This window comes from Melopsittacus undulatus, chromosome 7 (genome assembly GCF_012275295.1).
Source record: "Melopsittacus undulatus isolate bMelUnd1 chromosome 7, bMelUnd1.mat.Z, whole genome shotgun sequence".
In the NCBI taxonomy this organism is placed as follows: domain Eukaryota; kingdom Metazoa; phylum Chordata; class Aves; order Psittaciformes; family Psittaculidae; genus Melopsittacus; species Melopsittacus undulatus.
The window spans coordinates 71,866,503-72,154,860 of NC_047533.1; the positions used below are offsets into that span (position 1 = coordinate 71,866,503).

At 43.5% G+C, this 288,358-nt stretch overlaps 5 protein-coding genes and 1 long non-coding RNA gene across 12 annotated transcripts; 2 read left to right on the plus strand and 4 right to left on the minus strand.

The window, feature by feature from the left end:
• The first annotated feature begins 90,457 nt into the window (after positions 1 to 90,457).
• Positions 90,458 to 133,092, plus strand: JADE1 (jade family PHD finger 1). Its single transcript, XM_034064471.1, has 12 exons — positions 90,458 to 90,475; positions 91,339 to 91,465; positions 100,183 to 100,260; positions 111,194 to 111,276; positions 114,678 to 114,835; positions 118,436 to 118,623; positions 120,938 to 121,149; positions 122,517 to 122,684; positions 123,271 to 123,387; positions 126,120 to 126,650; positions 128,480 to 128,597; positions 129,462 to 133,092. The coding sequence occupies exons 1-12, from the start codon at positions 90,458 to 90,460 to the stop codon at positions 130,358 to 130,360; spliced, it is 2,697 nt and encodes an 898-aa protein (XP_033920362.1). The 3' UTR covers positions 130,361 to 133,092.
• Positions 133,093 to 134,923: 1,831 nt separating this feature from the next.
• Positions 134,924 to 165,167, minus strand: LOC101873387 (sodium channel and clathrin linker 1). Of its 6 annotated transcripts, none has more exons than XM_031043384.2 (23): positions 165,093 to 165,160; positions 164,885 to 164,988; positions 164,699 to 164,778; positions 164,461 to 164,519; positions 163,714 to 163,766; positions 162,749 to 162,818; positions 161,640 to 161,695; positions 161,145 to 161,277; positions 160,606 to 160,728; positions 159,859 to 159,924; positions 157,364 to 157,434; positions 152,641 to 152,731; positions 152,377 to 152,468; positions 150,611 to 150,788; positions 148,774 to 148,872; positions 147,133 to 147,204; positions 146,125 to 146,199; positions 145,173 to 145,318; positions 143,825 to 144,017; positions 142,298 to 142,494; positions 139,602 to 139,680; positions 138,445 to 138,523; positions 134,924 to 135,877 (listed from the first exon to the last, which is right to left on the minus strand). In XM_031043384.2, the coding sequence occupies exons 4-23, from the start codon at positions 164,503 to 164,505 to the stop codon at positions 135,744 to 135,746; spliced, it is 2,052 nt and encodes a 683-aa protein (XP_030899244.2). In that variant the 5' UTR covers positions 164,506 to 164,519; positions 164,699 to 164,778; positions 164,885 to 164,988; positions 165,093 to 165,160; the 3' UTR covers positions 134,924 to 135,743. The 6 variants fall into 6 exon arrangements, with proteins under 6 accessions (XP_030899244.2, XP_030899246.2, XP_030899245.2 ...); XM_031043386.2 differs by having other exon boundaries at positions 164,881 to 164,988; XM_031043385.2 differs by having other exon boundaries at positions 165,062 to 165,156.
• A 65-nt stretch (positions 165,168 to 165,232) lies between these two features.
• On the plus strand, positions 165,233 to 176,830 carry LOC101871602 (UPF0462 protein C4orf33). 2 transcript variants are annotated; one of them, XM_031043405.2, is made up of 6 exons: positions 165,233 to 165,246; positions 169,244 to 169,433; positions 171,303 to 171,363; positions 171,562 to 171,613; positions 171,724 to 171,923; positions 173,541 to 176,830. In XM_031043405.2, the coding sequence occupies exons 2-6, from the start codon at positions 169,247 to 169,249 to the stop codon at positions 173,632 to 173,634; spliced, it is 594 nt and encodes a 197-aa protein (XP_030899265.1). In that variant the 5' UTR covers positions 165,233 to 165,246; positions 169,244 to 169,246; the 3' UTR covers positions 173,635 to 176,830. The 2 variants fall into 2 exon arrangements, with proteins under 2 accessions (XP_030899265.1, XP_005142784.2); XM_005142727.4 differs by lacking the exon at positions 165,233 to 165,246 and adding an exon at positions 165,369 to 165,734.
• A 1,387-nt stretch (positions 176,831 to 178,217) lies between these two features.
• LOC117436421 (hydrocephalus-inducing protein homolog) lies at positions 178,218 to 199,927 on the minus strand. The gene is made up of 10 exons (XM_034064472.1): positions 199,907 to 199,927; positions 199,300 to 199,397; positions 198,120 to 198,256; positions 197,143 to 197,270; positions 196,864 to 197,055; positions 196,319 to 196,468; positions 195,376 to 195,603; positions 194,996 to 195,106; positions 194,672 to 194,830; positions 178,218 to 178,232 (listed from the first exon to the last, which is right to left on the minus strand). Exons 1-10 carry the CDS (start codon positions 199,925 to 199,927, stop codon positions 178,218 to 178,220), a joined length of 1,239 nt encoding a protein of 412 aa, XP_033920363.1.
• A 3,167-nt stretch (positions 199,928 to 203,094) lies between these two features.
• LOC117436535 (uncharacterized) lies at positions 203,095 to 207,371 on the minus strand. Its single transcript, XR_004549868.1, has 3 exons — positions 207,345 to 207,371; positions 204,253 to 204,352; positions 203,095 to 203,171 (listed from the first exon to the last, which is right to left on the minus strand). It is a non-coding gene; the product is annotated as an uncharacterized lncRNA (long non-coding RNA).
• Positions 207,372 to 208,997: 1,626 nt separating this feature from the next.
• On the minus strand, positions 208,998 to 220,013 carry LOC117436422 (hydrocephalus-inducing protein homolog). Its single transcript, XM_034064473.1, has 7 exons — positions 219,998 to 220,013; positions 215,834 to 216,054; positions 214,049 to 214,168; positions 213,306 to 213,440; positions 212,557 to 212,756; positions 210,681 to 210,805; positions 208,998 to 209,209 (listed from the first exon to the last, which is right to left on the minus strand). The coding sequence occupies exons 2-7, from the start codon at positions 216,038 to 216,040 to the stop codon at positions 208,998 to 209,000; spliced, it is 999 nt and encodes a 332-aa protein (XP_033920364.1). The 5' UTR covers positions 216,041 to 216,054; positions 219,998 to 220,013.
• Positions 220,014 to 288,358: the final 68,345 nt, after the last annotated feature.

Sequence of the window (288,358 nt, forward strand, 5' to 3'; positions counted from 1 at the left end):
AATGACAGTGCTCATTGACAGGAGTAAACAAGCCTGAGCGCAAATAGAGACTTCTTTCTGAACCCATCATAGAGCACACAGAAATTCTGTGGCAGGTTATCTTTACCTTTTCTTTACCTGTGATGTAATGAACCGCTCCACCACTTACCCCTTTGCCCCCTTCTATTTTATTTTTACTTCTCAGTCACATGGAGAACCTGTTTAAAGGCTTTTAACTTTCTACTCTTTAACTTCTTGCTTGTTGGTCGTCCTTTTCTCTCTTTATTTTTTTCCCCCCTCTTGTCATTAGTTTGGTACTTGCATTTTGTCATCTGTACTGCCCAGCTCTGCTTTTATAGCAAAAGATGCTTTCCTCTTTGCATGTGTAGGTCTTTGGGAAGGGGTTTTAATGGCAAATTGTTAAAGCTTTTTCACAATTCTGACCTTAGTGTAGTATTTTGTATTGAGAGTTCCTTCAGTCTCCTTTATAGTAGGAATATTAGGAAGCTCTGTTTTTTTGTAAGTCCACAAATGCCAGCCATTGGAAGAAAGATGCCCTGTGTCTTGCATGGCAGGTCACAAAGCTCTCCTGTTTCTTGAGGGACATTGGTCAGGAGCCCTTCACTCTTACATCTAAAAGACCTTCCAGTGGGATGTGCCTTCACTCCTCATACTGTCAGGTGGGCCATAGGGAAAAAGGGTGGTTTCCTTCTCTAGCAAATGATTTCTAGGTTTATGTGCTTTCACATGTCTTTGGTAGAAGTGCTAGATGGAACCGGATACATGATTCTCTTTGAAGATAAATGTGTACATTACATGCTGTAAACATCCCATTGAGGTGCAGTTCCTACACTCAGCCCAAACCTCCTGACTTGCATCCTGTTTGCTGATGGTGATCCTGCATGGATTTCTCAGTATCTTCCTGAATCTTGCTGAAACAGCCTTCTGTAAGCTACTGAGCAGCTCCTGCTGCCAGATGTACTAGGGAAGGGGAGTTAGCTGTAGCCCTTGGATTGAAGACTTGGGGTAGCATGGAAGCTGTCAAGAAAGAGTATTTGTATTAAAAGGGTTTAGCAAATTATTGTATCCCTTGCAAAGCTGTTTGGGTCAATAGAAAAATAACATACATGTCATGGAAAATTTCTAGCCAGAACCTTAAAAGTAGTGATTAAAAGGTATTTCTAGAGGGAACCTTGAGTTGCAGATCTGGTTCTTGATTCATTGTCATGAACTCATCTGAGTTCAACTGCCCCCATATAAACATGCTGGAGTTTTTCGCCTGCACATGGTGACATTTCTGGTGGTAGGTAAGATCAGCCCATGACCAGGGCTCAAGGATTCCTTTGCGTGGTCCTGTTGCCTCTTAGCTCATCATGATGTTGAGCCATGGTTCACAATAAAGGCCTGTCTTGGAGAAATGTACTTAGTGTACACAAAGTGTCACAGCAAAGCCCAGTCAACACATCAGAAATAAAGCAGTAAAAGGGAAGGTTTATTGCTGTTAAAAGGTAACCTGAAGATTTGGGTCACTGGATGTTCCTTGTTCATTTTGTTCATGCTCATAATTGTTTTACCTGGTGAGGATGGCCAAGTTCTTGAATGTTTGTATTCATTGCTCTGCCCTCTTGTAGGTGGATCGAGTTTGAAGAGAAGGTAAAACAAGGTGGGGAGTAATGGAGCAAATATCATGTGGCCACCTTATCCTTGCACAGCTTGTTTCAATTGTGGACCTGTAGAGAGAAAAGCTTGATAATGCAGGTTATGGAGGCTTCTTTTCTTCCTCAGGTGGTGGGTAAGTAAAGCTGCCTTAGCTCTTTCCCTCAGCTCTTTCCTACAAGTTTCTATTAACCCTGAGGATGGTTTTAATGAAAAAGCACTGCTTTTTCAATAAAAGAGGAAACATTAAATAAGTAATTCTCCAAGGAGTAACAGGAACAACTAGAAAGTACATAGGGAACGATGACAAATGTAAAAAGCTCTCAATTCAGGGAGAAGAGCAAAAGCCAACTTCAGGGCTAACCAATGCTTACTTTGAACTGCTTTTTGGTGATTTTATAGAATCATTTGGATCCCAAAGTACTTATCCTAAGGTGTGTGTGAAAGGAATAGCACACACTGACTAAATTTATGTTCCTTATCAGAAATGTATCATGTGAAAGGCCTCCTCTCTCAGGACGGGAATACCTGGCAAGTGCAGGACAACTGCAGTTTCAGCCAGGTGGTCAGCCCATAGGCTGCTTTGGATGAGGTCCTGGGGTGGTGGCCTGGTGGAGGCTCTGTTTATGATGGGGCCTTCCCTGCAGTGAAGGAGGGTGACGAGCAGCCACAGTACCTGCTGCTGCTTCACCCTATTGAATGGGATGGCAGCTTTTTTTCAGTCAGCTGTGGCCTGGGATGACTCTTGGTGACATTGCTGAAAGCTGTTCCTTATTCCTGGTGATGTGCAGGGAAAGAAATGGGGAAATTTATTTTGAAAGTGAGCCATCTAGTGGACGTACGTATGACCAAAACATTGAATTTAGAAACCATCATGTGAAGAGGTATTTAAAACAAAATGAAATAAACCACCCACAACACTGAATGCTTAGAATTATAATCTCAAGGAGCAGGCTCCAAAGTGTCTTAGCATGAAATTATCCAGTGTCAGGTGTTGCACTAGTTTGTAAGGCACAGAATTACAAAAGCTGCCTCTGATGTTCTCTGCACACTTTGAGCTTAATTGTGTAGGTGCTTATGGTGGCATTGATCTTCCTTTGTTTGTGTTCCTATGTATCCACATGCACAGCTTTGCAAAGGTTAGAAACACAAGAACCCTACCTCCTCAAAAAAACCCCTTTCTTCTGAATTACATCCAGCTTCAGCACAAAATTTCAAATGCTGTCAGTGGTCCAAACTTTAACCCTCAAACGTTAAATTCCATTTTGAAGTCACTTTGAGGTATCACCTTCAATATCTTTCTTCAACACTCAAATCTAATTTCCAGGTGATCTCAGTGGCTGCTGTTGCTGTAGCACTGCCCCGAGTGTGATAGTTCTGTGGGCCAGAACCTTAATCAGACAGATGGGGATCTTCAAGAAGCCTGCAGACTTGGTTTCCAGAATTATTTAATCATCATCACTTGGTTGGTGTCCTGTAGTGACACACAGGAAAGAAAAACTGCAAGAGCAATCTTTGTTGTTTTGTGTTCTATCAGAAACATGGAAGGGAAGAAATACTGGCTGGATGGAGAGGTTAAACTGAATGAAGAAAGACATGTTGTTCTGAAGGAAGTATTCCAAAAATTGCTAATACAAAATAACTTACAGAAAATTGTCAATTTAGAGAAATATACCATTTGCCAGACATTTTATGTAACAATACCTACGTGCATATAATCATTAGTTTCTGAGTCTGGGTGGAAGAATTAGGCTTTTCCCACCTGTGATCTGAAGAGGCATTAATTTTTGGGAAGCGCAGAGGAGATGACATCCTGACTTACTGAGGAGGCAAATGTGATGTGTGTTCTGCCTCCCTTTCCCTGTAACCTTTATTATTAGCACAGATAAAAGTTACCAGTAGACAAATCGGAGCTGTCACTTGCCCTTGGGGAACAGCAAGTCGACTGAAGTAATCAAGGGAACAACTTAATGTGAGATTTACTGCACAATAGAGATTCATAATAAATCTGGCTACCTTATTTTTTGTTTCTACATTGGGATAGGGGAGCGGAAAGGAGAGAATTGATGGGAAGGAAGTGGGTTTGCAGGGGCCTGGAAGCCTTTTTCCCTCATGATTCAGTTCAAGGCAAAGCCACATAATGCATACTGTGACAATTGGAGCAAGTTCTAACTTTTGTAGTTGCCATCATTTTACTTCAGATCTGAGAGTGATTTAATTAGTTCCTCATCCCCAAGCTGTGTTTGTTGGGAAGTGTGTTTATGAAATCAAGGAGTTAAACTGGAAAAGACAGACAAGTTTGGCACATGGATCTGTCCAGGCTGGGAGTAAACATGAGATGTCTCAAGAAGAGCTGGTGTGATGATGGGGTTGTGTTGATCACAATGCGGGTAAGAGGCTGCTAGCAAGAGGTAGTGAAGTCATCAGCTGTTTCCTCTAGGAAGAAGGATAATTTTCTCCTAGAAACGTCCAGCCTTGGACATTTAATAAACAAAGCAAACAAATGTAATCTGGAAAAATTCTTTCTTATGAGCCCCTTGGAATCATGATATACATGCTGTGTGTTACTGCCACATCCCACAACCTCAACACAACAGAGGTCAAGCACAGTTAAATGAATTAGATACTCCAAAAGAGGGATCCCCAGCTTTTCCTCATGCTGCTGTTATTACAAGCCGGGTTTAAGACCCTACCTACCTTTCTGAAAGCTGTGGGCCCTGATTTTAGTCTGTCTATTCCAGAACTGGAAATTTGGGAAGATCACTGGAACAGTCTGCAGAAAATGGAATGATACCTTCAACAGTTGCCTTTCTCTACAGCTGCATAGTGTAGCTCTTCCAAATAAAACACACTGAAACTGCATTAAAGAAAATTAAATAGAATTAGTATTTTCTACCCTTGCTCAAAGCTTTATGGAAGCCACACTTAGTTCCTTCTTGGTCATTGGCCATGCCAGCACTCAGCTTTTCTATGGTAAGGCTTGAACAAGTGGAAATCCATCTCTTCCATGCTGACTTGCTATCCAGGGTGGAATGGCAGCTCACCCAAACCCATGGGCTGGTCTGAGTGGGATATCCAGGGTGGGACATCCAGGGTGGGACACCCAGCTCTGAGAACAGCCCACCAGTATTGCCATCTTCACAAGCTGATGAACCTGTCCAGATTGGTGTAACTCTGCCAGAGATGTTTAATCTCTTGCACTGCTTAGCCTACAGGTGATAGAAACTGACAGGAGCTTTGCTTTGCCTGAGCTGCATGACACCAGTTATTCAAGTGCTTCTCTGATTCTTCATTTGGTATTATGGGCTGAGATTTGCAAAGCAGCCATGTGCATCTCTGTGTCACATTTCAATCTTTCCTTTTCATTTATGGGTACATGATAAGCTTGTCAAAGTTTTCCAAGAGCTAGTGGTGTCTGTGCAACCTTTAAAAGCCAGGTAACTACATCATACAAGACAAAGGAGCTCCGGGTTTTGGTAATGGGCATCAGGATTAGAATAACCTGGGTTGATTTGGGGTGCTTTTGGGTTTTTTTTGGGTCCAGACTTGCCTTTTACCAAATAGAAATACTTATTAAATACTCATAGCAAGGATGGTGTTATGAACAAAGTAATGTCTTCACCATGTAGCAGATGCCATGTATGTGAGCAAGTTTGATCACTTCTGTCTTGTTTTGTTGATGTGTTTATCTCCTGCATACAGATTCCTGTCAAGCATTTAGTCAGAGTTTGTAGATGTTTCTAAGTCTGGCTTGCTAATAATTAATTAGGAGAATGGTTACTAATATATGTAGCTTTAATGAGTCTTCTGAATTGCATTCCTCACTCTATGAGTAAACACATTGGTAAGAACTTTGTAGAGGTAAGTGGGGTCTTAAACCTGGCTTGTAATAACAGCAGTAAGATGAAAAGCTGGGGATCCTCCTTTTGAAGTGACTAGTTTATTTAACCATCCTTGGCTTCTGCTGTGTTGAGGTTGAGGGAGGTGGCAGTAACATGCAGTAGGTTTCCAAGTGGCACATAAGAAAGGATGCTTCAAGTCTGTCTCCACAAATGCTAAATATATTGTAAAGAAAACCCAACTCTGAGAGTCCAGGTTATTTTCTTCCCAGTCCTTGTTTTTGACCTTCATTTTGATGTAAATATCAAAGTTGAAGTTTAATCTCAAAACATAGTGAAAGTTGTGAAATGCCTCAGGGCCATTTTTTTCTTGAGTGTTTTCTGTCTTCCTGGATATGTTCATGGTCAGAAGCTCTGTGAGAACAGCTCCTGTTGCTGTGCTGCTGGTTCCTGCAAGCTTGGGTGGGAAATGGGAAAATAGCAGAGTAATTTAAAAGATGCATAGTGACCGCTGTGGTTTATGATACGGTATCCATCCCTGAAACATTATATTATTATTATTATTACTGCTACTACCATTATTATTATTATTATTGTATTTTTATTCTTGTACAGTTATGGCAATTTAGGGGTTTCTTCAATTTTAACTATGGGATTGTAAAATTGAATTCTGAAATCACAGGGCTTTTTTCCCAGTTCTTTTGAATTATTTCCATGTGTTCTGCTAGCAGTACCTGAGAATGCAAGAATGAGTAGGATATGTTATACATAAGAGAGCAAACAGTTCCTTACTAGCTGTTCTGCAGTGCTTGAATACCAGTGTGTCAGGTTTACAGACGAGCAGTTGGTCTTTGAAGAAGAAACATTGGTAAGTGGCTTCAGCTCTGTGTCTCTGGGGGTGTTCCTCTCTCTGGGTTATCTGGCATCAGGAGTCAGCAACTTTTGGCCTGTCAGTGTGGTCCACATGTTGTTTTAACCAGTAAAGTTCATAAGCTTACTCAAAGAAAGGTAAATTTTTAGTGTTGCCGTTCCAAAGGACCAGAGCTGCCAAGACACCTTCGCTGTTGAGTCTGTAGTGATGAGGAACACAGGGCAGATGCCATCTATGTAGAAGAGCTGAGGTTATGGATTTGCAGGTCTGAATACCATGAGGATGCCAGCCTGGTGGATGAATGTGTGTGAGTGGGTCCTGGGTGACCCAGCAGCATCAGTGTCAGCAGCTGGTTAGTGCTTTGCGGCTTCTCCCACAGGGAGGAATTACAGAAAATCCATAGACTCTGGCTGTACCTAAGAGTCATGGGAACATGTGAGTCAGATATCATGATGGGTTAGCGTCTTGAATCTCCCATGTGCCATGTAAAGTCACAGAAAGCATCTTCTCGTGGTCTTAAATTCTCTGAATCAACCTCCCTGGTGCAAGGAAACATGTTGCTATAGCCTAAACCCCTGTGTTCTCCTGACTGGATTGAAATAGATGCTTTAACTGGTGTTGACATTGATCTTAAAGGCAGCCCAGCCATGGCTCACAGAAACCTGATGTTCTGTATTTCTTACACTTAATTCAGAGATCTGTTTCAATTCTATTTTCATAGAGGTTTATTCAGTTTCTTTTATCCAGTTTATGCAGTTTGCTTTTTAACCAAACCAGTGTTTGGTTATGTAGTTACAAATGGGTTTTGAAAACTTTGTTTCATGCGTATTTACAGTCCATCTGTTTATGAATGAAGCATGGACAGAAGAGACAGCATATTATAGATGAGTCATAAACTGGTTCTTAATTATTTCAGTTGGAGGCAGTATCTAGTGGCGTGCTTGCTCCTGTTGGCTTGCATACAGTCTGGCAACTGGAGGTCTAGGCACCTGATTTTCCTTTGAATCATCTCTTGACAAAGCTGGAGGACTTCTTGATACTGTTCATTGGGAGCTTCTCAGTCTCCCATAATCCTGCCTCTGGGAACTGATAACTGACAAATGTTTAATGAAAGGTTAAACAACAAATAATCTTCATGTTCTGGTAATTTTTCTGCCAGAAAAAAGAAAAATCAGTATACCAAGGCTGCCAGTCCCACCATCCTTCTCATTTTAGAAGTGTATAGTTCAGGATCACAACATTTTTACATGTTTACATTACTGGTTATCTTATCATCCCTGCTCTTAGGAAGGTACTACAATATGCTCATTTTACAGTTGAAGGAAATGTGGCAGAGTGTGTGCTTCAGGGCACACATCAAGAGTGGTATAGGCTCAGTCATTCCAACTGCCACTTATAGGTAGTGCTACTTCATTCTTCACAGTGTATAAACCACAACTTACACAAAAGGAAAAAAAACCCAAACAAAATATAATAACCCAGTAGCTCCTTTGCTGGGACAGGATTTTCAGAACTTGAATTTTGGATCTTGAATTTTGGTGCTACATGCCATCTACATATTACCCTCTTACTGTAAAGCTTCAGTTTTGGGGGTTTGGGGTTTTTTTTTTGGGGGGGAAGGTTGTGTTTTTATTTATTTATTTATTTATTTATTTTGTGGGCAGCTGTGTTTGGCTTTGAAGAAAGGCTGAATATGTGGACACAAGTTTCTGCCTTGGGGCTCACCAGGAGCTATTTATCAAGAAATGTACTAATAAAGATAAACAGTACTGTTGGTGCAAAATCCAAATGTTCTTCTGGTCTCTAATGTGATTTTTAAGTTACTTTTATCATCCACTTTCTAGTTGTTCTGTTTTTATGGACAGTATTTAGCAGGCAGCTCCTATAGTTTCTGGAACATGATAAACGTTTTTGTCCAGGACATTTTCAAACCTGATTGATATATGTGTCCTAACATGAGGCAGTTCACTGTTGGCATCTTAGGAATCCATATTGACTGTCATGTATATATGCATATAGGTCACCCATACATAGAGTAAATGGAGGGAAATTGAAGGAATGGAATGGAAACTGTAAGCTATGGGGTGATATATACATAAATGGCCTCTTGAGTAATCCTGCTTGGTTTCTCATGTTAGCAGAATCCTGAGATGAGTTTAGTGTCCTGATTGGTTTTGCTGCTTTTCTATTCTCTCTGAAGCAGGACTCCTTTATAAGTAGCAAGAGAAAGCCAATGGTGTTTCATAGAGAAATCAAATTTAGACACTAAAATGATAACTGTAAACATTTACAACATGTATTCTATCATAGTCACAGACAGGTGCATATAATGGTGTTTCATGGATGTAGCTCAAATAGGAATTCTGAGCTTATTCAATACAATTTACTGTATTTCCTGGCTGTAACACTATAGTAATTGGATGTTACAAAGAAAAATTTTGGGTTTTAAAATACTGTTGGTATGTAAATTGAAGCATAAAACAAGAAAACATGTTAGTGTGGTACATATTTAAGGAAGCAAGTTAGGGAGATCATGAATATATATTATGCACCACAGATTAACAGGATGATGTATTTTCATGGCAATTTTTAAGACTAAGAATTCAAGATTCCATACAGTGACAGTCATTAGTAAGAAAGGAGGAATAACTTCAGTCAGTGACATTCAAGAAAAGAGGGAAACAGAACAAAAATGCTCCTGAAAAATAACCCATAGGCTTCAGTAATAAAATATGTTCTCCTTTGCAAATTGCTCTGCAGATTACTCTAAAATCTGCAAGCAGAACTGGAGTGACAATGTCCAACTGTAGTTGCTTTGACCCAGAGGAGGAAGAGTTCGGATCTGAATGAAAAAGACAAAATAACAGCATATTTTGTGTATTGGCCAAAGATAGCATGCTTGAACTTAGTCACAGCAAAGAATATTTCTATAAAATATCTATTTTTCCTATTGTGCAGCATAGTAGTCATAAGAAATAACTTGTGATCATGTTGAAGGATGTTGCGTATTTACTATAACTTGTGATCATATTGAAGGATGTTGCGTATTTACTATAGTTAGTCTGAAGGAGTTTTAAGCATGTAAACAGCATAATTTTTTCCAGAGGTTAAAGGTCTAGACTGAAAAGGCAGTATCTGCCTGGATTGAAAGGTAGGCTGAAGAACTTCTGACATTTAAGTATGGGTGAAATCTATAAAGCAGTGAACACCTCTAGGCAGAATTACCTTTGTAACATAGTTATGTTACATGAATGTTTTGAAATGCTGTTAGTAAAGTGTGTTGTCCTGGCAAAAATCAGGTGCACTATGGCTTAGCTGTGATTTCTAGGTGCACATGACAGTATAGGACTTGCTATGTGACTATATGGCTATGTTATGCTGGAACCTGAGTGACTCTAGGCAGCCTCTTGCACCTCACATGCATTTTTGCCTGGCAAAAGTCCTGTCATGGGAGCAGGATTGAACCAGCATGTTGCACATTGCTACCTAGTACTAAATGGCTTGAGGAAGCATGCTAGACAGTTCTGGTAGATAGCCTATCAGATATCTAGATCTTTTGCTGAACTTGGCTAGCTGATCAAATCTCATCTATGTTGCTATAGTATATGAACTGAAGGGAAATAAAAGAAGTTTATTTTTCCGGTGCCATTCACAGTTGATCTTCCAGCAGTTCTTTTTATAGTGCAGTCATAATAACAGCTAGAGTTAAGTTCCAAGAAAGTTAGGGGTTATAGGATTACAATTAGAGGTGTTTTCTGCATGTCAGATTCTCCGCAGTGGCAATGAAAATACTCACTAGGTCTCAGGCTAAAACATGTTAAAAGACTAAAAGTAAATACTCCTGTGTGAATACACAGTTCTTTCTTCTGACAGTAGATTTATTTCAGTTAGGCTTTAAAGAAGTCTAAGAGCATTGAGAATCATATTAAACATATTCCATGTGTGCAAGAGTGAAACAGAAATTTGAAATATATTAATTTCAGCCTCAGATGGGATATAACTCTTAATATTTCCACTTGTATCCTGGATAATATCTCATAAGTCTATAAAATTTCTTATTCTAAATGCAGGTGTTTTCTTAGAGCAGTCTTGAATGCAACAATACCAGTCCTTTCCCCTTGGAAATTTAGAATAATAACTCATAGTACAGAACAATAAATCAGTTATATCCTGGAAATGTTACTTTTTTGAAGAAGGAAAAAAAGCTTACAAAATACAGGTTTAATATCACTTTCCAGAGTAATGCAAAAACTTGATTGAACACATGGCTGCATTGTCATTGCATGCTTAAAATTGACAGTCATGCATTGAACCCAGTCCCATCACTCGGCCCAGCCTGAATAGATAATAACTGGTTAACAGAGTCCCTCATGTACTTTGGCTCATCTCTGCTAAAATTATTCTGGTTAACTCTACTTGGGCTTTTTTTTCCTCCCACTGGATTGCTTTTTGAAAACATAATGATGTTAATACATTTTCAGTCAGGTGTGTTTCAAAAGAAATACACTCTACATTGTACTGGGCAGCATAACGATGCTCAGAAACGTATCTGTGTACAGTATTTCATTGTATATAGTAGGATGATATTTTAAAATACAGGACTTAATGAAATAATGTATTTGCCTGCAGTAATACAGGTGTAAGCATGCAAAATGAAACTCCTAAAAACTTCAGGGTAAACCAAATTCTTATGTGTGTATTGCCTAGAAATAAAGGATACTAATTATAATGACAACCAATACTTACAACACACATCTCTTTTTTCCTCTTTCACTTCAGTGCATTTGGGAAGACCTGTGATGGAACATGCCTGCCACTTTCACTGATAACAAGACTCAATGAAGCATCTGGCAGGATCACTTAAGGTGTGATTTCCTGCTGGAATAGGATCTGGGGGCCGCAGGGGAGGTAAGAACTTTATTAATCTTATATGGAAGTAGGGGAGAGAGATCACATCATAAAACATTCTGACAGTGTCAGCTATATATTTTAAGACTGGGGCAGCGTTCTAAAATCTTTCTGTGCCTGACCAACAAGTCTTTCCATTTTAAAAATGTGAAAAAAAAACCACCTTTTCAAGTCTGTCCTTTTATCAGAAATTAAAGAATTTAGTTTATTTATAAGGAATGTTCACAAAATCAGCATAACATCAAATTGTATCGCTGGTTTAAGGAATCTTGGAAATGTTACATGAGGACTGTGGTTTTTAGTGGGTTTTGTTTTATTTTGTTTGTAATGGCAACTGGGTTTAGATCCATCTATGCAACAATAGGTAGGAGCAAGACATGAAAAGTTTTTCTGTGTGCCTCCTCCCTGCAAACACAGTAATCAGAGCTCTTTCCTAGAACAGAGGATTTGAATTCCTTGTCCTCTAGTTTGAGCCAGAATGAAAGGAGAAAATAATATTGGTTGTGTATCCTGAAAAGCTGGTAACTCAGATCAGTCATAGCAGAACAAAAATCAACGTTTCAGTTTATCCAGAAGAATACATGGAGTTTGCCTGTCAAAAGTAAATGCTTTAACCACTAAGTAACGAAGTAGTGCAAAGTGGGAAAAATACTCTGTATTCTGTCTCTTATTTTTTATGAGTAGGGGCTGATGGGACATAGACACAGCTCTAGAAGAGAGCCAGTAACTGGGACTGCTGAATAAAGACAGGCCTCTAACAGCTTATGTTTGGCAAATATTACATCCTCTCCTGGGTTTTTTTTTGGTGTGTGTTTTGGTTTTTTTTTGCATCTTTTATTGGTGGCATAAGTGTCAATCCATTAAATTTGCTGGTTTGAATGCCTAAATTCCCCGCATTTTATGTGTGTGGGCACCTTCTCTCAAGAAGGTAAATTTTATTGCAACACATACATCCGTGTTGGAAATAAACCAATTTATTCTTTTTCTAGTCTAAAAACAACTGCATTTTCACAAGGAGATAAAATACCAGAGTTCTTTGTGCTCATTCAGCATCAAGCAAAAAGCAAAAATGAGGCTTTTTAAAAATTCAGATGTGAGAATTTTTGTAGGGCTCTACTAGAAAGTAAAACTAAAAGAAGGTTGAAAGTTTTAAGCCCTGGTGTCATCTGATTGGAGAGACTAATATTTCAGAGTTTGCTGCCAAATCCTAATCTAATAAAGGCAGATACATTTTCTTTAGTAAAAGTTTCCAGTCATGCTTTAACTAAAGCAGTGGAGGAGACTGTGATCTACCTAGGAAAACAAAGTAGCTCTTAATATGAAATATATTCATTACTTTATTGCAAAATAGCAAAAGTTTCGGTTCAGACCTGATGCTGTTTTATTAGTTGCTGATTAGAGTTGCATTTATCTTGGGGAGTCACTAAAAGTTTACTGGACTGAGAAGAACATGCTTAGGCACACCTGAAGTGAGAATTCAGAAACATGACAGCTTAGCTTTCCACTGGAAGTCTGATTTTAGATCATTATAAATTAAAACTGTTTCATGTCCTTTTGGTGTGGAATAGGATCATTTGGAAATAATGTGAAATCACTTCACCCAATGACATACTGTCTTTCTCAGACCACCGAATTTGTGAAGTAAACCAAATCATTTTTCCTCTAGGTTTTTCTGGTACCTAGTTCACAGAAATGTTTTGGGGGTAAATTTCTTTTAATTGTATTAAATATGAAAAATTATGCCTAGATTTTAATATACAATAGTAATTATATATAAGGACTATGTTAACTTCTTGGTCTTTTTTATTTTAGTATTTTTTTATTGCCTTTGTTACTTAGAGTTACTCGCGATTAAATTTCAGATTTTGGGCCAGATCTTCATATATTTTACATTTGAGTTTTCTGATGTGGTCACACACAGATTTCACAAATACGTTGCCTGCAAAGACCATGAATAAACATACGCAATGGCAATTAGGTAATCAGATGCCTGTAAGTTGCGCTATTACATCAGGAACATAGAAGAGGAAATGGGGTTTAGTTTCTTTCCTGACACAACCTATTCTCCCTCCATCTCCCTTCCCACCGTCTTCGCCTTCTCTGCTTTCTGCTGTGTCCAAGAGATGGCACTACGCCATAGCAGGGGTCTAGGATACTAGGTCTAGAGTTCCCCTTTTACAGCATGCCAATATCCATTTCTAAACTCCAGGGATTTGTTCAAACTGTATTTACCTTATGGCACAAATACATTGCGTTTACAGACTGTCGTCAGCTGGGAATTGATTCCTGCTGGGAGGCTTGGGGAAATTCCAGTATAGAAAGGGATCAAGTTACTAAAATATTTGGGAAGCATGTTTAGCCTAAGCTCCCTTCATTAAAGGAAAATGTTAGGTGAAGGATCCTGTTAGGAAGTAGCAAGAATGTCTCAGGAGCACAATCAATTAAACAGGGCTTTAAAATATTGAATTCATACGTTCTTGGTCTATCTTCAAACTCTTCTATGTAAGGTGAAAGTTGTTTTTTGATTAAATAAAAATAAATAAATAATTTAGGAGGTGTATCCTTCAAGTAATTTTTATCAGGACTGCCCCACAGAGAGGAAATGCCTTATCAAGCCCCAGCCACCTGAGGCCCGCTGGGCTATTAAGGCTAGGTTAATGGGTTCTGGGGCAGGGCGAAACAAGCTGTAAAGAACGTACAAGGTCAGCAGCCTCTCTCCCCACAAATGAGACAGAAAGAGAAAAATCCTTCCTGTCATGGAGCTGCTGTGCAGCTTTGCAGACAGCAGAGCTCTTGCTTTCTGGAAGAGGAAGCAACCTTTGCAGCTGTGAAACCTGAGAGAACAATGGAGATTGTGTAGAACAGCGGTTAAGGGGGGGCTGCTTTCTGCTCACCAGGGCTTGATGCCAGAGAGGTCCCACAGCAGCAGTCTTTTCTGTGTAATAAATTCCAAACTTCTCTTGACCTTAATGCTGCAATCCAGGCTGAAAGGCATCCAAAACTTTGACAGGAGGTACCTGATATCTTTAAAACTGTGGATACATCCTGAGTGCCAACAGAACTGCTCTGGACAAGACCAAAACACAACTGAAAGCATTTTCCTCTTGTTTCCAGACTGCATTTGAACTAAGCTTTTTATTCCTGCCTGAGCCACAAGCTGGGAGAACATATCACACCACTCATGGTGTCACTTTAGGTTCATGTGATAGAAATAGCTGTTCTTTTTTTTTTTGCTTTGTATTTTTTAAGTAGTTTAACATTTTTGTTGGTTTTTTTTTGTTGGTTTGGGATATTGTTTTTTTTTTCTTTTTTTCAGATTTTTTAGGGTTTTTTTGATGAAGGGGAAAAATAAGGTTGAAGATTTTACTTAAGAAAGTCTGGAGACTTCACTTATTTGCTCTATGGAAATATATTATCCTTTGCCCTTCTCCATCCAACTTGTTGTAAAAGTAGTTGTCAAAAGTGTTATCAATCACATGCAGGTAGGCCTTTGTGTGTCCTGCACAGGCTTGCCTTTACATAAGCACTAGTATACTCCATAGTAACTGGCCAGAGAAGGTGGTTCCTTCAGAGCAAAACTGTTCCAGTATTTCTGAGCCCATTCCCTTCCTGAATCCTTACCTAGGATTGCTGTCACACACTTGACAGAGCCCTTTTTTAAGTCAGGCTGTACAGATGAATGGCTTGGCTGCAAAACACACCAGCATTCCATCCCAACACATCCATGTGTTGTAGTGTTTATACAGGTAGGCATCTATGATGTGCTTACGTATATCCAGAAGTTGTTGCAAACTTGTTCAGTTATGCGCTAGCACTAAAGGAGAAAGAGTAATTTCAAAGCACATACTTCATCTCCAAAAGGTTTTACTTACCTAAAATATATATAGCAAGTTTGCTCTTTTAGTTTCACTTTTTTAGGTGAGAATCAACTGCAAACGTAGAGAAAGTGAAACCTTGATTAAATATCAGACTGAAGCAATCCTGAAGGCTATTGTTATTTATACTTCACTACCACTTCGAAGCATCTGTTTAATTTAAGGTCATTAAACCTTACTCCAGGTTTTATGGAGAACATGTCTAGTTGTTACAGACCCTTCTTCTCCACTTTCTTATGAAATTACTTCTATTCATGTACATGCTAAGGCCATAGTTCTTTCAACTTTATGGGTATGCCTGAAATCCTGCCACATGAACATTCTCATTGATTTTTATATTGCGTGCAAGAACTTAGGCATGTGTGTAACTTGTGAGAATTGGAACTGAATTATTACTTTGTCCTCAGAGGATTAAACCCTTAGATATGTCTACTTCTTGCCAAATGAGACCTAAGACCCAGATTTACACCATCAGTTTTCTATATATCCCAAGACCAAATACATTTAAACAATACAGTAAAATAATATTGTTCCTTGTAACATCTGACAGTGGACCTTCATAGTAAGTAGGCCACAACTGTTGGATTAATCTATGTCAGGATTTGTAGTTTAAGTTTTAAATTATTCACCAGGATGGCCTGTATATTTTTTATACATATATAAATGCGTGTGAGTGTATAGCCTTGGATTGTAGCCAAAACTGTGTAAGAAATATTGCTTGTGTAGAAGCTTTGAATGGCCTCCTTCACAGTCATCATCGTGCAGGCATTTTCCCTGTTTAATATCTACTACCCCTCAATGCTATTTCCTTTAGGTAACTGTATTTCTGGCTCATGTCACACAAGAAAATATTCCTTCCACCGCCTGTCATCTACTAGGATTCATTTTAAATGAGGTAGTCACTATCCTTATCTAATGAATGATAGTGCTTTGGAGTTTAAGGATTGGGAGGATTAACAGATGAACTGTCTGAACATAATACAAGATTTTCAGCAGTGAAGTAAGCATTCGAAATTCAAATTTTATAAATGGGTTCTTTAAAACTATTTGATTTTTAATCACACCAAAAAAGAACTTTATTACACCAGTGGTGGTAAGACTTTGGGATGCTGTCTGTATTCATACCACACCAACATAAGAGAAATTATCATCACTTACTGAAAAAATAATCTCTGTTCTTTCTAGTTGGATTATATTTAAATCCTAGAAAATTTTGACAAAAGAGGAAGATGAAAGCTAAGGTCAGTGATAGATTTAGTCTTGAAATAGTTGAAATGCGGCTTGTGGGATAAATGGTATTTTATATTGACTGCATGTCAGTTCTGCATAAGATGTGAGCATGACAATATCAAAGAAGAAGACCATAATTTACTTGCTTTTATAAACCCCTTCCATATGAAGACAGGCTGAGAAAGTTGGGGCTGTTCAGCCTGGAGAAAAGAAGCTGTGCGGTGACCTCATAGCAGCCTTCCAGTATCTGAAGGGGGATCCTGGAGAGGGACTCTTCATTAGGAACTGTAGTGATAGGACAAGAGGTAATGGGTTCAAACTTAAGCAGGGGAAGTTTAGATTGGATATAAGGAAGGAATTCTTTACTGTTAGGGTGGTGAGGCACTTGGAATGGGTTGCCCAGGAAGGTTGTGAATGCTCCATCCCTGGCAGTGTTCAAGGCCAGGTTGGACAGAGCCTTGGGTGACATGGTTTAGTGTGAGGTGACCCTGCCCATGGCAGGAGGGTTGGAACTGAATGATCTTAAGATCTTTTCAAGCCTAACTATTCTGTGATTCTATGACTCTAAGTTTCTGTGTTACCCATGCAAGGGAGGCATTATTTTGTAACTCTGGGTGTTTTTCACACAGCTGAATTTAAGGCACTCCAAAGCAAGTGCCTCTGGTGGGGAAAGAGGTTTCTACCACTCAGAGGGCAACCAGCAGAAGAATTCATCACAGGTAACTGAATTACTCTCCAGATGATACCTTCTTACCCTGCTTCCTACTTTCTTGTATAAACAGGAAAAAGAAAATGACAGTCAGGAATTAAATTCAAATCAGGATAAATATATAAGCCTGTAGTATATACTGAATGCACAACTGGGCACTTAAGGCTAAAATTATAATCCTAAAAATGCCTACTTATATGGTACCCAAACTCTAGGCTTTCTAGTTCTCTCAAACTGCCTGAGGTCCTTAGTGATATGTCACCAGGCATGTCAGGAACTTCTTTAGATTTGGTAGTGCTGGATAGGTGATGCATGTCATGCCTTAGTGTAATCAAGGCACAGAAACTACATGTTCTCTCCACTACAAGTCACGTTCTTTTCCTCTGTTTCTTTTTCAAGACCATTACTGATTATTTTAGTGGTTAAAGTCTAGAAGGTCCATTCTCATTTAAAAGTTGATATACAAGCGGAGGACAATTTTAAACATTTGTGGTTAGAAATTAACACTGATTAGAGTAGGTGGTGTACAGTAACAGAAGGAGAAAACTAATTCTCACCTGAGGCAATTGTCCAATGTGATAAGATTCTAAATCTATCTTAATTCAGAGCAAGAGAAAAGTTCTAATCAGACTTGAGGAACTGGGGAACTGGCACTGCCAGCACTGGGTTGATTCCATCACTGCGGTGCAGGTTTTAAGTTTCTAGTGGAACTAAGCAAAACAAAGGTTATGTTATTAGTTTTAAGAGTTTTTCTTAGCTTTATTTCTGTGGGACAATTGGAAAAAGGGCAAGAAAAAGTGTTAGCAGAGGGAAGACAAATTGTGCTAATCTGTGAAAGAGGTAGGTTGAAGCTGGTGTCTTAGCATTTCTTTTTTAAAATAGATGTCCAACTATCAAAGAAATCCAGACAGGTCTAAATGAGTGTCTATAGATAGCACATTGAAAGATATGTACGTAAGAGTGCTGTTGTGAGACTGGCCCATAACCACAGCCTAGATTATTTCCAGAAAGTACACACAAATAATATTTCTTGGCTCCATTTTCAAAGCAGCATTTGGAAAGTTATGTGCTCTAATCCTGTAACAATAAAAGGATTTTGTCTCCAACACAAGGATAGCTTTGAATATGTAACTGTAAAGGTCTAATGCAGCAGTCAAAGTAAGCACTGACCTCTTACCCTCTGAGAAAAGAGAATAATTTTGTATAAATATTTGTCACTAAGCTAAAAGAATGTCCTGTACCTGGGGAATCCTCTTTCTGGCTTCAGGGATATAAGATCCTAACTAAATGCAGGAGAAAGAGCAATTCTTGAAAGAACCCAAGTCTGCTTCTTACCTGTCTGAACATACCAGTTCCCCTTTGTGCCCCCCTAAATGTTATCATAGAATCATAGAATGGTTTGAGTTGGAAGAGACCTTTAAGAGCCATCTAGTCCAACTTCCCTGCAATGAGCAGGGACATCTTCAACATTGCTCGGAGCCCCATCCATCCTGTGTTTGAAATGTTTTCAGGGATGGGGCATCTACCTCCTTTCTGGGCAACCTGTTCCAGTGTCTCCACCCTCATCATAAAATATTTCTTCCTATATCTAGTATGAATCTCCCTTCTTTTAGTTTAAAACCATTACCCCTTGTCCTGTTGCAACAGACCCTACCTGGAAAATGAAGCCCCTGAGATGAAGAATGGTCACTTTGAGTAGTTTATGATGCAAGTTGATAAAAACAAATATGCTAGTTTACTCTCCTGTTGCCTGACCATCCAAGGTGGAGTCTGTTCTCCTTCCGTTCCTATTTCCTTCAGTCCAAAGAGTAGGAGCTTTGGAAATTTTAGAAACTGGCATTTTACTCTTCTCCCCAGAAAATGAGTTGTATGTAAATCTGAATAGAAAGTTAAGTGAAATCCAGTGATTCATGCAGATAGCAAGTGCAACCTGGAAAGTTTCAGCCCAGGTCACCTTATTCAGAATTCCTGTTTGCTTAAGAAAGAATGCAATATGTGGCTCTTTTTTTTTGTAACAGGAAAACAATCCCCTGCATTAAGTATCTCTTGGAGCAAATGGATGTGGGCTGCATTTTGTATCACACTGAAAGTTATACATTTCTTAGGATATTGGTTCCCAGTGTTGTAGTTTTAGAGCAGGGCTCTTGGTTGGTATTATTTGTGACACCTGTTTTAAAGAAGGACATATTTAATAACTTTCTCTGGGACAGCAGTATCTAAAGATTGTGGTCACATATAGCAATATTGTTGTGAGTCTGAATAAAACTGTGACAGTGTGTTTTTATTTCACATTAATCAAACAAAAAGCCTTCTCAGCATGGAAAAAAAGACTACTTGCAAACCAAGAAAATGACCTAATAGTCATGTACAACAAGGGATATTAAATATCCTTCCAAATATCTCTCCATACCTCTCAGCTAAAAGAAGGGAGAGAGTATTTCCATGACAGAAGGACTTTATGGAAAAAGAATGTTACACACTGATGAGATTCTAAAAAAGCAAGGAAAAGGTTTTTTGCAGAAAATGACCAAAAGGTGGCAGTACTCCATTCACTGCTCAGTGCCTGGAGCTCTCAGAACTATCCAGTACTCATTCTGAAGTGTTTAAAATCCACTTTTCTTCAAACACACCCAAGGAAACGGTGTCCTTAAAAGAAAATAAATCCTTTTTTTGCTATATTTGGCTTTTCTATAAGTACATAAGACTACATGAAATAAAATATTCTAATAAGTCTGAAAAACACTTGTTCTATCAGTTCCCTCTCATAGACACTCCTGCATTCTGGGCTGTGGGCTCTGTCTCTTGCTGCAGTCTCACATGTCATGTTGCTACATCACCAAAGTCAGACAGTTATGCCTGTGGCTTAATTGCCATAAGTCAGGATCCGTAACAAAATATAACAGGACTGAGACTTGCTTGATCCTTCTACTTAAGAATAATATAGGAGACAGCTCATGTAAAATCATGTTGTATTTAGAGAAAGGTACAATTCAAACAGGTAGATTTTTATGCCTAGAGGAGTCATGCTGTAATGGAAGTAAAATTGTAGGTGTTAAGATGGCAATAGCTGTGTTTTATTTCCTGTGGCCATTATTCTCCCACAACCTTCAGGCAGAATACAACCAATAATGAATCCCTTTTTCATCATGCTTGAAAGAAACAAGGATACTTGCTATTAGCAGTGGGTGGTTACAGCATATGGTGATATACAGTAATAACTGCAGTTCTAAATGTACATGATACACTTATGAATTCCTGCAACGCCAGGATTGTATCTGTGGCACTAGATTTTGCTGTGCTCTTTCACAGTGTGCCAAGTCTGGCTCTGAGCATAGCTGTGCCTCTGCCCCTCTCTATTGCCTTTTCTCTGTTCCCTTTTCCTTTGGCCTCTACAGAGGGTTGGGTCTGTATCATCTCAGTGATTGTCTTCCTTCAGTGGAAGTGTTCACCCCCCTTCCCCATGGAGAGAAGCATTGCTGCTTTAGGGCCCGAAGAGAACTGAGCCACATTTGGTGCAAGTGAACGTGAGTCCTAGCAGGCAGTTAAGGATGATAAGCAACCCCAGAGAGGGACAGGAAGATTAAGTCTTCTGATAAAGTCCCTTATCTGATAAAGTCCTTTGCATTGATCCTACTCCAAAAAGCACATAACTGTATCACCACACTTACTACAAACAGTGTTACAAAATACACAAATTATATTCTTTACTACTACTGCCTGTAATGACGCAGGAGTATTTTTTCATTGCCAGGAATGTGGGCTTCTCTTACTGAGAGAAGTGCAATTCCTCTTCATGACCAGACACATGGAAGGTGACAGGACTTTCTTTGGGAAACAGCTTAATGCAGCTATTGTGCCAAATATTACAGCCCACAGTAACTGAACCATTGGTTATTATCTTCAGTCAGGGTGAGGCTTTGTTTTTCTTGTTCTGAGGTTGAACTGGTTTAGTAGCTCGCCACTGCTGAAAGGGTCAATTCAATTTCCCCCTTCTCCTGGCCACACATTCCTGTTGCTTCCCTGATGCTGGCTATTGTGTTGTTCTGATCCTACCATAAGCCACTTCCACTCACTAAACCAGAGAAAACTAATCCAGCAAAACAAGTGAATAGTTCTCTGTGATATGGTGGGAGCTGAAACACCTCTCAGGAGGCTCACACCAGTGCTGTAACTGGTTCAAGGAAAGAGAAAGTGAATGGAGGAAGTAAGATAGCTGCTTCCTGTAGCAGAATGATGTTACATTGGCTCAGCTATTCTGTGAAAACCTACACTATAAGCAATGTTGGAAAAACAAAGAGTCACTAGAAAAGTTCACTTTTAAGAATAAATAATGGGAACAGAGGTATGCAGCAGTGAAGTAACTGAACTCTGATAATACATGCATCTAAAGGTGTGGGCTTGCAAGCCATTGGTTTTCCCAAGAAAGCCAATGTAAGAAACTGTCTCCTTTCCTTGATGGCTTGTTTCCAGACATGTGTTCAGATTGTCTGCTTCCTTAGTTCTGCCAATACAATATTTTTAGGAAGCATTGTAAAATGGTTTACCAAAATGATCTGGCTTAAAAATCCACTTTTTGGAGTTGGGTGCTTGGTATTTATTTATTTATTCATTTATTATTTTTGTTTAAATCCCAGATTATTTCAGTGAAGTCAGTATCTTGTAATAATACATCTTTAGGATGAAATTAAATTATATGGCTCAACTCAAATTAGTCATCTGGTAGGACAACATTACTGAAGGACAGAAATTTCTGACACAGAAAAAGTATGTAAACAGTCTTCTGTCAGATTTGTGAATTGAATCAGCTCTTTGTGTTTGCGTCCATGCATGTATACATGCACATGGGATCTGAAGTGGGCCTCAGTGCAAAGTGAAGTGCCTGTGACTGGGAATGAAAGCAAAGCAGTATCTTACCCTTTGGTGGTATTAAGTTCTTGTATTGGCTCAAGCCAAACCAAGTATTTTTACCTTTATGTCTGTCTCAAAATGTTTACTTGACAAAGCAGAATTAGCTACATTAATAGCTGTACTAAATCTGGAGGTCTATTTTTCTGTATTTTCCCCATTTTCCACATGCTGTGCATTAACAGTGTTTTGGTGTTATTATAACTGTATATTGATTTATTTATTTGTAACATCATGACGTATTCTGCACTCTGTTAGTGATATGTGCTCAGGCAACAATGGGGGCAAGCCCTTTATTTGTAAAGTACCTCCTACAGCATCAGGCTGCAGCCCTGAGGGCGGCTGCTCTGGGTGTGTCTGCAGTGTAAATACAGAGACCCAACACTTGTCATCAGCCATTAGTTTTGACCTGACAATATCTCTTTCATTTCTGACTATCTAGTGTGGAAAATTCCACAAAATTATAATCTCTAAACCATATTTATCTAGCTTACCAGGTATCAGGGAAAGCCTTTTAATGATCAGCAGCAGACCCAAACTAGTTAATCATCAGAGTGACTCTCTGAAGTACATTGAGTTAATGTAAATGAGGCAGTTGTTTGTTAATCATTCACAGCTGATTTCCTCATTCCTGGCTGAGACCAGCTACTTTTCCTAATGCTTGGAGTTATTAATTCAGTGAACTTTCTCCTCTTCCCTTTTTTTGTGAGGGAACCTTTTGATATACCCTTATTGTTTCCTGCATGTACTGTTTTACTTTCCTTATTGCAAGCTTTAGTCCTGTCTGTACTCCCTTTTTCCTTTCATATATACTTTGTTGTTCAAGTGAAACTTTGAAGGGTGATTTGTTGTTTTATTGTACTGCCCTGCACTGAAGCCATACAGCACATATACATTCAGATTTTGTGCTCATGAAGTTGCACAAAGTGTCAAACACACACAGCTGGATGAGTATTTTTAGTTTATATTATGTCATTAAACATAAACTTCCTTCTTTTATTTCCAGTGTGATAATGGGAGATCAGTTAGTTCTCATATGCCCTGAGAGGTTAAAAGTGTGTATTCTTAAACCTGTTGTTGGACTCCAGTAGGCATGAATCCTTCTGTTAATCAAATAAAAAGCTAAACAAATTAAAAATGGGGAGAAGTAGTGCTTCTACTCAGTTGTCATAACTTTGGATGTTCAATAACAGTATGTTAAAAGATTCTGGAAGAGTCTGATGCTGATGTACTGTTAAAATTAGTTATTTCTATAAGGCATTTTGAAATGATGATAAATTAGATTAGTCATATCAATGGCACATAAAGAACACTTACATTTGAATGTATTATTTCTATCTTAATGCACTATTTAAAAGTGTTACAACTATGCTGTTTTCTTAAAAGTCTGCCATTCTCTGACTACCAGTAGTGAGCAGTCTATTACCAAATATTTAACAAAACATGAGAATAACAAGTAAAATCTATATGGACAGCAGTGATTAATACTGAAGATGGTCCCAGTTTGATCTTCTTATACATGACAGTGTAGAATTTGCTATATTATTCTGAACAAACAGACTGAAATGCTCATCTGCTTTCCTGAATTAGTTTAGGGAGGCATCTCAAAAGGTATACTGTGATATTAAAGGCCATTCTTTATGCTCAGTAGAGTTTTCCCTTGTGTGTGCTTGGAGGCACATAGATAGTTGGGAAATCAGTCTGTGATGATTCTTCTGAATTATGTGTAGCCCAAATCGGATGCAGAGCTGATGAAAGAGTACAGGATGTGTTAGCAGTCCTCCTTCAAGCCATGCTTATAAGTAAATAATATTAATCCCTTTAGAGCAATGTACAACCAAATTATTAAAGCTGGTTCCTGAAGAATGCTAGACCATGGTGCTTAATAAAAATGTCACGTTCCTTGAGTTATTAGTTCCTCCCTCACTATTGAGAATAGTTTTGAGCTTTTCCTACTTGATCCAAGAATTTGTATCTTGTGGGGAAAATGCAGCCACAGCATGATCCAGACGTCAACTGTTACTTCAGCTGGGGAGGAACGAACACTAAGCTGTGACAACAAAGGTTGTAGGAAATGCTTCAGTATGTACAGGGGATTTCTGAATGGCTAAGGTGAAAGGGGATTTCATGTGGAAAGGGCTATCTGTTACAATGTCACAAACTGGCAAGTTAAGGCTGAAATCTTAATTCTTTTCATGCCTGATTTTCCAATTTAGTTTAAAACACAAATATGTTTTAATATATCGTTAGTAATTTCTCTGAGAAGTCTCATATCTGTATTTTAAATTGCCTCCATCTGGTTATTGAAAGAAAACAAACCAAAAAGAACAAGGCTAGCTGCTCAGCTGGCAAGAAATATACCTCAGTCAAAATTAGTGGAACTATATACCAATTTGTCTCAGTGGAGAAACTAGCCTATAGGTGTTAACAGCAAGTACAATGAAATCAATCCATCCATATATATTTTCCAGAGTAATTTTCCATTTTTCCTATGTAGCTAATACAGGAAGTGAAATGTAGGAATTATATTTGTAGGTATGTGTACATAATTTTTTAGTTGCTAACTAAACACGTTATTCAAAGATGATTAAAAGACAGTAAATATGCAGATACAGTGACATGCTTCAGACAGACTATTTTTTACAGATTTCTGCTTTAATGGTGCTCCCTGCAATAATTATTGAGTAGTTTATATTGGTGGATTTTGGGAAGGGCTTTAACCACACTTACTACAAGCACGATGACCAAGGGTGAGTGGGATATTCAAATCTGGCTGGAAAAGGGTGCTTAGGCAATCAGGGGGTGTCTGACCAGGTCTGTCATCTCCTGAGTAATCTTGAGCTACCCATGTTCTGGTCCACCTGCCTGCAAGGTTGGATCTGCAGCTTCCCATGCACCTTGCCTGTCCATACCACCAAGTGAGAGTAAGCCCTTCCAGCCTGTGCAATGCATGTTTTAGGTCATTGTTATGTGTGTGATCAGTCAGTAATTTGCATTAGGTAGTTTTCTTTTATTAATACATACCTTTTGAGTCACTAAATCTTGATATTCTCTTCAGGAGATTAATATTTCATAATTTTTAATTGAAGGATAAGAGTTTCCTGGTATTTTCTATCTAGAATTTTAACACATATGTTTTGCTCTCTTAAAGAGCATCTTCTACTTCAATTAATATTTTTATGGCAGTCAGAAGAAATCCATTTAGAATTTAGCTTGGCAGGGCAATATTTCATATATCTGTCATACTTAGAGGAAAAATATCTATGTGTCTGTCTGTATGTATGTGTCTATTTAGGTACCAAGCATATCTCACATACAGAAAAGTTTAAAGCAATTGTTCAGATAAAGTTCTTATTAGTAATCTTCTGAAATAAAAAGCATCCTTGATAAGCTAAAATGTCTAGGCTTATATTCAACAAAGCCCTGAAGTACACCCCTAATTGTAAACACGTGTATAGATTTATTCCACTGTGCAAAACTCAGATTTTGAGCATGTACTTCAGGGCTTTGTGATATTAGAGTTTTGCATTGTGTATTCCCATGGATATCTCAATATTAAAGTTTAGCCTACCTTTGACAAAAGCTACAGAGATACTCTCAGGTACCAGCTCAGAATCTGTCTGCTCACCTGCATGTATGACTTGTAAGTCATGAAAATTAAAACAGGACTTATTCCAAACATTGAGACTTTTCACCTTTACAGGTCTGACATGATTTTGCCGTTAGTATAAGTAATAGCAAATTTATAGGTGACATGTCTTATTTCAATAAAATACCAGATATTAATTCCTAAGGGATACAGTTTCATATACTTCATTACAGCTAATTTCACCACACAGTGCTTGGTGTTGTCTCTGTTAACAACAAATACTTGACAACCGAGGAAGCTTTGTGCTTTCACATTGTGATTTCTCTTTCGTGAAAGATTTTGTGATCTCTCCTGGGATTTTTTTCCTAATAATATTTCACAGGAGGCAATGAAGAGCTGCACTTCCTTGGAAAGGAAATCTCTGTACCAAAGAGATTGTGCCTAATACATCTGTAGAAGTGTCTGCACTTCTCTGAGGCATACTCTATCATATAATAAGGATGAAGTAGATTTCTTCACTTTCTCATTCTTCAGCCTTGCTTTAAAACAGAAACTGACTGACAATGCCACCTTCCCCTTCCTTTTTTTTGGTGACTTGCAGTTTATGGCCAAGACCCTGCACTCTCAGATTGCAGAGATCATGCCTGTCATCATGCATCATCATGCCATGTCAAGCCCTGCTACATTCTGAAAAGATAGATTTCCTGTGCATGCTCCAGGTCATTAGTTAAGTAGGATCATCACAATGTAGTGCTATTATGCCTTTAAAGTCTTCCTCCTTTTGTAAAAACCAGCCTTTTTGGCTGTTTCAACACTAGCATGTCCTGCCTATGGTCATGAGGAATTTCTGTGGGTCCACAGTGCTTTATGTCAACACACTGTTTGAATAGCTTTTCATAGTACAGCATGAATTTCTCAAAGGGGTGGTAGGTATTGGAGGGATGAGACAGAAAGCCTGAAAGAAGGAAGCTGAGAGTTCTGCAATGGCTGGAAATAGATATGAACAGCACAATTTTTCTGCCATGCCCCCCAAAACCACATCTCAATGACTGATTAGAGGTACAGAGTCCACTACTGAGACCCCTGATCCCCTTCAAAAAATCCCCAAACCATCCTACAATCTAGAATATTCTTTTCTACTCCTTTTGTCTTGTGCAGTGCTGGACCACTGACAGTCTTCAACAGCAAAGCAAAATACTGTTTTCTGTCTATCCATCTGAATATCCTTCTATCCATCCTGTTGCCTTTGCTTATGTATCAAGATTTTAGCCTAGTTTTCCTTGGATTGGTGGTAAAAATCTAAGCTTTCAGTTTCTCATTGCACTTCAATACTTTGGATTTGCATATGAAAAACTGATACTGAATAATACTCAGTGTAATACAGAGAAGTATGTGCTCTAGGTCAGTATATGAATTTCCCATTCAAAGTCACGAGACATTTTATTTCTTAATATCCTATTTAATGGGAATGAGTTTAAAATCACAAATAGATCATTCTCATTCAAATATTTAGCAGGTACCAAAACCACATAAACTCTTATAAGAGTAAGATTTTATTTTATTACAACTATAAAATTTAATCAAAAGATGAAAGAAGGATGCTTTTTTTTTTTCCCCTGGGAAATAGTTTTCCTTTTATTTTCCCTTGAAACATTAATTTTCCTTTAAGCTGAAAAAAAAATATGGCCAGAAAACACACTGTAATTCTGCCCTTTGCACTGTGTCACGGATGAAGCTGTGTGGTTTTTTTGAAGGTCTCAGCTTTAACTACTGGGACACAGCATCAGAGATTGGTTGATGTTGCTGTGTGCCAGATAAAGGATATTGTATGTGCAGAGGTCTGAATCATTACTGTTGTTTTCTTGTTGTACTACCCCACAAACTCTTCAATTATTTCTTTTCAGTGAAATGTGGATGAGCTTTGGTTTTGCTTTTTTCATTGTCATAGGAATCCTGCTATGATTTGTACTGCTTTCCTACCAAGACTAAGATAATGTAGTTTTAGAAGCATGTGTGGATTATCTCATATCAACTCAGAAAGAGCCTGAGTACTCCAGCCCATACTTCCCATGAGGACTCGAACAAAGGTTACAATGGATGTTTTAATTTGCCTTATGAAATACCTCCACTGTCACCTTCCTTTACTTCCAAAGTAGTCTGTCAGCTTCCTAGCAGAAACATCTTTCTAGTCATTGCTTCTAAATCTAGAACATGGACTTTCAGATCCTGTAAAGTGACAACACATCCCATTTTGAAATACCTCTTACCATGTCCTTTCCTATAACCCAGCAATATTCCAACTAAGCTTTGGGCCTGTAGAGAGCAAGTATAAGCTTTGGGTCTTAAAAACTTATACTTCTAGAGCAAGCTCCTAACTGAGCTCAGGCCTTCTGTAGGGGAGCATATCTGCCTGCTGAGTCCCTATCCCATACTTAGAAAATGTGTCCCCTTTCAATGTAATTAACCTAAGGAGCCTGTTCACTAAGTCTCAACCTGCTCTCAGCCAAACAGAAGAACCTTGTTTTATGATACCTTATCTAGAAGCTACTTCTAACCTAACATAGGCTTTTCCCTAAACCTACAGTAGTTCTCTAAGAATGCCCCCAGTTCCACCCCAGCAAGTGACAAATATCTAAGCCCTGATAGTCCAGCAGCTGCTATGTCTTTGTGTTGCTAGCTGGCATCAGAGGCCATTTGGCTAGCTCTTCTTTTTCTCTCTCCATGGTTAGTGTTTTGGCTAGCTTTGCTTAATGTTTTTAGGCTTAGTCTTCGGTGGCTTTTTCACTCTCTGATCTACTCAGCAGGATCTCCAAAGGATGTATTACAGAAATGAGTCTTCTCTGAACAACTTAAAAACCAATGTAGGTTATTTCAGTATAAAGCAGTGCAATGTGAAGGTCTTTTCTTGCTTTTTTTTTTCAGAGGGTGGAATATTATATTGTGCATAAAATTAGAATTGTTCTGAGTAAGAAAGTAATGTGTTACATGATTGGCCTCTTTAAAAAGGAGAAAAACGAAGTAGTATCACCTAGCTGTTGCTTTTCTTCTTGTTAGATCTCAGCACTGTAAATCTGATGGTGAAATGTAGGCACAATGAACAAAATTATTCTTCAAGAGATTTAGTTTATAAATAGTTGCATTTAAATAATTCATAGGTTTGCTGGCTATTTTTTGTAAGTAAAATTACCTTCTTCGGTGATATTGAGTATTGATCGAACTGTATCAGCCCTGGAACAAAATAGGCCTCTTTGGGCATATCTTTCCTTTTTCTCTTCTGTGGCTGTGGCTTCCTGTGAGTTTTCCTCTAAGCTGTAGTGAAAATATTGCATAGTCTACACTAAAAGCAGCATATTGATATTGTAACTGCAAGCTATTTGTCAGGGAGCACTAGCAAAGTCTGAAATCCAAAGGAGGGTTAATGTTATAGAGTTTCAAAACATTTTATAAGAATGTATTCACTGGAACATGGCTTGTATGTTAACTGTAACAAGAGTATTGTATGCAATCTGGCAGAGTGTGAATCTTCTGGACTTCCAGTTTTGGCACGATCTAATTGAGTCTTGTTTAGTAACACAACATCTACTAAAAATGTGTGTGCTGTTTAGCTGCGTGACAAGAGATGCAAGGATTGCTACCTGCAAATAAATCTTAAGCATGTCTACTACATTCACTGGATAGAGTTTAAAGTATACACTGGCTTGGAAAATATAATTTGATCATTTGTTCTGATATACAGTAGGAATTCTGGTCTGCTTATGAGATAATTTCAAAATCTTCACCTTTCAGCTTCAGTATGTGAATGAATTCTGGAAAATGAAAGTACTTGGAGATATTAAGGAAGGCTAATGCACTCTACCTGCTTATCACACATAGTGAAGGAAATTGCATTAAACAAATCATTTTATAGATGCGACTGTGATGTTCTAGAAAAACTCAGTGACAGACCCTAATGATTTGTCATAAACTTTCCATTTATCTATTCAGCCATGGAAAGTTGCAGTTAGTGCTCTTCAGATGTGAATGGAATTGATGAAAAGGAACCCTTTAAAAGTAGGTTTAGATGCAACAAAAATCCCTTTCATTCGCAACAAGTGAAAATCATAGGCCTTGAAAATAGAAGAGGAATTAATAATTTAGAATCAGTTTTTCCTCTCCTAAGAACTTCAAGTCTTAACCTTCTCTGACAACTGCCCTTACTGTATAAACAGATTTAACCTAGGATTGCATCTGTACTTGTGGTGTCATTCTCTGTTACTCAGTTGTAATCTAGAATACTATTAATCCCTCTGGAGACATTCAAAACCCATCTGGGTTCCTGTATAACCTACTTTAGGTGGCCATGCTTTGGCAGGGTAGTTGGACTAGATGGTCTCCAGAGGTCCCTTCCAACTCTTAATGATTCTGTAATCTACTGCTGGAAGTGTGCTTTGCTGGTTCAAAGCAGGGAATGCGCAGTCTTGGAGTCAGATGTAGAGCTGTGCATCTGCATAGACAGGGTGGACCAAAGGATATCTTTTGGGCACTGGGTCTCCTGAGATGATAAATTTTATATAAATTCTTGCCAATTTGGTAGCCAAAGCAAAACCCCTAATATACCCAAGAATGTAGCTATGGAAAATAAGAATCACCACTTGCAAGGTCATGTCTTCCATGAGAGTGTAACAGTGGTTCTAGTGTGTTTCCAGTTTTCCAGTCTTAAAGTCTGACATTTATGAGGCAACACACATTTGAATGCAGATGCGCCTTCCTTAAGCTCAGTAATGAATAGATCTTTTGTTTCCCATCTTGTGTAAAGGTGCAAAGCCCAGATGTGGACCCAACTGCTACTAAAGTTCATTAAAAAAACCCTAGAATTGGCAGTGTTGTTAGAAATTATTTGGCGATTCACATATAGATTTGTCTTAAGTGATGATTGCCTTTTATGCTGATGCTCTGTAAGAAAAAAACACCTCTCAGGTTTTAGGTAAAAGGAAGTTTGGAGATAAGTAGCAGAAAATTAAAAGATGGGGAAAGACAGCAGACAAAGGTGGATCCCATAATCATAGTGAAGAATAGGACCTGGCTAATGTAACTAAAGTGTTTGTATCAATGAAACCCTGGGAAAATCACCCTTATTTGGTAATCCAGTGTTGCTTTCACTCTGCATAATATTTAGTCTGCTTTTAAAAGGCTGCGTCTATTTCATATGCTAGTGATAACATAATAAGGGAGCATGGAAATCTTATAAAGATTGGAAGGAAAAAAATTCTCATGAGAAGAAAAACAGATGCAAAGCTATAACCTTGCACCTGGAAATCTTTCACACAGCAGTTCTGTGCATTCCCAACCACCCCATAAGGACAGAAACAACACAAGCAGCTGATAATGTGATTGTGAGGAATGTGTTGACCATGGTGATGACAGGGTGATACATTTACCCCAGAGAACACAAATGCACCTGTGAAATATTAAACTGTGCTTTTTTTACCAGGAGATCATTTTAGAAATATTTAAGAGTAAGCTACAAGATGGAAGGAGAGGCCAGTTAAAAGAGGCTGGGAAGAGGTAAATGATAGACATTTGGGGAAAAGCAGAGTGTACTTTCAGAACAATTTATTACAGAGCTTTGGAAGCTTATTCTGTTCTCATTAAAAACAGATTCTATGCAGGCAAACCTTTATCAGTGCAACTAATTAAATACACTGGAATTAGTAATGAAGAAGAGAAAGCTGGTTTATATTAAAAATACATAATTTAACATGTAATAAGTGATGTATACTTGAGAAAGTGAAAGAGAATGTTTCAGAAAGCTGATTTGGTTGCACTGAATGTGTATTTCTAATTTATGTGTTATGTTAACACACCAAATGGTACAGAAAACATTACATGCATGAAGAGCATCAAAACTGAAATTACTGCTAGTTTGGTATCATCTGGGTTTCCTGAATTCTTGGAATGTTATCTTCACTGCTCACAAGTAAGTAATGTTTGTGGTTGTATTTCAGGAAAACTCTGCATGCTAGTATTACTGTTTCCAGATGATCCCCTTCCCTTTTTGAGTTCCTCTGTGGAACGAAAGAAATAAGATGTGCTTTTGGATAGGTTTGGTTAGTTTTTCATTTTATCTTTCGGTACTGTTTCATGTAGCCTTATGGAAAAGTAGCACACCTTAAGCTGGCTTGTGAGGAGCATGTGCAAATCAGGATGTTTCCAAGGAAAGATTCTTCATAGCTGCTGCTGTGTCTGGGAGATGCTGAAATGCATTGGTCAGGTCACCCACGTCAGTGTTTTGTTGAGAATGTGTAATCTTATACAAAGGCTGATCAAAAGAATACAATACTATCTGTACAAAATGGGGAGTGTGGTTTGTGCAAGCTTGTGAACAGATGTTAGCTGACATGTTTTAGCCAGAACCTATGAAATTAATGATAAGGTTTCCTAGGAAAAAACACTTCTGTAAGTATTTGAGGAAAACAGTTCTGGGCTTAAAATGTCCTCACAGTCAATTAGATAAAGACTGATCTGGCCTGCCACCAAGGAGAAGTGTATTCTTCATTGGCAACACCTGGAAGGCAAGGCAAACACTGAATAGAGTTTAATGCTGAAGCTAATAGGTGTAAGGAGCTCAGAGCCAGGTTTTATACTTGAGGTGATGAAAGTGACAGAGGATACTAGAAGGAAACAGTAAAAACACCTGGATGTAGAATACATTTTTTAGAGATGATAGATTAAATTTGCTTGATCTTCCTGTTGGAATCAACCTTAAGAGGAGAAAAATGCCTAGAAAATGAATGAATGTTCTGGCAGTCTGTCCAACATTACTTTGCTAGTGAAGTGGAGGAAATCAATGTTAAATATATTTAGGAGTACATTATGCTGAGTTATGCTGACCTCATTAAATATATCATAATTTGAATCCTTGTCTGTTGAAGCTTCCTTTTACAGCAAAGACTTGAAGTAGCTTTTTAGGACAGAGCTGGGTGAAGTTTACCTGAGATTCTGAAGCTGGTTAGCCAGAAGATTAGATGCTGTCAGCTGAAGAAAGGGAAATAAACTCATTGAAATTTCAGTGTACCGGGAGCTTGGTAAATGTCAGACTTCCCAAGCACCCCTCAGAAAGGTGCTAAAATGGGTCTGGTCATACAGTTCAAAGTAATGGAGGGGAAACTTGGTGAAAAGGCTCTCTGAGACTCACATGCCATTCAGGGTACAGAATGGTCTGGGGACAGTGGACGTTGATGCAAGGAAGCTTTACAGACTTCTGCAGAGCTAAAAGTCACCTTGGAGCTTGCAGAGAAGGCAGCCTTCTGTGGCTCAGAGAAATACCATGGATGTGTTGAAAAGGTGTATGACAAGAAGTGTATGGGACTACTACAACTAGGAGTCCTAAACGGAATTGAAAAGGATGTTTTGCAGATTCAGTACTTGATTCTTGTGTTAATTATTTAAAACTGCACTAAGTGAATGTGGACAGTCTTTAGAAATGGGATAACGCTACTTCTACTGATAATGGTTGCAAGTACAGCATGGCAGAGTGATCTGGGCTTAGGATAGGAAGAAATGCTTACTGATGTGTTCAAATTCTAATGACAGGAAATTGAGACCAGAAACTTCAGAAAATGAAGTAAACTATCAGAAAAGAATATTTTACTGTCTTTAAAAAGAACTGTGTTCAGTACCTGAGAAAGATTTAAGTCAGGTGTCACTGCTGCCTACCTTCTACCATTCCTTCTGCAATGGTGCTCAGCTATAGTGAGAGTCTGGCTCATTTTACTCTGGTTAATTAGTCATATGCTGTTTTCATACTAGTAACTCTTCCACACAACTTGTGGTTTTCTTTATTATTTTGGGGTTTTTCTTTTTTTTAATGGTGTTTGAAATGGAGACATCTGAAAAAGCCCATTTACATGCCTGGAATAAGATTTGCTCTAGGATAACAACCAACTGATAATCTCTGTAGTTCCTGTCAGCTGAGGGGGAAAATGCAAGTATCTGTAGAGCACTCAGTCTGCAGTGTCTTGCGCTGTCTTATTGAGGAGAATTACATCCTTTAGAGTAAAGAATTCAACAGCTGGCTTTTTTTGCTGGATAGGGCCTGGTAAGATTTCTGGAGTTATTAGGTCACATTCATTTGACAGGCCTCTAAGGTTTCTCCTAAAGTAAGTACAATCTGAAAAATTTTGCAGTATGATTGTACAATAACAGATGAAACCCATTTGAAAGGTGTGTATGTGATAGTAAACTGCCCATTGTAAGCCTTGTTTCTTTAGGAAAGGAGGCTAAGAAGGTAATCTCTTGGTGTCCCCTAACAACTTTTATGCTATTGATTAATTTCAGCCAAAGCTGACAATGGAGATCAATCTTCAAGCCACTTGATTTTTATGAGCTTCATAAAAATACAATCCATCTATCCTAGTCAGTGCTCTCCGTGGGAAAATGTGGCAGGGTCAGTTCAACCTCCATTTGCCATCAACTAATCTGTAGGTTGCAGCAGTGGTATGAATACCCTGATTACTTCTGTCAGATTAGTGCTTTGTAGACATGGGAGAATCCAGTTCTGAGTGCTAAAGTTATCGGAAATCAGTCTTTCCTAATTCTGCTGTCCATATTTCAAATCAGTTTTACTTGAGGCACTGGTATGAAGAAACCATAAAGATGATTAATATTTTATAATGAAGCTATTGGCACCTAATAAGGCATTCATTTCTATAGACTCCTTACTAAAAATATTTAAGAACTTGAAGGTAAATGTGACATTCAATTTTGAACACATACATTTGGATGCTAGATCTTTTGTCTAAATGAATTTGTTAGTATTGATTGATCAATTGCCTTCCAAAGGGATAATCAAGGGGTAATCTTGTTAAAGACAAATGGACTACTTAGCATGACTCCAAATGTCAAAGGGCCAAAGCTTGATTTGAGAGTGGAGAATAACCTTGCAGCTACATTGGGACTGTTAAAATGAGAAAGGCAAGAGGGACTCATTCCAAAAGGAAGTGAGTTTTTGCAAAGTCTCCAAGTCAGAGGATCCTGCAGCTGGCTGATCCAGCAGCTTTGCTTTAATAGACAGTGCAGAATGGAGAATGTGCAGATGGGGAGAATCAGGCCTGTTCTGGTATTGTGCAGCAATGAAAGATAAGGTCTCTTGAGCTAAAGCTTATAATTTATTCCTGATGTTGTTAGTTTTAAGATTAAAATGTTGTAAAGGGTTGGGGTTTTTTGTTGTTGTTGTTTTCCTTTTTTTGGGTTTTTTTTTTGGCAAATGTTGGAATTATCTATATGGATGATTCCTAATAATGACTTACATTACATTTTCAAAAGAGTAATCCAAACTTTGATGCGTTTCAGTATTTCCTAATGGTCAGCTAAAAGATGATGATATTAAGATGTAAACAGCATATGGAAAATGTTCTGCTTCACATTATACTGGCACTTTAAAAAAATTACATCTTAATGCCAGCTGTATGTTTACTTCACTTCTGGTGTATCTTAATTTCCATTTTAACAACCAGATATAAAATAAGCTTGAACACCTATCTGTAAGCATTGGACCCCACATCTTCAAAGATGATTTTTTTAAATTTCATGATTTTTACTATTGTAAGTGGCAATAAACATTATTAGCACCTGATTTTATTAACTTGTTTAAACTTCAGATTGTAAGTATGCTATAATCAGGTATCCAGAAAACAGTGGAATGAATGTTTTGTGAAACATAGGCACTCTTGTGTCTCTCTAAAGTACTCTTCCAGTCCCTGAAGTTACAGCATACCATTTTGTAACAAATCTATTTTCAATGGCTGTCTGAAATTTTGTGGATTTAGTATATGACCAGGGGCTAAGGAGAACAAGCTCTAGAATGGGAAGCTTCTGGATCCTGGGAACATTTGACTTCTGCAATAAGAGTGATCTGAAACCTCTCTGGAAATATAAAGGAGTCAAGAAAACCTGTTTAGTCCTCCTGATAATGGTGATGGTGCTTTTCTGCATGTGAACTCTGTAGTCAGATTATTGTTGACTTACAGCTTGCTTGGTGCTTCTGTTGCTCACTTTTTGTCAGGGTAGAATATAGACGAGGACTCATACATAAAACATGTACAGCTAATTTGTTGAGTGCCCAGGATCTTATGCTCTACGAACCTTAAAATATTACTTCAGAACTAGAATAACAGAATAAATAGCTTTTCAACTTGCATACAGTGGCAGCTGAAGCTGCTCTTACTCTTAGCTTTGTTTGCTTTGAGCTGAGTAAAATCTACTGATGTCAGACTGATTCATTGTGTAGGGACAGACTGCAAACATCCTGCTAAAACAAATCTCTCCCAAATGCAAACCAAAAAATCTTTTAAATTGTCTTTTATAAAATGTAAAATGCTTTATGGCAATTTTATTTCAAGCTGTCTTGTCTTTTTTTTGTGTCATTTATGCAAAATTTAAGAATTATTCTGACTTCTGCATATCTCAAGGTTTTGTGTTTGTTGAGCTCTTTGGGCTGTGGCTTAACAATATGTAATTTTGTATTTCTGAAAACATGACCGTGACAAACCAGCTGGGGCTTACAGAGTCGTTCTTTAGTAAGTCATCCTGAGCGATTAGAGAAATTTCTGCGTATATTTCTCTGCTACAGTTAATCTCCTCCTCCCATTGGTATTCCAGGCTTGGTTTTTTGAGCCCAGACAACTCAGCGTACAGCGATCTGTGAGGATTTCCTCACAGCAAGGCAGTGCAAACCACCTTACATCCTAAACCATTTTGTAATATACCAGCACATGAAAAAAAACATGACATAAAAGTATTACAAGACCTTTTTTAAGAAGTGCAAGTTCCTTTTGGAAGATGCAGATGAGATGTTTTGTGAACTGCTGTTCATCAAGCTTTGATTTCTGTGTGTAGAAACTGTTGTCCTGTTTCTACCTTTTAGGTTGTAACCTTCCAGGAAACTGTCTAAAATGTTTACCCGGTAATGCGGAATGAAGCATTCTGCCCATTTCATACCTGAACCTCTGTTTTACTCAAATGGAGCTTGGGATTGCTTGTCTGTCATATGCTGCCACTTGCAACATCAGAATCTGTGGCTGGGGAATTGGTCTGAGTAGGTACACTATATATCTAGACTTCAGCTTTGGTTATCCCTGTGCAAAGGATTGGCATAAGGTTAAGCTTTCTCCTTTGGCATGATCTGTAATGAGCACCAGGTCTGTACTGGAGCAAGAGATTGTGTATAAATGCAATATAAATTTCAGGCTCTGGCTCAGGCTAGTGTTTCAAACACAAATTAAATACCCCCTTTCTCGTGGCATCCATGGTGAGGGTTCTCTAATGATGTACTTGTTGTTCTTTGTGTCTTGATAAATATTTAGGACACACATGGCAACAGCAGCAACAGAAGACTGGGGGCTTGGGGTTAAGATCTTGGCTGAAGAAAGGCTTGAGCCTGTATGAATATCTAAATTACTAAACTACTGTGTGAAAGCCTATTTCTCCTGATACTGTTTTGTAAACTAAATTCTTTCTTGCAAGGAAAGCTCAAGTGCTGTGTTTTTTCTGTAGTACCATTTATTTTTCATCCCAAACATAATTAAAAACAAAAATGCTTCTCATAGTTGACTTAAATCACATTCTCTTCCTATTGTTTTCAGACTGGTAGGCTGTGCAGAAAACGACTTCTTCCAGTGAATGCCCTGTGATTTAATGGCAGTCCCCTGGTAACTATTGAGGCTTATTAGTTAGTGATGTACAGCAGCTACCACTGCATTAAATTGAAGTGGTCTGCACAAGCACTTCTGATAATAGAACCATTTAAAGTATCTGCCTGGGGGTGCACATGTTAGGAAGATCCTTGGCCAGCACAGCCTTGGGTCTTTTGTAAAACAAACTATTTCCATAAACATTTATGTTCATGTTTTGGCATCTAAGTGTAGGCTTAGACACCACAGGTTGAAGTGCCACCTTTTGAAATCTGAACTATGGTCACTCCTAACACAAGCTGCAGTGCTGCTGGCATTTTAAGTGGGGTTTCTGTCAGCAACATGTGCAACACTGCCTGAGATAGTCTCCAAATTTAAAAAAACACAATGAAATCAACAAAAAACAACCACCCAAACTCAGGATCTTGAGGGAAAAGCAGAGCCACAGCTATATGTCAATGTGGATTTATGCTCAAAAATCCCAAGATTTAAGGCTAGCTTCACCATTCATCATTAGAAGCTTCACTGTTACATGTGCAAAATCTTTGTGTACAGACTTCTGTTTGTGTTGTGTGTTTATGGGGTTTCTTGTTTCTTGGTTGGTTTTTGTCCCTCTGAATGTCTAGGTGAATGTTACATTGTTCAGCCTGTGACTCTGTCATGAGCCTACTGACCTTTAGTTTTTCCAGTTGTTCAGGATTTGGGATAATTGTGCAGTTGGTGCTGGCTGTCTGCTATACATATAAGGACTGATCCTGAACTGGTAAGTTTGGCTCTAAGTGGTGACTTCAAGTGGATGGTCTAGGCTATGTTAGCTGTACCCTTCAGTGTAGAATTCTTCTGATCTGAAATTATCTGAGCTGAATAATTCATTTGTGTAGGATGAACAGAGGATGTAACTTTCAGGTTTCTCACATGGCCAGTTTCTAAGCATGCAGTTCTGTCACTTCTTGGTGCTAAGACAACTTACAGTTTCTAGTTTTTGGGCAAGTGCTTATAACAGGGGGTGAGCCAAAGCATGCTGAAGAACTGTTCAGTTATTCTTGTTATTGCTTGATTTAGTCATACGAACTTAAAAGGTTTGACATGGCATGGCTTTGTAGGATCAGATAAATCTGCAACGAGTATTAATAGGGTCTGGTGATGGATCTTTGCCTTTATTACTGGATGTAAGTGGTGGTACTTGGCCCCCATCTTAGATGGCATGGCATTGAGCACGATAGAATGAAGTAGTTTTGATTTGTTTCTGGATACAGGTAAAATGTTGGCTTGTGTGTAGGCGTGGGCTAATGAATCACAAATTGATGGGGATTCAAGGTACGTGAGTTTTATTGCAACAACAAATACCGAGGCTTTGGCAGGTGAATTAACCTGCTTTTGGAGGTTAAAAAGTTGAGACCTGAAGAAGCAAGTGACAGTTACATTATTTGTGCAAGTTAGAATTATTTATGTAGACCATATTTATTTTTTTAAAAAAAGAATGTTATTGTTGATACTTTTGTAGCATTTCCATCTGAAATTATTATTGTGATGGTAGCGATCCCTTCATTTACATCTTCTTTCTGTCCCTTCACTACCACTCCCAGCGCCTCCCTCCCTAAATTAAGATTGATGTGGCTCTTAGTTCAGATCCTTCCAGCTGATAGGAAGTATAACAAGTTCTTTTTTCACCTGTGGCCAGGGTGCTTTAGGTTGTGCATGTGTATGTGCTTCTCTACTCGGTAGTCTTTTTCTGAAGTGACCTCTGCAGTGCATGAGATTTATGGCAGCATGCACTTTCTCTGTATCAGTGTTACTATGCAAGCTCACTGCATCTCTGTCAGAGGAAGAACAGCTTCTCAGAACAAGCCTACAGTATTATCTTTGAACATATGTTCTCTATTAAGTGAGATGAGAAAAATCACTTCATTTTCCTTCCATTTGGAGGTTAAAATGGAGGGCTTGTCTAAAACCAGATTGTAGTAAATTGGAGCTTTATTTGAACAGTATGTTAACATTATTAACTTGAAAATATATACTAAATTGATAGGTTTCCTTTAATTACCTCATCGTGAAAGCTGTTCTCAACAAATAGTTCAAAAGTGGTTTAATCTGCCTGAAAATGAGAAAGTCAGAGGAAAGAATACAGCACTACTTTTCTAAATATTACTTTTGTTATAGCCAGTGCTAGACAAACTATGTAATGTTGTTGGCCCATTCTACTTTTTCCTGTTCAGAAGTAATAACAAATATAGAAGTCTGTGTCCAGGTTCCATGGTGGTTCTGCAAATGTACAAATGTTGGTCTATCCTTTGGGCATAGACGACCTGTTGGGCTGTGGAGTAGCTTTTACCAGTCTGGAACAAGTTGTGTGAGTGGGATCATGGAACGTAGTGTCACTTGTGCACTGACAGATATTAAAGATGGCTGTGTGAAAGCTTCATGTGTGAAATACATCATACAAATATCTATGAGACTTCCTTTCTTTTAGACTTTATTCTGAAGATTTCAATGATGTTATATATGCCAAGAAAGCCAATTTGCTTTACCATTCCACATAATGATTTTGCTTTAGTATTCCACATAATGATAAACATTTCTGCAGCATTCACTCAGCACTACTTCTATATGTGCTACCCTTTCAGACTGAAGAGCAAAAATTAGGGGCCTTCTAGATTACCCTCTTGCAGAGGAGAAACTGTGGATTTCTAGGGAAACTAAGCTGCTTTAGTACAGTTAATGAGAAACATGTGCCAAGTCTGACTTTCTTCAACACAGCACATGAACACCGACAATTTCACGACTTGGAGCTTTGAATCTCTTTTGATAAATAACCCATTTCAAGAATCCGCTTTTTCTTGACTAGAATAGGTCAGTAATTCAGGTGTGGTTTTCTAAATGTGGCTTCTGATCTATTTCCTTCCAGGTAAAACTTTTTGGGTAGAGACTCTTATCCACACCAAAACTCAACACCAAAGCTCATATGTCCTTGTTTTAGGAAGAAGTAGTGCCTCAGTAGGTACTGATGATCTTCCTGACCTAGTGAAGAGTGGTTCTGAATTCCACCATTTCAGCTCTTGATAGAGCATGAAAGAAATTTTCATATCTTCCAAACTACTTGTTTTCACCCTTTCCAATGACTATATCCAGAAAGATCAGCATTCAGGAGTGGTGCTTGCTGACAAAATCAATGGAGGATGTTACAGTTCTTCTAGGCAACCACTAGCTGTCTGGTAAAGGAACCATGCAAAAATACACAAAACCATTCAAAAAGTAAGAAACAACTAGCAGGTCTTGACCTACATGAATATTTTGCTCTGAGTAGCTTTGGCACTGGTAAATAAATTTGTTTTCTGTTATTTTAAATATTATATTGATTTTATTCTTGAATCTGCACCCTGTTGTTAAAAAGTCATCATTATTGTTGTACTAATTGCTTTGTGTATGTCAGTCAACCTAGGTAAGGTTCCTAAACGTCTAAGCAAAGAAATTGAGCGATGGTGCAATGTATAATACTGGTTTGTCACACCAGGTACAGACACTTTTTTCAGTAGAAGAGACTGCACAGTGTTTTCTTAATTTGTAGTAACCTTTGTTACTACAGCTGAAGGTGTGGTGGTTCTTAAGTGTAATTTGGCTTCCTGTATTGTTGAAATACCTTGGGTCTCTGTGCTCTCATGCTGAAATGACTCTAAATCTCTGCACCCAATGGACTAGTACTTGCTTTCAGCTGTCATCCTGAAACCCTCCTCTTTGGGTTATGCTTCTCTTGACCCTACCTCAGGTACTAAGGCAAAGCTTAAGATCAGACTGTCCCAGTTGCCATGTGCTTGGTCACTTCCCCATGACATTTAATTTTCTACTTCCCATGCTTTCTACTGTTATTTTTATATGTACATCCTTTATTCATACAAGGATGAACTCATGTTCAAGTTTGTATTTTGCTATTTTATTATGTATAATTTCCAAATTATCCTCAGGATAACAACATTCTTAAATACAAAGGACTAAGCTTTTGCAATTGCAAGTTTTGCAGTTTCTTGGAGTCCTTATAAAACTGTGTTTGATACTGAGGGATAGCAGTTTGTCACAGAGGGATTTGGGACACTGTTATAAAGCGTAGCAATTTTTGTTGGTTTGTTTAAGGGACAAATGACATGATCAGTGAAAGGCTTGCCCTGGGCTCATCTAGTAGAATCACTGACTGTATCTGGTCTGATAATGTGCAGAACATTTCTAGAGTGCCTAAACTGCTGAATAGGGGCTTATTAGAGGTTATAATTATGTGAGCATTTACAGAAGAAAATTCCTCAAAATGCCTCTGGATTTCTGTGGTACTTGATTCAAGAAAATCAAGCATGCTTAGAAATACTGAGAATCCGTGATCCAAATGTCAGTGGAAAAGAATTCACAGAAGTTGGGGCATCTTCCTTACCTTTAAAGGTCATGACTTAAAACTGTTCTGGGATCTAGAAGGTGCAAAATTTGGACTAGATTTAGGGTTAAACAAAGTGTCACATCATAAGCAATGATACAATATGGCTTATCAGGGTGCTGTAGATGTATGAACTCAGTCATACTCACTTCTCCTTCCCACGTGCTTACAGTACATGTGAATATCTTTTCATCTTGCCAATTAGTTTTCACACTAGTAGGCTGGCTATTCATCTGCAGTACTTCCTTGTTAGTTTGTGTGATACGTTAGTGTTGTCCTATGGTTTACGTGGCAGCTTGTCATTAAAAATCCCAGCAATTACCGCTGTATAAGTCTGCTAGTCTCTGCTCTCTGAGTTAAAATCTCTGTAACAGTGAAGTGCAAAGGAACTGGGTGGCACCAAGCTTTGCTCTTGTTCAACTGTTACGCTGTAGTACTGTTATGTCTCCCTCAAATGTTGCCACTCTGCATCCGAGGATTCCCTCTTCCTTTGCTAAAAGTAGAGAGTACAGCTGAGATTGAATCAACTATGTTTAGTTATTTTCACCCCTTAAGATTTATTGTTGATAGCTTCATGGTGCATATCACATGAAAATAAAGACAGATTTGTACCTTAAAGAGCTTATTATGCTTCTTTTGTGGGAATGATTCATTGAGAAATCCTTATATTCTCACTAAAGTTTTGTTGTTGACCTTTCTCTGTGTTCTGGGAGTTGGTAGGTGAATTTACATACACAAATGGCCCAAGTAAATTACCATTACAAGCAGGACTGAAGCTGTCAAAACCTTTGGAGCTTTACATGCATATAGTTGTGATGAATGTAAACATGTTTTGAGACATAAAGAGATGCAAAAAGAAGGCTCATTTTATAATACAGGCTGTATCATGCCTTTATAAAAAACATTGACATGTGTGTTTACTTGCCAGGCAACAGGGCTGTTGCTAGAGGCCATCTGATTAAAAGCCTTCATCCTGCAATTCCCAGTATTAGGATAAATCATAGAGCATTGTTTACATGACTCCTTGTGTTTCATGTCATGTATCCTCATATGCAGATGTTTTTCATCATTTATTGCTAATAGTGAGTATGTGCTTTAGTTTTCTATGCATTTTTGTGGCATTTTGTATGCTTAAACCCTACAAATGTAGAATGGAAATGATTATGTATTTTGTCTGAGGGAAATGAAACTCATCCTTGAGATACTTTTTGGTTTGCTTTCTCTGCTTATGCAACAGCCTTTTACTGTTCTAGAAAAAGGCAGAAACTTTTCATTATCACAGAATCACAGAATCCCAAGGATTAGAAGGGACCTTGACAGGTCATCCAGTCCAACCCCCCTGCAAGAGCAGGGTAACCTAGAGTACATCACACAGGAACTTGTCCAGTAGGGCCTTGAATATCTCCAATGTAGGAGACTCCACAACCCCCCTGGGCAACCTGTTCCAGTGCTCTGTCACTCTCACAGTAAAGAAGTTCTTCCTTATGTTAACGTGGAACCTCCTATTTGTGCCTTGCATTCCTGGATTAATCATGCAATCAGAAGATAAATAACAAGTGTATTGGCCTTGCATGGTAATGTTTTGGTAGTGGGGTTCTGTAAGAAGCTGCTAGAAGCTTCCCTCATGTCTGATGGAGCCAATGCCAGCTGGCTCCAAGATGGACATGCTGCTGGCCAAGGCTGGACTTCTGTTGAAGTTCATGAAGGACTGTCTCCCATGGGAGGAACTCCACACTGGAACAGGGGAAGAGTGTGAGGAGCAGCAGAGACAACGTGAGATGAACTGACCACAACCCCCATTCCCTGTCCCCCTGCACTGCTGGGTGGGAGGAGGTAGAGAAATTGGGAGTGAAGTTGAGCATGGGGGAAGTGTTTTAAGATTTATTTTTCATTACTTGACTCTGATTTGACTGGTAATAAACCAGTTTCCCCAAGTTGAGTCTGTTTTGCCTATGACAGAAATTGGCGAGTGATCTCTGCCTGTCCTCTTCTCAATCCACGAGCCTTTCATTATATTCTCTCTCTTCTGTCCAGCTGAAGAGGGAAGCGGTGGAATGGCTTTTGGGGGCGCACGTGGCACCTAGCCATGGTCATCCTGCCACAGTCAAGTCAGAAGAAGGATGACAAGGTGACAGAAAATACCGACAAAGGGATGAACAGAGCTGGTTTGCTGAAGCACCAAGACAAAGGTGGGACTGATTTAACAGTAATTCCATATCTCGAGTCCTCTGTGTATTAAAAAGATTCCTTTATCAAGAACTTCAAAGGTAAAAGGCACAGGGACTCAGATTTTTCAGACGTTCTAAGCAACTGTAGCTCCATTAGCATTGGATGAAGGCATGCAGTTAACTGGTCTCTTTCTAAATGAATAATTGGGGGAAGCTAGGGAAGACAGTTTTGGAAGAGTATACGAACTCCTGATTGTTCTTCCTCCTCCCTTTATCTGGGAAAGAGCTATAGTCAACTGGTAATAAGAAGCCCTAGGTGAAAAGCTTGATTTAGGAGAGGATTTTGAGTTGATTCCTTTTAGAGTAGGAAGCAAACCAGAAAACTTCTAACTGCTTTTAAAGGAGGGGGAAAGTCAGACGACTGCTTAATGCTTTTCTTCAGCCTTTGCTTAAATTACTATATTAGTCAAACCAAACCCCATTCTTCTTCAGGGTAACAGAAGGCTGAAATCAATGTTCAACCCTTCTGGAAGTTTCCCTTACCCCAAAATGCTTTCACTCTTCTTTCTTAAGCAGTCTTCTGGCAAAACTGACTCAATTTTGTCTAACAGTTTTATTTTTCTTTGAAAGAAAACGGCTTTGTTGGGGTATGTGTGCATGGGGGTGGTGGTGTTCCATTTTGTCTCCCCTATTACCATCCAAGTTCTTTAGGAGCTGTTTGATTTTGGCCAAGAACTTCACAACTGTTGCTCTTCCTCCTAGTATGTTCAATTGGTGAAGGGTTTTAACTTTATGCAAGGAAGGAAGAGCCCCTAAACTCTAGAGAAAGATACAACAAAAGGTTCTGATACTGTCAGTCTGAATGAATGAATGAACCACACGCTTGTGCTTGTCACTGGAATAAATCTCAAAGCCCTAAAAAAGGGACACTTCAGAATCTGTTTGTTTAAATTCCTGATTTCCCACCAGAAGCTTAATTGTTTTATAACTAAGGATTTGTTATAGAATAGTCGAACTGTCCTTGTGAACTGTTTCTGTCATTATGCAGAATTGTATATTGTAAGCTTTCTTTTCTCCAGGGTTTGAAAAAGAAACAGAGTGGTATATGAGGAAATGAGCAGCTCATCTAGGATGAATCCAGAGAGACTAAAGGCCTTGAGTTAATGACTTTCAATTCTTTCAAATATATGGTACTCCCAATATGAACTACATTTTAAAAGCATAATTGGATTTTAGTAAATGCTGCAGCATTGTGTAAAGCTGGAAAGGTTGTGTTATGCTGTGGGATTAGAATCTAGGATTCTCTTGCATTTTGATGCTTTCAGAGCTACTCAGTTCACTTCATTAGCTCTTTCCTCCTCAGTTACTGCTTGCTACTGCAGCACAAGCAACATGACAGAGCCTCTAACCTTTTTGCTGGTGCAAGTAGTAACCTGATTCTGTCCTTAATCATTAAGATACTTTCCTCTTGCAGTTCATGCATTTAAATAAAAATCTCTTATAGTAAGCAATATACTAAGATTCTGACTTTTCTTGTCAGTCCCTTCCTGGGCACAGGGAAGAGGTTGAGGAGGAGGGGTTTAAGTATACCTGCAGGCATGTAGCAGCTCATAAAATGCTGCCAGGTGCACCAGATATACTGTACACCTGCTAAGCCCTTGCTAGCAAGTTGGTCTGTCACCCTCTGGTTATATAGCAGGCAGTACAGTTTGATCACATTCTAATTTCAGTTTTAGACAATCTCAAGTTTTATGGAACATGTTTACTAAGTGAATGTCCTGATCAAACTGAGCGTCCAATTGTCTTTGCAGAACACAAATCTCTGGTATCCAGACTTGCGGCATGAAAGACAAAAATCTTATTACTGTAAATGCTTCACATGCTCTACGTTTGAAAGCTATATGGATTCTATATGCACATACGAACATATGTGCCCACCACTCTCTTCCCCTTCTCTGAGGGCAGAAGTGCTCTGCTCTGTAACGTTTTACTTATGTTAGGTTTCAAAGTGTTTGAAAAAGAGTGGCAAAAGTTGAATAGAAAACACCTTCTGCAGCTGTAGAAGATATAATTGCTAGATCACTTATTTGCTGGAAGGAGAGAGGAAACTGGGCAAGAATAAGTATGGATAGGTCTGAAAGACTAACGTGGAAAGGTGGAGGGAAGCACTCGCATGTGAAATGATCTGCCTGGATATTTTTGGATCATCTCATTTCAAAGAAAACATTTTTCATACACTTTCACACTTCTGACATTTTTCTCTGTCTTTCAAACTGTTCTTAATTTCTCACTGAAAAAGTGAAGTTTCTTATTAGAAGGAGTGACTTTTAATTAACGTTTGTCTTTTGTGAAGGCAGCCTGAGGTGTTCTGCAGAAGTACCAGGCTCGTTCCATTCGGCAGACCTACCGTGTGACCAGCTGCCAAAAGTTTGAATGCAGAGTCAAAGTGAAAGGCTTATAATCAATTTTGAGAAGGAGTTAGCTGGGCACAGAGAAAAGGGTTTCAATGCTAATTTTTAGGTAGTCATTTGCAGGACACAGAGAAGGTTCACATGAAGGGAATTGGTTTTTCTTTCTTTCCCCCCTCACCCCTTCTAAACCTAAGGGATCCGGGTTTAACACTGTTGAAGGATTTTGTGTGAGATGTTCACGCAGCTCTGGTGGTGACAGTATCTTGGCTTCAGTTCTGAATTTTGTTCTAAATTTAGGATTCCTCTTTGCCTCTCTCTTGGAAATGTAGTTGTTCCCTTCCCTGCTTGGTATCAATAACAGTCTGCCTCCCTTTTAGCATTATTTTTGCACTCGATACTTGCACAGTGTGTGAATCTCTTTATATCTTCTGTGACTATCACCATGTTGCGGACATACATTATTTTGCTTTCACAGAAGCAATTTACAATAGATGAATAGATGTTGACAGTTCTGGGCAGTGAGAGAAAAGTTGTATCACAACAGACTTAGCTCTGAATCAAAGAAATGTTGTCCTTACTCCTTTCTACCACATTTCAAAAGCTGTTTTGCTTGAGTCATCCATGTTTTCTATCTTTTCTTGACAGAAAGTAAACAAAAACCACACAGAAACCTGTCAGGACATCATGCCTGAAGGACAGATTATTGCTATCTTTTAATTTCTCTTTTCATCCAGTCTCTTGTTAACATGTTGCTACAGATGTATATGTAGCTGCATCAGCACTTCCAGCAATTCTATTGCTTGAAATGGCTCATCTGCCATCAAAAATTATGAAGAGACAGCAGGCAGCAAGACAATAGATCAGCCAGAGTGTCTACAGCTGGTTTTAATCTGATCCTCTGTTATTTATACAGTGTCATAGGTATGCATGTTGTTTTATAGATATATAAAACATGAGAGTTTCCTGTCCTGAGGGGCTTACAACATGCATGATTGTAAATTAAATCCTGCAAGATTTCTGGCTATACTATTCAGTGTCCAGTGCATATAGCTTACAGCAGCTGCAGTATGGAATATCTCCACTTCTTGCTAGCTGCATATGTAAGAGGGAGAAACATGTTTAAGTGATGTGCAGTCAGGTAGTGAGTGAGAGAACAGGTAATGGATCATCAAGGCCTTTAATGCTGATTTAACCTACCTCCAGGTGAGCAAGGCCAGTGGTTTTATTTATGCCCAAACCATATTCTATTAAACAAGAGGACTTTCAGAAGTCTGAAGCATATGTAGTCCCCAGTGAAGATGGGACGTGTGTGTCTGTGACCTGTGTGCTGCAGAAAGGTCTGAAGGCAGCAGTCTCTGCTTATGTCACTCAGCTGTACAAGAAATCATTCCTTCGTCAGTATAGAGGAACTATATCTAGGTAACTAGGTATCTAGGTAATGGGCACTGAGAGGTGTTGGAGGCATTTTTGCTACAACCAAAACATCAATATTTATGAATAATTAGGAGTTCTTTAAACTGACTTGGTTCAACTCACTATGATATGGGCAGTATCTTCAGAAAAGTCTAACATCATTATGACATTGTATAGGTCAAATTCCTTCATGTCGGAAAGCACTTGCATTTTCTTAGCTTTGTAAATTGATTGCATGTTCTTTCTCCATATGACCCAAGCATGCAGAGATTAGTGCGTATTTTTCCAGAGAATTCCAATATATGAACAGAGTTGGGTTTTGCTTTTGTAGGTAGTTGCTGTAGCAGAGCTGGGAAACATGCTTAGCTTTACTGTTTCAACTGTTTATTCGTGTCTTCATGTTGAGCAGTGCAGAGTGAACTTAAAATGAGAATGAGAGAAAATGAAATAATTTCTTTGCTAATGGGATAAGCCCATTTGAGAAGCATTTTCATAAGTCTGTTTAAACGTTGCAAAGTTCCAGAACAATTACTTATTTTCCTAGCATTTTACAGCTACTGTTCTGTTTGTGAACTATGCACTGTAGTCTTTCCACTTTGTACCATTAAATACCGACTGACTTGTATTCTTTCTTTAATATAAAGGTAGTTGTACATTAGAAGTGTGGTCTGAAAAGCAATTTTATGGCCTCTAATACTTTGGTTAAGAAATTCTTGACTACCAATAGATAGGGCTAAGTTTTCTAGACCTGAATTCCAAACCTAGGAAGTGATAGTCTCAACTTCGTTAGCTTCCTTCAGGCACAGTTCCTGTTTTTCCATACCACTTAGGAGTGATTTATGTTCTTCAGAATGTCACCATATGATATAGACCTTATTTCCTCTCTCTTACCTCCAGTTATTTTTCACTTGTGGGGTCATAAAAATTATTCCCTGATACTTTTGACTGTTATAAATAAGCCTTCCCTGTTCCCCAATTCTGTTTTTGTTTTCACGTTATTCTTCAGTTTTGAGATCTCAAAATTGAGAACAACTTCAGGACAGAGGGAAAAGCATTCCGAGAGGAAGAAAACTGAAGTTGGAGGCTTAGAAAAGAGTTAAGTAGGGTTTTTCCTTGCTATAAAATTATTGGGCAGAAGCCAGGCGCATGAGAGCTAGAGAAGAGGAATTGCAGAAGTTGTTTCTCTGTGTGTTGCAATCTGGGGGAGGAAAGACAAGTGGAGCTAAAACAGGGCACGACTCCAGGGAGGGAGCCTTTTATGACAGCTTTCTGGGAGAGTGGCAATGAGGAGAAAAGATGGCCAGAAGAATGTGCATGAAACATGTTTGTTTTACTTAGCTCAGACTGCTTCTTAAAAATGTGAAACTAGGTTAATTAGCACTTGCAAAATGCTACTCTAATATGCTGGATCGCTTCCTGTCTTTGGGCTAGTTGATTTAGAATCAGCCAGTTCCAGGCGGAGATTGCAAAGTTTCTAGTCTTGACTGAGAAACTGAGTTAAGAGGCTCATACCCATTTAAAACACCTGTGCCCCCCTCTCTAAAACTCAGCCCCCTTCCTCATTTCACATAACAGTAGGCACAATGAAAAGGACAAGGATACTCAGGGATGTGGAATAACTTGTGCACAAACACCCGCTGATTAACCTGGCCTCCCTGAAGCTGGAAGAACAGTGTTATCAACAGAACATGACAGAAGACTGTAAAATCCTTGGGTGGCAATGAAAAAGTGACTAAGTAACTGCACTTTCTCATAATGCAAGAATTGGAGTAGCCTCATATGATACTGGTCAGGAAACATACAAGAAAGAAGATAGTTCTGGGGAGGTCATTGCCATGCAGTACTATGAATACCTTTAGGTATGCTCGAGTTCAGAACTGATGAGACAAATGACAGCCCATGAGGGCCTTGTGAGTGCAAAGATGTCCTCTTGGGCTCAGAATGTTCCTGAAAAACAGAGGAATAAGCTGTGATAGCATCACCTCATGCTTGCCCTACTCTTGGGCTCTTTCTCCACATATCTGCCACTGGCTGTTGTTGCAGGAAGTCTGGCTCAGAGTGGCCACTCTTACAGAACAGCAGGTCATATGCAGTAAATATGACATGAAATAATCACTTTGGGACAGTATAGATTTGCCTTTAGAAGCTCTTAAAGTGTGTAAATACTTTGGACGCTATTTGATTTCCATTGAATAGCAAAGTGGTTTTGCCTCTTTTTCTCATAGCTTTCATGCTTTTAAGCTGTAAGAGAGTAATTACTAAAATCTGAGGGGATTCAGACAAAACATCGTTGCTGAAAAGAAGGGTATGCATGAAAATCTGCTTAGTACATGTTTGATTGGGTGTCTAAAGTAAGTTTCGAATATGTACCCAAATTTTAAGATGCTGGCAGAGACTCAAACAAGCTTCAACTGTTGCTTCAACATACTGGATATGTATTTTGCCTAATTCATGTTTAGTTCTAACAGTGGCAAGCTGTGTTGCCCTGAAATCTGACTGTAGAGTAGTTGCAGGAGAAGCTGGAGTCTGCCTTACAGCTCATACTCTGTCGTTCAAAGAAATGGCAGACATAGTTACTCTGTGGGTTCTGGGCTGCTTTGGAAGTTCAATTTCTAATGTTTATTTCTCAAATCTTGTTATTTGGTTTCACATCCATAAGATTTGAACATAAAATAGGACCATGGAGTATGTTTTCACCTCTGGACTTGATTTTGATTTTGCTGACATAGTTAACACTGAAGTACTTGACTGTGCCCACGTTTATATTCTGTGATTGGACGTGGATAGAAATGATTTCTTTAAATGTAGATCATGATGGTCACATCAGCCACTTAATTTCAGGGGTTACCTTTCTCTTTAGGCTGGTGTGGAGAGAGATTCCTGCAGATTTTTTGCGCTGTGAACCATCTTTCAGAGGAGAGTCTTTGGTGTAAGGATGCATCTACTCTAACTTTCTGCATTAGATTTGAATAGCCTCCCTTCCCTGCTTCCACCTATTCTTCCTTCCCTTCCTCTCAGCAGCTACCTGGGAGTGGATATAACCAGGAGAAAAGAAAATTACCCCCCAGGGATCTTGACCCTTTGGGTTTTCTCTGCTCATTGCAGTGCTGGGACACAGAATTTATTCTGTAAGCCACAGGAAGACTTACTTATGGCAACAGCATTCAGTGATTAAGTCCTCTGCCATCTGACATGGTGTGAACTCCATCTAAAGCTTCTCTTGGGTAAGCGTTATTCATAATGTGTCTCTCCCCTGGGGCTTCCCCAAACTGAACAGCCCAATGGCTACAGAAGTTACTTGGACTCCTATCACATACATCTATGTGCCTCTGTGCAGGAATATCACAAAATCCTTCATTCCTTAAAAATTAATGCTAAAATCCCAGCTAGTAGAAAACTATATGGTAATTAGACATTTTCAATGAAAATCTTACTATTCTAACTAAAAAATGCACCGTTGTAGCAGATTGCAATTCTGCACCATAGTTCAGCTACCATTCGCATTTGGTGCCCAGAATTGGAAATGTGTGTAGTATAAGTGTTTCCTGTTTTGCTTAATGGGAGGAGAGGAGGAAAACATCCTAAACCGTTTCTCACTAAGTGTAATCTTAAATTATCTGAATCTAAAATTAAAACCCTACAAGCCAGAGGGAGGGGAGAGAGAATATGAACAACATGGAACAAAATTTGAAGCCCTAAGCAGTCAGAATAGTGGCACTTAGATGTGTCCATGCTGTATATATGTTTGCAGACTTATTTCCACTTCTGGTACTGCAGAGAATGCCTTGGCTGGAGGTAACAGTAAGGACAAACATAGCTTCAGAAGGCATATAGTTCACCACCTACTATGGGAAAGCTTGGTTATCAGTACAGAAAAAGAGGTATTTCAATTGTATTTTGGAAGAGGACATTTTTCTCTGTGATAAAGCGCAGGTCAGCACATGGCAAAAGCATGATAGCACAGTAATCCAGGCTGGTGTTTTGGCTAAGCTGTCATGTATACTTCCCTCTATGTTATAGCTGAAGAATTCAAAACTAGTAGCTCCTCTGGTTTTGTGTGTGTGTTTAAACAAAACAAAGTAACACAAACTGTAGTTGGTTGCTATAAAGTAAGGAAAAGGGTGCAGAATAAATCCTTGGAAACCTAGGGTTTGTGAAACATCTGCAGTGTTAAATCTTCAATTCTATTATCCTAATACCCATGCTGTTAGCAGCCATGGGAATTTCAGGTAGACGTTGAAGAGGAACATATGTTGTTTGTCTGTCTGCCTTTAAATGTCAAAATTAAAGAGGAAGAACATGAAAGAGTCCAAGAAACAAGAACACACAAATCAGTTAAGTGGGTCAGATCCATGCGTGGTCTGAGGGTGACCACGTGTGAGGGTTGTGGGTTTCCAGGGCAGGAGCAGAATAAAAGTGTAGGAGCAGTGAGAGAGAGATCCTCTGTGAAATGTATGGCATTATAATGGATAGATATGTATATACATGTATATAATGTATATATACATGTATCATGGGAATAAGGTGTAACCTTGTAACCTGCTGTGGGCATGTCTTCATTTTTATAGTATTAGAGTTAGGAAAGGAATTGTGGTTTGTGGCAGGTTTCTTCCTTCCATATATTTTCCAAGCACTTTACAGTCATTTCTAGATTGTAGGTGTTTCCTGCAATTCAATGAATGCTTAGTGCATTTTACTCCTCAATACAGAGAGTCAGGTTAATTCTGAAGTGATTGCTAGCTGCTATTGCTTAGCCTGGCACAATGGAAGTGGAATAGTAGTAAGTAGTAAAGGAGAAGAAAATATTTGATCAAGTTACAAGGTAAAGGCAGTCTCCCATTAGTTGAAACTGAGAGCCATTGAATGCCCACACATGCCTAGCCGGTGTAGAGCCTTGTCTATCTTTTCAGTTTTTCCATTTGGAAATATCAAAAATTACACTGGACTTTATCCATTAATATCTTTCCAGTGATCATGACAACCAGAATCATCATTCCAAGAGAGAATGTCTCATGGACGTACGCTGTTAATTCTCCTGCCCCAGATGAGCTCCCAAAGGAAACCTGAGGTTGCAAGCGCACACTGTTACTGGCTGACAAACACTTTTAAGAACGTAGTTTTTGACATAGACATGGTAAATCCTCAAGACATGATATTATTTAGTATGTCTGCCAGCACAGACAGGGTTGCAAAATTAAGTGCTTGAAAGTTAAAAAGTGACCAGCTGACCTTTAAATGTAACCGGCGTTTGTGTTCTTTTCACAAATGTTGGCAAATTGTACTTCTGAACTTTGCCAACAGATACTGTATGCTTCGGGTATGCAATAGGCTTCCTTCTTGTCAAATCTGGTAGGGCAGCTTTAATTCATATCCTAGTTTAAAGATAAACTTCCTCGGAATTGTTCATAAATAAAAGAAAGACCTTCTAGTGTGGGCTGGTTCCACAGGATGATTGTAGCTATAAATAAGTACTAAATCACAGGAAAACTGTTTAAGGTGTTTCATACAAGAGATGACACTTAGACTGACAATTTCGGCCTATTACTGTTTGCTAATACTATGTTCAATTTGTAGTTCAGCAAAGCTGGCTCAGAGACTCTGTGCTGCTAATTTGTGTTGACTATTACTTGAATCATCAAAGCTGTTTGTAAATCAAACAAAGCTGAGCAAAAGGGTTACATTTGCTCACATATAGGGGAGGGGAGCAGGGAAAGGTGAGAAAAACCTATTCACTTAATTGTGGATTCATTGTTTTCTTGCACAACTGCAAGTAAGGATTGAAAGCTTTTATTCATTTGCTAAACTCTACTCTCTGTTACGGGGGAAAGTGGGCTGCCTGCAAGTTGCTTAAAGCAATATGTAGTATGAATTATTTACCCAAAGAGTAACTCTGGTTCCACACTCTGCACACTGACAGATTTCCCAGAGCTGGGTAAGGCATACAGAATTACACTGTCATTCATGCAGCAACTTGTTGGGTTTGGTTTTGTCCAGCTCTACTGTTAAACTTAGTTTTCAAGCAAGACAATAAACGGTTTCTTAGACAACTTCCCTGGCTGCCAAAACTAGATCAGTGAGGGTGACAAGCAAATACTTTGGCTATTGTAAATTCTTCTTGCCATTCTAAAACTGTCTTGTGTTTGTTTAGTTCTACCAATATTGGTAATGAAATAACAGACAAGGACAAAATGACTGTGAGTGCTGAATGTACTTGTAAGATTTTCCACTTTTACCACTTAAATCTGCTAACTGAGACATCTGGCAGAAGATAACCTGGATGGAGACATCTGTGTCACTCTGTATGCACTCTATCAAAACTGACATGTGCTTAAATTACATGGGATTTTTTTTCCCCACAAACTTTTATGTTATGATGCGTGGATGGTTTTGAGGAATGTTTCATAAGCTTTCCACAGGAGGAACTATTTCTGTCCCAGTTGTCTTACAGATGTGATGAATGCTGCCTGTGTCTTCAAAGCACAGACAGATGCTGCAGTAGGGAAATATGAGGAATAGAAGGAATTTAGATAAACTAAATCACATAATTAGACCAGCTAATCAGGTGTAAGTTAATTGAACTGCCTTTATAAAAACCATGAAAGCACTTCTCAATCAAGTCACTCTACCAGCAGCAGAGTAAATAGACCCTGCTTGCTTACAGATTTGCCCAAGGAGCTGGAGTTTTTGGTGTCTAGGTAGATGTGAGATCCAGCTGAAGGTTTTTTGCAGATAGGACGATTTCAATACCTCTGCTGCGCATGTGTTTTCTGGAGCTGAATAAGGCTGGAATGCAAGTTACAGCCTTTCTCTCTGCTGAGGTGTTGCTATTCTCCTTCCTTAGCTTAACAACTTAATATCATAATGTTCAATGAAAATACTAATCTATGAGGAAATTAGTCTATTGATTCAGAAATCACTGGTGTGAGAGAACAAGCATGTAAAGATTATTTCTTTGGGAAACCTTGGCATAAAAAGTTATAAGGCAGTGAAGGTCAGTATCAAGGTGATTATTTTTAGTGCGGTCTTACATGAGAATTCTAGTTTCAGTCATTCCTTTATAATGTAAGGAAGTAAAAAATGATTAAGGCTGTTTGGGCTTGCTTTTTTTGGACTAGGTTTCTGTTCTGGTCTTTTTCTTTGTAAATTGTCTTTAAAATACATGGCTTTGCATAGATCGGAAGCAGTAACATACATCAGGATATGCTTTTAGTGTGAAAACTGTTTGCTTACATTCTTTTCATAAGGTTTAGCTATAGGTGAAGCTCAGACCTGTGCAGCCTGTGCTGGATGTTTCAACCAGACAGATTCTTCTGACAGAGGGAGAGAATACAAGATGGAGATGTATATTTCTAAAGATAAACAGAAAATTAAGCACAAAGAAGAGAAAGAAAGGAAAACTACAAAATTAGCTCATAAGGTGAAGGGAAAAGTTTGTATTCATGGAACACAGTTACAGCAATCTCTGAAAGGTGGATAAAAGAAGGAGGATACACCAAACAATTGTGGTGTTCAGAAACAATGGCATGTTAAGGCATTCATGCTTTAATATGTATTTGTAGTGTAGCATTCCCTCAGTTGTTTTAAAAAAGAAACAACTGAAATGCAAGTAAAAGACTGTTCTGCCTCTGTGCAGTGAGGAACTATGAAACCTAAAATGGCTTTTCTTTCTGTATAAGTGACATATGCATTTCTCCTTGCCTGTTGCTTTGGAGAGCTCTTCCCTTACCACTCTGGAGCATTTTCTGCTGTTTTAGTAAATACTCAAAGAATTATAATTGAAGTGTGCTACTGAATCAGTGATGTATCGCCCCAAAACAAAGCCTGTACCTCAAAGCAAATCATACCTTCCAATCATTTCCTATAACATGTAGCTCTGGATTCAAATCTGTGAAATGAAACATAGAACAAGGAGAGTAAAAGCTGGGGAAATACCGTCTCCTGTTTTAAGTAAATTAATTAGCATAGTATACAAAATGAGAAGGAAAAGCAAATTCTTCCCTTTTACACTGGAAACTCCGGATAGAAACCTTCTAAAGAAGAGCTTTATTTCAAATTCAGGCTGATAATTAACACTCCATTTGTCTTATTTGTTAGAAACTTATCTCTTCCACTGAAATTTTGCTTCAGTGACGCCTTTAAGAAGAAGAAAGAATAGAAAACACTTTGCTTTTAGTTACAATGTATTTGGAACAGCAACAATGATGCCACAAACCCCGCTTAAATATCAGTAATATGAATAACTAAAGGCATTCTTAACACTGCTAAAGTTAGTCGTCATGCCTAACGTGAGTTGATTCCAAATTCTCCATCAAGCAAAAAGGAAATACTCAGCTTTGTGTGGGAAGAGTGTATCAAAACAACCTAGTTTACCTTGCAGCAGAAAAACCTGACTAGATGTGGATTGTGTCAATCAATGCTAATGTTTCTACTTCTGAAGACTATGAGCAAAACATGATAGTGCAGCAACTTATTCAAAATCTGGCTTCCCTTTGTTCTCCCTTCATTTGTAGAAAGGGAGCCTGTGCTGCTGATGTATACTAACTTTACGTCAGCAGTGATTCATGTTACTTGAATTTGTAACTTTAAGGTTTGTACTAATTAAGAATCTGGTTTTTGGGGTCAGAGTCTCAATTTCCTTTCTCTGTGATGCTAGAGATGAGAACTGGAATTCAGAATTTCCTTAGGTGCTGGTGTTAAGCAAAATTTTAAAAGCTGGAGAGTTTTCTTTAGGGAAGAAAGGAAGAGTGATGAAGTTACTTATAGTTCCATGAAGATAAGGAGTATATATGACTTCAGGTATAAAAGTGTTTCTGACCCAGTTAACACAAGAAAGGCCAGCTTATTTAAATAGTAAAGCTACATGCACTGGATCAGTATTTTATGTAGACCTAAGCATATTTACTCTTCGATGCACATTAATCTAATTATATAAGATGTAACATGTTTCCACAACATAGAAATAGGTAAGTGGGCAGTCTTGCTCACTTTCCTGACAGGGTACAAGATCAGTAAAGGTGTCTGAGAATCTACACTATGATTATATATATTAAGGGCTTTCTTTAGGCCCCAGCAATATATATGAGAGCCTATATTAATTTTGTTTCTGCTTTACATCTATTTTTGTCTTTATGCTGTCTATACCTTGTCCTCCATATCTGTCAGTTTGTTTCTTATTACAGAATTGACTCTGAATTCCTTCATAGGTATATGAGCAAATATGGGCCTCTGTGGAATTATATATCACAGGTGATAGCTTTTTAGGTGTCTTTTTATCTAAGAATAACATTTTTAAACGAAGTTGAAATCTCTCTCACTGCTTCTTATGACTGGTCCTTGAATAATACTGTAAAATATTTTTACATCACAAAACCCAATGAGTCAGGTTTCTTTTTTTTAACTTGGTATCAAAATGTATGTTTTAGTTTGCCATGTTTTCTACATATTCTCCATGTTGGCATAATCCTATTAATATCATGTTACAGATGTGAACATCTTGGATCAATATATACTGCATCTTTGTACAAGTCAAACCATGCAAAATGAAAATCAGGAGACTGAAAATAAAAGTAGAGGGAGTTGTTGACAGACAAATAAAAGAAAGCATTTACAGCTCATCCGGTGTGTACTGTAAGAGGCCAAAGCCTGGCATGCAATGAGACACAAGCTATCATCTGATTTTTTTCCCTCTGGAGAAATGGCCTACTCTAAAAATTACAGACTCAGACTCATGCCTCACAATTAAATGAGCTACATTCATCTCAGGTAATTTCGTCTTGGATGCTTGTCATGTTCCAAATGTACTTTGGTAGAATCCTCAGTTTTGTCAGCTTTTAAAACCTTTTAATATAGTGTAAGAGCAGCTGTTTCTGGCAATAGGTAACTGTGTATTTGACCTGTAGTATCCTTACTGTACTCTTTGAATTCAAAATGCTTACTTTCATTTAGTTGTTGAGGAACTCCAGATGCACAGCTTTCACATGGTGAATGTCTTCAAAGAGAATTTCTCTTAGTTCAGGGTTTGGTTCTTACTTCCATCTAACAAAGAAGGCAAGATCCTCATATAATTGTTTTTCAGACATGGATCAACTACTTTCTACAGCTGAGTAGAGCTAAGTGAATTCTTCACTGGATTTACTTTTAACCAAAATGTCCTATTTTGGGCCAACAGAACCATTTCATAAATTTGTGTCCCATTGAGACCTATCAATGTTCAGAGAGAAACTTCAAAAAATCCTGAAAAAGACTCATCCAGAAGATTCTCTTTTTAGATTTTTTTTGCATTCTCTTAAGGGAACTAAATTCTTACAACAGAAACCAATGTATTAATTTAGACTCCTCCTGCCTCCCCTCACTCCAAGTCATGCAGTGGAGGAAAAGAAGGTCAGTTTTCTTACAGCTTTTCTATTGACCTAGAGGTGGGCTTGGATGGTCCTGCAGAGATGCTTGTTCCTGTCTGATGGTGCAGCCAGGTAGGACAGCTTAATGGATCTTCCAGAAGGAGAGGCCCCACTTCCACTCCTGCTTGTTAATTTCTGTATTACTTGCTTTTAATTATTCCTGCTATAATCATGTCATGTCTGTTTCTTCATAGAAGGATCTCAGAAATGTTTCTTGAGAGAACTGGAGAATTTCTCCATAAGGGATGCAAACCCAAGATTTTTATTTAAGCAAACATCATTGTGTCAAGTATAATCGGGGGAGGAAGCAGAAAACTTGGCAAACTCCCTTATATGAAGCTTCTCATTGCAGCAAGGGTTTGTTCCCAGTCTTGAAATACATGTAAAGCAAACAAATAATGTGGTATATTGTTCAGCTTGTGTAGTTTGAAGCTGTTTCAGAGGTATGCTTGAGTGAGACGTTAAGAATACAAAGGACAGCAGGTGATCTTCTCTAGACTCACAGCACCTGCTGCTAGCACCATCAAGTTCATTCAGAGGTAAAATGCATACTGTGGAAGAGGCAGTCTTACCAAGCATGTTTTTAGCAAGATCCTAGAACCTCAGGCTCTCTTGGCAAAAAATCCAGCAGTAGGTGAGATGCCTCAGAAATAAGGTGGTTGGATATCTAAGTACTTTGCAGTGTGTTTGGAGGACAAAACGGGAAGAAAATGAGAGTTGCAATCCTTATTTAAAAATTATGTGTGATTTTTAAACTTGCTTTCAAATGTGTTTTAGTTGCAGACAGATAGGGGAATCTTATGGCATATCTATATACAGACCTGTGGTTCTGGTTTTTGGTTATGACTACAGAGAAGGTTGCTGCAAACAGTGTTGAGGAAACAACAGGAATGTGAAGGGAGAAGGTTCCTTTTCAGCCATTTAACCAAAATGAAGTAAAGTTGAGTGAATCTAATGAAAAGAACTTCCTAGAAGACATCCAGAATTTCTGTAGGATTTTTTGGAGTTATGTTAGCAGGAAGTCTTAGATCCTTCTAGAGTTTTTTGTGGTTCTCTGTCTTCTGCCCAACTCATGACTACTTAAGCTTTGCTGAACAAATTATTTTAAAGTAGTTCTAATTTAAGGAACAGGCAAAGTTAAAACCTTCTTAAAAATGTGTAATGCTTGAAAACCACGTTGTGTATATACTTTTTTTGTGGAGTATATCTATTTGTCACACTAATGCAGACGTACATCATCGCACACAAAGGTGCAATGAGTGGCTGATAGCACTGCTGTGTTGTAGAGCTTGTGACACTTACTCCACAGTCAACATTTGTGTTTTGCCAGCACCAGATATGTAATGGTATGTTCCTTTTTTGATTGTGGAAACTCCCCTTTTATATAGTTTAGTTTATCTCTGAACTGCATCTTCTCCATCTTTGTACCCTGACTCCCATTGTGGTGTTAGTATTTTTCTCATAAGGCCCTGAACAGCTTTATAATTTTCTGTTGGGGTTGTTTTTTGTTTGGTGTGGGGTTTTTTTGCTTTGTTTGGTTGGTTTTGTTTTGGTTTTGGTTTCCTCTATTCTCTTTTATTACTTGAGCCTTTTCTGCTGAGAGATGTAAAAGAAATCAGCCATCTACATGACTGGGCTGACAAAGCTCTTTTAAGTGACTCTACTCACTGCAGGTTCTGCATTAATTACCTGAGTATCCTAATATAGGGTGTTAGTTTACAGCAATCTTCTTTCTTTCTTTCCTGCAGGCAGGAGATGTAGTGCCTTGCTTGGCATATATTTGCATATAAATCGTGTCTTGGTTTCTTGCTGTTAGACCCCTGGACTTGTCATGGACTTTGGTACCCATGAGAAGCTATTTCCACAGACTTGGCTAGCTCCTGTGTTTTTCTGTTTCCAGCGCAGATTAGCTGCTGTTGGGAAGGAAATTCTTCTCTTTCATAGTCTCCAGTGCATCACTTATTTGTATGCACTGGGCTTAGATCATTGATTGCTTTTGAGTATTGAGGTTTTGAATCTGGTTTGCTACTCTGTGGAAAACCAGCATGCATAGTGGGGGGCACATATGTCCATCTACTGTTCCTTAAGGGCTTTATATTCAGGTATACTGTGCTGTTACAGGCTCAGTCATACCTTAGTTCCTCTTGGGCGTACTATGTAAATCATTGTAAGAATGGGCCTTATAGATGATAAGTCTACTTGTCCAAGCAGCTGATCGTGAAAATTAATTCCAGACAAACAATGTTAAATCCACCATAATTCTAAATGAGGGTACCCATACAAGGATTTAATACTTTAAGTATTCTGTTAGATAAATTTGGGTTTCTGAGTGTACTTGGGTAATCAAGACTTCCAACGTATGCTCAGAAATAATATCCTACAGTCTTCAGTACTCTGGAGGATTGTAATCTGAAGATGTTTGTACTTCTTGTTTCTTCTGCCTCTTAACTGCTCTACCAAGTACATTCTGATACCATCGTTACTTCTCTGCTCACTCCCATGTTATTTGTCTTAGCAGCTGTATTTTAGGTGGGCAGAGATATGAGTAATGTCCAGCAATTTTGGTGGCATCAAAACTCTTGTCTCAATGTTCCAAGTTTCTCTGCAGCTTATGTTACTTTACCAGAATGCTGTACTGCAGCAACTCACCTGGGGTGTAAATGCTTTGGCTGTACCAAAAAGTTACTTTCACATATTTTCTTTCTCTTCAGATGCTGTTATCTAATGGATAGAACCTTGGATTGTCTGTTGAACAGAGATGCTCCCATTTATGTGGTCATAGTTTCCAACTGATGTTAACAGAGGCAAAAAGACTGATGAGAGAGAGAGATTTTTTTTGTGTGCTTCTGGATGACCGTGCCCAAGGTAATGATCTGTGGGTTTCTAGGGTTTTAGCCAATTGTTTGGCTGTGATTCAAGGACTTCAGCTATGTATTTTGGAAACACAGTTCTGTAGCAAGCATGTGGTGAAAACAATCTGTTTTCCAGTGCTGGTGCAAGGAAAGAAAACAAGTGACAGCAGTTTATTTTACCTGACATATTTACATGTAAGCTCTACCTTGTTAGTTTGTATATAGGACTATTCACAGAGGCATCTTTTTGGCTTGTTTTTAAAAATCAACATGTTTTCCCAAAGAATAGGATTGTTTTGTTTATTTGTGCCCTGGAGTGCTTGTATATGCTTATGAAGGACCAGCGTACATGTTCTATTTCCTGACAGCCAAGGAAAGTTCTCCCCAAAGAGGCAAACAGCTGAGTTAAAGATTGTAGCTGACATAGAAGAGTCGCTGATGTGACAGTACTGTGGCTGTTAATGACAGGTTTGCTGCTGTTCTTGCTGCCCTGAAGGATTTTTTTTGCTGAAGGTAGGAATATAGCACAGGCAGTGAGAATTGGATGGCTGCTGGTTCAGATTGCTGGCTTTGCTTGTAATACTGCTTGGCATGGCTTGTAAGGAGATCCTTTGTAAAACCTGAAGTTGTCACTGTCAGCTCAGCTGCAGGCAAGCTCAATTGTCTCTGATTGCAGATCTTTATTGGTATATGAAGAGCATAGATTTGCATTATGAGGTGGATGGGAGCATGTGGGGCTTGGGGCAGGTGGAGAGAATTTCACTCTGCCAGAAGGAAGGAATTATTATCCAGGCTTAATAACCTGAAACATCAGATAAATGTTCACTGTGTGATTTGATTGAGACATTTTTGAGCCACCAGAGGTATATTCAAAGTACCTTTGAAATGTTGGCTCGGATGCTTATCTTCTCCAGAGTCTGAGATGTGTGTCTGTGCGTTTGTGGAGGAGAGGCACTGGTTTGACTCACAGAAGTAAATGTTTATCTGGAAGTACTGCTTTTGGGGGGCCTATCATTTTTGAATATTAATCCTTGAGGGACTGGCTAAAATCCTTGAGCAGGAGCTTTAAATGAGTTGCAAAATGAAGGAAGCCTTTTGATGCTGAAAGAAGTCTGTCAACGTACTACCAGTGTGTCAGGATATGTACCTCGTGCCCTGACCCTGCTTTTTGTTGACTATTCTAGACATCAGTAAATCAATGGGTCCAGATGGAATGCACCCACGGGTGTTGAGGGAACTGGCGGAGGTCATTGCTAGGCCACTCTCCATAATCTTTGGTAAATCATGGGAAACGGGAGAGGTGTCTGAGGATTGGAGGATGGCAAATGTCACACCAGTCTATAAAAAAGGCAAGAAGGAGGACCTGGGTAATTATAGACCAGTCAGCCTCACCTCCGTCCCTGGAAAGGTGATGGAACAACTTATTTTTGACTCCATCTTTAGGCATATTAAGGATGAGGAGGTTATTAAGAACAGCCAACATGGTTTTATGAAGGGGAAGTCATGTTTGACCAACCTGACAGCCTTCTATGAGGATGTGACTAGGTGGAGGGATGATGGTAGAGCAGTAGATGTGTTTTTTCTTGATTTCAGTAAGGCATTTGATACTGTCTCCCACAGCATCCTCATAGATAAGCTAAGGAAGTGTGGGCTTGACGATCAGGTCGTGAGGTGGATCAAGAACTGGCTGAAAGGAAGAAGGCAGAGAGTTGTGGTCAGTGGCACAGAATCTAGCTGGAGGTCTGTGACCAGTGGAGTCCCTCAGGGGTCGGTGCTGGGACCAGTGCTGGTTAATATTTTCATCAACGACCTGGATGAGGGAACCGAGTGTACCCTCAGTAAGTTCACTGATGACACTGAACTGGGAGCAGTGGCTGACACACCAGAAGGCTGTGCTGCCATTCAGTGAGACCTGGACAGGCTGGAGAGTTGGGCAGGGAGAAACTTGATGGAATTCAACAAGGGCAAGTGTAGAGTCTTGCATCTGGGGAAGAACAACCCCATGTACCAGTACAGGTTGGGGGTTGAGCTGTCGGAAAGTAGTGAAGGGGAAAGGGACCTGGGGGTCCTGGTGGATGGGAGGATGACCATGAGCCAGCAATGTGCCCTAGTCACCAAGAAGGCAAATGGCATCCTAGGGTGCATTAGAAAGGGTGTGGTTAGTAGGGCAAGAGAGGTTCTCCTCCCCCTCTACTCTGCCTTGGTGAGGCTGCATCTGGAATATTGCATCCAGTTCTGGGCCCCTCAGTTCAAGGACAGGGAATTGCTTGAAAGAGTCCAGCGCAGAGCCACAAAGATGATGAAGGGAGTGGAACACCTCCCTTAGGAGGAGAGGCTGAGGGAGCTGGGGCTCTTTAGCTTGGAGGAGACTGAGGGGTGACCTCATCAGTGTTTACAGATATGTAAAGGGTGGGTGTCAGGATGATGGAGCTAGGCTTTTTTCCGTGATATCCAGTGATAGGACAAGGGGCAATGGGTGTAAACTGGAGTATAGGAGGTTCCATGTGAACATCAGGAAGAACTTATTTACTGTGAGAGTGACAGAGCACTGGAACAGGTTGCCCAGGGGGGTTGTGGAGTCTCCTACATTGGAGATATTCAAGGCCCGCCTGGACAAGTTCCTGTGTGATGTACTCTAGGTTACCCTGCTCTTGCAGGGGGGTTGGACTGGATGATCTTTTGAGGTCCCTTCCAACCCTCAGGATTCTGTGGTTCTGTGATTCTGCTGTTTCATATTGTGGAAAAAAGCCAAGGACTGGGAACAAACTTGGTCCTTTGTCAGTCCTTTTCCCTTTGCATCTTAGGAAAAAAGGTGTACGTATTTGTAAAAATGTATCTGCACAGAAAAATGGAGAATAAAACCTTAAAAGAAGAAAAATCCTACAAACCTTTAGGAGCTGATGTTAAGCTTTGGATAGCATTTTTTGTGGAAGAAAAGAGTTTATTCTTGGTTATTCCTTTAGCCACTTTTTATCAGCATAGTAAGAGGTGTCAAGAGGAAGCCTGAGCTGAGAGATGTTGAGCAAGTGAAGGGAAGAATGTGTATAAAACTTATTTTGTATTATATTTCTGTCAAGTTAAAACACCTTCAATGCTGAATGTGACTCATACATTTAGATGTTGTAACCGACCAAACAGCAAAGCTACACGTGGGAAAAACTATACAAATGATCTTCGCAAATAGAGTCACTTAAGCTCACAGGTTTTAGACTTTGTATACTTTGTATACATAGTTATCCAAGTGTGTCAGTATGGGCTGCATGTCCATGAGCCCTCTTCATGCCATTTTTCCCGTGTTCTGCTGGTAGTGTCACCCTGATACAGCCTCTAGTCCTGTAGTGATCTCTTCTTTGACAGGCTTTTCCCATAGCATGGCACTGATGCTTCTACCAAAATGGACCTGACCCTTAAATCTCATAGACTGGAACCAGTTCCTGCTGGTGGAATCACTCTCCACTCATGTTAGATCCTGGGCTTCTCTGAACTATGGCATCCAGGTTTGTTACACACTAGTGTTTACTTCACAGTTCTCCTTCTTTTTCTCTGTAAAACTGCAGGTTGCCTTTGTGTTGAAGGAGACTGACTGCACACACGTACATTTTCCGCTTGGCACATAAGTACTATTTTGTTGGTGTAGATCACTCCCTTAGCCCTATTTCTCATTCCCTGCTGTTTCTCAAAATGGCCACGAGCCACACATTCAGAGGTGTTATGGACTGAAAAACTATTGTTACCAGAATGTGAAAATCTATTTATAAAAGAATTAAAGAGAGTTGGGTGCCCAAAACATTTGAATTTCAATTGGAAATATTCAGCCTTGTTAACTGAACGTATTATTTTCCCAGCTTTCTTTTAAATGACATCATGATAAAAGAACTCAACCTATTTTCAAATGGCTGCATGTTAATAGCTTCTAGCAGGTGCTCAAATCAAGAGAGTCTATGAAATTTCAGAATGCTCCCTCCCCATAAATAAGGCTTATTTTGTAAAAGTGCATGTGTTTTTAGTCTGGTTTATCAAAGGTGTGAGACTATGATCTGTTTGTACTTCTGCTGTTTTGAGACTGGTATTTTGGAAGGATTCAAATTCCATCAGTCTTAAGTGGAAATTCCATATAAGCTTAGCTATGTTGATGTCAAGGCACCTCTAAAACATTTCATTTTAGGGCCCTCAAAGTGCAAAACCAGTTGGCATAAAGCTCCCAGGTGAAAAACCCCAAACCCAACAAACCAAACAACAACCAAGCAACAAAGAAGCCCTAAACTCTTCGAAACATCTTTTTTTTCCAACTGACCTGCAATTGCTCCAAGAAGCTGGCCCAGAAAACTACAGAATTGCATTTTATCTGCAGTTACACTGTTCAATATTCTTTATAGCTGACAGTAGGCAGGCAGTGAGGCGTAATTCTTTTTGTTCCTTTGGTTGTTTAGCACAGTAAGTAAATTTAGGTCAAACTCTAAATCATTTGATCACAGGCCTGGAGATGTAATACATTTTGTCTAATAGCTGGGGGAAACAGTAATTTAACCAAGTAACTGTTTCATTTCTTTAAGTGACTAATTTGAAAGACAAAGCACAGTTCATAGGAAAACAATGGATCCTACAATGCGATGTTCTCAGCCTGACCTTTGTGCCCAGCTGCATACTGGTGGGGCCTGTGAACACGGAGATGTTTGCCAGATTGAGAGCAGCAGCATCATACATATAATAGCATTTAAGTTACATCATGCAGAGCATTGCATCATGTGTCTACTACAATTTGCCTCTCTCCTTTCCTGCCACGAGTTTTCTGAAGGTATGAAGTAAAAGCATTTTGTTAAAAGCAAACAGCTTGCTTTACCTGTGATTTTAGAATAGTTGGGGCTTCTGTGTTTTTCTTTATCCTGGAGACCCAATTCAGCACTTTATTGCATATTGGCTATTACACTTAGGAGCAGCTAAAACAGCAGGTGGATTTAACATGAAGGGACAGCTGTACTGATGAGCTGCTATATAAACAGATTATAAAATATGCAGTTTGGAGAGGTGGAACTTATCTACCCTCAGTGAAGAAATCTTTGCTGGTTGTTATTTGATAACTTCAGCCATCATCTCTTGAAGATAAATGTTGATATTGCCATTGTAGCTCTGGCTAATTCCACATTGACCTCTTATCAGCATGCAGTCCTGGTTTTGACTCTTTGAAAGGTTTAGTTCATAACAGAAATCTATTTTGCTGGTCTACTTTAATAATTAAACCTTCCTGTTCTCATATTTAAGCACCGTCAATAGAGCATTTGTAATTATGCAATATTCTTGTTCTTCTCCAATGATACAGTTGCTTTCTGTTTGGTAATGACCCAGGAGAGAGAATCTACATTCATATCTAAACAGAAAACCACTGAGGAGCTGTATTATTCAATGAGATATTTTTATATTCTGATTTAACTGAAAAAGGACTTTCTACTGCGATTTTAACTTGAATGTGGAAAATGAGGCAGTACAACTAGCTCTGTAAATTGTTCCAGCCATTTCTTCCGACAGAACAAGTATCCGTTTTTGCTGTCTTACTACCACACCTTTTATCCTGGGCTCTCATTGATGTGCCTCCTTGAGGGAAGGTCTTTATTGTACCTTCATCTGTGATGAAAGTTTGCAGCAATTACCTCTCATTCTCTTCTTTCTCTAGAGCATAATATGTGCATAATTTGTTCAAATACATACTAGCTAACAAGCATATTTAAAATAATGAGTCCCAAGGACTGGAGAAAAATAAAATGTACACAGTTTAGCTTCGGAAAAGTCTTTGTTTTCAAACCCAAGATTTATGTCAGTGTTAGTCATATTCCTTTCTTTCATTGCACTTTCACTTCCCACAAGTTCTTTCCTTGATGCTGTTGCTTTGTAAATCCTTTTTCTTCTTTTTATTTTGCAGTTCACAAAGGTGTAGGGTTCTTGTGTGTTGGAGGGTAGGTTGTCTGCCATGATGCCTCTAGTAGCTACTCCCTTCCAGGGCTAACTGCTGAAGTCCCTCTACTGTGTTTGTCACTACCTGTTTGTTACTTACTCCTCCAGTAACGCTACACTTACAAATGCTTTGCATTCCACTTTTGTTTCTCACCAACATTATTTGGGTTCTGCCCGTTTATGGCTCAAACACTAGCAAGAGTTTTCACTGATTTGGCACATCATTCAAGATTTCTCATGTTCAGGTAGATATACAGAGAAATGCTTTAAAACAGAATGTCTTCCTTCATCTTCCTCCCTCCCCAACTTAAATTTGATCCACATGCAACTTGTAGTGGAGAAAAGATCTCTAATTTGACCAAAATAACTAAATCAAGTTGTGCTGCCACATGTGAAACCTCATGTGGCTGAAGGAGTGAAGTGAGACTGGAGCACTGGAAAATTCTGTGTAGGCAAATGCAAACCTATGGTACTCTTACACTGAGCACATGTACTAAATCAGTTTAATGGGTGGCATAATTTTATCTTCCTGCCTGGACAAACCCAAAAAGCTGAGCAGAATGTTATGTTTTCTACAAATGGCAGCTGGGCTAATGTCATTTTGTATCTGCTTTGCACCTCTGAAAATAAGAGGACTAGAGGACTTCTTTTGTTTAAGCATCAAGATGGATTTCTTTCTTTCTAATGAGATGTTTAGAAATTAAGTGTCTGGCTTTGTTTGTGGCACACTTTGGGAATAGTTTTACACACAGACTTCTCTGGAGACTCCTCTCCCTTGGTTTTTCTATTATTAACATACAAATCACTACTGTTGTAAGTGAGAATGGAGCCAATTTCATGATCTCTCACCAGGGTCCTCCCAGTCTTCTCACAGCTAGGGAAAACAAATGGGCCTTTTAGTGTACCCTGAAAGTCAATAGACTAGAACTAGTTTGGAGGGGCTGAGGGTGCAAGATCCCAAACTGGGGAGCCCCAGCAGAGAGTGCACATCTGCCTCCTTTTAGTGGCATTCCTGCCATGGTTCTCAGCTGCTGGCAGTCTGGTACAAAGAAATTGGTTTTTGTTGGCTTGGTTTTTATAGGTGTATGCTTTTCCTGAACACTTTAAGGCAAATTTCCTGAATACTTGAGTAATGTAATTGGCAAAAATAAGCTCCTTAAATGCCATAACCACAAGAGATCAAAAAAAGGATCAAAAGTGTTTTTTGATAACAAATGGGATGCTGATGCTGGCTTGCTTTGTAAGTGGCTATTGAATCAGACACAGAGCAGTTCATCTGGAAGGGAGAAACTGTAGCTAAGTTGTAACCTCTGATAATCAGGTAATCTCTGATTACCTGCTGTAAAGGAGTGAAGGGGAAAGGGACCTGGGGGTCCTGGTGGACAGGAGGATGACCATGAGCCAGCAATGTGCCCTTGTGGCCAAGAAGGCAAATGGCATCCTAGGGTGCATTAGAAAGGGTGTGGTTAGTAGGGCAAGAGAGGTTCTCCTCCCCCTCTACTCTGCCTTGGTGAGGCCACATCTGGAATATTGCATCCAGTTCTGGGCCCCTCAGTTCAAGGACAGGGAATTGCTTGAAAGAGTCCAGCGCAGAGCCACAAAGATGATGAAGGGAGTGGAACACCTCCCTTATGAGGAGAGGCTGAGGGAGCTGGGTCTCTTTAGCTTGGAGGAGACTGAGGGGTGACCTCATCAGTGTTTACAGATATGTAAAGGGTGGGTGTCAGGATGATGGAGCTAGGCTTTTTTCAGTGATATCCAGTGATAGGACAAGGGGCAATGGGTGTAAACTGGAGCATAGGAGGTTCCATGTTAACATCAGGAAGAACTTATTTACTGTGAGAGTGACAGAGCACTGGAACAGGTTGCCCAGGGGGGTTGTGGAGTCTCCTACATTGGAGATATTCAAGGCCCGCCTGGACAAGTTCCTGTGTGATGTACTCTAGGTTACCCTGCTCTTGCAGGGGGGTTGGACTGGATGATCTTTTGAGGTCCCTTCCAACCCTCGGGATTCTGTGATTCTGTGATCTAATGTAACTTCTAGTAATCTACTGGCAGAGGAAAAAACTGATTAGGTTGGAGATGTTAAACTCTTGCTTGTTTGAGAAGTCCATTGGCTGCTGCTTTTTTGTCCTGCAGATGCAAGTTTAAAATTCAATAGGATGTCACAGTTTTTTAGATACAGTAATTCATTAAGTTTCTGTGTACAAAGTTGTAAGGATTAAAGAGAAAAGGATTTGCAAAGACCTACTCTCTGTGGCTATTACTGGGCAGGAGAGAAGGAAAACGGAGAAAGGAATTGCTTTGATTTCTGGTTTTGTTTAGTCTTTTCTCCCATCTTTCCCAGCAGGATCTTCTTCACAATGTGAGAATAAAGTAATGTTTGTATATCCTCAAAAAAGGAGGAGAGAGAAAGATGGAGACATGCTGAAGTAGCTTAACATCAAAGACCACGTTTAAAGCAAATGGATTTATTCTTCAGAGCTGAGATTGATAAGGCAAAAGTAAGTTTATTGCTTTACAAGCCATCAACGACAAGAACATACATGTTCTGTCTCAGTTGTGTGGTTTTGTTTCTTTGGTGACTGGTTTTGAGGTGGTGTATTTGGGTGGGTTTTTTGCCTTTTCAAAGAGCTTTATTTTAATGTGTGTTGCTTTTTAATAATGAAAAAAAGTGGTACGCTTAAAAGCCACGGAGTTTTGGGGCTCTTTAGCTTGCTTTAGATTTGAGTAACATATATGTTAGATCCATACCACATAAAGTATTTGCATCATGTATTATATTAGCATAGATTTTTAGATGCCTTCTTGAGAGCTAAGACAAAAGACCTTGATCACATCACATATTTAAACATTGAAGTACATAGGCGGTATGATATCCTTCTTCTATATAGTCTGTATTTTCTCCAGGAAATTCATAAGAAATGGCAAGTTTTCAAGTACTGGGCTTTGCAAATAAAGGAAACCCCAATTTTAACATATAATAATGTGATTTTCAGGCTTTGCCCACCTATGGTAGATGAACAACAAAGAAAAGAAATTTAAGGACGGAGTTCACTCTACTCATTTCCTCATGGCTGACTACCTGGTTTGTTTTGTGGTAAGACTAAAGACTCTCTGTAGACTAGAAACTGTCTCTACTAGTGGCAAAAACAAAAGAAACCCATTTCTGGCAGTTAAGACAGAGCCATAATGTTCCAGATGGCTCACAGTATTTGAAGGAACTCTAATATGAAATAGATAGTATGTTTCAAAAGCTAGAATTGCCTTGTAGGTTTTTTCTTCTCTCCCTCTCTTTTTTTAACTTCAAGGTATTTGACAAAGTCTATTGTTGAAGAAAAAGAAAGCATTGCGAAAAATGTGCCACTTCACACCAAAGGTTTGGCAGACTGCAAAATAAACCAGATCTTATCTTTAAGCAGTGCTCTTGTGGTGAACTCATCACAGGAAGGATCCCCACAATTCTGATGTTTGTAAATGATACAGGTTTGTCTTGGTGTGTATATAGGATCTCTTACAGTATCATACCTAACATTTTACAGAGGGAGCCTGACAGAAGTGCAGTATCTTAAGATATAAACTGCATTCTGCCAGATAGATAGTCTTTGTATCAATCACAAATCTAAACTTTTAAAGTAATTATTTAACAGGACAAACATGATGCAGTTGAATGGGTGAGTACAATAGTAATAGTAAAGTCCCAAGCAGTGCCGGTATCAATGTATTTGCAAAGATATGCAGAGATCCTAAGTTAGGAGTTGGTAAGCAGATAGAGTCCAGGAAGGCCAATAGGTTAATTTCATTGATGCTTCAGTCTGCTTTTGAGATTCCAGGGACTTGCTTAGATCAATGGAGAAGATGTATTATTTAAAGTGAGCTATCGGAAAAAGGTATTAGAACTCTGCAGCCAATCTCTCCTTGGTTTTCAACAAGACTTTGAAAATACTGGGTGGAATGTAATTGTAGCTAGCATACAATCTATCAAAACTTACTGGATTTGAGTGAACATGTGCCTAAATCCTGGACAAAATACTCATTTAGCATGGTTTGGTCTCTTCTGTGCTGGTTATCTAAATTATATTAGATCCCAGTATGATGATGAGACTTGCCTGTCAGGCCACAGCTACTTCTGACTGGCTGTGTGAATACCATGATTTATTCACACAAAAAGTAGGAATGACTACAGCCTTGTGAACAGTAAAGAAATTCCCTGTGGGACCAGCATTGCTTGGAAACAACCTTAAGTGCAGTTACAGTATCTCAAGGACACTGAAATTTATGTGAGCTTTTCAGCTCTATTCAGAGAAATAATTGTATGCTCTTAGTAGCTGCTGAATAGTAGCTTGCTGCTTTCATTTTCTAGAGGCTCCCAAATTAGGAGTAGATCAGTACTGCTTTGCAATTAAAGGCTTTCTCAGATGAAGCATACACAAGAGCTGTGGCCAACATGGTGCTGGGGAGATTTGTACTTTGGGATTGCCCCCTCTTGGCTCTTTTTCTAGAACCTTGTGCCTTTGGAAAGCTTTGGAGCACTTTCACAAATGCATATGTGGTGTGACTATGTAGGTCAGACACTGCATGTGACCCTTCCTATTTTAACACCATGAAACTCAGGATGTAGGTTAGACTTCACAGTCTTTAGGATTTACAGTGACTGATTTTTGTTTTGTTCATTATGCTTTATCCCCATGTTTGGGTTTTGCCACCATGAGGTCATCTGGGTAGACCTGATACACAAGGGTCAGGATGAGTATCTCAGACTCTCACAGCACCCTGAATTAGTTTTGCCTCTACAAGGGGCTAAATGCCATGAATGCTTTCTGATTTGCTGCTGGCTGCCAGCCCTCTGCTCTTCCTTGCACTTCTGGTACTCTTTCCTCATTCATCTGTACCTATTTGGATTTGAAATCCTTTCCCTCCTGAGCCTGCCCATCTTTCTTTTGCCATCTTCCCTTGCTGAATTCCTATTTCTTTTAGTTTCCACTTCCTGTAATGACTTTCCTACTTTGTTCACCATCTGCTGACAAATTTCTAGTTACCTGTTTTACTTCATAGAATTTGGAAGTCTGCAACTTGTGGCCCCAAAGAACTGAATCAGTCACCTCTAGCCTCTGAGCCATGGCTACCTTTGTAAACAAAACCTCCTAAATTCTATATGTTGTATAGAGTATCCCTTTGGACTAGTTGGGTTACCTGTCCTGGCTGTGCCGCCTCCCAGTTTCTTGCCCATCCCCACTCTGTTTTCCAGTGCAAAGTGAAGAAAGAAAGGTGGCCTTGACATCCTGCAAGCACTCTTCAGCCATAGCCAAATCATTGCTTTGTTATCTGCCCTGGTTTAGTTGCAAATCTGAAGGACAGCACCATGTGTGCTGCTATGGCAAAAGTTAACTCCATCCCAGACATACCCAGCACAAGAGCTCATGTCATAGTGCATCTGTAGCGTGTCCTGTGGTGTAAGTGGACACCCGAATGCTGCAAATGATCATCTGTTATCTTTGTGTCTTTCTGTGTTCATGAGTGATCTTAATGTGGTGCTGAAATATGTGTAAGAAACAAGAAGATGGTGCAGTGCTTCTTGGAGAGACCTGTAGTTTAGGTTGTGAAGCCCTGGAGGATACCATCCCTTCAGGAAGCTTTGAACAGCTTTGTGAAGACGTTTTGGCCCTCGGCCAGGCTCTGATCCAGAGTAGCCCTCCTAAACCAAAATGCAATGGAGATAAGAGACCTTTCATCAACAGCCTCATAGATCTGCTGATCAGCTTGCTTTGGGCTCAGTTTTTTGCTGATGTGAAATACTATGACTGTGAAAAGCTATGGTGCTTGCCATCATTCCTTTTAGCCACTTTATCTTGTACTCTTTACTCATTTTGTTGCAAAGTACATGGTTCTGTACCTAAATACTGTACCTACTGTTCTGTAGGTTCTGCACCTAAATACTCATAAAAGGGTTCATTATAACTTGTAAAAACCATGCCAGTTTTTATTAAAAGCTTCTGTCACGCTTTGTGACTGTTTTCTTAATGAAGCAATAGCACAGGTGTTGGGATGCCATTTATATTGGTGCATGCTACCTAAGGGAGAAGACCAGCCTTGTTTTTCATTCTCAGCTTTGGTGTGCCAGGTGTTGCTATAGGGTATTATATCCATCCTGACTAACCTGATTCAAAGGGCCAATACTTATTGGGCTCCTTAAGGTTGTGATCTTGTTAATGTTTTGAAGGTAACAGGATTTGGGCAGAGTCACTATTTGCATGAGAAATGCCTTTGGTGAAAAAAAAACAAATGAAAGTATTAAGGGAAGTTTGTTTGAATTGCTAGATAGTGTTTTTTCCTTGCTACTATTCAGTACTTCACCAGTGGTGTGACTGGGAGGTGGTTTCTAAGTTGGTATCTTTTAAATGTCAGACTTTTTTAAACTAGTTGTAGTAATGTGATATCATGGTGACATTTACCATCAGCAAGGAGCATTAGTCGGAGGATCCCAGCCTTCTCCAGCAGGCAAGAGGTGAACTTTGAAAACTTGCCTCTTCTGGGGGTGCCAGTGACACCACATATGCTGCTACTCTGGTTGCAACACTGATCTGTTGTAAGTTAACATGAGCGAGCAGTATCTTTCGTAGCTATCAGTTTTCCTATAGTCACATAAGCAAATTTAAACCCAAAATCCAGAGTTGACAAAACATTGAAAGTGAGAAGCAATGCCAGTAAATCCAACTGTCTTTCCACATGGCACAGTAGCTTCTTGGGCAGCCCTGTGAGAGCAGGTCTGTCTTGCCCTGCTGGGTTTGGAGGTGTGTGTGTGGGACTGAGAAATGATTTCTGCAGCTGAAAGAGAAAAAGCTGTCTGTGTTGTCAGCTTTCAGAAATAAAACTGTGGCAGCACTGTAGAGAGAAATGTAAATAGAACTAATAACCTTGCAAGACCTGAGAGGAGGAAGTGCACCTCTCAGAGGCTGAAACTGAGCTATTTTGAGAGGTGCTTAATGGAAACTTACCAGTTTCAAAGATAACTGACTTCCAAGAAAACCAAATGAATTTGAGCAACATGTAAGTACTCAGAATTCCTGGAAATAACGAAATAACAAGCTATTATATTTTTGTTCTCCATCTAAATATCAAGGACCAGTTACTAACAAATGACCCCTGCATCTGTGCATTCGATGTTGCAGATGCTCACTAACCTTTACAGTGCAGGATTTTGCACACCTGACTGAATGGAAAATATTTCATAGGATAAAATGAGCTTTATTCAATATTTTGCTCCAGGAGGTATATGGATAGGTATTGATCCCTGTCAGAATTGAAAGGTGTTGGTATTGATAGGTACTGATGCCTACTGAGAAGCATTGGTGCCTGTTGATCCCTATTGATATCAAAATGTAATGATGCATATAGGTATCAATGCCTGTCATGGAATCATAGAATCATAGAATAGTTAGGGTTGGAAAGGACCTTAAGATCATCTAATTCCAACCCCCCTGCCATGGGCAGGGACACTTCACACTAAGCCATGCCGCTCAAGGCTCTGTCCAACCTGGTCTGGAACACTCTCAGTTATGGGGCATTTACCACTTCCTTGGGCAACCCTTTCCAGTACCTCACCACCCTCACAGTAAAGAATTTCTTCTTATACCCAATCTAAACTTTTCCTGTTTAAGTTTGAGCCCATTACCCCTTGTCCTATCACTACAGTCCCTAATGAAGAGTCCCTCCCCAGCATCCCTGTAGGCCCCCTTCAGATACTGGAAGGCTGCTATGAGGTCTCCACGCAGCCTTCTCTTCCCCAGGCTGAACAGCCCCAACTTTCTCATCCTGTCTTCATATGGGAGGTGCTTCAGTCCCTGATCATCCTCGTGGCCTCCTCTGGACTTGTTCCAACAGTTCCATGTCCTTTTTATGTTGAGGACACCAGAACTGCACACAATGCTCCAAGTGAGGTCTCACAAGAGCAGAGTAGAGGGTCAGGATCACCTCCTTCGACCTGCTGGTCACGCTCCTTTTGATGCAGCCCAGGATACGGTTGCTTTCTGGGCTGTAAGCACACACTGAAGCTGGCTCATGTTCATTTTGTCATTGACCAACACCCCCAAGTCCTTCCCCACAGGGCTGCTCTGAATCTCTTCCCTGCCCAACCTGTAGCTGTGCCTGGGATTGCTCCAACCCAAGTGTAGGACCTTGCACTTGGCATGGTTAAACTTCATAAGGTTGGCATTAGCCCACCTCACAAGCGTGTCAAGGTCCCTCTGGATGGCATTCCTTCCCTCCAGCATATCAACAGAACCACACAGCTTAGTGTCATCAGCAAACTTGCTGAGGGCACACTCAATCCCATTGTCCGTGTCACTGACAAAGATGTTGAACAATATCGGTCCCAACACCGATCCCTGAGGGACACCACTTGTTACTGGTCTCCAGCTGGACATTGAGCCATTGACCACAACTCTTTGCATGCAGCCATCCAGCCAGTTCTTTATCCACTGAGTGGTCCATCTATCAAATTGATGTCTCTCCAATTTAGAGACAAGGATGTCAAGTGGGACAGTGTCGAATGCTTTGCACAAGTCCAGGTAGATTACACCAACTGCTCAACCCCTGTCCATCAGTTCCATAGCCCCATCACAGAAGGCCACCAAATTGGTCAGGCAGGATTTCCCCTTAGTGAAGCCATGCTGGCTGTCACCAAGCACCTTGTTGTTTTTCATGTTCCCTAGCATGCCTTCCAGGAGAATCTGCTCCCAGATTTTGCCAGGCACAGAGGTGAGACTGACTGGTCTGTAATTCCCTGGGTCATCCATTTTCCCCTTCTTGAACATGGGGGTTATATTTCCCTTTTTCCAGTCATCAGGAACTTCACCTGACTGCCATGGTTTTCCAAATATGATGGCCAGTGGCTTTGCAGCTTCATTCGCCAGCTCCTTCAGGACCCGCAGATGGATTTCATCAGGTCCTGTTGATATGAAAGTTGTGAAATCAATAGGCATCAATGAGTAGCAATGCCACTGAGTATTGAAATCAGTAAGTAGCGATGTCACTGATAGCAAAATAGGTATCAAAATTGATAGCATCAATATCTTTACTATGGCTAGAGACTTGCAAGTGGGAATATATACAACCAGTGTGTACCCAGTAATTATTTATTGGCTAATACGTTGGCAGGAACAACATTCTTTTAGGCCAACCAGAAATGTATGCACCACCCCAAATACAAACATCTGCTCATTAGTCAGGTGGAGGCACATTGGCCTCTGTGCCTTCTTGAAACAAACTGTTCCTTGATCTTGCTGACTTTTTACTGTTACTTCTTTGGACTTTATACCTTTTCATGGCTGTATTTGGCTCTGGAGTCCTTCAGCTACTGCTTCCAACTAAAAAAAAATAGAAAATCACTTTAATCTTTGTTTTTACTTTTACTTATTACTACTTCATATCTTGCATACTCTCTCACAGCTCAACAATAATGTTTCTGTAGTGCTGAGCCAAGGTCACACCTCTGTGCTTTGCAGAACTCAGCCTCAGACCACAGAAATCTAAACTCCTGGGCCATGGGTCTGGGTTCAATCTACAAAGAAAAGACGATAATGGCTCTCAGGGATATGTTAGAATTCCTGTTTAATTGCACTGACTTGTTATATCCTTTAAGTTGAGTGGAGATGAATGTTGGATAGTCAGACTTACAAGAAGATGTCTCTTGCTTGGATGTCATAATGAATGAATTTAAAACTTGGATGTTTTAGTGATGGTGCACACATGAGGCGAAGAGCAGAACCTGATTCTTCTTCTTCAGGCAGTCTATACCCATATACACCTATGAAGTTCACTTAGTCTCTAGCATCTGTATTTTATTTCTATATCTGAAAACATCTGTGTCCATATTGCTACAGACAATTGCTTTTCTTGCAAAGGAAAAATGTCTGAGAAATACAACTTTTCCTTCTAATTTTACTTTTCCCACCACAGTCCCATTTAAATTTCCCTAGTGAACTCTAATACTAAACAGACATCTTGGCTCTAACCTTTTTTTGCCCTTTCTAAATCATTACTCCAAAGTTAGCAGGCTTTGTGATGTTCCTGAAAAGGTACTAGGTTACTAAATGAGGGAAAGCTTTTAAGAATGGAACCCTCATGGAAAATATGTCATTTCTCTATCGTTTTATTCTATATTAAATGGTTTCTGCCTCTAGTATTTCTGCTGATCATCACCAGGTGCATTTTGTTAATGTGTTACTTAGAGAGGGCTTGTCCTTGTGACATCAATCTTTCCATCCTCCTTCCTCACCTCGCATTGGTTTGTCTTGTCAAATTGTCCTGGAGAACACTGAGTTCCTTTTAGATTAAAACAAGAGGCAGGCTACAGGAGCATATTTAAAGTGCTTTAACTGCTAATGATCATTCAGTGCAGGAGACTGGGGTACAGCTAGTATAAAGCATTTCCCCTTCCCTCCAGAAATGTTGGTAGCATGGGGGTTTGGCTTCCAGGAATACCTGTTTTAGCTCTTCAGACTTGCTCTGATTGTGCTGCACAACTTGCTAATGAAAGGTTAGCCACAATTGTGCTATATTCTTGTCTACCTCAAGTGAGGTGTGAATCCTGAAATTAAGCTTAAATATTAGCATTATGTTGGTGATTTCAACAGAATAGCATTTTTAGTCAGTGATAGCCTACAAGCTCATTTTAGACCTTACCATCATCAGTAAAGCCTACTGAAAAATATAGGTCATCAGCACAGCAGTTTGGCATCTTAGTCTTCAAAGCAGATGCTTAATATTTAGCATCTGTTTCATCCTGATGTTATCAGATGCTAGTAGAGAATTCTGTGGATGGTTTCCAGAGTGAAATATAATTCAGTTCTCTCACAGACATTCTTTGCTGAATTCAAGGAGTAGTGGGTCTTATTTTCACCACTGAAATAAATGCAAAGGGCTCTTACGTGTATTGAGGGAACACATTTCTGAAGTGCAGGAGAGTAATTTCTTAAGGATGGTGACTTTAATGGAACTGGACTTGCAGACCTGAATTTTACCCGTTGGCACTGTAGAACTCCAGAGAAGAACTTTCTGGTGTAAAATCTTGGGCTGTTTGTGTTTACATGGTGGCTCTCCTTCTAAACTGTAAGGATATGGATAGCAGAACTCCTGCCACAGCTTGAACTGTGGCATGGATGCTTTTTAAAGTATTGCCATCATGATTTTTCTCTACTTTCATTACAGAAACCAATCAGACTAAACAAAAAAGATACTGCCAATTTTTGTCTGATTCTGCAGATTGCCTTTATTATGGGGTATAAACCTCAATATTCACTGGTTAGTAAACTCCGTTTACTTTCTGAATTCTCCTTAGTTCTTACAGAGTGGACAGTTATTGAGAAAATGCACTCAGAGAAATGTCAGCTTTATGGCACAAAGAATAAGGACACTTCTGCATTATTTCTATGAAGAGTTCCACAAGTCTTACGTGACTTTTCTTCCTGTGTATCTTTGTTGAGATCAGCGTATGGCCTTCCCTACAGAAGCAATTACGTAAAGCTAATGTTTGCTGGGCCTTCAGTTTCAGAGTATCAGCTCTATGTAGACAACTATATACTCCTTAGAGGACTTTAAGATTAGTCTTGGACACTTTTTAGGCTCTTTAGAGAATTGGGTAGGTACATACATGGGTGTATTCAGAATATAGGATGTTTTTAAAAGCTAACTCTACAAACGGCTTGTGATTCCTAAAATGGACATTTGCAGGCATTATGTTGCACACAAGGTTAAGGATCAGTTTGCTTCAGTAGCCATGTGTCCCCTGAATGTGCTGAAAATCTGAGTATCCCGAGGCACAGATACACCAAAGGGCCTATTTCGAGTAAGGTCAGTGTTTGTTGATTCAGACAGTGACTGGACTAGGAAGTCTCATGAAAAGAGTGACTAATAGAGAGGTTATGAGTGCCCTGGAAATGTACCAGAGATGCCAAAGGAAACACTTAAGCCTGTTCAATCCAAGTCAGCCTAGACACATGCAGACTAAATAAGGAGGTCTGAAACCTAACAGCTTGATGAATGTCTTGACAGCAGTTTCAGACTGTGACGTGTTTATGACACCGAGTTGGATGGAGAAGTCCAAATCTCATTCAGCCACAGGATACTCACCCACTCTGGATACCAGCAAGGTCCCTGGCACAAAAATTGCTTCAGAAAGAGGGTGCTCTTGCTCAACTAACCATGCTGCATTTAGTAAATAGGGGGCCACCAGTGTGACCCTTTGCATGGCCAGCAGAGTCCAAGTGACTCCCATCTTGCTGGTACTGCAGCTGCTGGGAGGATCAACCGCCAGGAATGAACACTACATAAAGAATAACCATGAGGAACAGAAAATAAGAAGCATTAAAATGAAAGAAAAGACACAAGACAGGTTTTCCTCAATTAATGGAATATTTTTTATAAGGAAATCTTATACTGACTGAAGCAGAGTAACCTTTGAGGGAACACGTAATTTGTGTTTTGGCAGCCAGATCTAGCCTGTGATTTCTGGTGAAGAGATACTTTGCAAGAGCTATTTACTTTGACCATGTAGATTATATTAGTAAAACGCTGTTAGGCTTTAGTTACCTATTCACAGGAAGGGATGGCTCATCAGATTTTGCATTCAAGCTAGGGAAATGTTATAGCCAGCTCCTGCTTTGAAGAAAGAAACCAAATTGCAGATTGTTTTCTCAGGCATTTGGAGGTTGGTATATCTAATGAGCAACTTTCTCCTGAAAACGTTATTGCTGCGTTCTATACACATTAAAATCTTTAATTCATCTGCTGGTTTTGCTGTTTATCAAAGGACAGGAGGGTTTGGTATAATCATGGCATATATTTGGAAATGAAAGTAAAACCACTACAAGGGTCTGGAGTGAAAGAGTTTGAATGTTCTGCTGTTCTAGTCATCAGCTTCTCTTCTGTTTTAGTTTTGTAGGATTTAAGTTGCTTGACTCTTTTGACCTTTAATTCAAAGTATGAAGGCTGAGATCAATGAGTATGGAAGAAGTGTTTTGATCTTGTACCATGGAATAAATTTAACATTTAATGGAGTATTCCAAGAACATTCTAAAAACTATGTCCCAAAATGTTGGTAAAACAAAAACTAGTGAAAGGAATTACCCCTTGAGTTTTGTATTTTATGACATTTTCCTTTCAGAGCTGTGTCTGTAATACTAGAAGAGAAGAATTAGTCATTCTGAAGTCTGGAACCTAAACCAGTGCAGAGTAAGGGTGCCCCTCCCTATTAAGTGTATCAGTCAGCAGCCCTCATATAGAGGAAAAGCCAGAAAAGTGTCAGGAAATGAGGATATTCCGAACTCTGAGTCACACATTCTGCACGTCCACTAAGGGACACTTTGGGGTTTATAATTTACCACAATATAGCTCTGGAATTGCCCTTTGTGTATGTTCCCTTCAGTCTGAGGGGCTAAGAGGTGGGATTGCTTGTTTTTTGGTTTGATTTCTTGGTGGGTTGGTTGTTTGTTAGGGTTTTTTTAGGTGATTTTTTGGATGAGAGAGGAAGACATGATGCTCAAATATCTGCTACCCTCACAGTACAGGAAAAATTAATGCCAATAATCTGTTTTTGTTTTTTTTCTTTCAAAATCCAAATAGAGCTCCACAAATAGCAGCAATTGCTTTTATAAGATGATTTTGGATTATCAGGAAAGATCTGTCCCTTTGAAGTAACAAAAACGGGTGTGCCTTTAAAATAAACTGTGGTAGTATTTCATGTATAGGTTCTGTTGTCTGTGACCCAAAATACATATGTACACACAATAGGGATAACACGGTACAAGGACTCAACATGCGTTAAGGAATACTATCAAAAGGAGAACTACCTCCTAAACATTTAAGTTGAAGCATCAGCAAACTGTTTTCTCTTCTTCTAAAAACTAAGTTGTTAATTGCCTGGGGCACTTTAGCACCCTGTCTGCCAAGAACTTAGGAAGTTGTTTAATTTTAGGGATAATAGTCTAGTTGATGCTTCTGGACATAAATGTGTAAATGTGTCTGTGGAGGTAGTGAGTCTGCCTGGCAGGCAGTTAACTTTCTTCCTAGCAGCTTGTGTGGTACTGAAAATACTGGACAAACATTTTCTTCTTGTTGCTTTTGCTTTGTTTTCAAGCAAAATAGCATTTTATGTTTTTAACCATATGAGATCTGAGCATTGATTTTTAATTTGCATTATCTTATACAAGAGGAAACGGAACTAGCAGAACAGCTTTATCCAAAAAGTTAACTACCAGCTTATTATTGCTTCTAACATTTTATATAAAGATAACAAATCAGTAAATGTTACAGTGATTAGTGTTAATCTGACATATTAAAAACCTATTTAAATGTTAGTTGTTATAAATCATACTGTTCTAGAAGACTCCACTTAGGAAGTTTAGAATTAATTTGCAAATACCTATATCCTTTATTGCTATCTGTGGGCTGCTTCTGGCCTTATCGTAATGAAAAGCTGCACTGGGATGTTCTGATTGCTATCTGAAGATTCCCCTAAGTTTTGGTTGCTCGTTTACTCATGCATATGTTTATGAAGTTCTTCTCTCAGAGTCATCTTCCTCAGTCTCTCTTGATTTCTGTTGTGCTAGTGAGATCACAGCTTTCATGCTTTCATGATTCTCTCTGCTGCTAAAAGAAAAAGAAAACTGGGAGGACTTCTCTGAGCAGAAGAGAAGCAAATTGCTGGTGACAGAGCCATTGGTTGCCTTGGGAGTACCCGCTGCATCCTTCAGTTTAATTTGCTTAATATATGTAATTAATTAAGCAACTACAAAGTGAAAGAAATGTGTTTGTGGATTCAGTCTCTGTGAATTAGTGATAAACCATTTGATACTGCAGGATGCTAGTGCTTTCTCTGTGGGACTAATGATCTCTAATGCCTCAGCAGTCATTTGTAAAGCTCATCATATTTACCTATTAACATGAAGTCATTAAATTTTGCTGTAGAAATCCTGGTACTACCTGTATTTGGCTGTGAATTTCTGATCATGAATAGGACCTTGAGTTACGCATACTCTTTTAGTTTTGGTAGTGTTTGTAGAGACATGGTGGATTCAGCTGAAGCATCAGTGGTTAATTTGGTGATGCAGGTCATTCTGCAACCTGAAATTTGACAGAATTACTCTTTTTTGGTGTTTCTTTTTGTTCAGTTTCTTTTTTTTTGGAAGCCTCACCTACCTGATATTTCTCAAGTCTTCTATATATCAGCTACATGAGACAATTTAAGTGTGATGCATTTTATGGGAGTCAAGGGATTAAGGTGACCTCTTCAGACCTTGACTTACAAACAGCTGGGTGTGCACATTTCTGTGTAATGTCATTGGAAAACCTCACGCTACTCCTGAGGACCAGTGACTTCAGGGTTAAAATAAGAATCTTAAACAAAGGTAAGGAGTGGTCTCCTGGTGGGTGACGATCATTTAAAATGCTTGGGCTGAAGAGCTACAACTTGTCTAGAGACAGCTTCAGTGTGTGCAGGTGCTGTGCCTGCATTCTGTGCAGTTTGGGTACTTACAGTCACAGCTACCGAGTGTGCATGCACAAATGAGAAATGTTTGTATATGAAAACCTGCAGAACAATACATGGAGGCCAAACTGACAGAATCTTCCAAATTAGGCTCAAGACCAGGCCTTACTACTCCCCTATGCACTATTCTTGCTGGTTTTCTTCCCTCAAACTATTTAAAGGAAACTGATAACTTAACTGGAGTCCAGACAAGTGGCTGTTGGTGTCATCTGTGCCCATGAGATAAGTGACGTAACCTCAGTGCGAAGAAAAAAAATTGCAACTTCACTTGTTTCTTTCAAAAGTTTTTTTTTTGGTTTTTTTTTTGTGTTTTTTGTTTTTTCTGAAGGAAATTCCTATGGTTTGTTGTCAGTGTGAAGCACTGGAACATCCTTATGAACTTCATCTCTTAGGAAATGTCTTATTTGCTTATTCCTGCAAGCTGTGGCCTCCATATGCCAGAGACTTTCCTGTAGGGGGAACAAAATGATTGCTCAATAGGGAAGTGTGAGCTGAATTACTTGTACTATTAATATAGGTTAAATATCCTAGTTGGTGTCCTGTGTCTGCAGCATAGCTAGCAAAAGTGTTATGCAAGTTTCAGACCTTAAATAGTAGTGTTGCTTTAAAAAATGAATCAAGCATTAAGTAAAAAAGCAGTGTAGCCAGAAGAGAATAAGTAAGTCCAAAGACATGATATATAATGGTTCACCCCCAAACTTAGGCAGATATGTGTGTTCTCCATCCCTTTTATTAAAGTTGAGGCCTTGTGCAACAGAGTGCCTAAAAGTCACGAAGCAGGATGAGAACAAGCAGGCCCTTTGGCTCTGTGGCACTGGGTTGCGAAATTCAGCCTGGAGCAAGTGGAAGCATCTAACCAATAGGTAGCCCTAGACCATCGCATCTGGCTTCCCTGGGCTGAGCCTGGAGCCATGACCTCATTATGCAAACTCAAGCAGTTCAGATTATGCCAAACAAATAAGAGCTGCAGATCTTCAAGGAATGTTGCAATCATGCAGGGAGGTACTACGTAAGTTTAGACTATTCCAGAGTCAGACAAAGCAGCAAGAATTTGCTGAACTACATTTTTAGCCTCGGACATCACAGTCCTTTGGACCTAGCCTCAGTAACCTAGCACATTTTCCACTTGTGCTTAATTGTCCTGGACCTGGCCTAAATTTTCAGAGTTAAATGTGTCTGGTTTTGTGCTAGGAAGTGCAAACTGGATTAGTGTAGCAGTATGATTTCATTTGGTGCATGCACTAGAAATGACATGCAGCTTTTAAACCCTCTGTCAATGAAATCCTTGCTGGATGTTCAGGTTAAGATGTTGGTCTTCAATCAGGGTAGTGTGTTGTGTTGGAGAAATCAGTTTATTAAAACTTCACAAAGTTTGAACGCCAACAGCTACACAGAATTCTCTGCAATTATAAAACATAGGCTCAGGAGGAATCCTGGCTCCACAGATGTAAGTGGCATAAACACTCATTCCTGGTGAGAAGAGACTTTCAACTCCTGCTTTTGGTTCCAATGGGTGCTTACAAAGTGTAGGAACATGCAAGGAATTTCTCAAGTAAGACAAGTACTGATGTCTTCTTCCCTTAGCTAGGCTTGGAGATATCCAGACTTTGAGATACTTGCAAAAACAAAGCATGCATGTGTGTATGTAGTAGAGAAAGATTTTGTGTGTAAGCTGTAGCTTGATTTCCTGGACTGCTATTTTTCATGGAACAATACAGAATTTGGAGTATTAGTGTATCTTTGGCAACCTTAAAAGGATTTAAAGCACTTAACCAGCTGATGTTCATTGTATTGTGAAGGGTAACCAGCTCAGTCACTGGGGCTCCCTTGTTGGGGACAGCATATGACAGATGTACACATTTCAATACTTAATCATTCTGTTCACAGTCAGTGATCTTGGATTCTCATTACTTTACCTGAGGTTTGGGACCTTTTTGCTGTCATTGGTTTCCTTCACTGCGATCAAACTCCTGCAAACAAGCTAACTAGAATATTTGAGGTGCGTGTCAGGCACTACTGACTGCACAACACCTGCAGCTTTTCATTAAGGCAGCCATGAAAGATGTTTAATTTCATGGGGGGGGGGGGGAACCCCAAAAAACCCACAGGAGAAGCTCTTTGTAAAGCATGAAATAAACATGTAAATGTAGAGCCTAGGCAGAGCTCTAGGCTTCAGCAGTGGCACGTGGGAGAGGAGCAATCCTTCCCTCCTGCTGCTCATCTGTCCAGCCTGTCAGTTAATATGTGCTTTATTACAGATGTCAATTCAGAGCAGCACTACAGCAGAGTGCCAGTACAAGCTGTACTCTGGCACGGGACTGTACTACGGTCCTGGAGCTCTTTCAGGCTTTCCTGCACTTATCTTCTATGAACTTTTTTCCCCCCTTGATGTGCTGGGGCTGAAGACTCTGCCTGGCTCCCTTAAGTAGTTGGGCCCTTTTCCAGAAGGGATCTGAGACACTGTGGGCTCACCTTTAGCTTTGGCCAAGGGCAGAGATGCGGCTATGGTTGGCTATTTGAGAAGCAGAGTAGGCTGGAACTGTGGTTTTGGCAGTTACGTAAAGGACACGTGTGCTCGATGTAGGATGTGCCCATTCCTCCTTTAGAGATACCAGGTTACAGGCACTTGGCACACTGACCTTGCCCCAGTGCTGGCACTTCCACGTGAGGAAAGTAATCTGCCTCAGATTGTCAAAGAAACATACATACGTGATGGTTTAATAGCATGTCCTGGGTACAAGAGGGAGTCTTTTCTGAGTTGTGTAATTTGAGGAGCAAACAGAGATGTTTACCTGGTGCCAAAATCTGCCCACATAAGCAGATCAGACTTTTTTTTTCATGTTGCTCTGGAAGGTCAGAGCCTACTTTGTTTGCTGCAGGTTTTTCTGCTTAGTGAAGCAAAGTTCACAGGAGCCAGAGTAATGATTTGATGTCCAAGTTTTCTTCATTCTTCACTGTGTGCTTAATTATATACATCTGTAGCGGTCTCAGCTTTGAGCAAAGGAGATGAAACTTCTAAATAAGCTATACTGTCCTTTGTCTGCTAAAAAATAGTAACTTCAGAATTGCTGTTATAGGTGGTACAAGATGACTTGAGGGCTGTTCACATCCTCAGTGCTTGCAGTGTGTGCAGTGAAAATTTACTGTGCAGCTGTTTGAGGTTCTGCCTATGAACATCCTTATGTGCAAATACTCTGCTACCTCCGGTGACTCTCCTTGGGAGTCTGAAGCAGAAACCTGGGCTTAGACAAACCCAGTGCTCAAATGCAACATTAAGGGTAGCTTATGCTGTTTAGTTTCAAACAGCTCTGAAGGAGTAATTTATTGCAGTAAGTTAGGGTTGGATTAGGAGATTGAGTCTCTTTGCTTTGCCAGGTGCAGCTTTTATTTGTCTCTCCCTGCCATTATGTCTCAATGTCTTACATGCAAAATAGATAATAATTCTCTACCTGACAAGGGTACTGTGTATTTTCTGATGTTTGTGCCTTTCCTCTTGAGTGTGTATTTCTGAAAAGCTCTTAGCAAAGCAGAAGAGTAACAGCATGAGACTGTGTTGCGTTGGGTATGTGTTAATGCTGGCTGGATCAGAGAGGCAGCTAAGGCCTTTTGCTGCAAGGTTATGTGGCTCATCGATCTATGGGATAAACTGCCTTGTGTATCCCAATACTCCCCCCACTTTTTTTGGGAGGGAGGTTAGACAAGGGCTCAACTTCCTCTATTGTGTAAGGGTTCTTTTGTACTGGATGTTCTGAGCCTCTTGTTGCAAGTCCTGTTTGGTAGTGTTGAACCTCTGAGTATATGTAATAGTGAAATGGAAGTATGTGAGGCAGCTTTTATTACATTTATGCCAATTAAAACTTTCTGAACTGTTTTTCTTTTGTGCTTACTTATGCAGTGAAACCATAGAAAAGCTCAGCAATCAATATTGCCACAGACATTCAATTTAGTTTTCCTCTGTGTTAAACCCTGAATAACTTAATTTCTAAACCAAGTAATTGGTAAAAATAACTGAAGTAAACAACAGTTGCCTATTTGTTTGACTTAAGTTTCCTTTATTTACAAGTAATGGCTTCGTTACACCCTTGTGGCCTTACATATGTGTACTATTGAGCTAAAGTTACTAATATCTGAAGTAGATTTCAGGACAACTGCATCTGAATTTATTGGATTGCTAACTAGGACATAGTGTTCAAGACCAGGCTGGACAGGGCTTTGAGCAACCTGGTCTAGTGGAAGTGTCCCTGCCTGTGGCAGGGGGTCGGAACTGGATGAGCTTTACGGTCCCTTCCAACACAAACCAGTCTGTGATTCTATGACACTAGAAGAAATTTTGCCCTTTGTCAAAATGATGATTGCCACATTCCCTCAGGTGGATTTTGAGCATGGAAACTGCTAAGCTGGTAAACTGAGGAGAGGGAGCTACAGCTACTGAAGATGAACAGAGAATCTCTTCTGCATTGTCTAACTGTCCTAGCCGTGTTTTCTGCCATGGAGTGTATGATCTCTTGGCCCTTGTGGCACACCTCAGTTCTGTGGTCTGGAAACAGCTTTAAATTCAATGAACTTCAAGTCATCACATTTGGAAGAGGCTGTCCCGGAGGAGACCGCAAATAGAAGCTACTCTGGGGCAATTCCATAAAGTACTGAGTGGAGCCCAAAAGGGCCACATGGGAAGATACTTCAAAGGTTTCAGCTCTTTCCAGAAATGTTACCACAAATTGCTCAGAGCAATTTCAACAGCTGATCATTCATTTATTTATTTTTTCCAAGTTTATTCTTTTTCTGACTCCTAAGGATCCAGAGTTGAAGCTGCTTTTTCTTTAGGTCATTTTGGCACCAGGCTGTTACTGAAAAAGGAATTGGTATTTTTGTGTTTCCCCAATAAACCGGTACCACTACTCCACTTTTAGCAAGCAGCTATCAGGATGCACTCTGCAATCAGAGGATCTGTAATCAGATTCTTTTGAACCCTTCTATGAGTCTTGTCACAGCACCTTTCTTTCCCTACATGATTTATGCCTGCACAAACACAATTTAATATTGAAGTTCATTTAGATTAGCCAGTGTAATGTTGCTTGATGAGCTGCCAGATAGGCACGTGTGTATACATCAACTGAGATTTGATCTGCTACTGCTAAACTTGCACTTGCCTGAGGTTTTCACAATCCATTCTTCCTGTACTTAGGGCATTACCCTGCCTGCTAATTACTTTTCTCATCATGTACAAAATGGTACTGTTTACCTTAAAGGTGATGCATCGGCTTCATCCTGCTTAACTCACAGACCTGCAGGTTAACTGCCTGCTTCTAGCTGTTCCCTTGAGGTTCTTGTTCTACTGTTTTCCTGTCAGCTTCTGCTTTTCAATTCAAGTAATTTAGAAACACTTGGTTTCAGTAGCTGTTCTTTTAGATTTTGGAATTTAGTAAACTTTACCTATTGGACTTACCCATTACTGGTTCACTTTCAGATGAATACACAATGTCAGCAGATGCATATCCATGTAATGACTGTGTTTGAGAATATTTTAAGATATCTATGTGCCAAATGTCATGGAGGTATACTTTGTACTGTGTTATGTGCTACAGACCAGGACAAAGGAGAGGATATAGTTTAATCATTAGAAACCTTGGATGGGGAGGCATGACTTTAGGTTTCTATTCCTGGTTTTAATGCTGACTTAACATGTGACTTGTGCAAATGACTTAACCTTTGTATGCCCCTGCCTACCAAAACATAAAATGAATATTATAATCTCCATTTCTCAAATATTGTCATTAAAAAGACTAGTCTCCCTGTTACAAGCACCATGTTTGATAGCATGTTAAATATAATGCTCCGCTGTAAAGATTCATTTTCATCCCTCTCCATCCTCATCCCTTAATGGTACAACTTCTCCTTACTGGGGTTCTGGCTCATACACCCAGTTAGTAACCTCTCACAACAATTATATTTCAATAAAACAAAGGAACTATAAAACAAAAATGAGTCTTGTGTGCACAGGAGAAAGCACATCTTTGGAGTATGGCCTGTGAGTATGCAATCACTCCTACAAGCAATCCTGGGAGCTGTAAACCTCAGCTTCAGAGTAAAAGGAAATAACATACTACTGGGCTTAGTCTTTTTGGCCCCTCTAATGCAGACACACCAAAATTCAGTGCTTCTAGACAAAGAGAAGGAAGAAAAGGCCAGGGAACTGATTAACTTTTATGCATTATTCTGTGAAGTGGCCAGGTGCTGTGTTGCCATAAACGTTGTATTTGGATTAGACAGAACTGTGATAACCGTGTTCCTCTACAGCTCATACATGAGCTCTGTGAGCAAGTTTTATTTCTGCAGGAGTTAAAATATTGTGCTTAGGCAATTTGGAAGCAGTATAGATTCACATCTGCATGATTGAAAATGGTCCTGTCCTGTGTCCCCCCCTGCTCATGTGAGTAGACCAACTAGAGACAGAATGGATCTCAACAGGATTTGGCTCAACTATGTATCCGCCTTATCTCACTGCAATAGGCACACATCTCACAGAAGATGCTAAAGCTCTCCGGAAGTTCTTACACTTGAAGATCAAGTGCGACCTAAAGTCTCAGCAGTGCTGGGTTGGATCTGGGCTGTGTTCTTTCCCTAAAGTTCCTAATCTTTCAAATAAAGGAGGAGAAAATGGAATTAGAAGTTCCAAAGAACTGGAACTAAAAGAGCAGAAGAGTAGTTTTAGGTTCTGAGTAAGACTTGGGCTAAGTTTAACAGTGGGAAGGAACTCAACATCGTTAGCTCCATCTTCCTGTGTGGAGACTGCAAGAATTAGTGGAAAAGATTCCTCCTCAAAAGGCATGGGGTGGGGGGAAGGGAGAGGGGGGAGAGGGGAAAGGGGGGGAAGAAGCTAAAGTATTTTATCAGACACTGCTGCAGCAACAGATTTCCATGAAAGGCTGGGAAAAAAGTGCTGAAAAAGCAAATATTCTTTCCCTGTCTTTGTGCATTTGCTCAGAAATAAGTCAAGCAGGAGAAATCCAGAAACTATATAAAAAATCAAGGAAAAATATGAGTGACTATATCTGATGAAACAACTTGGAGAAGGGACCAGAAGTTCTGTGTGGTAGTACAAACCCTTACTCCAAGCCTTATACGTATTCTTAGAATGCTCCTGGAATGGGTGTTAATACTGATCCAAAGATGACTGAAGGAGGCACACAGTCTAATGACATTATTTATTATAACAAAGTAAGATACAGTCCATGAGCCCCCAAGGTGCCTGAAGACCACCGAGTGAAAAAATCCTCTACTCTAACCTGTTCCAGGGTTTATACCACAGCATGGCACATGCTGCTTAGATAATACAGATCAACAAAGCTCTAGTCTCTGACCCCCTTGGCAGTATTGACAATCAGTGCATACATGGGGTAGGTTCCTGGGAGCTCAGGAGTGAGATGATGGGTGTGTGGATGTAAATATGGCAATAAGCAGATTATTTATCTGACCTGGTCTGTCACGCAGATGATCACAGGTGCACTGAATGGCAAAGAGCTGAGGTCTTGATCCTGTGAGAATGAGTGACTTTAACTGGAGTGCTGGTCTGGACATCCAGGGAAGTGAATACAGCAAATTGGTGTGTTTTCTGATTTTCATGGAGATGAAAACAAAGAGAATCAAAGGCTTTTAGGCTCTACAACATGAAGATGCTTCAGGCTGTTCTACATATAAACCCACAACTGTCCTATTTTCATAGTGAAAAAATACCTTGGGGCAGGGAAAGGTTATTTCTGTAGTGAAGTACAACTTCTTAGGATGCGTAGCAATGCAAGTCCTGTGTCATTCTTGGGTAGGTAGGTGGGTGAGACGGCAGGATGAATGGCTCCGTTTGCATGGATGAGTAATGACCCAGTTCCTCTATTGAGCTAAGGTGGGATTCTCTGGCAGACTGCTGTGGAGGCTGCATTAATGTGTATTTGCAGTTATGGGGATCACATTCCACAGACTGCCTTAATTCTGGGATTATGCCGAATCTTCTCCATAGTGTTCATTACCTCACACTGCATTTGCTCAGGAACTCTGCTCAAAAGGGGGAGTTCTCTTTCAGTCGGGAGCATGGGAGCATGGCATGAGGTAAAGCGATTTATGTGGGAAATAAAGAAATACGCATTCATACTTTTTTTCCCCCTATTTTTAATAATGGGAACTTTAGCATGTAATTTGGTGCCAATTTAAGGTAATTTGATTTCCTGCTAGAAAGATGTGAACTGAACCGCAGCGTGTGTTAGCTCTTTCTGGTCTTTCCTAAGTGTCAAAGTTGGGAGCTGCAGGGGTAGCGCTGGGGCTGAAATGGGGACCCTGCAGTTTTATTCTTGCCCTGGCAATTACTCCCTGTGTATGCGGCCGCACCGTTTAACTCGTGGGTGCCTCAGTTTCTCCGCCTCAAACCCAGCACACTGTGTTACTCACAGGGAGCCTGTGCAGCACTGTAGCTCCTGCTTGTGCAATCGGCTGGAGTTCTGAGGAGCGAAGAGGCAATGGTGGCAGGGTAACACCAGCAGTGCCACGGCCGGGACCTGGTGCAGACACCATCCGCTTCCCAGCTGCCAGCCCTGCGCCGTCGGCTCCGCTCGTCCTCCGTCAGGCCGCTCCAACACCGGCGCGGCCGCCTTCCCCCCCCCCGGTCTCCGGCCAAGTGGGCACAACCGGGTGCTGAGCACCTCACCGGGGGGGTGTCGGCTCCGATACGGGCCAGGCCTGCCAAGAGTTAACGTTGGCTCCCGCGGGGCCGCCCCCTCCCTGGCGGTACGAGATTATTATCCCCCCCCCTCCTTCCCCCTTCCCTAGCCTTCCAGTTTTGGCAGGGGATTAAAGCAGCTCCCCCCTGTGGCAGCAGTGACCCAGAAACGAGTTTGATTCACGGAGTCCTTCCTCCATAACAAGTCCAAACGTCAGTCAGAGGGAGTCTCTGTGTGTCTGTGGTGTGTGTGGCGCAGGGAGCCGCTCTCCGCGCCCGCTGCCCTGCGCCGCGCCGAACTCATGAGGCGGCCCCGAGCCCTCCGCGCAGGGGGAGCCCGGCCGCCCTGCCCGCCCTCACCGCCGCCGCCGCCCCGCCGTCAGCAGGTAACCGTGCCCGCCGCGCCAGCCGGGGGAAGCCGGCAGCACAGCCATGTTTGATGGGGGTTTCTTGTCGCTCCGGAGGCGGCAGGAGAGCAGTTCGGTGCCGAAGGTCGCTGCCTAGTGGAAATAAGATAGTACGTCATTAACATGGCGCCAAGAGCCGCGCGGCTCGCTGAGGGGCGAGGGGAGGCGGCCGACTTGCGGCTCCGCTATCCCACAAGCAACTTGTGCCGGGCCGGGAGGGACGGGGCGGTGGGAGCAGGGCGGGGAGGCTGCGCCGGTGCCGGCACCGGTGTCTTGTTCCGCTGCCGCAGGCGACGACCGCGCAGCTCCCGAGGTGCTGCGGCCAACGGAGGAGCCGGCCCCGCGCCTCGGGCTGCGCCGGGGGCAGAGCCCCGGGGGCATCGGCCGCCGCGGGCAGCATTGGAGTAACTTGGTAGACAGACGGCAATAGTAGAGCGCAGGTCCTGCTCGGGTGGTGATGTGTGGGAAGGGGGCGGGGGGAGCCATGGCCACTGACTGTCACCGTGATACCCACATGTCCACTAGACCCATCGGCGACAGCGTGTGCGTGGGGGAGGAGGTGTTCGGGGTGTGCACAAGCAGCTCTGTAACTACACGGACCCCCCCGGGCGCGCTCGGCTTTCGCTTGCCGACCAAAAATGCTTGGAAAGCATAAAAACTGCTCATCGGTGAAATGAAGCACAAGTTGTTCTGCGCCGCAGCCGCCCAGCCGTGCACTGCCGGAGTGCGCTAGGGCACAGGCACCGGGGGGGACAGCGCTGGGGGGGCCGCTAGAGGTACCCCCGGATTGCTCACGGTGTGTCCCGCTGCGGAGCCCGCAGTACACGTGTTGCGAGCAGCCCCCCGGGCAGGGGCGGCAGCGCTGCGGCCGGCAGGTGCAGGGCGAGAACCGGCACGGGATGGTGTGAGGTGTGCGGGCTCCGGGCAGGACGGGGCTGTGCGGGGTGACCGGTGTGGCTGTGCCCGTGGTTGTTGACGAGGGAACCGAACGGCACCGGCGGTGTAGGAACGGGAATGTAACAGAGCAAGAATTGCTGCGGCGGCAAACGGCAGAAGTTGGTTGGGCGCCGGTGTGGGGAGCTCCGCGATCCCAGTGCAGGCGGGATGGGGCTGTGCTAACAGCCCTGCGGCCCGGCCTCCCGTTGGAGGTGAGAGCTTCTCCACCGGTATTCCACTTGATGCAATTAGACAAAGCCGCCCGGCTGCTGCCACCCTGCTGGTCCCTGGGCTCGGATACCCGCCTGCGTTCTGAGGCCGTTTGGGGGTTTTATTTTCATTTTAATTTAGTGTTTTTTGTCTTTCCCTGCCGTTCGCGCCCGCCCGTTCATTAGCGATAGATAGGCGGTGGGGCGGTCGTTATTTCGGGAGGGTGGAGGCAGAGGGTGTTTGTTTGTTTGCACCGCCTGCTGGTCGGTTTCCTGTGACAAGAGGTGATACACAGTTTCCAGAACTGTCTGGGAGTGGGAGGAGAGACAGACACAAAATGAGCTCAAGTCTCGTCCGTGCTGCTGATGCTGCTTCATCCGCCGAGCCGCCGTCCCATCTCCCCCTCCGCAACGCGGCCATGGGGATGGAGGGGTCGGGAAGGTGCTTCGGCTGGTTCGGGCAGTGCCACAGCTTTGGGGGTACCAAGTTTGATCTGTGGCCGGTGCCGAGCGGATTGGTGCTGCCGGCGGCGGAGAGGCAGAGGGAGCCGAGAGGAGGACGAGGGGCCGGGGAGGTGCCACCCCCCGCGGGGAGGTGCAGCGAGGCCGCTTCTCTCCTCCCTTGTGCCCGTTCTTCGGCGGCTCCGGGGTGGGCACCGCCAGGCCGGGAGCTGAGGGACAAGGAGGAGGAAGGAGCCGGCACAGAACCCGGGGCGGGAGGCGCCGGGTTTGAATGGAGTCTTGGAGCTCCGGCTTCCCCCAACCGCACCGCCGGCTCGTTGGGGTCGGGAGAGGCACAGTTCACCTGGAAGGCGGTGCAGAAGGCCACGCTTCCCGGACGAGGGCGTCCTCTCGCTAGCCTCTCCCTCCGTCTCTTCCCTCTGCTGACAGCTGTATGGGGATAAAGTTTATTAGATTCGCCTATCGGTGAAGTCCGCGGGATTTTGATACCTGTCACTAGCCCAGCAAGGACTGGCCATGTGTGACATAGAACCATAGTCCCTTCCAACCCCAAACCGTTCTGTATAATGTATCCAGTTCCAAGCCCTTGGACATCTTCCACTAGACCAGGTTGCTCCAAGTCCTGCCCAACCTGGCCTTAAACACTGCCAGGGATGGGGCGGCCATGGCTTCTCCGGATAACCTGTGCCAGGGCCTCAGCACCCTCACAGGGAAAGAGCTTATTCGTAATATCCAATGTAAACCTCCCCTCTGTCAGTTTAAAGTCATCCCCCCTTGTTCTGTCACTATGTGCCCTTGTAAAAAGTCCCTCTCCAATGGTTTGTGTGGCCGCACACCAGCGTTAAAAATAGATTGCTGCTTCTTGGTAGCTGCTAGGTACTATTAGAAATTCTGATAGCATTTAGCAACACATTTTAGTTGACACTTTAACATAAAAGCAGGAGGATGCTTTTATACCAGCCTGGGTTTTGGTTGGTTTTTAGAGGAAGATGTAGCTGTGATTTGGAATAATTTCCTTTTTAAGCAGGCACTGTCTTTTAAGTAAGTCAAAAGCTGCCCACACTTGCAAACCTAAAACCTTCGTAAAAGTTATGCCAAAATATGCTTGTTATGATTCTATTTCTAGAGGTTTCTCACACTCAGTGGGATATTGTTGAAACAGCAAGGGTTGTACGTTTTAGTTGCAGGATTTTCCCTCTGGCGTCAGATATCACTCGCTCCCTGCTTTTGAGCTATGTTTAATACATATGTTTAAAATAATAATAATAAACTCCCCTTTCCCCTCACAGCTGCAGATTTCCCTTCCAGCTCCTCTGGTTTCATTCCCAGTTCACAGAATACTGTAAAAAACCCCAAAAAACAGCAACCCAAACCCTTCCAGTCTTTCCTCTGCTGTTTTCTGCATGTGGTTAGTACTGCTGCTTTGCGCTCCTGTTTTCAGCTGGAGCTGACCAAGCTGACAGCTTCTTCTGTATGCAAGCGATGAACTGCAATGGGTGGCAGGGTGGGTTGAATCAATTCATGGAGCCTAGTTTATCATTGCTCAAGGTTTTGGGCAGTCAGTTCCACCGGCACAGTTTGGGAATCCTTTCCTGCCACTGCCCAGGTTGTAGTGTTAAGAGCTGACTTGCACAGGTGCATAAATAAGCATGTGGATTGCTGAAAAGTGTTGGGCTCCTACATCCAAATTGTGCTTCTGCCTTTCCTTGTCAGATTTCAAATAGGTGTGCTGAAGTCAGCAGGAATACTCCTTGTTAAGAACACTCTTGGCATTGGGACATACTTTCTTGTTTCATGAGACTTGGAAGATGTTTTTATCCCAATTCAAGGTCTGGCTCTTTTATACTGTGGACTGTGCTATGTAGTATTGCACTATTTATTTAAATAACTCTCTGTGACCATAAAATGTTGCTGTTGAAGCTTTCCTAGGGATTTCAGAGGAATAATAAAGGTTTACATGGCTTTTACCTGTTTGTGAGATACAAGCCAAATGTCTTCATCCGCTGTCCATGTCATTAAGACTATGTCACACTTCCATTTGTATAATAAGTGTTTTGAAGTGATTTCTTGTTTACTAGAGATAACTAGGTCTTAGTTTCATTGCAGTTAGTGGGTTACTTTCAGTAAAAGCCAGTGTTTCAGTTTGTCTTCAGGGTGTACATCTGTCATAATTCTGCTTTCTTCCCATTCTGTCTCTGCAGCTGTTCAGTGCAGTTCATTGTAGTGACACACGTTAGCATGGTTACAGTTAATTGTCAGGGCTTCAATTATACACTCCTTTCACCCAGAGGTTTGTACAGTCCTTGTAGTAAGAGTTGTGCTATGTAAAACCTTTGACCTGAGGATATAGATTTTTTCATGTATAATTATTTTTCAGAATCTGGCTCTGTTTAGCTATTTGCATAACAAAGAGTGACACACTTTATATGTTCCTATTTGATCATGTCTCTCTACTGGGGTCAAACAGAGAGGAAAAAGTATATGGTGTTCTTAAGTGTGCAGTAGTAACATAAGTTCTGTGATGTGTTGCACATAGGCCTACTGCTGTGCCAGCTTTAGGGGGGATTTCTGCTCTGAAGAAGCTAGGAATAAGGGTTTGGATTTGTTTTCACTCTTAACCTGTGCAACTCCTGGGATTTCTGTGCAAGAAATAGAAGTAAGAAGAAGGATCTTGGTGTTACTGCCCAGCATGGTTTGTGGCTTATGTTGGTCCTGTCATCAGAGGAGCATGATAATGCGTATTGGTAAAAATAGTGACCAGTGAATTTGCTGTACAGTGTCATGTTGCTGGTTCTAACCCACTGTACTGCATCTGCCAACAGATACTCGGAAGTGGACAGCAGTGTCTGTATTCCTAACTGTGTCTAGTTACTTGTGTAGAATTAGGTATTTGTTGCTCACCTCCACAAGGATCTGGAAATCCAGGTGTGATTTTGTGGCCTGACATTGATTATATGAATATCATCCAGTCATTTCATTTGCATAGCATTTTACAAGTATGTTAGAAAAGGTTTAGTGCTTTCTCCCAAATGCAATAGCCAGAAGACACATTTCACAAAGTGTAATCTTACCTTTAAAAATGTACCATGTAAATCCAGAGTTATGTTTGTGTGTTTGAAGTTTGTACCTAATCCATGAGTAAAGCTTTGCTTCCAGAGCTAGCATGATGAGAAAGGATGGAAGAGCCACTGATGACTATGGTTGAAGGCTGGTGTTTGCCTGAGTCCATGTGTGTGTTTTGTTGTTGTCTGTGTGTTGATCTCTCTCTCCCTTTCTCCCCTTTCCCCCCAGTAAATGGGTAAATGCTATAATAGAGTCCTCAGGAGAAATAACTATCAGCAGATAACTGTCAGCATGCTGTGTGTTGGTCTGTCTGATTTCTGAATGGATGCTTTTAAAGTGAAGAAGCAATCATCTTTTCAAGAAATGAAACTGAAACGACATGCCAAAGTTGTTGGGTATTTACACGTGTCACTAAGGTCTTGGGGAATGCTTGGCTTGATGGTGCAGCAGCCTAGGGCTGCTGGAATCTTGTAGCTTCCCATGTGTGGGCTCACTCTGCAGGTGAACAGTATATGGGGAAATGCCCTTTTGGGGTAAGAATTTGGGAAGAACTCCTGTAGAGATGTTTCTGATGGGAGATACAGGGTTCAGGGGCACTGCTTGGTTGCCTGTTTCCTTGCTTCATTTTGTGAAGGGGGTTGGCAAGTTATTCTGAAGCATGGGTGGGTGCAGTGAATGTGTTGTGGAAACTTCTGGACTAAACAGAAATGATGTGGTTGCTTGCAGTTGTTGGGAATTACACTTGGTAACCTGGGTGGTCTCGTCCTGCAAGTACTGCAGACTGGATGCTTAGTTGTTACTTACTCTTGGTATAAATTTTAAAGCTTGTCTTAAATATTTCACCCTTTTTTATGCATATTTTACTTACAGGTATGGTGCTCACAGCCAGTATGTGCCATTAAACTAGCTGTGGTGCAGTCAATCTTGATGAGCCTGCATGTACTTTGGACTCGTTGGAATTGACAGGTGTACTTTAGTTTCAGAGTGAGTTTTATTGAGCTTGGAGTTGGACCAGATGCATTGTATATGCACCTGGGTATAGTAAGTGTGCGTCAGAATAAGTCAGGTGGAAAATAACAACATTTTCATGGCTGTGAAGGGCAAGAAATTAAAAGGAAAGTAATATTTCTGGCCCTCAAATCTGAGATAAGGAAAGGAAAGAGAAGGAAATGAGTGATTTTACTGAAGAGTTTGATAGCTCTTCCATTCTGCCTTTTTCAGTGCAATAGTGATACCTCCTTATTTTTAGTTAATGAAAGAGTTACTATAGGTTTGTTGGTTTTGTTTTGGTTTTTTTTCCCTTCTTCTTGAAGATTAGAAAAGTGTTCCTTGAATTCACAGTATTCTCTAAACATGCTGGGAAGATCTGGTTGAGCAAGGAAAGCCTGTACCTTCAGTCTGCACCTAACCACCCCTGGGTTTATCTCAGATGCAGTTCTTGGGTGGCTTTGAGGTCACCATCACCCAGTAGAAACCAATAGTCTTTGAGCTACAGGCATTGTGATACCCTAAAGGACAGCATCATTTCAATATCTGTGTGGTTGTAGTTCTTCCTAGCTGTTGTAGTGTTATCTCTAGCATGTTTTCTGAACTGTGGATATGAACATCCAGTGGGAACAGTGTAAAATTATTTTAGAAGTTGAAAAAAACTCTTTTATTATAATGGCAAAAGTTCCAGGGCATTGATCATGGGAGGTTTGAGACCTGCTCTAAGAAGCCGAATGCTGCTTTTTCCATCTGTGATTTAGCTCCCTGTAAACTCAGGTTCAAAGATGAGAAAATGAGATCGCTGGATTTTAACTGCCCCCTCCAAGGAATCTCACAGAAGCTTCATCAGATGGTGTATTTCCTTGACTTATCTTTGAGAACACAAGCTTTTCACAGGCCAGCTTCAGAAACCTGACCAGAGTGGACAAGGAAATTAGCTGTCTTGTCTCATATTCTGTACTGCAGGAAAGTGGCTTCTGTTCTGTCTTCTCCTTTTTCCTGCAGAACTGTGGAGAGTGTTTGGACTGGGAGGCATGAATACCACTCTATCCTTTAAACAATACCAACAAGAAAACTGTTTAGTTTGTTGGGGATTATTTAAACACCAGCTAGGAAGGAGAAGCTTCCTGGTCTTCCCTTACTTTGTGAATTTGCAGAAAGTAGGGATGGGAAAAGATGAACTCAAAATGTGTATCCAGAAAGATGTGGAGGAGGAGGATGTCAGATTTTCTTACTCCTTGCAAGGGCATGAGTGTGTCTTAGTATACATGCCCTATGTTACTTTGCATTATGGTACATGGTACTTTTCAGACTATGCAAGAATGCACCAAGACCAGGAATATCCCAGCTACATTTGTGAGATAACTTATTTTTGTACTTTCTTCCATATCCTTGGCCTTGTAGCAGTTAAGTGATTTTTCAGTCTTGACCTGTTCTAGACCTGAATGTTGGTTTTCTGTGATGATTGTGTCAGAACTTGGCTTTGGACCTACTACATTGATACCAGATGCGTATTCAGATGACTTTGATGGTCCAGGGTGATCTGGGTATTTATTCATTGGCAGCATTTCTGTCTGCCATACACACAGAGTTCTGGTCTGCTTCAGAGCAATTCTTTCGGAGAGAATTCTAGCACTGTAAGAGGTTGTCATTTATGATTCTTTATTCTCTGGCGTTAGACATTATCTGTGAACTTCTACTCTGCGAAATGATAACAAAAGGTTTTGGTGAAGTGAGCCATTCAGTTTACCTTCAGTGAGCCAAGTGTGCAGCTCAAAACTGTTGGAAGCTTCACAGACAACCATGTTAAATCCCACTTTGGAAGGTAACTCTGGGAGGGAGGCTTTCCCCCACCTCTGTTTGCAAGTATAGTGTAAAAAATGCTCAGTGAAAAGAGTTTTGTTGAAGGCTTTCCAAGAAATCTCAGCTCATGTGAAAATGAGGTTAGATTTTCTGTACATACCTAGAAGCAAAGAAGTATTTCAGCATCATGATTTCGAAATCTGTGCCTCTGAGGTACGTATGAGGGCTTTGCTGCTAGCAGAACACTCAGACCTTATTGATACTGTGATTGATATGTGGTAAGCACAGAATCAAGGGGTTTGATCTGCTTCTGGAATCCTTGTCATTTTAACTCATGGTGGATGTGCCGTTCTACACTTGTCATGTTTTTTCTGCTCTTCAGCTTGCACCTTTTAATAGCTTTATACATGTAAATGCACACTAGCTATTTACAGCTTCTCTGAGTTTGATTTCATTCCACAAAGAATACTTGTGAAAATACCAGCACCCCGTGAATAGCAGTTAAAAAGATACTGAACTTCTTGTCTTTACATCACTGGCTCATGTGCAGTTGAACTCAATACTGGTAGAAGTCTGGCAGTTTATAGGAGCTTCTGTGCAGTCAGTTGGTGGTCTGATTCCTGAAGCACAGTGTTGGGTATGTGCCTGCAGGAGGAATTAGCACTTTCACTGGAGAGAGTGGTGCTTTCCAAGGCATAGGTGATGCATGTGTAGTTAATGTGGGAAAACTTGGCTTGCTATTGCTGATACTTCTTTCATATGTGTATATATATAAATACACATATATATGTGGATGACTTTAAACTTTGATTTTGTAAATCTGGCACTTTAAACAGGAATAAAATGGTTCCAGTACCATATTAGCCAAAGCAAATATTTACACTAGCAGTACAAATGTTATTGTATTACAAATCCAGTGTCAGAATGGGCAGGGGAAGTCAAGCACATTGACTGCAGCTATTTAGTGATTTTAAGACCTCTCAGAAGAAAATAGGCTCTTGCTTAGGGGTGAAAGTGTTGGTGGGGCTGTCATCAATACTCTCCAATCTTGTTCACTTGCTCATCTGATGACTGCCTAATTAAGCATCCCTGAGAGAGTCACTGTTCATATTTCAGATGCTGTTTAAAGTTGTTTGTTTTCCTTTGTGTGCTGTAAATCCTCGAATGCCATCAGAAACACAACTTGATGACTGTGTATTATTATCTTGGGTTAAGTGCTGTCTCATTGCTTTACAGGCTGCCTGCTGTTTCCCGGGGAGATCATGAAACGACGTCGGCTTCCTAGCAGCAGTGAAGATTCTGACGACAATGGCAGTTAGTGCTCCTTTGTTGTACAGTGCAGTAGGTTATGAGTTTGGAAATACATTTTAATGCAGTGTTTTATGTGACAGAGGCATTTTGCATATTGGTTGGACTGGTAGGAAATGTGTATTATAAGGACTTAGTCATTCTGAGTGCAGCTGGACAGAAGATTGGGGATCCCTCCCACTGTATTGACTATACAGTGTTAGCTGGTAAGAGAAACAAGTGAAAAAGTAGGTTGTCTTATTTAAAATCTTTTCAAGCAGCATAATTTATCATTGCAAGGACAAAATTTGTATGGAGACATCTGCTGACATTGTCCACAGCTTAGTATCTAATAGAAGTCTGCATTAGGATTCTCATACTCTCTTATGCAATGGAAGGGTATATTGCTTCGAACTTCAGAAGGAAAGATTGATGGTGCACAGAAGTTTTTCCTTACTTCATTTGAAGATTATCTTATTTGATGAATAAAGAATTCTAATTCAGTAGATAAGTAATTTGGATACAGAATGTATTTAGTTTTTTAACTGTTTGTGTGCTGACATAACTAACATTGAGCTCTTAATGGTGTTTTGTATTCCAGAGATTGATAATCTTCCATTAAGCAGGAAATAAAAGGGGGGGTGGAGGGAGAGAGGAAGGTAAAATGGCAGTTTGGGAAACGTGCCAGGGTGTTTCATTTACCCAAACAAGCAAGCTGATTGTACCTGGCAATAGTGCAGCCTAGCCAGTTGTCAGAGAGATTTCCCTGGTTTTAATTTGATCTCTCTGGGTGCACATCTTCAAATCTGAAGTCTTTTATGAGACTTCAGTTTGAAATGTAACAGCAAATGGTCAGGGAGGTTTTCCAGGTGCTTCTGCAAGCTTTGCTCTGAGAAGCAGAGCTACACCTGTGCTACACTGTGGGCCTGCACAGGTGACTGCTTCATCTGCGTTTCTTAGGTGTGCCTGTGCTGCATGAGAGTCTGCTCAGGTATGGCCAGATCTGCACCCTGAAAACCCTAGGCAAATTGTTGCTGATGTGAAGTAGTGGTAAAAGTATTGGAGGAGGTGAGAGCTAGCAAGCCTATAGGAGTTAGTTCAAATGAGGACTGAGTAAAATCTGTTGAAGAAGTGCAGGATTTGGCTTGGTTTTGGAGAGCTACCTGCAGTTGGGGGATTTTGGAAGACAAAAATGGGTAATTCAGACCCATTTTTTCTGAGTTAGAAGATTACTTGGGGTTTTAAAAATTGAAGTTGGTGTATTTTCTCAAATGTAGCCCATACTTCCCCAAAACAAAGATGTGTTTTTACTTGTAAGATAGACAAGTAGCTGCAAATGTGAGGACTTTCATTATAATTTTGCTTTACCTTTTTTTTTTGCTTTTCATTCCCTGGGAGCTTTGTATTATAGTGTTTCATTTTGGTAATACCGGTGTTTATTTTCACTCTTACTTTGACAATGTGATCCCCTCATGTGCCTTGTGTTACAGGTTTTACCAGGTAAATATGAAGGAGATGATTTTGGAATGGAGGCTCTGACACAGATACAATTGACTGATCTGTTGCTGATTATGGTGCTTGCTTGCAATGCCATTTGATGTATAGCAATCTGGAATAGAGCTGTCGAGTTACAGAATTATGTTTTCCAAAAAGCTGCATTTTCATCTGTTCCAGAGATCAAGATCTAAGGAAATGAGTTAGGGAAAGAAAAATGAATCCATGCTCTTTTAGAATCTGTCTGTGTTAAAGCCTAACTATTTGTTGAATAAGTTACATGGCAAAAGGCAGTTTAAAGGTATTCTCAAGTACTGATTGATATATATATACTGCTTCCCATTCATGAGGCTTCTTTTCTCTTGATTATGTTTCCCCTCCCCCCCCCCCCCCTTGTGAAGTTAGTGATCAGATTTAGGTACAGGCTCCTGTATTCATTCTGTTATAATACATATGTTTAAAAAGATCGAGGATTAATAATGAGAACATAGTGTAGGGACAGTGTCTCAGTCCTTCTGTCACTCACACTTGGCTGAGTACAATGCTCAGGCCCTTTCTACTTTTCATGTTATAGGGATACCAGTAGTTCCTCACTACTATGTGTTAATGGCAAAGGTCTCTTCTAACAGGTCTCACCTTCATTTAATCTTTAGTAGTCTTCAGTAGAATTACTGATTACTCTGACAATGTTCTTCTCAATGTATTTATAGTAGTGTTAGAAGGGGAAGCAAATTTTGTTGCCTAAAAAACCAAAAGGTAAAATTTTCTGGGCTCTGTGTTGAAGGCTTTAAGTTTTTTCACTGCCTCTTCTTCCTTCTTGGAGTTTCTGGAGTCAGAACACAATTAAATAGACTATTCTGAGCACTTCAGACAGATGTCCTCTTGTTGAAAAGTTGAAATTGTAATTAACAGTTGGAATCCTGTTGCCAAGCATCTGCTTCCCTTCAGTCAGTGGCACCTCTTGACTCTTCAGTGCACTTGTGGCATTCCCATCATACTGAACTCAATGGTCCTTCAGCTTAGAGCTCAGCACTGCTCTCCCTCATTTCATGTGGTGAGAATTTGGTCTCCATCTCTTGGGTTTCTTCAGTTCTGAAGTTGAGTTTTCATACTGTGCTTTAGGAGACTGTGGATCAGGTGTCTGAGGTTGGTCACGAGTGTCACTGGGTGAATGTGGTTAAAGTAACCTGAATGAGGATACTTGACTGGGGTAGACTCCAGCACATAAACTAACATCACCCGGAAAATATTTTGGCATGAAGAAGTACACATTCTACATTATTGAACTCAGGAACCCAAATATTTATAAGGTAATAATAATAATGCTACTAGTAACAGAAGTTATGGAAAAAGAATGAACATACAAAAACTGTTTTCTGTTAGTTGAACTGAATCAGTTTCCTTGGAAGTCACAAAGTTACAGCAAAATAAGCTTTATATCCTAAGCACTAAAAATGTATTAATGCTGAAGATACATGTACCTGTAGTTTTTCAGGGGCACTCTCTTTTTGTGAGCTGACAGAAGAGAGGATTATTTTTATTTAGGGGTGAAACATAGGACAGAAGAAAGCTTGACTACATGGCTGTGGTCTTTGAGTACATACATGTATTTACTGACTTATGTCATATTTTAGTGTGGCTGGTTATACGTTATTTGCAATATTTTAAAGCCTTGCACCTTAAAGAGGGAACCCTGACTTTTTTCATCGCTTCTTTTTTGCCTTCTGATTTGGTTCTTTCCCAAAAGCCAAGTGCAGACTTCAGACCCCACAAAGTGTTTCTTTTCTGCCCCTCAGCCTAACTGCTGTAAATCTTTAAGTCGCGTCCCCTTAAAGTGAGAGTTCTAAACCCTCATTTAGACATGAGGCCAAAATAGCATCTTTAAAGTGGTGAGCAAGAGGTATCAGTGCAAGTTGTACACAACAGTTCCACAGTTAGCCCCTGGACATCCGAATGTGTTCTGAGAGATTTTGTTTTCTGAAATTATAGCTCACTTCTGAATATTTATTCATGAGAGATAATTGAATGAAAAATGGCTGCAGATGTAGTTCAGGATTTTGAGCTTATATCTAAATACAGAAGAATGGTATTGGGAGAGGCGTGCGAAAGGGTTTAAGATTATTGGCACCTGAAAGTGATGGTTTTTGTCATCTGGCAGCTTGTTAGTTTCTGTCCCTTTCCAGGTAGCACTTTACAGCAGCTACAGTAGGTATATGAGCCAGGGCCATTATAAAAGCCTGATACCAGCTTCTTCAAAACCTGTATTAAGTACATTAGTAATGTTTACCTCAAACTCAGTCATGTCCTTTTTACCTCCATGGCTGGCTAGTGTGTTTGTAGTTTGTAAGCAATTGTTCCATTGTATTTCTACTTGCTCCTCCTTTGCAAAAACTCATCTTTATGATTCTGAGTCTTACTGTCATCAAATGTTAGATACTGAAGCTGTTTTATCTTTCCTACTCAGTCTTGACCTGACTTTTTAGCCTCTTTGGTCTGTAGATCTGCAAAAGTGGTTTGTGCTGAATGTTCCATGTGCTTTGCTTCCTGGTGAGATGAAGTTGTGCAGGGAGTAGTTTCCACTGATAGCTTCAGGGCATTCCTTTCGCACAAATTGCTTGGGCAATTGTAGGGATCTTGGGTGAAATCCAGGCTTTCCTTCATGTCAGAGAGAGTTTGGTCGGTGTCTTCCATGAGTAAAGAATTCAGAGCATGATTTTCTCCACACTTTACTGGCTCCCAGGATGCTTCTTCATTTGTTTGTGGAGGGGTTTTCAATTCACCACACTCCTACATGCAGAGTGTCTAAGAGAAAAACTGAAGACGCTTGCAGACAAAAAGTACTTTAAGATTTACAAGGTTTCACATCAGTTTCGAGAAATGAAAGATTTAATACTTACGGATTATGGAGTATAGTTCTGTAAATTAGATGGACCCTTATTCTATCTTTGCTAAACAAATGTTATTTTAAAGTTAAACACGTTTTGCCAATATCCATTGCTCTGGCTGAATGATGGGGATCTTAGGTTTAGAAAGGGCTTTTCATCCCAGCGGATTCCCATTGTGTTTGAGATGGATCCCAGAGTGCCTTCACAAAGGTTGCTGAGTACATAACCTCAGGTGTGTACATCATTTACCACGGAATTGCAGCTGCTGCTGGCCTGAGGTGTGGCACTTACTTAGCAGTATGAGTAATGCTGTGCACCATTGTATCAAAAGGAAGTGAAGAATGTGTTTTGGTTTTCAGTTGAACCGGCTGGTAGGTGAGGGATGGTGATAAATAGTGGAATGTAATGTAGTTACAGTGTGAGAATTTGGGTAAAATAGCAAGTTTAGCCGTTACTGCTGTGCTTTTGGACAAGGGTTTTGGCATTCAGATTTGATGCTGAGTGGTCAGAGCTAGCATATCATGTGAAGGTTATGGTCAGTGGGGTGGGGTGACTTGGTGGTGAAGTTGTTGCTCTTTTGAATGATTTGAAGGACTTATCTGGGATTTTAGGATATTGCTTCTGAGGAGGGGACATCACATAATCATCACAACCATTTTGGGAGGCATATGCCTTTCTTTACAGGACTGCTGATGTTGAATACACCTACCTCTGCTGGAGTTTTAAGGCCTGACTGACAATAGTTGTGTTACCAACCTATGAATGCTAGCTTGGGAGGTGCTAAATTTGCTTTGATAACCTGTATTAACCTTGTCCTAAAACTTTGCATACTGTTAATGGTAAGATATTGCTATGGTGGGAAGCCCTGGGCTAGAGAGTTAGACTGGCACTTGGGTCTTGTGATAAAATACAAAGTGGGGTCTAAGAATTCCTCACTGTTAAAAGAGTGTCATGTGCCTCTGCATGGCACATGTTATGTGTGTGGTCTTTGTAATTGTAAAACTCATGCGTGCAACTGAGAAAAGGGATGATAGGAGGGAACTTCATTGAACTGCTGTGGCAGGGAGCTGCCAAGGCTGTTATGTGTGTCAGATACTGAGCAATTGTGCCGTGTTGTTGTAAAGCACTGCAAAGATTGTATGGATCCATGTGTTGTTCAGCAGCTGCAGTTGGGTAGTTGTCAAATGGCACTACATCTTAAGTAGAATCAGTGTTGCTTTTTCTGTTTTGAACTTGAATGAGATTATTGTGTATTAATCGCTTTTGTATAAAGGTAAGGAAGATAGATGGGCAAATTCTTCAGCAACAGAAACATGAGAAGGGGAATCTGGCAGTGTGAAGCGATCTCATATGTTGTGTTTGCATACATGCTCTGTGATAAGGCCTGAAGACTTCTGCACAGACAGCTCTTTTCGTACCTGACATAATGGGAAGCTGCCCTTCAAATAGTCTGCTTCTGTTTTCTTTGTGTTGGAATTTGGGTCTAGACATGGAGTTATGTGTAAGTGATATGTGAAAAGTTGTGGGCCAGCCACTAAATGGGGAGAGTGAGCATCTATGTTTTCTCTTCAGATTGCAGATTGTTCTGACAGAGTATTGGCAGCAGCACCTAGTTTGACTCAGAGCTAGCTGAGGAACAGTACAGGCAGCTGGAAATGCCAGCGTTAAGCAGAAGTGACAGCCAGACATACATCCATGTCGGGGATGTTTTGCTCTGTTGTGCTGCCTGCTGTAATGGTGTAGCAGGAGTGTATTTACGGTGGGAGAACTGTTTTCAGATGCCTGGTGATCTGAGGCTTTGAAGTGTTCAGAGGCTGGAGCAGCAGGTAGTTCTCCAAGGACACAATGGGATGCCTTGCAGGTGGCTTTACAACAGCCCTGTGTATGATACATACTAGCTGAGCCTTTTCTGCTCATGCTGAGTAGTAGATTAGTTGTGGGTTAGAGGGTTTGAATTGCTTTGTTGGTCTAGTGGAGTTTCGTGTTTTGATGGACTTTTTTTGACTCAAAACATATCCTCGATCATTTAATAAATTGATACAGTTAAAATTGATTATGTTTTTCCTTCTGCAGAGTGTGTGTCCCTCACAAATATGGAGAGGGAATTCATGGTCCTTGATTTCTTCATTATCAGGAGGTGAATGCGCTACATACGCCCTGTAGTGGTATTATAGGAAGAGTGTATGGTATAAGGTGTATGTAATAGCCTAGGGGAATGGGAAGGTTTCTTACTTGTGTCTTAGAAGTCTCCTTTGCAGCACCATGAGTGTCCTAGAGCTTTGCCTCTCCTGCTGTGAATTGCACCTTGTTAGGAGTCTGGAATTTCTTCTTGCTTTTTGTCTGTAAGTGGATAAATGCAAAGGGAAAACTGAGACGTAGTAGAAGTATGATCCTCCTACAGTTCTCAGTGATGAACACCTTTTAAAACGTGAACACCTGTGCTGTCTGAAAGGATCATACCTGTAAAAGAATAAGCATGCTCTTGTTGTCTCTCCTGAGTGGTGATGGGTCTGGCTACTAGGCTAGTCCTTAACTTCCACAATGGTGTAACAGGATTGGCACTTAATGAGACACCTTTTATCTCTGATGTCTAGTGATAATAGTGATGTATGCTCTGGATGTGTTTGTTTAGCTTCGTGCTTTGGAGTTGTGTACTTTTCCTACTCATTGTTATTCACGTGGCTTTTGGTAGTGTGGGCTCCCTTAACATCTCATTAATTTTCCATCTGCTGTAGAACTCATTTGTCCCATGAGGTGTATAATGTTATCTTACAGAAGTTTTACGTCTGCCAAATCCCCATGATTCAGCCTTCCCTTATGTTTTTTGTTATTTTACCAAAACTGTGTTTAACTGTCTTGATCTTTAGTTGTTTCTCTAATCTTGGTGATCCTAATCCAGTTTAAGACTAAGGCTAGCATTCAGAAAACTGGTGATGAATATAGTCATTTTGAATACTTTAATGCAGGAGGATAATTTTGGTGAAAAGTGTCTGTAATCTTTCTAACATAACTCAATTAGGTTTGTGTGCTTTTACAAGCACAGAAGAGCTGTTTTGAATCTGTGTTTGTTTAGACCACAGTAGATTGTTCCTTCTGTACGATCCAGGAATGGTTCTTACTTCACATATTGGACATAAAAATCAGATCATTCATCACTGAAGTGATTGTAATTGCCTATGGACTTTTTCTTTCAGTGAGGTCCCTCTTCTGGATTAAGCATGAAAATGTGGAAAGGATGCTGAAAAGACACGTAACACCCTCATTTTCCTCCTGCACTTTTAATGATGCACTCAGAGTGGGTGGATTCCTTATTAATGAAAGCAGCTTTGGGTAATACAGTGACCTGGTCCTGGCACTGTTGAAGGCAGTGGTACTTTGCCATTAACTTTGATGGGAGCAGAGTTGAAAATCTGGTCTGAGATTTCCAGAGTGTTAAATTTAATACTGTTAGGGGCTGGATAGTTTACTATCATTAGGCTAGCTCCTTCAATTCCTTGTGGTTCTGTGTCTTAAGTGGTAGTGGTTTGACTCTGTGAATGCTGCTGCCGTATAGCTGGGTTCTGTTTATTCAGTGAGTAAATGTTTTCCGTATTGAAGCAAAGCCGTTGCCAAAGGTCATCTGTTAGCTATAGTTACAGATCTTAGTGGGTAGTAAAATCATAGTCCCATGAGAAATTCTTACACCTTTTTCTCCTAGTGTTATGTAGAGTCAGTTTACACTGCTCAGGAAAATACAACAGCTTCTTCAGTAACTTACTAAAAACATTGGTGAACACACACTGAAAGCATACAATGTCATGTACAAGGAAACAGCTATTACAGAACTACGTCAGAAACTATTTCTTCCCTTATTCATTGCAGGGAGTTAGTTGGCATGGAAAAAATACAGTATCTCCTGAGGAAGGCTGGCTGCATTTGAGTTGTCCCTTACACATAGGAATTCTATGTTGTGTGCTTTGGTATAGCACTTTAAAAAAAGTAATTTACAATGAAGTTTCTGTAGTTTTGGTGCTAAGAGTTGACCTTTCATGTTCATGGGACAGTTAATTGATCTGGTGGACTAAGCCTTGCGTAGATGGACTGTGTCTAAAACAGAAGTACACATTTAAGGCACTGTTTTGATGTGTAGCATCTGATGGAGTAAAGAAATGGAGAAGATACAGCAGGGATTATTTTACTCGTCACCCTTTGTGGCTTCTCTGTGGCATGAGAGAGACCTGGGAGTCCATCTTTTAATCCCCACAATAAAACAAACAAACAAGCCCCATATGCTGCTTGCTTACTTGTCTTCAGCTTATGGTAAGTTGTCATCAGAGCTGAATTACAGCACATGGGTAAAGATCCAGAAGTACATTGTACTGCTGCTACTGCTGTAATTTTCCCAGATGCATGCATTACTTGGGAACAGCTGGATTAAACCTCCATACCCACCAGCTCATTTCCCACAGAAACTTCTGAATCAAACACCACTTTGCCAATACAGGTTGGTGTTCTTAATTCCTTGCCTTGTGGGCTCCATCCCCCGGGCCCAGCAGTGTACAAAACACCCCAAACCACAGGTGAATGAGAAATTTCAAGTGTCTGACATGCTGGTGTAGTGGTCTGACTAGCGGAATATCTCGGTAGCAGATGGTTGGTCAGATATGAATGTCTTGCTGATGGAAAATACCAGAACCCACGAGAACTGAATACTGTCTGGGTGCATATGAATGTGGTCTGTCTTCTAGTGAAGCTCTTGATTAATCACATCTGCCTAAATGTTAAAATGTTTGTATTGTTGTGGTGCAGGAAAGATCTGTTTTTCTGTCGTGGATTTTAGCTGTCTATCTGACACTTTTGAGTGCTTACACTTACTTCTGTCTGCCTTTTTTAGCCTGAGTTTGGATAAGGCTGATAGGATCCTCAGAAGCAGTTTCTGCTGCTGCTTGTGGTTTTTCCTTAGTTTTCAAGGGAATGTTTAAGTGGAATGGTGGTTAAATGATCTTGGGAGTCTGATTTTCCACACGGATCAATAAATAGCAGTTGGTTGATTCTTTACTTCTTTTTCTTCCTTTTTTTTACCTCCTTCATAGAAATAGAAAATTGTAATTGTGAAATACAGGAGCTTAGGACAAGTGACCATGACTTTTTAAACACTTCTAAAATCACCAGCTTTTATATTAAAATGATGACATGGGCTTAAAATAATCTTTTCTGTATTCTTATGTCAGAAGATTTTTAGCTGTTTGCTCTGTTACCTTGCTTTAGTTTGACCACTATGCATGTCTATGTAACCTGTTACTCATTGCTGTATACAGAGCAGTTTCTGTCAGGGCAGATTCCTTAATGGAATCTGAAAACTGAAAAGAGAAGACAGAAGCATAACTATGACATAATGGATTCTTCTGATGACTTGTTACTAGCTGTGTCTTTCCAATGAACATCTTGGTCAGTTGCTTCACTTAGAACATGATTTTTCATTTTAAGAGTTTATCCCATCCTGTGCAATCTGGTTTTGAACAGTACTCTGATCCCTAAGAGGTTTTCTGCTGGATGATGTAAGGTGATGTTGTTTTTATGGACTGTAGCTTACACTTTCTACTCCTACTATCTATGTGCACAGGTAGTGGAGAAACAAGCAATGTGGGAAGGCCTTTGCATCTGTTTGTCTGTATTTAATGCTCAGAGTTACAAAGTCTGTGTTCAGAGTTCAGTGTGTAGGTCCTATCCTCCCTATCATACAGATGCTATTTCAAGTCCTTCACCTCTCCATCCCATGAGGATTTATTGGTTTGTTTTGTTTTTTTCCCATTGCTGCTGTGTAGTTGGGAGTACAAAATGCCTGCTGTCCCTGTAAATCTTCCTGAATTAAAACCAGTTGATTGGCACAGGTATAATACACTCTGGTGTCAAAGCACTACCTTGACAGCAGAGTGTAGGTGCTTTTCTCCTGTTACAATATTTCTGAAAGCTGACAGAGACTCTGCCAAAAGGTTTCAAGGCAAAGAGGTATAATTTGCTTGGAATGGAATGAATAATTATGCAGATGAAAATTACACAGCCACACGGAGAGATTTGCTCGGGAGAAGAGACAGCAACTTGTTTTTGTGGGCTCTGTGGTGTGCGCATGGCAGTGGGCTTCATTTTGAAGAGGCTTGCTCTTTGGCTGACCAAAAGAGGTATTTAGGACATTAATGTTAGCTTGAAAGAGTACATGTCTGGCTGCCAGCAGACCTCCTGGTCAGTGATTAATCTGTAGAAAGTGCTTTACTGATGCTCAGGGGGAAGCATGGTATGAGATAGCTTTCTTCCAATGCTGGGGGGAAGGCTGGTAAGTGCCATGCAGCCGATGCCTCTGTAAGTAGAAAATTACAGAACCAAACCAGAAGAGCCATCACTGAGGTTTACAACTGTGAGTAACTTTTATTTTATGGTTCGTTTTGAAAGAGTCTTTGGAGGTGTGTCACAGGAGCCTGCCTCTAGCTTACCTTAACTCGTACAGTCGCACTGAAGTCAATTGGTCTTCTTGGGTGAGTGGAGAGAGCAAAGGCTTTATTGATAGATGGCAGCAGTGTCTGCAAATGATCATTTCTGTATCCTAGGTCTGTCCACCTGGTCTCAGCATTCCAGATCTCGACGTCGGAGGACGTCGTGTTCCAGACATGAAGATCGGAAACCTTCTGAGGTATTTCTGGAATGTGATTTGCATGTTGTTACATTTATCAAATGCAGAGCCATATACATGTTCTGGTAATGGATCCATTGCTTCTGATTTACATTTGCTTTTCTTTCTGCTACATTTTAGCTGGCACCTTCCCCACACCCCCAACTTATTTTTTTTGGCCAGGAGATGAGGGAGTTCAGCTGTTGGCACAGCCACTGCCAGCACCAGTCTCTATCTGTGAATTCTGTTATAGTCTGACACTCGTTCAGCATGGCTGTGTAGTCTTTCTTCTAGTCTTTTAGGCATCGGGATTTATTTGTAGCTTGATACGTGAACAGTGAAAGTCAACATCAGGTGCATTTATTGCGTAGTTGGTATTGGGTCTTGGTATGTGATGTTCGTTAAACTGCTTGTCAGACTAGAAGTCTGCTTCCTGGCAGTTCTGACGTGTGTAGTGCTTTGAGGAACTCATGTTAAGGGAGATGCAAATCTTTGAACTTTCCAGGATGGATCAGCTGTTAGTAACATGTAAACGTGATCCAGTTCTTTGGAAGTATTCTTGGTGAATCTCCCTATCTTCAGGCAAATACTGCGTGGCAGACTGTAGAGGCTGCAAGGAAAGTACTAATGTTGGGAGATGGAATTTCTTCATTTAACATACTTGCCCAGTACATGTATTTCTGGTGCATTAGTAAGTGATTGATGTTGAGTGAAAACTTGCTTTATTAATCTCCTCAATGACAGTATGCCCAAGTCCCGGAGAAAAGTTTTCACATGAAGAATCCCTCTCATTGCTCAGTGTGAGTGACACCAGATACTGGTGGTTTCCAGTCTTCTTTTTTGATTGTTGGCCATTAAAGACCTGTTACTTAAGTTTTTCCTTTCTTGTTGGTGAATGTGGAGAGCCCCTGGTGACGGGCTTGCTTTCCTTAGTTACCTTTTGTACTTCCCTTAGAAGCAGCCCCTTACACACAGGTTTGAGAACTACCTCAGGAAGGGCCGTCCAGAAATCATTTGAGATAACTACAAACCTTGCTGTTGGTTTTTTATGAGCTCCTGTTTTCTCCCTGTTGCTGCATTTGTTGTCAGAATCTTTGCAGTTTTGTGCTGTTCTTTCTTGTCTTCTGAGCCTGGATGGACTTCTCATACACATCCCTTTAGCTCTGTTTCCCTGCCCTCCATTTGCATTGTCTCTGCTCACCGCAGCACACTGCTCTGATGAGAAGTGTGCTGGCAGGAAAGTGACACTTGCTAAACTCCCCGGGTGAAATCCTGCTCTCATTGAAGCTGGTGGCAGAATTCCATTGACTTCAGCGTGGCCAGAGTTTCACCCTTCAGCTTTGAAGTGTTCAGTGCTTCTGAGAGCCAGCACTTCTGTAAGCTCTGCTGTGCTCCAGGCAGTCTGATTGCATCAGAAATTAGAGCAGAAAGAATGGTGTCACGGGGCCACTGGCCTGGGAAGAAGTTTCTTGGCTGCCAGGTGCTGTGTTAGCTTGGCTCTGAGGGAGTTTAGTGACCAATTCATCCGAGAGCCTGAGTTTAGTTTGGCTCTCGGATAGACCAAGGTTTGTGACCCATTTTACATTTTTAGGCTTCTTTTTATGTGACGTCTCATTGCTTTAAATCAAACCACTTAGAAGTGCAGAATCCCCTGACCAGCTGTGTTTGTTTGTTTTGTGAGCCGGTTTACTTGTGGCTTGTTTTTTGTTTCTTGATAGCAGCCTCACAGGGCTCATAATTGGATTGTTTGAAACATTTCAGTATATTTCATTACCTGCATTCTCCCTTCTTATGGCAATATTATTCTTTATTATTGGCATTTTTTCTGAACATGTCAAGACAAATGTTAAGAAAAATGTCATGATTTTGTGCTATTTTTTGACAAAGCCAGAGTGGAAACAGAAACAGAGACAGAAGTGGAGTAGTATGTGTGTGACGGGAGGGAGAAGTGCCAAGATGTGCAGCACGATGAGGCAAATCACACTTTGAAATATCCTCAGAAGTGTAATTAACCATCAGTTTCACTGGTTCCCTCAAGTGCTTCCCGAAAATCATAGGGAATCTATTGAGGTTTCAGGTGTGTGACTGCTGTATGACAGAAATGGCTGTCCTGGGAGGCTGCCTCATCAATGCTCTGCATAGACTGGGCTCTTCCTCAGCCCTAGGCAGCTGCTGGCTGGAGCTAAGGTAGAACCATTGCTCTGGGACTGGGAGGTTATGTCCCTTTGCCCCACTCGCAGCCCAGTAAGAGAATTTAGGAGCAGTGCCCAGATCATCTGTCTCCTCCTGTGTAACTGTGCAGCGTGGGGCTGAGTGGATACAGAACCACAGAGTCTGCAGGGGAGCTTTCCTGTCTTCTTCTTGTCCTGGTGGTGCTTATTTTCTGGCAGCTGGTTGGCTTTTTCCTTTAAATATGGCATTGAGCAGTTAAAAATGAGTGGTTGTGGAGGTGAGGAGTGGTGAGAGCAGTTGTACTTCACAGCAGCCTTGCCTTGCAGCCAGAGCTGGATGTGGAGAGCTGGAAGATGCATAAACAAGTGCAGGCTTGTACTTCTGCTGCCTGTGATAGCACCCTTTGAGTTCTGCAGTGCTGGCAGGCAGTGGCTGACCAGGTTGAAGCTGCTACAGCAGTACCACAGCATGCCTGCTACAAGAATGAATCCCTTTTGATTTCATTCTGTGGCTTGTTGAAAACAGTATCACTGCTTGTTTATGGCTGCTAACCCAAAGGCTTCCAAACATCTTGCTCATTTTAGAGGTGGATGCATTTGCAAAGACAAAGTAAACTCACAGCTGTGATGCAGAGGTGTCTGCAGCTGATGGAACAACAGCACCTGTGCTGAATAATGGAGTTGCTCCCACGATTCCAGTTTGCATCTTATTTTATTTGTTTTTTTGGTTATTATTTTAAATACTTGCACAAAGAGTCATCTCCTTAGAATTTCCTCTTGTGGCTGGTTATGGTAGAGTCACACCTCGATTTCTACCACAGGGAATGTCTAGAATTGCTTTGGATTAGTCAGAACTCCAGTAATTAAGAAAAAACCCTCAAACCTTGGAGCAAAAATGAGTATTATTTGTGCTGCTGTTTTAAGTCTCAAAGCTCCTGCAGCTTTTATTGCAGAAGGGCAGAGGTGAAAGTGGATGTCAGCTTTTAGCATTATGCCTCCAGTGTAGGGGAAGTGCCAGGACTTGTAACGGAGTTAGCTGGAAGTCATTCTCTCACTATTTGCACCTTCAGCCACCCCTTTCCCTGCAATGAAGCTAAACTTCTGTTCTGCAGCGGGCTGGGTTAGTTCACTGGTGATACAGTGACCTTGTTGCACACTGTGCTCCATGGTTACCCTGCAGCTGTGAATCATAGAGTGTAAATATCAAATGTCGGTGTCTCTATTTTTCTCTCTTGGTCACTCTCTTTGCAGGTGTTCAGAACGGACCTGATCACTGCCATGAAGTTACATGACTCCTTCCAGCTGAACCCTGATGAATACTATGTGCTGGCAGACCCCTGGAGGCAGGAGTGGGAAAAGGGAGTTCAGGTGCCAGTTAGCCCAGGGACCATCCCAGAACCAGTAGCCAGGTATAGTTTGAAGGAATGTAAATGAATACACAAACATTTATACTAGCAGCTATATCTACATTGCCTTGGCTTCTTGAGCTGTATTCCACAGTGTCTAGCTAGAAAGATGTTGGTTCTCGGAGATGAAGAGCAACCTGCCTCAGCTTTTTGAATGATCAGAGAGGTCAAGAGTCAGGCTTGCTCTGCCTGTGTGTTAAAATGTGAATGTCAGAGGGTAATTTTTGGCACTGCATTAGGATGGAGTGTGATGACAGAACCTTAAAACAGAAGCTGTTTGTAAGTCCGGACTTGACCTCACTCAGCATTGCCAGGAGAGCCCTTGTCTAATGCTTCTTGTGTTTCGTTCCAAGCCATAGGTTCCTTTCAAGGAACAGCTAGACAGCCTGACTTAAGGGCTAGCAAAAACACAGCATTTATTCTGGTTTTATGTTATTTTTTTGGTTGTTTCATTTACTACCTTAGGAAATGGTTTGTTGTACAACATTTCAGCTGTTTTAAGAACCATCCAGATGTGCATGTAACTAAATACATTAATGTGAGATTTCCTAGCTCTTATCCAAGAAACCCTTGTTTTCCTTACTTTTTTGGTTATACTTGGATACTATTTTCTGCTTCAAATTAAACAGTTGTAAGGGCAGGAGTGTGCTGCAGCCTAGCTGTCTGTTTCATGCTTAGTTGGGATTGGAGCTGCAGAAAGTGGGAAGAACAAGGATTATAGCTATTTAATTCTAGTAGATCTGTTTGATTAAAGTCCAGGCTAGCCTTTAAGGTGTTACCAAATGACTCACCAGTGCTGGTGGAACCAGAACAGCCCAATCTCTTATACACAGCAAAAACTCATGGGTAATGCTACACTGCTTCTGCCGTCTTTAACCTTGGAGCAGGGGGACCACAAGAATGTTTAGCAGTTCTTGTGTTCTGTGCAGCAGCCTGCAGACCCCTGCACAGCCTCACTAGGTCTGTACAGTGAGGAACTTCACTGACACATCAGGTAGACCCTTTCCTTCCTTCTTCCTCCAAAGGACTGGAGGTGGAGGTCCAAGGAGAGCTTGAGAGTTTTCCTTATGCTGTGCAGTTTAGAACATGGGAGCATACTGTTTTCCTGCAGTGCTTGTAGCCTGCTCTACACTGACCTCAACCAGTCCCTACATAAATGCACACACACTGGACATGTGTGCTCAGATTGTTGTCTTCTCACTGCTTTCTCCTTCAGACATCTCCCAAGGCTGCAGGATGGCTGGGAGAGCTGTGGACTGTAGCAGAGGGAGACTGTCCATGGGATCCCCACCCTGTATCTTCCAGGGAAGTGAATTGGTGGCTGTATCAGATCCAGGTGCTCACTTAGAAGAGAGTTTTTTGCTGTCAGTGGCCAACAGAGATGTCGCTCCTAATTTAAGATATTAAAGGAAATGGGAAAGGTATCAGTACAGGAGGCATCACTGTTTCCTAGCTGCTTGTATGGTGCTGCTGGAGAGCACCTGCTGCTCAGAGTTGCTCTGTGACTGTCTTGTTTTCTCCCTCACAAAATACTCAAGAGAGCTCTGGGGTGGTGTTGCTGTAGAGCTGGAGCTGTTCTGTGCCTGACTGTGGGAGGGGAGGCAAATGTTCTGTAAATTGAACCAGCAATACTCAAACAGTAGCTGATGTAGAACAGAGGCAAAATACAGCAGAGGCAGCTGATGCCAGCAAGGTATGTAATGGTGAATTCAAGGTTTTGGCTGGTTAGAGCAGCAGGTGTAGGTTCAGAGGGGTGGTGAAAGGAGCAAGTCCATGTGGTGACTGTGTGTGAGCATGGTCAGGAGGATAACACAGTTGGATGGGGTTTGTCTGTATGTAGCAAGTGTTGCATTTTTTTACTTCTTTTGATCAGAAATAAAGAGGTGAACGTGGTGTGTTTTGAAGCCAAACTGCCTGTGCCACTAGAGTGGTATTTAAACAGCATGTGCAAGGTGCAGCCCAGAGGTTATGATATCTGGATGGGACGGTACTCAGAAAGGGATTTCTAGTACAGAAGATTCAGAGAGCAGTGCCCAGTGTCAAGTAAATTTGCTGTGAGCTGTAATAGTCTGTAATACTTTAATACTGTGCAGCATGACCAGGAACAGTTTGGGCAGTGCAGTTAGGCTGGCAAGGTCATTCCTATTTGTATGCTTCCACAGTTCCTTTCTGCACCTCAGAAGCCCCAAATTCAGCGTTTGGCTCCTGCCCACAGTTGCCACCATGTCAGATTGTTGTCTGAAATCAGCTAGATGAGGGGAAGATTTAGAGCTATGCAGGAGACGGAGGTAGGTGGAGGATTTACTGAGACTAAAGTGTGCAGATGAAGTAGTGGCAGATCAAGGTCTATCTGATAGGAGGAAGAGGCATTAACATGTTGGACCTGAAATGGGGGCAAAACAGGTTGGAAGCTGTGCTTGTTGTGGAGCTTAGGCCGTTCTGAGCAGAAAGTTGTGTGTACATGGAGTGGTGTCATCTCCTTGCTGGTAGCATTAGCGCACCAAAGATCGTCTGCACTGGTGCTGCAGGGGCAGTCACTTGGCAGCGTGGCCTGTCACTCCTGGAGGTACCAGCCTTACTTGGTGAAGTGGATTTGATCCAAACTGAATTTCAGTGTGTGCAGTTAACTAAGAGAAAGTGCAATGTCCTCCAGTGAGGGAGCTGTGCTGCAAGATGGAGTTACCTTACAGTTTGGAGGCAAGCCTACTGGTGGAACGACTGCTGTCCTTTGTGAACTGGGTGGTTTTGCCCCCAGTTCCTGGCTTTGCAGGGTTGTGGAATTGCAGGAATCTGACCTAGAACAAGTGATGTGTTGTAGGTACTTTACTGTTTCCTGAACCAATGCCTGTGGTCAAACAAAAATTCCATTGGCTTGCAGCTAAAATACACTTTCATGATTAGTTGTTGGCCAGCTGGAGCTTCCATAGCCTGAGAGAAAGTAGTTTCATCACTTCAGCACTTGACCCAGCATGGTGTTAGTGGATGTGAAAGAGGAAATGCAGACTGAGGATGCTTGGGTAAGTGGAGGTGAAGCTAGTGCAGGTTACTGATTCTCTGTGAAAAAGTCTTCTGAATTTCACAGGGATGGCAATTCCTTAGCTACACCTGCACACACACAGAGAAAACCCCTTCAGATGCAGCAGGACATACTACTTTTTTCCTTGAATTTTCATGATCTTGGGATTGTAGATTTCCAAACAGGTAATGTAGTTCAACAGATTGATTTAAGAAAGGCTGCAAACCAGAGTTTACATCTCTGTGTATGGCAGCTATCCCTACATGAATACAGTGTTCCCACTTTAGCTTTAAACAAGTGTGAATTTCAGGTAAGAGTAAGCACAACCCTGTCCTCTAATCTTTCCATTTTATTTAGATTTTTGGTAACGAATTTGGTTTCTAGACAACTCCAATTAACATCTTATAATATCACCAGTCCATTATGGAAGTGCACTATACTGTTGTCTCTTAGTGAGCATAATTGCTTAGGTGGTCAGGTGTGTGCTGATGGTGGTTAGTCACTTAAAGTGAGGCAGTGTGAGTTCTGTAGAAACAAGTGTCTCAGCATCCCAGCATACCTGACATCCTCTTGTCTGTCTGTTGTAGGATTGTGTCTGAGACAAAAGCCGTCACGTTTACACGACCCAGGAAGTACATTGTTTCGTCAGGGTCGGAGCCTCCGGAGCTGGGCTATGTTGACATTCGAACCTTAGCAGACAGCATGTGTCGCTATGATCTCAATGACGTGGACGTCGCGTGGTTGCAGCTTGCCAATGAAGAGTTCAAAGACATGGGTGAGCAATGAGTGATGGTGTTTTTATGTCCTTTATGTTTAAAGCTGGAGGGAGGGCAGCAGCAGGAAGAGATGGGGTAGCCACGGGAACCACGCCTGATGTGATTAAGCCATAAGGTACAGGCTTTTGTAACTGCTGAGCAGTATTTGTTTCGACCAGGCCAGAATCTGGCCACATGGTTGGATTTTTTTCTCTGCTGCTTTCTGTTTCACAAAGCAGTTCTCCCAGAGTTCCCGTTTGGCCATCAGGCTTCTTGGAGAGGACGTCAGACAGACTGGTCATTGTTTCCCCAGTTAGTCCTTCCCATTTACTTATTTATCTTTCTCTGCATCACATACCCGTATCATGTTTTTAGTTAGCCATGTGGAGTGCAAAGAAGGTGGACAAGGAGTCTGGGGAGGTCTGGAGAGCCTAATGCCATCCCAGTTGCACAGGGAACGAGACATTAAGGAACTTCTGTAGTGATTTATTGGAGGAACCTCCCAAACCTTACTGTGACTGTGGGCTCTGGTTAGGAAGCAGGAAGAGGTATTGCAGAGGGAGCAGCTCTTCCTTTTTCTGCAGGTTGACTTGTGGACTGGAAGGGACAAGGAAGCAGGGCAAGAACAGGAACGTTGGTGAAGCTGGGTTATCTGTCAGTGTTGTGGCAGTCCCCTACTCTAGGTTACAGAATGCTCATACGGGTGTTACCTGGCTGTAGCCCACATGTGGCATGGCAAACCACAAGCTGACCGTTTAGAACTCTAGAATTAAACCCACATATGACCCAGCCATGACCTGGTCTCTTACCCAAGCCTTTTTTGCAGATCTCAGGTCAGGCCTGCTCAGGTTTAGTGTTGGGCTTAAACAAGTCAAACCAGTTCATAAATCAAGAGTTCAAATTACTTTCCCAAGTGACCTTCAGGCAAACAGCACCAGCAAGTCCCTTAGCTTTCTTCAGTTGATGCCCATCAGTGTAGATAATCCCCTCTGTCCATCTCTCTTGCCAGAACCAGAGGAGGGCTGCCACGGTGTTACACTGGGGTGTGAGTGGGGAGGTGTGTGAAGCCCTGAAGTGGCCATTCTGCTTGCTTTCTCTTGCTGCCTTCCAGCTGCTCCGTGTGGGGAGTGTTGGAGGCATTGATCCCTGCTGCAGGGACTTACCTGCCAGTAGGGGAGGCTGGAAGTACTTCCATGTAGTGTTTGTCTTTGACCTGCAGGAGCTAGAGATGTTTTTAATTCTTCATTTTGTGGAATTTATGGCTCAGTTATTCACAGGGAAAGCTGAAAAGAGGATTTTCTTGTTAAAACACACATCGTAAGGTTGCCATCTTCTGTATGTCACAGGAAACATTAGGTATTAGACCAAAAGTGGGATATCCTAAGCCTGTGCTTCTTTGCAGTGATTTAACTATATGGGAATTCTTGTGCTAAACTGACTTTGCAAAAGGAAGATGACTGTTGGCAGTAGCATAGCTGTCCTGGTTTCACTGGGGCTTGTGCGGCATGATTGTGTGGGGAAGGTCAGCGCAGCACCAACCTGGAAGTATGGCCAGCTCATTGTCATGGCAAGTGAGACATGGAAGCCAGAGTGGGAAGCACTGTGCTCTTTTTGACATCTTTCTTTCTGCTTCTGTGATAGATACTTTTGAGGTCTGTAATGGTAATATAATTAACAAAGACGGATTACTATAATACAGTCAGTCTGCAGCTGTGGTGTCATGAATAATTTTCTGATGGATGTAGTTTGAAAAGACCAATTCCTAGATTAGGTGGTGTATTTATTGTCCCAGGTTTGATGTTGCATTTATTACAGGTGTGTTCTCACTTGTTAAATCCATTTACTGTCAGTTGGGGTTGCACTGTCTTGAGTTGGAAGTTATGAAAAAAACAACAGCTGTTGTTAGAAACTGTAAGTTTGCCATAAGTGTTGCAGCAGATTTTGTCAGTGATTTCCTCCCTCTGCCCTCATTGCTTTTGGTTCAAAACACTCTCAAATCCTTCACCAAGGAGTCAACATCGGGGTTGCAAAATTGAAGCCGAAGCCATAGACGGGGCTGTACCAGAAGGAAAAATGAGAGCAAGACCAGGAAGCCAAAATCAGTTTATGGAGATTTTCCCCAGGATTCTGAAAGATTGGTTTGGATATTGCACTTCTGTTAGGTTAATACGGCTATAAGACAGCTTTGACTTTGTTTTCCAGTTTCTCTAGTTTATGCTGGAATAGGCTGAGGTTGTCTAGGAATGAAATGTGCCTGCTTGGGGGTTGGCTGTATCTACTCAGCTGTTAAAGAAGCTGGAGCTGTGTGTTACCACTCTTTCCCCTGCTCCCCAGGGATGCCCGAGCTGGATGAGTACACGATGGAAAGGATCCTAGAGGAGTTTGAACTACGATGCTATGATAACATGAATCATGCTATTGAGACAGAAGAAGGACTTGGGATTGAATATGATGAAGATGTTGTCTGTGACGTCTGTCAGTCTCCAGATGGAGAAGATGGCAACGAAATGGTGTTTTGTGACAAATGCAATATCTGTGTGCACCAGGTATGCTGGCCAGGGCACTGTGGGGTGTGTAGTGGTGGTGACAGGAACTTTTCCAAACCATTAAAGATAACAGATTAGATTTTTTCCAGTGACATTGATCTGTTCAGTTGCACAGAGTTCATCATCAAGCGGCGGGGCTAATTCAGAAATTATGTAATAGATTAGAATTGTTACATGTAATTGTAGAAGTATCATGCTAAGGAGGTTAAAAGTAGTATTGTTTATGTGTGGAGGAGTTACAAGGTGAGGAGTTGCCTCTCCAGAACAGACGTGTCTTGTTACACATTCTCACCTAGTCACTTCTTGTCCTATATTCATATCCTCTCTGCACACTTCAGTAACTGAGGCTCAGCAGGAGGGAAAAAGGGGTTTCAGGCAATCAGTGGGGACAGAGGGAGGATTTATTATAGTAATTTTGATTTAATGGAGAACTTACAGAGCTGAGCTAATGAAGTGTTATTATGTGCCACCTTTTTGTGCCATTTAAAGTCTTCAATTTTAGCATATCTCTTTCTGTGGATGCTTCTTATTGTGCAGCAGGTGCTTTTCTGTCAGTCTGTCCTTCCTTCCTAGCTCTAAGAAGTTTGCTTTGCCATTCATTGTTTTGAAAACTGTGGTCTTGTGAGCAAGAGTGGCATTTTCATGTATGTGTTACTTAAATGCAGTTGTACTAATGATAAAGAAGTACGCCTCTGAAAGCCGTGAGGTACACATGGCTTCCTTGTGAGATATGCAGAGTGAGGTGGATGTTTTTAGACCTGTAGTGGTTCTCTTTCCTTAGTCTCTGATCGCATCAAATCTGAAACTTAAGAGGATTAAAACCGACAGTAACGTGGACACAGGTCACCCTAAAGGTGCAGCATCTGAAAGAATGGTATTAATTCGTTGTTGTTCTGTATTTTTCCCTCTGAATACAAAGTAAAACCTGATGCTCCCGAGTTACATTGAGTACTGCACAGCCAAGCTTCTCAGCTGGTGATTGTAGCCTTCTGAATTAGGTATAGCCCAATCCCTGTTACGTGAGTCATGGTGATACTGAACTCCATGGGAGCTGGCTTCTGGCAGGGCTGTCTTTTGGGAGTCCCCTTGCTGTTTGGGCTGGCAAACACGTTTTCTTCTTTTTCCCAGAAGACGTGGGCAGTGGGTTTTCCCTAACAGCTGGTTGTGACATCTGATCTTGCTGGGGAGTGAATGGGTAATGAGGTTGGCTAAGTGTTTGAAAGCATCCTGAGATCCTCCACAAGATGAAGTGTGTTTGTAGTGTCAGCAATCCCATAAAGACCTGTTCGAACTCTGGGAGAGGCCACATGTAAGCAGCTAAAAAGTAACAGAAGTTCACATTTTTCCCATGTTTTCTTTCCCCACAGGCATGCTATGGGATCCTGAAGGTGCCAGAAGGCAGCTGGTTGTGCAGGACCTGTGCACTTGGTGTTGAGCCCAAGTGTTTGCTGTGTCCTAAGAAGGGTGGAGCCATGAAGCCAACTCGAAGTGGCACCAAGTGGGTCCACGTTAGCTGTGCTCTATGGATTCCAGAGGTAGGTACCAATCCTATAGGAATGCTGTGCTGCTGGGATTCCAGGAGCGATATGTTATAAAAAGATAGCTCAGCTTCCTGTGTGTTGCTACAGTGAGCTTAACATACATATGATACTTCTCAGGAAGACAGTATAAAGGATTTTCAGTAAGGTGTACAGTCTGGCATGATGATGCATCATCTATAAAGAAATTACATTACCTTTGTCAACCAAAATTAGGTCTCAGAAAATGAGGCCTTTGTTGCTGGCAAATCTCCTTTAACAAGGACACAGAGTACTGCTTTATTGTGTGAAGGGAACATTAAAGGTGGATCGGGAAGGTTTGGATGTGGCAGTGAGAGCTCCTGTGGGTTTTCATCCTGCATGATAATTTCAGAATCGTGGGTTTCACCTTGAAACTATTTTGTTCATGCAGTGAGGAACTGCTGTTTTTAAAAAGGAATGGTAATTTATTTCCTTACCAGTTGAGGAACTTGGAACATGCTCATTTTGCACATGCATACAAGGAATTAGATTTCTTCGATAAATCGCTTTCCAGTTAGTAGTTTAATGGTTGCTCTGTGGTTTTGAACCTTTTTTCTTTAAGGTGAGCATTGGAAGCCCGGAAAAAATGGAGCCCATTACAAAGGTTTCTCACATTCCCAGCAGCAGATGGGCACTGGTGTGCAGCCTTTGCAATGAAAAAGTTGGAGCTTCTATACAGGTAATTTAATTGCACAGATATATCTGTGTGTTTTGTTTTGTCAGCTTTTAGTAGATACACAAAACTTGTATCTGCCGTAAACTTTGATTTCCTGTTTGCTACTATGGACTTAATTGTATAGAGGGCTGCCAACGTTAGCGTGTTTTTACTGTCTAGTCAGATTTGAATAATAATAGCCAGGTCATGTATCTGCTAGTCCCTGTTTAGTGATTTCTAAGACAAGGTGGGTATTTCAATGGGACTTGTGTGTAAAGCAGTTGGTTTCACACCAACAACTCCCATTCTTGTGCCATTGCCGGTTTGTCTCACTGCGTGCTTCTGAGCTTCTCTCTCCAGTTTCAGTTGCATTTGGGTTCAGCCTTTCTCACCATAGCCTGTGAACTGTGGCTGTTAAATGATTTGCACACGGGGATTTCAGACCAGGCAGTGTCAGTGCATGTGCATTTTTATATTCAGTTGTTGCCTGTAAAGCACTTGCATATCCTCTGCAGTGGAAGATCACTCAGAAATGTTAAATTATCATTTTAAGAACACTTTAAGAATCATTTTAGAATTAGATTGTGAAAGCATATTGCCAAGCCTCAGGTTTTTGAAAGAGGAGATACTAGGTTTCTTGAAACACAAGACAAAACTTTGATCTAGCTTATTCACTACCCAGATGATGGGAGAGCATGAAGACAGGTGACCCACTCTGAAGAAGTAGAGCTCTGTCTGTTGTGTTGTGGCTAGCCTTACATTGCAGGGTCTAGGATGGTCAGACCAGCATTAAGACACAAAAGTCCATTTCCTTTTTCCTCTCTGCTCTATTTGATTAGGTTACCAGCAAAAGCTGTAAACCAGCACTGCAGCAGTAGTTCCAGTGAAACCTATCAGTCCGTTCTCATTTAAGGAATGTATAAAATAGTAAATGTTAAGTAAATAAATCTGTCCAGAGCATATAAATATGCAATCATAATACCTCCTTGCAGAGCTGCCCCTTCCTCTTGGCCACTCTTACTTGGTGGAAGCTGTTTTGTAGATTCTGTGGGGTAACTCATGGTAGTTTAAGTTGAATGCTTGAGTGTTTACATACATCAGTGTGGTGCAGAGGGGGGTGTCCTTCCATATTTCTTCTGCCTTTCTAGTGCTGACACAGGACATGCAGACATGACAGCTGCCACTTCAGACAGCTCTGCATCTGGAATTACGGGGAAAGAGACAAAAAACTGCAGTTGTGCCTGACATCTTACAGCAATTGTGTAAATCTTTGGTATCGTTAAAGCTAGCAGTGAGAAATACATAGATTTGTGTTGTGAAATCTTAGACAGCAGAGAAGAATATTATACAGAGTGACTGCAATGGAAAGGAAATAGCATTAACTGGAGAAACTGGGGGAGATGGGATTTTTCAGAGATGTTGGGAGATAGGCACAGCAAACAGAAAAGCTGGCAGCTGGAGTGTGTGTGAGGCTGGGCATGGAGCATCCACAACAAGCTGGGAAAACTCTGTATTCTCCCAGATTCAGCAGATTTCCTTCTCATGAGACAGGCTTCCCCTGTTCTCTCAGTAAAACATCAGCCACACTAAGCTAATTATTCTGAATGGGAGCAGCTTGGAAACCGTGGCTGGAGTACTCACCTGGACTATGTGGTGTTCCAGCAGGGCTGTTTTTGCTCTGCTTGTTGGTAACAGGAAAGGGCAAAAGATGGGTTGGTATTTTTTAATTCCTTTTATATGTTGATTTTATTAAAGAATGTTCATTTGAAACTTCTGCAGTTTAAATTCTGCTGTACCTTTATATGCCATCTGGCTGCTGAGTGAACCTGAGCAGGAAAATCCAGCAGAGAGAGATATTTGGCTTCTTTACAAAGCACTGTATAAACATCCTCCTGCAGTGCATTTATTTCTCTTTAAGGTTAGATGACTTGGGTTAAGCATAGTTTTGTTTCCTCCTTATTAATAGCACCGATGTTCATTTCCACTCTAAATGCTCTTCACTGGAGGCTGAGGTGTGAGTTGATACAACTGCATATGGGCATATACATACACATATATATTTAAACCTTTCAGTTGTGGCTGGTGATAGCTATGACAGCAGTTTGCAAGAGGAAGTTACACATAAATGAAGTGCAAAATCAGCTGAACTAGTGCCCATCACACCATGATGGCTGGGCTCACAGGGAGGGAAGTAAAAGGACAGAAAATGGAATTTCCTGTTCCTCTCATGACCCAGGTGAAGCAGGCTGCAGTCAGTGAAATAGTGATTGACAGCAGTTTAATATTTGACATTATAAAATTGGGATAATGGGAAGAAAATTACCCTTGGTTGAGGCCTTTTGGGCAGCACAGGTCCCAGTGCTAGGAAAGACTTTTAATTAAAAGTATCAGACTGGTCTGGAGCCCCCAAGGTGTTTTCCCTCTCTCTTGCTGGCACAGCCAAAGTGGAATGATTTCCTTTGTGTAATGCTGCCTTACATGCATGGCCCAGTGCCCGTGAGAACACTCGTCTTGTGGATTTGCTGGTTATTGAATAGGGTGAGGGAGGGGTTAACCAGTTCTGTCCCACTGGGCCACTTTGTCCTTACCTAGCCTGAAAGCACAAAATCCTAAGCCTAATGAAAAGAGAGCAAGGAACTACACGCAGGTTAGAGGCACAGGGTTGTTCTTCCAAAGCATTCCTGGCTGCATGAATAGTTTTAGGCAGTGTGGCTTCTTATATTTGTATTTGATTAATTTCAATTTAATGTGTGCAGTGTTCGGTGAAGAACTGCAGAACAGCCTTTCATGTTACCTGTGCATTCGACCGTGGCTTGGAGATGAAGACCATCCTGGCAGAGAATGATGAGGTGAAGTTTAAGTCATACTGTCCCAAGCACAGTTCCAGCAAGAAAGTGGATGAGGAGACTTTCAGTGAAAGCCCAGGTCAGGAGAATGGGAATGGGATTCAGGACAGCTCTCTTCCCACCCACATTGACCCTTTCCACAGCATGGCTCAGAACCAGGAGGAGGCCCACAGGGTCAGCCACCGCAAACAGAAACTCCAGCAGCTGGAGGATGAGTTCTATACCTTTGTTGAGTCTGCGGAAGTGGCTAAAGTGCTGAGGCTGCCAGAGGAGTCAGTGGAATTCCTTTACCAGTACTGGAAGCTGAAGAGAAAAGCCAACTTCAACAAGCCTTTGATTACTCCAAAGAAGGATGAAGAGGACAATCTGGCCAAACGAGAACAGGATGTTCTATTCAGAAGACTGCAGCTCTTTACACACCTCCGGCAGGATCTAGAGCGGGTAAGGCACAGCACTGCCTGCACATGCACATTGCCCTTCATTAGCCAGGTTTCTAAATTACGCTTTCAGTTACTGCCCTGGCATGCAGGTACTTCATGTTGCATCCTCACGCAAAGTGGTATTGTCAGAGAAGACCATGAACACTAAATTTCTATGGAGCACAACAGTTACCCATTCCAAGCAGAGGAATTAGTTCAGAGGCCAGCAGGTCTTGGTAGTAGTACTCAGTCTCCCTATAAGTGCCGGATTGTTGTATTTCCATGTACCTGGAGCTTTTCTAGCCTTTAAGGGCTTTCTCTGCTCCTTTTGTCTGGTGCACAAGGAGAAAAAGATTTGCAGCAGATCTGTGTTCTCATTGACACAGCATAGCATTGACACATACAGACACTGGACTGTCTGTGTAGTAGTTTTGGGAGGCATGTGATACTTCAGTTTTGAACGTTTAAAGAGCAGTTTGGTGTTTTAAGTACACCTGATCTTGTAATAACCTGAATACCTTCCTCTTGGGGTTATTTAGGTTAACTAGTAGAGTTTAAGATCAGATCACTTTAACTTTAGAGAACACTTTTAAGATTAGTTTAAGTTTAGAGACAGAGTACTGAAATAATTCCAGCTTTTCATGTCTGTACAGTATGTGGCTCATGTAGGCCATGTACAGGACCTGGCTCAGGGGCTCATAACTCAGCCTCAGTAACCTGTGGGTGAACTGGAGCCTTTCTTCCAGAGTAATACCTAGCCTTTAAATCAGGACAGTGGGTGTTCACGTATCTACTGCATTCTTTGTAAAGCATCCCAGGGGTTAACTACTCTTCTAAGGAATCATTGCAATTTTACTTGGAAGTTTTTTATCTAGTTTCAACTAGAAATGGCCCATGACCCATACTAGAAATGGCCCATGACCCTTCTCTAGTTTGGTGAGATGCATCTCTTGTTTCTGCTGCATACTCAAGGTTTCTTTTCATGTTCTCTTTGATCAGCTAAATAAGTTGAGATTGTTACTATGTTCTCTGGATCTTAAATGGTTCTGTAGGTATACTTTCCATTTTTATGTGCCATGTCAAAACAGGATACACCATTCCAGTAATATTTTACTACTCCATTGTTCTTACTGATTTTAATTGAAGTTATCTTGGACATACAGAAAAAAAAGCCTAAGTTTTTTTCTCCTCTTCAAGATAATCAAGTTACCCAACTTTATGAGTGACATTTGTGACAGTGTCATCTATCTAGAAACAGTCTGAAATCATGTCAGCCACTTTATGGAAGAGGTACTTTGATGGACATGATTTGTTTGTTGTACAGCTGGGATCAAACAAGGCAAAGAACAAAAGGCCAGGGACTGTCTCAGAAAGGGGACCAGCCAGACAAACCCCTGCTCATTAAGATCCACAGAGTACTGACAGTTAAACATACTGGCTTTCATGGGACTGGAACCCTTAAACAGAGCAGGACCTCAGCACGCAAGGTCACACATACTCAGTGTCTCCTCCTCAGTGACTGCGAGACCAGCCTACAAGGCTGTAATCAGCAGGGCACCACACTGCTGCTGTACCAGGCTGTGTGAGGAGCCCTGGGAACACCTACATGGACCCCTCAGCAATTTCTTCCACTGGGAGAGAAGGGACTAATGAGCTCTAGGAGAATAAACTATCAATTAAATGGTATTTAAGACTCTTCTGTAGGAAATATGTTCAAGAAGGTTAAAACACAGGTACATTACTAACTTGTTTAAATGGTGCATAGTGTTTAAACTGAACTAAGTCAAAGAGCAGATTGACAATATTATAGAAATGCAATTCCTGTAAAACTCATAACTTGATGTCTTTTAGGTGCGTAATCTCACCTACATGGTGACCCGAAGGGAAAAAATCAAGAGATCTGTTTGCAAAGTTCAAGAACAGATATTTAATGTCTACGCAAAGCAGCTGGAACAAGAAAGAGTTTCAGGTATGCTTCCGTGTTGTCTTTTCCACCTAAGACCACAGGTACAAGCATTGAAGGGTTTGGCTACAGGCTAGTAGCTAATTTTGAAGGACAATCAGGACCTCATTTATTCTCATTAAGATCTTGTGTAGTCCACCATGCTTCAGCGGACTGGGAGAGATGTGGGTGAGTGGAGCTTTAATAGTGGGCACATTGCTATAGGAACTGGTAAGTCAGTGCTGTTGTCTAAGGGGCACTGAGTGGCTCATGGCTTCAGCTTTTGTCTGGTGTGATTCTTCAATGACTCTTTGTGACAGACAAGTCATGACTCTACATGACTTAGGTACCATATGGTACCTCCTAAGTCTGTGTTTTATTAGTGCCACTAAATTAGTGTTTAGCATGTGCTTCTTTGCATCACAGATGGCTATTAAATGAATTTTGAAAAGGTAGCACTCTGGTTTTAAAACAAGATGCAGTTTTTTTCTCATTGCCTGTTCTCAGAAAGATTAATATCCTCAAACTTAAGTGCATTAACTAGATTATCATTAAAGTATTCAGTAATAATGAATGAGATTTTAGGCAGAATCAATCAGATTCACTTGCTGGTTGTTTCCCTGCCCTGGAGTCTGTCTTAGTGGCTACAGTAGTGCTAAGATTTGTACTTGCTAGAAGTGTACTTGGATGTAGCACAGCTACATGAAAGCAAACTGTACCAGCGGTTACGTTGTGAAACAAAGACATAGCCATGTAACTGGCCGAATACCCATTGATTGTCAAAGAACACACAAGGTTCTGGGAAGAGCAGCATTAAAATACGTGTATGCAAAAGTGGTATTTACCCAGATGTGGAATTCCTTGACTTTAACTTACTTTGTTTACATGTAGGTGTGCCTTCCTCATTCTCCTCCATGGACAACACAGTGCTGTTCAACAGTCCATCTTTGGGCCCCAGTGCCCCTAAGATAGAGGATCTGAAATGGCATTCTGCATTCTTCAGGAAACAGATGGGCACGTCCCTAACTCATTCCTTGAAAAAATCACACAAGAGGGACAGAGTAAGGGAGAGCTCGGGGAATGACAGCAAAGCCATTCTGAGGCAGCCCAGCCAGAAGGAGGGCAGTGCAGTTCCAGGGAGCTTTCTACATTTTGACAAGACCTTTGCAGAAACACGGATAGCATCAGCACAGCAGAAAAATGGCATCGTTACACCAGACCACAGGAAAAACAGAGACAATCGTCCACAGTGCGAGGTGACCAAGGCAGAACTAAAAGAAAAGACTTCTAAACACAACCACAAACCACTGAGACCTTCAGAACTCTCTCAGAGGCAATCAGAAAATAAAAGGGCTGTGAACCACTCCAGTGGTAGGTCAGCACCTGGCATGCGGAGGGACGTAGTGCCTAAATGCAACGGGGGTCTTGTGAAAGTAAACTCTAATCAGACAGCAGCAGTTCAAGTGCCTACAACACCCACGAGCCCAGTGAAAAACTGGGGCGGATTCCGAATTCCAAAGAAGGGGGAAAGGCAACAGCAGGGCGAGAACCTAGAGGAGACTTGTCGCCAGAACTCCAGCTACCCCTACTTGGGCAGAGTTTCCCCGAAGGACAGAGCAAAAAGCAAGCTCAAGCCTGACAGTGAGAATGATGGGTATATCCCTGATGCTGAAATGAGTGACTCAGAGACTGAAGTGGCTGAAAAGAAGTGCCGGCAGCAGAGGCTCAGTCCAAACAACACTATCAGCAGAAGGACAGACATTATCAGGAGAAGCATCCTGGCATCCTGACTGGACACAGGGACACAGAGTCACTGCCTACAAGCCAACTCCACGTTATTTATTGGTTTGAAAGAGAATTCTTAGACCTAGCTATAGACTGATGATAACCTATTATTCCTGAGCTATATAAACATGTTTACATGCACTTAAAGCTGTTTTTTTCTCCCTCTCATTCTGTGAGAAGTTTGAATCTCCTTTATTTGCAACTATCCTGAGTAAGCAAAGGAATGATGTCACTACTAAGATGGGATTTGTGATGTACCCTAAAATAAGTCACAGAAACCTTTTAAAAGAGGCTATGGTGGGTAGGGGGCAGTAGGCTGCATTCATCCCTATTAGCTAAAAAGCACTGATAGAATTTTACTTCCTTCCCCTGCCTTCTGGAAAAGCACAAGCTCTTAATTTATAACTAGCGTGTACTGAATGGAAGATGGTTGTTTAACCATACTGCACTGCTAAGTGTCTCATTACAAGTGGTCACTTACCTTGGGCAGTGGTAGTCTTTCTCCTCTCTTTGCAGATGTTTCCTGTTGCATTCAGTTTCAGCAGAGGTGGCAGCTCAGGCCAGTCTGAAAGCTCCAGAGTTTACATACACATATACCTATGAGGTGACCAGATTTAACCATGTTGTTATGCTCGAGGAGGAGGAGGGGACTGGTCAGGGCTGCAGCTGTATTTTATACTGCAGCAGCTGGGAAAGACGCAGACTGAGCACGAGGACACTCTCAAAATGGCTCAGTTCTGAGAAGAGAAGTGGGGGGAAGCTTGTGGCTTACAGCACCCCGTGAAGTAACCCACCACCATTTAGTCAGTCACCTGCCTCTGTGAGTATGGTGACAACTCCAGAGAGAAATTTCAAAGGCACTAGTTGGTAGGATTTCCCAAAGTCCACTGCAGATGCACTAATGGTACGTACTGGGAAAGCCAGGCTTAGGACACTAAAGGGTTGCTTTAAAATGGACATGAATATATATTTTTAAATAGAATAAAATGGAAAGGCAATAAATTGTGATTAGCTCTTTACAGTCAAATGAAGAAAAACTATTTCATTCTATTCTGGACTAGATTTGATGGAAGAGGGATCTCGTATTCTGGTTGTATACTTTTTTAGTAATTGCAAATGGCAATAACTGGTAAGCTAGGAGCAATAATATGAACAGATCAGTAGGGTACTGTTGGGCCAAGTAGAGTGCACATCTAACAGTAGAGTGTTAGGAGCCTCCAAGTTTGGAATTCTGCATAGCTGTAAGTCAGGTATGTACTGGTGAAAAAGCTGAAGCAGCAGTGTGTTACACAAAGTCAGGCATAAAGAAACCCCTCCTTTCCTGCCCCCACCTCCTACTCCTAGTCTGCTCTTACATCCCCTCACTTTCTAGTGTTAGACTCTTGCCTCTTGAGTAGGGGACATTTAAAGCCCAGCAGAACTCTGCCATAAATGAGTCTTCCAGAGGATTCAATCAAACAAACAAACAAGGCTTATTAACACCCTATCTTGCTATGCAAGTTAATCACTTAATGAAGTATTTCAACTGAACATATCCTTATCAATAGTTTTACAACTCCAAAGTCTTACCCTATAGAGGGAGGAGGATTGTGCATAAGATAGTGTACTTTTAGAATAGATTGCTGTTCCCAAGAAGTTAACGTGAATGTCAGGACTTCCAGAGGTGAAGGTCAGGGCACTGGAGAATCTGAACTTACGGAGTTATTCTTGGGATGTGTTAAAAGTACTTAACTTGATCGACCATCACCAGATAGACAACAGGTGAATGCAGGTAGGTTCTGCTCAACATGCAGCAAGGTTTTCCAAACAGGCACTGTGCTTTTCTGTAATAACGAAGCTTGTAAAACCATATAGGAAATAGTTTGTTAAGCCATAGAAGGAGTCTAAAGTTTGATGCTTAAGTAAACATCTAAATTTTGATGCTTAAGTAAACATTTAACCTCACACCAGATTGAAGAAGTTACCTTGTTAATTTGCACTATGATGAATGCTAAGGTTGTGCAGAGTTGTGCCTTACCTGTTCTGCTCCCTGCTGTTTAGGTTAATAAGCTTTCTAACTTTTGAAGTTAAATTGAACCAAAACCTATACCAAAAACCTGTAGGACTGCAGGATGCTCAGCTCTGTAGGTTAGGTTTGTCCCCCATGCTTTGCTGTCAGCAGAGGAGGTGTCGGAAGTACAGCAGTGACAGTACAAACCTGCCCCACCTTTTATTGTGATAGAACCATTTGCTGCATTTCTGTTTTTATAAGCATTTCCTTCCCTTGTGCAGACTGACCAACAGATCTTTGACTATGATTGGTGTATTCTGTCCAGCTGTAGGTTAGTTGAACTTCTGTAAAGTTGCCTGGAATGCCATTTATTAGGCTGCAAACTCACACAGACCTAAATGAAGGGTTACCCGTGTTGTGTATAAATCTTAATTTCAGAGATTTGAGAAGATTTGTCATTACATTTGTAAAATCTTGTACAGAAGATTTTTCACTATGTGCCTAGCTTTGGTGTCCATTCAGCTGAAATTAAGTAAGAAAGGTGCATGAAGAGAAACAGATAGAAATAAAAAGTATATGTAGAGATGACTATTTTATATTACATGGCCCAATCTGTATTTATTTTCTCCCTTTTTTGAAGTATTTATAAAGACCTAGTTCAAGACAGCTGTTATTTTTTGTTAGAATATTCAGTAGACTTGTGCCTTTTTGTCTGTATGTGAATAAATGCTGTACATTTTTGCAGTATCCTTGCCCAGTGTTTTAGAATTCACAGCAGTTGTGTTTGAGGTTTTACATAAACAGTTCATGGCAATGATATGAAAAAGCTTTCATGGTTAAAGTTAGCATTTAATTTGGATTATTACAACTACTCAAATGCAAAGAAAGGTGGTGGGGTTGGGGCTTTTTGTTTGTTGGTTTGTTAGTTTTCTTTTCTTTTTTAGGAAAAGTTTTGTTACTAGCAACTGTTCTTGTTCTATCAACAGAAAATTATCTGATTTTTCCTTGAGATCCTCAAAGAGATGTTGCTTACCTCAAATAGTTTAGTTGTTGATGTCTGATGTCCTTCTAACATCCATCATCTTCATACGTATCTCACTGAACAGGAACCTGAAGTTTCTGACCTGGAGCTCTTCAGGATTAGTATGTTGAATGTACATTCACTCTATGAACTGCCTCTAATCAAGCAACACCGACAGAGTGTGTGCTGCTGCAGCATGACCTTGAGGAGACAAAGTATGAAGGGCTTCCTCTAAACTCAAGCACAGAACAGACTTGCAGCAGAACAAGTAAAGGGAAAGACTGCAAAGGCGTATGTAGCAATACATCCTGAAAAACAGCTGTGGGCAAGTCATTTTTCTCAGATATGTACTTGTATCATGTGCACTTACATTGCAGGCACTGCAAGTGGCACCCCTCAACACATTTCGTAGAATGAGGATTAAAGCATGACTCCATGAGGGGCTACTAGTACAAGCTTATCAAGGTGTGGATGAGTCTGAAAGACCTTCTTGCAGCTGCTGTATAGATACTGCTGACAGCAGCCTTTTTGAAAGGCACTACGCTGCTGGGGTGACACAAGTAAAGCTGGGTCAGGGCTGAGGACAGGCTCTGGTTTGACACAGGAAGGTACAAGGCATTTGGGAAGACCCAAAATGAAACTCGTATTAACCTTCAGTTTATCTCACCTGTCAGTTTATCATCTCACCTGTTCAACTGTTTCTCTTGAAAATTTTCTTAAAAATGCAAATGGCAAAAAGGGGTAGGTACTTACCTCCCTCTGTATCACAGACAGTTGATTAATGACAGTCTCACCACAATTGACATTTGGAGTTTCCAGACAACGTGTGCATGTTGCTTTGAAAAATCTTGTAAGTCTATAAGCAGAATTACAGGTTGCAGTCGATACAGGTACCAAACTGAGACAGCGCTAGGAAAGAAGTGTGTACAACTGCAGGATAAGGTAACTTTCTCTGTGGAAAGTAGAAATTCTTCTTGAGGTTGCATCTATTTTGCAGGCTGTACTGGAACAGCAGGTTTTCCAATTCTGACCTTCATGTGATGAACAACCTGGGTTTGTCCTCTAAAATGTGAATGGTGAAGATCCACTGTGACAGATGCATGTTTTGTTGGTCCAACAAAGCAGCTTTCCTGAAGCACTGGGTAAGCATTATCCACCAACTGAATCAGAAGTTACAAACCAGAATTACACTCTTCACATTCAAGAGGAAAGAACAAGAAACTACATTACTTCAAAATCAGCTCCTATCAAATGTTTATAATATACGCTGAAAGAGAAAACAGAGTTCAGCTCTCATTTTAAAATGTTATTTATGAAGTTTCTCAACTACCAAAGAAAAACCTGTGTGCAAGAGGATTACCACATACTGGCATTCCTAGAATTTAAACACACCGTTTCAGAATGCACAGAAGCTGGATGACTTCACCAGCTTTGTGCTAATTGAAGTAACAGAGCACTCAAGTTCCCAGACAGACAAACAAGAAAAGCAGACCAACGGACAAACAAGGAACAACTGTAAAATAGTAATTAGGAAGAAAAAGCACAACTGAAGAAAGATACGGTCTGAACAGCATTTTATTCACAAACTTTTTCAAAGAGGCATAAAACCAAACTGAACCAAAATCTTAACACTGGAAGGTAAGGGAGGCATTTTGCAGCTACATTTAAGTCCTTTAAATGGCATTTTGTGCTCTTCTTCCAATCTTTAGTATGCCTACAGATAGAGTATCTTGATCCACCCTTTTTTTACCTAAATAAACTAGGAAGTGCTTATTAAAACATTTAGATAAAACATTAAGAATAGTTTAGATTTAGACCTAATCATTTAGATTAAACATTAGAACTTAAAATCTAAGTTTTACAAGCCTTGCTATGCATTTCGGCGCCTCTTTGAAGGAGGGACATTCCACAGGCCTCCTGCCCAAGCTGGGGCACATGTCCTTTCTCATCCTCAGAATGGTGGGCACTTGTTGAAAAGCAAAGGTCACAGCTCCAGCGGAGGGGCTCTACTGTCTGTGCTGATGGTAGCCTATGCCTTCACCCAGAGCAGCTGCAGGGCAGATCTCAGGTTGCAGAAGGTGCCTCAAGCTTTCCCGTGGAGCAGAGATGGGCCAGGGAATGAATTTAAACTGAAACAGGGTAGATGTAGATTAGATATTGTGAAAAAAATTCTTCACTGTGAGGGTGGTGAAGCACTGGCACAGGGTGCCCAGGGAAGCTGCTGCTGCCCCATCCCTGGTAGTGTTCAAGGCCAGGTGGGATGGGGCTTGGAGCAACCTGATGTAGTAGAAGATGACCCTGTCCATGGCAGGGAGATGGAACAAGATAGCTTTTAAGGTCTCTTCTAACTTTGATATTCTATGATGACTTCAATGCTTCAATATGAAGTTTCTCCATCAATCTTCTTACCTCCAACATGATGTGAAGAAACAATGCAGGTGTTTACATATCTTCCACCTCCTTCAGGGGAGCAGCTTGTTTCTTCTGTGTTGTTATGAGGCTGAGCTGTAACTACAAACAAACAGCTTTTTATTGCAAGTTTTTGTAAGATCAAAGTATCAATATATCTTCAATATGGAAGGTGTCACGAAGGAGAGGGAACAAGCACAAGGTAAGTCAGCATTTGGGGTAAGCAGCAGAATTCACAACGCACTCCATAGATGACTACTGCTTTTGTTTTATTTGAGATCCCAATGAATTCAAGATGATCAAAGATTAGGAAAAGTACACTTTCAATACGTCTACATAGAATACACAAAGTTTAAACCTATGCAAACATTAGCCTGTATTTTTTATGTTTCTTTCTGAATTACTATTATTGATTACTATTACTAATAAGTAAGATTATATATAAAATAATATGTATATGTATATAATTACTATTACTAATAAGCTAGGATTACTATTAATAATAAGCTAAGATTTGTAGTCACTGAACTAACCACAATAAAAATGCAATTTCTAGACTCCCTAATAGTCCAGCTCTAGCCTACACAGGATCTAATTCTACAGGTAAGCTGGATACTGTAATGAGAATATGCAGTTAAGTCAGAAAGTAGTCTTTAGCTGACAGGTTCAGAATACGGAGAGGATCTGCCATTCTGAATCTCAGGAAGTACACACATGACTGTTTAGTCTTACAAGAGCTAAAAGAGAACAAACACCTCCTTTCTTCAGATCCAAAAGAGTGGACATCATGCTTTTAGCTGTACTCCTGGAGACCTCTTTTCCCAGCCTTTAGTGGGAACAGTGCTGGTATGTCTTTTTTTTGGGGTGGGTTCAGGGGAAGAGGAGGGAGCTTGGAACAGAAGTCTTTAAGTCATGACAGAGAAGCTTTGCCTGACAGCAGGCAGCAGTAATCTCTGCCAAGCCTGAAGAGGGCAAGGCAGTTCTGAAGACTGGTAGCAAGATCCAGACAGCAATTTGGCTGCTCAACATCTTACAAATCTCTTTATTACCTTTCAGAAGGAGACTGCTAAGGAATTATCAAGGTTTTCAGGAACAGCAAGAGCTCTTCCTATATAACCTGTTGACTGTGTCATGACAGAAAACATCTACAGCCAGTAAATGCAGCTTAAGTTATGCCAGCTTGGCAGATACTTGCTGCTGTTAGGGAAAATTTGCCTTTTGTCCTAACTAGACAATTTGGATCTACCAAGCATATTCTGTCTGCAGCTCACATGGGATTCCCTTCCCTTAAAAGGCTGTAATTTGCAAATGAGTTTCCTAAGTCACTGTGAAAAAAAAACCAGGAGGCAGGAAGACCACCTTTACTTGATAGGAGACCAATCTGAGTTACAAGTTTGCTTGGCAAATAAGTGAGCCCAGTGTACAACCCCCTTGTGGGATTTGCTTCAAGTATAGCTTGAATAGCCCGGAAAAAGAATGCTGGATGTGGAAAAACCCACCAAATGTCCAGCAGAGGAAATACAGAATTATAGTAGCATGAGGTTTAGATAATTAAAGACCAAAGTTTCTCTCTGAGGGGAGGAAGACTTTTCCTCCCAGTATCCCTAATGTCTAGAAATACTGACCAGTATTGCTCAAAGCTGGAACAGAGTTGTAAGAGAACTGAAAAAAGAAAGCAGCAACAATTCAGTTCATTAAGTGATCACAGTGATGCCACAAGGAGGACGTGGGCATGTAAACAGCCCTAACAGACATGTCTTGTCTGAAGTTTTCAGAATTACTGAAACGTGGACTAGGTATGTTCCCTATGGCAGTGAGATACATAGAACATCCCTTTCTTCTCCTGGCCTAGAAAAAAACAAGTTTTTCTAGTTGGTCTGCACAATTTTTAGTATTTCTGACATTGCAAGATCTCTTGCACTTCCTGTAGGTAGCTGACACTGACTGTAGTGAGGTCTACTCCTCCAGCAATCTTTGGGGCCACAGCTCCTGGAGACTACCAATGGAAATGCAGGTGCACAGACAAGATAATTCTGAAGTTTACATGATGCAGAAGAAGGTACTCAAGGCTGCAATTTGATGAACACTTAACTTGTCAACCTGCAACTATTTCACAGTTTCCATGCACTCTTTGTGCAGCCATACAATGAATTAGACCACTGAACTTACGTGGCTGAAAAAAGAAGAGAATTCCCACAAAACAGCTATGCTGCCTCCCAATTTTTAGCATGTGAAACCATCATTTATGACTGCTGCAGTAGGTAAGCCTGCTTTATGTAAGGAGGAGCTGGGTTATTTGTCGGATGTTTTATTCCTCTTTGTTAATTTGCTCCCATTTCTGAAGATGGAAATGATCACACACCTTCATTCACACATTTTGAACCACACAAGCTTAATTTGCATCAAATTTGTTTCCATAAACAAATTATACTGTCACTTAAGCATCCTGTCAGAAGGTGGCATTTAATTGAATATGCATCAGTTTTGTCATGACGCACCCAAAACACAAGCTTGTTGTTAAAACTGTATTAGTAAGAATGCACATAAATGATCACGTCTGCTTCAGGAATAATACAAAGCGGTTATTTTTTGTAATATTCAGTGGGAAGATTTAAATGCACTTAGGTAACATGGTGTTTGTTAGTTCTGTACCTTTTGAGCTGCCGTACTTGCCCTCTCTTCTGCCTGGTTTAGACGCCTTTGAAGCCTATTGATGTATTGTTGGTATTCCCTCATTAATTTTTCATCCTGTGGAATTGAAATATCTCATTACAAATGCAAAGTTCTTTTTATGAGATCCATACATGCTGCAATGAAAAAGCTTAGAACAAAAGTAACCTCATAAGTGGAACTGTTCACCACTTACAAGACTTAAGACATACAGCTGCCACATTATATAAATAATTTCCAGCCCAAGTATCATATCCTAAGACTTTTCTAAACATAGTGATCTGCAGAGGAAGTTTTACTCATTCCATCATCTTGAAGTAAGATGCATAAAAGCTGACATTTTAATCCAGGTAATTTAATTCACAATATCTTCAAATGTGTTTTATTTAGCTATACTTCAGCTATACTCAAATGGACAAAGACTACACTAGGTAATATGAATGAGATAATAAACTTGCTACAGATCTATTCCCTTCAGAAAGGGTCTGTATAAAGTCTTTCAAAACTGTATTTTACTTACAGAAATCTATCCTTGCATCAGCCCTATTTTTCTTCTCTAAATAATCTAGCATTAGAAAAAACAACACCGGAGGACTTACCCTGAGTAGAACTGCATGTTATCCCAGATTTATGAGGCTGACAGGATAGCTGTTCTCTAAAGTGGCCATTATTTATTGAACAATGCAATTCCAAAACAACACTGCCATTAATCTTCAATGGATACTGCTATATACATATATGCACATACAGTGTAAATTCTCCTATACACATAGTATGCTGAGGATGTGGTATCTCCGCATATACTACATTATCCACAACACAGTGCCTTCTTCTTTGTAGAAGTATGTGTGCATAGACAGGCACAAGCGACATCAGAGATATTTCCTGTACTATTTAAAACTGCTAGATTATGAACCTTGAAAGATGATCTCTCTTTATCTTTCCCTGTAATTTGAGAGTGAAGGTCTTTTGTCCTGCCCTTTGAACATGTCAGTTGGCAGAAACAGCAGGGGTTTCCTGTTAGGACTACTTCTTTCAAAAACCCTTAGTTTTAATAAGCCAACAACATAGCTCACCTCTATAGGTTTCTGTTATGATTCTAATGCACATGCACCAGCTTGCAACTGGAAGTAGTTGTCATATCAGTCAATCTTACCTCGGCTGCCTTTTCATTTGCAACTTCCAGTTGAGAAATGAGCTCCTGGTTACAGATTTTTTGTTGACTTAGCTCTCTTCTATTAATCAAAAGTAAAGATGTTGATTAACACATTCATGCATCAGTTACTGGAATATAATTTCACATATTACTTTCTTGCAGTTTAGGCCTTATGGTATATTTTTAATTACAGCATTGCTCTTTAAACATTGATTTCAAAAGCACTACACAGCTAGAACTGCTTCATGATGTGATTCAAAACTATAATGCCAGAGGAATGCGATGTATTCAATAGGACTTTGTTAAGAGCATTTGATATTTTACTTTTTCTTTACTGAAGCTTATTTTGCAAGAACATTACCAAATATATTGTAAATATAAGGTACGTTACCAGAGTGCATCCAATATTTAGAGTAACATGTTAATTACTGTCCTATAAACAGACTTCCCTATGGACATTACTGAAGGTGGCCTGTCTGCCTGCCTCACACTGAACACATATTGAAAGAAACCAGTTTAACTGTGTCCACGTAAGGAAGTGTGATGGCTACTGATTCATTCTGATTGTTAACCCTCCCCCAGTCATGAGACTTTAAAATTAAAATTGAACAGTAACCCCAACTGTTGAATAATCACATCAGGCCCTACTCCATATTGTTTTTATTATGTGAGTAGGAAACAAAAGGTGAGCTTTTAGCATTTTGGCAGACAGGTGATAAATTCGCCAGCTGTATCAAGTACGTTCTGCAAAGCTCACATATAACATATATGACATGTGCCAGCTGTTTTTTCAGTTAAATTATACTATGCTTCAGTTACTCTTAGTAATTATGAATTCTGTATACTGCCAGTACCTGCAGCTGTCTCTCATCCTGTTAATTTTTTTCTTTGAATGAACATCTTAAAATAAGCAGCTATAGCTGCCAAACATTACAGAAGTATAGCCAAGAATAATGTTTTAGAAATGGAAGAAACTTCTTCATCTCGAGACACTGTGTAACTCAGTGTACTGTACAGGATGTTGGGAGGAGGAGAAGGCAGTCCTGGCCAGCACTTCATGCACAGGCACCAAAAAAGGTCATCCTTCAGAGGCAGATTCTTTTCAATTATGGAAGAGATAAAACTGAGAACTCCAAAACCCACGCACGGCTACTGCTGAGTCAGGGACTAAATGTGACACAGAAATGTTTCACAAGCAGAAACTGGAACAAAACCACCCTATATAGCTGCAAAGATGACTTAAGCTAAGCAAAAGATTGATTTAAATTTAAAGGCAATATGGCAAGGATTCCCTTTTTGTAAATACTGACAAGCATAATTTAAGTGAAAATAAAAAGAACCCCAAAGCCATTCAGTATAGTTGGTTCAAACATAATGGATTCATGTTACCACAAATATTTTGAATTTTTCCACCCAAAATAGTTGTATCTTACTGCTAGGGAAGAGTGGCACATGGATAAGATTGTTACTTTACCGATTTACTCATACCACGTACTACTACTCAATTTTATTACTTTTTTATTAAAGAGTTCAGATTTCAGAAGCTACTCAAATGCCCTGTTACATGGAATTAACTTCTACTTAGTCTCTTTCTCATTTAAACCTACATTTATAAATTCTTTTGGGTACTGTTTGTTTTGTAGATTTAGTTTCTATTCCTAAAAAGAGGACAGATTTCTGTATACCTATTACTACCCCTACTCAGGCTAAAATGTACCTTAATTGAGCAACCACCCACAGCTCTAACAGGCCAAAGTAATATTCATAGCAAAGTTGACAGAACTGTCAATTTCCTATAAAGTTTTCAAGTTTCAAGGATCTACCTTTTTCCCATCTGCAGTTTTCCAGATCTACTCCACCCAAGAGCATTTTGTGGATAATTCAGTTATCTGATTGAGTATGAGACTTGGCTTATCCATGTGAATCTGTTTCTGATCCCTGGTACAACCAGAATCATGTTCAAGAAAAACATGCTCTTGGTGCTGGCTACAGGTGAGAGTTTGGTAACAGCTTAATGTATAACCACTGGTTACCTGCAAAATCCTCTCTCAATTGCTCCAGTTCTTACCTTAATTCTCAGGATTAAAACATAGAAATATATGAAAAATACTAATATGCCAATTCAAAAGGAGTAACCATCTATTACTACCCGTATTACAACCTCTTTTCTGTTTAGTTGTTTAACCTACTTACGTACAGACAAGTCAAAGTGGACTTTACAGAATGAATGATTTGCCCTTATTTTTAAACCTGCATAGAGTCTTTCACTTTATTTTCTTTTAGTAAATGCTGGCCGATGCGATTACCCTGTTTTTTTCCTTAAATAGTGTTGTCAGAACTCTCTTTCTCACCCCTTCTCAACCTATTCTGTATTCTTTTGCTACTGAAGTTTGTTTCCTTTCAGTTTAAAAGTTTCCTAAATGTTCCTTTGGTTTTGCTGATTACACTTTCTCTCTGTGCTCTCATTTACTCAGCTGAAGTCTGAAGAACTCTATTGCTTTATACACAATGCTGTAAAGTTAACAAGAACAGTCCTATCCAGTCTCTTCCTCCCAAATACAGCCATAGGAATAAGTTTTCTAGATTACAATACTTGAGTGAAAGCAAGAGCCTTTAAAAATATGTGCATGTGTTTCTCAATTATTTCAAAAGTAAATTCTTTCCAATGACAAGAAAAGGAACAAAATTGCACTTACTTTAGCTTACTGATCCTGGCTTCTGTAGTTTCAGTAATTTTTTTTGCTTCTTCTTTCCATTGATTTGTTGCTTTTTGCTGGGCTAATAACAGACATGTAAGTTCAGCAGTAGACTTCAGATTGCTGTCTTCCATTTCCTTAAGTTGAGCTTCATATCCATGCTCTTTAACATCACGCTCATGCTCCATTGTGCTTATCTAGAAGAAATACAATTCGGGTACAATCAAGTCTCTAACCTTTTCCCCCTAACACTTAAGTTCAATTTATAAACATTTGTTGAAAGCATGTAACATAGAATAATTAAACATGTACTTATATGCGCAAAGGCATACATGCTCCCAAGGCCAATTTAAGCAAATAGTATAACTGACAATGAATGATAATGAGCTGTGTATGCTTATTTTTGGAAATAATCTTTGTCCTTCTCTCCTGAGTTTTCTTCAAAGAAACACGTTCTTTCTTTTTCATCTAGCTAAAAGATATAAGGAATTTCTTAACTGGATCTAAAATCCTCTATATGTCACAGGAAAACAATAGATCTTATCTGTGACTATAATGGAAGCCTGTCTTGATTATAAAAAGAGAAAGACAAAGATCTGGTATACGTTTTATAACTGCCACAAGACTGTTAAAACTGTTTATAACTATTACAAGACTGATTCTTTGCTTTTAAACTACATTTGACTTCAGGGTTCTGGAGCTGTAGCAAGATTTCCTATTTAATTTGTCTGCTTCCTTTATCTTGTAGTGCAAAGCAGAATCCAGACTTGAGATGATCCCCACTCATAACTTGTAAAACTGCTTACCAAAGTCTTATTTGTATGCAGTTGAGAGCAGAGGGGAAAGTACCAGGTTTGTATGTCTAGAAACCACACCAAGGGTCAAAGCTGTTACTTGCTCCAGAAGCTAAAGGTACAATGAATCTGCTGAAGTTACTATTAATTCATTCTAGCACCAGCAGTCTGTTCAGGTGCATTTAACGGAAGACACTCAAAAAGAATAATCTTTCAGCTAATTATCTTGTTTGCAACTATTCATAATGAAGAATGTTCTCTGTTCAGAAAATACAGGACCAGTGTTCAACAACCACAGTATTATTTATCAGTTGTACAGTGCACTGACAACATGGTGGACATACAAATAGAGGAACACTCTAGACTGAAAGTTATACAGAGATTCGTAACACATTACAGACAGATAAATGAAGATCTGGAATCAAAGATCAAGCTAAATCACTTGAAGGATTATTATTTAATTATTATATTAAATGATCTAATCATCTTCCACAAAGAACATTTGGGATTTTCTTATACATATTAAACCAAAATTTAATTGGCAGAGGTTGAGTTACCTAATAGATTCTGAGGAAACAATGCTACAATAAAGTTGATTTTAAGCAGAAACCAGGAAGCATCCTTGAAACTTTCCTCCTTAAGATAAACTTTAACTGACTTTCTCTTAGAACTGCTGCCTTATCAAGTAATGTTAAAATGTCATGTTAAAATAAACCTAACATATTAACCATACCTTTATGTTAGCTTTTTGCTCAGCCTCTGCGACCTGTTTTCTCAATTCCTCCACTTCTTTTTGCAACTGTTCATTCTCTTGCTGAAGCTTTAGACTTTGTTCACTGATAGAGACACTCTTTTTTCTTTCTGATTTCAAAGTGTTTTGCAAATGACAGATAACTTCCTGGGAACGGGATTTCTCCTCCTCAAAGCTGAAAGAGAAGAAATGTCTTGCTGGAGCTCAAGAATTGAGCAAATACCACACAAGAGGAAAAAAGAAAAAGAATTAAAAATCTGGGACAGATCTTAGGTCTGATCCAGTACAGCTGTTCCTGTTTCTTCCTGAAAGCTTGTATCAGTTCAGCATGTTTAATGGTTGACAGCTAGAACTATACACAAGTCAGCAGACTTTTATCCTGATGGAATTCATAAAACCAGTCTAATGTAACAATCTTATTAAGATGATGTCAAACAAAAGATTTAAATTTTTACCACATTTCCAGATTCCCAGCTGAGGATTACACTGGCAAAGGGGCCTACAAGGATGCTGGAGAGGGACTCCTCATTAGGGACAGTAGTGACAGGACAAGAGGTAATGGGTTCACAGTTAAACAGTGGAAGTTTAAGTTAGACATAAGGAGGAAGGTCTTTACTGTGAAGGTGGTGACATACTGAACAGGTTGCCCAAGTGGTAAATGCTCCATCCCTGGCAGTGTTTCAGGCCAGGCTGGTCAGAGCCTTGAGTGACATGGTCTAGAGTAACTGGAACTAGTTGATCTAAAGGCCCTTTCCAACCCTATTGGACTATTCTATGATTTAGGATGATCAGAGTAAAGAAATGACTAAAGCTTCTAGAGAATCCTGTATTTTCATGCTGAAAACTACAACCTCTTCTAAAAATGTGTACTTTTTACCACTGTATTATTGGAACTGCAATAATGCCTGTTAGCTCAGAACACATACAGAAACTCAGTATGCTATGTGAACAGTGTTCTGCATGTACCAGGAGATACCTCACTGTAGATGAATTCATAGTATTATAAATTCTTTCAGAATACTTCATACTTTTCCTACAAACAGTATTTAAACACGGTGAGAGTCCAAATAACATAAAATTTTCTGTTTTGGTCAAAAATTTGCTCACAATTCTTATCTTGTAAAGATCTTTCATTCTATAGCACATTATCCCCTTTAACTCTTTTACAGTGATTCATAATTGCCCTTGCTTCAGAACTGTGGTATCTGGATACTATTCCTGGCACTGGTTAAAAAGATGTAACAAAAACCTAATACATAAAAACAATTTAAATACTCAGACATAATTTCCATTGTTTTCCATGCTAATTTCTGTAACATCTGTAACTTACTTAATTTCCAGCTGTTTCAGTTTATTTTGCGTTGTCTGAAGAGTGAGCTGAAGATCACCTTTTGTAGTCTCTGCAAGTAAGTACTTCTGATGCAGCTGCTCTAGTTTTCTGTTGTCAGATTCATATCCTTCGTCTACCTGGTATATCTAAAGAATAAGCTTATATGTAACATCATCTTTACCTTGCACTGGTGACTGGCAGTGTAATACTGTGGTACAGCGTAGTATTGTAATGATAGGATGAGAGGTAATGGGTTCAAACTTAGGGGAAGTTGAAGTTGGATAAAAGGAGAAGTTCTTTACTGTGCAGGTGGTGAGGCACTGAACAGGTTGCCCAAGGAAGTGGTAAATGCTCCATCCCTGCCAGTGTTTGAGGCCAGGCCAGTCAGAGCCTTGAGCGACATGGTCTAGAGTAAGGCATCCCTGCCCATGGCAGGGGGGTTGGAACTCGATGATCTAAAGGTCCTTTCTAACCCTGACTATTCTATGATTCTATGATACTGACGAGGAGGCTATTTATTTCTCATTGCACCTTATTTTCCAGTAATTTAAAACAAAACTGAATTTCAGTTTTGAACCAAAATCATTATTACTGCTACTTGGGAAGTTTCCAAAGGTCTGGCATCCATTAATTTTTTCTGTCTATTAAGCTTAACTGAAATATGTACCAGCATTCTTTCAGATTATGTCAAACATCTCTTCTTTCACTTTTTATACTTTCCAAAGAACCTTCTTTTTCAGTTTAGTATTACAGCTTTTAAATGCTTTCTGGATTACACAAAAACCTGAATTTAAAATGACTGCATGAAAATTTACAATTAAGAAAACCTAATCCAAGAATCAAGTAAAAAGATTAAGGAAAAACAAACCATGAGAAATGGAAAAAATTATGTATCTTTTCCTTCTGAAAAGTGATCTTAAATGTGATGTAAAAAAGCATGCAACTGCCTTACCTTTTCAAGTTCTGCTTCTACTGCTCTCTTTTCTCTAATAGCTCGTTCAATTTGACCCTGTTTTTCTCCACATTCCTGTTTTTCAAAAGTCATTTTAAGATAAATCTAATAAATAAATAACTAAAAATTCAAGAAGTGTCAAAGCTTAAAACCAGCCATTGTAAATGTAATTCCTGCTGCTGATATGAATGCATTTGATTATAATTACCTGCTCATTATTTTCTCTATAGGATCAGTCTCATTCATAATACAGACCAAGACATGTAAAATGAAAGCTTTAAGAAATTTAACCTATACATTGTGCATACACAGTGAGCTCTTTCGGTAACCCATATGATTTGTTACAAGCGCTTGGTTCATTCAAGAATGTGATGACTGTAATGCACAGACTTTCTCTTAGCATATTTATCAACTTTAATATACTTCATTTCTACATACCCAACTATAGATATGATATGGTACAGATACTCAGCTTTCCATGCTTTATCCCTGAGAGAAACAGGAATACCTAAGAAATGCCATCATGTGGGAAATATTGTCTAGATCACAGAATCTCACTGCTTGATGCTTGTAAACTAAACCTGCATCAAGGAATAAACGTACACAAAGAAATTGATGGATCTGCAGAACTGCATAATTTAATGCTCAGACAGTCAAATTTTCAGGGAAGGTAAGGTATGATTGTATATGCATAAGGCAATTCTGTACATTAAGATGAAGTTTCAGACCAAATACGCTTTATACCTAAATACAAATCTCTGCACTATTATGACACTGCACACGGCCGCTTTTGTCAAGTAACGTGAAAGGCACTCTGTGTTTAATGTCTGGAGTTATGAAGGATGTAAAGCGTATACACTAATAAAATAAAATACCTAGACAATAACCCATTATTTGTATTTTAGTTGACTACATTTTAACCAGAATTTAGCATTTTACTTCATCAACAAAAACTAGAAGTCACAAACATTCTGCTATCAAAAATTCTTTCATCAATCAACACCATACCAACTGCAGAGCTGAAAGTTCTTCTTCTAGTCGAGAAATCTGCACCTTATACTGCTTCTTTGCCATGTCTACCTGTGATCAAAGTCAAAGTAGAACACACAAACCCATGAACTATTTTTCCACCTTTTTTAAATATATATAAATGTTTATATATATATATATATTCTATATGTGGTGCATATATATAAAAATATTTGGGATTGCAACAACTGACAAATCTTATTGTACAAATGTTAGAAGAATGTTTATTATCAACCCAAACTTCTTTAAAAAAAAAAGGCAGAAAGGAAGACATCACAACAAGGCCTTACAGAAAGAACACTAATTCTATCAAGAAAGCTGCTATCAGGTGCAAGATATTTGCAATTTGTGTAACAAGACATTTTTATATCACATAACAAAATAAGTATTTGATAATACCTGGAGAAACATGACAACTCATGGTTTAAAATTTTACTTTTTTGTGCTTTTGATAGATTCGCTTTTATTGAGACAATTTCAAAATAAGAAATAGGGCATTTCTAAGCTTCTAAGTTCTATTCAGTAAAGGACTGTCACAACTAAAGTGGTTATCCTAGCTGCTCTTTAGCTCTTGTATTTTCTCTGAACCGTTTATGAAAGTTTTAAGTAATCCATGCAATTTTTGTGATTCTTTCAGGTAACCATAAATGGAAAGCACAAACTTCATTGTCATAGGCTCTGACACCTCTTGAAATTATAGGATTGGAAAGAAAGATAATCCTTTCATCTGTATACAGTACACAGGCACATTGTGTCATAGAGTTAAAAGTGAAAGGAGTCAAAATTAATTACACCACTGAAAACTTAAAAAAATGAAATAACTGCTTTACACTGTTGTTCACTAGCAACAAAAGGCATTGCCAACACATGCTTTTATTTCCTCTGGAGTTTGTCTTAAAATAAGGTAAGTCTCTGACGTGCAGGTAATTACTGAGAACCTTCAGGTAGATTAGTTAGCATTTTAACTGCAGACAGGATGCAACATAAAATTAATTCTGTGACTAGTCTTCTATCAGAAGAGCTTCAATATTTCAGCTGCATGTAACAACAAAAATCATAAAGAGACTACAACATTTTTATAGACATTTCTCTACCAAATTCTGGTTTGTGACATTGGAACTTTTGGTTGTTAGCTTCACTGGGTAGAAGAGTCTGACTTGCCTAAATAGGAGAATATTTTTAGGTACTGAGATGCCACAAAACTGGCAGTGTAACCTTCAATAGGTCTTATGACAAGCATGCATCAGCAACTTCTCAAATGAGGCCACATATCATAAATTAAGTAACCTGATAGCAGTGCAACACCGTGTGTTGACGTGCCACTGAACACCATCTCCGACATAAAAGAAAGTGCCATTATTTATATCTTCACAGTGCAGCCTTCTCTGCACCACTGTCTGCACAAATATCAACACTTTTATTTCTTGAGAAATTTCAGAATATCATTTAGTTTGTAAGATAACAAACCTGGAAAGTACAGTAGTGTCGGCATGTTGCCTTGCTATCTATATTACCCAAACACTTGTAAGAAAACTGCTCACGATCATGCACCCATCTACAGCTTTTCACAGTGAGGAAAAGCAAAAAATCTTCCGATTCCTTCCAAACATCATAACTTACTGCCTTTCTAATTCTTGCAGCATTATCTTCTGCGAATTGAGACATTTCATATTTCATTTTTTTAATCTCCTCTTCCTTTTTTTTCTCCCTAGAGAGTGCCTAGAAAAAAAAAAGAATCACAACTTGAAATACTACTGGTATTTCAGTAGTGACAAAGCATCTAGCACTGAGAGAAGAAACCACACAGTCACTATTCAAAACTCCTTTCTGCCTTTTTGCTTTGGAGTAGCTTGACACTAAGACCCAACTAGAGAACAAGAACAGTGAGTATTTTGCATTAAATGCACCTTCTTGTACATCAGTACCACACAAGAAGTTAGCATCAGTAGATGCCTTTTTCGCTTGAGACTTATTATTGGAACCTTCAGATTTTGGCTGGGTGTAGAGTTAACACAGAAGAAAGCATAGGAACTCAGAGCTACTCTCCCATGTTCTCATCTAGGGGCAGATCTGTAATAAATACCAATAATGATGCATAGTAAGTTCCCTGTTAGGAAACAAATGAGATGCACAAAGCTACGGGGAAATTATGAGAAGGAAAAAATGGCACCAAAGGATTTCCTAAGTAACTATAAATACGTGAGAAGACTGTAACAAGATGATAACCCCTTTTTGTATAGCAAGAACAATCACAGATGTTTAACTACAATAACATGCAGAACCCTAAGCTTTGTCAATACTTTATTCTGGAAGCAGGCCAGAATGTAGCAGGATGTCCTTCAAGAAGCTAGTTCCCTTTTCTGTCAGAAAGAAAGGAGGCAGGTCTGCCTCCTTTGTCATAGAACTGAAATCAGCAAGGGCAACACTTTAATATTTAAAAAGTTAAAGTAAAAATCTAGTTTAGACACTCAGGAGGCTCCTCAAGTTTAAAAAGCAGCTTCAGATGAAAAGGGAGCATTTCTCTCCTTAATTGTTCAATGGTTCAACATTTTAGCTCAAATAAAGTAAATTCTAAGATTCTGCCATTTATTCCCATGGTCTTTGACTACACTGGGTTTCACTTACTGATGGCTACAGTCATCAGCTGTGTGTTAAAGTTCTGTCCTGGCAGCAAATTAGAGTTCTAAAAGTCTGACTGAAACTGAAGGCTAGCATTAAACAAAGAGCCCATATTAGACAAAAGTTTTCCAAGCCCTGTAATCTATCCCCCAAAGGGGCAAAGAACAGACTTCTGTAAAGTTAAGAACTGGGAAAAAGGATTTTTTATATTGATCAACAGACACATCAAGACTTGCTGGATTAGACCCTGTTCTTTAGGAAGTGGTGGATTGGCCTGTCCTGAATTTGACCATTTTCATATCTATATACTTTTGGCATACCCCTCAGGCTATGACAGTTTAATCACGTATAGTATACAAAAAAAAGTCTAGTTTTCTTTGTTGACTTCTCCTATACTTCCTTGTTTCTATGTCTTCCTGAAATGGATTGATCAAAACTGCACATGAAGGTGGCACTATGTTTAAAGGCATCTTTATTCACTCTGCATTCATTCTGCAAATTCTATTCATTGTATTGAGCACCACAGAGGATTGTGCAAGTATGTTCTTTAGAGACATCCACACTACCTCCTAAACCATTTTTTGTCTGGTAAGACTAAATTCAGCAACCAGTATGGCACATTTTAATTTCTTCTGCCATTTTATAATACATGAATAAACACCTTGGCAAATTCTTCCTGACTGCACACTTCACCCACTGATTGCTCAGACACCTTTTCGGAATGCACTTGTAGTAATTTTAGTACAACAGACATGCAGCTTGGTTGTGTATGCACCTCACAACTGTAAGTGATTAAAGTATTCTAATAACTAAGAAATATCTTCAACATTTGCCTTACCCAACTTTTTTGTAGGTTAGCTTCTTCTAAGAGATGTATGTAATCTTGGATTTTTGCAGCAGCATCTTGCTTTGCCCTTACTAGATTAGCAATCTCTTTCTGAAGTTCCACAGTTTGTTTCTCCCAGGCTGCTCTTTCTTTTCTCTGGCGTTGATCATCTTGTACAGCAATGCTTAATCTACAAGATAGTCATAATTTTACTAATTTAACAATAAGATGGTTAATTAAGACACTAAAACTTGCAATCTAAACTAATAAGATGTATTTATAAGTTGCCAAAACTGTATTCCTGGTTTTCTGCTTGTTTTTGAACAGAGTCTTTGAGCTTAATATTCATGAGCCCTAGAAACAAACAGAACTAAAAGAGTTAACTCAGATACCTAATCTCAGAAGATCCTTAGAAGAATGTTGCTACTTAGGGATACATCACTGTATATGTTTTATATTAAACAGAATATAACAGCCCCAGAAGGAATAGTTTTCCTCTGTGGAGGAAATGGGATGACTGGATGTGAGCAATGAAGCTGCAGCTATACCATTAGAACAAGAAACCAGTGGTAATTTTACAACAGCTTGGAAAATCTTGTTTAATTATGATTGTCAGTAGTGGTAAGCATGAAAAAGAGCAAGAAACCCTCAGAGGTATCCTCAAAAAAATCTCAAGAAGTTCCACAAGTACTGCTGGTTCAATGAAGTTCATGGTTCTAAATACCCATTGAAAGCACTTCAGGAAACAGAGACAACCATTGTATTTTTGTAGAATCAAAGCCCAATTTTTGCAAGACCAAAAACTTACAGAAAACCATAAAATGAGCTAATTGCTTCAGACATTCTAAAATAAACTTAAGATCCTCCAAAATGCTAAGGCCAGCGAAATTCATCAGGTAGAGGTAGCCTTGCTAGCCTGTGCAACAACTTGAGACAGTACTTGACCACAGATTTACAAGGTTGGTTCCCTAGTAATTATTTGGGTTCTAGAGTTATTGAAGAGTCATGCTTGCAAGGCTGGCCAAGAATGGAAGATGAACAGTCACACAATTATTTCAGTAAGAAATTTACATATTATTAACTATCAGGTGATTTGACTAATGTTAATAATTCAACAACTTGAATTAACTTAAAGTTTGTGATACTTGAATCAAAAATCACCGTGCTCAGCCAAGTGCCTTATCCTTGAAAATGAAGGGGAAAAAAATCCATGCAAAAGCACCCCAGTCTTTACCTCTTCCAGTAGACAGTGCTGGAATTTAAGTTCTACTCCTTAGCTCAAACTTATTCAAGCTGCTTTTGTAATTTGCATTTATTGTTAAGAAACAAGCTTTAACAATATCATTATCTTTTTCTGTGTAAATATTGCTGAACTAACACCTCAAAACAAAGCCTATCTAACACTGGGGGGGGGGAGAAATCACTTCAAAACCTTTTAGTTTACATAAACATTTTCAAACTTCAGTATCAATGTTTTTTGTTAAAGTTCCACCCAAAGCTAACAAGAGTTGAGTAACTAGAATTTATGTACTAGAACGAAGCATATATGCCTCATTTTTTCTCCATTACAGTCAGTAAAATCAGGTGGCCTGTTTATCATTTTAAAAACACTGAAATCAGAAGCTGTTCTGAAAGGCTGCAGAATACAACAAGATTGAGAGCAGCCAAGCATAAGACACCTGTATTTTGAGAAAACAGAGCTGCTCAGAGGCTGAAAAAACCCACAGTAGTTAAACTTGCATGTATTGTGTGATTAACACCCAAGGAGTAATTGTTACCTTGCTTCTAGTTGTTTTATCCTAGTCTGCATTTGATACAAGTGTCTGCCATATGCTGCTTCTCTTTGCTGGTCAAATAACATCTTTTCTTCCTAGAAAGAATGTATGCATTATCCAGACATCATCTGACCTTCCCTGAACAAAATAAGTATGTACTAACATAAAACAAGCTAGAGAACAACTTGTGATTAATTTTATGTCAGCATTCAGGTAAGTTACTAACCATTCAAGTGCGATAGAAAATTATTCCTTTCTCTAAAGTACCTTTCTCTCCAATTGGCTTTGAAGCCTTTCTGTTGATCTGGTCATTTCATCAACCTTAACATTTGCTGCCTGCTCATCTTTTCTGGCTTGCCTGTATAAAGAAAACAGTCTATGAATTACATTACAATTATGACAGGGGAAAAAAACCCCGGATCAATTACAACTTTGTTGAAATAGCTGTGAAGTGCAGTCAACTTTCATAACACTACTCCTACAGGGCAGAGAACTGTTCCCCCTTCTCCTTCTTACTGTGTGGCATAGTGAAAGAGGAACAACAGATTCATTAAACAATTGTTCTGTGAAAATGACTTCTTTAAGACCTCTAACAAGAAGGTGTATGTGTTGATTACATATTTGAGAGGACAAGGCAATCAAGAACTTCAAGTCATTCAGTCAGCTTAAATATAACTGGCAGCACATACTTCATAGAAAAATCATTCACAGAATTAGATTTCACTTTTTATAGCAACCTAACTAGGAATTAAAAAAAAAATCATTTAACCACTTCCGAAGAATTTAACTGATGTGCTTTGTAACTTGAATAGGTTTGACATGAGGACTAGTTAATGAATCAGACTTCCTCCTACGTAGAAAAGCTTATTGAAATGGGCAACCCTCCTACTGTAACCTGAGAGCAGAAAGACTGAGTCCTTCACCTGGAGTGTAACCCAATTATTCAGGCTGCATATTAGGCTAAAGACCAATGACAGCATGTATGATGCAGTTAAAAAAGAGCAAATATATTTGATAAGGTAATACAAACTGGAGCGCCAATAGTAACAAAAGAAGCTAGAAAATATTTAAATAATCAATATGAAGCAAAACAATCCTTATAGTAACTTTGATTTAATGACATAAAAGAACATATTATACCTACATGAAAATCTTAAGCAAGATATACATAATCCCAGCAATTCCACAGCAAATACTTAATTACAGTTTAATTAATCAGAAAAGCTGATTTTGTTACAGCTTCTTTTAAAAGCAAAAAACAAAGTTAAAAAACATTATTTCCAGACATATGGTCCTCATTGCAGGTCCAGAAGTTTGATCTTACTCCATCTGAATTATGCACCTTTCTCCCACAAAAAGTACTGTTAAATTTATGAGGACATTAAGTTATTTTCCCGCAGATATTTAAAATGTGCTGTAAACCAAAACTTTAAAACCCAGCATAAGGAGAAGCAAACAAAAAAAAGTCATAAAACTTAAAAAAGCTTAAATATAAAAAATGAGTTTTAAAGAACAAATTCAGATTCAGATAAAATTCAGAGGTGCGTGTTTAATAGGCAACAAATTAATTCTAAAGATGCAGATTTCATTCTTCGCTGTGCAATAAATCTTTAACATAACCTTGGCAAGTTCTCTGTTTAAAAGCATTAAGATTCTGAAATGCAGCTACAGACCCTAGCAATGCCGGTTTTCTTAGTTTATATACTTTATCTACCAATCTTTTAAAATATTTCATTAGCATATAGATGAAAACATTTTTAATACCCTCAGTAAAACTCAACAGTTCAAGCCACCAGAAAAGACCATTAGGTCACTGGCTGTTAAGCATCTCCTCTCCAGAGACAGCTGCTAGTAGGTAATTCAATAACAAGAACAGCAATACAGTGAGCTAAATGATTAGCTGTATACAACAGAGCTTTGAAACACTAAAGCACAAATAAATGTCTCAGTAAAAACTCTACCATATAAGTGAAATCTATTCAAACCTCAATTCTCTACAGAAATACATCAAATATTACAATGTCTCTAAGAGTGGCAGATTATGGCCCTTCAATAGCTAGTATAATAGTAAATAAATAGTACAATGTAGTTCATTTAAATTCAGTTTATGTTAACATTGATGAGAAGCACTGATTTAGTCCTTAAGCACTTCTTAGGGAGTTTTTGCACAAATTTCAGTTTTTTATTTTGGGTAAGGTCTGATCAAAGAATAAAAGCTAACATCAAGCTGGAAATAACTACCAGCAGAATTCTTCATTTTGTCTTCTTTTTCAAGAATTACTTGCCAAATCTTAATCTAGCAGTATTCCTTTAGGCACAAGTACTGGAGACACAGCATGACAATATGTCAGGAGCATGTTTAAAGTGTTTCATGGCTACACATCAGATTGCATACTTTGATATAATTAATTTTAAAGTATCTAAAGTTTATCAAAACACATTTATAAATTCAGCAATATCAAAATCTCCATTATTATTCAATCTAGGCCACACAAACCTAAATCAAACCTAAATTCTCCTATACACAAAGTTTGGTTTATTTTAAAACTACTTTTCCTCTCCCAACTTGTTATTCTACCATCATAAATTAATGTATATCTATTAAAAACAATCTAAAGGATTGGAATTGTATGTAATATATGCTATATAATCCATGCAAACTACACCTATGTAACTTCATGTTAAGATAAACAAGTTGTAAAATACACCAGACTTTTCTGAAAGAAATCACTGCAGCACTTTTGGAGCCATACAGAGCTGCTATCATTAGCTTTACAAATATAACAGCACCGCTTTTCAGGGTTACAAGAACTTCTAGCTGATCCGAGAGGACGCAAGTGTAATCAGAGCCCATAATTAGATGCAAAAATCCTCCAAGATCTTCTTTTCCCAAAACTGAGAATGCTATAAGGGAGTGTAACAATGACAAAGGTTGCTCATGATCACTGCCAGCCAGATTAAATAGTTCCAGAAAGACTTCTAAAACAGCAGCTTGAAAGGAAATATTAAATCTCATGACTGTGGGTGAGAGACCTTAGAGTGAATTTAGACATTTACTGAATATCCAAAATAGGTTCAGTTTATGCTAATTGCTTTCAGCCCCACTTATTACATGAGTCACTGTAAGCATGTCAATGCAAGAGCAAAGATTTACAGCTGAATGAGAAATCAAAACAGTAATTCAATGCTAATATCCTCTGCAAAGAAAGAGATTTCCAAAAAAGTAGGGATATGAAAATGTGATTTCCCTTCTAAGAACAGTAGCACAAGCAAATTGCCAGTGATGACTAAGTTTGGAAATATTTTATTTTGGCAAATACCCCAAGTACCATGTTAATCTTTGATTGTCATAACACTTGTTTTCCAAAACATGATTTATGAAAACAGTTTTTCCAAAGAAAAATCTTGACTAATAAAAATGAGAGGTCCTAAGAAGTCCCTCTCAAAAACACATTTTTAGTGATTAAGATAACTTGGCATTTTGTAGGACCAGAACCTGCTTACAAAGTCCAAAAAGTACAAAAGGAAATGTAAAATTAAATACTGTTTAAAACAAAATTATTCTAGCAAGTAAACGATACTGTACCAATTGGCATGAAAGCTTAATAGTGGAAGCAGCTAATTTTTATTGCTCTAACAGCAAGAAAGCTTGGATGCATCCAATCTTAAAAAAAACCACCCTTTTAAATTGGTTAATAAATATTCAACCATGGCCAATATTCAACACTAATAAATCTATTCATTCACCCTCAACCTGTACCTTTAAATGTGGGTTTTGTGACACAGTAACGTTAATATCGATGAATAGTACAACTAGATTCATTAAACAGATGCTGAAATTCGTGTAATACCCAATCTTTATAGTGACAACCACTTAGCACTACAACAGATAGCAGCTGGTTTTCATGCAATATTTTGTGTGGGTTCAGAAAAGAGGAGAGAAAAGGTCTGATGCAGCCAACCTAGGTTTCTCAATACCAGCACTGCTTGCAAAAACTGCATACAAAATTGAGCGCATGCACACAAAGAGTCATCTTTAACTGTTTATATAAAAATAGGAGTAATTTTTACCATTTTGGGGGTGATAAAAAAAAAATAGAAACCACCTAACAAAATCACAGCAGTCCAACTATATTAAATATTTTAATCACAATACTGAAGGAAATTACAGTATCTAAAAATCAAAGGAAAATTTGAATCCAAATTTAAGCACATTATAAATTTTATACCTATAAACATAAATGTTTGTTTTAAGGAGCTTATTTAAAGTTTTAGGGTAATGCTATAAAAGAAAAAAATAATCATCCCTAGTTGATAATGAATCCATTTCCTTTTTATTGTCATTCGACAAATCCACTGGTTACTGAAATTTTACTTTTACCTCAACCATCACTAATTAGAAGGGTTAACAGATACAGTAAACTGGCACTGAACAGACTCTGGCTGTAAATACAAATAATCATAGAATTGTGTCAGCTATTTTCCTCATTTTCCTTGATATACTTCAGGAATATAGTTAGCACTCTTCTTACTTCTAATTGCCAAAGAGCCCACATTTTATTGCTCTTTATTGAGAAACAGTGAACGGCAATTTTATTAACACCATTCAAATTTAAAACTACTTTGAACGTTCAAATTTCAGAATGTTAATGAGTAATTATGTCACTGGATTTTGAGCAAATTGTCTTCTACTGAAAACTTATCTCCAGAGTAAATTTTGCTGTGATACTGACACTTTGCTCTTTTTAAACCAACAGTCAAATATTGAATATTTCAGGAAAGAGCTGAGACAAATAATGCTAATTGGAAATATGCTACCCCAACACTAATGATGCACACAGTTCTAACAAACTTAAGAGACTTTAACTGAAACCATTGTAACTATCATTATCAAGGCAGTTTACAGTACAAACAAGGCCCATGATATAGAAGCAGGTTAGAAAAAGCTATAGAACAGATAATTAATAATTTTTAATTGCCTGGTTTATACCTCAGTTGTTTTTGTTGGTCCTGTAGTTCCACATTTTGTTGTGCTACAATTTGCAGAAGCTGTTGATTAGTCTGCAAAATAAGAAGATACATTTAACGTGTTCCTTATAGTATTGAAAACAGATGTTTAGAATTGTGACAGGGCACTTCTACAGAATATAATACCATTAAAATAGCCAGCAAGGTCTATTTAACACTGTGGCTCATCTCCAAGGTTTAGATAGAGTATTTTAGAAAGGCAAACAGAAGTGATCTTACTTAATCCCCCCCATATTTTGGTAGCATAGAAACTTCCTGAGATGAGAATTGTAATACCTCAGACCAACTGTTTGCATTTGCATCTAGCTTAGGTGCCTGGAATACCTTATGACAATGAACAGAATAGTAGAACACATGGAAAGCAGAGACAACAAACAATGAGCAATTGCTACTCCATTTTTTTCTATGCCAGCAAGAGCAGGCATTTTCCTTCAACTGCTTTATCATTTAAGAATCATTTCCTGGTTTTGTTACGCTACTAGCCTTTTCTGGATCTTACATATACCTTACATTAAGATATTAGAGATGACAACAGCTGCAGGCAGCATTCAAGATGCAATTATATTTTGGACTTAGACACAATATATTCTTTACCCCATCTCCTAATAATTGCTAACATCCTTGTTGCTTTTTTGACTGTTGCTGAGAATTGTTTTCAGACACTTCCTACTTCTAAAATACCTCTTCTGAGTGGTAACAGTTAATTTCAAGACCATCACAGAGTAGGCAAAATGAAAGCTCCTTCTTGCCCACATGCATTATTTTGTTTTTAATACCAATGTCCAATGAAATTCACTCAGATACTCAAGATAATGAGATCTGCAAATTTCTGCAGTTTAGTTTTCACTATCCTAATTAGCTTGTCATCAGCAGTTAACACCTGCCTCAATACCGAATCTCATTTAATTTATAAATATGCTGAACACCTCTAAACTGAGCACATCTAGGAAATACAGCTATTAGACCACATTAAAAAAAATCTGACTATTTGCTGACTTTATTTCCTGTTTTTCAGTTTGTTAGTTCAAGAAAGGGCATGTTTCCTTATCCCATGATATCTTTACACCTATTGGTTATTTTTTGATAAGAGTATGAATTACCATATGCCTATAATTTGGATAGGACAAATGGATTACCTTTATACTAACATCATCTGTTTCATCTCTTTCCAAGAGTTCATGTATTTTACTCGACTCCTCTCCATATCATCTCTTTCCAATTTTATGATTTTAAGCATTCAGTGATTGTCTTTTTAGGTACCTACTACTGATGTCATAATAGCAGATTTAACAGCCTGTAACCTCAAAACCCTCAGCAAAACTGCTTCAAAAGCTCATAATTTTATTTGTCTGATTTTTTTTTTTAGGCAGCTACCTCCCAATAACTCTAAAGAATCTATCTTTATAGAATAGTGAATTTTGAAATTACATAATACACAACTTCCTCTCAGACTGTTATTTTGCTTTTATTAACAGGACAACTGCTTGCAAGATACAGTTCTGTAGTAATCTGCAATATACTACACAACATTAGTAAGGGCTCAATTGGAATATTGTACTGTTTCCAGCACCACAGTTCAAGAATGACAACACAATTGGAAAGAATTTAAAGGTGAGCTATAAGAATGATTAGATATGCTAAAGAAAGTGTCAACATTTAAAGATTTCACTGGCTTTGAACAGAATACAAAAGTGGGGAAAAGGAATAGATGGCAACAAAGAAGTTTCAATAGCAGAGGCACCATGACAAAGAATGCAATGATCTTTCCTTCATACCTATACTATTTCACACCAAAGAAATCTGGCTAATATTTTAACAGGAGGTCACATCTGAGGAAAAAAGGGTTCCAGTGATAAAGTTAAAAGACAGTAGACTACCTACAGTAGGTCAGGATTTCACCTTGATTTTTTTACAGTATTAAAAGTTTTTGTTAATCCAGGGAAGTCCTACGCTAAATCTTAGAGACTAAGGTGTCTCATAATCCAAGTAGATGATGAAGCACTGGTAGATGATTATTGCTCAGAAAAATCTTTGAAATGATTTACAACAGACATGGAAGGCAGCAGTGTCAAACAATCAGTAAACATGTGGCAGAGAATAGCCTGTATAAAAGATGATAATTAAATTTTTCCTTTGTGGAGGTGGCTTTGGATGTGTGCAACTGAAGCGTACTCACCACATACTCAAATTATGAGTGTAACCTGACTTCTTGAAGAAAGAGCTCACAAAATATTAAGAGCTAACTTCTCAACCAGGCTGACCAGATGTTCAAAGTAAAGGAAAAAAGGAGCTGTTACTACTTGATTTTTAACTCACCTCCAGAAAAGTCTGCAATTCTAAAAGGCATAATTTCTTTTTCAACAAGGTATATATGAATGACTTTTTGCTTTTCTTCGAGGCTCTAGTAGATCCCCTCCCCTATAATTTACTAGGTCATTTTTCAGAAGTTTTACTTACGAACTCCTTTTTTTCATTGGCTACGCGAAGTTGCTGAGTCAACCGCTGAAAACCAGTCAGCTGATCCTAAAAAGAGAATTCAGAGCTTGTTAAAATCATTATCATCATAAAGAGTGTATAATTATAGAGTTTCTTAGTCAACTGAAAACATTTCCCAAAAATGTATACACACTGCAGGAAATTCAACTTGCCTTTGTAGATTTTAATTAGATTGCTTTTATCTGTTGAAGTAGTAACCTGGATAATTAGATGTGCTACTGAAATATGTATCCAAGTTTCACTCAGTTATAAATTGCCTTCTTCCACTAGTCATACATACTTATTCCCAAAATATGAAAACATAAGCAGTGCCTTTAAAGCGCCACAAAGACTATGATGCTATTATAAGTATTTTCGCTAAGCACAGTAGCAGACACACCCCTTAATTAAAAAAGGCAAAAAAAATCGCGATTTCCAACCCTGCATTTCAAACACATTTATATGCACATGACTATCTTGTGTGCATATACATATATACACAGGAATACTCCATGTCCTCTGCAAGTTCCTGCCCATATATTTGAAATAAAGAATTTTCCAGTCATAACAGTGCATGTAGCTCATGAACCATGCACTTTTAGGTAACTATTATGGAAAATAACTAATAGTACTGGTAGGCACCTCCCTCCTTCAGTTTGACTACACACACCCCCATTATCTCTACACTATAGAAAGATTCCAAAATTAACAAAACTAAATTAAAATTACTTTATGCTTCTGCATTTCAACCATGTGAATCTCTGTTTCAGTCAGGTGTTCCTGGTACTTCTGCTGGAGTAGATCATGCTCCTGTACTAGAGTCTGCCAAAGCTCTACTGCTCGCTCCTTTGCCTGTTACAGAACAATAGTTTGCATGAAATATTTCATTATAGCACATTTACCTTCATCTATCATTATCTAAAGAGAGGTCTTAACCTCCATTTTTACTCTACTACAAAAATTTTAATTGAACAAAGTATTTCTTTAATTTCCTGGTCTGGTTGACTTCCAGGTGAAGTCAACTATGAAAAAACACAGACACAAATTAACTCTAAAAAACCGTATATTAATCTAGGAAAGAAGTTCCTTCAGGTCTTTCAGCTGAAAGTACAAACACATATTTATTTAGCCACAGAACAGCGGAATGCCTCAAAAGAGTGTCAAGGAACTCTGAACAACTTAAATCTGACACAATAGATAAATCAGCTTCCTCTATTCTGCCAAGGCACAAGAGAAGTAAAACATTTGTACTGTTTTATCTCACACACTTGAGTTTCCAGTTCTAGTTGCTCTTGAAGGTTTTTCACTGTATATTCATCTGCAATAACATTAGTTCCTAGAGAATCGAAAGGAAAGGCGTCCAGTTGCTTCTCAATAGCCTCTTTCAACTCTGCATGCAGCCTGAAATTCAAATAAGTCCAGCAAAGTATTTCTTTAACAAGAATTTTTTTAACAACTTAAGTACACTATACCTTCAATCTGTACATACTGTTTACTTCTAAGTCATATTTAAATCTATTTTTATATTCTACAAACATAATGGACAGTTTTAAATAGATTGCCATCTAGTTCTTTTAGATACATAGTTAAATTTCCTAAACATGGTGCTGTAATCTACAGTAAACACTTAAAGGCACTAGCATTGACCCATTGAGCCTGTATGAAATCTTCAACTCTTAGCTAGGTTCAAAAGACATCAAGGTCCTAGAGAAAAAGCTTTTCAAGGTTTAGAAACCAAGAAAAGCAGAAGTGCAGTTATTTACCTTTCATTTTCCCGAGTGACTTTTTCAAGATTTTGTCTCATCCCTCTCATTTGTACCTAACATAAAAACATGCAAGAGTAAGCACTCATTCAGGTGACACAAACTTCGTTAATTCTTTAAGGAAAGTCACAGGATGCTACTTAAATTTAAGAGCTGCTAAGTCCTGTATATTCCAGGTCTTGTTATATCTAAAGCATTCAGAAGCTATTATGAGCATTAAACTAACCTTTAGGAGTTCTTATGGCTCTTACAGATTGATTCTTTATTAACTCAAGCTCTTTTAGAGATACAGTGGATAACTCTCATCTTTCATGTAGTAAGTATTTGAGAAAACAGTTTAAAAATTAACTGAGGACAAACTTCAGTTACACGTGTCAAATGGACCATTTTGTTAACTAGTGCAACAAAACTATAGTGCTTCTATTGCCTTCTGAAATCAGCCAAGCTTCATGACTGTGTTTGCATAATCCTTATGATAGACAAATTTAACAAATTAAGTGCATTAAATCAAAACCTTTCTGCATGTAGATCACAAGTAAAAATTGCTTTCTGGTTGCCACAGGTTTTAAATATTAAACATATCATTACTTTGCTTTTCAGTGATCATATGAAGCATTAAAAAGTTTTTTTTCTGTTGCTGAAAGGTGGACAGTCCCCCTTCACCCCAATCTCCATGATAATTAACATTTAAAGAATTATTAGAATCTAAAGAATTATTAAGAATGAAGAAGGCTGGGTGCATCTACATTTGCAGGACTGAGCTGGACTGCACGGCCAAAATCAGACCTGTAAGGTAAGAGAGAAACAGCTGCCTCACCTGAGTGTCACCTGGGAAAATACCTGCAACCACATCAGAACATCTAGAGATATAAACCATGTATGTTCTATTTTACAAAACTTCTCCAAACAGTAATCTGTGCAATTTGGACAATCTCACAACCTTTTAATTGAAAGCTCTCCATTCGTCCATTTTAAGCAGACTGTAGTCCAGCAAGTTTGTGAAGTGTGGCGAAGGCAGACTTTCCTTTACTGACAAGAACTAATAGCCTAGACATCAATACTATGAAAAACTAAGAATTTACAGTCTGAAATGTTAGGAACATCCATACCAAATAAAGCTGCTGCTGTTTTCTTATTTCTTCCACTTGTTCATAATACTCCTTCATTAGAGCTGACAAGCTAAAAAATTGAAAAACATGCTAAGTTTTGTAAATGCTGAAACATTGCTCTGATAATCAACGAGCTTTAAGGAATTCTTAATCTAAAGAACGGTCACTTTTCTTTATATCTAAACTTGACATTCACCAGAATCAAATGAACAAATATAATTACTATTTTTAAAATGTGATCATCAACAGCATATTTCCTCTATAACAGAACTTAGAACATGTGACATTATAAATGAGCAGTAAGAGAGCATCAGTATTGCACACATAAAAAACCAAATGATGGAAAAGTAGACTGCTCCTGCTTTCACATACAACAGTAAAGCAGCCTACAAGACAATGTAAAATAAGGTAGTTCCACAAATATCTTTTTTTCCTTCTTGACATTTTTTAATTGGGAGTAATTACCTGAAAATTCTGTATTAGTTTAAAAGGATAATACCTTAAAATCTAACAAGAAATGACAGGTTATTTTTATAACATGAATGACAATAATTATTAAAAAATTTACTAATAGGCAACGCTTAGTTGAAGACTGTCAAATAAGCACTTTTAAAAACAACCACCTGACCTCAACAGACAGCAGCTACCTGTGTTACCTAGATCAGCACAATCCTAGCTGCACTTCTATTTATTATCTTAAAATTTAGCCTAGAGAATTCCTCCATTCATATCTCATCCTTTATTTTACAGATTGCAGAAGGAAAGTTGTATATTTAGTTCACTGAATGAACAGAACAGTATCTAAAAACAACTACTACAGGAACACTTTTACAGATCTACAGACAAGTTCAGAGCTGTGAATATATTCACATAAAACCAGGTTCACCTGGTTAAACTTTTAAAAGCACATGATGATTTCTTTAAGTACTTCGTAGTATTCCCAGTTATCACTTGCGATCAGTTACCTTTGGTCCATCATCCTGGATCCTGACGTGACACCACCATCAAGGGCACTTTCCTGTAATGGTATATTTTACATGTTAGCAGTTGCACATGACTGCACGTAGTTTTAAATTTTTATATGGAACCCAAAGCTGTTGTTTTGTCTGTACTGTAATAATACACAGTATCCCACATGATCACTTGCAGGTTTATGCTCAAAAATACTTAGGTAGCCCAATTTGAAAAAAAAATCAACTTTTTTTCCTGGAGATGCTCTGATATAAAACATAACTGGATCTGAGGGGGAATCATCTCACTCTTCAAAGAATGATCAGAGGTTTGTGTAAGTGTTCATTTCCATGCACCTTCGCATCAGCAATGGCTGATATGCTAGCTTCTGTTCAGACCTTCAGACAGGTTGACTGTACCCAGCACAAAAAGCTCTCTTAACAAGAGACCAATCTCTTAGAAAAAAAACATTAAGTCAGTGAGTGTCTACTAAAGGAGAAATCATGTGTTCTCTCACGGATATGTTCCCCATGCATATAGTAAACTTTTGAAAATGCACTAAATACACCACAATTTCACTGTTATGATAGTTTTGTTCTATTTATGCTTGGAAAAACAAGCAACTCTAGAGTTGTAGGATGGACTCAATGCAAGGCCAAACCACTCTGAAGCAGGCTGTGGTCTATGTACAGAAAGATGTCTGTTGCAAAACTTCATTATGAAAAAAAAATCTTACTAATTCCTTCCACAAGTTCACATACCTGGTCAGAAGTAACTCCCAAAATCTCGTCTATTTCATGTAGCATACTTAGCCTTTGATCTGAAAGAGATCAAGTTTGAGAATAAGAAATATAATATGGGGCATTATCTACATAAATCTCACTGTCAGCCAAAAATGCTTAACAGGTAGTGCTTTGAAGGCATACAACGTGTCCCGACACGCCAAGTGTCAGGAGCAAGAGGGCACCCCGAGATGCTGATCGCTGGCAGAGATCTCACCTGACTCCCCCCACTGTTGAGCTCAGTAGCCACGTTTCCTGTGGGAAACTTCACCGTCGCTCAGTCAGCTCGAAGAAAGCCTGCTCCAAAAAAAAACCCGGAGAAACACCATTTATTTCAGCCGTTCAGCTCACTGGCAGATAAAGAAGACGAGAACCATTAAGAAGATACACTTCCCTTACCCACCAGTTGCCACTTCTCTCGTTAAAGCCACAGCTGCAGCTAGGAGAGCCTCCACACACTTTCCCCTCAGTCCGAAGGGGCAACAGCGCCAATACCACCACCGCCGCCTGACAGGAAAAGGACTCTATGCACCAACAAACACTAACGGCCCACACCTGCCTCAGCAGCCATTAACCCCACCTCACACCGCATTCACAAATCGCATAAATACCGAGCCCTCTCCAGAGCCGCTCTCCGACGCGGCCCCAGCAACTGCCAGCACTCAGTGACGGTACGGAGGGGTGGGCCGGGTGTCTGTATGCGCACGCACCCACGCATGCGCACTGGAGCGTTGTGGCGGCAGGCGGCAGGGTGTAGCGGCTGAGGTGGGTGCTCGCGGGTGTAGCAGTGCTTTGCTTCACACATCTGAGGGACCTGGCGTCGGAGAAGGGCGCTCCGCGACCGGAGACACCTTGAAGCTCTCTGGGAGCTCATGCCTGTGTTTTAAATACGCTAAAAGCTACTGTCTCTATTGGGTTTTCGGCTTTCCCCCCTGTTCTCTTGGAGCAAGTAGGAAAAACACTAGGGTAATTCCTGCTTGTCCTTTTCCTTCTTGCCAGCGTGGGTGGGATCTGGAATGGAAGGCGTAAATCCGTTTGGTAAGGAGAGATGTGAAGTGGTGGCAGCGGCGAGCAGCACCAGATTTCTCCTTGCTGCTGGGCTCTGAGCATACTAGCTAGGTGTGCTCGGCACTATGTAGCTTGAGGCCATTCAATACGACTGCAAAGTGACTGAGAAAGTACTTGCTGTAGAACTGTTGAGCGTTTGCATCTTTACAGCGTATTAGCAGCTGGTAGAGGTGTGATGTTAAAAGGTAAGGGAGCGTTACCTCTTCTTGTTTGAATTTGCTTTTACACTATTTCTATGTGTTGCTGTTTTTATTATCATTTTAAAGTATGCTAGTAACCGGCTTAGCCAAATCTGTGCAATGTAATAAACTTAAAAGTTGCACCAAAGGTTATTAACGTGGAGAATTTTGTATCTTCTGTCCTGCAAATTGAGCAACAGATGCTAATGAATGTTTTGCAGTTGCCGACCATATCTGTTTGATTTTTGATTGTTTTAAATTCCATGCTCTTCTGTTCAGAAGTAAATTTACAGCAGCAGGCTACATCTTCAATATGTTCATTTAGGTATACACTGAATTGTTCCCGCAGGAGTTAGGTTTTTGTTTCGTTTTTTTTTAACCTTAAATGTCATCTATCATATAGGTGCAAATAGGGATGTGCATTTGTGATGCATTTTGTGTCTTGTCTTTGTTTTAGGCACTGCAGTTACCGCAGTGTCTAAAATAGTTCAGCAAGTTGTATTATTTCATTGCCTTTTTCTTTTTCTTTTTTTTTCTTTTTTTCTATTAAACTTGCTATGTCATGACTTTTCCAGAGACAATCTGCTGAATTTTATGCCCAAAGGCAAGCTTCACATTGCTTACTTCAGGAAGGAACTGCAATAGCTAGTCATGTAATTCTCGTGATTTAAACCCAGCTGGTAACTCAGAACCACATAGCTTCTTGCTCACTCTCCTCACCTTTTCTCCCCCCTGGCTCCTGGAGGGATGGGGAGGAGAATTGAAAGAATGTAACTCCCATTAGTTGAGATAGGAACAGTCCAGTAACTAAGGTATAATGAAAAAACACCACTGCTACCACCAATAATAATAATGATAAGGGAAATAACAAGGGAAGAGAATACAACCACTCACCACCTGCCGACCAATACCCAGCCTGACCCAAGCAGTGCTCTAACACTTCCGGGTAACTGCCCCCAGTTTATGTACTGGGCATGATGTGCTGTGTTATGGAATACCTCTTCGGCTAGTTTGGGTCAAGTGTCCTGTTTCTGCTTCCTCTTGGCTTCCCCTCCTCCCTGTCAGAACATGAGACTCAGAAAGTCCTTGGTCAGGGTAAACACTACTGAGCAGCAACTAAAACCATCAGTGTTATCAGCACTGTTCCCAAGCTGAAAGTCAAAAACACAGTATTGCACCAGCTACTAAAAAGGAGAAAAATGGCTGCTACTGCAGAACCCCAGACACTGTATTTTAAAATCTTTCCAGCCTACTTTTATTAGAAAGCTACTAAAATCTGATAGTTCTTTCAAATAGGTGTTTCAGACATTTGCCTTGACCAGTGAAAGCAAATAGTTAAATGTATTAGCACAGATTGAAACTGAATGATAGAATGGAATGTTCACCTCTAAGTGCATGTTAATTTCCTAATGTAGTATAAAATGGGTTCATAACACTTCATTAATTTGTTTACATGCATGCATCTTGTCTTAAACTTTATTCTTTTCAGTAAGTAATCCTCCTTATAAAATTGTGTTTTGTTTCTTTTCATGTTAAGTGCACAAGGCACATGTATTCAATTTGCAGGAATTCTGTTCATTCAGAAAACACTAGGAAAGGCCTTACCATCTGTGGAGAGTTCATGCTTATGCTGCTCAGTGTCTGTAGATTAAAAACACAGCTCTTGCCTACATTTTCTGTGGACTAATATTTTCTAAATCATTTTAAGGCTAAGTAGCCCATTGAGTATGTTTCAGCAGCTGTTTGTGTTGTGAAATGGACTTGTTTTTTAACATATTGCTCTTTTATTTGGTGGGATACATTGTAATTATTGCTGAAGAGCTGTCACTGTACTTGCTTGGAATACCTAAATAATTATCTCTTTTTGTTTTAAACTGTGGTGATGTAGCTTTGCCTGTTTGAGTTAGTATTAATACTGGACTGTGAGCCCTTTTCTGCTGGCTTAGGAATGCTGTTAGGATGCTGTAAGGTGTCTTCCCGTGCTTTGTACAATTACTGTTTTCTCTCAGCTTGTGCAGTCTAGCTTCCAGAAATACACCTGCCACTTGAGTTGGAGCAAACATTAATGATGGTATAAAGTCTTTCATAGTTTCTAGGGCTGTTCCAGGTCTCTTGCGTAAAGCACATCTGATGCTTGTCTGGCTTACGAAGTTAGAATGCTGATATAAGAATTTAATTAGTTTTCAATTTATTTAAATGCAGCCTCGTCAAGGTGGTATTCTAATATTTGACTTTCTTTTTCTTTTCTTTTTACTGGGCTTCCTAAGGTATCTAATGATTAAATCTATTGTTTCAAATTTTCTCTAATTTGTCAGACTTCTTTGGTCACATCATTATCTCCTTCATTGTGAGTTTATCTATGTATGTCATTGGGCTTAGGTCAGTAAAATATCTAGAAATAGAGGAGATCTGGTGCTTTTCAGGATGACCTGTCAGTGAAGAGAAGCTGGCTGGTATGTCTGTGGCAGAGTGTATGAAACAGTTAATGTGCAGTCATGAGAGCAAGGCTGTGACTTATAGGGAAATGCGATACATGTAGTTACATTCTGTTTCATGTGCTACACATGTTAATAATACTTGCATAATGTGGTAAGCTACACTTACCTTTCTGTGAGTCCCAAGGAAGTAGGTAGTGAGGCAGAGATTAAATGATCCAATTTAGTGTTTCCCACTGTGGTTACAACTTCAGTATTGAGATAGCATCTTTCTGGTCACAGAACTTTATAATTCTCTGCTGGGCTATGTACTGTCAGTTCACTTCTTGTATGGCTAGATGTGTAAGGGAACAAATCAAGGATCTCTTTTGTGGATGAAAAAATAACCATCAATATGGAATGAGCTCATAATACTAAAGAGAGGAGAAGTAAGGCTTCAGGAGCTTAAAAATTGTTTGGAAACTGGGCTCTACTGGTTCTTTTGCCTATTAAATAGAATAAGGCTATTTGTAAGGTTTGTATATTTCAAAGTGGCAACAGCCGTTGGAGTGCAGTATTCTCTGTTCTTGCTCCTCTGCAAACATTCAATTGTTTAATATGATCTTACAGTTTTGCTTGAAATCCTTTAATTTGGCTGGTTTGCAATGACTGTGAAGGAAAGCTTTAGCTAACTCTTTCATTTTCTCATATCTCATTCATGAAAGACCTTTCTCAGTCTTTCTCATGACACCAAATCATCTAAGGTCCTGTAGTGGAGTCTGTGTTTTCTTGGTAGATACTTTTTATGGCTTTGGAAGGTGGTCATTTAGGTACATACTTGAAATAATTACTTTTGGTAAGAGTTGGGGTGGTTTGTTACCATACAAGTATAAAAACCTATGAAAAGCATTCATGTAAGTGCTTATTTAGTTGCTTTGAAAAGTTAAACTGTTTTAGTTCTTTTAATATCTAAAAACATGATTTGGTGATTGGCTTTGTACAAAAGTGTGCTTTTTTCCCTGGCCAAGCAAACAGTGCAGTTGGTGCTGAAATGGAATCGAAGATGATCATTGACAGAACCTTCCTTTCTCATTTATGTAGTGTATGAAGATGGAATTTACAATTAAACACACATGGGATGGTTTACCTGTGAGCCATGAGCCAGCAACAATTTGGCTGAAGTCAGACAATGTGGGACTGCTAATGGAAGTTAGTGCTCCCTTATTTAATGACCCTCCAGCACCACTTGGAGAGCCAGGGAAGCCTTTTAGTAGACTGTGGGACTATGAGGGTAAGTGTAACTGTTCTGCAGTTGTATCTGATTTGTGTAGACAGTGATATTCCTCTGTAGATAATATGGATGGTCTTTATTTAAGAGTCTGTGATGATTATCTTTTTCTAACTGATCTAATGGTGGTGAGTGTATGACATCTAGTTCAGTTTTCTTGGTCACAGTACTGCTTGTATTGAAATGTAAAGTAGAAACTTACTATGCTGTTGTATCCAGAGCAGTCCAGGAAAGTGTTTAGTTGCAATCACTGCCTTATCCTTAAGCAGCTCCTTAAGTAACTACAAGCCTCATGATATTTTCAGCTGTAAACTACCTCAAACTGTATAAATAGCAATGCTCTTTTTTAGGCAATGAAATAATTTTCATCACTAGCACTGCTGACCATCTGGTGAGTGGTTGTTTTATAGTAGTGCAACAATACAAATGACTGGGAAAAGAAGCAAATATGTTATGTCACTCAGTGGCTGGGAAGAAATGGAGTCCAATGAGCTGGACTGATTTCAAGAATGATGAAGCTGACTCTCCCTAGTCAAGCAAGAGTGCTCAGTCAAATGCCTAGCGTAGGCAATCAAAGTTAGTTTCTGAGTTACTGATATAATTTGTGGCATAACAGGGGCTTAACATATTTGAGTATCAAAATAATTTTGTGGAGTATATGTAAATGCATTTGTAATTGGTAAGTAGAAGTGAAATCCTAAAGATGGGTTCTGCTCTTGCTTTAAGAAGTAGAGAATCTATATCTAATTGGTTTTCTCCAGTCTTATTTGAGGACTGGGAGAGTGTGAAACAAATAGATAGCAGCTTATAAAATATGATTCAAGACTGTTCCCAAATGGAATGGGGAATATTCTTACAGTAATGCTGTTTTCCTTGTTGCTTCCTGTCAATACTGTCACTTTCACCTACTTTGAATAATGCAAAAATTTGTTTCTAGCTGTTCTCTGCTTCCTAATTATTGAACTATTCTCATTAAATCCCTACTAAAAGAGTGTTAGCACCTCTCTGATATGATTATATTAAGTAGGATTATGTAAAAACAATCAGAATTCTAACTGAAGCTTTCTAATAATGTCATTGCTGTTGAGAAGCACCATTATAATTCTACTTGGTGTTCCTGAAAGGTGGTTCAACATGGCTTTCCAGTACTCCTGGAACAGTAATCACTTGTCTCAGTGCTTTCTTAACTATTTCTGAGATTTAGCAGGCTTATTTATGAGGTGTGTGGTCTGCTATGAGTATACCTTTGTCTTTTCTTTTTTTCTTTTATCCTCAGGCTACCAGCAAACACAAGACTTCCACACTTCAGTACCCTTCCTGGAATGCCTGCCATATGATTGATTAGGATCAGTTTATCTTGGTCAGCTTTGTTCACAGCAAGCATACTGAATGAAATAGCTGTGTGGTGATGCTTTTCTTATTTTATAGAGAGCTAACATTAGTTAGTAGGCCATATTTTTCTGCAACATCGAGATGGGTGTTTTGAAAATTGAAAGTAGTAATGTAAATAGATTACTTCAGTGCTTTTTAAAGCACTTTATGATGATAAGTATTAGAAATAAAAGCTCTTGAAGTTACAGTTATGGCTTGGCATTTCAAATAGTTAAGAAGCTGTCAGTAGCATGTACACAGCTAGTCAAGGTCTGGCATGGCATAGGCCAAAAATCATGAAACTAGAATTGTCTTAGGGAGATAATGAAAGTCTCAGCTTATTACAAAATAATTTATATAATATATATTATATAAAATATGTTATATATCAATGTATATAAATGTATATTTATATATATATAATAATATTTTTATATATAAAATATATAATATAAAATACAATGTGTTTTGGTGTTTTTTCTTTTTCTTTTTTTTTTTTAGTTGTAGAAGCATTTTTCCTGAATGACAGAACTGAACAATATTTAGAAGTTGAACTTTGTCCGTAAGTACAGCACTCTGAAAGTTACACGTTATTTGTATTTTGAGTTCTAATGCTTGTAAGGTATGTGTATGAGGAAATTATTTATTGTATGAGCAAATTGTTCCAATATGGGGAGTGTATGTATCTGTGGCAGAACAGTGCACTAATAACTGCAACTGGCATAATTTGAAGAAAACAGTGCTCTGATTTTTTTGACAGCCATGGACAGCACTTGTTGCTGCTGCTTTCTGGCAGAAGAAGAGTATGGAAAGTAAGTGGTCAAGTACATTCACAATGTCCAGAAAACCGAGTTACTTTTAGGTACCTGTTGACCGATTAGAAAATGGCATTACCTCTTTTTATTTTTCCTGTCTTTAACAGGAAGAACTTTCTTTAGAGTTTGAGGTGACCAGAATGAAAACCAAATGGGAGGGTAAAGTTCATCTTCCTTGGAACTATTTTCCACCATGCATTAACAAGTTCAACGCATTTGCAATTCATGGCTCAGGAGAAGAAAGGAAATATGAAGCGCTTTATCCGGTACCTCAACATGAACTACAGGAAGGACAGAAACCAGACTTGTAAGCATAAAGTTAGCTTTTCTGTAATATATTTACACTATTTCTGGAATACTTAAAGAAAGCTAATCTGGCTTTCTTTGAGTGCTGCTATTATTTTAATTATACTGCTTAGCCATGGATCATTTGGCACTGTGCTTTCTATAAAGCACTGTGGCAGATAGCTGTAATTAGTGCTTGATTTCTGTATTATCATCCCTTAGATGCACAGAAAATGATGCATTCAACACTGTGGCCATCTGTTTTATCACCTTTCTCAGTTAAATCATAGAGAGCTTGTTCTGCTTTTTCTTTTCCTCCACACCTCCTGAAATGTGATTTAATGTTCATTTTACCAGATACACTTCCAGGAGACCTCCTTTGCTTCTTCCCTACTGGTCTAAACAACCTTACCTCTACAGATGGCTTTGTATTGGGAAAAGTTTGAAAAGACAGACTAAACTGAAAAGTATAATAAAAGGATATCCAGTATCAATAGAAAAACTAGGATATCTTAATTTTTAAATTGTGCTTTAGGCTTATTTATTTTCTTCAACTGTGAGGCTGAGATGGTTTGATAAAAACTGGTACTTCTGGGCATTTTGAATAAATGAACTAGCTTTAGTGAGTGTATTACAGTTCTTACACAAACTTGTAAGCCAGGTAAGGTAAATTTTAGATAAGTTGCCCTTTTTGTCTTTATTTAAGATAAAGTTTGCTTTTGCAACTGTTTATTTTAAAAATTTTAAGCTGTTGCTAATAAATTCCCTTTCTTTGGTATTTCGTAAGAAATAAATACTGTTTATTTTTCTGTGGTAAACTGGCTGTAATATTTTCCTATTCTTTCTATAGCACCCCTTTCAAAGAAACCCTTGACTTTTCAGACATTGATAGAAGATGCAATTATGTGAAGAGGTTGCTCCTTGCTATTTTCATTGCTCTTAGTTTGTCTTTACTTTCAGAAATCTCTTCTGGATAAGAGAATTACATTTACCTTTTAAAATTTATAAAGTTTAGTGTCAGATGTTCCATCTACTGTTTGTCAGTTGATTAAGTATTAATCAGCAGTTGGCTTCAGTGTCTTCATTCTGTTGTTTCTGTGTGGTAGCCTAAAGGAGAATTTCTTAGCAAGAACTGATTCATAATTCTTTAAAGTAAATAAAACTTTCAGAGGAAAAAATGTTCACTAGCTTTGCTATGCAATCTTCCCCTTTTTCTGTAAGGGAAGAATATCCCTGTGATACAACTTTTCAAATGGTCAAGAGCTTCAGATTTTTATGCTATTGGAGTGCAGGTAAGTCATAAGGCAGGATATCACTGTGCACTTGCTCTGACTGCAGTTCCAGGCAATGTGAGCTGTGGGAGTTTAAAAGGTGAGCACTTTAACTTCACTTTATGCTGTGTAATGCTTGTTTGTAGCTGAGAATTTTGCCCTGTATTTTTCGAGTACAGGATTTTCGGAAACGTGGTAGTGTGTTTTATTTATAAACTTAAGTTTTGGAAAATCAACACATGGAATGCTGGTTACATTTCTGTCCAGGAACACCTGAAAATAGAGATGAGTTAAACCTATTCAGGATATTGTATCTTATTAAGACACATACTACAAGAATTACAACTTTATTTTGTTTTTCTTTGCAGTCATCGCCTGGAATTTTTTGAAGATTTGAACTTGAAAGGACTAATGGGAGAAGATTGGAAGCAGCCTGAATCAGATATTTGGAAATCTCAATAATTAAATGGATCATGGCAAAAATTTTTATAGCATTAAGGTTGGATGAAGCTGTATGGATGAAGCAACTTCATTCTGAGCAGAGTCTGTAAATATCGGATTCCTAAGGCGTTTCTTGACATCAAAATCATTGATCAGTCTTAAAATCAGCTGCAAAGTATCTGAATGTACATACTATGCAACAGCTGTCCTTCAGTTCATCTAGGTTTGGAGTTTTTCATATGTGGTGAATCTGCACCTACCAATGAAGGAGAGAAGTGCTAAAATAAAGTGCTAAAATGACAGCTGTGTTTTTGTGAGAGCTCTAGCCTGAGAAGGCCAATATCTGGCTTGGAATCCTTCAGTTTCTTCGAGTTAGTCCATTTCTGCTGTACTTTCTTGTTTGTTTGTCATTCTGTTGAATGAGTCTTATGTACCTAAATTTTTTTTTTATTGCAATCAGGAGAAAAATACCTCTTCTGGAAACAGAAAAGAAAATATTGCCATCATGGCATTTGTGGCCCGGTACTTACATTACAAAGTGCTGTGGAGGCATTGCACTATCCTCTTACACCTTCCTATACAAGTTTTTCCTTTCATGGTATTGAAGGGGAACTTAATCTGTGTTAGTTTACTATCAGACTTCTTTCCTTCAAATTCAGTGTGGAATTTCTAGTGATATTTAGGTATGGACAGTAGATCTACAAAATATATATTCCAGGAAAAGTTTTTGGGACAAATAATGGTTAGTAAAACCTTTTGTTGTACCTACAAAAGCTCATTTGTTCTAAGACCTTGTCACATCACCTTAAGGATTCAGCTCAGACACAGAATTTTGTATGCATGCCAACTGATGTCAGAAATACTCTAATTTTAAATGCTTACATTTTCTATGTGCAGGCAGGAATATTTTTAACAGTAGTGAATACTGTTAGATGGCAACATCTAATTGTAAATTCTCAGTCCCCTACTAGAAAGAGGACTTTCCTACATCTTGTTGAAATGTCTTCATCACAGGCTGAAAGGTCATGTTCTCTAGTTTTGTGAGAAGGTTTGTTTTGGGACTCTGAGAATACAGCTCAGTTATACCTGAGGGAGTATTTTTCAGAAGTTATACCCTGAGGATGCAGTGTTGGGTCTCATCCTCTTGTGTTGAGATTTCTTCTGAACAATTTAAAATCCTACAGCTTTCTAGACGGGACTGATGTTCTTGTAGTCTGACATCCCACTCAAAGCAGGGCTATTGTTGAAGCTAGATGAGATCACTCGGGGCCTTGTTGAGTTTTGAATAACTCCAAAAAATGGAGCTTCAGGTGCTCCGTGTAGCCTGTTTCAGTACTTTGACATGTAAACTTGCCTAATAACCATTTCCCATGCTGCAACGTCGGCCCATTGCTGTTGGTCCTTTCTGTATGGCTGAGTGACTTTTTTAATGTTGACTCATAAATGGCTCTAAAAATCTGTGTAGCTTTAGATATCGAGACACCTGTGAAATTCTGCACAAGACTGCACTCTCCAAGTAATATTACTAAAAGGATTCTCTGTTCTATTATGAGCTTGTATACAGTAATAGCTATAGTCATGTTTGTGTCATCTCTAAATTTACCTGTAAATTTTGTCTAAGATGGGAATACACTTGCCTTTGTGAAAAACATCTCTGTGTGATTAATATCTGAGAGAGAATATTCCTTCAGAGTTTTTGTTTGCCTTTAGGTTCCTTATTTGTACTTTCAGTTTTATAGAGGTATACTTTCAAATTTAAGGATGTTGGGCTTTTTTGGATTCAGACTTTGGCATGTCAGTGCACTCATACATCCAATTGTTTTTGCTTTCTCTTAAATAGACACTATAGATTTCTTGATATAGAGTGCCATCTATTGAGAATTATAAGTATTGTACATTCAATTATATGGCTTCTTTTCTATCTTCCATCCACATACAATCTTCTAAAGGCTGCCATCAGTCTGAAATACTGAATTAACCAAAAATATTGATTAAAGCCATCTTGTAGACACCAACATTTCAAAGCTGCTTTTGAAATTTTGGTTAAAAGCAAAAAAAAACACAAAAAAAAACTTGTCAAACTTTTAGTTTTTGTTTTCAACAGTTTGTTAAAAACATGTATGCAAAGGGTCAAAATGAGTTTACTCCTTTTTTTTTATCACAAAGGTATTTTTCACATGATGAATCATGTTTTGTATGTAAAGGACAGTAAATCAAATTACTTATTCAGAGCCTTGATCTCATATTCATTCCCACTTCAAACCGACTACTTCAGATTTGACTTTGGCTGCGAATTATAAACTTTGAGGGAAGTAGATTACTTTCCCTAAATATGGATTTTAAAATAATTGTCTCTGCAGTACAAAATTTAATGTTGGATGCTTCTGAAAATGGGAATTATCGTATAGACTTTATTCAGGGCACATGTTACTCCACTTGTTGGAGTCATTTGTATGTTTCTAAGTCTTAACAGTCTGAACTGTAAGTTCTGGCTTTCATCAGAAGGTTTCCATATGGGTTCATGGAGTGCAGAGGTGGAATTTGTACAACTTGTTTCTGAAGTTTTAAGTTAAATGAATCCCTTAATAGAAGGTTACTTTAGGACACAGTCTTTACATGAGGCACATGTTAGATGGAAGTGCGGCGTTCCAGCATATAGTAGTAAATTCATGGCTCATCGATGAATAACACAATGCTTGCCAGCATCACTTAAAGCTCCCAGGACTTTGTATGGATGGGTATCAGTGTTCATTGAGATGACTAGCTAGTTGGTGGTTTTCTTTTACTGATCTGCTTTAAACTGGGCCTTGTTTTACAATGTGGAGTCCAGTTGTAGTCTGCCTTTCTGGAATTTCTGCTTTTTGACAAGAGGAAAAGACAGAACAGATTGTTCTGCATGAGTTCCATTTAAGTATGTGTTCATTAATTATTAATGTCGGTATAGAAGGAATGTCATTCAACCCAGTCTAGCTAATGTATGTGTGTATATACATGCGTACATATGTAGGCATTCAGTATTGGACTGGTTTTGTATGTCAAACATGTATCAAGAATAATACAGATAAATTTACTAAACGTCCCACTAGATACCTTTTACATGGGATACAAATATGATAAAATGCAGGGCAGCATGATAGAAAGCAGGCACTCTATCCACAAATCCATTTCATTTTGTAATGGATTTGAACACTTCAACTCTATAGGCACTTCTTACCCATTACTCTCTTAAAAAAAAAAAAAGAAATAAAAAAAGCAACCTGTCTCAAATATTTTGTGTGGATAATATTTGGTCTTATTTGGTTGTATCGTGATGTATGAAGTCTAAGATGCAGGAGGAATTTTATTACTTAGGAAACGGGAGACTACTTACTGGGAGTGCACAGTGTTTTTTCTCCAGGCTGTAGATAACATTAAGTGTGACATTTTCAGATGTGAAAAATCAATGTTGTGTCAATTTTTAATTATTTTACTGTATTTAACCAGAATTCCGAAGGCAGTGAGGCTGTTGGCTTATCACTGCCTTCCTGCCTTTCTGTCAATCTTGTCATCACCTTTCTCCCACTGCCACTACAATTTTTATGTCCATTAGCCAATTTCAGCTGAACTGGGGGAACATACAGCCTCAAAAGATACTGGTTTCTTGCGAAATCTGTGAATGTGAACAGCTGGAGGCATAAGAGGTAATGTCACAGCTTTAATTTTGTAGACCTATGTCCTAGTATTGTCTTGAGGAAAGACACAAGACAGTGGATGGATGCTTTATTTTTTTTTTAATTTTTTTTGAAACTTGAGGAAATAATTCCCCTGTTCTTGTCCTTTTTCAGAAGAAGATTTCACATAAAGGATAATGGATGAAGTTTCCCTAGGTTTAATGCCAGAGTTAGTTTAAAACAATAACATAATGTCAACTTGTCATTTCCTCTGAAAATACACTTTTGGTTTAATACATTTTCTATTTCTTTTCTGTTGTGACTAAGGAGAAGCAGAATACAAGCTTGAAAATACTGCTGTTACTTAAAATTCCTGTTGAGATAATGAATTTATTGCATTTACATAGTGCTCAAAAGTGGTTTGCAGAAACGTTTAATTAGTTCTTATTTTCTGCTACAACCATCCCCCTGTCCATAGGGCAATAGAATTACCTGTCTTAGTTCACGCTATTGTATTTGATTTACCAAATTTAGTGAAGTACTGAGCAGCTTTGATGTAATTTCCCCCCCTCTCTCCCTCCCTGCCATTCTTCTTAGAAATACTTGAGCAGCTGAGGCAGAATGCAGCTTTGGATAATTGCAGCCTTTTACCTACAAGATGATCAGGCTGAACAACCTGAGCGAGTGTGTGTGTGTGTAATCAAATAAAACCACCCCAAACCTGAGCTTCGTGAAAGGGAAGTATACCTATGAAGAGAACTTAGAATTGTTGAAACAATTTTATCTTGTGCTTTTTTTAAAGCTCCTTATGCTAGTGTGCTTATTGCTTATGGAATTAAACATGAACACCAAAATTCTACAGAAATTCTATTCTCAGTCCTTATAATGTCAGCAAATCTTAGAGAATTGGTGTTTGAAAACACCTTGTGACTGTACTTCCAACGACCTTGGTTTTTAAGCTTCTTGCCACTAGGTGGAAGAAGAAGGTTATCAAAATTATGCCTTGGTGCTACCAGCCTAGTTATCCTTCACCAGATCCATTCCTTCTTACTATAGCCTTGATTTTAGAAAAAGGTGTTTCAGTCAAGCTGATGATGGCTTATTTTAGGTTTTTTGAGATATCTTTATTAAAAGAAATGCTATGCCAAGCTGTGTAGTTATAGTCCTAAATTTTCTTTTCCTATAGTAGTATTTCTGTAATTTTGAGACAAAATTAGCAGAAGATAAATTCCATGAGGTGAGTCTGTAATATAAAAACGTTATGTTATGCAAACTTTCAAAAAAGGCTGTATTTAATTCTGAAGGATTTTTTGATGGTTTTATTTTTTCCCCCCTTTATTTAAATTTAGCCTGGTTTGTAGGAGATGGAGCACCCCTTCAGGAGTGAGGCTCAACTGATGTGAACACTTTGGAATGAAGATGAAAGAAGAATGTGAAACAGTGTGAAAACTGTAGCTTAAGAGGGACAGAAAATTGCTGTTCTTCAATACAAAAATACAACTGAAAAGTTTTCTTTAAAGATAACTTGAGTGGTATTTTGTCTTCCTGGCACAAGTGATTTGTGTCTTAAATGCACAATAGAGCAACTTAGGCTATCAGGTTTGTCATGGTAGGTGATAAAAATCTAACTGCATGAAGTGATGCTGCACAGTGGGTTTTTTTTAATGCAAAAACTGTGAAAGGGAGTAAAATTTTGCTGATATCTTTGTATACTTTCAAATATTTTAATATTTTTCTCCAATATGCCATATTAGATGTTAGAACCAGTAAGATCTAACTTTATGCTGGGTTATGTGTTTTGTTAGCTATGACTGGAGTAACTACTGTATTATCTGTCCTAGTTAACTTGTTAGAAATGCAAGTCAGTTAATATTTGTACTGCCCAGCAATATGATACAGTACTGGTGAATAAGTACTATGTTGCTTGCTATTTCATTTTCCCAGGCTGAGGTGTTTTGTGCCCCTGAAAGCCACAGAACAGAATGTTTTATTTTAGATTCTGACCATCTAACATACTTTCAAAATATGAACAGCACAGTGTATAGTTTGCTGCACATAAAATATAACAGTATTCTTTCACACTGCTAGAGCCAGCTCTGAAGCGGACTTCATTGCATTTAATTTTGGTATATTTATAGTAATGCTATTCAAGTTTGATAGTTAACCTGCATTTATTTTATTGATGATTGATTCCTTTTGCTTTCAGTGAGTGCTTTAGTTTACTGCAGTGTTTCTGAACAGCAAAAGTACTGGCAAGTGCTTTAAGCCTGATTATAGAACCCTTATTTATACTGGTTGTATAAAGAACTATACACAGGCTCATACAAATGGTCCCAGTGGGATCACTGCAACAGTTAACATAAAGTGTATCGTAATTATGCCTTTTTCCATCTACTTGTCTATTTGTTGAAATTAGTATCAGTATTATCAGGAGAATTAAGTTTTAGAAGTTAGATCTATCCAAGCATACTGCTTGGCGCTGCTTGTTTTCTTTAATCTGGTTTAAACCAACCAAAAGCCTTAGCTACAGGGTCTGGGGGGGGTTAAAGTGATGGTTTAGGGGGCACTGTTTGTATCTGCACTAGCTATGAAGGTACCAAAATGTGTTAATGGTTCATTTTCAGAAATAGTAGACTACCACGGAGTATGTGTAAATACCCTCAGATAGTTATGTATCTTATGGGCAACTACAAAAGTATTGTTACATGTGTGGTAAACCAGAACTAAATTGTGTTAAGCTATGCACCGAAATAAAATCTAGATTGCTGTGGCTTCACTGCTGTATTTAAACCAACCTAGCTAGACTAGTTCAGTGGCTTTCTTGAAATATGCAACAGATTGCTGGGCGGTGGAGGGGAGGGCAGGGGGGAAAGCAATTTTTAGATATTATTTTAAAATACTGAACTTCCCTCCATATATGTATATATATATATTTTTTTTTCCTGCTAATTTAATTTTGTCTTTCATTTCATGAGTTCATTCTGTTGAAGTAAGTCAGTGCAGGCAGTGAAGTTCATAGCTTGTTGCTAGTAGTAGCTGTCACAAAATTATTCATCTCTAATTCTAAGCAGTGTAACTGGTTCTATTCTTACTGCTGAGTTTGCTTCCATCAGCAAATTAAACATTTTGGAAATTGGCACTTTTTCTCAGTGCTTTATATCTTGCACAAGTCATGGTATTTATATTTAATTGTGCTTGGCACTTTAAATAATTTTCTTGTTTTAAAGTTGCACATTACTTTTGTAAAGGTTAATAGGGTTGTCTGTAACCTTTTATGCTAGTGTCTGCTTCCAAACTTCTTTTTTAATTTCAGCAAAGTACTTAGCTGTTTCAGAGAAAGGTAGTTAATAATTTCAGAAGACAAAAATGTGAGCTTATACCTCCTTAAATTCTTATGACTTCTAGAATGAAATCTTGAGACTTGGTGAGATGTCCATATGGTTGTCACATGCAGTGTTTTGTAATCCCTCTGGAACAGCTTTCAGGAACTTCAAAAGGACCTTTTCAGCTTGGCAGGTGAACATCCTCTGAACATTCTGCTGGGAGTGGCAATACACTGTTGGCAGATAGAATTGCAAAGCTTTAACTCATTCAAAGTTGAGTGGTCATTACGATTCCTAGTGACAGGTTATATGATTGGTAATGCTCCTCTATGAGCATCTACTTGCTAAGCTAGGGCTGTCTTCAGCCTGGAAGAGGAAGTTTGAAGATGTGGTAGAGGGCTACAAATCACTGTATGGAGTTTGGATGGATAAAATTGTAAAAAGAGGCTAGATAGGGGTAGTCTTGGATGGACCATCATTCAAAGCTAGTGTGTGCCATAGTCAGAATAGAGAAAGGTACTTTTAATAACATATATTGCCACTGGGTTTGAGAATTTTCTGTGACTCAGTGGGAGTCTGGAAAAGGTACTAGGAAGAAGGATGAAGTGGAGGTTTTTAAGTATATAAAATCAAGTTAAAGAAACAGCTTCAGCTGAAGGTAATGGGAGGTTGGGAGTGTACTAGAATAAACATAAGCTTTTTATATTTCCTGTTCTTACTCTAAGGATATCTACTGTAGTTTAAAATGTTGGCAAGTGTAAGGCACTTAGTTCCTTTGTAGGAAAGGGAATTTTTTATACGCTAGAAGTTCCTTCAGGCATGAGTCAGTTTCCAAATGTTGCTTCTCTGAGGTGTCAAGACTTCAGATTCAGCATTCAGCATTGGAAAAGAGTATCTGAGCTAATGAGAAATTGATTTTTTTTTTCCTTTCTTATTATTTCTGCACCTGCTTAGTTAGTTTTAGTAGAGAAATAAATTGACTGCCTTCCATCTTAGTTAAACTGTGGATTTGATGCTCAGGTGAGGCTCTCCAGATTAATTAGCAGGCATAGTACACCATACAGGGAAAAGTAATCACATTCTGTGTGTGGTAGTATCACAGTGCCAAGTCTTTATTTTCATCCTCCTGAGTCTAAAATGCCTGAAGTGCTTAAAATCATGATAGCATTGCTTATAAGATGTATAATTTATCTGTTAGAATGGGGACTATTGCATAGATTACATAACAAGCTTTGAGTGTATTCACCCAATTTTGTGTTCACTGTCATGTGATATGCAGAATTTCCCTCTTTGGTTATTAGCACCTTCTCCCTCCATGATTCTTAAACATATTCTCTGTACTTTGCAACAATGATTTTTTTCCCTTTTCTGCTGAAATCCGGTTTTCTTTCTTCCTCCTGATTAGCAAGAGCAGAGTAACCTCCTTAAAGCAGAACTTGATCCAAGGATTTGTGGTGCTCTCTCCTTTTTGTTTGCCTTGTGCATCAGCATTTACAGTTCAAAGCATTGGTTTAGCCATTACAGCACTTAAAAATTGAATTTTAGTCAGAGGAATTGTCTGGTCTGTTTAAGTTTCATGAAACATCTTTGGTGTTTCACCCCAGCTTCTCTCATGGAAAGATGATTTAGTGGAAAAAGAAAAGAAGTCCTAATTGAAAATCATAATGATTCTTTCAAACTATTAAATATACTGCTCCTAAAAGCAGGCATTTATAGGTACAAGTTAATGGCTAGTTTATTAGGACTACAAATAGTTTAGTTTAGTCAGGAGCTGTAATGTAACTAATTATGGTCATAAGAACTGGATTGTTTAAAATAAATTCAGGGTATTATACAAGAGGAGTTTTCTGTTTTTCAGTAGGCCACATAATGGGAGCCTCCTAGCATTGATTTCACGTTTTTTTTGGCACTTGCGGTGTTTTCTAACTTAGTTGTGATGCTCTCTAAGCCATATCTTGAATAGAATTAATTGTGGATGGTTGTGTGTCTTTCAGCATCTAATTAGAACATACTAATTACAAGCTGTTTTGTGAAGGCTAGTTTCCATTGGATTTGTGTTCCATGTTCCCTAAACCCTTCTGTCTGCATTAGAAATCACTTAAGATTCTTAGGTCTTACTAGAAAAGTGACAGTTAAGAGCTTGTAATTGCTGTCAGTCTGTGATTGAGCTGACTGTCAGTCATCTGTTTCTCATAAATGGAAACAATAGGAATATGTTTAGTTTCTATTTTTTGTGGTGAAAAGGTTAGCTGTTTGCTTACACATACATTGTCAGCTTTCAGTAAGGTTTGTGAGCTTGCATTTGACAAACACATTGTCATCAATACAATGGTGTTACTTCATGATGGCATTACTTTAATATCTAAGGATTAAAAGTTGGCAGAGTATGAAGTGATGTGTGGGTCTGAAAGGCTGGGTGTTAGGAGACATAGTGCACTAGAAGAACTGTTACTCACTCTGGCATATTGATATTTATGATTTAGATATATCAGGCAGTGAGGAGTACTGAACAGCACAGAATGTCCATTTGGAATCAGTCACTCTTGAGTACAAGTTAATTTGAAAACTGAAACCAAAAAAACCTCATACCAGAGTTTACCCAGGGTGAGGGAGGGTAAGTGGTAAGATGGTGAGGTTGTAATTTCAAATGTCCATGCTGGTTTTGTTAAATCAACTCTGTTGGTCAAGAAACACTTCCTGCTGGAATTATCTTGCTATAATGATTTGCATATTAATATTATTTAAGGTATAAAAGTATCTGTAGTCTGAATCAAATTTGGGCTGAATTCTGAAACTTGCTGAGCAGCATTTGCAAGTTTGTGATTAGCAAGCAGTCCAATCTAGTATTCTAGCATTTGTGGATACTTCCCCTGTGATAGGATCAGCCCTTGACAGTTATAGAGCCATGCTATTAAATAAAAGCACAAACATACAAATTGTATGCGCCTGTCTCCATTATTAACCCAGAATCTTTCATCACATGCTTATTGCAGTTTCTCAGAACGTAGTTTCTTACAGTTCACTTTTCTGTGCCCTCTGTGCCTTACTGTTCTTTGTCTACCCTAAGCAGAAGATTGTTTGCTCCTGGAGCTAAGCTGATGGGTAACTTACTTGATATGCTGGGTACATTCATCAGCTGATTGACTAGCCACTGCTTATTAAATAAAATGCAAATGCCTAAATTGTACCCATGTTCGCTTCATAGGGATGTAAAAGGAGCATCCTTCTCACTCTTCACTTCATCACCACAAAAATTAACAAGCTTATTAACTCTTAATGCATTACACCTCCCCTACCTCCGTCCCCCCCACCAACCCCCATTTTAGATGAGGTTGTTTCATGGATTCAAAAGTAATTAAAACAGGACAGATACACAAGCGGTACAACTAATTAACCTTAATTTCTGACAAATGAGGCAGAAGTTCATATAGCTGCCAAAAGAGAAAGCTGTTGCAAGACCTTCATGGTTAAAATGCCTTTAGTACTTTTGTAAGTACGAACTTATATAACTTCATTCACTGCAGGTTTGAGTAAAGTAGAGTTAAAGCTTAGTTTCTGTAATGGGCATTGCACTGATTTTGAGGTTGTTGATTGTTGAACTTTCACTTAATATTTGTATATAGAATTCTTTACCAGTTATATACAGTATAAAATGAATGCAAACATCTGGGCCTTAAATTTGTTCCCCTGTTCAGTAATTAACTTCTGATGGAGCAAAAAAGCTAATGAAGTTTTGATTTATGATGTGTGTCTGTGTGTAATTTAAGTTCAGATACCATTTTAATTTGAACTGGTAACATTGCAATTGCTTGCATGAGGATAAAAAGCCACTGTTTTTTATGTGACTGCATATGCATGCGGTTTTTCTTACTGATAGAAAATTAGGATAAATCAGCCAAGCTGCTGGTGGAAGAAGAGATTAAATATGAAGTTAAATTCAGTATTTAATTACTACTAACTGAGCTTATTTTAGCATTACAATTGAGGTTTGACTGAATGTGGGGGAATTCTCTTTGGAGAAGATTACTTTGCAGTGAGTAGTATCCTGCAAAGACAATGAAATGCCATCTGAAACTAACTCTTGCTTCTTTTCTTGGCATTATTATTTTTGCTTAATTTTCTTAAGAATTAAAGGCTTCTTATTTGTTTCCTTATTAATGAGATCAGAGAATTTTCAGGGAAAAAAAGGTCAGAATGGTCAGGTATTTGGAAGGACACACTTCACAATGTTTTCTTGTCTTCATAGCCTCACAAAGGGAAATGCAGTTCCTAATTAAACTTACACAATAAAGCCAGATTGCATTCTTGAGCTTTTATTGAATTCAAGGTATCCATACGGAGAAAGTTTTCTGCAAACAATGCAATTTTCTAGCAAATACGTGACAAAAAAGTACTTATTTGCATGGAGAAGACAATGAGTTAAGGAAGTCTTAGAGTTCTGGGTGTGCTCAGTGCTTAGAAACAATTGAGATCCATGTGGAAAGAATTGTGTTCAGGACAACAGATGTTAAATCTCCCAAACTACTGTCAAAATCCTCCATTAAGGGTCAGTAATTGAATTATAAGTAAGTTGGATACAGCGAATTGGGTATCATGTCACTAATTTCATAGTGTTTTCTGTAAGTACAACATTTATCTGTAAATCTTGCATAGAATTTGGATTAGATTGTGCCTTGCTGTAAATTTTCAGGACGAAGTGGAGCCTCTGTCTTGTGTCTTTGTTAGCCGCAGGGATGAGAGGGCTCCTAGTAGTTTGCTGTTCTAGCTTCTTGTAAGTAGAAAGTTAATGGTTATAGGGTTTCATCCGGACAATGAAGTATCACAGTGATGAGTTGTGAATAAAGAGGGGAAGTACATGGGTTGAAAAGATATTCCAGTATTCTAATGTTAATTGTAGAGAAATACAGGCACATGATTTCATCTTTGTATGTTAACCGTTCTGCCCACGCATGTACTTATTCACATTAAAAAGATTTTTAAGAATAAGAAAATTAAATCTAAAATATTTTCCTTGGTAGATCACTTTTAAACCAGGTTTGGTTAGTCAGTTTGGGTGCCTCATAAGACTTAGGGTTTCTTTAAGGTCAGGATTAAGAAATACTTTTCTGAATTACTTTATATATAGGAGCACTAGACAAAAGAAAACTTTTAAATCCAGATATTCTTACTTATACGCAATGTTCTGTTTTAAGTGGAAATGAAACTATTTGATCTGTTTTTAAGGGTAGCTTTGTTCAAGAACAATATAGCATAAGATCCAGGAATATGTTAAATAGTTTTTATTTTTAATAGTAAATTCTGACCTTGCTAACTATTCCACTCTGTAGGTTTCAACATAAAGTATACTGTCTTCAAGGTTAAATACAAGTAAATTTTTAATGATGTAAATCATGATAAAATCAAATTCTGTTGTGTTTTTCCCAGTTGTTCATTTACAGACAGGTGTGCAAATTGACATTTATTGCCTTCTTTTGTTTTTAACTGTCTTCCCCTTTATGACCTACCCCACCCTCCCCATTTGGTTACTAAAACCTGCTTTTATTTATTTATTTATTTATTTAAATACCACCTGCTATTAATACAAACACACTTCTTCTTGTTGAGGTAAGGATTTGGCATGGTCTCTGTGCCAATGTGAGTTACTAACTTGATGCTTGCATTTTGCAGTGTAACAAAAGGTCTTGCCTTAAGTTGGGCAGGTGAATTAGTTGCAATTTTGTCATTTCAGGTTCATCTGAGGCTTGCTTAGCCATTCTTTGATTGGGAAGATAAGCAACAGCTTCCTCCGTGATGGACTAAATTACCAGTAGGGATTGGAATTTACGCTATAGTATATGCAGTCATCTGGTCAGGACCCAAACAGATTTTTTTCCTGAAAATGCTAGTTTGGCTGACTTAGGTATATTTTTTTTCATTGCAAATAGAGGGGAACTTTTTCTTAATTGCCACAATTTAGGAATCCAGGATATGCAGCCACTGCATGTACTGACCCTATCAATGGTGGTTTGAGGAAAGAATACTGTTAAAAACTACAGATTAATCAAAAGCAGTGTCTGTATTTCAACACGTGCACTTTAGTGCTTACAGTGATAACATTCACTAATTTTTTTCCATGGGTAATCTGTATTTCTGAAATTCATATGTTGAAACTTTTGTTGGTTTAATTTTGTTGGTTGATTAGTGCTTAAATAATAATTAATCATGAAATAAAAATGAAACTTGGAGATCCTTGTGTGAATAATGCAGATAATGAAGATATTTTAAGTATTTGAAAATGCTTTCATTCAAAGTACTTTGCCAATATCACACTACAAATGAGGCTGAAATTGTAATGATTTTCTTTTAAATGCCCTGCAAAGGGATCAATCTGCTATCAAAAGTGTATGTAAGCTGTAGCAGTTCAAATGGTGCATCATTTATTGAGAATATTTGCCACCTGAGAATAACGAATTCCATGTTATCAATGGATATATCATTGGAAAAATTGATGAGCATTGAAGAGATTGAACTGATTTGTGAGTACAAACAGCTTTTTGCTAGTAAAGCAAAAATGGGCTCCTAAGTATGAGGCTGATTTATAGTGCCCAGTGGCCCTGATTTCAGAACTTAAACAAGATGTTATTAGAGAGAAAAATTGCAGAGGCAACTTTTCATTCGTTTCAGGCTTGGTGGTTCTGTGGTAGATTTTTTTGGCTGCCTGAAGACCCTAATGGTCTTTGTTTAACTCTACTGTGGCATGTTTTCCAATTTACTATTGCAGCAAAGGAATGGGAAATTGCTCTATCCCTGCCAAAAACAAAGCATATATATTTGATGTTTCTTAAAATTTAGTATTTTGATACCTAACTACTTGGGAACATAATAGCATATTATTAATATTATACAATATTACTATACAATTGCTAATATGCAGTACTAGTTTAGTTAAGGCTGATGAACTCTTTCCAATTGCAAAACCCACTCAAAACTTCATTGCATTTAAAGCAAAATTAAATTTTGCTGCCCTGTATCATGTGGCCAGGACACAGTTGTATCTGATAAGATCTGTACATATGTGGCCTTGAGTAACATGTTAGACTTGCAAGTGGCTCTGTATGAAAGCCAGAAACTGAATTCTGCTTTCAACACATCTAAGAGAATTGAATTTTAGAGTGTAAATTAGTGGAGCTTGTAACATTTACTTGCATATTACTTTCCTGTTTGTTATTTTCTCCATTAGTTTCTGTTTGGTGTATTTTAAAACCTTAACTCAAAAATGGAGTCTGGGAGAGAACTAGGAACCAGCTACCTTACTCTTGTGGATATAGATATCAGTTCCTGCTATCAAGTAATGTTTGTTTGAAAGCAAACATTTGTTCTGAATAGCTAAAACTATGTTGTCTTCTGTTGGAGATCACATTCAGGCACACGAGCAAGTTCTGTCATCTAAGGGACTATACTTCTTTACTACTTAGGTTTGGCATTGATTGTTATCGATGATGACTGTGGAGTGGTAACTGGTGTTTTAAACTTCTCTTCCTGGCTACAACGTGCTTTCCTACAACATCCCTTTAACAGAAAATATTTGAAATTATTTTGACCAATCTTGTAAGTAGTGGTGATACTAGTATTATAAAGATACAGCTTAACCTCTGAAATTCAGAGATATGGCTCATGTTCTGTTACTACCAACTGCAAACCAGTGTTTTTTTGTAACTAGTTGGAATATTCATATGAAATAACTGCTACTGGTGTGCACTTTCTTCAACTGTAGAGTAAAATTGCTTCCCAGAACATCAGAACATTTTGCAAAACGTGCTCTTTGTTTTTCAGTCATACTTGGTAGTCACAAAAGGCTGTTATAAATAATCCTCTTGTAGGGAAGGAGTAAGTCTGTTGTAGGAGCTACAGTTTCATTATAGTCATGGTGTACCTGTTCCTTTTGGATCCAGATTCTGACTTTGCAGATTTTTATGTAATGTATTTCAGGGTGATGCTTGTGAATGACCTTGTTGAGCTGCTAAAATTGGATTATTTCGAGTGGCAGAAACGTAATTCTCCCTAATGAATTTTTTCAGAATAATGTAGAGACTGCGTTGGTTCCTCACTTGTAACATGCATACAGGACTATAAAGGTAAATAAAATGACAGTGTTTATGCATTGTTTATTCTAGACAGCCCATCACTTATGGTTCATGGGAATGTGTTGACTTTTCTTAGATCTATGTGGATTTTACAGGATTTATGTATTGTGGAGTGTTTCACTTTACTTTGCTCTAAATGGAACCTTTAAGATGAAACACAAAACTTGATTCATAAAATGTTACCCCCCAAAATGAAAGCATGACTTCGTTATGTTGACAGTCTTAAAATGTTTTTAGTAACTCCTTAGAGCAAGGATTTTATATGAGGTTTCAATTAAAACCAAAATAACTGTTGAACATTAATTGTATATTTCTGGATATTATTGTTCTATCAAAAATCAGAAATAGGTATCTTTATGAGTGATGAACCAGCTGATGATCGTCTGTTTTGCTACAATTAGGAGCACCTTTTCACTCTGACCTTTTATCTTTTTGCAGTTGAGAACATTACCCTGGTGATGGAGTTCTGCAATGTTTAGGTCAATTTCCAGGAGTAACAAAAAAATGGAGATGTGTTGACATGTTGCTGTGTTATCTTCTGACCTATGGCTTGGGTCAAGCCTTGTCTTAGATTTAATAGATGTGTCTTTAAGTCAGCTGTGTGATTGAGTGTGGCTTGAAGTCTTGAAAAACATTGTCTGAAATTCCTTATAGTGCCACTTTAAATGTAAGTTTGGAAACTTTAAATGAAAGTTTGTGAAGTTTCGTTTGCAGAGTGCTATTAACTAGAGGGATTCTGGATTAATTTAGCAGCCAGGTCTCTTCTTTCAGCCATAAACCATGCTGTCAGGGAAACTTAATTACACTTTAAGTGGGATGCAAATGAGTTGTGACACTACATCATTTCACATGAAAGGTTCATTGCTTACATTAACTGCACAATGCTCTTTCCTAAGCATAGGGCTCATTACAATTTTTCTGTTTTTTAACATGGCAACATCTGAGTATGGCTTTTACTTTTAATATGTCTCTTCTTAGTACGTCTCTTCTCTTTAATCGTTTAAGCTTTAAGCTGTTGAGTTTATTAAATGAGTTGAACCTGAGTTGCATAGAAGGTGCTAAAATAAAGACAGACTTTACAGGCTTCCAATATTTTCACTTTGAGTTAATTTGTTAAGAGTTTTTGCGTGTGCAGAGCTGTTGGATGTGCTTTGATATGAGACATTTCTCTTAGTGTTTCTTGCTTCTTTCCCAGAAAAATTAGAAGAAAAGAGGTACTATTATTCTTGGTGATTTACCCTATTCATTTGGTCATGGTAAATAATGATGAATCTTTTCTAGTGGAATGAATAATGTTTATATTGATTCAAAATCAAGGAATTTTGGTTCATTAGTCATTCTCAACTGAGAAAATAACTTACAATGTTATGTCTTAAAGTCCTAGACCAACTCCATAGTTACCCAGTAGGTTTGTGCTGTCAACCAATTGTACCTGCCTTGGTGAAATAGGTCAAAAGGATGTTTGTTGGAAGTAGTATTTGGTTGTCTTTAAGTCTTAAAAAGACTTAATTTTCATCTTATGGCTCCTCTACATAATATCCTTTCTTGCTTTAGAAAGGGCAGGGGGTTGTAGGAGAGAATTTTGCTTTTTTGGCACAACAGCAAGTGGTCATGTAAATCCATTAATTGCTTTTTCTTGCAAGAATATCATATCAATAATGATAGGATATTCCTAAAGTTTTATCTTCAACTTGCATAGTGCAGGCAATTGATAGTCCTTTGAAATAGTGTTGAAATTGTCCATTCTGAGGAATTTCTGCTGATAAGTTTGATAAGAATATAAAATTTTGGGGCTTATTTTATCATCAGTAGACTTTGCACGGTCACACTAAGTTAGAATCCAGTTAAACCCTTTATTGCTGCTCAGATAGGGTCTTGAGGCAAGACTCTCGGGGACTATCATCACTTCATTGCTAATTTGATAATTACTAATTAATCTAGTAAGCCCTATTCCATTTCACTGACTTTAGTACTCATGAAAGATGCCAATATTATATCCTTGAATATATCTTTAAATCCAAGGTCAGTGTTTTTCTGCAGCTGTGTTTTGTATAAAGAGCAAGTTGACTCTCAATTCACTTGTGTTCCTGAGGAACATGCTTTAATCCTGGCAGCAGAGGGTGAAACTGATTCTGTCTCACTGCCTGCCCAGGCTGTTGTCAGGCGCAGAGTTTGAATTCATGCTTTGGTAGCATCAATTATCCTGCTTAAGTCAGAGCGGTCACTATGGGACAGAGTGGGACTCTTCCTTGAAATCAGTAGGTCTTCCCTAGGTCTTAGTTTAATTATGACTTTGGTAAAAACAATACCTGAAAAAGCTCTCATGAAAAGTTTATTACATCAGCAGTCTACCTCAATTCTAATTTTATGCATCTCTGAACTATGTGTATCAGTGGCTCATTAACTGCAAAACTGCAATTTTAAGAAGGGTATCCAAGTTCATAAACACTGTTTGACATGCTGCTGTGGACCTCAGCAACCAACAACTTGCTTTTCCTTAGGGGGACTGAAAAAAACCAAACCAAATTAGAGATCTTTCAGATCAGCCTTCAAATGTTGTAGTAAAGTAGCTGTAAAATATTCCTAAGGAAGCATGTACTGGGGGAAAAATTGGAATATTCTGTTGTGTTATTAACATTTAAGGGTCTCTAACACTTCTGTTCCAATACAGAATTGCACCTAGAGTTATAAATTCAGTACAGTTGCAGGGAAGTGCGACATGTAAAACAATGTTGAGGAATAAAAAGTATACCGATAAAACACTTCTCAGTGTAGATAATAGAATACTGCATCATTTTCTATCAGCTGAAGTAAAGGTTATACACAGTTGGTTACTCAAACAGTACAATCTTACTGGAATATTCAGCATTAAATTCCATGCTTGCTGAGGGCCAGAATGCCTGGGAGTAGATGGGTGAGAGTTCTTCAGTGCACCCTTCTGCATGTTTTCCTCTGCAGTCCCTTTCCTGCTGTTTTGTCTGTTGCCTTTGCTGAATCAGGTGTGTTGAGAAAAGTGGGGAATGGACAGCACTCGTAATTTAGCCTTTGCTGTACCTGCCTTTCTAGCTCATACTGGGGAGGGTGGATGTGGGGAGGGGGTGGCAGTTGGGAAGCACTAATATATTACTGATATAGTTGCCTTGGGACAAAAGGTAGAAAGGAAATGATTTTAATTATTTCAAATGCCCTGCCATCATTTCCTCCTGAGTCAAAGCAGTTATAAACTGCCTAATTCATTATTTACAATGTGCTTTTGTAAGTGAAATATTTAATGTTTTCCTGCAGTTGTTATAATTTCTGAGAAAGATGTCATGGTGTTTAGTAACAATAGTGATAGCCACGTTTAAATGAATGCTTATTGACTAAGGGAAAAAAAGATACCTTCCTTGAAATATTCAGCTGTAAAGTGTGGTAAATAAATGGCTTGCTGTGCTTTGAATACTTATTTGTGATTTTTAATATCTAATATTTACATTTTAATAGAAGCATTAGGGTACTTCAATGTCTTTACAACTATTGGTCTGTAACTAGAAACACTATTTTTAAGTAGCCTTTATAAGTATTACTTTGCTGCCATGAAATGACACAGAAGGTGGGAAATGTTGTAGATAAAGTTTTGGAAGAAAATGGAGACTAGACATTGACACCATTATATTGAGTGGTATTTTATGCTGAATTATTTTAAATGGGATGTCTTGGGCCACTTATCTTGATAAGATGTAGCCTGAAATAGAAGTTGTGCTATGCCTGCAGTGGTGACTAATTTAATTTCTTTCTTTCGTGGCTTGTCTTGATTAGGGTTTTTTCATGTGTTCTTGGCAAAGAATGTTTTGCCTGTGTTCAGAGCATATTGGGAATCTGACCCCTTTGCTGTTTTGGGGTGAAATTATCAGTTTCATCTTCTTGTTTGTTTTGCTGTGATCTCATGAAAACTATTTGAAAAGCAAGTCTAGGGGAGCATTAAATCCTTCTTTTAGCATGAAGTAATACTGTTTCCACTCAGCCTCATGTGATGAGTAAGAGCCTTAATTCTGTCTGATTTAAAGGTCTCAGAAATTGATTCATTCTCCACATGGAAGACTTGAACTCTTTCTCCCCTCTATATGAGCTGTCAAGTAGCAATGTAAACTACTATAAAAGGCATTTTTGTATTTCAAAAAATGAGACTAGACTTCAGCTGAAAAAAAGACATTGATGATACTACATAGTAAGTGTAGTATATAAACTCATAGGCACATACATGCCTTAAAGCTTGTTACCCATTAATCAAGATGGCAAAAGCAGCTTGATACAGTATTAAATTTTCTCTTGCTCAAGACATGAACACTCATCTCATGGTGTGTTTGCTTTGAGTAGTACATTGCATCCCTATTGTGGAGCCTCTGCTAATATCATCTCCTTCCTGGATGTGCAAGTGAAAGCATAAGAAAGTGTTTAAATCAATGAAACTAACAAATAAACAGCATGTGGCTGATGCATGACCTGTCAGTTAGAAAATACAGTGTGTAGGGCATATTGATGGCTTCTGGTGAAGAACCATACTGGATATTGACAGCAGAGGTCTGTATGTGATGAGCATCTGATTGGGATTATGTTTACGTGGAACTATAGCAAGTTGACATTTGAGAAGAAAATGTGATCCAGCTTTCTGCTATGAAAAAACTATGAAGTATTATAATAGTAATGGAGTGAATGTGCTCTAAACATATTTTAAAACTTAAATTCAGCTATAGACACTATATGAGCCTTTTATTTCTGTTCTATGTAAGAAAGAAGTTGGTGTTAATAACGATAGTATTCTCAGGAATTCTGAGTTAATTTACCATTTTTGTATTAATTTCTAGCTTCCTTTGGATTTCACTTTTTAAAAACATAAATCTTAAGATTTACAGAGCATATAAAAACCAAATTAAAAAGCCAGAGGAAAAAAATCAAAAAAATCCTTATTACTGCTAAAGTAATTGAATTTGTTTTAGCAGACACTTGCACACTTGTTCAAATAATCACCACAAATATGCCATATTGATGAGATGCTGATATGCTATGAATTACTACTTCCATTTTGAACAAAATGAATTAATTTTAATGTCTTCAGGACAGGAAATATCAAAAAAGGTCTGTATTATCATGTCTTTTTAAAGGAATTTTCAGGAAGTGGTCATGTTAGCCCCAGGTTTCAGAGCAGTTGACTGTTTCAAGTCACTGCGGATGAGTATTTCAGGCAGCTGAGTCCTTATTCCAAGTGGAACACTTCTGCTTTGGTATAATTTCTTCAATAGTTCTGAAGCATTCCTAAATGTTGACGTACAATACACCATTTTCTGGATTGCAGGTCAAATTTTATCAGGTTACATACATTCCACTGAAGTTTTTATCTTGTCTTCCTCTCAAACTACTGTTTTCACCTATAAAGAAATACTACATTTACTGTGTACAAATCAGTAACTACTTCAGATTCTGATAAGATTGGAAAGCAACTGAATTCTCTCTAAAATAAAGGAAATGTAATTGAGCCTTTTGAATTCCAAAAAGTAATTATAGTTTAGTATTGTTGTAAATGCAGTGAGCACCTATTCTATGTGTTTTTATGGCTCTGATAGGTTTGAAATGATCTTGGTGCAGGAAATCAATGAAAGTCATAATGCTATGCTAGCCACTTCCTCTGGCAGGATTGTTGCCAAGTAGTTTTAGACTAGTACAGTGAACACACATCTCATCTTTAGCAGCTGAAGTCATTATTTAAGTAAATGCAAAAATAAAAGTTAAAATGGAGCCAAGTAACTTACACTGTATACATAACTTGAATGACTTGTGACAAAGCACTTCAGCTGTATCATGGAAAGATGTTTGTATGAATTAGTGTTGTAGCTTGCCATCTACAAATGCTTTGCTCCCACCCACAGCAGCTCAGCGCTCCCTGCAGGCACAACAAAGTGCTCTGCAGAGAAGGAACGGGCCTTACCCCAGCTTCCTGCAACTCTGGCACGGTGGACGTGACCCTCAGCTTAAAGGTGAGAGGGGCTGCACTCTTGTTGGCTACGGTGACCATCTTCTTCACCGTCTGTCCAATGCAGACGTTTCCCAGCTTCACCACCTTTCCTGGTGGATCCACAACATCAACCTGAGGCGGTAGGGATTGATATCAAGCCAAAGGAAAGAAGGAGAAAAGGCTTTCTGCCACTCTAGTGGCAGAAACCCAAACCATGGGAGGCTGGGGAAGAGAGGAGGAAATGAGAAAACCATGCCGGTTGCCACCTGGAGTTTTAGCCTTTAGATTTCATCTCACCTTCATTTTTATGCCCCTTCCTTGGGCCTCATCAGTCAGCTTCTCTCCCGGGGCACACGGAGGCAGCAACAAGCTGTTGGGGCTGTTGTCATCTTTTGGTGTCCGTAGGGGCTGTGCACAGAGGGAAGAGAAACCATAGGCAGGATGAGTTTCTTGACCTTCACCATGTGAGCAGGCTCCCCAGCCGAGCCATCCCCTCCCACATTCCTTCCCCCCAGGGGCAGGGATTATCCAAGTCCCTCTGCAGCCTGCCAGCAGAGCTGGCTAACCCTGGAAGGCTACCAGGCTTTGCCCTGCGCACTGCCCCCGTCTCCCTGCACAAGCCTGGCCATGATGGAGTGCTGGGTATCTACAGAGTGTGCACAGACCTTCCCCCTCACCTGCTCCTCAGCAAGGTGCTGCTGCTCAAACTGCACTGAGTAAACCTCACAGGGCTTCTTCACCACCACTGTCCCCTCTTCCCCATGGCTCTGGGGCAGCAGCGGTCCCAGCTCCAGCTCTGCGGGGATGGACTCCAGCCGTGGCTCCAGACCACGTCCCAAGACCGGCACCTGCAGGCGTTGGCTGCTCTGGCAAACCTGGATCTGCAGCTCGCCCCGGTAGCACTTCTGCAAAGAAGCAGCACAGAAAGCTCCTCCGTGAAGCCCCAGCTGACAGCACCTCCAAGTCAACAATCGCCCAGGGTCAGGGGTCTTGTCAGCACCTCCAAGCTGAACCCAAAACAGGTATTTACTTAGAGCAGGGGCTACAGCATCTGCATGGCTCTCAGGAACTGCAGCGAGTCCTGCTGTGGAGCATAACTGGACAGTTGGCTCCCAGGTGGATCTAAAATGGGCTCTCAGAGGTTTTCACCTGGGCATGGGGGAGCGCAACGCTCATGAGAAAGGTCTGCTTCCTCAGACACAGTCCTGGCACTGCAGCACCAGGCAAACATCAGCTGTGTGCAAGAGGCACCTGAGCTCTCACTGGGCACAAATAAGGATCATCTTCTCTGCTCAGTGCTTGCCTCTGGTCAAAGCCAGACACGAGACGCTGAAATCTCCACGAGCAATTGAGATCCCTGGGACTGTTCCCAGGCATGGAAGCACTTGTGTCCATCCTGTCACATGCTACCAGTTTCCAAGTCACGGTGGCCACATGCAAACTGCCTTTGGGAATGCTCCATCATTTAAGCTGACTCCCGAACTGCTTGGGAACGTGCAGGGGAAACTGAGGCGCAGGAAGCTCCATGTGGAGGCAGAGCTCATCCCCCACTCCCTGGGCTGGCCTCCCCTTACCACACTGCCCCGCCAGACCTCCTGGCGTGACACCCACCAATCTCACCTCTTCCGTGGGTGAAAAACGGACTTGGACGTGGCACTGCTGTCCTGGAGCGAGGCTTCCAGCTGAGGGCAGCACCTCAAAGCCACAGGGCACAGACTTCATCTCCTCCAGCAGCTTCTGGTGCTCGCTCCCTGGCAGATGTTTGTCCACCTGCGCACAGAAACCAGTGGCGTGAGGTCTCCTTGGTCTGTGAGGACAGACCCTCGGTTCCTGCAGTGCTCCGAGATGCTGGCACGGTGCAGGAAGCACCTTCATCCCACCCAGACGTGGCCACCACTGCCTAGAACTGGAGGGCAAACATGCTGGCAGGGCAGGCAGATGGGGAGGCAGTGTCCTCAGAGGAGGAGGAATGGGTGAAGATGGCAGAGAAGTGAAGCATCAGCTAGTGAACAGGCCCAGGTGAACCAGCCTTGCTCTGTACCCTCAAAAGCTTCCTCAAGCAAGCTGCAGCCCAAGTGCTCAGGCAGCCAGAGGGGCACAAAAGGCAAGAGAGGCAAAGAGAACCCAACTGAGAAGTTGTGTGTTACACGTTGTCTGTGCTTTACCTCCTGAACAGGATCAGTCATGCTGATGGACCATTTACAGGGGACCTGGAACGTGTTGTGGAGCTGGATGGTTTCTTCCTGGCACTGCCCACACTGGACAGCAGAGAACTCCAGCCTGTCCCTGGACACGCAGAGGGACGGCTCAGCCACCATGGCACGGAGGCGGACCTGGATTGTGGGGCCTCCTCTGACCTACAGAAGGACAGAGCATCCGGTTGAGAGCCCACCCGATACTCGCTGCTGTGCCCAACCTGCTGCCTGCCCCAGAAGCTGGAGTACCTTGATGGGCAGGAGCACATCCACTTTTCCCAGGGGCAGGTTGGCACTTTGTGGGTCGAAGCACACTTCAAATGTCTTGCTCTCATAGGAGGGCAGGCGCTTCACACACTCCAGGCACACGCTGAAGCCTGAACACAGCAAAATAAAGCAGCTGAGATACGCAAGCAACAGGAAATGGCTCAGAAGCACGGTAAGGCCACAGGGGTGTCCTGGCTGGCAGCTCTGGGAAAGACCCCTTTGCATCTCCAGAGAAGCTGCTCTTCTCCCTTTGGCACTGCCCAAAGCAAAAGGACTTTCACAGCCAGAATCCAGGGGTTACATAGTAAAAAGAAATCACATTGCTTGAGGAACTCCAGCAATTCCTTCATCAGGCGTCTCAGGGAAGGATGCATAGACCTCTCCAAAGGAGAATTGCCACCTAAGATACTAAATGCTGGGGTGTTCCCTGGACAGCGGCTTAGAAGAGACGACTGGCCACCCCGCAGAGACAGCAGTCACCATGTGGTGGAGCTGCAGCCTTACCTCAAGGCCTCTTTGGGAAGCCTGTTTCCATAGAGCAGAGGATCCCACAGGCCGGTCAATAAAGGCTGAGCAGAAGTGCTCTGGCACTATGAACTCTAAACAAAGCACTTCCGAACCACAGAGAGTCCATCTGTTTGCAACATAAACCCTCAGAGTGCACAAAGAAACTGGGATGATGCTCACGGGAGCCAAGAGCAGAAGATGCTGAGAGGCGATCAAGGTGATCAGCCCTTCTGGCCCCTGCAATCAGATTGTAGGGCAGCCACAGGCAGAGCAGGTCTCTGGGCACTGCTCGCCAGAAGTCAGGCTCTTGAACAGGGCACCCAGCATGGGGGTACTAAGGAGGAAAAAGCTGTCCAAGGAAGTACTCAAATCTCCCCGTGTCCAATGGCTTCAGCTGATGTGTCAGAGATAGCTCCTTCAAGCCCCTGTGAAGCCTCTCCACCACAGGTTACCTGTGTTATACAGGACATATCCATCGACACGGAAAGATGCGGGGAAGTGCCCAGTGTTGGTGATCTTCACCATGTGTGTGTGGATGTCACCGGGAATGACATAGCCAAGGTCCAGGATGTATTCGGGCAGCTCAGCTCTGAAAGGAGGAGTAAGGACACTCTGTAAACCCCAGCATGGCGTGGGCTGGAGAAGCAAATGGAGTGGATAATTCTGTATTCACTGCTCTGAAAGCTCAAGCCAAGCCCAGGAAACCCAAGGCCTGAGCACCCAGTAATAACACTTGGCTAAGTCATGGGGAGTGCAGGGCCTAGGATTTATCAGCCACCAATGGGATCTTCGAGTGACTTTAAAGTGGGTACTGGACACAGTTCCTATGCTGCAAAAAGCCATTGCAGAGAAGTCCACTGCATCTCCACTGGTCTCAATCAAACTGCTAAGCTGGTGTCCAGCCCAAGCCTGAAACTGCTTCAGGACCTTGTCATAGCATTTCCTTGCAGAGGCCTTTGGCAGGCAATCCCACTTGGAAAAGTGCATAAGGTATCTGGACCATTCCCTGCTCTTCCTGCATAGTGGGGTCTGTTTCTTGGCACAAAGACGCCAGCTTTGAGATGCCCCTTTCAGAGCTGGTCAGCAGGGCTGGTGCCTGTGCTGTCTGCAAGGGCTTGCTCGTCTGCACCCCTCAGCTCTGAGAACAGAACCCAGCAACTGTGGGGAGGGGAGCACCTCCAGAGCTCAGGGGAGCACTGTGCAAGCGAGGACACCGAGCTGCCCACAGAGAACACATCATAGCTCTCAGCATCAGGCCCCTTCTGAAGTCCGCAGCTGTTCCCAGCTCTGAGACACAAGGAGCTCTCAGGAGCAGGCCTGCACTGCTGGCTGTTACCCTCGGGGCCCCTGCACACAGGCTACAGGACTCCCTACTAACTTGAGAAGCCTCCGATGTACACGCTGGTGAAAGGCAGTGTCCTCTGGGGGACGGGAGCTGAGAGCTTTCTGCTGCTCCACGGCATGTTCCTCCATCAGCATCTCCTCCATCTGCATCTGCAGTTGAGCATCCCACTGAGGAAAGTAAAGACAGGGGCTGCTTAGCAAAGGTCCTTCCCAAGGCACAAGCTTGTCTCAGGTGGAGGATCCCACCCTGCTCTTGTTGAGAGAGGCGATGGAGTCATTCTGTCTCACTGCTCAGTGTCTGGGACACTTCCTGCTCTCTCAGGCAGGATCATAGCTCCAAAGAAATGAACTCCAGTGTCTCTCCCTGCCCAGTTATCAAAGCTGATCTGGACACATGGACAGACAAGCCAGAAACCTTCCAAAGCTCCAAGTATGTCCCTGCCCCCAGTTAGTGCCAAAGCAGCTTGGACAAAAGCTCTCCTGGAAAGGGAACCATGAGAGAGCTGGAGCCTCTCGGAGATCCAGAACACAGCACAGCCTCAGGGTGCATTCAGGCTGCTGCTTTACACTCTGTAAAGCTGGCAGGGCTTGGCCGGTGAGCAACAAAACCCCCAGCACCGACCTGAATGTCCTTCAGAGCACCATAAACCCAACTGCTTGAGCACAGCCCTTAGCATCTCCCTGGGGCAGTCAGGAGCTGGTGCATCTCCAGGAGGGACAACTCCCAGAGGTGGGCAGCCCATGGGGCACGCTGAGCTGACACACTCCGTGGCCAGGGCTGTGCAGGGAGGCACCCAGTGCCAGCAGAGCCCTGGGCACAGGGCCGTGGGGCGCAGGGGCTCCAGTGACACGCAGGAGGGTGGCACGTGTGGGACAGGGCAGCAGCTCTACTCACCATGGTGCCTGAGTCGTCCATGTGGGGCTCGGCTGCCACAGCCTCCCCCAGAGCAATGGCCTCGTCTCTCTGGCTGCCTTTGTCCAGCTTTTCTTGGGCCTTTTGGAGGATCTTCTCATATTTGGCGTTGCCTGAAAGCACAGAACACCACCAATAGCAGTGGGGCAGCACAAATCCCATGGAAGACGGGAAGCCCCATTCCCCCAACACGCAGACACAAACTGCTCCAGCAATGGAGAGAAAGGCGATCCTGCTGCTTCTCACCCCCAGCCGTCTTTCTCACCACACAGGAGCATCTCAGCCCCACAACGTGATGCAAACCCAACCCTGTCAAAATCCCTGCCAGCCTCTCTTGCAGCTTCCCTGTGCTTTTCTGCCCAGCCCTTGTCTTCCCAGACCTCTGGCATACGCTGGCAAGCTGTGCAGGATGGTTCCTGCGGCAAAGCCACACGGGCTCGTCTGCCAGAGACCAAGGAAGCAACCAGAGGGCTGAGTTTGCCTGACAGCCCTGAAACCTCCAGGCCTGGCGCAGGTGCCCATGAGCTGCCCTATGGGCATATGGCATGGGAGAAAGCCAGGTGACCTTCCTGGCGAGCAGACAGGCAGTGCTCACCTTTGATGTTCCTGGGCAGGTCCAAGTGGATCCTGGGAAAGGTCCCTTCTCCTTTCAGGCAGACTTTTTCTGGCTCCAGGTGACCCACTTGGATCTGGAAAGCCCTGCAGAAGACTCCAGGCACTCCTGGCAGGTAATAGACTTTCAGCACTTGCTGCTTGCCAGGTTCAACATAACCCTGTGGGGCACAGAAGAGGGAGGAAGGTAGTGTACCAAAGAGGACTCAGTGGAGGGATGGCTCACACGACAGACACGCTGAGGACACAAGACAGCTTCTCATACATAAGGAAACATCAGACATCACCACCTCCAGCTTTCTTGTACCCAAACGCCTGAGTCTCCTACACCAAGATGCAGTATGTCCTTCAGAGGCCTCGCAAGGCTGCCCTCTGCTCAGCATGAGCACAGCTCTTCTGCTGACAGGGTTTACCCTCTGCTAGCCAGAGCCAGGCACAACAAACCAAAGCTCTTTCACCAGCTGCTCTGGAAGAGCACCGAAGGGCCTGCGCTTCCAGCAGGGCCAGCACCTCCTGGCAGCAGCTTTCAGGAGAGGACATCAGCGTGTCATCCCTCAGGCGGACAAGCACTGAGGAAGGTGGAAGCCACTCGGCCCTTTGCTTCCCCTTCCCATTGCAGAAGGGCACCAAGGCAGGAACACTGCTCCAGCTCTAAGACACCCAGGCAGGATGACAACTGGGAGGGAGTGATGCTCCAGTGATGGCACAACCAGAGAGCTCAGCACTCAGCTCCAAAGAGCTCCCGCAACCATCGTGCCTCCCACTGCTGGTTGCTGTAGGACAGCAGAGCCAGCGGCGGCCAAGGTCACTCAGGGGCTCCATTAGGATTGTGCTCGATGCACCTCCTCTGCCTCTGCAGCAATCGCTCACAGCCCCGTCTCTCCTGCCTGGTTTTGGATGGGGGTTGTGTGCTCATTCCCCCTATTTTCCCCCAAAACTCTCTCCTGGGCAGCCTGACACAGGCCGGGTGAAGCCCTTGTGCTACTCACCATGCTGGGCACGACCAGGGGCACGCCAGGCAGAGGGCTGGCTGCAGTGCCTGTGCCGGGGCTCAGCACCACAAAGGCAAATCCCAGCTTCCCACTGTTCTGCAGGGTCACTGCTGCTTCCAAGACTTTGTTAAACACCTGAGGAGAGGACAGAAGAGCAGGAAGTTACAGGTACACGTCTGCTGCTCACAATTTCATTCCTCTTCCATTGGGTTGAAAGCAAAGGAACACAGCCCAGAAGCAGGGAGCGCACAGGAGAGATGGGCACTGGGCTCTATGGGTTAACCCGGACAACCCGCGACTGCAGGGTACCTCTGAGCCCTACACAGGGACAGGTATTTGTGGCAGAGGTGCAATTACAACCATGGAAAGATCAGGAAGAAACCAAGGAGGGGACACAAGCCCTCTGCACTTGAAGGTGTCACCCAACAGCGAGCTGAAACACAGGAGGAGGCACTGAGGCATTTCAGGAGAAAAGGCACCTGCACACAAGTATTTGTGGGCAAAATACAAGCCAAAATGGAGATGGACAGGGCAACGCACACACGGCCAACAGCTGGAAACAGCTGTGGGGTTGTAACTGGAAAGTACAGTGAGGGTTATTCTGGGACATTCTATCCAGCTACAGTGACTGCAAGCACAAGTCAGCTGCCTCCTTGGCCGATGAATCAGGAGCATTAAAAGAGAGCACCTCCTTGCACCTCTGGCTTTAGGAGCCCATCAGCGGATGGACATCTGAGGGACACATCCCTCTGGAGAGCAACACTGGGATCCTGCCTGTCCCAGGAGGCAGCGTTAGTTCCCTCCAAGAGGAGGGATTCCCAGCTTTGGGCTGGGCTGGAGATGGCCATTAAACACCAGCTTGGAGCTATCACCCAAACGCTGGACTTCCGAGCCACAGAGCCAGCAGAGCAGCTGGGAAGGGGGCAGAGCCCTCGAGCCGGGGGGGCAGCAGCCCACCGGTCATGGCTGGAGACAAGGAGCTCTGACAAGAGCAGCGTGCGGCACCTGCAGCCCGCAGTCGATCTCGGTGGTGTCCAGGAGGTAGCTGATGCCTGAGGCCTCCCCATGCAGAGCCACCTCGTAGCAGGAGTCCAGAGCTCTCTCTGGATACACCACGCTGAAGGGAGCCTCAGGAACTCCTCTGTTGAGCAGGAGCACCTGCAGCAGCAGCAAGAAAGCAACATGGAAATACATGAAGAATCCTCTTTACTTACTGAAGGCTCACTTCTTTTCTACTTTAGCAATTAACATCTGTAAGAGGCAGAAGATGCTGAGCGCTGCTGCCAAATACAACAGGACAAGTTCTGCCTCAGGGCTTTTTCATGCAAAGCAGGGATAACTTCACACAAACAGAGCCACTCTGGCCTTATTCCCCTGACACAGAGCACTCCACTTGACCTGCAGTGGCAAGGACCTGCTCAGCACCACCAACTTGATTCAGACCCATCCCACACCTCCACCAGGCTCACTGCTGCCCACGAGCCATCCGGATCCACCCCATGCCCTGCCACCCGTCCTGCTCACCCCGTAGCTGTGGCTTGAGCCAACAAACACCTTCCCGACGCTCACCTGGTCGCAGCTGAGTTCCACCTGGGGCCCGACGCCTTCCCCGCTGATGCACAGGGGCAGCCTGGTCTCACAGCCTGTGGAGGGAAATCTCTGTGAGCGCAATTCCTTCTGCTACCCAGCACTTTCCAGGTTGTCTCAGTGCTGCTGCCGGTCCCTGGCCTGCATGGAACCACCTCCAGATGCTCCAGGAGAAGATACGGGACCCATCTCGTCCCTCAGGAGATCAGCCTTGGGGCTGGTTTCTCATTTCTAACCAACCCCCTGGGATGGTGTCTCAGAGAACCACAGAATGGTTTGTGTTGGAAAGGACCTCAAGATCATCCACTTCCAGCCCCTTGCCATGGACAGGGACACCTTCCACTAGACCAGGCTGCTCCAAGTCCCATCCAGCCTGAACTTGAACATTGCCAGGGACGGAGCAACTTCCTTGGGCAGCCTGTTCCAGTGCCTCACCACTCTCACAGCAAACAATTCCTTCTGGATATCTAAACTAAATCTCCCCTGTTTAAGCTCAAACCCATCACCCCTTGTCTCATCACTCCAGCCCTGGAAAACCAGCCCTCTCACTGAGCAGATCACATAAGCCAGACATGTACTGCTAACGTGCACAGCCCTTGGTGCAAAGGCAACCGAGACCTCAAGGCTTACAGGCAAACTCCAGGGTGGCTTCTTTCCCTCAGATTTGCTAGAGATGACAGAGCACAAGATCTTCAGTCTGAAAGCTGCTCTCAGCCACTGAAGCCTGAATCCTGGCTCAAATTTTGGACGAGATCTCACTGCCATCCCATTCTACTCTGCACACAAGGCGAGCAGCACCAGGAGGAGGAGAGAGCCACGCAACCAAGACTCATCTTGGAGGTAAATGGTCTACAGGCTCCTGGTGCTCCTTCATTAAAGCTGTGTGTGTTGCAAATGCTGGCAAACCCATGCCAGGAAAGCTTATTCCTTCACTGCTTTGTCTCTTCTGGGGTCAGGAAGCCAGAGCCAGGCATCCTGAGCCCTGGCCTCGGACAGGAGACCATCGGGAACCGCAGGGACAGCAGCATGTGCCAGCACTGTCCTCTTGAGCCCTCCAGAGATACACGAGATCCCAGTGGGCTGGAAGAGTGTTTGTACCTCCTCTGTGGGAACAGGAGCAGGAGGAAGGAGCTGTACCTGAGATGTCACAGTAGGCTGCCTCTTGGTAGACTCTGGCTTCTTTGGGCTTAAAGATCACCTTGATTTCAAGTGAAGAATTTGGCAAGATATCTCCCTCCTGAAACAGAAGTGACAGCAAACCATTTATCTTCAAACAGCACATTCTTGTTGCCACTACAGCCCTGTAAGCCTTTATTTAGAGCATCAGCAAAGGGCAAGGAGCAAGCGACACTTGTCAACAGAATTTAGAGGAGAGCTTGGAAGCAGCTGCAGAAACACCTTTCAAAGTCCCTCACCTTTACTGGCACCCGGAAGGGGCTTTTGTTACCCTCAGAAGAGACTGAGCTCTGGCTCAGGGATTTAAGTCTGGGCCACGCTACCAGTTTCTGCAACTGTCTGCTGCTTCCTCAGGGTCTTCTCTCTCTGCTGCTCTCCCACAGGATCCTGGCACTGGTGCTCAGGCCCAGGAAGCCTTGTCACACATTTCAGCAGGCACCCCTGGTTTCTATCTGCTCTCACTTCCTCCAACTGCTTTAAGCAAAGGCACCTCGTACAGCCCTTCAGCCCCTAGCATTACAAATACACTTGACGTAAGTAGCTACACCTCTGGCAACCGTAATAACGCTCTACAGGAATTCAATATTGAGTTGACAGAAGCAGATAAAAACAACAGAGTCATTTTTCTATCAGCACAGCCAGGCTCTGATTCCACTCTGCTCTTGGCTATTCTCAGGAATTTGTCCAGAAGAGCCTTGAACTGACTGGAGCCTCCAGCACTCCTGCAGCATCAGTATTTACTAGCTACGGTTCTGCCACTGACACAGCACTGACAGCTTAGAGGACAGCCCCACAAAAATTAAAGAGCTACAACATGGGAAGTTATTGGCCTGCAGCTGCAAGTAGTTCCCTGATGCACAACCTGCTCTGAGTCAGGAGAACACGGGCAAGGACAGGCAGAGAAGAACCCTTTCAAACACCAACCGCCAGTAACTGCAAAAGTCTGAAAGAGTAAAGTCACTTGGATTCTTCTCAAAACCTGCACAAAGTCCCCATGTGGGACAGGAGACACTGCCCATGACACAAAGCCCTTGCTGCCCCAGCCTCCTCCCATTCCTGCATCCCCATTCCTCTAGCCAGGGCAGCTGGAGCTGGCTCAGTGCCTCAAGGCATCTGTCTGACTCTGCAGTTGATCCCAGCCCCACATAGCCCAAACTCAACATCACAATGCTGAGCTGCCACTGCACCAAAAAGTACAGCTTCAGCAAGAACCTGGAGAACACTGCAAAGGTGCATCTCAAACACTGAGGAGTGCAAAGGAGAGCCCGGCAGGGTTACTGCGAGTGCCCAAGGCCCTGGGGGCATGATTTGCTCCATACCGAGACCACACTGACTGCTGGCATCATTCTGTACACACTCTTTAACTAGTGCAGGAGGGAGCTTAGAGCTTTGGGCACGTGCCATTGCTTCCTTTACAAGCTAATCAGAGGAGGGTGCAGCACACACACCCCCTTGCCAGGGATGATGCCTTGCTGACCACCAAGCACCACAAAGCCATCCAGTGAGGCACCACGATCATCACAAGGGACACATCTCCATACATCCAAGGTGCTGCTGGGTCCCAAGGCACAGCCAGATTACACTTCTCTAAGGCACCTGAGGAACAAGCTTATGGGCTAGCACTAAAGCCTCTCCTTTTCTAGGGATCAGCACAGCTCTCAGGAACAATCCTGATACAGCACCCCCACTGGAGCCTTGCATTCATAGCCTCCATCCCAAGAGAACTGACCCAACACTTAACAGGCTCAAGAGCAAGACTCTCCATGGGAAAAGGATTGTTCCATAAAGAATGGAATTCATGGAAATCAAGAGACTGATAACACTGCACAAGACAGCAGGGGAGAGACTCCTGTAGGAGCCTGCTTTGATTCAGCCCTACAGCAAACCATCTATCAGGAACACAGCCATTTAGGAAAGGTTTCCACTCACAGCTTGGGGCCAAGCTACACTTCACGTCTCTGCATCATCGCATCTTGATGTGGACAGGACTCAGCCACAATTCCAGACCTCCCCTTAATGCACCTCAGGAGCTCAAGAGCAGCTTAAGCTCATTGTGGAGACACAGCAACTGGAATGAAGCAGGAGCCCTGGGGCACACTCCAGAACCAGCTCACACACCACAGGATGCTCTGAAGGCTCAGCTCAGCAGCTCCCACTCTCCCCAATATCCCTGCTGCTCTGACACAGTCTCTTGCTCACATCGTGCTGCTGCCAGCTACAGTGCTGTGAGACCGCACTTGTGCTGGCACTGGTGGCTCTCAGCCTTACATGCGCTGCAGGAGCAAGCAAGAAGAGAACAGCAGCCCCTTCCTCAAAAACAAAATCAAAACATAAACTAGTTTCACCCACTGGAAAAGAAAGAAGAGGTTGGGATTATTCCAGGCTTCACTCCAAGATGAGAAGGGATGTTGCCCTGCTCAGACAGCAGCCATTCTTCAGCTCCGACCATGCAAATACCCACAATGGCTCTGGCTGATTGAAGGACATGGGGGTTTTGCTTGCATCACCAGGAAAGTGAGCAGTTTTCTCTACCTATCTGCAGTAGAACTCAAAAAGCTTGTTTAAACCTGCCAGCCTCGTGTCCAGGCTCACAGATGGCACTGGAAGGGACACTCAGATGTGCTATACATCCAGGTCTTAGGAATGGATTGCTGTCCCCCCGATTAAACTTGGGCTCAATTTGGACTCCTTTCCACAGGAGATCATTTCATTCTGCAGGTCAGGATGTGAACTAACAGTGCACCAGTGGCCTTTCTTCACCCCCATGCGCTACGTGGAAATGTGTCCTTACAGAGAGTAACTGATACCTCTGAACACTGTGAGGACACTCATGAAGTGCCCTTGAGTCACAGCCCTTGCAGCAGAGCCCAGCCTGGGGTCGGCTCTTGCTGCTGCTCAGAAATGCTTTCTGCAACAAGCGCCACCAGCCTCACCAGAAACCTGATGTCTCCTCTCTTGGCACATGGAGCAGCTGACGTGGGATCTGCCAAGGGACCTCATTCAGAGAGGAGAAGGACGAGGAGCAGGAAGGGAGGTTCTCAGCCATCACTTACCATGGGCACAATGGTGAAAATATCACTGCAGAAAGGCGTGGAGTCTCCCTGCACATCTGTCCCCTGGCTCTGGGAGGTGCAGACGGGAAGGGAAGGGTGTTCTCTGAGAGGGGGGACCACCCCATGCTCCTTAGGAACATCAACCAGCTTGTCCTCTTCCTGTCTCTGCAGCCTGTGCCATGGGAGAGACGAACCAAGCAGATCATTGAAGAAGCAGCAGATTTGCAGAGCCTGTCGTGTCCGTGCACGACCAGCAAAGCACTTGGTGAGGAAGAGCAGCAGCTCAGCACGGGGCTGACCCTGAGACACAGGCTCCCCCATGGATCCCATTATTCCCAGCACAGCAGCCAGTTTTACTGCTCACTGACAAGCTCATCAGAGGTTTCTTAAAGCTGGCAGCCCTCAAGAAAAAGCCTCCTGCACTGGGAGGGGAGAAGCAACCGGGTTTCAGCTGCACGTTACCAGCAGCACACTTTTCCCCTTCCCTTTTGCACCCACAAGGATGAGGAGACAGTATCTGCACTGCCTTGCGCCAGAGGATCCCGGTGCACTTCCAAAGCAAACCAATGGGTTTAGCATCCCACCACTTCAGTGACACAAATGGGTTTCTGTGCATGAAAACAGAGGTGCCAAGAGAGGAAGGGACTTTGCCCAGCATCACCCAGGAAAGAAGTCAGCATCTCTGAATGCAAACCCTACGCTGAGACTCGAACCACCTCATCTTTTCCCTCATTTTGGCCTCCTCTGCAGAGATGCAATGCAGTTAACCTCTGCCTTTATTGCTGGTTGCAGCAGAAATCATTCTAGTGGTTAGAGATCACAAGTGGGAGATGAGAGGGGAGCAGTGCTGCACAGTGGCTGCTCCTTAATGGGAGCCTGAAAAGTTGCACAAGGATTCCCCAAGTCACAGAAGCTTTTAAGTCTCATTTCCAGTTCATCCCCCCAGGCTGTCAGTGTTTCTCTGCTGCCTGAAATGGCAATTTCAAAGCTTCACCAGAGGCACCCTTGGAAGAACCTGCCCCATCTCTCACCACCAGGACACAGGTTGCTGAAGCCCAAAAGCACTTCCAAGTCCTGGCTGCCCTCCCTTCCCTGCACAGCCCTCCCCCTCCACATCTGCCCAGCTGAGGAGCAAGGCCAGAAACACCTCCTTGGGCCAGAAACCAGGACACTGGAAGGCAATTCCCCAGCCTACAGCAGGACGGCCTCCACCTTCTGGGCCAACCGAGCACTGTATCCTGCATGTGGCTGGAAAAGGAGCCTGACACCTTAGCAAAGAAGAAACTGCTTGAGTATCATAAGAGTTGTGCCACCTGCAGCTCTTCAGTGCTACTGCTCAGTGCAGTCCCAGGTACCGAGTGCTGACACCTGCCTCAGTCTCATGGACCCTCCACAGTGCACGCAGCTCTGAACTCAATAGTTTGTGGCTCCCAAACATGAATTTGCCCTCTGAGGCAAGCCAGTGATTGCAATCAACCTTCTCTCCCCAAAACATCATCCTCAGCTGTAGCACGGGTGGGACTGGAATGGCAAGGGTTAAGCTCCACACTGTGCATGGCTCTGTCTGCCCTAATCCCTTCAAAAGCCCCAAGAGCCCTCTGAGGCTGTGTGTTAGTTTTCCCCTGGTGCATCTATCTTGCTGGGAGGAATCTCTCAAACAAACCTCAGCTTCTGCCGCTCCTCCTCTTCCTCATCAACAAAACGCTTCCACTGGAAGTGGGCCGTGATGCCACTCTGGTTGTGGATGACCAGGGAACTTTGCTTTGACAGCGTGAGGGAAGTCTTCTCAACTGTCAAGGAGCTCTTGTCAAGCCTGATGTCGGCATTTACAGCTGTTCCACAGAGGCTTTTGTGAACATCTTCACCTGGAACAAAGCAAAGGCAAAGTCTTGGCTCATCTCACTTGCTGATGGAAGTACAAGGAACGGGGCAATCTGCAGGCAACAGGAGAAAGAGCTGCAGTTCTGAGCTGCATCAGCAGTTCCCCAGATCAGGACATTTATCGTATCCTGACAGCTGCACATGAGATGGCATGAGGATGTCCTGGCACCACCTTAGGCACCTTATTTTGGGGGGTGTTCGTGGAGAATTATCCCCAAGGTGACAGCATTTACAGTGAGACTTTGCAGATGTGCCCGGGTGCCCTTTGGGCTGCCATCCCACTCAGGTCATAGGGAATTCTACATCCAAGTCACTCAGTGATTCTGAGGAGCCCCACCTCAGTCATGGCTTGCCCAGGCTCTCCTGCAGGCAGGAGATGCCCCCACTCTCGTGTCATCCTCATCTCCTGCTCCTCAAATATTGGCCATAGCTCTCATCTCAGAAACCAAGCAGGAGCATTTGAAATGAAATGGACAAGGGCAGAAAGAACAATGGCAAGTACAGAGCAGCTTCTGTGCTGAGCTCTGCACTCAACAGGGTGCTATGGGGCCCTCGGATCCATCTGCCAACTCCTTCTTTTGCTCCTGCTGCTGTCACAGCCAAGTGCCTCACCACTGCCAGCACATTCTCCCTTGTCAAATGTGCTGCTGTTACCACTTCACCACTGGAGAAGTGAGTCCCTTCACTAGGGTAAGTGTCCGCTGGAAAGCTGGAGACTTCCAGCATCGGAGCAACACGCACAGCAGCACAGCCATTCCCAAGGGTTTCTCCAAGGTCCTGTTCACCACCTACCTTCAGACATCATTACACCCTCACATTACTGACTCCAGCCCTAGCAGCAGCTTCTTCCTAAGCCTCACCATTAAATAACTGCTGCTCACAAGGGGGGTTCCACAGAATCATTCCCAGGCTACAGCAAAGCTCAGAGCACCCTAATAGCTACTGCTGCCACACTCACTGCTCCTCACAGTCACAAGTCCTCAGCATAGCCCAGCTCTCGGCAGAGCACCCACTGTACCCGTGCATCACATCACAAGAAGAGGGTCTCTACCTCAAAGGCCTTGACAGGAACTGTAACACAACACATCAGGATGAAAAGCAATGACCAGTCAGGAGAGCTCTATGGGACAAGTTGTAGGCTCTTCAGACAGCTCTCTTGCACATTAAAAGCCATCTCCTTTTCAATCAGGCTCCTTGCTATGCCTTCTTCCCCAGCGGAGCACCCAGAATATTCCCCATCGCCCCCTGTGCACTGTGCTTAGGAAGATCTGCTGCCTTGTTACAGGCTGAAATATTCCAGCACAGCAATATCTGGCAGCCAGCATGGAAGCTTTGCTCTACCCAGCGTGAAGGAGTCTTGCAGAAGGGATTCAACAGGACAATGAAGCCATCAGACGATGATGGCAGACACTGCTCTCTTTGGAAGGACACACCGAGGGTGCACAAAGCACTTACCAGTGTCATAGTGAACAATCATGGGACTTGTATAAACACCGGTCTTTGGTGGGTGAAATTCCACCGTGACTTGCATCGCTTCTCCAACGCCAAGAGTCCCAATGGAGGGATCCACAGAGAAAGGGCTGCAACACAAAGAGAGAGATCTGGGCCCTCCGTTAACTTTGCAGTCTAGTTCACTTCAGCTCTCTTGTGCAAGCAAGGAGCAAGCAAACCACAGGCGGTACAAGAAAACCAGAGCATCCAGGATCAGAAACAGAGCGGGTGACTCTCCCTGCTGAAGAATCCCATGCAGAAGAACCCTGCAGAGGATCCCGTGGTATAACATGACCTCAGCCCCCCATCCTCTGCACACACTTCTCAGCTCTTCACCTCTGCCATCCAGTTACTCACAATTCTACGGTTTTTGTGTAGCTCACTTAAACTTTTGTAATGCTTCCCATTTCTTTATTGCAAATCGGGACTGAAATAGTTCATTGCTGAAGTTCGGGAACTCTTAAAACCCTTGCCAAGGAGCTCTCAACACATGCTCTGTCACCCAGTAGAGTAGTTGGCAAGTGCATTGCAAACAGATGCTAGACTTCACTGGGTACTTATTGTGGTGGTGACAACTAGGCCTGGAAATCCCGGAAGGAAACTGTACAGTGATTTACAAGTTCCTGCCCATGGAGCTCCACAGGGAAAAGCAGCAGCCTGCTTAAAGAGCACCCTAGAAGCCTGCTTAAACAGCCTTGCCAGCCTTTGGCAGAAGCTCCTCTCAGACCCTCGTGTTTCACAGGAGACAAGTTGAAAGTCTTCTGAATCCCGTTTCCTGGAGAAGAAACTGAAGCAGCTCAGGTGCACCAACTGAGACGCAGCAGGTCTTTGGTGCGTTCTTAACCTCAGCTCCTGTGCTGAGACCTCTGGGACCAAGCAACTCTCATCTCCCAGCCAACTGAACCGCCTGCCTTGCGGATGCAGTGTCAAAAACACATTCCCCTCTCCAGTGCAGCAAACTGGAAAACCAGTGACTGGCTTCTGAGACCAACAGGAACAGGACAGGCTGTCTGCAACACAGTTCACCTCAGGCATTGGATGACGGGACCACCAGACTACCGTGAACTTGTGGCCTCCAGAGACCGGGTGTACTTGGTTCCTAGTGGTATGGAACCATTTCAGAAGGTTATTTGTGACCACAAGGGTGCAAACCAGCTACTCAGCTACTTGAGCCCTCTCCAGGAAATGTGGGAGAGAGACAGCTCCAGGAGAAAAGGCCCCCAACCCTTTGCAAATGCACCAGGCACTTGGAGCATCTTTCACCTGCGCCGTCCTTAGCTTTCCGGTAGTCCACTTCTGAAGCCACCACCTGCTCCTCTCCACTTCAGAGCTCATTCTGCTTAGGCATATTTGGTCCCAGGCACCAGACCAAGCCCACAGGAAAACAAAGGCCCTGGACCACACACTCTTATTGCCAGGGCCTCCATAGCAATTGCTTTCATCTATGATCTCTGCTTGCTAATATAGACATAGCTGCTGAGCAACTCTTCAGTGCCTCTCTCCAGCTCATTGCTTGCCCATTTCTTGATGCTGCCTTTGGGCTCCGTGACCTGAGCCCCTCGAGCTGTCCTCTGCCACACAGCACCTTCTGCAGCACTCCAGCTGCCTTCCTACCTTGGCTCTTCCAATCCAAAAGCATCAGATCTGCAAGATGCTGCCTTGCAGACACCACTGCACTGTAAAACTTGCTTGCAGAGCTTTCTCAAAACACCGTAAGCAATGGCAAACCCCACGTGTCCTGCCCATGTCCAGCACCTCAGATGCTCTGCCTCCTTTTTCTCACTGTTTACAACTCCATGAGCACGCAACAGTGTTTTGCACAAGAGATGAGCTCCTTTACCTCAGAGTGGTGATGCTGTAGCAAGCCTCCCGCTTCCCCACGTTGCGCACCAGCAGAGTCTTCTGGGTGCTAAACCTGACTGGACACTTGGAGAAGTTCAGCTGCTCAGGGAAGTCCAGGCTGGCTCGGGCACCTATGGCTCGGATAGGCACAAAGAACTTCTCCCTCTCTGTGATGATGATAAGCTCCTCAAAATAATCCTGCAGGGAAAGAAACAAGCTCAGCACAGTGCCTTTAGCACCATGTCTGTGCCAGAAGAACTGCTGGTGGTTTCTGTGACTCTCACAGTAGCATTCGATAATGTACTCGCACTTTTTACCTTCATGGCCTTTCATTACAGATTATTTCACAAGCAGGGGCAGCCAGGGACCATGGGGCAGATCCTCTGTAGTTTTCTAGAGGCATGCTGCTTGAGGATAGGACAGACTATTCAACTACATTTAAGCAGCAAACACAAGATGAGTAAAAGGCCATGCACAGGCAGCAGACTCTCAGCCCTCAAGCCAACAGACATTACATTAAATATTCCACCACTGAAGGACAAAAGAGCCTGAAACAGGCAAGAGCCTCCAGCCTATGGGAGCACAACCTTCAGCACCAGCAAAGAGTCTCCCCCAGGTCTAGATCCAGTGCAACCCCACTGAACCCAGGACACTTCTTCAAAACCCACACCAGATGCCTGCTTTGGAATCCAGCCCTGCAGGTTCACCTCCCCTCAAGGCATCATCTCTCGGGACTTCCACTCTCACCTTGTTCTCATCAGGTCGGAAAAGGATGCGGTAGGTTGAAGACGTGCCCGGGGCTACCTTATAGTCCTCATCACTCGGGCTGATCAACTCAAAGTAAGGAGAGTTCCCCAGGATGACGTTCAGCAGACGAGGAACCTGCACGAAAGACACACAACTATGATTTTGTCACTTGGGGAAACTTGAGAAGGGACCAGGACAGGCCACGTGACAGCCTCCTTACCACCTTCCCAAAACACTTTTAGCTCTGAAGGTACACGCACGGAACACACAAGGCTGGACTTGAATCCCCTTTAACTGCTCCTGCTAAGCTAGCCTCTTTCCACTGCTCTTCCCTGTGCTTTGACAGGCACTTGCACACAGGTGGCTGAACAGGCTGAGAGAGGAAAACATGGCCTGCCAGAAACCAAGACTGACCAAAGAGCCACCAGGACACGGTGCACACTCGAGGTAAAGCATGACAGCAGGCAAGAACTGCACAGCCCTCGACAATCCCATCAGTCCAGGGCTTTCAAGGGGAAGCATGCTGGCTCAAAGAGCTCCTTTGGGTAGATACCACCAGTGCACGGCCAAAACCAGAATCCCCAGCATGGGAACATTTCCCCATCTTGCAGAATAACGCTGGTGAGACATTTTATTCTGCATGCGCTGCACTGCAACAGGGAACTTGCTCTGCTGCACACCATGTGAATTCCACTGCTCTCCTCTTCCAGCCCAGTGCTCAACCTCCACAGCCCAGCACTTACCCTGTCTTTGTTCCTCAGAGCTAGCGATGCTATGTAGAACTGGTGGGGAATGTAGTTCTCAAACACCACCTCGGATGGGAAAGGCTGGAACGACCTCTGGTCCCGATCAACTGCTGAGAACTGCAGATGCAAGACAGAGCAGAGAGAGCTTCAGCTGCTGGGAGAAAGATTAACGAAGGAAGATCCCACACTCATCTCCAGTAAATACAGTCTCTTGGTGACTACATCTGCCCAGCTCACGCTAGGAGATGGCAGCTCACCCACCTCTGCTCTCAGCTCAGCAAAGGGTTCTGGACCATGTTGAGCAGCCTCAAGCTAAGAAGCTCTTTTGGAGGCTCTTTCTGCAGGTTGCCTTCTCCAACAGGCAAAGCAGCGCTCACCTCCAGCAGAGCCCTCTGCTAAGCTGCTCGCTCAACTCCAGACACTTGCTGGAACAGCCACCAGCACTCGGGGAGCAAGCAAAACCCAGCAGTTTCCATGAGCCTCCACAGGAAACAAGTTGCAGGTGAACTTCCCTCTGGGACAGCGACACTGAGTCCCACACATCCCACATATCTTTTTTTGATGGAGAGCCGAGAAACCAGGCGGAAGACACCAGTACCAGGGAGGAAAGGCCAACAAGAAAGTAACAGGGCAGTTGGGAAACAGATAAATGAGGTGAATGCTGGATGGGGATGAAGTTCAGCTCTTTCCCCAGCATTACTGGGCAACCTGAGCTAGGCTGCAATTCGTATCCCCTTTCCCCAGGAGCTTTAAAGTTGCTGCTTCACTGTATTCTATCACTGCTGGTTTATTTAACAGCACTGCAGAAGCAGCTCTGAAAAGTACACACAAAGAACAAATGCTGACCCAGCAGAGGCTTTACTTGGAGATAATTCCTCCCTGCTTGGTCTCCCCTCTCCCAGCTGCACTGCTGCCACTCGAGACACACAGGCAGGTCTCCCACTGCCCCACAAAAGCCACGGTCAGGCTGAGGCCAGAAGCTGTAGCACTGCCAGTTATTTGGGCGCCCGTCTTACGTGTTCCCACCTCGTGTGCTGTCTGGGACAACCCTGAACTGATGTGCTACAGCTCACTTGCTGGCAACTTTCTGCTCAACAGCCCTACCTCAGTCGTCCACCCACCTGGACTGGCTGTTACACTGAGCAGTCCTGCAAGAAAAGTGGCTTTAAACATCCATCTAAGAGAGCACTGATCCAGGGAAAGCTCATCCACTCTCCTCTGCCCAGGGCGATTCCCCGGCTATCCAGCAGCCTGAAAACTCAAACACCCTGGAAGGCTCCCACGCCTTCTTCCAACCCATTCATGCATTGACGCAATTGGGTTTCTTACAGCTTAAGTAATTGCCACAGGCCCTCAGCCTTCAAAGGCCACTACTGCCACCACTGAGGGAGTCCTGTGACCCCAAGCACGTGGCAGTTGACTACACCAAAGCCAGAGGTGGGTCTTTGAACAGCAGGATGAGAAATAGCAGCTCCTGCCCTTGTGTCCTGCCCCAGCCCTACCCCCAGTAGCGTGCTTTAGCGATGGTAGCTCAACTCCAGCAAAACCCACCAACTGCAGCACAGGTTCCATTGCTTCCTGCAGATCAGAACTTCAATGGCTCACTGCAAACACACGTTTTGCCTTTCCCCCAGCAGAAAGAACTCCACCACCACCAGTAGGAAATGACAACAGGACCTAATCATCAAGCTGCTTGGGTGAGCTGGAGGCAAGTCAGCCACAAGCACGTGCCCTCTTCAAATAGCACGTCAAACAGCAAGGAAAATGCCAGGGAAAGGATACCTTTTGATGGCAGACTTCACCCATGTCCCGAAGCTGGGCAGTCCGGGGCCGCCTCATCTCCCGAGGCCTCGCCAGCCTTTGCTTGCTGCTGAGAGACTCTTCTGCCTCTCTGACCAGCTTGGGATTACGAGATGCTACCACTCTGCTCTGGAATCCATCCGCCCTTCTGGAGGACCTCATGGGCCGGGGGGTCTTGCCACTGGCCATGTCGCAGAGCTCACCTGGAAGAAGCAACAATTGGACAATCCACAACCCCAGAACCTTAAAACCCCACACCCATGGAAGCCTGGAACCCTGCAACCTTAGGGAAGGGCCCTTAAAACTCACCCACTCCCAACCCCCTGCCACGGCCACAGACACCTTCCACTAGAGCAGCTTGCTCCAAGGCCCATCCGACCTGGCCTTGAACACTGCCAGGGATGGGGCAGCCACAGCTTCTCTGGGCAATCTGTGCCAGGGCCTCGCCATTCCTGGCACACCCAAAGGACACAGCCGTGTCTCCAGCCTCTGGCATCCTTCCTAAGCGCAGAACGCAGGGATGGCCTCCCCACCCTCACTCATCATTAGACCACATTTAGGCTCCATTCATAGACGTAAAACCCCACAACAGACAGCCCCTGAGCCAAAACAGCCTTTTGCTCTGGGTGCAGTCCCACCAGCCACGGAGACACACCAGGGGCTGCTGGCACTTCTCACCCTTTCTGCAAGGAGCCTTCTGCTGATGTTTCTAACTAACTCAGCACAGAGCTCAAGACTCTGGTTAAGAACCAGAGTTTCTCAAGGCTACTTTGCCTGCTTGAAGTTACAAAGATTAGCTGGCAAAAACGGCTCCTTCCAGGCAGGAAACCACCCCACTGCCCAAGAGCACTTCTCCATGCAGAAGGATGCCCTCATTGTCACTTGGTAACACCCAAACTCGAGGCTCCCTACAGGCATTCCAGGCTGCCACAGCAGGAAAGAAGCAGGAAACCATCAAAGGCACAGGAGCAATTAGCTCAAATCTAAGGAAAATCCAGGAGGATATTCCCTCCTGCTTCCCTGTGTTCCACAGCACCTCTGTTGTGTGCACTTGCTCTACACAGCAAGACAGCATCTAGGCAAAGATGGCCATTCCCTGCCCCTCGACTCTCCCCCACACCCTGCACGCAAGGCAATCACTTCATGCCTTTACGCCCAAGACAGCTACAGCACGGCACAAACGGTGTTTGTGGTGCTGGGCCCTTGGCAGCTTCAGGAAACAAGGCTACCGGTTCCTTTTGTTCTTGCAACAAACACCAGAGCTCTGCACTGCCTCTGCTCAGGAGGACCTGCTGCAGCAAGAGCTGGCCTTTAAAGCTGGAAAGAACTGCTTGTCAGGGGAGAAACCTCATGGGGATGATCCAACATTCATCTGATTTCAGGGTTTATTACCGGCTCTTAACTGCCTCATTCGTCCCAATTCTCCAAACTGTGATTTCACTTCACTTGAAACGAATCCTGTCGTCACCCCCACAACGCTTATTTCCAGAGGGCTTCCAACCTCCACAGCCCGGCCAGCCCAGCAGCTTCCCCTGAGCCCTGGAGCAAGGCTCTTCCCCAGCCCCAGAGCCCGCAGGGACCAGCCTCCCAGAGCAGCAGGAAAGGAGCACAACGGAGCAATCGGGCACATCTCCCTGCAGGGGCAGGACAAACCAGCACCCAGGACACAGCACCCCTCCAGCCCACCACCCCGGGGCTCCCTGCTCCCCACCTCACACAGACAAGGCTCCCTTTGCTGCAGGACCTACAGCCTAGCTCCAAGTCTCTACCATCGCTGCAAGCCGCACGGCAGTTCCACAGCCCCTTCAAGCCCTTCTACCTGCCCAGCCCTGCTCTTAGCCCAGGGGTGTTTAAATCCTGCGGCTATCACACAACTGCCCCATCCCTGCTGCCAACGGAGCTGCCTCCTCCCTGCCCAGGGCCAGACGCTACCTCAGCACGGGTGATTCACGCTTCTCCTGGAGGATTCCTCCCTGCAGGGCCTTGGCTCCCCAATGCCCTCGCACTGCTCGGCACCTGTGGGCAGCTGGAGGGACAGGAGCCGCCTCGGTGGGGATGCTGCCCACCAGCACAGCAGGGAACTGCTGCTGGGCTGCCAACAGCCAGGGGAACCTGGGCACCAAAGGACAGGGCTGGCACCTGGGCTGCCCAGCCCCTCTCCTCAACGCTCTGGCTTTGCCAGCTAGGGCAGGGTTTCACCAGCGCCTCCACGAAGCAGAGCTCAGAGCCTGACAGTAGCTCAAGCCTGCTCCTGCCTCAGTGCATTGAGCAGCAGCAGCTCCCTCTATGTCACAATAGGAGAGGTCCACACCCCCCGGAAAGAACGTGCTCACCCTCCCGCACCACTTCCACACCAAGGCCACCACCACTTGTGGCTCTGGGATTTCTCCAGCTCCAGGCTGGAGTGGAGACCCTGCTGCTTCCTGCCTTGAGCTCTCTCGCTATCACTGTCGGCCGCCTTGTCTCTCCTCTGCTGGCTTCCACGGCCACTGCAGGGCCTTGCTAAAGTTACAGCCTTGCAGATCCCTGCAGCCCCCCTACGCCTTCAATGTCTGCCCCGCACTGAAGGGCTGCAGCACCATTAAAGTGCACCTTACAGCACCAGTTGTTCACGCTCCGTGAGCGGCAGATAAATTGGTTTATACACTGCACATGAGCCAATCATTTCCCTGCTGCAGGAGTAAAGAAAAAAGCTTCCACACTGACTACAAAGCAACCATTTAATTCCTATTTTGCTGGCCCAGGAGGAGCCCACTCACACCAGGGCCATGGCCAGGCTGCCTTTGGGGTGACCCCTCTTGCTGTCCCTGCTGAGCACCCATCCATCACTTTGTACCCATTCAGCCTGCGCACACGGGCACACGCACCAGCCAAGGCCACCCAGCTTCCTGGGGCATCTCAGCTGCCAGGAGCCTCACACGTTTTCAGCACAGCCTTTGCCAGAAACAAAACCTTCCCATGAGACTCTCGGCCACAGGCAAAGCAAATCCTCACGTCTGCTTGGTGGGGAACGTGGAGCCCTCACTTTGAAACCAACACTCAGCATCTGGGGGTTTACAAACCAGCCAGGGAGGAGATGAGCCCCGAGTGCTAACTGGCTCTCCAGGCAGCCAGCCTGTGGAAACACTCCAAAACATGTCCCGCATCATGTCCAGCCACGAATCCAGGTGAAAACTGGAGAGCTCAAGCAAAGGCTTCTCTCCTCCTTTCCTAAATCCAGACAGCATTTCAAATACCCCAGTTTGGAGACCCTGATGTCAGCTGTGCAGTCAAATCTGAACTGAGGAACTGTTTTCCCTCCATCACTTTTTAAAACAAAACAGAAGTAACTTGGGCCCAACAAGTGTAATGCCTCCTTGCTCTTCTGCTCCCTTCACACTGTGAAACCATTTAACCCAGCAGCTGCCTTGCTGCAAATTTCAGAACATTCAAGAAGTTACTCACAGCTCAGGGGCAATCTCTGACACGAGCAGGGCAGCAACCGAGGCTGTGACTGCCAGGAGACAGGGCACAGAAAGATGGGCGCATTCTGGATGGAGGTTCGGGCCCAATTCAGCAAGGTACTGGCACCACGTCTCAGGTTAAACAGGAAAGGGGACAGATGTCAGGGGCACTGATAACTGTGCAGCAGCTACAGAATGGTTCAACAGTCGTTCCTGGGGCTGACACTGCCTTAATCCTAACTGCCTTGGCCTCATGTCTCCACTGGCAGCTAAAAACCATCAAAGTCACCACGATACTGAGGACAGAAACATCCTACAGTACCCCCACACTGCAGGACCAGGGCTTAGTCAAAGTCACGCAGCCAGAGCAGGGCTCAGTCTCACTTCCCTCACACCCAGCTCTTCTCTCCCTCCTGCCAGGGCCTTCTCCAGGCCACCCAGCACCAAGACACACCACAGCCTAGGGAGTACAGGCTCCTCCTCTCCTCCCCCAAGATACAGAGCTTCCTTCAGAGCCTGAGCACATGGCAGCTCTTTACTTCCTGGCATCACACACATTTGAAACCACAGCTTACACCCGAGCACCCACAGCCCAGCAAGGATCCTCCCATGGTCAGCTCCAAGGACCACACCAGCTGCCACAAGCGCTCCTTCCCTCCACCTTCTCCTGAGCAAGACAAACAACAGCCCTCACGTGCTTTACCTGCTCCACCACAGCTTGGTTGGCATCTGCAGCTTCAGACATCCCATGGCAGCTCCACTTGCAGCAGGACTGGGCTCCTGGGCTCCTGCCTTTGCAGCAAGCTGGTCATCCACAGCAGGGCTAATACTTCTCCTGTGGGGCACCTTCAAACACCGGCACGTGGGTCTGTGATTTGAAGCAAGGGAGAGAAAGATCAGACCAGGAGACACAGGGAGGGGACAAGCCCAGCCCGTGACCTGCCTTTCAACCTGAGCCCACAGGAGCACCGGCCACAACCCCAGCACCTACGAAGCCCCACAGGCTCTTCAGAAGCTGTGAAAGGAGCAGCTTGGGTTATTTATCACTTGGGAAGCACTGGAGGGACAGGCCCATCTCTTGCTGCTGACAGGCAGCTGGGGCAGCTCCCTGCAGCACGCACGCTGTGCTCAGAGGTGCTGGGCAGGCTGCAGGCACAAGCCCTGCTGATGCAACGGAGATTCCAAACTGAAGCAGGCACCAAGAAATAAAAGCAAAGATGAATGTGGCTTTACCTGCCCCGGGCAGGTGCCTTCACAGGCCCATTACAACCATGCCACAGCCACAACTGTCTGAACTCAAGCAAAACCCCAAAGCAATTCGTTGCTCTGCTCAAGAATGGACCACTGGATTGTCCTTTTGCTTAGTCAACTATTTGACTGCATTTGTACCTGAAAGTCTTTGGCCAAAAACACTGGGAGTTTTGTCAAACAACAGCTGTGCAGAGGCTCTCCTGGGCTGGAACCCAAGCCAGGGCTTTGATTTTTAAACAGGGCAGCCAGTGCATCCCTTACGAGAGCCTCTGCTCTCTGCCATGCAGGTTACTGTCAGACTCTACAGCTCTGATGGGATCGAGACCTCCGTGCTGACTGCCAGCACATCCCCTCTGGGCACTGGGAGCAGAGGGGCAGATCTTCATTTTCCACAGAATCCCAAGGGTTGGAAGGGACCTCAAAAGATCATCTAGTCCAACCCCCTGCAAGAGCAGGGTAACCTAGAGTACATCACACAGGAACTTGTCCAGGCAGGCCTTGAATATCTCCAGTGGAGGAGACTCCACAACCCCCCTGGGCAACCTCTTCCAGTGCTCTGTCACTCTCACAGTAAAGGAGTTCTTCCTGACGTTCACATGGAACCTCCTAATGCTCCAGTTTACACCCATTGCCCCTTGTCCTATCCCTGGATATCACTGAAAAAAACCATCATTCTGACACCCACCCTTTACATATCTGTAAACATTGATCCTCACGAGCAGCTGTATTCTCTTCCCTTGTTATTTCCCTTATCATTATTATTATTGGTGGTAGCAGCAGTGGTTTGTGTTATACCTTAGTTACTCGACTTACCTCAGCCCCTGGGAGTTACACTCTTTCCATTCTCCTTCACATCCCTCCGGGATCAGGGGGAAGTTGATTGGCAAGTACATGTTCCATACAGGCCTCGGGCCAGTGAGCACGTAGAAAAGATGAACCATCTGATCAAACAACAGATTAGGAAAATATGTCAGGAAATGAAATTCTATTGGTACCAAGGTTACCACTGGCTCTATTAAGAATTCAAACTAAACCTCGGTCAAAAGAAGAGGTTAGCCCATTTGAAATTTTATATGGAAGACCATAACAGTCCCAGTTTAAAGCAGGAAGTCTTCAGGAAGTGGCAGAAGGCTATCTCTGTGAGTTTTTGATCAATCTGGGAAAAGAATTGGAGGAGATAAATAAGAGAGTAGCAGGGACAAGAGCAAGAGGTTTGGATTATCCCATTCACCCTTTCAGATCTGGAGACTGGGTTTATGTTAAGAATTTTTCAGGAGATCCTCTACAGGAGAAGTGGAGCGGAACGTACCAGATATTACTGACCACCTTTACAGCAGGGAAGATAAAGGAACAACCTGCTCGGATACAGTATTCAAGAATAAAGAAAGCACCAGAACCAGAGATGTGGCAGATGGAACCTTCAGGACCCTTACGTATGAACTTGCGTCGGTCGTAATTTGGACTCGTATGATAACTGGTGCACAAGCTTGGGACCAGAATTTATACCTGAAATTAATGCAAAATGGTACTGAAGTTTTTAATCGTAGTGGCTGTTGGGTGTGTGCACAGGTGCCTAAATCAGGAGAGAGGCTGGAACTCCCATGAACTGGAGTTCCAATTCCTAACACTGTTTCATGGACAAACCTGTGGGTGAACACTAGCAATTTGTATTCAAACGAAAGGTTAACATTTGGAATAGTTAACCCTAATCCAGGTAATAAATATCACACCTGTGCACAAAGATGTATTACACCAGGAACCAGGGCAGGAGATCATGCTTGTTCAAATGCCACAGATGTGGGTCACCATTCAAATTGCAACCACACTATTAATATAGATGGTAACCTGGTTCAGTGGTGGCCCATTCCTAAACGGAAAGGATGGTATTGGTTATGTGGAGAAAATGCTTATGAGACTCTACCCCCCCAGCTGGAAGGGGGCAGGCACCTTAGGTGCTGTAATACCCAAGTTTACTATTACCGACAGGTATCCTTCCAGGACCTGGATTAGAACTTCTGCCAGAAGTGATGAAGATTGTTGGAAGAAGTAAATACCCTCAGAGACCACCACATTTTTGTACGCATGCGAGGAACGTTCTGGAAAACAACATAATCCACACGTAGCCTCATGACTATGTATGTATGCCCAGCGACTACATAAGGATGGCCTGTGGAGCAACAGGGGGACACAACGGCAGGAGGAGCTCTCCCCTGTGTCTCCCGGCGCCGCAATGAAGAATACCTGATGTCAGCTTGAAAACTGTGTTGGCAAGTTTGTGCCTGGAGTTTTCTCCCAATCACTGCACTGGGTTCAGCTCTAACAGTTCTTTTCCTCCTTCTTAACAGACAACCTCAAATGAGTTCAGATTGTTTTATAAAGAATGCACAAAAGCTTTGATTATTTCTTCATTGACTTAGGTTTTGTGGTTTGGTTTTGTTGGGGTTTGTTTTCGTTTCTTTTTTCCCAATTCTTGTCCAGTATTATCCTAAAGTTGTATGAAACCTTCATGGAGATTCTACTGCCCTGATAGCAGAGTATCCCAGACACACTGGGGAAGCCCAAATGTGGTTTTACACAGGGTTCTCACACCATACAAACAGTCACGTACCACACACTTGGACCAAACACTAGCACCCTCACTACCAATTACTAGTCCTAGTCCAACCCTGCCAGGCGCTCTTGCTACTTCTGCTGCAGTCCTGCTCCTGCCTATTGATTCAGATGTCCCTGGACCAGTCCTGCAAGAGACACTGACTAATGGTGTGTGGGACAGTGGGAGGGTTTCAAAGACATGCTGGAGGGGCTGGGATTCTGCCATTATTTCTGCTGGGCTGCAATACCCCTTCTCCTTCACAGACAGCTCTAAGATACCCTAAAGAAAAGCCCTAGATCCAGGGCTGGGCTGAAGCTTCCAGCAAAAATCCACCACCTCATCACATTACAGGGCACACAGAAATATACAGACACACATATACAAATAAAAGATATGTGGCACTGCAGCCACTCCAACCCCTACAACAGGCACCACAACTGCTACCTCAGCAAGAGGTGGCACAGCTATTTCAATGTCAGCAACAGGCACTGAGGCTACTCCAACCCCTGTGACAGGCACTGCCCAAAGGTGACGGAGGAGCTGTTGGTAGAGCTGTCTTGGAGACAGAGGAAATGCAGCAGTTCTGCCTTGCCTGGTCTCTCACAGGATCCTTCTGTGCTGGGGCTGCTGAAGGGAGAAGAACAACAAGTGCCAATCACTATCACAGCAGTGCACCGGTGGCAAGATGGCACCAACCCAGACTCCCTGATTGCCATCCATGAGCTGATGCATTGTTTGGAGAGTCCAGGAGTGCTCAGCAGGACCCACTCACCCTTCAGGAGCCCCACAGGGCCCGTGCACAACCCACATGACAGTCTGATTGTAAACTGCATCAGTGAGCCAAGGAAGAACAATTGCAGATGGGGCCCTGAGCAACAACAGCCTCTGAACAAATGAACCAGGAGATAGTTCATGCCCTTGGGCAGTGCGCACTGGGCAAGGTGTGAAATGTGCTCTGCACCACACTGGGGAGAATGGGCTTACCTGGAGCCTCTGGCAGAAAGCTCCAGCGCAGACTCCAGGTCGACCCCTCAGCTGTTGGAGTCGGGGATACACAGGATCCAAGGCTGCTCTACCCCACCTGAAACAGAGATCCTGGCAGCCTCTGAAGGGCTTCGAGCTGCTTCAGAAGTGATGGGCACTGAAGCACAGCTCCTCCGGGCACCCCACTTGCCCGTGCTGCCTTCATGTGCAAAGGGAAGGAGACACATCAGGAAGTATCCCCTCCTGGCTCTTCGGCTCTGGGCACAGAGGCCAATTGTTCGTGCCCCTCTCTGCTGCCGGGCTGCCGAGGGCAGGCACTGCATTAGCTGCTCAATGGCCAGGCCTGCCACATTTCTGTCAGCTGCATCAGGGCCTGAACCTCACTGGGAAAACACAATCCAATAGTACCTTCAGCTACTTCAATCCTTATCACATCCAGCTGCTGCTTTCCAGGAAGGAAAAGGAAGGAAGGAAAAGGAAGGAAGGAAGGAAGGAAAAGGAAGGAAGGAAAAGGAAGGAAGGAAAAGGAGGGAAGGATGGAAGGAAGGGAAAGGATGGAAGGAAGGGAAAGGAGGGAAGGAAGGGAAAGAAGGGAAGGAAGGGAAAGGAGGGAAGGAGGGAAGGAGGGAGAGAAAGGGAGAGAATGGGAGAGAAAGGGAGAGAAAGGGAAAGAAAGAGAGAGAGAAAGAGAGAGAGAAAGAAAGAGAGAAAGAGAGAAAGAGAGAAAGAGAGAAAGAGAGAAAGAGAGAAAGAGAGAGAGAAAGAGAAAGAGAAAGAGAAAGAGAGAAAGAGAAAGAGAAAGAGAAAGAGAAAGAGAAAGAGAAAGAGAAAGAGAAAGAGAGAAAGAGAGAGAAAGAAAGAGAGAAAGAAAGAGAGAAAGAAAGGAAGAAAGACATGAGAAGAATAAAAGAGTAGGGATCTGCACAGAGATGGAGAAAGAAGCAGCAGGGAAAGAGGAAGAGAGGCAAACAGTGGGAGAGGGAGCAGGGCAGAGAGAAGTAAGGACTACGGGATTGACAGAGATCATCAAAAGATGTGGTGGGTAGAGGAAAGGTGAGTGGGTAAAAAACAAATAGGGGCAGGGAGAGCTTGCTAGCAACACCAAACTGTGTGGTTCGGTCAATACACTGGAGGGAAGGAATGCCATCCAGAGGGACCCTGACACGCCTGAGAGGTGGCCAATGCCAACCTCATGAAGTTCAACCAAGCCAAATGCAAGCTCCTACACCTGCGTCAGAGCAATCCCAGCAATCCCAGCTACAGGTTGGGAGCAGAAGAGACTCAGAGCAGCCCTGTCCAGAAGGACTTGAGGGTGTCAGTCAATGAGAAAATGAACATGAGTGTGTGCTCACAGCCCAGAAAGCAACCGTGTCCTGGGCTGCATCCAAAGGAGTGTGACCAGCAGGGCGAAGGAGGTGATCCTGCCCCTCTGCTCTGCTCTTCTGAGACCCCACTTGCAGCACTGGGTGCAGTTCTGGTGTTCCCAACATCAAAAGGACACGGAGCTGTTGGAACAAGTCCAGAGCAGGACACGAGAACGATCAGGGGCTGGAGCAGCTCCTGTATGGAGACAGGATGAGAACACTGGGGTCTTCAGCCTGGAGAAGAGAAGGCTGCATGGAGACCTCAGAGCAGCTTCCAGTGTCTGAAGGGGGGCTACAAGGATGTTGGAGAGCAACTCTTCATCAGGGACCAGAGTGACAGGATAAGGAGTGATGGGTTCAAACTGAAATAGGGGAAGTTTAGGTTGGATATAAGGAAGAAGTTCTTCCCTGTGAGGGCGGTGAGGGGCTGCCACAGGCTGCCAAAGGAACTTGGGAATGCTCGATCCCTGGCAGTGTTCAAGGCCAGCCTGGACAGAGCCCTGGGTGACATGGTTTAATGTGAGGTGTTCCTGCCCATGGCACAGGCTTGGAACTGGATGATCTGAACGTCCTTTCCAACCCTAACTATTCTAGGATTCTAAAACCAGAGCAACAAACAAGACTAACAACTAAGAGAAAGAGAAGTGCAGGAGCAAGGAGCAGCTCAGAGGGATGGAGAAAGAAAGAGAAGCATCAGAAGCCCTGCAGAGGGATGGAGGAAGGGTCTGGGAGCAGCAGACACAGCCAGAGAGAGGAGAAGTAGGCAGGGAGAAAGGCAGAGACGGTGGGATACAGAATGAGCTGCAAGCAGGAGAAGGGGCTGGTAGAGAGACAGAGAAAGAAGGACTTGGAGAAGAGAGGGACGTGGAGGACAGCACAGGAATAGAAGAGAGGTCTGGGGAAGGGAGACAATGACAGCAAGGGGAAAGGGAGCGGGAGCTTGGAGAGATGAGAGGCAGACACGGCCCCAAGGGCCGGGCACTCACCACAGCTCCCGCTCTCCGTCCTGCCAGGGAACCTCTTCAGCCCAGGCCCTTCTTTCTCTGCCTCTCTGTGCTCTCCCCTTTCCTCCTGTGCAGGCCCAGGGCCAGCTGCAGGCCGCAGGCCGGGCTGGGGCAGCTCTCGGCGCTCTGGCAGTCGGGGTGCCCGGTGCCTGTGCCCACAGCGGGGCTGTCTCCATCTCCACAGGGGCTCGCTCACCTCAGCGCTGGCCCCGGCCCTCCCCTCAGCACAACCTGCAAGCCCCAGCACCAACATGGCCGCCGGCAGCCCCAGCACTACAGCTCCCAGCATGCCCCGGGGCGCTCCTCCTGCTGCCAGGCCCTGCTGGGCCACCGTCCCCTGGCCATAGGCCAGAGGGAGCAGGAGAAGGGCAGGAGCCGGAGAGGTGAGGAGCTCACCTGTGGGCTGGGGCTGTGCTGGGGTTGGTCCATGTCCCGTCTGCTTCTGCCCCACTTGTCAGCACAACCAAACATCTGCTTGTGTCCCTTACCAGTAGAGCTGAGCATCTGCTTTTGTGTCTTACCAGTAGAGCTGAGCATCTGCTTTTGTGTCTTACCAGTAGAGCTGAGCATCTGCTTTTGTGTCTTACCGGTAGAGCTGAGCATCTGCTTTTGTCCCTCACCAGTAGAGCTGAGCATCTGCTTTTGTATCTTACCAGTAGAGCTGAGCATCTGCTTTTGTCCCTTACCAGTAGAGCTGAGCATCTGCTTTTGTGTCTTACCAGTAGAGCTGAGCATCTGCTTTTGTGTCTTACCGGTAGAGCTGAGCATCTGCTTTTGTCCCTCACCAGTAGAGCTGAGCATCTGCTTTTGTATCTTACCAGTAGAGCTGAGCATCTGCTTTTGTGTCTTACCAGTAGAGCTGAGCATCTGCTTTTGTCCCTTACCAGCAGAGCTGAGCATCTGCTTTTGTGTCTTACCAGTAGAGCTGAGCATCTGCTTTTGTGTCTTACCAGTAGAGCTGAGCATCTGCTTTTGTCCCTTACCAGTAGAGCTGAGCATCTGCTTTTGTGTCTTACCAGTAGAGCTGAGCATCTGCTTTTGTCCCTTACCAGTAGAGCTGAGCATCTGCTTTTGTGTCTTACCAGTAGAACTGAGCATCTGCTTTTGTGTCTCTACCAGTAGAGCTGAGCATCTGCTTGTGTCCCTTACCAGTAGAGCTGAGCATCTGCTTTTGTCCCTTACCAGTAGAGCTGAGCATCTGCTTTTGTCCCTTACCAGTAGAGCTGAGCATCTGCTTTTGTGTCTTACCAGTAGAGCTGAGCATCTGCTTTTGTCCCTTACCAGCAGAGCTGAGCATCTGCTTTTGTGTCTTACCAGTAGAGCTGAGCATCTGCTTTTGTGTCTTACCAGTAGAGCTGAGCATCTGCTTTTGTCCCTTACCAGTAGAGCTGAGCATCTGCTTTTGTGTCTTACCAGTAGAGCTGAGCATCTGCTTTTGTCCCTTACCAGTAGAGCTGAGCATCTGCTTTTGTGTCTTACCAGTAGAACTGAGCATCTGCTTTTGTGTCTCTACCAGTAGAGCTGAGCATCTGCTTGTGTCCCTTACCAGTAGAGCTGAGCATCTGCTTTTGTCCCTTACCAGTAGAGCTGAGCATCTGCTTTTGTCCCTTACCAGCAGAGCTGAGCATCTGCTTTTGTGTCTTACCAGTAGAGCTGAGCATCTGCTTTTGTCCCTTACCAGCAGAGCTGAGCATCTGCTTTTGTCCCTTACCAGTAGAGCTGAGCATCTGCTTTTGTCCCTTACCAGCAGAGCTGAGCATCTGCTTTTGTCCCTTACCAGTAGAGCTGAGCATCTGCTTTTGTCCCTTACCAGTAGAGCTGAGCATCTGCTTTTGTCCCTTACCAGTAGAGCTGAGCATCTGCTTTTGTCCCTTCCCAGTAGAGCTGAGCATCTGCTTTTATCCCTCATCAGTAGAACTAAGCATCTGCTTCTCCCCCTCATCAGTAGTCGATGCCTTGGCATGTTAGGTACTTAGGACAGACAATACTTTTATTTAAGCAAAGGAATTCCTTTAACCCCCTGTTGTGGTTTAAACCAAGTCACCCAACTCCCGGAGAGTTAGGAAGGAAAATCCAAAGAATGTAGCCCCCACGGGTTGAGATAAGAACGGTTTAATAGCTAAGGCCTAACACAATAATAATGATACAGCCAATAACAAGTGAAGAGAATACAACACCTCACCAGCCACCAACCCATAACTCACTCCACCCTGCCCGGCCGAGCACCACGTGCTCCCTCCTCCATTTTCTCTCGAGCTCCATCCCTCCTGCTCTCTCTCTCCCAGTTGCATCCTGGGCATCACGTGCTATGGTATGGTATGGTATGACTAGCCTGGGTCAGGTGTCCTGTCTCTCCTTCCTCCCGGCCTCCCCTCCTCCACCTGGCTGGAAAAAGCCTTGAACAAAAACACCCTCAAAACATGCTGCTATCACCAACTGTTCCCAGCCCAGAAGTCAAAACACAGAACTGCACCAGATACAAGACGGAAACATGACTACTATGGCTGAACCCATGACATTATCCACCCCTTATTCCATACCATTCACGTCATGCCCAGATCCCACATTTCCAATACACCATCACTCTTAAGTCCACCCCTCGATCATGAGACATCTCTATGTTGCATCTCTGGACTGATAGCCTGAAGTATCTGGGCCCACCAGGCTCAAAATCATTCACCGTCCCCTTCAGCAGTTCTACAGCTTGCTGCTGGGGACTCCATACAGCTGCCTTCCACTTCCAATGCTTCCAAAGCACTGGAGGGGCCCAGTGGATCAGACAGTTGGCCATACTGTCCCACATGCCCTGCCACTCATGACTGTCCAGCCTAGGGAACAGTCTCCTGCTGCTCCTATGTACTTGTCTAACCTTAGACAAGACCCAAACCTGACTCTGCTTAACTTTTGCGACTGGGGCTGATGTAGCTGCCCTGCTTGCCAGTTCTCCCACCACCAGCTTCTCTTCTCCTGAGTCCGGATCTTCCTCCTCTGCCTTGCTGGGAAATGCTGTGTGGTCTCCTGCATCCTGCTGGGGGTCGGCGGGCGACTTCCGGGGGACACTCTCGGCCGTCAGGGGGTCGGGAACAGTCGCGGGACTCACCTCCCCCGCTGCCTGATCCCGCTGCTCAGCTACCGCCCTGCTCCGCTCCTCCCCCGCCTGCTCCCGCTGCTCTGCCACAGCCGTTTGGCTCCCCGTGCCGCTCTCCCTGGCAGCCTCAGCTGCCGGCAGCTCCTGGGGCTGCTCCTTCCTGGCTTCACGCAGCCTCACACAGACGGAGGCGAGGACAAGGACAAGGACGGCGAAGAGCAGCGGGACGGCCTGGTACAAGTCCAAGTCCACGGCCACGTCCATCCCCCCTGCTGCCGGAGCCCCACCGTATTACAAGCCTCCGACACAAAGTACAGTGAAACAAAAGCTTTAGCCCAAGCCCCATGATCGACAAGCACAAACACATCCAATCCATACACAAAGTACCCGGCAAAATCCCGAAACCGCGAGATCCAGAGAAAAACCTCTAAGAGCTAATAAATCAGCATTGTGACAAGAGACCATAAATCCGCTCAGATCTGTTCTTAGCTCAAACCCTCGGGCCCCATGTTGGGCACCAAAAATGTCGTGGTTTAAACCAAGTCCCCGAACTCCCGGAGAGTTAGGAAGGAAAATCCAAGGAATGTAGCCCCCACGGATTGAGATAAGAACGGTTTAATAGCTAAGGTATAACACAAAACCCCTACTGCCATTTACTACTACAAATAATAATGATACAGCAAACAGCAAGTGAAAAGAATACAACACTCCACCAGCCACCAACCAAAACCTCACCCACCCTGCCTGGCTGAGCACCATGTGCTCCCTCCTCCATTTTCCTCCAGAGCTCCGCCTCCAGCCTTCTCTCTCCCAGTTGCATCCTGGGCATCACGTGCTATGGTATGGAATATCTCATTGGCTAGCCTGGGTCAGGTGTCCTGTCTCTCCTTCCTCCGGCCGCCCCTCCTCCACCTGGCTGGAAAAAACCTGGAACAAAAACACTCTCAAAACATGCTCAAACCATGACAGGTGTCTCTATGGTATCTCTATGGTGTCTCTATGGTATCTCTATGGCGTCTCTATGGTATCTCTATGGTGCCTCTATGGTGTCTCTATGGTGCCTCTATGGTGTCAATATGGTATCTCTATGGTGTCTCTATGGTGTCGCTATGGTGCCTCTATGGTGTCTCTATGGTGTCACAATGGTATCTCTATGGTGTCTCTATGGAATCTGTCTATGGTGTCTCTATGGTATCTCTATGGTGTCTCTCTGGTGCCTCTACAGTGCCTCTATGATGTCTCTATGGTGTCATTATGGTATCTCTATGGTGTTTCTATGTTATCTCTCTATGGTGCCTCTATGCTATGTCTATGGTGCTTCTATGGTGTCTCTATAGAGCCTCTATGGTGCCTCTGTGGTGTCTCTATGGTATCTCTATGGTGTCTCTATGGTTTCTCTGTTGTGTCTCTATGGGGTCTCTATGGTATCTCTATGGTGTCTCCATGGTGCCTCTATGGCATCTCTATGGTGTGTCTATGGTATCTCTATATGGTGTCTCTATGCTATCTCTATGGTGTCTCTATGGTATCTCTCTATGGTGTCTCTATGGTATCTCTATGGTGTCTCTATGTTATGTCTATGGTGTCTCTATGGTGTCTCTATGGTGTCTCTATGGTGCCCCTATGGTGCCTCTATGGTGCCCCTATGGTGCCTCTATGGTGCCTCTATGGTGCCTCTATGGTGTCTCTATGGTGTCTGTATGTTGTCTCTATGTCTCTACGGTGTCTCTATGGTGCCTCTATGGTGTCTCATTGGTGTCTCTGTGGTGCCTCTGAGGTGTCTCTATGGTATCTCTATAATGCCTCCATGGTGTCTCTCTGGTGCCTCTATAGTTCGTCTATGGTGCCTCTATGGTGTCACTAAGGTATCTCTATGGTGTCTCTATTGTGCCTCTCTGGTGTCTCTATGCTGTCTCTATTGTATCTCTATGGCGCCTCTATGGTGTCTCTATGTTATCTCTATGATGTCTCTATGGTATCTCTATGGTGTCTCTATGGTATCTCTATGGGGTCTTTATGGTGTCTCTATGGTATCTCTATGGTGTCACTATGGTATCTCTATGCCGTCTCTATGGTATCTCAATGGTGACTCTATGGTGTCTCTATGGTGCCTCTACGGCGTCTCTATGGTATCTCTATGGTGTCCCTATGGTATCTCTCTATGATGTCACTATGGTATCTCTACGGTGCCTCTATGGTATCTCTATGGAATCTCTATGGTGTCTCTATGGTGTCTCTATGGAGTCTCTATGAGGTCTTTATGGTGTCTCTATGGGGTCTCTATGGGGTCTTTATGGTCTTTCTATAGTACCTCTATGGTGTCTCTATAGTGCCTCTATGGGGTGTCTATGGTGCCTCTATGGTGTCTCTATGGTATCTCTATGGTGTCTCTATGGTGTCTATGTTGTGTCTATGGTCTCTCTATGGGGTCTCTATGTGGTCTCTATGGTGTCACTATTGTATACCTATGGTGTCTCTATGGCGTCTGTATTGTGTCTCTATGGTATCTCTCTATGGTGTCTCTATGGTATCTCTATGGTGTCTCTCTGGTGCCTCTGCGGTGCCTCTATGATGTTTCTATCGTCTCAGTATGGTATCTCTATGGGGTCTATATGGTATCTATATAGTGTCTCTATGGTATCTCTATAGTGTCTCTGTGGTGTCTCTATGGGGTCTCTATGGTATCACTATTGTATATCTATGGTGCCTCTATCGTCTCTCTATGGTATCTCTATGGTGTCTCTATTGTATCTCTCTATGATGTCTCTATGCTATCTCTATTGTGTCTCTATTGTATCTCTGTGGTGTCTGTATGGTGTCCCTATGTCTCTATGGTGTCTCTATGGTATCTCTATGGTGTCTCTATGCTGTCTCTATTGTGCCTCTATGGTTCGTATATGGTCCCTCTATGGTGTCACTATGGTATTTGTATGGTGCCTCTATGGTACCTCTATGGTGTCTCTATCGTGTCTCTATGGTATCTCTATGGTGTCTCTATGGTGCATCTATGGTATCTCTATGGTGTCTCTATGGTGCATCTATGGTATCTCTATGGTGTCCATATTGTGTCTCTATGGTATCTCTATGCTGTCTCTATGGTATCTCTATGGTGCCCCTATGGTGTCTCTATGTTATCTCTATGATGTCTCTATGGTATCTCTAATGTGTCTCTAAGGTATCTCTATGGTGTCTCTATGGTGCCTCAATGGTATCCCTATGGTGTCTCTATGGTGTCTCTATGGGGTCTTTATGGTGTCGCCATGGGCTCTCAATGGGGTCTTTATGGTGTCTCTATGGGGTCTCTGATGTCTCTATGGTGTCTCTATGGTATCTCTATGGTGTGTCTATGGTGCCTCTATGGTGTCTCTATGGTGCCTCTATTGTGTCTCTATAGTATCTCTATGGTGTGTCTACGGTGTCTCTATGGTGCCTCTATGGTGCCTCTATAGTGACTCTATTGTGTCTCTATTGTGTCTCTATGGTGCCCCTATGGTGTCTCTATGGTGTCTCTATGGTATCTCTCTATGATGTCTCTATGGAATCACTATGGTGTCTCTATGGTATCTCTCTATGATGTCTCTATGTTATCTCTATGGTGTCTCAAATGTATCTCTTATGTATCTCTATGGTTCCTCTATGCTATCTCTATGGTGCCTCTATGGTGTCTCTATGGTATCTCCATGGTGTCTTTATGGTGTCTCTATGGTATCTCTATGGTATCTCTATGGTGTCACTATTGTATATCTATGGTGTCTCCAAGGCATCTCTATGGTGTCTCTATGGTATCTCTATGGTGTCACTATGGTATCTCTATGCCGTCTCTATGGTATCTCAATGGTGACTCTATGGTGTCTCTATGGTGCCTCTACGGCGTCTCTATGGTATCTCTATGGTGTCCCTATGGTATCTCTCTATGATGTCACTATGGTATCTCTACGGTGCCTCTATGGTATCTCTATGGAATCTCTATGGTGTCTCTATGGTGTCTCTATGGAGTCTCTATGAGGTCTTTATGGTGTCTCTATGGGGTCTCTATGGGGTCTTTATGGTCTTTCTATAGTACCTCTATGGTGTCTCTATAGTGCCTCTATGGGGTGTCTATGGTGCCTCTATGGTGTCTCTATGGTATCTCTATGGTGTCTCTATGGTGTCTATGTTGTGTCTATGGTCTCTCTATGGGGTCTCTATGTGGTCTCTATGGTGTCACTATTGTATACCTATGGTGTCTCTATGGCGTCTGTATTGTGTCTCTATGGTATCTCTCTATGGTGTCTCTATGGTATCTCTATGGTGTCTCTCTGGTGCCTCTGCGGTGCCTCTATGATGTTTCTATCGTCTCAGTATGGTATCTCTATGGGGTCTATATGGTATCTATATAGTGTCTCTATGGTATCTCTATAGTGTCTCTGTGGTGTCTCTATGGGGTCTCTATGGTATCACTATTGTATATCTATGGTGCCTCTATCGTCTCTCTATGGTATCTCTATGGTGTCTCTATTGTATCTCTCTATGATGTCTCTATGCTATCTCTATTGTGTCTCTATTGTATCTCTGTGGTGTCTGTATGGTGTCCCTATGTCTCTATGGTGTCTCTATGGTATCTCTATGGTGTCTCTATGCTGTCTCTATTGTGCCTCTATGGTTCGTATATGGTCCCTCTATGGTGTCACTATGGTATTTGTATGGTGCCTCTATGGTACCTCTATGGTGTCTCTATCGTGTCTCTATGGTATCTCTATGGTGTCTCTATGGTGCATCTATGGTATCTCTATGGTGTCTCTATGGTGCATCTATGGTATCTCTATGGTGTCCATATTGTGTCTCTATGGTATCTCTATGCTGTCTCTATGGTATCTCTATGGTGCCCCTATGGTGTCTCTATGTTATCTCTATGATGTCTCTATGGTATCTCTAATGTGTCTCTAAGGTATCTCTATGGTGTCTCTATGGTGCCTCAATGGTATCCCTATGGTGTCTCTATGGTGTCTCTATGGGGTCTTTATGGTGTCGCCATGGGCTCTCAATGGGGTCTTTATGGTGTCTCTATGGGGTCTCTGATGTCTCTATGGTGTCTCTATGGTATCTCTATGGTGTGTCTATGGTGCCTCTATGGTGTCTCTATGGTGCCTCTATTGTGTCTCTATAGTATCTCTATGGTGTGTCTACGGTGTCTCTATGGTGCCTCTATGGTGCCTCTATAGTGACTCTATTGTGTCTCTATTGTGTCTCTATGGTGCCCCTATGGTGTCTCTATGGTGTCTCTATGGTATCTCTCTATGATGTCTCTATGGAATCACTATGGTGTCTCTATGGTATCTCTCTATGATGTCTCTATGTTATCTCTATGGTGTCTCAAATGTATCTCTTATGTATCTCTATGGTTCCTCTATGCTATCTCTATGGTGCCTCTATGGTGTCTCTATGGTATCTCCATGGTGTCTTTATGGTGTCTCTATGGTATCTCTATGGTATCTCTATGGTGTCACTATTGTATATCTATGGTGTCTCCAAGGCATCTCTATGGTGTCTCTATGGTGTCTCTATGGTGCCTCTACGGCGTCTCTATGATATCTCTATGGTATCTCTCTATGATGTCACTATGGTATGTCTTTGGTGTCTCTATGGTATCTCTATGGTGTCTCAATGGTGCCTCTATGGTATCTCTATGGAATCTCTATGGTGTCTCTATAGTGTCTCTATGGAGTCTCTATGGTGCCTCTATGGTGTCTCTATGCTGTCTCTATGGTATCTCTATGGTGCCTCTATGGTGTCTCTATGGTATCTCTATGGTGTCTCTGGTGTCTCTATAGTGTCTCTTTGGGGTCTTTATGGTGTCTCTATGGGGTCTGTATGGTGTCTCTATGGTGTTTCTATGGGGTCTTTGTGGTGTCTCTATGGTATCTCTATGGTGTCTCTATGGTGTCTTTATGGTATCTCTATGGCGTCTCTATGGTGTCATGATTGTATATTTATGGTGCCTCTATGGTGTCTCTATGGTAACACTATGGTCTCTCTATGGTATCTCTATGGTGTCAGTATGGTATCTCTCTATGGTGTCTCTATGTTATCTCTCTATGATGTCTCTATGGTATCTCTATGGTGTCTCTATGGTATCTCTATGGTGTCTCTATGGTATCTCTATGTCTCTACGGTGTCTCTATGGTATCTCTATGGCGTCTCTATGGCGTCTCTATGGTGTCTCTATGGTGTCTCTATGGTGCCTCTATGGTGTATCTATGGTGCCTCTATGGTGCCTCTATGGTGCCTCTGTGGTGCCTGTGTGGTGTCTCTATGGTATCTCTATAATGCCTCTATGGTGTCTCTCTGGTGCCTCTATGGTTCATCTATGGTACGTCTATGGTGTCACTATAGTATCTCTATGGTATCTCTATGGTGTCTCTATGTTGCCTCTATGGTGCCTCTACGGTGCCTCTATGGTGTCACTATTGTATCTCTATGGTGTCTCTATTGTACCTATATGGTGTCTCTATGGTGCCTCTATGCTGTCTCTATTGTATCTCTATTGTGTCTCTATGGTGCCTCTATGGTGCCTCTATGGTGTGACAATGGTGTCTCTATGGTGCCTATGTGGTATCTCTATGGTGTCTCTATTGTGTCTCTATGGTATCTCTATGGTGTTTCTATGGTATCTCTCTATGGTATCTCTAGGGTATCTCTATGGTATCTCTATGGTGTCTCTATGGTATCTCTCTATGGTATCTCTAGGGTATCTCTATGGTGTCTCTATGGTATCTCTATGGTGTCACTATGGCATCTCTCTATGGTGTCTCTATGGTATCTCTCTATGTTGTCTCTATGTTACGTCTATGGTGTCTCTATGGTGTCTCTATTGTGTCTCCATGGTGTCTCTATGGTGTCTCTATGGTATCTCTATGGTGTCTCTATGGTGTCTCTATGGTGTCTCTATGGTGCCTCTATGGTGCCTCTATGGTGTATCTGTGGTGTCTTTATGGTGTCTCTATGGTATCTCTATAATGCCTCTATCGTGTCTCTCTGGTGCCTCTATGGTTCGTCTATGGTGCCTCTATGGTGTCACTATGGTATCTCTATGGTGTCTCTATTGTGCCACTCTGGTGTCTCTATGCTGTCTCTATGGTATCTCTATGGTGTCACTATGGTATCTCTATGCGGTCTCTATGGTATCTCTATGCTGTCTCTATGGTATCTCTATGGTGTCACTATTGTATATCTATGGTGTCTCCAAGGCGTCTCTATTGTATCTCTATGGTGTCTCAATGGTGTCTCTATGGTGCCTATATGGTGTCTATATGGTGTCATTCTGGTATCGCTATGGTGTCTCTATGTTATCTCTATGGTGTCTCTATGTTGTCTCTATGGTCTCTCTATGGGGTCTCTATGGGGTCTCTAGGGTGTCACTATTGTATATCTATGGTGTCTCTATGGTGTCTGTATTGTGTCTCTATGGTATCTCTCTATGGTGTCTCTATGGTATCTCTATGGTGTGTCTCTGGTACCTCTACAATGCCTGTATGATGTCTCTATGGTGTCAGTATGGTATCTCTATGGTGTGATATACCTAGTGTGATATACCCAGTGTGATATACCCTGTGTGATATGATATACCAAGTGTGATACACCCAGGGTGATACACCCAGTTTGATACACCCAGTGTGATACACCCAGTGTGATATACCCTGTTTGATACACCCAGTGTGATATACACAGTGTGATATACCCAGTGTGATATACCCAGTGTGATACACCCAGTGTGATATACCTAGTGTGATATTCCCACTGTGGTACACCCAGTGTGATATACCCAGTGTGATAAACCCAGTGTGATACACCCAGTGTGATACACCCAGTGAGATATACCCAGTGTGATACACCCAGTGTGATACACCCAGTGTGATATACCCAGTGTGATACACCCAGTGTGATATACCCAGTGTGATATACCCAGTGTGATATACGCAGTGTGATATACCCAGTGTGATATGATATACCAAGTGTGATACACCCAGTGTGATACACCCAGTGTGATATACCCAGTTTGATACACCCAGTGTGATACACCCAGTGTGATATACCCAGTGTGATATGCCCAGTGTGATATACCCAGTGTGATACACCCAGTGTGATATACCCAGTGTGATATTCCCACTATGATACACCCATTGTGATACACCCAGTGTGATATATCCAGTGTGATATACCCTGTGATATGCCCAGTGTGATATACCCAGTGTGATACACCCAGTGTGATAAACCCAGTGTGATATACCCAGTGTGATAAACCCAGTGTGATATACCCAGTGTGATACACCCAGTGTGATATGATATACCCAGTGTGATATACCCAGTGTGATACACCCAGTGTGATATACCCAGTGTGATATACCCAGTGTGATACACCCAGTGTGATATGATATACCCAGTGTGATACACCCAGTGTGATATACCCAGTGTGATTCGCCCATTGTGATATACCCAGTGAGATACACCCAGTGTGATACACCCAGTGTGATATACCCAGTGTGATACACCCACTGTGATACACCCAGTGTGATACACCCAGTGTGATATGATATACCCAGTGTGATACACCCAGTGTGATACACCCAGTGTGATATACCCAGTTTGATACACCCAGTGTAATACACCCAGTGTGATACACCCAGTGTGATATGATATACCCAGTATGATATACCCAGTGTGATATGCCCAGTGTGATATACCCAGTGTGATATGCCCAGTGTGATATAACCAGTGTGATACACCCAGTGTGATATACCCAGTGTGATATTCCCACTGTGATACACCCAGTGTGATATACCCAGTGTGATATTCCCACTGTGATACACCCAGTGTGATACACCCAGTGTGATATATCCAGTGTGATATACCCAGTGTGATACACCCAGTGTGATATACCCAGTGTGATACACCCAGTGTGATATGATATACCCAGTGTGATACACCCAGTGTGATACACCCAGTGTGATATACCCAGTTTGATACACCCAGTGTAATACACCCAGTGTGATACACCCAGTGTGATATGATATACCCAGTATGATATACCCAGTGTGATATGCCCAGTGTGATATACCCAGTGTGATATGCCCAGTGTGATATAACCAGTGTGATACACCCAGTGTGATATACCCAGTGTGATATTCCCACTGTGATACACCCAGTGTGATATACCCAGTGTGATATTCCCACTGTGATACACCCAGTGTGATACACCCAGTGTGATATATCCAGTGTGATATACCCAGTGTGATACACCCAGTGTGATATACCCAGTGTGATACACCCAGTGTGATATGATATACCCAGTGTGATATACCCAGTGTGATATACCCAGTGTGATACACCCAGTGTGATACACCCAGTGTAATATACCCAGTGTGATACACCCAGTGTGATATACACAGTGTGATATACCCAGTGTGATACACCCAGTGCCGCGGCCAGGTGGAGGGGAGAAAACACCGACACGATGTAGGTTCACAAAATGCTCCTTTTATTGATTACAAGGCTGCTCTTAATATACTGTCTTACACGTGATCACGCATTACTTGATTGGCTGCTTCGCTTTGCCCACGAGGGATACACGCTCCCCTTTACCTCTCCTGATTGGTTTCACGCCTTCGCTTCAGCTTAGCGTTACATCATGCTTCTGCAATTACTGGCATCCTGTTATTGCATTCCTGTTTTGCTGATCTTGACACTTCTTCTTCTTTTCACCTGGGGTCATAAGTTCACTTTCTCACAGCTTGCTGCAAGCCTGTTCAAGCGCCCATGCTCGACCCCCAACATCTCCCCCTCTTTTTTCAAATAAGGCGTTTGTCATCTGCTGCATGCGTTGCATAATACATTGTAACAGACAAGGTCCAAAAAACAAAATTAACAACATAATCATTATTGGTCCTTAAACATCATGATTAAACTCCTTAACCAACTACTTATTCCTAACGATTTTAACCAAGAGTCTATAGGATTTGTTTCTACAGTAAGTTCTTTCATATTTTCTTTAAGTTCAAACAAATTCTTGTGAATAGATTCAGAATGATCAGAAAGATTCATACAACACATGCCCAGAAGCATTCTAATGCAAAGGGGATGTGAAGCAGCTGCAGAAGTAAACTGTACAGTGTTAACAGTCAAGGAGTTACACTCCCCCCCCTTTTTTTTTTTTTTTTGATCAGACAAAAAGCCATTTATTGCAAAGCTTTAACTCCTTATATACTATTGCTTACACACACCTACAGCAATTTGGCATATCATGATTGGATACTTGTCGTGAAGACCCTTAGTGACTAACATATAATTGGTTAAACACAGGTGTGAGAACTTGACCTCGAATGCTTGCCAACAGTCCACAGTTCTCATAACTCAGTGAATTACAGCTTCTTCTTATCTTGCTTGCTTAGGCTTCCTCGGGCCTCCCATGGCCTTGCTGTATCCCTCAGAGTTATTCAGAGCTCATGTACCAAATATTCATTTTCCTGTGAGAACACTGTCTCCACATCTCCCCCTTTTTAGTTTTACGAAAAGTTTTTGACAATTTATTGTGTCTGCTCTATCACTGCTTGACTTGTGTAATATAACAACCCACTACTCTAGGTAGCATTATTTCAGTAAGATTAGTCTGATTTGAAGTCACTTGAACCTTTATAACATGTGGCATATCAGTGAATCCTACACACCATGTAACAGGTTGGAATAGTTGGGATTTAACAGATATGCTCAGTATACTTTTCCATTACCCATGGTCACACATAATAGCACAGATATTACAAAGATTTTACAAAGATTTCTACCATTGCTGTTTCTTTATGTGGTTGAGTTCTGCGGCTTGGTATGTTTTGCTGGCAGCCAGTATGGTCCTGTTGATAGCTGTACACAGCTGGGCCTACCCTTTTTCTCCTGGATGGCTCTCTGATAACAGCGGAGGCCATCCCTCACATCAAGGTCTGGCATGACATGTGTCTCCACTGCTCTACGCCTGCTGGGTTGCAGCCAGCAGCGAAGCTAAAGGTTCTTCTTGGTGGCAAACACAGAGGCCAACCCAGTCTTGCCCTTGACTGTGGTAGCAGGCATTTGGTCAATCTCTGTCCTTGCACCTTGTTGTCAATGCAGAGTTTCACCTGCTTAACCCAGTAACAAGTCACTACTACAGCAAAGCACACACAGATTTACATTAGCAGAGTAACTATCACAGAGTGCATCAGCATGTTGAAGATGCTAATGGCAGCGAGGGACTAACCAAAGAAACTTCTTACCAGTGGAGTTCTCCCACCCTCTTAATTTGTTCCATTACTTGCTTTATAACAGTACCATCATCTTAGAATCTTTCTAGCTTTTGCCTTAGTATTTTCTAGCAGCTACTGCAAATTTGCTTTCTTTAACATCTCTTTTACAAGTGACAAATCCATACAATACAACGTATAGTTTCTTATTAGCAACTGGCTAGTAAATACAGGTGGTTTTATACACAAAATCACAACCTCTAATAATAGCTACTTTACAAGCATGCATATTCAAGCTGTTAATTTTCAGTTGCCCTCAAGTGATTTTTTTTGTTGTTGTTTTTTTTTTGTTGTTGTTGGTTTTTTTTTTCAAAGTTGCTCACCCTGCTTTGCACAGCTAAAACCACCGGCCTATCGGCAACTGCGCTTTTGCATTAACCTTTTCTTGCCCGAAAGGTTAAACTGCTACCTGTTAAAACTTTTACATGAACCTGACAACAAAAAATATACAGAACACTGTCTGCCCTCATCACACACACACACAGACACACACACACACACATATGGGATCCCGCAAGCACACTCCACACAACTACAATATTTGAAACACAAAATCCAGACAATCATTGTTCCCACTACACAGTCCCACATACAGGACGTGGCACAAGGACCCTGTAAAGACTATCAGGAAACCAGCTCCGAGAAGCATCATCACAGTGCAAGGTGGCAGGCTCAACCTTAGCGGGCGTCCCCACAGAGGCTCTGCCTCCCTCACATCGCATGAGGCTTGGGCCTTTATACTGACCATAATGCACACTCGTTCCTACACAGGTGGCCAGCCTATGTTGGAGGAAGTTGCCAGCAATATCTATAAAGGTTTCCAAGGGTAGATAGAAACGTGGACATACTTATATTTACCAACTTCTAGTACATGAGTATCACAGAGAGACTGTATCAAAGGAGTAGTATACGGGGTCCCAACTCCACGGTCTTACACATTCTGCCCGATACCCCTGATAAGAGCATACAAGAGACCATCCCATCTTGGGTGGGAATCACACACACCATAGGAAACCGTGCAATACATCCACATCCCCCACCCATCTCACTTCTCCCTTTACAGCTACCCATTTATCATGAGGATATGGGGGATATAAATCAGGCTTCTTTTCCGGATGAATAGGCTCCAGGTCAAAAGCACCATCCAGGTCAGCATCGGCATTATCAGGCATCAGAATCTCAGGAGCAGCAACAGCAAACTGATAAACGTGCACAGGCTCCATCTCGGGGTCAATAGGGCTCAGGTCGAAAGGATCGTCTTCATCCCCGTCCTCAGTCTTCGCTGCTGCAGCGGCAACCAGTGGAGGTTCGGGGGGGGGGGGGGGGGGGCACGCTGATCTCCATGATCTCATTTTTTTTTTTACTTTAACATCTCTAAAACAGTTCTCCAAATGACTGACAAACTTTTCACAGCATCATTGCCTTTCGTGGCTGCATTCCACAGCTTAACTCCTGCCTCATTCCACAAGGATATCTCAAATCCGGTAGACTCATAAATCTCTGGGTAACGTGTCTTCAACCATTTCAACATTAACTTTAGGTCTGTCTCTTTAAGGGTTGCTCCCTTCACCTTAGGAAGGACTGAAAACATCCATAAATCAGGGGCTTCTTCCTTAGTAATTTTCTCCCAAGTCTCGAGATTAAAAGCTTCACCGACTCCCACAATTCTTCCCCTATCTTACGCCATTGATCTTTGGAGAATAACTGTCCAGTATTTTCTAACAACCCCCTTCGTCGGCACCAAAATAAAAAGTCCACAAGTTCCTGTCGGGGTATCGAGTACCCTGTTTTCTTCGCTACGCATAGCACTCCTTCTGTCGTAGCCTTTTCTATCGCTGATACAGCGAAACCCATCCCGAACCAGACCGCAGTCTGCCTGACTCACCGGTCAGCCGTGGCCACGTAATTTGACCTCTTTTCCTGCCTCTCTCGGGCAGCCTGCCTCTCTCAGGCAGCCGGGATCTCCACCTTCTCTCGTCCACGGTCTCTCTCTCTCCTGGTATCACGTCGGTGTCACCAAAATGCCGCGGCCAGGTGGAGGGGAGAAAACACCGATATGATGTAGGTTCACAAAATGCTCCGTTTATTGATTACAAGGCTGCTCTTAATATACTGTCTTACACACGATCACGCATGACTTGATTGGCTGCTTCACTTTGCCCACGAGGGATACACGCTCCCCTTTACCTCTCCTGATTGGTTTCACACCTTCGCTTCAGCTTAGCGTTACATCATGCTTCTGCAATTACTGGCATCCTGTTATTGCATTCCTGTTTTGCTGATCTTGACACTTCTTCTTCTTTTAACCTGGGGTCATAAGTTCACTTTCTCACAGCTTGCTGTAGGCCTGTTCAAGCGCCCATGCTCGAGCCCCAACAGTATGGGTTGTTTCTGTACCACTATGATGTTTTTCTCCCAGACTATAACTTGTTGTACTTGTTGTCTGAACTGAAAAAGGAGAGGGTGAGGGTGGATGGGACTGGCCATTGATGTTGTACTTGTATGGGTTGTTTCTGTACCCCTATGATGTTTTCCTCCCTGATTATAACTTGTTATAATTGTTGCCTTAAAAAGGGAGAGGGTGAGTGTGGATGGGATGGACTATTGATCTTGTATGGGTTGATTCTGTACCCCTATAATGTTTCCCTCCCTGACTATAACTTGTTATAATTGTTGCCTTAACTGAAAACGGAGTGGCCGGGGGTGGATGGGAGGGACTATTGATCTTGTATGGGTTGTTTTTGTACCTCTATAATGTTTTTCTCCCAGACTTTAACTTGTTGTACTTATTGTCTGAACTGAAAAGGGAGAGGGAGAGGGTGAGGGTGGATGGGACTGGCCATTGATGTTGTACTTGTATGGGTTGTTTCTGTACCCCTATGATGTTTTCCTGCCTGATTATAACTTGTTATAATTGTTGCCTTAAAGAGGGAGAGGGTGAGTGTGGATGGGATGGACTATTCATCTTGTATAGGTTGTTTCTGTACCCCTATGTTTTCCTCCCTGACTGTAACTTGTTATAATTGTTGTGTTAATTGAAAAAGGAGAGGGTGAGGGTGGATGGGATGGACTATTAATCTTGTATGGATTGTTTCTGTACCACTATGATGTTTTTCTCCCTGAATATAACTTGTTGTAATTGTTGTGTTAATTGAAAAAGGAGAGGGTGAGGGTGGATGGGATGGACTATTGATCTTGTATGGGTTGTTTCTGTACCCCTATGATGTTTTCCTCCCTGACTGTAACTTGTTATATTTGTTGTGTTAATTGAAAAAGAGGGTGAGGGTGGATGGGATGGACTATTGATCTTGTATGGGTTGTTTCTGTACCCCTATGATGTTTTCCTCCCTGACTGTAACTTGTTATAATTGTTGTGTTAATTGAAAAAGGAGAGGGTGAGGGTGGATGGGATGGAATATTGATCTTGTACTTGTATTGGTTGTTTCTGTACCCCTATGATTTTTTCCTCCCTGACTGTAACTTGTTGTAATTGTTGTGTTAATTGAAAAAGGAGAGGGTGAGGGTGGATGGGATGGACTATTGATCTTGTATGGGTTGTTTCTGTACCCCTATGATGTTTTCCTCCCTGACTGTAACTTGTTATAATTGTTGCCTTATCTGAAAAAGGACAGGGTGGGGGTGGATTGGATGGACTATTGATCTTGTATAGGTTGTTTCTGTACCCCTATGATGCTTTCCTCCCTGACTGTAACTTGTTATATTTGTTGTGTTAATTGAAAAAGAGGGTGAGGGTGGATGGGATGGACTATTGATCTTGTATGGGTTGTTTCTGTACCCCTATGATGTTTTCCTCCCTGACTGTAACTTGTTATAATTGTTGCCTTATCTGAAAAAGGACAGGGTGGGGGTGGATTGGATGGACTATTGATCTTGTATGGGTTGTTTCTGTACCCCTATGATGTTTTCCTCCCTGACTGTAACTTGTTGTAATTGTTGTGTTAATTGAAAAAGGAGAGGGTGAGGGTGGATGGGATGGACTATTGATCTTGTATGGGTTGTTTCTGTACCCCTATGATGTTTTCCTCCCTGACTGTAACTTGTTATAATTGTTGCCTTAACTGAAAAAGGACAGGGTGGGGGTGGATTGGATGGACTATTGATCTTGTATGGGTTGTTTCTGTACCCCTATGATGTTTTCCTCCCTGACTGTAACTTGTTGTAATTGTTGTGTTAATTGAAAAAGGAGAGGGTGAGGGTGGATGGGACTGGCCATTGATGTTGTACTTGTATGGGTTGTTTCTGTACCCCTATGATGTTTTCCTCCCTGATTGTAACTTGTTATAATTGTTGCCTTAAAAAGGGAGAGGGTGAGTGTGGATGGGATGGACTATTGATCTTGTATAGGTTGTTTCTGTACCCCTATGATGTTTTCCTCCCTGACTGTAACTTGTTGTAATTGTTGTGTTAATTGAAAAAGGAGAGGGTGAGGGTGGATGGGACTGGCCATTGATGTTGTACTTGTATGGGTTGTTTCTGTACCCCTATGATGTTTTCCTCCCTGATTGTAACTTGTTATAATTGTTGCCTTAAAAAGGGAGAGGGTGAGTGTGGATGGGATGGACTATTGATCTTGTATAGGTTGTTTCTGTACCCCTATGATGTTTTCCTCCCTGAATATAACTTGTTATAATTGTTGCCTTAACTGAAAAAGCAGAGGGTTGGGGGTGATGGGAGGGACTATGTATCTTGTACTTGTATGGGTTGTTTCTGTACCCCTATGATGTTTTGGCAGGTAAGTCAATTTTCCAGGTAAGTCAATTTTCCAGGTAAGTCAATGCTAGATGATAGATGGGTACATGATCCATGGTAGATGATAGATGATGACAGTTGGGTACATGATAGATGGCAGATGATAGATGGCAGTTGAGAGATGGCAGATGAGACATGATAGATGACAGCAAGGCAAGGCAAATTAGGCGCTAGGTAGATCCGTTCCGGGTCGCCGCTAGGGCTAGGGTCGTCACTAGGGTTAGGGTACACTCTTCCTGACATCATTAGGGTTAGGGTGCACTCTTCCCGACATTAGGGTTAGGGTACCCACTTTCCGACATTAGGGTTAGGGTGCACTCTTCCTGACATTAGGTTTAGGGTGCACTCAATCTGACATTATGGCTGGGGTGCACTCTTCCCGACATTAGGGTTAGGGTACCCACTTTCCGACATTAGGGTTAGGGTGCACTCTTCCTGACATTAGGGTTAGGGTGCACTCAATCTGACATTATGGCTGGGGTGCACTCTTCCCGACATTAGGGTTAGGGTACCCACTTTCCGACATTAGGGTTAGGGTGCACTCTTCCCGACATTAGGGTTAGGGTACCCCCTTTCCGACGTTAGGGTGCCCTCTTCCCGACATTAGGGTTAGGGTGCACTCAATCCGACATTATGGCTGGGGTGCACTCTTCCCGACATTAGGGTTAGGGTACCCACTTTCCGACATTAGGGTTAGGGTGCACTCTTCCCGACATTAGGGTTAGGGTACCCCCTTTCCGACATTAGGGTTAGGGTGCACTCTTCCCGACATTAGGGTTAGGGTGCACTCAATCTGACATTATGGCTGGGGTGCACTCTTCCCGACATTCGGGTTAGGGTGCACTCAATCTGACATTATGGCTAGGGTGCACTCTTCCCGACATTAGGGTTAGGGTACCCACTTTCCGACATTAGGGTTAGGGTGCACTCTTCCCGACATTAGGGTTAGGGTGCACTCAATCTGACATTATGGCTGGGGTGCACTCTTCCCGACATTAGGGTTAGGGTACCCACTTTCCGACATTAGGGTTAGGGTGCACTCTTCCTGACATTAGGGTTAGGGTACCCACTTTCCGACATTAGGGTTAGGGTGCACTCTTCCCGACATTAGGGTTAGGGTGCACTCAATCTGACATTATGGCTGGGGTGCACTCTTCCCGACATTCAGGTTAGGGTTCACTCAGTCTGACATTATGGCTGGGGTGCACTCTTCCCGACATTAGGGTTAGGGTTCACTCAGTCTGACATTATGGCTGGGGTGCACTCTTCCCGACATTAGGGTTAGGGTACCCACCTTCCGACATTAGGGTTAGGGTGCACTCTTCCCGACATTAGGGTTAGGGTACCCACTTTCCGACATTAGGGTTAGGGTGCACTCTTCCCGACATTAGGGTTAGGGTGCACTCAATCTGACATTATGGCTGGGGTGCACTCTTCCCGACATTAGGGTTAGGGTACCCACTTTCCGACATTAGGGTTAGGGTGCACTCTTCCCGACATTAGGGTTAGGGTACCCACTTTCCGACATTAGGGTTAGGGTGCACTCTTACTGACATTAGGGTTAGGGTACCCACTTTCCGATATTAGGGTTAGGGTGCACTCTTCCCGACATTAGGGTTAGGGTGCACTCAATCTGACATTATGGCTGGGGTGCACTCTTCCCGATATTCGGGTTAGGGTGCACTCAATCTGACATTATGGCTGGGGTGCACTCTTCCCGACATTAGGGTTAGGGTACCCACCTTCCGACATTATGGCTGGGGTACACTCTTCCCGACATTAGGGTTAGGGTACCCACTTTCCGACATTAGGGTTAGGGTGCACTCTTCCCGACATTAGGGTTAGGGGGCACTCAATCTGACATTATGGCTGGGGTGCACTCTTCCCGACATTAGGGTTAGGGTACCCACTTTCCGACATTAGGGTTAGGGTGCACTCTTCCCGACATTAGGGTTAGGGTGCACTCAATCTGACATTATGGCTGGGGTGCACTCTTCCCGACATTAGGGTTAGGGTACCCTCTTTCCGACATTAGGGTTAGGGTGCACTCTTCCCGACATTAGGGTTAGGGTACCCACTTTCCGACATTACGGTTAGGGTGCACTCTTCTTGACATTAGGGTTAGGGTGCACTCAATCTGACATTATGGCTGGGGTGCACTCTTCCCGACATTAGGGTTAGGGTACCCACTTTCCGACATTAGGGTTAGGGTGCACTCTTTCCGACATTAGGGTTAGGGTGCACTCTTCCCGACATTAGGGTTAGGGTACCCACTTTCCGACATTAGGGTTAGGGTGCACTCTTCCCGACATTAGGGTTAGCGTGCACTCAATCTGACATTATGGCTGGGGTGCACTCTTCCCGACATTAGCGTTAGGGTGCACTCAATCTGACATTATGGCTGGGGTGCACTCTTCCCGACATTAGGGTTAGGGTACCCACCTTCCGACATTAGGGTTAGGGTGCACTCTTCCCTACATTAGGGTTAGGGTACCCACTTTCCGACATTAGGGTTAGGGTGCACTCTTCCCGACATTAGGGTTAGGGTGCACTCAATCTGACATTATGGCTGGGGTGCACTCTTCCCGACATTAGGGTTAGGGTACCCACTTTCCGACATTAGGGTTAGGGTGCACTCTTCCCGACATTAGGGTTAGGGTGCACTCAATCTGACATTATGGCTGGGGTGCACTCTTCCCGACATTAGGGTTAGGGTACCCAATTTCCGACATTACGGTTAGGGTGCACTCTTCCCGACATTAGGGTTAGGGTACCCACTTTCCGACATTAGGGTTAGGGTGCACTCTTCCCGACATTAGGGTTAGGGTACCCACTTTCCGACATTAGGGTTAGGGTGCACTCTTCCTGACATTAGGGTTAGGGTGCACTCAATCTGACATTATGGCTGGGGTGCACTCTTCCCGACATTCGGGTTAGGGTTCACTCAATCTGACATTATGGCTGGGGTGCACTCTTCCCGACATTAGGGTTAGGGTACCCACCTTCCGACATTAGGGTTAGGGTGCACTCTTCCCGACATTAGGGTTAGGGTACCCACTTTCCGACATTAGGGTTAGGGTGCACTCTTCCCGACATTAGGGTTAGGGTGCACTCAATCTGACATTATGGCTGGGGTGCACTCTTCCCGACATTCGGGTTAGGGTTCACTCAATCTGACATTATGGCTGGGGTGCACTCTTCCCGACATTAGGGTTAGGGTACCCACCTTCCGACATTAGGGTTAGGGTGCACTCTTCCCGACATTAGGGTTAGGGTACCCACTTTCCGACATTAGGGTTAGGGTGCACTCTTCCCGACATTAGGGTTAGGGTACCCACTTTCCGACATTAGGGTTAGGGTGCACTCTTCCCGACATTAGGGTTAGGGTGCACTCAATCTGACATTATGGCTGGGGTGCACTCTTCCCGACATTAGGGTTAGGGTACCCACTTTCCGACATTAGGGTTAGGGTGCACTCTTCCTGACATTAGGGTTAGGGTGCACTCAATCTGACATTATGGCTGGGGTGCACTCTTCCCGACATTAGGGTTAGGGTACCCACTTTCCGACATTAGGGTTAGGGTGCACTCTTCCCGACATTAGGGTTAGGGTACCCCCTTTCCGACGTTAGGGTGCCCTCTTCCCGACATTAGGGTTAGGGTGCACTCAATCTGACATTATGGCTGGGGTGCACTCTTCCCGACATTAGGGTTAGGGTACCCACTTTCCGACATTAGGGTTAGGGTGCACTCTTCCCGACATTAGGGTTAGGGTACCCCCTTTCCGACATTAGGGTTAGGGTGCACTCTTCCCGACATTAGGGTTAGGGTGCACTCAATCTGACATTATGGCTGGGGTGCACTCTTCCCGACATTCGGGTTAGGGTGCACTCAATCTGACATTATGGCTGGGGTGCACTCTTCCCGACATTAGGGTTAGGGTACCCACTTTCCGACATTAGGGTTAGGGTGCACTCTTCCCGACATTAGGGTTAGGGTGCACTCAATCTGACATTATGGCTGGGGTGCACTCTTCCCGACATTAGGGTTAGGGTACCCACTTTCCGACATTAGGGTTAGGGTGCACTCTTCCTGACATTAGGGTTAGGGTACCCACTTTCCGACATTAGGGTTAGGGTGCACTCTTCCCGACATTAGGGTTAGGGTGCACTCAATCTGACATTATGGCTGGGGTGCACTCTTCCCGACATTAGGGTTAGGGTACCCACTTTCCGACATTAGGGTTAGGGTGCACTCTTCCCGACATTAGGGTTAGGGTACCCACATTCCGACATTAGGGTTAGGGTGCACTCTTCCCGACATTAGGGTTAGGGTGCACTCAATCTGACATTATGGCTGGGGTGCACTCTTCCCGACATTCGGGTTAGGGTTCACTCAGTCTGACATTATGGCTGGGGTGCACTCTTCCCGACATTAGGGTTAGGGTACCCACTTTCCGACATTAGGGTTAGGGTGCACTCTTCCTGACATTAGGGTTAGGGTACCCACTTTCCGATATTAGGGTTAGGGTGCACTCTTCCCGACATTAGGGTTAGGGTGCACTCAATCTGACATTATGGCTGGGGTGCACTCTTCCCGATATTCGGGTTAGGGTGCACTCAATCTGACATTATGGCTGGGGTGCACTCTTCCCGACATTAGGGTTAGGGTACCCACCTTCCGACATTATGGCTGGGGTACACTCTTCCCGACATTAGGGTTAGGGTACCCACTTTCCGACATTAGGGTTAGGGTGCACTCTTCCCGACATTAGGGTTAGGGGGCACTCAATCTGACATTATGGCTGGGGTGCACTCTTCCCGACATTAGGGTTAGGGTACCCACTTTCCGACATTAGGGTTAGGGTGCACTCTTCCCGACATTAGGGTTAGGGTGCACTCAATCTGACATTATGGCTGGGGTGCACTCTTCTCGACATTAGGGTTAGGGTACCCACTTTCCGACATTAGGGTTAGGGTGCACTCTTCCCGACATTAGGGTTAGGGTACCCACTTTCCGACATTACGGTTAGGGTGCACTCTTCTTGACATTAGGGTTAGGGTGCACTCAATCTGACATTATGGCTGGGGTGCACTCTTCCCGACATTAGGGTTAGGGTACCCACTTTCCGACATTAGGGTTAGGGTGCACTCTTTCCGACATTAGGGTTAGGGTGCACTCTTCCCGACATTAGGGTTAGGGTACCCACTTTCCGACATTAGGGTTAGGGTGCACTCTTCCCGACATTAGGGTTAGCGTGCACTCAATCTGACATTATGGCTGGGGTGCACTCTTCCCAACATTAGGGTTAGGGTGCACTCAATCTGACATTATGGCTGGGGTGCACTCTTCCCGACATTAGGGTTAGGGTACCCACCTTCCGACATTAGGGTTAGGGTGCACTCTTCCCTACATTAGGGTTAGGGTACCCACTTTCCGACATTAGGGTTAGGGTGCACTCTTCCCGACATTAGGGTTAGGGTGCACTCAATCTGACATTATGGCTGGGGTGCACTCTTCCCGACATTAGGGTTAGGGTACCCACTTTCCGACATTAGGGTTAGGGTGCACTCTTCCCGACATTAGGGTTAGGGTGCACTCAATCTGACATTATGGCTGGGGTGCACTCTTCCCGACATTAGGGTTAGGGTACCCAATTTCCGACATTAGGGTTAGGGTGCACTCTTCCCGACATTAGGGTTAGGGTACCCACTTTCCGACATTAGGGTTAGGGTGCACTCTTCCCGACATTAGGGTTAGGGTACCCACTTTCCGACATTAGGGTTAGGGTGCACTCTTCCTGACATTAGGGTTAGGGTGCACTCAATCTGACATTATGGCTGGGGTGCACTCTTCCCGACATTAGGGTTAGGGTACCCACTTTCCGACATTAGGGTTAGGGTGCACTCTTCCCGACATTAGGGTTAGGGTACCCCCTTTCCGACATTAGGGTTAGGGTGCACTCTTCCCGACATTAGGGTTAGCGTGCACTCAATCTGACATTATGGCTGGGGTGCACTCTTCCCGACATTAGGGTTAGGGTACCCACTTTCCGACATTAGGGTTAGGGTGCACTCTTCCCGACATTAGGGTTAGGGTGCACTCAATCTGACATTATGGCTGGGGTGCACTCTTCCCGACATTCGGGTTAGGGTTCACTCAATCTGACATTATGGCTGGGGTGCACTCTTCCCGACATTAGGGTTAGGGTACCCACCTTCCGACATTAGGGTTAGGGTGCACTCTTCCCGACATTAGGGTTAGGGTACCCACTTTCCGACATTAGGGTTCGGGTGCACTCTTCCCGACATTAGGGTTAGGGTACCCACTTTCCGACATTAGGGTTAGGGTGCACTCTTCCTGACATTAGGTTTAGGGTGCACTCAATCTGACATTATGGCTGGGGTGCACTCTTCCCGACATTAGGGTTAGGGTACCCACTTTCCGACATTAGGGTTAGGGTGCACTCTTCCTGACATTAGGGTTAGGGTGCACTCAATCTGACATTATGGCTGGGGTGCACTCTTCCCGACATTAGGGTTAGGGTACCCACTTTCCGACATTAGGGTTAGGGTGCACTCTTCCCGACATTAGGGTTAGGGTACCCCCTTTCCGACGTTAGGGTGCCCTCTTCCCGACATTAGGGTTAGGGTGCACTCAATCTGACATTATGGCTGGGGTGCACTCTTCCCGACATTAGGGTTAGGGTACCCACTTTCCGACATTAGGGTTAGGGTGCACTCTTCCCGACATTAGGGTTAGGGTACCCACCTTCTGACATTAGGGTTAGGGTGCACTCTTCCCGACATTAGGGTTACGGTGCACTCAATCTGACATTATGGCTGGGGTGCACTCTTCCCGACATTCGGGTTAGGGTTCACTCAATCTGACATTATGGCTGGGGTGCACTCTTCCCGACATTAGGGTTAGGGTACCCACTTTCCGACATTAGGGTTAGGGTGCACTCTTCCCGACATTAGGGTTAGGGGGCACTCAATCTGACATTATGGCTGGGGTGCACTCTTCCCGACATTAGGGTTAGGGTACCCACTTTCCGACATTAGGGTTAGGGTGCACTCTTCCCGACATTAGGGTTAGGGTGCACTCAATCTGACATTATGGCTGGGGTGCACTCTTCCCGACATTAGGGTTAGGGTACCCACTTTCCGACATTAGGGTTAGGGTGCACTCTTTCCGACATTAGGGTTAGGGTGCACTCTTCCCGACATTAGGGTTAGGGTACCCACTTTCCGACATTAGGGTTAGGGTGCACTCTTCCCGACATTAGGGTTAGCGTGCACTCAATCTGACATTATGGCTGGGGTGCACTCTTCCCGACATTAGGGTTAGGGTGCACTCAATCTGACATTATGGCTGGGGTGCACTCTTCCCGACATTAGGGTTAGGGTACCCACCTTCCGACATTAGGGTTAGGGTGCACTCTTCCCTACATTAGGGTTAGGGTACCCACTTTCCGACATTAGGGTTAGGGTGCACTCTTCCCGACATTAGGGTTAGGGTGCACTCAATCTGACATTATGGCTGGGGTGCACTCTTCCCGACATTAGGGTTAGGGTACCCACTTTCCGACATTAGGGTTAGGGTGCACTCTTCCCGACATTAGGGTTAGGGTGCACTCAATCTGACATTATGGCTGGGGTGCACTCTTCCCGACATTAGGGTTAGGGTACCCAATTTCCGACATTAGGGTTAGGGTGCACTCTTCCCGACATTAGGGTTAGGGTACCCACTTTCCGACATTAGGGTTAGGGTGCACTCTTCCCGACATTAGGGTTAGGGTACCCACCTTCTGACATTAGGGTTAGGGTGCACTCTTCCCGACATTAGGGTTAGGGTGCACTCAATCTGACATTATGGCTGGGGTGCACTCTTCCCGACATTCGGGTTAGGGTTCACTCAATCTGACATTATGGCTGGGGTGCACTCTTCCCGACATTAGGGTTAGGGTACCCACCTTCCGACATTAGGGTTAGGGTGCACTCTTCCCGACATTAGGGTTAGGGTACCCCCTTTCCGACATTAGGGTTAGGGTGCACTCTTCCCGACATTAGGGTTAGGGTGCACTCAATCTGACATTATGGCTGGGGTGCACTCTTCCCGACATTAGGGTTAGGGTACCCACTTTCCGACATTAGGGTTAGGGTGCACTCTTCCCGACATTAGGCTTAGGGTGCACTCAATCTGACATTATGGCTGGGGTGCACTCTTCCCGACATTCGGGTTAGGGTTCACTCAATCTGACATTATGGCTGGGGTGCACTCTTCCCGACATTAGGGTTAGGGTACCCACCTTCCGACATTAGGGTTAGGGTGCACTCTTCCCGACATTAGGGTTAGGGTACCCACTTTCCGACATTAGGGTTAGGGTGCACTCTTCCCGACATTAGGGTTAGGGTACCCACTTTCCGACATTAGGGTTAGGGTGCACTCTTCCTGACATTAGGTTTAGGGTGCACTCAATCTGACATTATGGCTGGGGTGCACTCTTCCCGACATTAGGGTTAGGGTACCCACTTTCCGACATTAGGGTTAGGGTGCACTCTTCCTGACATTAGGGTTAGGGTGCACTCAATCTGACATTATGGCTGGGGTGCACTCTTCCCGACATTAGGGTTAGGGTACCCACTTTCCGACATTAGGGTTAGGGTGCACTCTTCCCGACATTAGGGTTAGGGTACCCCCTTTCCGACGTTAGGGTGCCCTCTTCCCGACATTAGGGTTAGGGTGCACTCAATCTGACATTATGGCTGGGGTGCACTCTTCCCGACATTAGGGTTAGGGTACCCACTTTCCGACATTAGGGTTAGGGTGCACTCTTCCCGACATTAGGGTTAGGGTGCACTCTTCCCGACATTAGGGTTAGGGTGCACTCAATCTGACATTATGGCTGGGGTGCACTCTTCCCGACATTAGGGTTAGGGTACCCACTTTCCGACATTAGGGTTAGGGTGCACTCTTCCTGACATTAGGGTTAGGGTACCCACTTTCCGACATTAGGGTTAGGGTGCACTCTTCCCGACATTAGGGTTAGGGTGCACTCAATCTGACATTATGGCTGGGGTGCACTCTTCCCGACATTAGGGTTAGGGTACCCACTTTCCGACATTACGGTTAGGGTGCACTCTTCCCGACATTAGGGTTAGGGTACCCACTTTCCGACATTAGGGTTAGGGTGCACTCTTCCCGACATTAGGGTTAGGGTACCCAGTTTCCAACATTAGGGTTAGGGTGCACTCTTCCCGACATTAGGGTTAGGGTGCACTCAATCTGACATTATGGCTGGGGTGCACTCTTCCCGACATTCGGGTTAGGGTTCACTCAGTCTGACATTATGGCTGGGGTGCACTCTTCCCGACATTAGGGTTAGGGTACCCACTTTCCGACATTAGGGTTAGGGTGCACTCTTCCTGACATTAGGGTTAGGGTACCCACTTTCCGATATTAGGGTTAGGGTGCACTCTTCCCGACATTAGGGTTAGGGTGCACTCAATCTGACATTATGGCTGGGGTGCACTCTTCCCGATATTCGGGTTAGGGTGCACTCAATCTGACATTATGGCTGGGGTGCACTCTTCCCGACATTAGGGTTAGGGTACCCACCTTCCGACATTATGGCTGGGGTACACTCTTCCCGACATTAGGGTTAGGGTACCCACTTTCCGACATTAGGGTTAGGGTGCACTCTTCCCGACATTAGGGTTAGGGGGCACTCAATCTGACATTATGGCTGGGGTGCACTCTTCCCGACATTAGGGTTAGGGTACCCACTTTCCGACATTAGGGTTAGGGTGCACTCTTCCCGACATTAGGGTTAGGGTACCCACTTTCCGACATTACGGTTAGGGTGCACTCTTCTTGACATTAGGGTTAGGGTGCACTCAATCTGACATTATGGCTGGGGTGCACTCTTCCCGACATTAGGGTTAGGGTACCCACTTTCCGACATTAGGGTTAGGGTGCACTCTTTCCGACATTAGGGTTAGGGTGCACTCTTCCCGACATTAGGGTTAGGGTACCCACTTTCCGACATTAGGGTTAGGGTGCACTCTTCCCGACATTAGGGTTAGCGTGCACTCAATCTGACATTATGGCTGGGGTGCACTCTTCCCGACATTAGGGTTAGGGTGCACTCAATCTGACATTATGGCTGGGGTGCACTCTTCCCGACATTAGGGTTAGGGTACCCACCTTCCGACATTAGGGTTAGGGTGCACTCTTCCCTACATTAGGGTTAGGGTACCCACTTTCCGACATTAGGGTTAGGGTGCACTCTTCCCGACATTAGGGTTAGGGTGCACTCAATCTGACATTATGGCTGGGGTGCACTCTTCCCGACATTAGGGTTAGGGTACCCACTTTCCGACATTAGGGTTAGGGTGCACTCTTCCCGACATTAGGGTTAGGGTGCACTCAATCTGACATTATGGCTGGGGTGCACTCTTCCCGACATTAGGGTTAGGGTACCCACTTTCCGACATTAGGGTTAGGGTGCACTCTTCCCGACATTAGGGTTAGGGTACCCACTTTCCGACATTAGGGTTAGGGTGCACTCTTCCCGACATTAGGGTTAGGGTACCCACACTTTGACATTAGGGTTAGGGTGCACTCTTCCCGACATTAGGGTTAGGGTGCACTCAATCTGACATTATGGCTGGGGTGCACTCTTCCCGACATTCGGGTTAGGGTTCACTCAATCTGACATTATGGCTGGGGTGCACTCTTCCCGACATTAGGGTTAGGGTACCCACTTTCCGACATTAGGGTTAGGGTGCACTCTTCCCGACATTAGGGTTAGGGGGCACTCAATCTGACATTATGGCTGGGGTGCACTCTTCCCGACATTAGGGTTAGGGTACCCACTTTCCGACATTAGGGTTAGGGTGCACTCTTCCCGACATTAGGGTTAGGGTGCACTCAATCTGACATTATGGCTGGGGTGCACTCTTCCCGACATTAGGGTTAGGGTACCCACTTTCCGACATTAGGGTTAGGGTGCACTCTTCCCGACATTAGGGTTAGGGTACCCACTTTCCGACATTACGGTTAGGGTGCACTCTTCTTGACATTAGGGTTAGGGTGCACTCAATCTGACATTATGGCTGGGGTGCACTCTTCCCGACATTAGGGTTAGGGTACCCACTTTCCGACATTAGGGTTAGGGTGCACTCTTTCCGACATTAGGGTTAGGGTGCACTCTTCCCGACATTAGGGTTAGGGTACCCACTTTCCGACATTAGGGTTAGGGTGCACTCTTCCCGACATTAGGGTTAGCGTGCACTCAATCTGACATTATGGCTGGGGTGCACTCTTCCCGACATTAGGGTTAGGGTGCACTCAATCTGACATTATGGCTGGGGTGCACTCTTCCCGACATTAGGGTTAGGGTACCCACCTTCCGACATTAGGGTTAGGGTGCACTCTTCCCTACATTAGGGTTAGGGTACCCACTTTCCGACATTAGGGTTAGGGTGCACTCTTCCCGACATTAGGGTTAGGGTACCCACTTTCCGACATTAGGGTTAGGGTGCACTCTTCCTGACATTAGGTTTAGGGTGCACTCAATCTGACATTATGGCTGGGGTGCACTCTTCCCGACATTAGGGTTAGGGTACCCACTTTCCGACATTAGGGTTAGGGTGCACTCTTCCTGACATTAGGGTTAGGGTGCACTCAATCTGACATTATGGCTGGGGTGCACTCTTCCCGACATTAGGGTTAGGGTACCCACTTTCCGACATTAGGGTTAGGGTGCACTCTTCCCGACATTAGGGTTAGGGTACCCCCTTTCCGACGTTAGGGTGCCCTCTTCCCGACATTAGGGTTAGGGTGCACTCAATCTGACATTATGGCTGGGGTGCACTCTTCCCGACATTAGGGTTAGGGTACCCACTTTCCGACATTAGGGTTAGGGTGCACTCTTCCCGACATTAGGGTTAGGGTACCCCCTTTCCGACATTAGGGTTAGGGTGCACTCTTCCCGACATTAGGGTTAGGGTGCACTCAATCTGACATTATGGCTGGGGTGCACTCTTCCCGACATTCGGGTTAGGGTGCACTCAATCTGACATTATGGCTAGGGTGCACTCTTCCCGACATTAGGGTTAGGGTACCCACTTTCCGACATTAGGGTTAGGGTGCACTCTTCCCGACATTAGGGTTAGGGTGCACTCAATCTGACATTATGGCTGGGGTGCACTCTTCCCGACATTAGGGTTAGGGTACCCACTTTCCGACATTAGGGTTAGGGTGCACTCTTCCTGACATTAGGGTTAGGGTACCCACTTTCCGACATTAGGGTTAGGGTGCACTCTTCCCGACATTAGGGTTAGGGTGCACTCAATCTGACATTATGGCTGGGGTGCACTCTTCCCGACATTAGGGTTAGGGTACCCACTTTCCGACATTAGGGTTAGGGTGCACTCTTCCCGACATTAGGGTTAGGGTACCCACTTTCCGACATTAGGGTTAGGGTGCACTCTTCCCGACATTAGGGTTAGGGTACCCAGTTTCCAACATTAGGGTTAGGGTGCACTCTTCCCGACATTAGGGTTAGGGTGCACTCAATCTGACATTATGGCTGGGGTGCACTCTTCCCGACATTCGGGTTAGGGTTCACTCAGTCTGACATTATGGCTGGGGTGCACTCTTCCCGACATTAGGGTTAGGGTACCCACTTTCCGACATTAGGGTTAGGGTGCACTCTTCCTGACATTAGGGTTAGGGTACCCACTTTCCGATATTAGGGTTAGGGTGCACTCTTCCCGACATTAGGGTTAGGGTGCACTCAATCTGAAATTATGGCTGGGGTGCACTCTTCCCGATATTCGGGTTAGGGTGCACTCAATCTGACATTATGCCTGGGGTGCACTCTTCCCGACATTAGGGTTAGGGTACCCACCTTCCGACATTAGGGTTAGGGTGCACTCTTCCCGACATTAGGGTTAGGGGGCACTCAATCTGACATTATGGCTGGGGTGCACTCTTCCTGACATTAGGGTTAGGGTACCCACTTTCCGACATTAGGGTTAGGGTGCACTCTTCCCGACATTAGGGTTAGGGTACCCACTTTCCGACATTACGGTTAGGGTGCACTCTTCTTGACATTAGGGTTAGGGTGCACTCAATCTGACATTATGGCTGGGGTGCACTCTTCCCGACATTAGGGTTAGGGTACCCACTTTCCGACATTAGGGTTAGGGTGCACTCTTTCCGACATTAGGGTTAGGGTGCACTCTTCCCGACATTAGGGTTAGGGTACCCACTTTCCGACATTAGGGTTAGGGTGCACTCTTCCCGACATTAGGGTTAGGGTGCACTCAATCTGACATTATGGCTGGGGTGCACTCTTCCCGACATTAGGGTTAGGGTGCACTCAATCTGACATTATGGCTGGGGTGCACTCTTCCCGACATTAGGGTTAGGGTACCCACCTTCCGACATTAGGGTTAGGGTGCACTCTTCCCTACATTAGGGTTAGGGTACCCACTTTCCGACATTAGGGTTAGGGTGCACTCTTCCCGACATTAGGGTTAGGGTGCACTCAATCTGACATTATGGCTGGGGTGCACTCTTCCCGACATTAGGGTTAGGGTACCCACTTTCCGACATTAGGGTTAGGGTGCACTCTTCCCGACATTAGGGTTAGGGTGCACTCAATCTGACATTATGGCTGGGGTGCACTCTTCCCGACATTAGGGTTAGGGTACCCACTTTCCGACATTAGGGTTAGGGTGCACTCTTCCCGACATTAGGGTTAGGGTACCCACTTTCCGACATTAGGGTTAGGGTGCACTCTTCCCGACATTAGGGTTAGGGTACCCACTTTCTGACATTAGGGTTAGGGTGCACTCTTCCCGACATTAGGGTTAGGGTGCACTCAATCTGACATTATGGCTGGGGTGCACTCTTCCCGACATTCGGGTTAGGGTTCACTCAATCTGACATTATGGCTGGGGTGCACTCTTCCCGACATTAGGGTTAGGGTACCCACTTTCCGACATTAGGGTTAGGGTGCACTCTTCCCGACATTAGGGTTAGGGGGCACTCAATCTGACATTATGGCTGGGGTGCACTCTTCCCGACATTAGGGTTAGGGTACCCACTTTCCGACATTAGGGTTAGGGTGCACTCTTCCCGACATTAGGGTTAGGGTGCACTCAATCTGACATTATGGCTGGGGTGCACTCTTCCCGACATTAGGGTTAGGGTACCCACTTTCCGACATTAGGGTTAGGGTGCACTCTTCCCGACATTAGGGTTAGGGTACCCACTTTCCGACATTACGGTTAGGGTGCACTCTTCTTGACATTAGGGTTAGGGTGCACTCAATCTGACATTATGGCTGGGGTGCACTCTTCCCGACATTAGGGTTAGGGTACCCACTTTCCGACATTAGGGTTAGGGTGCACTCTTTCCGACATTAGGGTTAGGGTGCACTCTTCCCGACATTAGGGTTAGGGTACCCACTTTCCGACATTAGGGTTAGGGTGCACTCTTCCCGACATTAGGGTTAGCGTGCACTCAATCTGACATTATGGCTGGGGTGCACTCTTCCCGACATTAGGGTTAGGGTGCACTCAATCTGACATTATGGCTGGGGTGCACCCTTCCCGACATTAGGGTTAGGGTACCCACCTTCCGACATTAGGGTTAGGGTGCACTCTTCCCTACATTAGGGTTAGGGTACCCACTTTCCGACATTAGGGTTAGGGTGCACTCTTCCCGACATTAGGGTTAGGGTGCACTCAATCTGACATTATGGCTGGGGTGCACTCTTCCCGACATTAGGGTTAGGGTACCCACTTTCCGACATTAGGGTTAGGGTGCACTCTTCCCGACATTAGGGTTAGGGTGCACTCAATCTGACATTATGGCTGGGGTGCACTCTTCCCGACATTAGGGTTAGGGTACCCACTTTCCGACATTAGGGTTAGGGTGCACTCTTCCCGACATTAGGGTTAGGGTACCCACTTTCCGACATTAGGGTTAGGGTGCACTCTTCCCGACATTAGGGTTAGGGTACCCACTTTCTGACATTAGGGTTAGGGTGCACTCTTCCCGACATTAGGGTTAGGGTGCACTCAATCTGACATTATGGCTGGGGTGCACTCTTCCCGACATTCGGGTTAGGGTTCACTCAATCTGACATTATGGCTGGGGTGCACTCTTCCCGACATTAGGGTTAGGGTACCCACTTTCCGACATTAGGGTTAGGGTGCACTCTTCCCGACATTAGGGTTAGGGTACCCACTTTCCGACATTAGGGTTAGGGTGCACTCTTCCCGACATTAGGGTTAGGGTACCCACTTTCCGACATTAGAGTTAGGGTGCACTCTTCCCGACTTTAGGGTTAAGGTGCACTCAATCTGACATTATGGCTGGGGTGCACTCTTCCCGACATTAGGGTTAGGGTACCCACTTTCCGACATTAGGGTTAGGGTGCACTCTTCCCGACATTAGGGTTAGGGTACCCCCTTTCCGACATTAGGGTTAGGGTGCACTCTTCCCGACATTAGGGTTAGGGTGCACTCAATCTGACATTATGGCTGGGGTGCACTCTTCCCGACATTAGGGTTAGGGTACCCACTTTCCGACATTAGGGTTAGGGTGCACTCTTCCCGACATTAGGGTTAGGGTGCACTCAATCTGACATTATGGCTGGGGTGCACTCTTCCCGACATTCGGGTTAGGGTTCACTCAATCTGACATTATGGCTGGGGTGCACTCTTCCCGACATTAGGGTTAGGGTACCCACCTTCCGACATTAGGGTTAGGGTGCACTCTTCCCGACATTAGGGTTAGGGTACCCACTTTCCGACATTAGGGTTAGGGTGCACTCTTCCCGACATTAGGGTTAGGGTACCCACTTTCCGACATTAGGGTTAGGGTGCACTCTTCCTGACATTAGGGTTAGGGTGCACTCAATCTGACATTATGGCTGGGGTGCACTCTTCCCGACATTAGGGTTAGGGTACCCACTTTCCGACATTAGGGTTAGGGTGCACTCTTCCCGACATTAGGGTTAGGGTACCCACTTTCCGACATTAGGGTTAGGGTGCACTCTTCCCGACATTAGGGTTAGGGTGCACTCAATCTGACATTATGGCTGGGGTGCACTCTTCCCGACATTAGGGTTAGGGTACCCACTTTCCGACATTAGGGTTAGGGTGCACTCTTCCCGACATTAGGGTTAGGGTACCCACTTTCCGACATTAGGGTTAGGGTGCACTCTTCCCGACATTAGGGTTAGGGTACCCACTTTCTGACATTAGGGTTAGGGTGCACTCTTCCCGACATTAGGGTTAGGGTGCACTCAATCTGACATTATGGCTGGGGTGCACTCTTCCCGACATTCGGGTTAGGGTTCACTCAATCTGACATTATGGCTGGGGTGCACTCTTCCCGACATTAGGGTTAGGGTACCCACTTTCCGACATTAGGGTTAGGGTGCACTCTTCCCGACATTAGGGTTAGGGTACCCACTTTCCGACATTAGGGTTAGGGTGCACTCTTCCCGACATTAGGGTTAGGGTACCCACTTTCCGACATTAGAGTTAGGGTGCACTCTTCCCGACTTTAGGGTTAGGGTGCACTCAATCTGACATTATGGCTGGGGTGCACTCTTCCCGACATTAGGGTTAGGGTACCCACTTTCCGACATTAGGGTTAGGGTGCACTCTTCCCGACATTAGGGTTAGGGTACCCCCTTTCCGACATTAGGGTTAGGGTGCACTCTTCCCGACATTAGGGTTAGGGTGCACTCAATCTGACATTATGGCTGGGGTGCACTCTTCCCGACATTAGGGTTAGGGTACCCACTTTCCGACATTAGGGTTAGGGTGCACTCTTCCCGACATTAGGGTTAGGGTGCACTCAATCTGACATTATGGCTGGGGTGCACTCTTCCCGACATTCGGGTTAGGGTTCACTCAATCTGACATTATGGCTGGGGTGCACTCTTCCCGACATTAGGGTTAGGGTACCCACCTTCCGACATTAGGGTTAGGGTGCACTCTTCCCGACATTAGGGTTAGGGTACCCACTTTCCGACATTAGGGTTAGGGTGCACTCTTCCCGACATTAGGGTTAGGGTACCCACTTTCCGACATTAGGGTTAGGGTGCACTCTTCCTGACATTAGGGTTAGGGTGCACTCAATCTGACATTATGGCTGGGGTGCACTCTTCCCGACATTAGGGTTAGGGTACCCACTTTCCGACATTAGGGTTAGGGTGCACTCTTCCCGACATTAGGGTTAGGGTACCCACTTTCCGACATTAGGGTTAGGGTGCACTCTTCCCGACATTAGGGTTAGGGTGCACTCAATCTGACATTATGGCTGGGGTGCACTCTTCCCGACATTAGGGTTAGGGTACCCACTTTCCGACATTAGGGTTAGGGTGCACTCTTCCCGACATTAGGGTTAGGGTACCCACTTTCCGACATTAGGGTTAGGGTGCACTCTTCCTGAAATTAGGGTTAGGGTACCCACTTTCCGATATTAGGGTTAGGGTGCACTCTTCCCGACATTAGGGTTAGGGTGCACTCAATCTGACATTATGGCTGGGGTGCACTCTTCCCGATATTCGGGTTAGGGTGCACTCAATCTGACATTATGGCTGGGGTGCACTCTTCCCGACATTAGGGTTAGGGTACCCACCTTCCGACATTATGGCTGGGGTACACTCTTCCCGACATTAGGGTTAGGGTACCCACTTTCCGACATTAGGGTTAGGGTGCACTCTTCCCGACATTAGGGTTAGGGGGCACTCAATCTGACATTATGGCTGGGGTGCACTCTTCCCGACATTAGGGTTAGGGTACCCACTTTCCGACATTAGGGTTAGGGTGCACTCTTCCCGACATTAGGGTTAGGGTGCACTCAATCTGACATTATGGCTGGGGTGCACTCTTCCCGACATTAGGGTTAGGGTACCCACTTTCCGACATTAGGGTTAGGGTGCACTCTTCCCGACATTAGGGTTAGGGTACCCACTTTCCGACATTACGGTTAGGGTGCACTCTTCTTGACATTAGGGTTAGGGTGCACTCAATCTGACATTATGGCTGGGGTGCACTCTTCCCGACATTAGGGTTAGGGTACCCACTTTCCGACATTAGGGTTAGGGTGCACTCTTCCCTACATTAGGGTTAGGGTACCCACTTTCCGACATTAGGGTTAGGGTGCACTCTTCCCGACATTAGGGTTAGGGTACCCACTTTCCGACATTAGGGTTAGGGTGCACTCTTCCCGACATTAGGGTTAGCGTGCACTCAATCTGACATTATGGCTGGGGTGCACTCTTCCCGACATTAGGGTTAGGGTGCACTCAATCTGACATTATGGCTGGGGTGCACCCTTCCCGACATTAGGGTTAGGGTACCCACCTTCCGACATTAGGGTTAGGGTGCACTCTTCCCTACATTAGGGTTAGGGTACCCACTTTCCGACATTAGGGTTAGGGTGCACTCTTCCCGACATTAGGGTTAGGGTGCACTCAATCTGACATTATGGCTGGGGTGCACTCTTCCCGACATTAGGGTTAGGGTACCCACTTTCCGACATTAGGGTTAGGGTGCACTCTTCCCGACATTAGGGTTAGGGTGCACTCAATCTGACATTATGGCTGGGGTGCACTCTTCCCGACATTAGGGTTAGGGTACCCACTTTCCGACATTAGGGTTAGGGTGCACTGTTCCCGACATTAGGGTTAGGGTACCCACTTTCCGACATTAGGGTTAGGGTGCACTCTTCCCGACATTAGGGTTAGGGTACCCACTTTCCGACATTAGGGTTAGGGTGCACTCTTCCCGACATTAGGGTTAGGGTGCACTCAATCTGACATTATGGCTGGGGTGCACTCTTCCCGACATTCGGGTTAGGGTTCACTCAATCTGACATTATGGCTGGGGTGCACTCTTCCCGACATTAGGGTTAGGGTACCCACCTTCCGACATTAGGGTTAGGGTGCACTCTTCCCGACATTAGGGTTAGGGTACCCACTTTCCGACATTAGGGTTAGGGTGCACTCTTCCCGACATTAGGGTTAGGGTACCCACTTTCCGACATTAGGGTTAGGGTGCACTCTTCCTGACATTAGGGTTAGGGTGCACTCAATCTGACATTATGGCTGGGGTGCACTCTTCCCGACATTAGGGTTAGGGTACCCACTTTCCGACATTAGGGTTAGGGTGCACTCTTCCCGACATTAGGGTTAGGGTACCCCCTTTCCGACATTAGGGTTAGGGTGCACTCTTCCCGACATTAGGGTTAGGGTGCACTCAATCTGACATTATGGCTGGGGTGCACTCTTCCCGACATTAGGGTTAGGGTACCCACTTTCCGACATTAGGGTTAGGGTGCACTCTTCCCGACATTAGGGTTAGGGTGCACTCAATCTGACATTATGGCTGGGGTGCACTCTTCCCGACATTCGGGTTAGGGTTCACTCAATCTGACATTATGGCTGGGGTGCACTCTTCCCGACATTAGGGTTAGGGTACCCACCTTCCGACATTAGGGTTAGGGTGCACTCTTCCCGACATTAGGGTTAGGGTACCCACTTTCCGACATTAGGGTTAGGGTGCACTCTTCCCGACATTAGGGTTAGGGGGCACTCAATCTGACATTATGGCTGGGGTGCACTCTTCCCGACATTAGGGTTAGGGTACCCACTTTCCGACATTAGGGTTAGGGTGCACTCTTCCCGACATTAGGGTTAGGGTGCACTCAATCTGACATTATGGCTGGGGTGCACTCTTCCCGACATTAGGGTTAGGGTACCCACTTTCCGACATTAGGGTTAGGGTGCACTCTTCCCGACATTAGGGTTAGGGTACCCACTTTCCGACATTACGGTTAGGGTGCACTCTTCTTGACATTAGGGTTAGGGTGCACTCAATCTGACATTATGGCTGGGGTGCACTCTTCCCGACATTAGGGTTAGGGTACCCACTTTCCGACATTAGGGTTAGGGTGCACTCTTCCCTACATTAGGGTTAGGGTACCCACTTTCCGACATTAGGGTTAGGGTGCACTCTTCCCGACATTAGGGTTAGGGTACCCACTTTCCGACATTAGGGTTAGGGTGCACTCTTCCCGACATTAGGGTTAGGGTGCACTCAATCTGACATTATGGCTGGGGTGCACTCTTCCCGACATTAGGGTTAGGGTGCACTCAATCTGACATTATGGCTGGGGTGCACCCTTCCCGACATTAGGGTTAGGGTACCCACCTTCCGACATTAGGGTTAGGGTGCACTCTTCCCTACATTAGGGTTAGGGTACCCACTTTCCGACATTAGGGTTAGGGTGCACTCTTCCCGACATTAGGGTTAGGGTGCACTCAATCTGACATTATGGCTGGGGTGCACTCTTCCCGACATTAGGGTTAGGGTACCCACTTTCCGACATTAGGGTTAGGGTGCACTCTTCCCGACATTAGGGTTAGGGTGCACTCAATCTGACATTATGGCTGGGGTGCACTCTTCCCGACATTAGGGTTAGGGTACCCACTTTCCGACATTAGGGTTAGGGTGCACTCTTCCCGACATTAGGGTTAGGGTACCCACTTTCCGACATTAGGGTTAGGGTGCACTCTTCCCGACATTAGGGTTAGGGTACCCACCTTCTGACATTAGGGTTAGGGTGCACTCTTCCCGACATTAGGGTTAGGGTGCACTCAATCTGACATTATGGCTGGGTGCACTCTTCCCGACATTCGGGTTAGGGTTCACTCAATCTGACATTATGGCTGGGGTGCACTCTTCCCGACATTAGGGTTAGGGTACCCACCTTCCGACATTAGGGTTAGGGTGCACTCTTCCCGACATTAGGGTTAGGGTACCCACTTTCCGACATTAGGGTTAGGGTGCACTCTTCCCGACATTAGGGTTAGGGTACCACTTTCCGACATTAGGGTTAGGGTGCCACTCTTCCTGACATTAGGGTTAGGGTGCACTCAATCTGACATTATGGCTGGGGTGCACTCTTCCCGACATTAGGGTTAGGGTACCCACTTTCCGACATTAGGGTTAGGGTGCACTCTTCCCGACATTAGGGTTAGGGTACCCCCTTTCCGACATTAGGGTTAGGGTGCCCTCTTCCCGACATTAGGGTTAGGGTGCACTCAATCTGACATTATGGCTGGGGTGCACTCTTCCCGACATTAGGGTTAGGGTACCCACTTTCCGACATTAGGGTTAGGGTGCACTCTTCCCGACATTAGGGTTAGGGTGCACTCAATCTGACATTATGGCTGGGGTGCACTCTTCCCGACATTCGGTTAGGGTTCACTCAATCTGACATTATGGCTGGGTGCACTCTTCCCGACATTAGGGTTAGGGTACCCACTTTCCGACATTAGGGTTAGGGTGCACTCTTCCCGACATTAGGGTTAGGGTACCCACTTTCCGACATTAGGGTTAGGGTGCACTCTTCCCGACATTAGGGTTAGGGTACCCACTTTCCGACATTAGGGTTAGGGTGCACTCTTCCCGACATTAGGGTTAGGGTGCACTCAATCTGACATTATGGCTGGGGTGCACTCTTCCCGACATTAGGGTTAGGGTACCCACTTTCCGACATTAGGGTTAGGGTGCACTCTTCCCGACATTAGGGTTAGGGTACCCACTTTCCGACATTAGGGTTAGGGTGCACTCTTCCCGACATTAGGGTTAGGGTGCACTCAATCTGACATTATGGCTGGGGTGCACTCTTCCCGACATTAGGGTTAGGGTACCCACTTTCCGACATTAGGGTTAGGGTGCACTCTTCCCGACATTAGGGTTAGGGTGCACTCAATCTGACATTATGGCTGGGGTGCACTCTTCCCGACATTAGGGTTAGGGTACCCACTTTCCGACATTAGGGTTAGGGTGCACTCTTCCCGACATTAGGGTTAGGGTACCCACTTTCCGACATTAGGGTTAGGGTGCACTCTTCCCGACATTAGGGTTAGGGTACCCACTTTCCGACATTAGGGTTAGGGTGCACTCTTCCCGACATTAGGGTTAGGGTGCACTCAATCTGACATTATGGCTGGGGTGCACTCTTCCCGACATTAGGGTTAGGGTGCACTCAATCTGACATTATGGCTGGGGTGCACTCTTCCCGACATTAGGGTTAGGGTACCCACTTTCCGACATTAGGGTTAGGGTGCACTCTTCCCGACATTAGGGTTAGGGTACCCACTTTCCGACATTAGGGTTAGGGTGCACTCTTCCCGACATTAGGGTTAGGGTGCACTCAATCTGACATTATGGCTGGGGTGCACTCTTCCCGACATTAGGGTTAGGGTACCCACTTTCCGACATTAGGGTTAGGGTGCACTCTTCCCGACATTAGGGTTAGGGTGCACTCAATCTGACATTATGGCTGGGGTGCACTCTTCCCGACATTAGGGTTAGGGTACCCACTTTCCGACATTAGGGTTAGGGTGCACTCTTCCCGACATTAGGGTTAGGGTACCCACTTTCCGACATTAGGGTTAGGGTGCACTCTTCCCGACATTAGGGTTAGGGTGCACTCAATCTGACATTATGGCTGGGGTGCACTCTTCCCGACATTAGGGTTAGGGTACCCACTTTCCGACATTAGGGTTAGGGTGCACTCTTTCCGACATTAGGGTTAGGGTGCACTCTTCCCGACATTAGGGTTAGGGTACCCACTTTCCGACATTAGGGTTAGGGTGCACTCTTCCCGACATTAGGGTTAGGGTGCACTCAATCTGACATTATGGCTGGGTGCACTCTTCCCGACATTAGGGTTAGGGTGCACTCAATCTGACATTATGGCTGGGGTGCACTCTTCCCGACATTAGGGTTAGGGTACCCACTTTCCGACATTAGGGTTAGGGTGCACTCTTCCCGACATTAGGGTTAGGGTACCCACTTTCCGACATTAGGGTTAGGGTGCACTCTTCCCGACATTAGGGTTAGGGTGCACTCAATCTGACATTATGGCTGGGGTGCACTCTTCCCGACATTAGGGTTAGGGTACCCACTTTCCGACATTAGGGTTAGGGTGCACTCTTCCCGACATTAGGGTTAGGGTGCACTCAATCTGACATTATGGCTGGGTGCACTCTTCCCGACATTAGGGTTAGGGTACCCACTTTCCGACATTAGGGTTAGGGTGCACTCTTCCCGACATTAGGGTTAGGGTACCCACTTTCCGACATTAGGGTTAGGGTGCACTCTTCCCGACATTAGGGTTAGGGTACCCACTTCTGACATTAGGGTTAGGGTGCACTCTTCCCGACATTAGGGTTAGGGTGCACTCAATCTGACATTATGGCTGGGGTGCACTCTTCCCGACATTAGGGTTAGGGTACCCTCAATCTGACATTAGGGTTGGGGTGCACTCTTCCCGACATTAGGGTTAGGGTACCCACTTTCCGACATTAGGGTTAGGGTGCACTCTTCCCGACATTAGGGTTAGGGTGCACTCAATCTGACATTATGGCTGGGGTGCACTCTTCCCGACATTAGGGTTAGGGTACCCACTTTCCGACATTAGGGTTAGGGTGCACTCTTCCCGACATTAGGGTTAGGGTGCACTCAATCTGACATTATGGCTGGGGTGCACTCTTCCCGACATTAGGGTTAGGGTACCCACTTTCCGACATTAGGGTTAGGGTGCACTCTTCCCGACATTAGGGTTAGGGTACCCACTTTCCGACATTAGGGTTAGGGTGCACTCTTCCCGACATTAGGGTTAGGGTGCACTCAATCTGACATTATGGCTGGGGTGCACTCTTCCCGACATTAGGGTTAGGGTACCCACTTTCCGACATTAGGGTTAGGGTGCACTCTTCCCGACATTAGGGTTAGGTGCACTCTTCCCGACATTAGGGTTAGGGTACCCACTTTCCGACATTAGGGTTAGGGTGCACTCTTCCCGACATTAGGGTTAGGGTGCACTCAATCTGACATTATGGCTGGGGTGCACTCTTCCCGACATTAGGGTTAGGGTGCACTCAATCTGACATTAGGCTGGGTGCACTCTTCCCGACATTAGGGTTAGGGTACCCACTTTCCGACATTAGGGTTAGGGTGCACTCTTCCCGACATTAGGGTTAGGGTACCCACTTTCCGACATTAGGGTTAGGGTGCACTCTTCCCGACATTAGGGTTAGGGTGCACTCAATCTGACATTATGGCTGGGGTGCACTCTTCCCGACATTAGGGTTAGGGTACCCACTTTCCGACATTAGGGTTAGGGTGCACTCTTCCCGACATTAGGGTTAGGGTGCACTCAATCTGACATTATGGCTGGGGTGCACTCTTCCCGACATTAGGGTTAGGGTACCCACTTTCCGACATTAGGGTTAGGGTGCACTCTTCCCGACATTAGGGTTAGGGTACCCACTTTCCGACATTAGGGTTAGGGTGCACTCTTCCCGACATTAGGGTTAGGGTACCCACTTTCTGACATTAGGGTTAGGGTGCACTCTTCCCGACATTAGGGTTAGGGTGCACTCATCTGACATTATGGCTGGGGTGCACTCTTCCCGACATTAGGGTTAGGGTACACTCAATCCGACATTATGGTTAGGGTGCACTCTTCCCGACATTAGGGTTAGGGTACCCACTTTCCGACATTAGGGTTAGGGTGCACTCTTCCCGACATTAGGGTTAGGGTACCCACTTTCCGACATTAGGGTTAGGGTGCACTCTTCCCGACATTAGGGTTAGGGTACCCACTTTCCGACATTAGGGTTAGGGTGCACTCTTCCCGACATTAGGGTTAGGGTGCACTCAATCTGACATTATGGCTGGGGTGCACTCTTCCCGACATTAGGGTTAGGGTACCCACTTTCCGACATTAGGGTTAGGGTGCACTCTTCCCGACATTAGGGTTAGGGTACCCACTTTCCGACATTAGGGTTAGGGTGCACTCTTCCCGACATTAGGGTTAGGGTGCACTCAATCTGACATTATGGCTGGGGTGCACTCTTCCCGACATTAGGGTTAGGGTACCCACTTTCCGACATTAGGGTTAGGGTGCACTCTTCCCGACATTAGGGTTAGGGTACCCACTTTCCGACATTAGGGTTGGGTGCACTCTTCCCGACATTAGGGTTAGGGTGCACTCAATCTGACATTATGGCTGGGGTGCACTCTTCCCGACATTAGGGTTAGGGTACCCACTTTCCGACATTAGGGTTAGGGTGCACTCTTCCCGACATTAGGGTTAGGGTACCCACTTTCCGACATTAGGGTTAGGGTGCACTCTTCCCGACATTAGGGTTAGGGTACCCACTTTCCGACATTAGGGTTAGGGTGCACTCTTCCCGACATTAGGGTTAGGGTGCACTCAATCTGACATTATGGCTGGGGTGCACTCTTCCCGACATTAGGGTTAGGGTACCCACTTTCCGACATTAGGGTTAGGGTGCACTCTTCCCGACATTAGGGTTAGGGTACCCACTTTCCGACATTAGGGTTAGGGTGCACTCTTCCCGACATTAGGGTTAGGGTGCACTCAATCTGACATTATGGCTGGGGTGCACTCTTCCCGACATTAGGGTTAGGGTACCCACTTTCCGACATTAGGGTTAGGGTGCACTCTTCCCGACATTAGGGTTAGGGTGCCCACAATCAGACATTAGGGCTGGGTGCACTCTTCCCGACATTAGGGTTAGGGTGCACTCAATCTGACATTATGGCTGGGGTGCACTCTTCCCGACATTAGGGTTAGGGTACCCACTTTCCGACATTAGGGTTAGGGTGCACTCTATCTGACATTATGGCTGGGGTGCACTCTTCCCGACATTAGGGTTAGGGTACCCACTTTCCGACATTAGGGTTAGGGTGCACTCTTCCCGACATTAGGGTTAGGGTGCCCTCAATCTGACATTATGGCTGGGGTGCACTCTTCCCGACATTAGGGTTAGGGTACCCACTTTCCGACATTAGGGTTAGGGTGCACTCTTCCCGACATTAGGGTTAGGGTACCCACTTTCCGACATTAGGGTTAGGGTGCACTCTTCCCGACATTAGGGTTAGGGTGCACTCATCTGACATTATGGCTGGGGTGCACTCTTCCGACATTAGGGTTAGGGTACCCACTTTCCGACATTAGGGTTAGGGTGCACTCTTTCCGACATTAGGGTTAGGGTGCACTCTTCCCGACATTAGGGTTAGGGTACCCACTTTCCGACATTAGGGTTAGGGTGCACTCTTCCCGACATTAGGGTTAGGGTGCACTCAATCTGACATTATGGCTAGGGTGCACTCTTCCCGACATTAGGGTTAGGGTGCACTCAATCTGACATTATGGCTGGGGTGCACTCTTCCCGACATTAGGGTTAGGGTACCCACTTTCCGACATTAGGGTTAGGGTGCACTCTTCCCGACATTAGGGTTAGGGTACCCACTTTCCGACATTAGGGTTAGGGTGCACTCTTCCCGACATTAGGGTTAGGGTGCACTCAATCTGACATTATGGCTGGGGTGCACTCTTCCCGACATTAGGGTTAGGGTACCCACTTTCCGACATTAGGGTTAGGGTGCACTCTTCCCGACATTAGGGTTAGGGTGCACTCAATCTGACATTATGGCTAGGGTGCACTCTTCCCGACATTAGGGTTAGGGTACCCACTTTCCGACATTAGGGTTAGGGTGCACTCTTCCCGACATTAGGGTTAGGGTACCCACTTTCCGACATTAGGGTTAGGGTGCACTCTTCCCGACATTAGGGTTAGGGTACCCACTTTCTGACATTAGGGTTAGGGTGCACTCTTCCCGACATTAGGGTTAAGTTGCATTCTTCCCGACGTTAGGGTTAGGGTGCACTCTTCCCGACATTAGGGTTAGGGTGCACTCAATCTGACATTATGGCTGGGGTGCACTCTTCCCGACATTAGGGTTAGGGTACCCACTTTCCGACATTAGGGTTAGGGTGCACTCTTCCCGACATTAGGGTTAGGGTACCCACTTTCCGACATTAGGGTTAGGGTGCACTCTTCCCGACATTAGGGTTAGGGTACCCACTTTCCGACATTAGGGTTAGGGTGCACTCTTCCCGACATTAGGGTTAGGGTGCACTCAATCTGACATTATGGCTGGGGTGCACTCTTCCCGACATTAGGGTTAGGGTACCCACTTTCCGACATTAGGGTTAGGGTGCACTCTTCCCGACATTAGGGTTAGGGTACCCCTTTCCGACATTAGGGTTAGGGTGCACTCTTCCCGACATTAGGTTAGGGTGCACTCAATCTGACATTATGGCTGGGGTGCACTCTTCCCGACATTAGGGTTAGGGTACCCACTTTCCGACATTAGGGTTAGGGTGCACTCTTCCCGACATTAGGGTTAGGGTGCACCCACTTTCCGACATTAGGGCTAGGGTGCACTCTTCCCGACATTAGGGTTAGGGTGCACTCAATCTGACATTATGGCTGGGGTGCACTCTTCCCGACATTAGGGTTAGGGTACCCACTTTCCGACATTAGGGTTAGGGTGCACTCTTCCCGACATTAGGGTTAGGGTACCCACTTTCCGACATTAGGGTTAGGGTGCACTCTTCCCGACATTAGGGTTAGGGTACCCACTTTCCGACATTAGGGTTAGGGTGCACTCTTCCCGACATTAGGGTTAGGGTGCACTCAATCTGACATTATGGCTGGGGTGCACTCTTCCCGACATTAGGGTTAGGGTACCCACTTTCCGACATTAGGGTTAGGGTGCACTCTTCCCGACATTAGGGTTAGGGTACCCACTTTCCGACATTAGGGTTAGGGTGCACTCTTCCCGACATTAGGGTTAGGGTGCACTCAATCCGACATTATGGCTGGGGTGCACTCTTCCCGACATTAGGGTTAGGGTACCCACTTTCCGACATTAGGGTTAGGGTGCACTCTTCCCGACATTAGGGTTAGGGTGCACTCAATCTGACATTATGGCTGGGGTGCACTCTTCCCGACATTAGGGTTAGGGTACCCACTTTCCGACATTAGGGTTAGGGTCCCCCCTTTCCGACATTAGGGTTAGGGCCCCCCCCCCCCCATCTCCGACATTAGGGCTAGGGTGCCCTCTTCCCGCCATTAGGGTTAGGGTGCCCTCAGTCTGACATTATGGCTAGGGGTGCCCTCTTCCCGACATTAGGGTTAGGGTACCCACTTTCCGCCATTAGGGTTATTGTGCCCCCTTTCCGACATTAGGGTTAGGGCCCCCCCCCCCATCTCCGACATTAGGGCTAGGGTGCCCTCTTCCCGCCATTAGGGTTAGGGTGCCCTCAGTCTGACATTATGGCTGGGGTGCCCCCTTCCCGACATTAGGGTTAGGGTACCCACTTTCCGCCATTAGGGTTATTGTCCCCCCTTTCCGACATTAGGGTTAGGGCCCCCCCCCCCCATCTCCGACATTAGGGCTAGGGTGCCCTCTTCCCGCCTTTGGGTTAGGGTGCCCTCAGTCTGACATTATGGCTGGGGTGCCCCCTTCCCGACATTAGGGTTAGGGTACCCACTTTCCGCCATTAGGGTTATTGTCCCCCCTTTCCGACATTAGGGTTAGGGCCCCCCCCCCCCCCATCTCCGACATTAGGGCTAGGGTGCCCTCTTCCCGCCATTAGGGTTAGGGTGCCCTCAGTCTGACATTATGGCTGGGGTGCCCCCTTCCCGACATTAGGGTTAGGGTACCCACTTTCCGCCATTAGGGTTATTGTCCCCCCTTTCCGACATTAGGGTTAGGGCCCCCCCCCCCCATCTCCGACATTAGGGCTAGGGTGCCCTCTTCCCGCCATTAGGGTTAGGGTGCCCTCAGTCTGACATTATGGCTGGGGTGCCCCCTTCCCGACATTAGGGTTAGGGTACCCACTTTCCGCCATTAGGGTTATTGTCCCCCCTTTCCGACATTAGGGTTAGGGCCCCCCCCCCCCCATCTCCGACATTAGGGCTAGGGTGCCCTCTTCCCGCCATTAGGGTTAGGGTGCCCTCAGTCTGACATTATGGCTGGGGTGCCCCTTCCCGACATTAGGGTTAGGGTACCCACTTTCCGCCATTAGGGTTATTGTCCCCCCTTTCCGACATTAGGGTTAGGGCCCCCCCCCCCCCATCTCCGACATTAGGGCTAGGGTGCCCTCTTCCCGCCATTAGGGTTAGGGTGCCCTCAGTCTGACATTATGGCTGGGTGCCCCCTTCCCGACATTAGGGTTAGGGTACCCACTTTCCGCCATTAGGGTTATTGTCCCCCCTTTCCGACATTAGGGTTAGGGCCCCCCCCCCCATCTCCGACATTAGGGCTAGGGTGCCCTCTTCCCGCCATTAGGGTTAGGGTGCCCTCAGTCTGACATTATGGCTGGGGTGCCCCCTTCCCGACATTAGGGTTAGGGTACCCACTTTCCGCCATTAGGGTTATTGTCCCCCCTTTCCGACATTAGGGTTAGGGCCCCCCCCCCCCCATTTCCGACATTAGGGCTAGGGTGCCCTCTTCCCGCCATTAGGGTTAGGGTGCCCTCAGTCTGACATTATGGCTGGGGTGCCCCTTCCCGACATTAGGGTTAGGGTACCCACTTTCCGCCATTAGGGTTATTGTCCCCCCTTTCCGACATTAGGGTTAGGGCCCCCCCCCCCCCATCTCCGACATTAGGGTTAGGGTGCCCTCTTCCCGCCATTAGGGTTAGGGTGCCCTCAGTCTGACATTATGGCTGGGGTGCCCCCTTCCCGACATTAGGGTTAGGGTACCCACTTTCCGCCATTAGGGTTATTGTCCCCCCCTTTCCGACATTAGGGTTAGGGCCCCCCCCCATCTCCGACATTAGGGCTAGGGTGCCCTCTTCCCGCCATTAGGGTTAGGGTGCCCTCAGTCTGACATTATGGCTGGGGTGCCCCCCTTCCCGACATTAGGGTTAGGGTACCCACTTTCCGCCATTAGGGTTATTGTCCCCCCTTTCCGACATTAGGGTTAGGGCCCCCCCCCATCTCCGACATTAGGGCTAGGGTGCCCTCTTCCCGCCATTAGGGTTAGGGTGCCCTCAGTCTGACATTATGGCTGGGGTGCCCCCTTCCCGACATTAGGGTTAGGGTACCCACTTTCCGCCATTAGGGTTATTGTCCCCCCTTTCCGACATTAGGGTTAGGGCCCCCCCCCCCCCATCTCCGACATTAGGGCTAGGGTGCCCTCTTCCCGCCATTAGGGTTAGGGTGCCCTCAGTCTGACATTATGGCTGGGGTGCCCCCTTCCCGACATTAGGGTTAGGGTACCCACTTTCCGCCATTAGGGTTATTGTCCCCCCTTTCCGACATTAGGGTTAGGGCCCCCCCCCCCCCCCCATCTCCGACATTAGGGCTAGGGTGCCCTCTTCCCGCCATTAGGGTTAGGGTGCCCTCAGTCTGACATTATGGCTGGGGTGCCCCCTTCCCGACATTAGGGTTAGGGTACCCACTTTCCGCCATTAGGGTTATTGTCCCCCCTTTCCGACATTAGGGTTAGGGCCCCCCCCCCCCCCTCTCCCGACATTAGGGCTAGGGTGCCCCCTTCCCGACATTAGGGTTAGGGTACCCACTTTCCGCCATTAGGGTTATTGTCCCCCCTTTCCGACATTAGGGTTAGGGCCCCCCCCCCCCCATCTCCGACATTAGGGCTAGGGTGCCCTCTTCCCGCCATTAGGGTTAGGGTGCCCTCAGTCTGACATTATGGCTGGGGTGCCCCCTTCCCGACATTAGGGTTAGGGTACCCACTTTCCGCCATTAGGGTTATTGTCCCCCCTTTCCGACATTAGGGTTAGGGCCCCCCCCCATCTCCGACATTAGGGCTAGGGTGCCCTCTTCCCGCCATTAGGGTTAGGGTGCCCTCAGTCTGACATTATGGCTGGGGTGCCCCCTTCCCGACATTAGGGTTAGGGTACCCACTTTCCGCCATTAGGGTTATTGTCCCCCCTTTCCGACATTAGGGTTAGGGCCCCCCCCCCCCCTCTCCGACATTAGGGCTAGGGTGCCCTCTTCCCGCCATTAGGGTTAGGGTGCCCTCAGTCTGACATTATGGCTGGGGTGCCCCCTTCCCGACATTAGGGTTAGGGTACCCACTTTCCGCCATTAGGGTTATTGTCCCCCTTTCCGACATTAGGGTTAGGGCCCCCCCCCCCCCATCTCCGACATTAGGGCTAGGGTGCCCTCTTCCCGCCATTAGGGTTAGGGTGCCCTCAGTCTGACATTATGGCTGGGGTGCCCCCTTCCCGACATTAGGGTTAGGGTACCCACTTTCCGCCATTAGGTTATTGTCCCCCCTTTCCGACATTAGGGTTAGGGCCCCCCCCCCCCCCATCTCCGACATTAGGGCTAGGGTGCCCTCTTCCCGCCATTAGGGTTAGGGTGCCCTCAGTCTGACATTATGGCTGGGGTGCCCCCTTCCCGACATTAGGGTTAGGGTACCCACTTTCCGCCATTAGGGTTATTGTCCCCCCTTTCCGACATTAGGGTTTGGGCCCCCCCCCCCCCATCTCCGACATTAGGGCTAGGGTGCCCTCTTCCCGCCATTAGGGTTAGGGTGCCCTCAGTCTGACATTATGGCTGGGGTGCCCCCTTCCCGACATTAGGGTTAGGGTACCCACTTTCCGCCATTAGGGTTATTGTCCCCCCTTTCCGACATTAGGGTTAGGGCCCCCCCCCCCCCATCTCCGACATTAGGGCTAGGGTGCCCTCTTCCCGCCATTAGGGTTAGGGTGCCCTCAGTCTGACATTATGGCTGGGGTGCCCCCTTCCCGACATTAGGGTTAGGGTACCCACTTTCCGCCATTAGGGTTATTGTCCCCCCTTTCCGACATTAGGGTTAGGGCCCCCCCCCCCCATCTCCGACATTAGGGCTAGGGTGCCCTCTTCCCGCCATTAGGGTTAGGGTGCCCTCAGTCTGACATTATGGCTGGGGTGCCCCCTTCCCGACATTAGGGTTAGGGTACCCACTTTCCGCCATTAGGGTTATTGTCCCCCCTTTCCGACATTAGGGTTAGGGCCCCCCCCCCCCATCTCCGACATTAGGGCTAGGGTGCCCTCTTCCCGCCATTAGGGTTAGGGTGCCCTCAGTCTGACATTATGGCTGGGGTGCCCCCTTCCCGACATTAGGGTTAGGGTACCCACTTTCCGCCATTAGGGTTATTGTCCCCCCTTTCCGACATTAGGGTTAGGGCCCCCCCCCCCCCATCTCCGACATTAGGGCTAGGGTGCCCTCTTCCCGCCATTAGGGTTAGGGTGCCCTCAGTCTGACATTATGGCTGGGGTGCCCCCTTCCCGACATTAGGGTTAGGGTACCCACTTTCCGCCATTAGGGTTATTGTCCCCCCTTTCCGACATTAGGGTTAGGGCCCCCCCCCCCATCTCCCGACATTAGGGCTAGGGTGCCCTCTTCCCGCCATTAGGGTTAGGGTGCCCTCAGTCTGACATTATGGCTGGGGTGCCCCCTTCCCGACATTAGGGTTAGGGTACCCACTTTCCGCCATTAGGGTTATTGTCCCCCCTTTCCGACATTAGGGTTAGGGCCCCCCCCCCCATCTCCGACATTAGGGCTAGGGTGCCCTCTTCCCGCCATTAGGGTTAGGGTGCCCTCAGTCTGACATTATGGCTGGGGTGCCCCCTTCCCGACATTAGGGTTAGGGTACCCACTTTCCGCCATTAGGGTTATTGTCCCCCCTTTCCGACATTAGGGTTAGGGCCCCCCCCCCCCCATCTCCGACATTAGGGCTAGGGTGCCCTCTTCCCGCCATTAGGGTTAGGGTGCCCTCAGTCTGACATTATGGCTGGGGTGCCCCCTTCCCGACATTAGGGTTAGGGTACCCACTTTCCGCCATTAGGGTTATTGTCCCCCCTTTCCGACATTAGGGTTAGGGCCCCCCCCCCCCCCCATCTCCGACATTAGGGCTAGGGTGCCCTCTTCCCGCCATTAGGGTTAGGGTGCCCTCAGTCTGACATTATGGCTGGGGTGCCCCCTTCCCGACATTAGGGTTAGGGTACCCACTTTCCGCCATTAGGGTTATTGTCCCCCCTTTCCGACATTAGGGTTAGGGCCCCCCCCCCCCATCTCCGACATTAGGGCTAGGGTGCCCTCTTCCCGCCATTAGGGTTAGGGTGCCCTCAGTCTGACATTATGGCTGGGGTGCCCCTTCCCGACATTAGGGTTAGGGTACCCACTTTCCGCCATTAGGGTTATTGTCCCCCCTTTCCGACATTAGGGTTAGGGCCCCCCCCCCCCCCATCTCCGACATTAGGGCTAGGGTGCCCTCTTCCCGCCATTAGGGTTAGGGTGCCCTCAGTCTGACATTATGGCTGGGGTGCCCCCTTCCCGACATTAGGGTTAGGGTACCCACTTTCCGCCATTAGGGTTATTGTCCCCCCTTTCCGACATTAGGGTTAGGGCCCCCCCCCCCATCTCCGACATTAGGGCTAGGGTGCCCTCTTCCCGCCATTAGGGTTAGGGTGCCCTCAGTCTGACATTATGGCTGGGGTGCCCCCTTCCCGACATTAGGGTTAGGGTACCCACTTTCCGCCATTAGGGTTATTGTCCCCCCTTTCCGACATTAGGGTTAGGGCCCCCCCCCCCCCCCATCTCCGACATTAGGGCTAGGGTGCCCTCTTCCCGCCATTAGGGTTAGGGTGCCCTCAGTCTGACATTATGGCTGGGGTGCCCCCTTCCCGACATTAGGGTTAGGGTACCCACTTTCCGCCATTAGGGTTATTGTCCCCCCTTTCCGACATTAGGGTTAGGGCCCCCCCCCCCCATCTCCGACATTAGGGCTAGGGTGCCCTCTTCCCGCCATTAGGGTTAGGGTGCCCTCAGTCTGACATTATGGCTGGGGTGCCCCCTTCCCGACATTAGGGTTAGGGTACCCACTTTCCGCCATTAGGGTTATTGTCCCCCCTTTCCGACATTAGGGTTAGGGCCCCCCCCCCCCATCTCCGACATTAGGGCTAGGGTGCCCTCTTCCCGCCATTAGGGTTAGGGTGCCCTCAGTCTGACATTATGGCTGGGGTGCCCCCTTCCCGACATTAGGGTTAGGGTACCCACTTTCCGCCATTAGGGTTATTGTCCCCCCTTTCCGACATTAGGGTTAGGGCCCCCCCCCCCCCATCTCCGACATTAGGGCTAGGGTGCCCTCTTCCCGCCATTAGGGTTAGGGTGCCCTCAGTCTGACATTATGGCTGGGGTGCCCCCTTCCCGACATTAGGGTTAGGGTACCCACTTTCCGCCATTAGGGTTATTGTCCCCCCTTTCCGACATTAGGGTTAGGGCCCCCCCCCCCCCATCTCCGACATTAGGGCTAGGGTGCCCTCTTCCCGCCATTAGGGTTAGGGTGCCCTCAGTCTGACATTATGGCTGGGGTGCCCCCTTCCCGACATTAGGGTTAGGGTACCCACTTTCCGCCATTAGGGTTATTGTCCCCCTTTCCGACATTAGGGTTAGGGCCCCCCCCCCCCCATCTCCGACATTAGGGCTAGGGTGCCCTCTTCCCGCCATTAGGGTTAGGGTGCCCTCAGACTGACATTATGGCTGGGGTGCCCCCTTCCCGACATTAGGGTTAGGGTACCCACTTTCCGCCATTAGGGTTATTGTCCCCCCTTTCCGACATTAGGGTTAGGGCCCCCCCCCCCCTATCTCCGACATTAGGGCTAGGGTGCCCTCTTCCCGCCATTAGGGTTAGGGTGCCCTCAGTCTGACATTATGGCTGGGGTGCCCCCTTCCCGACATTAGGGTTAGGGTACCCACTTTCCGCCATTAGGGTTATTGTCCCCCCTTTCCGACATTAGGGTTAGGGCCCCCCCCCCCCCATCTCCGACATTAGGGCTAGGGGTGCCCTCTTCCCGCCATTAGGGTTAGGGTGCCCTCAGTCTGACATTTGGGCTGGGGTGCCCCCTTCCCGACATTAGGGTTAGGGTACCCACTTTCCGCCATTAGGGTTATTGTCCCCCCTTTCCGACATTAGGGTTAGGGCCCCCCCCCCCCTATCTCCGACATTAGGGCTAGGGTGCCCTCTTCCCGCCATTAGGGTTAGGGTGCCCTCAGTCTGACATTATGGCTGGGGTGCCCCCTGCCCGACATTAGGGTTAGGGTACCCACTTTCCGCCATTAGGGTTATTGTCCCCCCTTTCCGACATTAGGGTTAGGGCCCCCCCCCCCCCTATCTCCGACATTAGGGCTAGGGTGCCCTCTTCCCGCCATTAGGGTTAGGGTGCCCTCAGTCTGACATTATGGCTGGGGTGCCCCTTCCCGACATTAGGGTTAGGGTACCCACTTTCCGCCATTAGGGTTATTGTCCCCCCTTTCCGACATTAGGGTTAGGGCCCCCCCCCCCCATCTCCGACATTAGGGCTAGGGGTGCCCTCTTCCCGCCATTAGGGTTAGGGTGCCCTCAGTCTGACATTATGGCTGGGGTGCCCCCTTCCCGACATTAGGGTTAGGGTACCCACTTTCCGCCATTAGGGTTATTGTCCCCCCTTTCCGACATTAGGGTTAGGGCCCCCCCCCCCCCTATCTCCGACATTAGGGCTAGGGTGCCCTCTTCCCGCCATTAGGGTTAGGGTGCCCTCAGTCTGACATTATGGCTGGGGTGCCCCCTTCCCGACATTAGGGTTAGGGTACCCACTTTCCGCCATTAGGGTTATTGTCCCCCCTTTCCGACATTAGGGTTAGGGCCCCCCCCCCCCCATCTCCGACATTAGGGCTAGGGTGCCCTCTTCCCGCCATTAGGGTTAGGGTGCCCTCAGTCTGACATTATGGCTGGGGTGCCCCCTTCCCGACATTAGGGTTAGGGTACCCACTTTCCGCCATTAGGGTTATTGTCCCCCCTTTCCGACATTAGGGTTAGGGCCCCCCCCCCCCCCATCTCCGACATTAGGGCTAGGGTGCCCTCTTCCCGCCATTAGGGTTAGGGTGCCCTCAGTCTGACATTATGGCTGGGGTGCCCCTTCCCGACATTAGGGTTAGGGTACCCACTTTCCGCCATTAGGGTTATTGTCCCCCCTTTCCGACATTAGGGTTAGGGCCCCCCCCCCCCTATCTCCGACATTAGGGCTAGGGTGCCCTCTTCCCGCCATTAGGGTTAGGGTGCCCTCAGTCTGACATTATGGCTGGGGTGCCCCCTTCCCGACATTAGGGTTAGGGTACCCACTTTCCGCCATTAGGGTTATTGTCCCCCCTTTCCGACATTAGGGTTAGGGCCCCCCCCCCCCCCATCTCCGACATTAGGGCTAGGGGTGCCCTCTTCCCGACATTAGGGTTAGGGTGCCCTCAGTCTGACATTATGGCTGGGGTGCCCCCTTCCCGACATTAGGGTTAGGGTACCCACTTTCCGCCATTAGGGTTATTGTCCCCCCTTTCCGACATTAGGGTTAGGGCCCCCCCCCCCCCCTATCTCCGACATTAGGGCTAGGGTGCCCTCTTCCCGACATTAGGGTTAGGGTGCCCTCAGTCTGACATTATGGCTGGGGTGCCCCCTTCCCGACATTAGGGTTAGGGTACCCACTTTCCGCCATTAGGGTTATTGTCCCCCCTTTCCGACATTAGGGTTAGGGCCCCCCCCCCCCCTATCTCCGACATTAGGGCTAGGGGTGCCCTCTTCCCGCCATTAGGGTTAGGGTGCCCTCAGTCTGACATTATGGCTGGGGTGCCCCCTTCCCGACATTAGGGTTAGGGTACCCACTTTCCGCCATTAGGGTTATTGTCCCCCCTTTCCGACATTAGGGTTAGGGCCCCCCTCCCCCTATCTCCGACATTAGGGCTAGGGTGCCCTCTTCCCGCCATTAGGGTTAGGGTGCCCTCAGTCTGACATTATGGCTGGGGTGCCCCCTTCCCGACATTAGGGTTAGGGTACCCACTTTCCGCCATTAGGGTTATTGTCCCCCCTTTCCGACATTAGGGTTAGGGCCCCCCCCCCCTATCTCCGACATTAGGGCTAGGGGTGCCCTCTTCCCGCCATTAGGGTTAGGGTGCCCTCAGTCTGACATTATGGCTGGGGTGCCCCCTTCCCGACATTAGGGTTAGGGTACCCACTTTCCGCCATTAGGGTTATTGTCCCCCCTTTCCGACATTAGGGTTAGGGCCCCCCCCCCCCTATCTCCGACATTAGGGCTAGGGTGCCCTCTTCCCGCCATTAGGGTTAGGGTGCCCTCAGTCTGACATTATGGCTGGGGTGCCCCCTTCCCGACATTAGGGTTAGGGTACCCACTTTCCGCCATTAGGGTTATTGTCCCCCCTTTCCGACATTAGGGTTAGGGCCCCCCCCCCCCTATCTCCGACATTAGGGCTAGGGTGCCCTCTTCCCGCCATTAGGGTTAGGGTGCCCTCAGTCTGACATTATGGCTGGGGTGCCCCCTTCCCGACATTAGGGTTAGGGTACCCACTTTCCGCCATTAGGGTTATTGTCCCCCCTTTCCGACATTAGGGTTAGGGCCCCCCCCCCCCATCTCCGACATTAGGGCTAGGGGTGCCCTCTTCCCGCCATTAGGGTTAGGGTGCCCTCAGTCTGACATTATGGCTGGGGTGCCCCCTTCCCGACATTAGGGTTAGGGTACCCACTTTCCGCCATTAGGGTTATTGTCCCCCCTTTCCGACATTAGGGTTAGGGCCCCCCCCCCCCCTATCTCCGACATTAGGGCTAGGGTGCCCTCTTCCCGCCATTAGGGTTAGGGTGCCCTCAGTCTGACATTATGGCTGGGGTGCCCCCTTCCCGACATTAGGGTTAGGGTACCCACTTTCCGCCATTAGGGTTATTGTCCCCCCTTTCCGACATTAGGGTTAGGGCCCCCCCCCCCCCTATCTCCGACATTAGGGCTAGGGTGCCCTCTTCCCGCCATTAGGGTTAGGGTGCCCTCAGTCTGACATTATGGCTGGGGTGCCCCCTTCCCGACATTAGGGTTAGGGTACCCACTTTCCGCCATTAGGGTTATTGTCCCCCCTTTCCGACATTAGGGTTAGGGCCCCCCCCCCCCTATCTCCGACATTAGGGCTAGGGGTGCCCTCTTCCCGCCATTAGGGTTAGGGTGCCCTCAGTCTGACATTATGGCTGGGGTGCCCCCGTCCCGACATTAGGGTTAGGGTACCCACTTTCCGCCATTAGGGTTATTGTCCCCCCTTTCCGACATTAGGGTTAGGGCCCCCCCCCCCCCTATCTCCGACATTAGGGCTAGGGTGCCCTCTTCCCGCCATTAGGGTTAGGGTGCCCTCAGTCTGACATTATGGCTGGGGTGCCCCCTTCCCGACATTAGGGTTAGGGTACCCACTTTCCGCCATTAGGGTTATTGTCCCCCCTTTCCGACATTAGGGTTAGGGCCCCCCCCCCCCTATCTCCGACATTAGGGCTAGGGTGCCCTCTTCCCGCCATTAGGGTTAGGGTGCCCTCAGTCTGACATTATGGCTGGGGTGCCCCCTTCCCGACATTAGGGTTAGGGTACCCACTTTCCGCCATTAGGGTTATTGTCCCCCCTTTCCGACATTAGGGTTAGGGCCCCCCCCCCCCCTATCTCCGACATTAGGGCTAGGGTGCCCACTTCCCGCCATTAGGGTTAGGGTGCCCTCAGTCTGACATTATGGCTGGGGTGCCCCCTTCCCGACATTAGGGTTAGGGTACCCACTTTCCGCCATTAGGGTTATTGTCCCCCCTTTCCGACATTAGGGTTAGGGCCCCCCCCCCCCATCTCCGACATTAGGGCTAGGGTGCCCTCTTCCCGCCATTAGGGTTAGGGTGCCCTCAGTCTGACATTATGGCTGGGGTGCCCCCTTCCCGACATTAGGGTTAGGGTACCCACTTTCCGCCATTAGGGTTATTGTCCCCCCTTTCCGACATTAGGGTTAGGGCCCCCCCCCCCCATCTCCGACATTAGGGCTAGGGTGCCCTCTTCCCGCCATTAGGGTTAGGGTGCCCTCAGTCTGACATTATGGATGGGGTGCCCCCTTCCCGACATTAGGGTTAGGGTACCCACTTTCCGCCATTAGGGTTATTGTCCCCCCTTTCCGACATTAGGGTTAGGGCCCCCCCCCCCCATCTCCGACATTAGGGCTAGGGTGCCCTCTTCCCGCCATTAGGGTTAGGGTGCCCTCAGTCTGACATTATGGCTGGGGTGCCCCCTTCCCGACATTAGGGTTAGGGTACCCACTTTCCGCCATTAGGGTTATTGTCCCCCCTTTCCGACATTAGGGTTAGGGCCCCCCCCCCCCTATCTCCGACATTAGGGCTAGGGTGCCCTCTTCCCGCCATTAGGGTTAGGGTGCCCTCAGTCTGACATTATGGCTGGGGTGCCCCCTTCCCGACATTAGGGTTAGGGTACCCACTTTCCGCCATTAGGGTTATTGTCCCCCCTTTCCGACATTAGGGTTAGGGCCCCCCCCCCCCTATCTCCGACATTAGGGCTAGGGTGCCCTCTTCCCGCCATTAGGGTTAGGGTGCCCTCAGTCTGACATTATGGCTGGGGTGCCCCCTTCCCGACATTAGGGTTAGGGTACCCACTTTCCGCCATTAGGGTTATTGTCCCCCCTTTCCGACATTAGGGTTAGGGCCCCCCCCCCCCATCTCCGACATTAGGGCTAGGGTGCCCTCTTCCCGCCATTAGGGTTAGGGTGCCCTCAGTCTGACATTATGGCTGGGGTGCCCCCGTCCCGACATTAGGGTTAGGGTACCCACTTTCCGCCATTAGGGTTATTGTCCCCCCTTTCCGACATTAGGGTTAGGGCCCCCCCCCCCCCTATCTCCGACATTAGGGCTAGGGTGCCCTCTTCCCGCCATTAGGGTTAGGGTGCCCTCAGTCTGACATTATGGCTGGGGTGCCCCCTTCCCGACATTAGGGTTAGGGTACCCACTTTCCGCCATTAGGGTTATTGTCCCCCCTTTCCGACATTAGGGTTAGGGCCCCCCCCCCCCTATCTCCGACATTAGGGCTAGGGTGCCCTCTTCCCGCCATTAGGGTTAGGGTGCCCTCAGTCTGACATTATGGCTGGGGTGCCCCCTTCCCGACATTAGGGTTAGGGTACCCACTTTCCGCCATTAGGGTTATTGTCCCCCCTTTCCGACATTAGGGTTAGGGCCCCCCCCCCCCTATCTCCGACATTAGGGCTAGGGGTGCCCTCTTCCCGCCATTAGGGTTAGGGTGCCCTCAGTCTGACATTATGGCTGGGGTGCCCCCTTCCCGACATTAGGGTTAGGGTACCCACTTTCCGCCATTAGGGTTATTGTCCCCCCTTTCCGACATTAGGGTTAGGGCCCCCCCCCCCCTATCTCCGACATTAGGGCTAGGGGTGCCCTCTTCCCGCCATTAGGGTTAGGGTGCCCTCAGTCTGACATTATGGCTGGGGTGCCCCCTTCCCGACATTAGGGTTAGGGTACCCACTTTCCGCCATTAGGGTTATTGTCCCCCCTTTCCGACATTAGGGTTAGGGCCCCCCCCCCCCTATCTCCGACATTAGGGCTAGGGGTGCCCTCTTCCCGCCATTAGGGTTAGGGTGCCCTCAGTCTGACATTATGGCTGGGGTGCCCCCTTCCCGACATTAGGGTTAGGGTACCCACTTTCCGCCATTAGGGTTATTGTCCCCCCTTTCCGACATTAGGGTTAGGGCCCCCCCCCGCCCTATCTCCGACTTTAGGGCTAGGGTGCCCTCTTCCCGCCATTAGGGTTAGGGTGCCCTCAGTCTGACATTATGGCTGGGGTGCCCCCTTCCCGACATTAGGGTTAGGGTACCCACTTTCCGCCATTAGGGTTATTGTCCCCCCTTTCCGACAGTAGGGTTAGGGCCCCCCCCCCCCTATCTCCGACATTAGGGCTAGGGTGCCCTCTTCCCGCCATTAGGGTTAGGGTGCCCTCAGTCTGACATTATGGCTGGGGTGCCCCCTTCCCGACATTAGGGTTAGGGTACCCACTTTCCGCCATTAGGGTTATTGTCCCCCCTTTCCGACATTAGGGTTAGGGCCCCCCCCCCCCTATCTCCGACATTAGGGCTAGGGTGCCCTCTTCCCGCCATTAGGGTTAGGGTGCCCTCAGTCTGACATTATGGCTGGGGTGCCCCCTTCCCGACATTAGGGTTAGGGTACCCACTTTCCGCCATTAGGGTTATTGTCCCCCCTTTCCGACATTAGGGTTAGGGCCCCCCCCCCCCTAACTCCGACATTAGGGCTAGGGTGCCCTCTTCCCGCCATTAGGGTTAGGGTGCCCTCAGTCTGACATTATGGCTGGGGTGCCCCCTTCCCGACATTAGGGTTAGGGTACCCACTTTCCGCCATTAGGGTTATTGTCCCCCCTTTCCGACATTAGGGTTAGGGCCCCCCCCCCCCCTATCTCCGACATTAGGGCTAGGGTGCCCTCTTCCCGCCATTAGGGTTAGGGTGCCCTCAGTCTGACATTATGGCTGGGGTGCCCCCTTCCCGACATTAGGGTTAGGGTACCCACTTTCCGCCATTAGGGTTATTGTCCCCCCTTTCCGACATTAGGGTTAGGGCCCCCCCCCCCCAATCTCCGACATTAGGGCTAGGGTGCCCTCTTCCCGCCATTAGGGTTAGGGTGCCCTCAGTCTGACATTATGGCTGGGGTGCCCCCTTCCCGACATTAGGGTTAGGGTACCCACTTTCCGCCATTAGGGTTATTGTCCCCCCTTTCCGACATTAGGGTTAGGGCCCCCCCCCCCCCTATCTCCGACATTAGGGCTAGGGTGCCCTCTTCCCGCCATTAGGGTTAGGGTGCCCTCAGTCTGACATTATGGCTGGGGTGCCCCCTTCCCGACATTAGGGTTAGGGTACCCACTTTCCGCCATTAGGGTTATTGTCCCCCCTTTCCGACATTAGGGTTAGGGCCCCCCCCCCCCTATCTCCGACATTAGGGCTAGGGTGCCCTCTTCCCGCCATTAGGGTTAGGGTGCCCTCAGTCTGACATTATGGCTGGGGTGCCCCCTTCCCGACATTAGGGTTAGGGTACCCACTTTCCGCCATTAGGGTTATTGTCCCCCCTTTCCGACATTAGGGTTAGGGCCCCCCCCCCCCCTATCTCCGACATTAGGGCTAGGGTGCCCTCTTCCCGCCATTAGGGTTAGGGTGCCCTCAGTCTGACATTATGGCTGGGGTGCCCCCTTCCCGACATTAGGGTTAGGGTACCCACTTTCCGCCATTAGGGTTATTGTCCCCCCTTTCCGACATTAGGGTTAGGGCCCCCCCCCCCCCTATCTCCGACATTAGGGCTAGGGTGCCCTCTTCCCGCCATTAGGGTTAGGGTGCCCTCAGTCTGACATTATGGCTGGGGTGCCCCCTTCCCGACATTAGGGTTAGGGTACCCACTTTCCGCCATTAGGGTTATTGTCCCCCCTTTCCGACATTAGGGTTAGGGCCCCCCCCCCCCTATCTCCGACATTAGGGCTAGGGTGCCCTCTTCCCGCCATTAGGGTTAGGGTGCCCGCAGTCTGACATTATGGCTGGGGTGCCCCCTTCCCGACATTAGGGTTAGGGTACCCACTTTCCGCCATTAGGGTTATTGTCCCCCCTTTCCGACATTAGGGTTAGGGCCCCCCCCCCCCCTATCTCCGACATTAGGGCTAGGGTGCCCTCTTCCCGCCATTAGGGTTAGGGTGCCCTCAGTCTGACATTATGGCTGGGGTGCCCCCTTCCCGACATTAGGGTTAGGGTACCCACTTTCCGCCATTAGGGTTATTGTCCCCCCTTTCCGACATTAGGGTTAGGGCCCCCCCCCCCCCCATCTCCGACATTAGGGCTAGGGTGCCCTCTTCCCGC

What these genes read in the sequence shown, in the direction of transcription:
- LOC101871602 (XM_031043405.2), top strand. Translation starts at nt 169,247, where the DNA reads ATGAAGATGGAATTTACAATTAAACACACATGGGATGGTTTACCTGTG. An exon ending in GCAGAAGAAGAGTATGGAAA is followed by an intron (nt 171,614 to 171,723) that starts GTAAGTGGTCAA and finishes TGTCTTTAACAG; the next exon opens with GAAGAACTTTCTTTAGAGTT. An exon ending in GAAGGACAGAAACCAGACTT is followed by an intron (nt 171,924 to 173,540) that starts GTAAGCATAAAG and finishes TTTTCTTTGCAG; the next exon opens with TCATCGCCTGGAATTTTTTG.
- LOC117436422 (XM_034064473.1), bottom strand. Translation starts at nt 216,040, where the DNA reads ATGGCCAGTGGCAAGACCCCCCGGCCCATGAGGTCCTCCAGAAGGGCG. An exon ending in CTCTGAGGAACAAAGACAGG is followed by an intron (nt 213,441 to 214,048) that starts GTAAGTGCTGGG and finishes TCTTTCGTGCAG; the next exon opens with GTTCCTCGTCTGCTGAACGT. An exon ending in TACAGCATCACCACTCTGAG is followed by an intron (nt 210,806 to 212,556) that starts GTAAAGGAGCTC and finishes TTTGTGTTGCAG; the next exon opens with CCCTTTCTCTGTGGATCCCT.
- LOC117436421 (XM_034064472.1), bottom strand. Translation starts at nt 199,927, where the DNA reads ATGGACGACTCAGGCACCATG. An exon ending in AGTGTCCCAGACACTGAGCA is followed by an intron (nt 198,257 to 199,299) that starts GTGAGACAGAAT and finishes TCCTCCTTTCAG; the next exon opens with AGCTGAGCTGCCCGAATACA. An exon ending in GTTTTTCACCCACGGAAGAG is followed by an intron (nt 195,604 to 196,318) that starts GTGAGATTGGTG and finishes GCTTCTTTGCAG; the next exon opens with AAGTGCTACCGGGGCGAGCT.
- LOC101873387 (XM_031043387.2), bottom strand. Translation starts at nt 164,505, where the DNA reads ATGCTACATGAAATAGACGAGATTTTGGGAGTTACTTCTGACCAG. An exon ending in CCAATGAAAAAAAGGAGTTC is followed by an intron (nt 157,435 to 159,858) that starts GTAAGTAAAACT and finishes CTTATTTTGCAG; the next exon opens with ACTAATCAACAGCTTCTGCA. An exon ending in GACCAACAAAAACAACTGAG is followed by an intron (nt 152,732 to 157,363) that starts GTATAAACCAGG and finishes TTCTTTATACAG; the next exon opens with GCAAGCCAGAAAAGATGAGC.
- JADE1 (XM_034064471.1), top strand. An exon ending in CGCCGCCCCGCCGTCAGCAG is followed by an intron (nt 91,466 to 100,182) that starts GTAACCGTGCCC and finishes ATTGCTTTACAG; the next exon opens with GCTGCCTGCTGTTTCCCGGG. An exon ending in GTGCTCTATGGATTCCAGAG is followed by an intron (nt 122,685 to 123,270) that starts GTAGGTACCAAT and finishes TTTTTCTTTAAG; the next exon opens with GTGAGCATTGGAAGCCCGGA.